Genomic DNA, 288,358 nt, shown 5'->3' with positions numbered 1-288,358 from the left:
TGAGTTCACATGTCACTCCTGTTACTAATGTCATAATGTCAGCTTGACTCCATTAATAGTCATTGTCCATCAAGCCGTTTTGCCACCTGGCATCTTTCTCTCACAGCATCCATTGCTTGCAACAAAGCAGTCAGATAATTTTTCTCTGCGGCTCGTACAGCAGAATATGTGGTAGGTGCTGGTCTGACGTAGCAATGACTGATGACCATAATCATCCCTGTCTGGATAGAAAGTGTATCACCTACCAATTTTTTCTGTTCCTGCCAGCTAGAAAAGCAAACTAACAAAATAGCTGACAGTCCCTGGCATAGGAACTACCTTCTGCACCAGCTATTATAATTGGTTGACACCTATTTGCTATGTGAATAAAGAAACCTAAGCTTCAGTATCTAGTTACAAACTAGACAGCTAATTCTTCACTGCAGAGTGGCTGAGCAGGAAGGAAATATAAACAGAAAAAAGGAGCTAATTCTGCATCACAGGAAAAATATATGTCTCACATCTTCCAATCTCATATCACGTCCAAAACCACAGCTTTATAACAGGGAGGATACTCTTCAAACTCTTTTATGTTTCTCACAGTCATCTCATGTTCTCAACACACATAGTTTGCCTTGAGACAAATAGAAGGTGACCAAATATCTGAACCTGGAAAGAAGAAGAATTTCTCTGAGTTGTCCCTCTAAAGTTGGAGTATAAGGGCAGTAAGATGATGTAGGAAGACAGGACAAGCAACCTCACAAGGCAGTTAGGAAAATTATTGCTGCAATTCTGTTCAAACCAAAATATACTGAACTCACTGCAAGGCTCCTCGGTATCCAATGAGTCTCTACTCTGCAAAGGCCAAGGCTGATAATTTCTTTCCTGCAGAGAGAGGCTTGAGACATCTCACTTACCCAGCTATCAAAGACCAGCCCCACATTGAAGAGGCTGCAGATTCACTGTCAATATTGCAAACTCTCATGATTTTATCAAGAGTTTTCTTGTATCCATTACTCTTCTAATAGCTTCTGGAGCCAAGTGATAACATGTCAGTCTCGGATTTCATTTTCAACATCACAACATTTTTATTCCTTCTAACTGGGAAAAGAGCTTGAAATAGGGGATCCAGAAAGACTGATGGAAAAATCCCCCAGTAGCTGTTTTAATTATTGGTGTTTTAAGAACATCTCATAATACCTTCCAAGCAGACTTGTAGTTTTGTTTAGTTCCTAGCTTTAAATGCTTCCTTTTGACAGTTCCAGGTAAGGGGGAGAGTGTATGTCAGGTGAAGAGCTATATAGGCACTTTGCCCAGGAAAGAAATACTTCTGTAGAAAGAGTGACTGCACAGGATGGATAAAAATCAGTGTTCCTTTTGAAATCTAAATATGGTAGTATTTATTTTGGGATGGCTTTTAAAGGTCAGATCTGCTCATGAGTACTGAGAAAATCTAAACATGAAAAAAGTCATATAGGTTTTATATAAATTAAATTAGAGTGACTGTTTCATCAAATTAAGGAGTAACTAGAGGTCCAGAAGTGTACTGTGTTCATTACTATGTTTAGAGTTGCATAGGCACTTGCTTTTCATTTTATATTTGGGGGTGACCCATTTAAGGTTAAAGTCTTCCATAGGTGCTGCATAATATATTGCAAGTGCCCCCATGCTGTGACAGTCTGGACAGTTCCCAACCACTGTGCAGGTTTTTCTGTCAAAGCAGCAAGATTTTATGGTCTTTTCCAGTGAAGGTTCTTGAAGTCATTGAATACATTCTCTGTCCAGGAAATCTGCTACAGGATAACCTATTTACTTTGAAGTAGAGAGGCGTTTTCAAAATCTGTATTGCTTTATCCAACTGCTTCATTTTAATTTTTACCCCTTTGAGGAAATTTCTTCTGGTTACTGGTTTGATTTGGGTTATTTGGGTTGTTAATCATCAGGGATTGTACCACAGTTTAGACTTCATGGTTACTTTTTTATTGTCAATTTTGTGAAGCTGGAAGAAATATTTCACTGCTTGGAGGTATTTCCCACAACCCTTGTTTCTTCCTGTTCAAGAACATGAGTAATTATTAATTCTCCTGCTGCTTTTTATCTGGTGGAGGATATATTACCTTAATGCACAGGTTGTAGCCAGGTGTGTCTGTCCAGCAGAATATTCTTGCAGGACAAAGTGCAAAGTTGTAAGGAAGTTGTTTTCTCATCCTTATTCTCTGTGCATGCTTGCCTGTTTTTGTTTCTTGTTTTTTGTTTTCCAGTGTGTCTTTTGGCCATGGTCTTGAGGCCATCATTTTTTCCTATTTTTGGTGGAGGATGGTGCTTCACCTTTGGCTTTTCTTCCAGAAGCCTTTCTCGATTTCCTTTTCTAAAACCCATTTACTCAAGGAATGTCATTATGAAATCATTTTTCAATGCCCTCCTGTTTCAGGTGGTGATTGCATTGCTTTGGGAACTGAGCCAGAGCTCAATGTAAAAGTAGAAAGCAATTACGTAAAAGTTTCCTGTTAAAATTTTCTTATGCAAGGAATTCACAGGATGATAACAGCCCTGAGCCCAAACTGCAATGGAACTTAAACAAACAAAAACTTAGGGCACATAATAAGGCCTGCAGCTTGCTGCTACACTGTTGTCAGCAAGCACTGCTCAGGATTAGGAATTCTCTGCTTGGGCTACTAGCCCTACATGAGGATTTCTGAGCAGCCCAGCTCACTGGGCTGCTTGGTGTGGCCTGTGACTTCCTGAGCCTTTTGGAAGAAGTGCAAGAAAGAGTACACTAACTGGTACTGAGAAAATTATAGGTTTTAAAATCAGACAAAAGAGCGGCTTGAATGCATGTCCAAGCCCATGGCTGAGTGCCTTTCTATCCCAACTGCAAGCAGGTTTTTTTTGCTCTTGAAAATAGGCAGTACAATTGCCTATTGTTTTCAAAACCAACTTATCAACTAGTCTGAGGCAATGTACCATTGGACACTTCAAATGTTTCACACTTCATAAAATGGTCGGCATCTGGGACAGGAATTTGCAATAGAAAACATCTGACCATGCAAAGAGAAGCACTTTCTTTCCTCCTACTGATAACTAAATGAGACTCTGTTAGCTGGTACCTCTGATATCAGCATCCCAGTTAGCTCACTACATGTGAGAGAAGCTGATGGCTTTCTCGTCTGACTAGGACTGCCTAAATAAAGTGTAGGTGTCTGTCTTAAGTTACATAGGCTTTTCCTATAGTAACCACAGCAAAGCAGACACAGAGACAGAGATGTTTCAGAGACAGATGAATGGCACTCAGACGTGTATCTGTCTTTCCCTGATAACTCTGTGGACAGCAGAGATAACTAGTCTGACTGCCCATCTTAGACTAGGCAACTAGCTTTTAGCCAGCTATAACACTGTGCAATTAATGCTGTGTAGAATATCTAGAGTCTGTCAGTCTACAGCTTTGTAGCACAGGAGACATGAGAAAGAGCACTGATGGAGTTTACATTTCTGTTTACCAAATGTAAGAACACAAATGTAAAGAAAGTAAAGAAATTGCTGATTTATTTTTTTTTATATAAGGAATAACTTCAACTCTGATCATAGTCAAAGAATAGAAAAGACTGCAATTTTTTTTACTGATTGCATGTTTTTCACATTGCAAGCTCACACCTCTAGTAAACTCAAATCAGCAGCACCCTTTGTCTTCATAAAACTAAATATTTACTTTGGTGTTAGAAAAATAACCAAGTAAATTAGACTTGCAGTGCTATTTGAGGACACTGTTATGATATAATGCACATTCTTACTTGTTTCCAGTAAGTAAAAAGTAATGGATTTGCTTAAAGATGCTCTATGTGCAATTTGCAGCTGACACAAATCTTACTTACATCATTTAATGATTGTTACCAAAATAACATAAAGAACATTTTGCAGTATTTACTTTATGTTCAAGACTTCTGTACACAGTATGTCTGACTGTACAACTCAACATGGCACGTAGCTGTGAAGAAACTGGAAAAAAATCATATCTAGTTTTGCAAAAAAAGACTTTAAAAAAAGAATGGCTTTTACTCATTGAAAAAAAAGTCCAAACTGTAAATCAGTTTTATGCTTTATCTTCATCAGAAAGAATAATCATCGTCCAAGGAATTGGCGTATAGGGAAATAAGCCTGCCCTGAGCTGTGTGCTACTATACAGAGGCAGCTTCAAGGTTGCCAGCTAAACTGTTTGACAAGTCTACCAGCGAGTCAGATCCTGCTGCTGAAGAAATATCTTTGAAAGCCCAGTATCTGAGTCCTTTATTGTAATCCAAGACTATTGGGAATGATGTTTCAATTTGATTGTAGCTGGCACAGGCTTAGAAAGAGCTGTCGGAGTTACCGCTGCCTTTGTCTCCTTTCAGTTAACTTGTTTCCTCTCAGTTGCTTATTTAATAGATCTGGGACACTTATTTGACTGTTTTGCTTTATTCCCCTTTCCCAATATTGTTTCCTAATTTTTTCTAAATTTCATTGTTTGAAAGAGGCATGTTCAGCTCTACAAGGGATTAGATGCAGACCTTCCCTTTTTTCCCACGTGTGTGATGTAAGAGAGTCACTGACTAGAAACTAATATTTTGCATCTGAAGACTCAAGACACAATAGTCATATCATTATATATATTGGATATAGCTTTTCAACTGAAAGGGCAAATAAATTCAACTCAGTCTGTGTTAAATAGATAGGACTAGGATTGTTTTTTCCAGTTGAATTCCAGTCAGAATAGGGTTTAGTGATGCTGAATCCTCCTAATTGAATAACGTATTTAGGGCGATCCACACCTTGAAAATCATAGCAGTTTGTCTCCATATTCTTAATTATGGCTTAAAAGATAACAGGCAGAAATAGTTGACACTGGGCAAAGCACCCAGGCAGTCTCCAGGAGGCAAAAGGACTTATAGAGCCCAGCATAAAGCTCTTCCAACATGTCTTGCCAGATATCTTCCCAGAAATGAGCTCAGGTAACTCACTTGGGTTGGGGGCTATACCACCTTCGCTAGCTCTTTTGTGCCTTCACTAGTGTTACTGCTCTTGAGCACAATCAGGATACAACCTTTGCCTACCAGGCCTACTGAAGACTGGTACTCTCTTGACAAAACTACCAGCATACTGTGTTGTAGCCTGGGACAAAATCTAAACATTTGCAATCCTGTGCAGATTCTTTCATGCAAGTGAGATTTAAAAAAAAAATAAATTAAATAACAATATTTGTTAGACCAAGGTATTATAAATTTCTGCTTCGAGTCTTTGAAATGGTCCAAATTGTTCATAAGAAAATAGTAAATTTAAGGAATGGTTTGGTTGGAAATATTTTTTAGTCCAGGAAGTAAGAATAATTCCAAACCCATATTTAATCTTCCACAAAAAAGTGAATTTTTCTCTGAAATTTTAAAGAATTCCACATATATGGGTATGCATATTTTGCATTTCATTCATAAGCTCTATTCTGCTCTGTAGTCATTCATAGGCACAGATTTATTATCTGGGGTAAGGGTGAGTTCATCACCCAAAAACTGGCCTAGAACATACCTTTCGTTATAGGTCTGATTTCAGCCAAGTGACTGCAAGTTCCCTACATTTAGATCACCCTGGTGTCTGTCCCTGTCTTCAAATGGTGGCACTGCAGCTCACCAAGCAAAATACTCAGGAGGCTCTTTTGTCAATTCTTTTTTGATAGAACAGCTGTACAGGGACAAGCCTGGCAATAGGTTGGGTTTTTTTCCAGTTTTTAAAAATCCCATTCTAGTAGAATCTGTGGAGTTCCCAGAAGGCTTTCTGTGTTCACATCATACTTATTTAGTTAAACTAAGACAAAACTCTTTCCCTTTATAAGTGTAAAAGCATTTCATTATGACCCTATATTAATTTCATGTATTTTCTTCTTTACCCCTAATTTGTTTTTTTTTCTTTTCTTTGTTTTTTTGTTTCCTTGATATATGCAGATGAACATCATGTCAATGCTTCTTTTCATACCCTGAAGTCTCTTTCTGACAAGGAGCTCTGCCTATTACCTACTACACCTGGAGAACTTGGTTTTTCATTTTGGGTAAATATCTGGCTGTTTATCTCCCATTTTGAACTAAAGCTAGTGCAATTAGCTGATGTGAAAGTACAGACTTCACATCTGCAGATTTTTCCTGCACTTTTTCCTCTCCGGCTTGCTCAGGTCATTTTTTTCTTCACACTGTGGAAGGCAAAGGGCAGTCAGGAGTTGTGATATCCCAGGGCAAGGACAGCTTCATCTATCAGGAATCAAAATTAAAGGCCATAGGATTTAGATTAGAAGTCATTACAGAGGTGAGGAAATTTCCTTAACACTTGGGATACATTTAATTCAAAGAAAAAAATCTGTTAATATTTTAGTACTGTTAATGTCTGGGACAGTTTTATTATGTCAGAAGAGAATCCATTTTGGTTTCTACTCACACAATTATAGATGACTACTATAGTGGTAAAACACCCATACTTGCCTGATTACAGGTATATCTTATCCTTCCTGAACTAATATAGCACATTCCTTAAAGATTGAATTGCTCAACATGTATCAGTAGTTTGTAAGGCTTCTGCTGTTTTTTACCATTTAAACTGTATCACCAAAAAATATAAGCAATGTCTGAGCAAATAGTAATTTTTTTAAAATATTCTAGCTACTGACTTTCTTGATTAAGAGAAGAAATATTTTTCAGCTTTTCACATTATTGGGCTCTTCATGTGACTAGTAGTGGGTGGATATTTCAAACAGAACCTTTTTGATTATGAGAGTGTAGGCGATATACTATTTTCTCATTTCCAAATAATTCCTCCATTAGAGGAGTTGTGAGTGGTAAATGAGGAGTTTCTCCTTCGGGTGTCCACTGTGTATATACAGCATGTTTCCTGGGCAATGCTCATTGGTGTTTGTAAATGATCTGTTCTCCATATGAGAACTTTAAAGTACTGAATGCAGCTGCTTATGCTTTGCCACATTTGTAAACAGTTTTAAATATGCATGATCATCTCTGGCAGACTGCTTTACTCGCAGGATTTATGATTTTTCTGATTTCTCCCTTATAAAATAATTTCCCATAGCATCTCCTGCACATTCTTTCAAAATAAACAGAGAAGCTGCACATTCTGAAGTCCAGGAATTTAGAAGGAACAGTCAGAAAATGTAAAGTCACGGAATGTCAGTAGTGCTCATGTTTAGACTGCTAATCACTTACCCCCCAGGAGCGCCTTTCCCTCCTCTCCTCATTCAATATGCCATATGTCAGCAATTAACAGTGAGTCAAATTACAGCTCAACACTGCTCATGCAGTTAGTGGAGTAGGCAAGAACCAAACTTAATCCAACAACTATTCATAAGTGCAATGCAAAGGGCAAATGGAAATAGGGTAGAAAATTATGGATAGTGAAATGTCAATGTTATAAATTATTTTAGCTTCCAAGTTCTGGGAGGCAAAGAGGATCTTAGTAAATAATAAACTTTTCTAAAACTCCTTATGTTTTGACAAAAAAAAAAGTATTTGAGAACCAAAAAACGTGGGAATTGGGACCCCAGAGTGCTGACGACATTGGTATGAATGACTAGGAAGACCTGTTCCATTTTGACCTGGATAGTGCCATGTTCAAGGTGTAGTACACTGAATAAAGAAAGGCATAAGAGGTCTTAAATGGGTTATATTTGCTTGTTGCTCAAGTAAAGGGTGGGTACAGATTGCTGCAGCCACATGAGAGCAGCTCAGACCACAAGAGAACTCTGCTGGACTCTGTCCAAGGAGCAGATCTCACCTCACTCCAGTTCAGGATTTCCTGGTGATTTCTGTGAGTTACCTGTAGATTTTTCAAATGTACACATGTGCCTGTGTGCATGAACTCTTTTTCTCCTGGACTTTTCAAAAGCTAAGAGATGAAGTATCATAGTCCAAATAATACTGTAAGGATTTAGAAAGGTAGTGATAACAATAAGAACGAGTGGTAGGTATAGGAGTTGCCAGAAGATTAGTATTCTATGACTTCTCAGTTTAACACAGACTTCAGAATTAAAATAATATTAGACATAATTATTACTATCTCCCTGTCTTAATTTCTCAAAGCCTAATTTTTACCAAATCAATACTGATTACCAAAAATCATCAAAACAAAATGTGGCTCATCACCCTTGCAGACTACATTTTTATTCAGATTGAGACTTTACACTATTGTTTGAGATGTTGTACAATTGACATTCGTAGGAGAAAATCCGAAAAGCCAAGAAATACTGTAAATGTGCTTCAAACTTATCTGATGCCTGGCCCATCTACAATCTTTTGTAGAAGATTATATTTCAACCTCTCTGGTTATTTTGCTTTCAGGAACCAGAACCAATATAATATTTTCTAATATGAACTTATTTCCAGTTCATCAGCTTGATTTACTAGATAGCAATCTAAGAACCACCACATGGATAGTACGATGTCCCTCAGGTGTTATCTCAATTTTTTTCAATTTCTCTGTAAGCCATTTACAATCTTAAGTGAGAGATTTCAAACATTTCATCCATTGTATTCTGAATTATATCTAACCTTGTACTTCTATCTTCCAGATTTTTAATAAGTGTATTTCCTATGCCTGAATCCATTAAAAAAAAAAAAAAAGAGGGAAATGAAGAAACTAGATTAGAAAAAAAATCGGTATATAGCTCTGCATGATTTAAGAAGCTCTCAACTCAAAATTTTTCAAATGCGATGAGTTGTAATATTCTAAACACAGTAGCATTTACAGGACTGTTCTCTGACACACCTGGATCTCTCACAGATGTAGCCACTCTATTAAAATTTAAATTTACATTCCAGTTGTGATCAGAGACGGTGAGTTAACTTGTTGTGGGAAGATGATTGGGGGTAAAATAAGAGAAAACTTGGAATTTATATTCATGTTCTAAAAGAAGTTATAACATTATGGAAATTACAGGGTGAAATGAGTTGCTACTTACTGGGTGAAATGTGGTTGGCATGCATGAAATCTACTCCCTAATAATTCCCCCTACACACAACATGCAACCTTAAGCATGTGCTAAGAGGGAGGAGACAAAGGATAGAGTGGAGAAACTGGCCAGGCTCTGTTGTGATCCTTGCAGGGATGGGAATTCCTGGTAGCCAATAGACTGCATGGCAGGTGTCAGCTGAGGGAGATAGAAGATATCTTGCTGCTAAACCATCAACTGTGGTGAAAGTGCTTTTCTTGGATGAACTTGGTTCATTATAATCTAATTGTAATACTAATGCACACCTCCATCCCAAAGTTACCTGCCTCCCAGGTACGACCACCCCTCACTGAGCATGTGCTCTATATTTTATTGACTATATCTTTAAGAGTGAAGTGAGAGAATTTTGCATCAGTCAGTAACAAAGGTAGGTATGACTAGAGTCACTCGAGCTCCACCTAAATGTAAAGAAATAGTACAAAAGTAAGAATGGGGAGACATTAGGGAACACTCCATTGTGACTTCTGGAATCAGTCGATAGGCTGAACCAGCTTTCTCCCTCATAAGGATACCTATTGGGCAAGAACTGTATTCTATCTGTGCTAAATTATTATCTTGAGCTAGCTTTCATTGGTGGTTAGAACTTGTCTGTGTATTGCTTTAAATATGTCTTTGCAGTCAGTTACTATCACAGGCGATCATCTAACCTTAAACTGTCACAGTTTTGTATTATCAGTTTGTTTGTTAATAAGATGTGTTATTCCATAAACTATTAGTTTGAGCCCTTCAAGGGCACTATCAGTCACTGGCAGCAGATAACATACTTGACTAAAAGTGATGAGATCTTTCTAAATGGTAATAAAGGATTTGACTCTAATATGCTGTTGACACATGTCCTTGAACAAATTGGTTGAACTGCCCTGGGAACCAGCAGACTGCTCGGTGGAGTCCCCATAATGGGATGCTGAGAGTCTGGCCAGGCACAAGGACCTTGGCTTTCCTGGGGTGTTAATGAAAGAAAGAAAGAAAAAAAAGAAAGAAAAGAAAGAGAGAAAGAAAGAAAGGAAGAGAGAAAGAAAGAGAGAGAGAAAGAGAGAAAGAAAGAAAGAGAAAGAAAGAAAGAAAAGAAAGAAAGAAAGAAGGAAAGAAAGAAAGAAAGAAAAGAACATAAATAATATTTTTCCTAGCCGAAACCAATCTTAGATTTTTTTAAGGGATAAAAAATAAGTTAATGAGAGTTAAAAAGCAGAGGAATAAAAACATGATCACAGAAATCAAAGAATTCAGTCTGCAGCTCAGAGGGGAAAAATAAAGCCAGCAGAGAAATGTAGTGGAAGAAGAAACAGTAAATGAGAAATGAATGAGTAACAGGCAGATGTGATTTGAGAAAACAAAATATCCACAAATAGATGAATAAAATAGAACTTGGTAAGAAATTAATAGTATGAGATGCACAGTTAGATCGAAAAGGGTCAACATCTAGGAAGAAGAATAATTTCTGGTTTTTGTATTTCAGAAGGAGAATGAAACAAGACTGTGTTGACTTTATTCTTCCTTTTCCCCTCCCTTCCCTCTCCTCTACTATTTCTCTTATCTCTTTCCATTTTCTCTTGAGATTCCTTTTTCTTGCCACCTTTATTATGTGATTCAATGAAAATACAGTCCCTACATCAAGCTGGGGCCAGACAGCTGAAAAGCAGCTTTGAAGAAGGGGCTCTGGGGGTCCTGGTTGACACCAAGTGGAACATGAGCAAGGAATGTTCTTTTGCAGCAAAGAAAGCCAACAGCCTCCTGGACTGCATTAGGAAGAGCATCACTAGCAGTCAAGGAAGGGGATTCTTCCCATGTACTCAGCACCAGTGAAAGATACCTGGAGTCATGGCTCCAATTCTGTTTTCCTCACTACCAGAAAGAGATGGACTCACTGGAACAAGTTCAGAGAAAGGCCACAAAAGTGATCAAGGGACTGCAGCGTCTGATGTACAAAGAGAGGATGAGAGAGCAGGGAGTGTTCAGCATAGAGAAGTCTTAACCATCTCTATGGATACCTGTTGGAGGAGAGTACGGAAGATAAAGAGATCCTCTTCTCAGTGACAGGATGAATGTTTCACAAACTGAAACAAGGGTGAATGGTTAAACATAAGACAAAACTTTTTTTGCTCAGGGTGATCAAGCACTAGCACATCTTGCCCAGAAAGTCAGTAGAGTCGTCATCCTTGAAGATATTCAAAATCTACCCGGACAAGGTGCTGGGCAACTGTATCTAGTTGAACCTACTTGAGCAAAGGATTGCACTAGCCATTCTCCAAAGATGCCTTCCAACCTGATTCTAAGATTACGTGTTGTCTGTTCTTTTAATAAAATACATAAAGCTTTTTTTCCAATAGATTTTTGGTTTTCTAGATAAACATGTTTAAATTGTATTTCAGGATGCTGTATCGTATCTGGAGAAGGTGTGCTTCCATTGTATAAAAATATCAGCTTCAGCTGCAGAGCTGGTATATGAACCTTGGTTGATGAGAGGGTTTATTTTTTTTTCTGTGAGAAGATTTTAAAGACTGAATTTCTTTCAAACAAAGAAAGAAAACATCCAATGATGGAGAAGCTTACAATTACAACTTTTCTCAAGAGATGAATTCTTGTAAGTTCATTAGTGGGGTGGTGTCAGTGAAGAGTGGAGGAAAGAAAATCCTTACAAACTATGACCTCAGCACAAAACCTGAAAATCTATGATTAACTTATTCAACAGAAATATCTAAGACTGTGACCTTGTTCTGTGTGCTTCTTGGAGTAAACAGTTTTGTGGGTTTTTTTCTCATGAAGAGTTTGCAGATTTCTTTTAAACTAAAATCTGATCCCTCAATCTCACTATTAAAAGGACCCACGTGGCATCTAATATATGACTAGGGCATTTCAAATGAGTGTATGAGGTGCTTAGTAAATAAAATACTGTTTTATTGAGGAACCGTCTCTATTTTTCGCATTAAAGTTCTTCGGGTACCTGTGTATGCTCAGAAATAACTCAGTGTTGTCAAGACTCAGTGATTAATATGTATCTTGGAAATGCTAAGATCAATAAAACAAGCACTTTTAGAGTGCATTATCAGATCAGAGCACTCTAATAATAATGAGGTGACCTTTACATGTTTTAAAAATGTATTTATGGCAATCGGCAGTTAAAGACCTGCTTGAGCTTGAAATAGCATTTAGAACACTGTTTTCAAAAGCTGCTAATGACCTCAACTTCTATAAATTTGTTTTATACAGTTTGAAACCATTTCTCCTACTAGTCTCTGTGAAATTCTGTGGAAATTCAGTGGCAATGAGTTTCCAATTTATTCACATGAAAAATACAGTTCTTATTGTAAATGTGCTACCTGATGATTTTGCAACAACTTATTTCCATTTCTTCCACTTACTCTGGGGAACAATAAATGTCCTTCTCCCTAGAATTCCTAATTTTATTAAGCAACGTCATATTCCTCTTCACTGGCTTTTTAAACCCACCAAGTCCTCTTATTTATAGTTTCATCTAATGTGGAATATATTCCACATATCTGATAGTATTTGTTGCCTTTCTCTGTTCTTTTCTAACTCCACTGTAAAGTTTTTAGAAGACGGTTGCCAAGAACTTCATGTAACATTTAAGATGTGGGCACACTGCAGTAACACAGTGATGCTTTCTGTTTCATTCTATGCATTTCTTAATCACCCTTACTCTTTTATTTACCAGTCACTCAACATGCAGTTACTGGGGTAGATTTCAGAAAATAATAATTTTAGGATTTCTCTCCTACTTTGTAATAGCTAATTTAGAGGCAAGTCTTGTGCAAACTGTGTTATTTTACACTGGTGAGACCCGTTAATAAATCTGCTGATAAACTCAGACAACTCTTCATAGGCTCTGATTGATGTTCAATTCATACAGCCCAGGTTTCTGACTAGACCTGTGTCATAATTTCTCTCAATTTAAACTTATTTACTTCTGTTAAAATAATCTATGAAAGAACCTTCCCAGTTTGTCCATTCAAACTAGTCTAGTTTCTTTAAACTTTCCTGTGGGATTCAGAATGCCACAAATGATCACTTTCCTCTTTGCCAGAGGAAGGTCAAACCCAGATTCGTAATTCCCAAGAGGAAGAGCTCCTACTACATCCTCTTAAATCAGTCCCATCTTGCATGAAATTATTAAAGGTTTTTCAGGTCCAAAACCACATCTTAGCAAGAACCAGAGTGACTGTGAGCCATGATTATAACACACAGAGGAAAACATATCTCTGTATTAGTGAAATACCTTCTGTCAGCACCAAGGTCAAAATCTTATGAACCTTTTCTTGTGAAAGATGTATTTTGCTTCTCTTTTGCTTTTGGAGTTTATGCTCCAGTCACTTAGGAGACTTTACATGTTAGAGACAGCTACAGTACCTGATGACATTAATCCAGCTGTACTGTTTTATTCCCAGTGGTGTGGGCAGTGGAGAGTCTGCTGAGATTTCAAACTGAGATCTAGTGAGGTGTTCCTTCTGTGGCTCAGTCACCCAGTGAGCAGTAACAAAAGGATTTTCCAATTATAAGTATTTTGATGTATTTCAATTTGAAGCACTAATTTAGAGGAATGCAGTAGCCAGTTAATTGAGCTATCCGAGTTTGTAATTGAGATGACAAACTAATTTTTATTAATAAGCTTATTTTTTTGCAATATAACATTAGCATATGTATGATGTGTCTATTCATTCAATGCATCACATGAAGGCGTCCTGACAGTAGTAGGAAATACTTCTCACTTTTCATCCTATACTGCCAAGAAGCTTGTCAAAAAGCTTTGTTAATAAAAATTGCTGTAAAGTTTTAATGTCCCTATAGAAAAAAGTAATGAATTATTTGAATGCTCATAAGAGTTGAAGTACAGATAGAACATAGACCATCTAGGCTACCATTCTCTCTCCAATAATGATCAACACCAGATGCTTCAGAGCAGAAAAATGAATATATTGGAAAATCAAAGAAAAGTATTTGCTGAGCAGATTTCTTCCTAACCTTATACACTTTTTATTGGCTTTGTCTTACAGTGGGATATTTATACATCTGTTCAGTTATTTTGGGGATTTTTTTTGGTAACTGGATTTTCCTTTCACCTGTGGAAACATTCCAGTCTTTGGGAATCTTGATAACATCTTAGCACTATATATGGCAAGACGTCAAATATATCAATTGTTTGCATAGGTCAATTGTGTTCCGTGGGGGGAAAAAAAAGCATTCTGAGTAATAGCATTTCCACTTTGATTGGGTCCAGCCCTGTGAACTTCAGATTGTATGGAATATATTTTTTATAAACTCCTGAGAAAATTAGCTTTGAAATTAGTATTTTGGTAGAAATATGCTATATTTTTTGGGGAAAGTGAATGATTATGCATGTTTCCAGTGTTTTCCATTCTAGCAAATTAAATGGTTTAGTGTTTTGTCAGCCTCTAATATAACCACTCAGATACATTGTTTCATTGGATTAGGATAAAGTTTTTTCCCTTGAAGTCTCGCCTGACAGTTTTTGCTAGTGTTAACTTTATTGAGGGAATCTTTTTATGGGAGATTTCTTGAAACTATGTTATAGTATCCCTTCAGTTATACGTATCACCTCATTCAATTTAACTGTCATTTGAGTCTGAAAAATTATCACCATCATACTGGCTTCAACTAATTTAAATTATGGAAACTCTCCTTGCTCTCTTTTGTAGGAAAATACTAAGAGGAGTGTCTGGCAGATGCATATGTGTCAGTTCATGATAATCCTAACATCCATGCTAGCTTGCCTAGTTTTATATGGGTACGTGGCTTGAAATGTCCACTGTAAAGAGAGACAAGTCAAGAAAGGAATTCATACAGCTCTGCTCTGGAAACTGTTGACAGAATGGTTTGAAGGACAATCTTTGTTTTACACAACAAAGCTTTGGTTATGCAACCTCACCTGGGTTTCCAACATACAGTTAGAATACCTTAACAAAAATAGTAAATTTTAAAGGATTTTAGAAGCCCAGGAGCTTTTTCTATCCTGGGTAAGTCAGAAAATAATATTTTCTGTCCTTCTACCTGCTAATGAAATTAAGTAAGTACTGTCTTAGTTCTTGGTTTGATTCCACATTTCATCCTTAATATGAACTTTGATTACTTTTCAATAGCTTTTATTTGTCAAAGTTCAATGATGTTATGGAAAGAGAAAATATTGAAAAGCATTTGTAACGTATGCATGGCACTACACAGTTGAGCAGAGAAAAGGACAGGGCTCCTGCAAAAAATTTGCCCTGTGGATGATCTCTTTTTCCTGTAAAGGGAGCTATGTTGGTGACACTCAGAGAGAACTGTGACAGAAAGGGTAACTATTTGGGAATTGGTCTACATCAAATTTTAAAAATCCATAGGGGCTTCTGGTCATGATTCTATGAGTATTTTGGCAAATGAAGGACTCAGCAGATGCAAATCCTCATACAGCTCACTCCAGCTGACAATGTACTGTAACTACTCTAGCACTATATAGAGGAACTAATTTCCATTCAAGTAGTGGTTGTGTTGCCATGCATGAAAACCACATTCCTTAAGACTAAGTTCTTGGACAACCTGCCTTCTCAGACAACAATACCAGCGGAAGAGGCAGAAGGAAGGAGTTTCTACTTGAATAGAAATTCCAGTTTATGCTGAAATCAAAGCAGACCTGCTGGATGAAAGTCAGCTTCCTGTTACATTCACTCTTGCATTGCCTGAACAGGCAATTCTGCTGAATCATAGGGGCTTCTACTCATACCCCAGGAGTCACTCATGCAGTAATTCAGAAAAAATGCCTTTTCATAAGAAAGGCAATGTTTGGAAATACTGTACTGCCATAAAGCAGATGTGGAATTTCCCCAGGGACTTCAAGTGCACACTTATTACCCTATGTACGTTTTAAGCCATTACATTGTTACTTTTCTTTTTTTCTTTTCTGAAGGCTGCTGACTATTTCATTTTTTTTCCTCATTTATCATTCTACCACTGCTTGGGTTGACAAAGTCTATTAGTTCCTTCAAAACCATTCAAATTCATGATTTTACGATATGTTCTGCTCCATAAGACCTCTTTTTTTCTACTTCTTCCTAATAAAATCCTGCTAGAATCAGTCTGATGAAAAACTTCCTGAATATAATTTTCCAATAAGTAGTTTCTAGTTTATCAAATTGAAACGAAAGTACAAGTCTTTGTGAAATAGTAGTTTAAAATAGCATACACAATAAACTTAATAATCCCCAAAGCAGTATCAATGAGGCCTAAGTGGAAGGATTTAATCACAGTTACTTTGCTTGTATTTTTATTAGATCTACCCAGGTTCTTACAAGCAATATACCAGCAAGCTTAGCACTGCTTGGATGGAGGAAATCTCAGCTGAGGGATCAAGAAAGACTCAGTATGGAACAGTTTAGAAAAACCAATTTCCCAAGAGCTGTTGGGTCAAAACCTCCTCCCAGAAACAAGGTTGGAACAGATGTCTCAGCAGTGCTGTCACTTCTTTCCAATCCCTCTCCCATCATCCCTCAACCAAAGTTTAAAGACATAGCATTGAGATGTGATAAACTCATAACCACACCTTGATGAGCACTCATAGATGAGAAATGGAGAAATTTATTTTCTGCAAGCAAAACATGTTTGCCCAGCGACCCTGTGCATGTAAGTCAGGTGTGACCCTCTGGCCATTTAAGTACAACACCAGCATGTTCTCCACATAATGGTCCCAGAAGGCAGTCAGAGACCCTTACAGTGGTTTCTGCCAGTTCTTGCCCTCTCTAAATTTCTTATGACTCCTCCTTCATGAGGTTCAGGTTCAATGTGGCTGATCTCTGAAGGTGAACTTCTGTAGAAGGCAGTCCTGAGGCAAATGCAGAAAAATTTTGTACTGCTTTCATAAAACCTGCAGGAACATAAGGACTGGTGGCACTGAGAGCCCCACAGAAGCAGAGGCTGAGATTTCATCTGTCAACTTCACCAAGAACTCCATAAATTCATCTCTCATCTCCAACCTGGGCAAGGCCACTGGGATTGCTGACTGGTATCATGCACAGCTTTCCTCAATCATGACTGAGAACAGTGGGGAGACCCTGAAAACTGGGCAAATATTATTCCCATCTTAAAAACGGGTCAAAAAGAAAATCAGGTGACTGAATCAGATTTGTCACTCTCCTTCTGATTCTTAAAAACATCATGGAGTGTGTCATCTTGGAGCATATTTCTATGAGCACAAAGGCAGTTTTACTTGAGAACAGTCATCATAGTCGTGCCAAGACCTTGCCTGATCAGCCTTTTTATGACAAAGTGGCTGGATTCGTGGTCCGTAGATCCAAGTTAAATTCAAATTTGTTATATATCATGCTTTTTATGTATACTGGTTACTATTTTTTATTCTCTTTACTTACCCTAAAATCAGTTTTGTGTTCCATGTCTGCATTTCTTTAACTGACCATAGATGTGCCATCTATAGGCACAGGGTCTCTGGAGCCAGTTCATACCCCATTTGTTGTCACATCGTGCCTGTTCTCCTGTGAACCACATCCACTCTCTCCAGGTTTTATGTCTCCTCTATCACACCAGGCCCATATTTCCCTATACTTATACATTCTTTTAATGTCATAAACCCATGACAAGACCAAAAGAAGGAACAGGTTGCTCAGAGAAGCTGTGGATGCCCCACTCCTGATGGTGCTTTGAGCAACCTGGGCTAGTGGAAGGTGTCCCTGCCCATGGCAGGGGGTTTGGAACTAGATGATCTTCAAGGTTCCTTCCAACCCAACTGTTCCATGATTCTATGAAAAGTAAAACAAATTAACCACAGACTCCTGATCAATGAGAAAAAAGGTTGTAACAACTAAAACAAATAGAAGAAAGCTGCAAGCACCTCAGGGAAAGTTGAGAGAGCAAACATCAAAGCCTCAATCCTGAGACCTTGCAAATTCAGTACAAAGCTTATGGCTTGCTACTGGCAATGGCTTGTTACTGTATTACAGGGTCATAGATTTTAAATTGGCATGTACTTAAACAAGAGATGTGTAGAATAGATATATGGAGAAACTTGTTCCCTATGAAGACAGTTGGGGCAAAGAAAGGTTTGACCAGAGATGTTTTGCTATCTTTGTGAAATTTTTCAAGACTCAAATAGATAATGCCTGAACCAACCTGGTCTGATCTCATATCTGACCCTACTTCGAGAAGGAGGTTGGACTGGAGGTCTCCTTCCAGCCCCATCCAGCCTGAACTATCCTGTGATAGTGCCCCAGTCACAGGTGGGCAGCCCAAGGATTCCTTTAAGGGCCAACATGATAGCCACAGGCATTGCCTAGACAATTCTCCCACCGACCTGTGAATGTGATGTGGAGCCCAACTGTGTGCTTGGCAGCTGTGAGGAACAATCTGAGAGGATGACTCCATTATCAGGGCAGGAGGAACCATGGCAGCTCTGCACAGTATTTGGGAAGCAAAGACTCTCGGAAGCACGTATGGTCACACGCCTTTGGTTTGTTCCTGTCTATTTGCTTAGCACAACATTTCTCTTCGCTCATTTGACAACCTTTCACCTGCACGGTCTGCATTATTTGACAGACTATAATATAGAGAATGTTTTATTGACCCTCTGAGAGCATTTGAGGCCTGAAATGGAGGGCAGAAGGCTATTAAACTTAATTCATGTTTACTATAACAACAACTGTTTCAGCTGCTTTTTAAACAATATTTCTCTGAGCCATCAGCACCAGGGCATTCCTAAGGAAAGGTCTTTAAAAATACTTTTATTCTGAGTGGACTTTGAAGGGTTTAGTTCATTCCTTGTCAGCTTTCTGTCAGTGCCCTGTGACAGTAACAAGCTTATCCTGGAAAACATGGGTGGCCTCTTTGAAGATAATGCCTCACTCTAGACTCTGCATATTTTGACTTTATCCCAGGAGGAAGACTGGCTTCTTACATACATCAGTTATACTGTTAGAAGTGCATAGAAAGAGGCTATTCTATTGTTTTATCCAGATGGAATAAAATAAGAAAAAAAGACCCAAGTCCTAGAAAGTTTTATTTATTTTTCCTGAATAATTTCTGTTTATGACAAAAGGTGGCAGGACCATCTGGTGTTTGGTACTGGTTAGAAAAATAAGTTGGCTATAAGGCTGGAGGACAAAATGCAGGACATAATTGCTTGCAGTGGAAAAGAAATATGACTTTGTATAGGGGGATAAAGATTGAAGTGTTTTAGGGGAACTAAAACCAGACATTTAAATAATCAGAGTGCTTGGGTACCAGGCAATCTTGCCGAGGTAGACACAGATGGCCTCATTCATATCTTTCCTTCCCTGCTATCTCTAGCCATGGGCCAGGCAGGACCCATGGCAGTGTCCAGCCTGGTTGGAGCACTTGGACTGGCAGGATAATCTTCCCCTTTGCATGCACTGGTAAATACACAGCAAGCCACAATAAGCTTGACAACGTTTTTTGCCTGGCATCAAACTTACTGATGAGAAGCTAATAAAGCAAAGTTACTAAAGATGTCTAATGGTAATAATGGACCCAAGTAAACCCCTGTGGACAGAGGTTCATGGATTTGCATATGAATCATATGTCCAACAGCTCCATGTGCCATGGCAGCAACCATGACATCGGAAGTGATTATATACCATAGTGATGTTATAGTATGAGTGTTGATGTCATGAGGCCTGTGATAAGAGCCAGCAAATGGCCAGGTTACCCTACATGGAGAGCACCTGTCAGGCCCTTCAGGTACTAAAGCGTTTGGTCAAAAGCATGGAAGACATGGAAAAGGAGACTGAGCTCTGGAAAAAGACAAGCACGTGAAACACATGATCCAGGAATCCTGGTAAGCCAGACACAAAACTAGAAATGTTTTGGATGCTTGACTTTGCAAGAGAAAACACCAATTTTATTCAGAAAGAAGAGAAAATGGTGTTTCCCTTGAAAATCATTTTGTCAAAACACTTTTCAGTCAGCCCATTATAGCTGTGAGACCTCAATTTGCTATAATGCTCTCTTTTTACAGAGAATGGTGGAAAACAAGCTTCTCTTCTGCAAGAATATCCAAGCGTTCAAGATACTGTTTCATTTCCAAACAGAGTAATTGCTGTTTTTCACAAAAGGAAATAACACGGTTCAGGAACATACATCATCTCCTCTTTCTGCCAGGTGTTCATTCTTTTGGGGGTTGCTCCTAGTCAGATCTCACCCCTAGGAGGCACAAGAAAAATTCCCAGTAAAAGCCCAGACTGCAGGGGTGGCTAAATGAGTGGTGGGAAACCCTACCTTCTTCATTCTCAGGACAGAGAAAAACGTGTGTCTGGGAGTGCCTGGGGGTCCTGATGTCAGGTGGGCTGTGGACTTGGGACCACTCAGCTCTGGGGTAGCTGAAGAGCACCTGTCAGCCCTGAATTCTCAACCTGGTTTCTGGGATGGGCATAGTACCTGCCTACCTCAGAGGCCACCCAGCTAACAGGGGAAGTGGCAGGGAAGCCCCTTAGCAAGGCAGGGCATGGCACTACATGCTATCAGACCAGTACCCACATCTTCACCTACAGCCGACCAGTGCATCCGGGGTGATTGGTCAGGCTGGAACTGCTATTTCTGAACTGAGAAATATTGTCAGAATGTTTGTGGCTTGCTTTTCCCACCGACATTATGAGGAGAGAGATGGAAATTGTTTGTGATGGAGCCTTGTCTAAGCATTATTGAATGATTTCATGTTTTCAAGGAAATTCCCACAGGGATGTTCTCCTTTGTATCATACATTAATCATTCAACAGAACTGAGGGAATATCTCTGTGATGAAATTCAGTATTGTACAGAAGCTGTGATAGAAATCAGTATAGTCCCACCTGTGGGGCAGGCCCCCTGGCTAATCGTCAGAGCTTTATGTAGGTACATATGGGCAAGAGGGAATATGTCATGAACATGGTGCATTGAGAGCTCCTGTGTGACTCTGGCTGAGAACAATTTCCAAGATACTATCAGAGGGAAGGGAGAAAGTGAGGCTGAACAAAATTTAACTACATAACATTACAGTTTAACCACAGACGTATTTTCCCAATGAAGTGAAAGGAATTTCAATGTTTCCCCAAGACAAGTGTGGAAAACAATGCCCATGGATCTTATATCACATCTTGTCAGGTTGACAGAAGAAGGAACTGAGAAAATTAGTGGTTTTATCTTCTTTGTCAACATTTTCAGCTTGTCATCCTGCAGCTGTGAGTATCTCCTTTCTCTGACCTTTCACCTAAGGAGTTTTAATCAATGAACACAGTTAACTGATGTGACTTAAGCAGGTATAATGCAGGGTAGGTTTGTATTGTAGTTGGGGAGAGAAGAGACATGGAAATTGTGAAGGATGCTGTGTCTAAGAGGATTTTTGAAGACAATGAGGCTCAGCAAACTAGGCTAAATTATCACGGTAGAGTTTGCAACAAAGCTATGGAAAATTCTGACATTTGAGAATGGTTCCAAGAATAAAACTGCAACAATTTACAGCGTGCATAACTGCAGACTTTTCTTCAGAGTCCTTCACAGAGATACCTGTGTGAGAAGATGCTGACAGTAAAATTGCCAGCACCTTCCGTAGGGATGTTACTGTTAATAACAGGTGCTGTTGCTAGCAAATTTCATCTCTTTATTCCCCATCAAACACAAACCAGAAAACATGTAAACTATAGCTAGACAGAAGCAGTGACTTCTACTAGCAGAGTACTCATGTTAGCTAACTCCCACGCTTGAAATTGTTCCGGAAGGCTTACATTTCTGACAATGTTTGTGACTCTTCATGGATTTTGTGTCTGGAACTGAAGGAAAGGTAAAGCAAGCTTGTACATCACTAGCAGTAGATGATAAAAATAAAGGTCAGCAAAACATAAAAGCTGAAACTGTGTATACTAAAATTAGCAAAAGTCTTCACCCATCTCACTTCTGCAGGCCCTCCCACAAACATTTCCATCTGTGAAAAGATAACATTTCTTGTAAAAAATACTACTTACAAAATAAGCTAGCATAAATAAATCTGGAAGCATACAATTAAAGTTGTGATCTGTTTCTTTACCCATGTAGTTTTAATTTCTCATTCTTATTCCTAAGGAGCAAGTGCCCACTCAGTTTTAACCTCTTTAACTTCATTCTTTTTACCCCGAAGTGGGAATAGTTCTGTAGCTGTATGCAGCTGGTATACATGTGGTCAGACGTATAATAACTTTCTTGAGATAGATTTATATCAAAGTACTGGAGAGCTCTATATTTTTTTCACATAATGCAATTTATTGCAGGCAGGGAAAAAAAATTATATAGAGAGAAGCCATATTGGATTCCCAACAGTGTGTTGTAAGTTTTCTACAAGTCTATATAATATACTTGAAATTTGTGTTTTTCTGTGTTGGAAAGCAGCCAGAACTAGTATGCTTTGTTGAATAATGTGCTGTGGTTCTATACTTTGAACTGATTTCTGGTGAAAAAATGGAATATAGCTGTAGGAGGCATGTCCAGGGGTGCAGGGGGAGCACCCAGGGCAAGACAGCCCAGGAGACATGCATGGAAGCATGTATTCTCATTGGTCACAAGGTCACTTGAGTTCAAGGGATAAAAGAGGGTGTAGGATTTGAATAAACTCTCTCTTTGGCCACCACCTCACCTGGGAGCAGACTATTTCTTTATCATATGAAGATCCAACATATAGCCATTGGTGTGCCAAAAATACAAAACCCATGTTCACATGTGGGGAAGAGAATGGAGGAGGACTCGTAGAAGAAACCTGAGGCTGTGGGGAATGGAAGTGGAGGCAGGGAGGAAGCTCATGACTGGGAAGGAAAGGTTGGATAGTACATGGCGGCATGAGGAGGAGGCAAAGGGAAGCACTGGAACAAGGGTGGCTCAGCAGGGCTGAGGGCAGAGCCCACAGTCAGGACCCTGAGAGTAAGGGGCAGCAGGAGCAAGACTTTGTGGGGACATGAAGAATGGGCTGTGCCCATCTGCACAGGATGCAAATCTGCCATTAGAGACCTCAGTGTAACACATTGGTGTCCTGACACTTCTTTCCCTTTGAGGGTTAGCTGTTCTCACCTTCACGCTGATTCAGCTGGGCAGGAATAGTTTTGGTTGTCTATGGCATCCTGATATTATTTCACTGGTTATGACACAGTGTATCTGCTTAAGTAAAAGGTCTTAGTAAGGGAAAACCTTTATTCCAGTACAACACTGTTTTTTAAAGGGAAAAAAGATGCTATTCTTATGCACGATACGTATTTTTGTGTATTTCTGCCTGCCTGACATTAGAAACAGTGAATTTCTATGCAGGCACAAACATTCATGGCCATTCTCTCCTGTGGTTAACAGAGGACTGGAAATCTTTGGTCTGTGGAGAAACTAGCTGGTGGAAGAAGGGCTCTGGTAAGAAGGCTTTGACAGCAAACTGACAAAAATAAATTCTTCTGCAATCTTCCCACAGGGTGGAAAGGACTTTTTTCCATCCAGAACACATATTCTTTAACAGAAGTCCCTAATGGGAAGACGGGAAATAAGAATCTGGAAACAGACTCAGTCACCTTTCTCTGCATGCTGTTTCAGTCCTTCTCATGTTTTTGTAGTTATTGCATTTGAATTTGTTGTCCTGCAAAGAGAATATGTACCTCCCAAGTGACAACTAATGGAGATTCTCCATTCAGCCCAGCTGGGAAGATTCAGTGCTTCTGGAGCTAATGATTACAGGTTTGCTCTACTGTGTGTAGCTTAGCAGGTTATTTTTTTCTTTGTCGTTGAAGGCCTGGATCATTACAGAAGCACAAATTGTTGTATACTTCTAGCTAATAATTGATATTTTTCTGTTCATTTGAGGAGGAAAAATAGACTCAAAGAGACTATAAAACTTCCTGGTTTTAATTCTTCTGGAACAACCCTTCTCATCATTTTATCTGACATGAAATTTTAAGCAGATTATGAAGAGAGAAGAAAAAAAGCATTCAAGAACAGGCAAAAAGAATAACAAGATTTAAAAGGTAGGGTGGCTGGTGACAGAGAAAAAAGAAAACATTGAAGTACACAATAATGGTGGTCAAGAAGACTTAGCTGCAAAAATGGTAGCAAGGGTAGAAGGGTGTGTATTTATTCAGTGTCCTGGTGTTAAAACCACAGTGTGCAGCAGTAGAAGATTGTGATTCACTGGCCTCTCAGGAAAGCTGAATCCACATTAGCTGCCTGCAGCAGCATGGGGAAGGACTCTGCTCAGCCCCTGTAAGTGAGATACAGCACTGTGCTGGAACCTGGGAATCTGGGTTCATAGTTACTCTGCCAGTCTCAAAGCAAGGATTTAAGCAAAACATTCATTGTTTTTAATACTTGTTGAAGGAACAGAATAAATTAAGGAAAAAATGGAAACTCAGCAATTTAATGGGTCCTATCATGGACACAGAGGATTTGGGAATCTGTTGAGACATCACTAAGCCCAGAGGTCTTATAGAAACTTATGATGGAGACAGTTATTGGCTATCACTGAAAGATTGAACTGTCTAAATGTCATGGAAAGACATTCTGACAAATTTTAATTCAGGAGTGCGAAAGAACATGTGTTATTGTAGTCTTTACTGTGAAGAAACAAAATATCACGGTCAGCTAATGACTTTTTTGGGGTGTTAAAAATTAGAAAATATCAAGCAAAATTAGAAAAAAACATGGAACTAACTGCATTTCACATTATTTTGATTTAAACATCTTGTAACATTTGATGCTATATCATAAAATGTTTCAGTTTTGAGAAAAAATTATTTTCCAATGAAAATATAAATCTATAAAAATTGTTTGCAGAATGTTTATTTAGTAAGGTTGAAATTTAGAGAATAATCTTTTATGCCTCTCTTTTCATGAGAGGAAAACAGAACACCAAAAAATGGTGATCACCATTCTCTGTTTATCATACACAACCAGGAAATAGTGTTTACATTAGAGAAGTGTTGGAACAATTTGTGTTCACAATAACAATAATCACTGGCTAAAGCAGTTTAGAAGTTTTTAGTCTGTAAATCACTTTGCACAGCTTCACCTGAGAGGAATTGAATCAAGGGATAGTTCAGAACAGACTGCTCATTGCTAATTTATTTGACAGGGTGGATCCAGGTTTGTTCTTTGGATTTTGTTCTCACGTGACGAAACCTTGGTTTTGCATTTTTAAATCCATTTACATGAAATGTTTACGGTACTTACTGCCCGTTTGTCTCAATAAAGCAATGAAGGCTGCTGATCAGGTTGGGTTATGAAGAACACCTGCTGACAGAGAGTAATTTTTTATATTGAACAGCCATTTGGGGCAAAAAAAGAGAATGAGAAAAAAACACTTTAATAACTTGCAATGTAACTAGAATTCCCTGTTCCTTTGCTAGTTTATAGTTGGTAAATAGCTTCTAGAAACTGATTCCCTTTGGTCTAATTCCATTGCTTCTTGAACTAATAAAAATACTTGCAGAAACAACAGGAGTTATAATACCTGTTCTCTTAGTGCACTTGATGCAGTCTCTTATACTTCCTAATATTTATAAATATAGCAGAATTTATTATGTTTTAATAGTTAAAATTTTTTTATTGTTGTTTTGATAGCATAATCATATTTTCCAAGGATTACAACTTGACTATCAATTTTTGTTTGTGTTGGAATCTTGGCCCCATCATTTTTAAATGGTGAATGAATAAGGTGCTTTTAATTTTATATTGCTGATTAGAACTGTCTGATGGGGTGCTATTAGTACAACCTCATTTACAGTTATATTTTTTTCTGCAAAGTTTTGGGAATGGTATGTGCTTTACTCCAAGGGCTGATTTCTTGGTTAGTGTGGAGAGGTCAAGAAGGCTTGAAGCTGTCCTGTGGTGCACTCCCATCCAGAGGCACTCCTCTGGCAACTCAGGTTTGGGCAGAGCATGATTTCCTCCAAGCACTGTCAGACACTTTGTGCAGAGAGAGCAGATGAAAAATAGACTTGAGCTAATGATACCTAGGCTAAACATTCCTCAACAGTAGTAGAAATCTCCTCTGTTCACTTGGATACCTCCCTGCCAGTGCCCTATCCCTAGATGCATCTTTTCATAACGTAATACAAGATTTGAATATGCGGACTTTTTAAAGACCTGCCCTCTCCCACCTTAAGAACCCTGTAAAAGTGTCATAAAAAGACATTTTTGTGTTGTCTGATTACTTTCTCACAATTGTTTCTCTCACCCTCTTTCAGCTGAAACACATTTTGTTCTTCCCAGTTAGAAGAGAAGACTTCAAGGCTGTGATTTTCCTTTCCTACATAGCACAAGTAATTGTTTGTTTTCACAGAGTCTCAGCTGATATTTGCCCCTGTGGGATTCACCTTCTCCCCTGTTACTTTTCATGTTATTGTGCAATTAAAATATTATTTGTATTTCCTAGGTAAACTTTTCAGCTGTTCTTTTATACCGTTTTTATAGCAGCGCTCTTGAATTCCGGACTGACCCACCGCTTTTTTTCCCTATCTATTGTCATTTCTCCCTTTGTTAGCACATCAAAGGCAAAGAGGCTTTTTAAAATAACTTTTCTGACATATGGTAGGCTGGTGTTTGGAGAGATTGTAAAGGTTCTTAAAATGCAGTTTGATCTATAGGGACTGTGCTTGACAGTTCTTATGTTCTTTGGGAAATATTAGCATTTTTATTTTTTATTTGACTTTATATGCCTTCATCATTGGATACTCCAAATGACCATATTATACCACATTCTCACAAATCAAAGAAAGCAAGAAAATAGACATTCCTACCTGCCCACTGCAACAGGACAGGCATTAGGAATGAGACCTATCCTAGACTTAATAATTTAAGTAATGGTCTATTGTTTTAGACCTTGATCCACCATCAGTAGTGCTCTACCTCTGATAGTGGCACTGGGAGATTTATTCTAGGGACAGCATAAGAGTCTGGCCACCATGTGGTCCACTCCCCTCATGGACCAATATCCAATTAAAAAAAAAAAAAGAAGGAAAAAGGAAAAAGGAAAAGAAAAAAAAGAAAAACGAAAAAAAAAAGAAAAAGAAAAAGAAAAAGAAAAAAGAAAAAGAAAAGAAAAAGAAAAAGAAAAAGAAAAAGAAAAAGAAAAAGAAAAAGAAAAAGAAAAAGAAAAAGAAAAAGAAAAAGAAAAAGAAAAAGAAAGAAAAAAGATCAGAAAGTTTCACTCTTCATACTGCTATGAGTGCAAAATTTTACGTAAATGGAGTTATAAACAGCAAACCCCAACATTATTCCTGTAGCTCTACTCCAGAGCATGTCTTTTATGTGAAACTACAAAGTTAAACTAAGGAAAGCTTTGAAAGCAAAAGAAAATGCTTTTGAATCCTTAGTGTTTTTCTACATAATCTTAAATATTACTCAAAGTTTCAAAACTTCCCTTTGAGACATTCTATCTAATCATGAGCATCGTTGAGCAGAAAATTATTTTCAGATTCAGTGACAGTGCTAACAGTGCCTGAACTTTGTCTTCTTCAATATGCAGGAAAAAACAATTGGAGGGATTTTTTGAGTCTTGGTAAATATATTCTAATCTTTTCCATTTTGGCTTTGCTCTGTACCTTCTGCTCTCACAGAGATGTCTGCACTGGCTTTTCAGTGTCACAGAATTTCTCTGCACACCAGCATGTAGCACTGAAGCCCCTTAAACTATACCCTTTCAGACAATCACTGCACAAAAAACATTTGTCTTTTTCAGCTGTTTCAGAGTTTCAGTCAGATTTCCTCATTTGCTGCCAAGAGAGTAGGAGCTCACTGATATTGACTTAATTTTGAATTTCAAAAAGCTGGTTTCAAAAGACAGGCTATTCAAATCCCCATGCCAAAACTTCTTCCAATGATAGTATGTGTAAATTGAAGTGAGGTAGCATACTTATACCAGTCCACAGAAATATTTGATATTTTCTATTGCCCAGTTGTCTTTGGATAGAGTACTATTGGACTAACATTGGCCTTATCTTAGAAGAGCCTATATTTTTCAAATATGTTATCTGATGCATTTCAAAGGCTACCTCATAAATTATTTGATCATTTTCCTTGATCATATCACAGATTGGTGGAATCTGTGTTTAATAAAGAAGTGATGCTCATTTAAAAAGCATAAATCCTTTCCCCAAGTTTCTAGACAGAGGAAGAACAAATATGTATGATCACTATCTGCATGAAATGAAGAACTTGGCTGATGGAGAAGAGGAAGACAAGACAATCACAGCTCCATTTTGAATCAAAATATTTGCTTTATTAGCTTTAGTCTTGTGATATTTTCATATTTCCCTAGAAACTTAAATTGTATGGAAAAAAATTAATGGTTTTCTCACTAGTCCTAAACTCAAAATTAGTATCCTTATATGGACAAATAATGTGCTGTTGAAATCACTGGGTATCTACAACTATGTAAACAAAATATTCTATGGGAAGAGATGATAAGCAAAATTGGTTATTAATTTAGAAACTTTCTGAAATATTTAGCAACCTGTAAGTCTGATTTTGGGTTCCATCATTACATGGAACTATTATATATCCTATTAATTAAAATAGATGTTTCTCATGGGTAACTTTCACCCACATATTTTGAACCATGCCTTAAATAGCTGTGTCATTCACCCCACTGTTTGCAAATGGGAATTCGATTTTCTTTTCTCTCCTGATCTGATCCTGATCAAAACATTTCCATGAAATTATTTCTTTTGGAAACTGTAATGGGAACAGTTGTACTTCACGATGTGTGACCTGGGCAGGTCTCCACTTCTGGATAGGCTTGTGCAACACGTGTGCATCTGTCTCTGCATTTACACAGGTAAGAGGACAATCTCTGAATCACTTCATTTCTGAGATCTGGTACAAGCACTCTGCACAATAATCCCAGGTGGAGAAGCCCAGACCATTTGGTTTCTCCATTTGTTTAGCTCCCACAGCCTGAGGCACAGTGCCCAAATATCAGTCCCTGAAATCTTAAGTTTGAAGGCATGTTTTCAGGGGTAAGCTTCCACATCTATGTCATGTCTTACTACATCTACCTTGTCTCAAGCATGGCCTGGGAAACTTGTGTTTGAGCCTGAGGAACCAAACAGGTCTTGAAGCCTGGGGTATTCATTTCTGGAGCATTCAGCATGTACTGTCAGCATGTCATTTTCTATCACAAAAACTAAGACTCAAATTAATAGGTCTTGTTAGTACCATTCCTTACAGATCACTAGTAGAAAACAAGGACTAAGGTAAGCTTCATGCTTGCATCCAAGACACCAGCAGAACCCTGTCAGATCCAACACAGTACCTACAGCAGCTCTGTGTCCTTGGGGCAGTAGCTGGAGATCAGAAGGATTTCCTTTGAGCATCTGAAGTGGCTTCAGAGCATGAATTTTGTCTCTGGTGAAGACGGACTGCATGGCCTGTGGAGCAGCTCATCTCAAGGTTGACGGTGATGACTCAGCTTCATTGAAGAGACCTGGTCATCCAACAGCAGTGTTAACCAGTCACCAATGTTTCAGCACATCAGCTGTGTCCCCAGCACCTAACCCACCTAACTCACAGAAAAATATCTACTTTGAGAGTCCAAAATTTAGGTGGTTTAGCCTCATTAGCAGCCCAGGTTTTGAAACCCTTTCCACACACTCAGTATTTCCTAATGGAAATATTGCAGGCTTTTGGTTCTGTGAGCTTCCTTCAGTTTTGTCATTTCACATTTCAGTGGGAAAGCCTAACGACTATGTCCAAATGAGCCATGTGCTTGCAGACTTTGCTCATGACCTCCTTGAGGCCTCTTCCAGTGGTGAGGCCAGAGAGTCTTCAGGAACCCTATCTGAAAATAAAGGGATGAAGTCCTACCCTTCCTCTTTGCTGTATAAGTCCTTTCCCTATACTGGGATACCCATGGATGCACCAAAACATGACTTTAAAAAGTATATGTACTTAAATACCTGTCTGAATCTTTCTTATTCTCCTTCCTGGATGGGCCACATTTTACATTTCTTATGGAGAGATGACGTTGAGCAGCAGCGGCAAATTCCTCCTACAAAAGAATATAATGACAAAGAAATGAGAAACAAGGAAAGTATTCCAAGGGTCATACGGCAGTAATGCACTCTATGGATTGGTTTTAAAATTACTTAGGAAGGGGAAAGAAGGAAAATTAAACTTGTCTATCTTTATTTCTCTGCAACATAGTTGCAAGGGCTAGTTTGGCTTAAAGCATGCCCCAATCATAGTGTCATGTACCTGATGATTTTGCTCCATATTGGATTAGATCTCAGAAGAGAATGAGGCAAAGAAGTTCTCTAAAACAGATGGCAACCATGTTAAATTCAGAGGGAAGAACCACCTTTCTTTAACCATTGACCATACATAATGGAAATTCATGGCCTCAAAGTTTCAGAGGCAGCTGCGTGAGAAAGAAAACAGAATAGTAGACCACAGGGCATACAATAAATATGTACTTTCCTGGTTCTATTACAGTAACGTAATTGCCACCAAGTTAAACCGCATTTCAGGTGTTGTTTCTGTCTTTTTGCGATGTCTAGGATGCTGAGAAATGCCATTTAACTTTAATAAATTCATGACTTTATTGTGCTCCACAGCAAATCTTGAATGACTCTTCAAGGTTCTTCTTCAGTTCCCTACAAACGATTATTTGACTGCCTGTCTTCTAATCATGATTCATACTGAATTTTAAAACAATAAAAGTCATTCAAATTGCCAAGTCTTTTTTAAGGGAAATATTTCTATAAAGTTCTCAAAGTACAGATTGTCTGTCCTTATGAATTCTCATGGTGTTGTGGTTTAACCCAGCCAGCATCTCAGTCCTACACAGCTGCTCGCTCACCCACAGCCAAATCAGGCTGGAGAGAGAACTGGAAGACTAAGAGTGAGAAAACTCGTGGGATGAGATAAAAACAGTTTAATAGGGAAAGCAAAAGCTTCACATTCAAGCAAAGTAAAACAAGAAATTCATTCACCACTTCCCATGGGCAGCCAGGTGTTCAGTCATTCCCAGGTAAGCATAGCTCCATCACCTTTAACAGTGACTTGGGGAGACCAGTGCCATCACTCCTAACATCCCTCTTCTTCTTCCACCTGCTTTATATAAGCATGATGCCGTATGATATGGAATATCCCTTGGGTCAATTGGGGTCAGCTGTCCCAGCTGTGTCCCCTCCCAGCTTCTTGTGCACCCCCAGCCCACTCACTGCTGGGATGGGGTGAGGAGCAGAAACAGCCTTGAATCTGTACAAGAGCTGCTCAACAAAAATGAAAACATCCCATGGTTCTAGCACAAATCCAAAACACAGCTGCATATCAGTTACTGATATTGACTCTATCCCAGTCAACACCAGCACACATCCTTATTTAGAAACATGATTCATCATTATACTATAGGAGACAACTACATGAATTTAAACAGCAGTCCACCTGTCTGCAGAAGAAAGTAAAACAATACAGTTGTGTGTACAATTGATAATACTAATCCTCCCTGGAAGTTTCTATTCTAGGAAAACAATAACATACACTAAATAAGGCTATACTTCTACATGACCTTCAGAGAAAGCTTGCTGTTCATTTGGTGGACAGGGTCTGTGAAGGCTATTGCCATCAAATTTATCTCGTCATTCTATTGATTAAGGTGAGAAAATTTTTTGGACCTTGATGTTGGTCCATTTTTTTATATTATACAATCCTTCAGTACAGCACATATTGTTTGTAGAAGAAAGTGACTTTTTTTCTTTCATCATTTCCATCCCATTTATAAAAAGTATTTATCTCTACTTTTATTATGCTTGAAAATGAAGTGAACACAACCAGAAATATATGCATGTTTAAATGTCTATCTTAGATGAGAAGGAGCACTGGGTAGCCAACAACTGCTACCCTGAGGATGATAGGTTAGTCTAGTCTGCAATTTCCTTTGTGGATTTAGTTTCTCACATGATCATTACAGATAATAGCAAATACTAATTAACTTTTTGATCAGATTCAGGGTTAATTTTCATCTTGTATATACTGACTAAAATAATACATTAATTTATATCAGTTGGTTATCAGGCAGTTTCTCTTCTCTGTATTTGGTATTACTACCAACAACATATTTTGGAGGGGTAAAATGTGAGGGAGGAACTGAGACTAAAGCAGTAAGTAAAGAGGAAAACAGACTTTAAAAGCATGATGGCAACCTGTCCTCTCAACCTCAAAGATCTGGCAGTGACAGGAACCTGATTAGCAGTGCTACAAGACAAGTACAGCTGTCTATTCCTGGTCTGAGGGTGTTGGAATAGGTATTCTATTGTCAGACAGCCAGTGTTTTGAATCAAAGTAATTATTTCCTATAAGAAAAAAAATCTGTTAGCCATGTTCTTCTAACAGCAACTACCCATCTGTAGCAAGCTGTGCACTTGGAGAATACCATTATATCACTGAGTTTCTGACTCTGTGGTTATTAGATTTTCCTTTTTCATTTCCACTTGATATCAGTTGTCTTCCACACTATCTAGTTAATTCTGGCTTCAGAAGCTTTGTGGGTTTCTGAGCACTAGATACAATGCCTGGACTTTGAGCAGGCTGTTTTAGTGCAGATTTGAGAGAACTGGCTCTGTTGCCCTGGTGTCAGGGAGCATTGAAATGACAGTGCCCAATCTGTCTTAGCCCAGAGGACAGAACATCAGTGCAGTAGGAAAGTTTTCACAGAAACTGATCTAAAACTGCATGAATGAGGCTTAGTCATATATTAAATGTGTTCTACCTGGCAACTTTAGAAACAACAGCTTGCAAATCTAGAAGGCAGCAGCATGCAGCAAATATGCCACTTATGTTCATTTCCAGGTAGAGGATTGTATGTTTGATCTATTTAGTGTCAACCTTGCAGGAGCCAAACTCTAGCCATTTAGTGCAGAAAGGCTTACTGGACCCTCGCTCTTTGTATTTCCACCCACTCTTGCAACTCTCAAAGTAAATAGAGGTGGGAGCAGCCTGTCCCTAGATCACATGCCTCTAGTATATATCATAGCCATAAAAAAACCACAAGCTGCACCAGTGCATGCAAACAGGGCACTTAATATTCCCAAAACAAATGGGAATGGGTTTTCAAGGAGCCTCTGGATACAGTTTGAAGTCCAGTGGAGGTTTGCAAAAGGGATTGTAATCAGGGATTGCATGGAAACGTGTCTGAGTTCCCAGCCTCTGTGGGGATCACCAAGACACAGAAATGATGTCAGAAGGAAATGACTTTAGCATGACAGCTAGTGCTAGGTTAGGTTAGATCTTAGGAAGAAATTCTTGACTGTTAGGATGATGAGACACTGGAACAGATTTCCCAGAGAAGTTGTGGATGTCTCGTCCCTGGAACTGTTGAAGGCCAGATTGGATGGGGCTTGGAGCAACCTGGTCTAGTGGAAGGTGTCCCCATGGCAAGGGGGTTGGAACTAGATGATCTTTAAGGTCCCTTCCAACCCAAACCATCCCATGATTTTATGATTCTATGATCCACCTGTACTTCTTGGCTGCCTGTCTTCTGGGTGTGTGCCAAGGGACAGTGCCTGTTATGATATTCAGACCCTGAAACCATGACAGCGTTCAGTGGCAGGTGGGATACATTACAGGGATATACGTTATTTTCTTTTTCCATTATGGAATTCCTCTGGTATTTTTTTTCTAAACCAAATCCTTGTCCCATTCTGTTTGTCATTGTATTTCTTTTGTTGGATAAGTTTAAGCAACAATTACACAAATGATAATTAAGTAGTAGTACAGATTTTGGTTTCTAGTGTTAGGAGTATGAATATATTTTTTTTGGTGTTGCTTAAATTTGATTGCTACAGGAGACAGCTGTTCATATATTTAGCAAATGTAAGCGAATAAATTGATTGGCAAAACAGGTTCAATGTATGCATTGACTCTGTAATGAGTCAATGTTCCTCTGTAATGAGGAACTATGATTTGATCAGGCAAGCTGACCTAAGAGTGAACACAAGGATAAATATTTGAGTAATTATGACATCACCTACCCACATCCCTCACATATTCTGTTAAATTAACTCTTGCCATCACAGACAGGCTGTTATCTGGTCTCTTCAAGTTCAAATGATCATATCTAAACTCTTTACTAGGAATAACATTGTGGGCTGGCCAAGAAGAGTTAGATGGTCTGGTTAACCTGAGGCACAAGGGTTCAACCAAGCTCCTTGACTTTTTCAGAACCATTTAAAACCACTTATTTTCTTTCTGCCATGCCTCTCCTGTTGCATGAAGCATATTTAGTGTAAATGCAGTGAGCAGTGAGATTTGTTCTGAACCCAAGGTGGTGTCTCTGCCTTGTGATGCTGCAGCATGGATATGCCCTGCATGGTGGCTACTTCAGGATCTTTGCAAGATGCATCAGTGACTTGCCCAAGATTACTCCTTTAGTTTGGAAATAGAGCTCGTATTCTCATTGCTTTTTTATTCTTATATGTAAAACTGTGAATGACTTACATATTTTTCACATGATAAAAATGTTTGTTTTCAGAATATGAATGTGACTAGGTATATCAGCACTCTTCAGAAACTGCAGAACATCCTAGATGAAGTAAATAGCTCCATCACATGGAGCATGGACTGCATGGAGAATAAGAGAGAGAGAAAAAGTCAGTGTGTTTGACAATCTATTGTATGTTGAGCAGAGAGTAGTAGCAAGTATTACCTTTTTGATAAAACCAAGAAAATTTACAGACTAGACCTTCTGAGAAGACACTTTGGACATTTTGCAGTCCAGCTTTAAGTATACAGGCAGCCAACCTCTAGTCATTTAGTGCAGAAAGGCTTACTGAACCCTTACTCTTTGTGCACCCATCTGCTCCTGTGGTAATTAACTAGAGGTGTGAGTAGTCACTGTGCCCAGAAGATCATGTATCCTTGTCACATTCATAAAAAGCAATGAAGGACTCAATCAAAAGTAGTGCAATGATAGTGAGTCAAGAGGAAGTTTACATGTCATTTTCTCCCTACATTTACATTACTAGGCTATAAATGCTATACCTGAAAGATGACCATCAAAATACATTTAATATTTTCAGAGATGGATAAAACATTTAAAATAGGAAGTTAATTATCATTATGAAAATTTGCAAAGTCCAATCGCTTTTCTTATAATGTATTCAAACCTTTAGAGGATAACTTACCTATTGATACTGTGTTATTTCCAGAGATTTCACCGTATCTGTATTTCCTATACAGAACAAAGCTCCATCTATGAGAAATAAATACGTAATTCTATAAATGATAGATATTTTTGATACTATTAAGTAACAGTGATTTTATTGATTCCAGTCTTAACCTCTGTCTTGTCTGGTTCTTTGTCTCAAAAGTATAATTATGGCTTTATTTCTAGAAATCTTATTCCAAAGTGATCTTTTTCCCACACTGAACCTAATTACATAAAAACTAATTTTGGATTTCAGGTTGCCCTTAAACTCTATGCCAGGTATCTCTATAAACCCTACAGATTATTCTGCGGAAAACTATTGTCCTAAAAGTATATCCTGCATTATTCTGACTATGTGTAAAGATCTGCTTGTATACCTCAATATTGGAAAATTGTAAATGTTTCATCAAAACAAATATTTGCTTCATTGGGAAGAAGACTCTGTAACTCTGTAGCTGAATGGCAAATTAGTATTAATTCTCCTAATGATTCATAGATGTTCCATGTAAAATAGAAAACTTTTTTTTTAATAAAAGTACATTCTGTAATTTTTCCCCTATAATACTTTCACATTAGTGAAAGTGCTAGTACTTTTATATTTATTTAGTTGAGGCACATAATTTCACAGAATGAACAACAATCTGTGTGGTTGTTTTTTAACATGGTATCCATAGGAAAAAACTCTTTTTTCTTTCCCTGACTGTAATATGATAGTTTTTGTGTTGCTCCAGATAGGTTTGACTTGTTATAAGTTAAGAAGTTGGAAAAAATAAAGAATGCTAAGGAAAAAAATCTATGTCAAGAAAGCTTGATTTTCTTTTGAAAAATAATGTGAAGTAACACCAGTTTATGTAATCCTTGTTAGCTTATGTGGCAATAGCAAGCACTTTTTGATGTGATATTAGTAGGTCAAAGCATGGTCTAAAGCCTATTCTATAATTCCTTTTTTTTTTTTGCTGTTACACTCTCAACAGCCTCAGTCAATGTTTCAAGCTCTAAACAGCCACTACGGAAGTGTCCAAAAGCTTGAAAGTTGCTGTACTTCTGATCCCTTTATACTTCTTGGACAGAAACAAGCATAACCACACCCCCTTTGATGCTTTGTTCCACTAAGGCCTCCAGATACGACCCCCCTGTCATTTAAGATCAGCCTTGTGTACTTTCCTGTTCTGCCAAAATCACAATGTGGTTCATAACTGCCACAATGTTCTTTGGGAGATACCTTCTGGGAATCCAGAAGCAGACTGCTCTGAGTCTGCTAGGTTTATCTCCAATCATGGGTAGAAGGATCACAGAGTGGTGTGGAAGGTATAAAGAGGGAATTATAGAATTGTCAGGAGAGTATTTCTGGGCAAAGCCTACTTTTCTGGGCAAATGACAAGCACTGAGGTATAAACTGAGGTATTAGTGGATTGAATTTTATATCCAATGACTCGGTACAGCTTTTGTGTTTACACAGAATGGTTATCTAGGAGCGTCTACTGTAAATGTCCAGTTCTTTAGAGCAGTTTTAAAGTCAGTTATAAATCTATCCAAAGTGGAGAAAAAAAACTGATTTGAAAATCAGAAGATAGCATTTCTATTTTCCTTCAATATGACCAGAGGGATTGTAGGAACTGTGTTGACACTGTCCACTCATGCAGAAGAGCCACAGGTCTGGTCTGTGTATCATGGCAATATCTCAGAAATTGCATCTTTACCAAGACACCCATGAATTCAGTCTGTACCCTTTTGTTCTCTAATAGACTATTTTCTAGGAAACTGGAAAACTCTATGAACACCAACATGTAGAAAGCTGTCAGACTGACCATCTGAATTCAAAGAAAACAGATGTTGGTCATGTCTCAAAGAGGTATTTCTCACTGCTTTCTCACTATGTTTTTCCTCACTAGTTTTAAGGCTGCTCTACATGTGCATAAAGCTTAAACATTCTGTGGTTACTGCAGGTTTGTCTGAAACACTAGGAGTGAGCCTAGAGAAAAATGCCACCTTGAATCATATTATGTGCTGCCATCCTACAGGTACAGCGCATTCCAGTGTGACACAGAGCAGCTCAGTGCAGTCCTGTACCAGCTAAATAAGGAAACAGAAATAACCCATAATTTCATACAAAGTCCCATTGGTAGGAAAAAAATTGCAGCAGTAAAAAAAAGTTATTACTCTCCTCTTTTTCAAGAAATAAGGTCTTTCATTCTGTTCCTCTTTTAATCCTTTTATTTTAAGGGACATACCTCACGCAGTGACTTATTTTCCAGGAGCCGGTAGACTGGATCAGAGTGAACTGAATGTGAAAGATTATTCTCTCATCTATCATATCAAGAGTCCAGATATAAGTAAACCAGAGGTCCTAATCTAGGGCAGTGTCCTTGGGTTGGCTGCTGATGCAAGAAATGAAATGGGACTCCTAAGTATCCAAACACCACTTCTTGAGGAGGGTTCCCATGACCTTTCTACTACCATGCCAGGGATCTTCTTGCTTATATATAACACTGTTTTTGCAATACCTGGTCACCTGCTCAGTTGCTACAGTCTTCTATCTAGAGAAAACAAATAGTTTAATTCTTGAGAGGCCTGGTGTCTGGTGTCATAATCATCATGGCTGGGCTTCGCGAACAAAGATTTGGGAAAGGCTCTATCCACATTTATTACAAGCACACTGGTGGCTAATAAGGCCAATACGAGATAGACATGTCCAATTGCAAAAGGTACAGCAGAAAGACTCCTTAGGTGATATATTCTGCAAGGCACGATTTTTTCTGTGTTGTCTTTTCTCCTCGAGAGTGATCCTGTGTGCGTTCTCAAAAGCATCAGCAGCGTTATAGATGGTGTGTCTCCAGGCCTCCCCACTGGAGGCCAGAGTAGACCAGTTACGTTGATCAATATGGCCAAGGCTGAGATGTTGTTTCAGGGAGTCCTTGTATCTCCTCTTCGGGGCTCCTCTCTTACGGCAGCCGGTGGCAAGTTCACCCAAGATCTTAAGCATCCTGGAGATGCCCAGCGCAGCTTATGGGTGAGGCAGTGGTCCATAATTGACCAGTGGATGTTTAGGATTGTGCGGAGGCAGCGTTGATGGGAGACGTGCCCTAGACAGCACTATAAACAGATCTTAGCTGTGTTCTATCCAAAAGCTCTATACTAACCTGTTGCCGTCAATCTTACTATTGTAGGAATTGCTGGCTGCTCTGATTCTGGGGATGAACTTCCAGAGGTTGATATTAAGCTGACTTCCACAAGGAGCTCAGCATCTGACGCTGCAGGAGTGGCAGTGTCATCAGCATTCGAGATGATTTTAAGCCTTCAGTCGCCTTAGGGAAAAGGCAGTACAGTATTGAATGTAGATACCGCTGATCATTGAGGTCTAAGAGCATCACGCCAGGTGGTTATTGGCTCAGAAAGTGGCCATATCTGATGATCCTCATGATCATTTTAAGGAACCACCTACGTTAAAGACTGCTCACAGTATCGAAAGCCAGATCAACAAAGGTTACATAGAGTGTTCCCTACACTTCTCTTCTGTCTAATACCACTGTGATACTCCTGTTGGCTCTGAAACCACATTGGCTTTCAGGTAGAATTCCTTCTGCCATAGCAGGTATTAGTCTGTTCAAGAGTATTCTTGCCAGCATTTTGCCAGCAATGGAGAGCAGAGTAATACCACAGTAATTTTAACAGTCTGATTTAACTCCTTTCTTCTTATACAAAGTGATGATGACTGCATTATGAAGGTCTGATGGTAGTTCACCTAGTTCCCAACAGCGCACCACAAACTCATGAAATTTAGCATGGAGTGCTTGGCCCCCATGTTTCCAGACTTCAGGTGGAATTCCATCAACCCCAGCTGCCTTGCCGATTTTCACCTGCTGTATGGGGTGTCATAATATTTTGGTAGAAACGTAAAGAAAATGAAAATGTATAGCAAAATGTCACAGAGTAATAGAATGAGAAATAACAAGGGACAGAAGGTTCAGAGTTTACAATAGAAGTGACGGAAAATCACTTCAGATCAGGAAAATGGAATAAAATTGGGTTTAAGAGCTGAAATAATGGAAGGGAAGGCATAGTCTCTGTTTGGGTGAAAAGTCTAGTCTGTAAAAGAAACTTTTCACTGCTATGGGATCTCAGTGCCATTTCTGACCTGCAGAGTACTTTCCTAGGCTCCTCCTTCTACTCAGGTGATTAATTTTCGTGTTTCAGGAACCCATGCTTCAGCCAGCTGCATTCAGGTATATCGTTCATCATGTCTTGGTCACCTGAACAGGAAGATTCCTGATGAAGCAGGATATCTTCTGGAAATTAGATAAGAAGTCCAACTTTAGGCATGGCCTTCGGGGAGGAAAATGAAAATTTTCAAGTGTCATGGGCCTCCAATCATATTTTTTTTTAATCAAGAAATGAGAAAATAGTGTGATGTTTTTGGGAAAATACTCAAAGAATAAGATTGGGATTTTTTTAATAGCTCATGATATAACTTGTGGGACTTTCCTCAAACAGAATTGCTTATGCAAAATATCCCCATGTTTTGTTACTTTTGACTTCCGGTACATTCATATGTTTTAGGTTTAAAAAATGTTTAAAGTACCTTGTGCGAAGCATCACTTCACATGTGGCATTTGAAACTATGAGAGAATGTCAGAAGCACCATTGAGACATTACCATTGTGAGGTGTTTATATTTCTATCTTTCTCTGCCGCTTGGGAGTCATCCTCAGGAGTTCACAGCACACAGCAAAATCTTTCTTTGCTGACTATTTGTGAAAGGCAGGGAGTTTTCATAAGCAATAAAATAATGAGATACCTTTAGAAAATAAGACCTTTAAATTGTTCCATCTGCCCATAAGATATAAGAATTCATTAAACATTTCAGTAAAACCATAAGAAGTAATTTTATTGTTCTTTTTAATTTGTTCTGCTGTGTTGATTTACTTCGGTGAACAAAGAGAGTAGAAAGCTTAATAAGTTTGGACCATCAATAATCAGTATGCCATCAAAACCCAGATGCTCATCAGTGGACTTTACATAAGATGATAAAATCTATAATTTCCTTTAAATTCATTACAGTTTTGTTCATTGAGCAGAAACATGTCACTTAGTTCTTCATTCTTTTGCCAGTTTAAGGAAGAGCCTTTGCCTGCTTTGAGTAGTAGGTTCAGAGTTCACTTGAAATGTCTCTTCATAGGCAACCCCCTCCAATGATTACCTAGAGGTAGAAGGAAAATTAGTAAGACCCTTATGAGAGCAAGTTAAGCTTGTTTTTCTCCTTTTAAGTAGGAATTCTTAATTCGAGTGTTTCTTACATATATTGGTTAGTGTCAATTAGCAGTTTCATAATAACACATTATTTTTAGGTCAGTGAGTTTTTCCTGCCAGTTTATACCATTTTTTTTTACCACAAATACCCTCAAACACACAGTCTGAAGCAACACTTCTAATCCCTGACACAGTGCAGATGAACTTGATTACTCTATGTTTAATCAAGATTGAAAATGGAATAAAAACGCAATGGAAAACACTCTTTTCATCTGGCAACTTATATAAATAAGCATAATTTTAGCTATCACACATAATTGATTTATTGTTGATGTCATAGGAAAGTGTATATTTGTACTTTCCCACAGATATATGATGTGTGCATCATTCTGTTCCAGGATGTGAACTGATGCAGAAGTTCACTAAGATATGTGGAGCTTAGCATAAGGAAAGGAACTCATCAGAGCCTGCATGTGATTTGTTACCATCATGAAAATTTTATTTTAGCTGTGTGCATACATTAGATGTTATCAAATGTACATGTAAATATGCCCAACTTGAAAGCCCAGTATAATACAGAATATAAAATCATAACACAGATTCAATTGCAGCACCCTATTTCTGGCAGTAGCAGCTCGATCCTAAAAAAAGCCTTAGGGCCTAAGTGTGACAGAAGCTGGCATTTTATATTTTAAGCAGAGATCTAAAATACTGTATACTTTTGCATTATGACAATTTACACTAGAAAGTGAGAGATGGAAGCAGAGGATGTCTGTGTTAAAGGATTATTCAGGTGGAAAGCATGGTCTCTGGAGGGACTTAGCAAGGAGGACAGAGATTTAAAGTGGTCGAGGTGAATTAAGATGATAAGAATAGAACTCAACTAGACCTGTAAAATTTGGATCTGGTCTTAGATTTCAAGCATCACTAGATTCTGAGTAAGTTTATTCTGCACATCTATAGTGGTAGCAAAAGTAGACCCCGCTGCCACCATGCAAACGGCACAGTGCAGGGGCCTGGACCATTCCAGGAGCTACAGAACACTCATATACTGGAGTTTATAAGTCCTCCCCATCATGTGTGGAGAACAGCATCCATAAGATGGCTAAAATGTCAGTACCTCCTCTATGTGTGAACAAGTGTAGATTTAGTTAGATGACTGGGGATGGACTCTGGTGATAGAGTCGTTCTAATAGTGAGATCAGGGTGAGGACAGAAATCTGCTTCAGCTGTCTGTGAATAGATGTAGACATATATGTGAACACTGATATTTGTGAGGGCTCAACTTTTCCATAGTCACAAGTATAGTTTCATGGAAATTACATGGACTCTATTGCACACCTACTGATTGAACCTTATTTTAGAAATCATAGTGCTTACCTGTCTTTGCATAGAAGCCTGAAAATTATCCTGCTTACTTATTTCAAAACATAGGCCTTTAGGTTATTTTCTTCAAAATATCACTACTCTGAGATCTTCGGAATACAGGTAATACAATCCTGCAAGACAGGCAATATAATCCCTGGGTTTAACACGTGGAATTGGGCAGCTACAAAATAGAATCAATGGCATAGGATTGTCAAACTATTGTTTTAAGAACCACAACAGGTACAAAAGCTATTTTGTGCACAATAAATACCTTGAATTTCCTCTGTCACATCTCAGCAGTTTATGTCCTTATTTGGAGACTTATAGTCAGCTCATGTGGTGTAATATATGCTCTGAGCACATTCTAATGAATTGTTGGGTCCTAATGGGAGCTACCTGACAAACTTTAATCTTTAGGCACTAATTGTAATAGCTTGGCAGCTTATGCTTTGAAGATATCCATAGCTAATGCCATATCCAACTGCTGTTTCTATTCTTCCAAGACAAGCTTAATGAGTCCTATGTACAGTGTATGAAGTTCTTCTCCACCTTGGCATGAGTACCATCTGCTACAGCTGTACTCAGTTTATAAGCAGCTCTGTAGGTTGCTTAAATGGATTTTTATATACTCCAGTGTCACAATTTAAAGGTAGAACCTCTAGTTATTTAGCTATGAAAGTAATATTTCCAGGTTGGAAAATAGGGTTGAATGGGTTTATGCAGTACAAAATCTATATACAAAGAACAGCTTCTCCAATAAAGCATAGACATTATGGCAATCAACCCTGATTACATGCCTCCTCCACCATGGGATTTATGTGGATGTGAGAGCCGTCCTTCCATTAGATTGTGTCTTCATGCTCATTTAAACACAGCAGCTCACATTAACTGAAGGGGGTTAACATGAGCCATCTTTCTTTTGAAGGGTAATTTGCTTTCGTAGGCTGCATAGTAACCTCCATGCTGTGTTCTTCTCATCTAGGCCAGGCTCAGCCTGTAAAGCCTTTTTCTGTGCAAGCCGAGCAGTGCAGCTGCCTCTCTTAGCACATTCCTCTTGCTAGCCACAGCCTGGCAGCTTTCCTCCCCTTCACCCTGCCACACGGCAAGCTCCCTCCCAGGATTTCTGCCCCTTCTCAGGCCTCCTCATGCCTTTAAATTTTCTAAAACAATCTGTTCCCCAGTGAGGCTTTCTAGATATCATATCAGGTCTTTATTTCCCTTTGTTCCCTGAGGTCTGAAATACACCAGGAATAATAGAGTTGACCAACTGGGGCTGAGAAATATCCTTTGCAGTGCTGTTTGGGCCATAGATGTGTGCAATGATTATTTGCAGAAGAAGACTGTGCTATGTCATCATCTTAGGTCTATTTATGACTATCACGCTCTGGCATGTCCTTTGCTCCGGATTTGTAGCAGATGCTTTAATGGTTTGTCAGAGAGTAAACACCATGATCTCAATAATATTGTTTTCTGTCAGAATTGCATCTTATCAAAAGAAAAGTCTTTCAAGACTCTCTCTTTTGGCCTGTCATTTTCTTTCTGGATTATCGTTTTATCTACACTTGTTACTATGGATTTTTTTGGACTCACGTCAAGGATAGTCCCACACATTTCTTTGAGAAAACCTTTCAAAATGTTCCATTGCTGCATCTTTCATTCATTTCTAGCAGCTAAAGCTGGTGAAAAAAACATACTGTAGAGAATGTTTATGTGACATACAGAATATTAATGACTGACTTTTTAATACCAGCTAATAGCAAACTAGCACTGAAAGCCAACATCTGATGAAAAGTATGGACAAAGAAGAAAAATGCAATAATTAAACCAAGAAACAAATATGGTGCTGTGTACAAACATGTAAACTTAATTTACTTAATTAAACATGTACAAACATGTAAAGTTAATTTGTCATTTCACTGGAACAAATAATATGAAGCAAATAACATATTTAAATTTAATCCTTTAAATTTCATAATTTGGTCATGAGTTATTTAAAAATTTAATTCTCATCTTATATTTTTCACTAAATATTTTGGTGAATAATTCTAGAGAACTCTTGCAAAGCATTGGAGATAAACCTACCCATATTTGAAATGTCAGCCCTCTTTTGACTTCTGCCAGTGCAGGCATTTCATAGACATCTCTTTATAAATAGCTGAAAATAAAGGTTTGTTCGATTTCCATCTTGATTTCCTCTTCTAAGCAGGAGTAGTACCTCTAAATGACAAACTGACTTAGCTCTAGTGATTTCAGTTTTGAGTTTCAAAAATTTCTAGTTGTCCAAATTATAGCAATATGTATCTTACACTGGTGATCTACTTTGAACTCTAAAATGTAGCTCAAGTTGCCATGTAGGCACCTTGTAAGCTCAGTGGGGAAAGGTAAGCAGCTAGAAAGGGCAATTCTAGTGATCCTGTGGAAAGTGGGATGAGCCCATGAGTTCTTCAGTTTTTGAGGAATACAAGGAGGAGTAGACATCTATATTTTATGCAGTCTCATTTAGATGGGAAAATTCTTAAATGCTGACCCATATAATTTACAAAAAAAACCCAATAAGAACTGCTAATCTAAAACATCATTTAAGAAAATAAAATCAGAGGAGAGCTAAGAGAGGGGGACTTGTGGTGGGAAAGCTCATTTCTAAGTATTAAACTTATGTCAGCATTAGATGCCAGAACTGTAGTAACAAAAGCATTAAGTATTTTAAGTTTCAGAGACCTTTCAAGAAATTACTAGAAAAAAAGTAGACCAAGGCTTGGTTATCTATCCTTGGATCAAATTTTGTTATCTATCTCTGGATGTGGATGTCTTTATTTGGAACTTAAATTAACAGGATCAATATTTAAGCAGAAGAGACTAGTTGCACCTCCACCTTCAAACCCGTAGGTACTCCACCCCTCTGGAGAAAGCAAACTCACTTGAAAGTAGAGTGTACTCTCAAAAATACTGGAATCCTGTCAGAGAAATCCTGGTATAAGCACAAAGCAAGCATTTCTAGTGTTTTCGCTTTCTCTGATGAGGATAGGATTTTCTATTCATAATAATGTGGACAGCTGACAGATAAGCATTTACTCAGCAAATTTACACTGTCTAAGCATGAGGGACAGGAGAAAAAAAAAAATCTCCTCTTTCAGGAACTTTGCAATATTTCACCTGTGAAAATATGCAGCAATTAATTAACAGTATCTCCTACTTGTACATCTTTGATTTACATGCAGAATTCTATGTCTGTGTTTATAGGCCATATGTTCCAGCCCTGTGATCGACTTATTGTCTTTCCTCTGGATCTACTCCAACAGGTCCATGTTTTTCTTCTGAGGACCCCAGAGCTGGATGCAGTACTCTAGGTGGGGTTTCACAAAAGAAGAGTAGAGGGACAGAATCATCTCCCTTGACCTGCTGGCCACACTGCTTTTCATGTACCCCGGGTTAGCTGTAAGGGATGCGAGCGCACATTGCCAGGTCGTGTCCAGCCTCTCATCCACCAACACCCCAAGTCCTCCTCCCCAAGGCTGCTCTCAATCCATTCTCCACTCAGCCTGTACTTGTACTTGGGATTGCCTCAGCCCAGGTGCAGGGTCCAGGTGCAGGGCCTTGCACTTGGCCTTGCTGAACTTCATGAGGTTCACACGGGTCCACGCTCAGCTGTGAGGTGTATAAGTTTCTACTAGGTCCAATTGTTCATCCTTAAGGCGACACATCCCACCTCACCAACACACACATAACTATTTCAGTTAAATTTTGTAAGGTTTCCGACTGGGACTGGAAGAAAACAGCCCATAAATTACTTGCAAAAAAAGAAGAAAGAAAATTATAATTCAACCATTTTTGTATAGAACATATTGCTTTACGTAAAAATAGGTGGTTTGTGGCTGTCTGAGACTAATTGGCTCATTCCACTTGCAATGATTTATTTAGTAATATTGCTGATTTGCACACATACACACCCTGGACTACACAAAAGTTTTATATGTAAAATTACATTTATAATGTTATTTATAAAATTGTATTTATATGCAAATACATTTAATTTATTGATTTGCAAATGAAAAAGTTATTTGGTCTAAAAAGTTTATTGGTTCATAAGAATGAAATATTGATTTTTGTGTGTAATATGAGTTTAATATGGTCTCTTAAGTAGAGGCAGCAAAACTGTTTATACTGCTTGGTGGAAGTCTATCAAGCTTTTCAACTTTATATTTATTTTTAGGGTTATATAGCTAGACCATAAAAAATGAGTTTGGGCTGAATCTTCTTTTAAGAAGTCATGTATCTACTACTTGACATCTCAGCCAACAGCACTTTTAAGCACATTGTCAAAACAGATTGGTCACTGTTAAGTAGTAGATGTTTAAAATAAACACTCATTGCTGTAACTGTAGATTTATTTCTGTCTATAATTTCTGCAATTGGCTGTTTGGCTTCTTCTGTGTTTTCTGTTAGAGAAAATAATGTGTTCATTGAAGAATAGTAGAAAGTATTTTAAAATTACTACGTGTTTTATAGACAAGTAACATGCTGACTTAAGGCTCGTTCTCATGGTCCTGAAGAGGCTGAGAGTATTTTCATGACCTGAAATGCTAATGAGTTAATTCGCCTCAGCCCTGGGGCAGAGAAATGTTCAAGCACATTGCAACAGTATGTCCCAGTCTCAGCAAGGCAGCAGTGCAGTTTAGTGACTTGCAGATTCCTGTTATTCCCACATGTTGTTATCATTGTGCCTAGTGTCTAGACAGAGAAAGGTAATGAGCTGCATTCCCAGACATTCTTTATATCTCTGTATAAAATATATATTAAGATGCTTACTTCCCATAATTAGGTTATGCACTTGCTTCCCACCAAATTGCAGGAAAGGTTTTGCTGGCATTGTAGCTAACTTTACCAGGAATAGGAAGGTGTGGACAACTTCATCTGTTCACATATTGCATCCTGGTCAAAACAAGATTTTTATTTTGGTTTTGTTTGTTTGTGGTTTTGTTTTGTTTTGTGGTGGGGTTTTTTATTTTGTTTTCGTTTTTTTCCCCAGCTTGTATCAAGGTTTGTTCAGCAACAAAGAGGTGACATCTGATCTCAACTGGAAGCTTACTAAAATTGACAGGTAGTGGCATAGATATTGATTTGCAGGGGATTTCCTTCAGACACACACACTGCGTAAGTAAGTTTTTCTAGTTCTGAATTTTTATTATGAAACAACTAGATGAAGAAACGCAATTGAATGGAATTAGATACACTGTGTAATTATGTCTCTGTTGATTTGCTGTGATTTCAAGATTTTATAGAATGCCTGAGTCATGACATGTCACTGCATGGTCGATTAATTTGGTCCCAGAGATTGGCCAAGGTATTTCCAGCTATGCAGATACGTCTAACAGAATATAACCTCTGTCACATCATACCTCAAAACCACAGTTTTATCTGTTACATGTACCCACGGAGACACTTGTTTTCACCTTCAGTTGTTGTGCTCACTTGGAGGCATGACACTTATGAAACTATTTACTGGTGGCTATAACTAGCCTTACAAGTAGCACAGCAGTAGTTTCTCAGACCCCTGAAGCTGAGTACCCACGTGACCAAAGCCAAAGCCTTACATCTGAAAGCTTACAATAAAGATGAAAGACAGATGGAACAGGACACAATAAATAAACTGGAAAAATACAACGTAAAAGAGAAAACATGGGATAAAGTGATACTTATCACAACTATGTAAAGTTTTAAAGTATGATTGAAGGGCGAATAAATTATGCATTTGTTGATCCTACTGTTAGCTTCTTTACCCAAAGTCCTACTATACAAGCATTAAGAATCATAGCTCAGAGACATTATTTGGGCAACCTGATGAGTTATAGGTGACATTCTAAATCAACTTATCAGTGCATAAAATTATCCAGGAGGATGTTTATTCACTAAAAGTACATGGAAAAACCACATAGATAGAATAATTTTTTTAAAGGAATATTTATTTTCAGTTCCATTTAAACAACCCACTTTTTTAACACATACTAAAATCTTTAGGAAACATTCTAAGAAATTTCAGGATTATAGCCACAGGAATGAATTAAATGTATTTCAGTTCTGCAGATTAAAATACAGAATATGTTTGCATCATTCTGCATTTTATTATGTTGCTGCCTTTTGGTATGCTTTACATTAAAAATACATGACTGACACTCTTTATACCAGTAAGCCTTTTTATTGAAAAAAAATATTATTGCATTAAACTACATTCCCAGGGATTCCTTGAATAAGCTAAAAAAAAAGTCGCATTGCATGTACAATAGTGCAATTCACTTAGCTACTGTATAATATAAAACACTTTATACAGAGAATACAAAACAAAATTACTAGTTTACATATTATACTAGCCAGAGTATTATCCAGTTTTAAATATAAACTTGACACTTTTTAAATCAATCTGATCAAATGGCATTTTTATGCAAATCTGAACAACAAATATACATCTTGAATGTATTCCAGAGGTACCTCAGTTACAAATAAAACTCCCAAACAGCAACAACAAAAAAAATTATCATGGTGTAACTGAGGAAACATTTCTTATAGGAATTTTAGTGTGTGGGTATGTATCAAGAACATACCATCAAGCTAAAACAGATTATTAACTTGGTGTGTCTATATCACTGCCATGAGGATACTGTAACTCTTTTAAAAATCTATTTGAATAAAATCAAAATTGTAGCATGGCTCCATACGTTGGGCTCAATAATGATTTTAATAATTATAATGATACATATTATTACATCAGTACATCAGTACATTACATCAGTACATTACTGATGAAAATCAAATATGGTAGCAATTAGAGAGAATATATAATTTCAGCTGTGCTGATAGCTTTATTACATTTCTCCAAGAAAATCTCTTCTTTGTATTAAAAATGATATTGGACATTTCCTTTGTTCAGTAGTCAACGATTACTGTTTTGCTACTGTGCTATTTCTGTTCTTAATCTCTCCTTTTTTCCCCATCAAAACCTCTCAAAATCCTAATTCTCATTGTTCCAAGAATTAAATTTAATCTTCATTGTCAATTTATTTGCCTTACCGTGTTGGTATATACAATAATGCATTGACATCCTATGATTTTGTTTCTTCTAGGATCCCACTGTATTGTGCATATGTTATGGGAAAGATATGTATCTATTTTCCATAAATTATCCATGTACTAGGATATGGTTAAGTTTCAATTGGTTAGGTTTTTTGAGACAGAAATTTCTACAGCATTAACATTGTCTGTAAGAAGCAGGGATACAAAATGTGTGTACACACATTAAAGATGAGATTAGCCCATCATTCCTTAGTTCCATATTTTTCTTTTTTCGTTATCTACTTAGGATACAAATGAACTCTTATATACAGTGAGAACAGCTGGGTTTGCTTCAATAGAAATGAAACTGGGCCCATAAATTCAAAAGTTTGTAGGGATGGAAATGCATCTTTTAGGCTGGTATTAGCCCTGAACTGGTGGTCATGGCTATGCAGCTTAGTCAGCCTCTTCTAGGGCACAGATTGACCTGCTACTTTAGATGGCCAGTTCACAATATTTCTACAGAGTTATGACTAATGTTTCCAAGTGTTCCACTGAGTGAGTGATCTCCATCCAAGCAAGTAATAATTTTCGGAGGTGTTAAATCACAATCAGTGAAATATGCTTTATTCTCAGAAAACAAAGTTGCAGAAGCATAGAAATTATATGTAAATTCAGATCTTAATTTGGGAAGATTTTTAGCCAAAATCAAAAGGAAGAATTTTTAAACTGTAGAAATATTTAATTTTACATCTTTTCCAAGAAAAATTTCGACCTTTTTAATTCTGAAGTAATAATTTTGATTAAAGAAGTTCCCTGCAATTAAAATCAGAAAATTAAACATAATTTATATGCTACTTACATACAGATAAGTAACTCCAAAGTGGCACAAATCCATTTGGTTAATGAGACTAATAAATAAGCTGGGAATCATGTCAAAATATATTTGACAGTGCTGGTTTCATCAACATTTCTCAACACAAAAATGTTTTGCTTCTGCTCAGTCTCCATTTTTTTTTCTGATAGTTTTTATTCAATGTCTAAAACATTAAGCATTCGAAGCTACTTTAAAAATACAAACTTTGAAAAGACAAAGCAAACAGTTGCAACTTGTAAAGTCATTTGAAAAGTTTGACATAATACCAGTTTTTGCTGAAGCAGCTGCTTTTAGAAATTAAAACAATTCCATTTTATTGCAATGGATCAATCCAGTTTGATTAAGACTAAGAAAATTGGTCCTGTTGTATTTTAATACACAACTTAACTGCAATTAGATTTCTCAGTTGATTCAGATAGCTGAATATAATGAAATAAAATTCCTCCAAAACTTTTTAAATGTATTTTATGTTGATTCTGAAATATATATTTTTAACTGTGCATTACCTTATTGCAAATGAATTGAAATTATTTCAAATGTTTTTAATACAAACAGGTACTGTCTGTTGGATACTTCATGGTCCAATTATATTGGGAAGCATGCCTGCAGTCTAATGACAATTATGAACTTAATTTCATCCTACAAATCTCATGTTGAGTCAGAAGTATTACAAAATAGTCAAACTATGCCATTCAAAGAGATGCTGAAGTCCTCACCTATTTCCAGATACACAGTTATTATGAACAATTTCAACCACACATTACTCTGAAGGTTGGATACATGCATTCAAACATTGTGGATTCAGAATTTCAATTTGCTTGTTGAGAGTTTGGGAAGCCATGCGAGAATCTTGACATATTTGTTTAGATTCAATATACCTTTAAATGCTGAGTACTATGACGTTTTTCTTTGAGGCAACCTGGACAACCAGTTTTTGGAGAGCTGCTCAGAATTTTACTTCTGCATTTTTATGAGTATCAGCACAAATTTATAGGACCAGCCAATTGTTTCTGTTGTTTGTGAAAGGGATGAAAGATATTTACACATTCTTTGGGAAAGACTCTTCCACATGTCAGAGCTCTGTTTGATAGGAAAGAAGTGTTGCAGTTTTGGCCAAGGACCTCTGAGGTTCAAAGCCAGCACTGGTTGTTGGCAATTCTGGGCTACTGCAGCTCACCCCTGACATACCCTACGATACATACACAGGTAATGCCAAAGAACTTGGCTTTATTGCCTTCTTGGATGCTTGGTTCAGGGAGAAAAGCAGCAGCCTGCTTGTGCCAGCACAGAGCTCCCTATGCTAAGGGAATATTTTTGTAATGTACCAGTGGCCTGACTGCAATCCTTTTGCACTGTCCAAGCAACATATGTCAGGGATGAAATCACTAAAGTATCTTCAAGATGCTGTTGCGATCCCTTCTCTTCCAGTGTTAACTCATCATCCCTCCCTCTGAGCCTCCCCAGTTTATTTCACCCAGGAGACAGCCCCAGGGACTGGTGGTCCCAGATACCTTATTTTTTGTTCAGAAACACCTTAACCAAACCAAGAACTGGACTTTTCATATATACACTCAGAAAAATCAAATCTTTGAGGTGTTTCAAGTGTGCTTTACCTTAAATTGCGCTACTTTAAATCCCTCATCCGCGTAGATATACTCAATCCCATTGTGTCTGGGTGCTGTGGTCCTATTCCTCCTGAGAGTCATAGACTTCACTTCGGGCTATTCTTTTCAAACATTCTGTAGAATGACACTAGCCACCCCATCCTTCTTGTGCTAGTATCACAAAGAAGCTTTTAAGCAGCTTTCCCTCAGAGATACAAGAATAAAATCAACATTCATATACTGTCAGACAGATTGCGGACTTTAAAATCTTTGCCATTGTGCTCTCAGCAAAACAACAGATTTCCCCTCAGACATGTGATTGAACACTGAATGCTTTATTTTACATAAATTTGGTTTTGGAGCCATAGTGAAATCATTTGGGCTAGTTTAAGTAGCTAGAAACACTGAAAACTTCTTTTGTTGTAGGTAACTGTTGGGTCTGGCTAGAGCAAGAATAGTGATGGGGCTCTTGCCCTTGGAATACCGGATGAACTAAGTGATTTGGATGTATAGCAGAAGCTGTGGCTGTGTTCAGGTGTGGTGTAAATAAGGCCGGGATATATGCAGCATGTGGAAGTGCAGGGAAGGTCAGCGGGGAAGGGTGGAGGGGTGTGGTGGAAACCAAGTGTAATGGGTGTCCTGTCAGCAAAGCAGGGTGGGTGGGAATGAAGGCTGGAGCTAATGGGGAAAGTGATATGGGGGCAAAATGTGCCTGAGAGAGTGGGTGGAGGGGTGCCAGGGAGAGATGACTGCCGTGAGGATGCACAGATGCTGAAACAGCAAAGCGTTGCAGCAGTGTGTGGTGGATGGTAGTGACAGTAGCGTGCTGCTGAACAGGGAAGGCAGGAACTGCTGGTGTTGCAGAGAAGGCAGCTGGTCCTGGGGCAGGCAAAACTTTCAGATGTTTTGCCAGAAGCTGTTTCTGCATATGCTGCTGAGCTTGCAGCTGCAGCAACCTGTATTTGTCTACTTCTTCTGGTGAAAATGTGATAGGCTGCTGTGTTAAAGGAGGGGAGGTGGATTTACTGTACACTTCTAGGTCATCTACTGTGTCATCATACTTCTGCATAGCATTGTCACAAAAAGAGTCTGAACTGCCTTCTGCCCCGTTGGAGTCCATGTTTATATCATGTAGTTCTTCTTTGGTCTCTGTTGAATTAGCAACAACAGAATATCTATTAGAGGAAAAAGCACCAGGGAAATCATTTGGTAATGGATCACAGCTTTGTATAAAGGGTTGCACTTCACTAATGAAGAGATTGGGTTGTTCCTTTATTGCTGTGTTCCTTTTTATGCTTGGGCTCTGATAGCCTGTTTCTATTTGAATTACGTCTTTAAAAACACAATGATCATAATCAGTGCCAGGTGAAAGAGCAACATTAGTTATCTCTGATGCTTCCAAGTTGTTTTTCTTCACACTGTTTTCCAACAAGCTGATTTCATTATGCCCCATGTCATTTTTACCTATGCTTAGCACTTTCTCTGGCAAAGGTAACATTGCAATGTCATCTACCGATGATGAGAACTGAAGAGCGAAGTGACTTTTCGAGCGATCCTTTAATTCTTCCCCACCACTGTTTGAAAATCTCTCTGAATTGTGCATTTGCTCCTGGGCTTTCTTAGACTGCACTCTTTCTAAAAGTAACTTGGCTGTCAGTGATTTCCTTTTTCCACATATATCTTTTGCCAGGTTTTCAGAAGAACAGGTGGCAAAGTTTTTTGACTGACTATTCACATTCAGAGATTTGTAATGTGCAGTTTCAGCTTTTCCTGGTTCAGCATTAGGACCTCTTTTGGCATCCTCTTTTGTTTTGTTGTCATAGTTGTCAGTCTCTTTTGAGAAGGATCCTGAACTGACGCCTCTTGAGATTCTGCTACTAGATGATCTTTCGCTGCTTCTTGAATCACTAGTGGAACAACTTTTGGATCTGTGGTAGCTTCTACTCCTACTATGAGCTTTGCCAAAATGCCGATGTCTACATCTGCTGTGTTTAGATCTGTCTCTGTGTTGTAAAACTTCATGTATTGAACATTTTCGATATTTAATTTTGCCCCTCTGAGTACAGTTTCTAGTTCTGTGACTTCTACTATGACACAGATAATCCTCATCTGTATCATCTGAAGTGAAAATACACTTGTGCTTTCTGTGTTTACATTTGTGCCTTTCATCTGTCTTGCTTCTTCTTTTACAACAACAAAGCAAATAATTTCTGCTGTGATTGTTTGATGTGGGACTCATGTAACTCATGCAGCTACTTGTACTGCTAACTGAAGTGTCAGAATAGCTGGAATGTCTGCCAGAGGAGGACTTCTGAGGAGATGGGAACCTCCAACACCTTGTGTAACTTCCACATCCTTCATTCTCTGAATTCCTGCTGTTTGAACTGGATTTACAACTAAGGAAACTTCCACTAGAGTCTTTTCCACTGTCACTTATATCACTGCTGCAGCTGGCCACATCTTGAATGGATCTGTAGTCATCCTGGTTTTCACATTTTTCTTTAGAATAAAGTAAATGACATTTTGCAGCTTTAGACTTTTTAATCCTAGACATAAAAGCAGAAAAGCAAATGCTTTCATTTCTAAATTTCTGGTTTTTTCTTTCACAGCTATGAAAAAGATGCTTTAAAGGTCTTCTCAGTGTTGTTGTATGAAGACTTTTTTCTGTCAAATCATCCTTTTGTGACACATCAAGGTAAGCAGGCACTTTGGGTATATTTTCATTCAAATAATCTGCAATGCATTTTTGACCATTTTTCTTCATTTCTTTCACTATGTCTGACTCAGCTTTTTGCTTGGCCTTTCTTGGATTTAGGGAACCTTTCATCTTCTTTGGTTTCAACAACTGATTATCTTGTACATTTGACATTTGTTTGTGTTTTATTAAACCTGAGGGTTCATTTTCATCTGCAGTCTTATTTTTAGAGTGCTCTTTACAGCTTGCTTTGTTTGTTTCATGCTGTTTACCATTTCTGTGATTTAAAGAGAGTCTGAAGTCAAAATACAATGGATTACAGCCATATGAAATACAGGGCTCAGTTTTTGTAAACAAAAGTAATTCTGTGGGCCACTGCAGAGCAGTGGTGCCATCTTTGCTCAATACATGGAGGAAAGGCAATGTCTGGGGCTTAAATCCTTTAACCATGGCCTCCTTTGGACATGTTTCCATATTTCCATTTGTGATTTCTGAAATCTCCAAAGATCTTTCTCTTTTTACCACTCCAGGACTATTATTAATGTTGCTTGAATGTGCCAGCTCAGGCGCTGACTGGGATGGGAGTTCGGATAACTGGTTAGGCAGGTGAGCATTACTGTGCTTGTAGGTGTTCAACTGCATACAAAAATTGTTAGCCTGGCATGAAGGCGAAATGAGAGTTTCTAAGAATTGCTCAGATTCATTCAGTTTGCTCTCTTGCTCTGTTTCTCTCCGTGAACCAGAAAAATCCAAATTTGAAAGCTGTATTTTGACTTTAGAAAATGAAGGATGAGCACTGACTTTTTCTTCTAGTTCCCTATCACTACTTTTATCATTTTCCTTTACTATTTTAGGTTTTGGAGCTGCATGACTTGATGTGTTGTTATCCATATCTATTTGGTCTTGTGTAATAGGTGACCCTTTATCCAAGCTTGCTTTCACGGGTTCCTCCAAAAGTGTGCCAGAATGGCAGGCCTCAATAGCTTGCTTTTTTTTAAGACTGGGAGACTCACTACAATCATTTCCTTCTTCAGAGTTCTCACTGAAGACTGACGCTGAGGACTCAAGCTTTAAAGGGACCTTTTTAGAGAACGAGAAAGACACTCCTGCCCTTTGAGAGGTATTGGTGCTATCTGGGAACATTTGTGAGACTTGATTTCCAAGTGCACGGTGTCTTTCAGTAGGGGGATGATGCCTGCTTATAATAAGCTGCTGTTTCTCTAGCATGGCTCTGGAGAAACCTTGTCCTTCACTCATCATTGTTCTTTGAGAACTGGCTGTGAACTTGCCACCTTTATACAGGAAAATGCCATGGGGTCCCTGCTGCTTTTCCATGACCAATCGGGGGGCTTTAAGCAATGGTCCACTCCCAGTGATGCTGTAAGGTAAAAAATAAAGAAAAAAGAAAGCTGTATTAAGTAACCAAGCCATGACAGAGCTTGCATTTGACAATGTCTGTATGGTGAAGGAGGGTGTCTCTCATGCTGTTACAAGCGAAAGCTAAGTTTCTACAGGGTGAATGCGTAGTCTAGTCATGGAATCATAGAATCATAAAATATGCTGAGCTGGAAGGGACCCACAAGGATCATCATGTCCAACTCCTGGCTCTGCATGGGACACCCCAACAATCCCACCATGTGCCTGGGAGTGTTGTCCAAGTCTCCTTGACCTCTGCCAGTTCAGAGCAGAATGTGATGTCAGCAAAGGAAAATAAAGTTGGTGAGTTTTTGATAAAACTTGAAGTATTATGACCTCAATCCTCCAATGTTTTACCTTTCATGATGCAGATTTCCCCAAGTCTTTCAAAGGTAGACAGTACTCAACTTAAATCCTGAACTTTTCTGTGATTAGATACAGATGAAAACCACTCCCTGTGGCTCACCCTGAATGAGCAAGTCTGAAGAACTCTCACAACATCCTTAAGATAACTGGGAGAAATTCAACCCTCTAAACTCAAGAGGCCACCATATCAGACTCATATCAGCTGCAAAATAAAGACTGGCTGCTTTGTGGGGTATCTTCCTTAGGTTCCTGTATGCACATCTTGAGCTGTTTTAAAAAGACAATCCATAGGTTAGGGCCAGGGCCAGGTCCAGTGAACACCAGACAGATCCATGGTGACTGGAGAGGGCTGAGGCTGAGCCAGGAAGCCAATGCATGGGTTGAGGTCCAGAGAAAGGAGTGCCGGGGACAGACACCAGCATGGATATGGCCAAGGAGACCAACCCTCCTCCAACCCAGCCCAGAGAGACTAAGGTGGACTAAGGAGGACCAAGGCTGAGCTTTCTAAGCCACCAGGTGTGAGTGGGGCCCAGGTGAGGGTGGTCAGGGTCATTAAGGCTTGTTAGTGACCTCAGGACCCTCATAGGCTTTTGAACAGGTGTGTCTATTCCTTTATGATTTTGAGCAGGTGTTTAATTTTCAGAGGCTAAACCAGGGTAGCTGTTTTTATGCCTCCCATTAATCCTACCTAACTGTCCCAGTAGCCCTTAACACTCAAAAAGCAAACCTGAACTCTCTCATGGTAATGTCCAAATAAGGGTATATATTTTAACCTCAGTAAAGTCAGAAAGCAATGTTCTTTGTTTTGCCACATCCACATTGAGCTAAATGTAGAATCCAGAACAGAGTTCTGCTTAGTAAACACTCCAGGTAACTTCCACTTTGCTGCCTCCCAGGTCTAGAAGACCTGGCATCTCACAACCAGCTCCAAAGCATGTGCAGCCTATGCCAAAGCTTAGAATTTAATATTAAAACAAGAAACTCTAGTACTTTCAAAGCATAATAGCCACCTCTACACAGCAGAAAGATCTTATACTACCTTTAATTTAGGTGGTTTCAGAACTTGATATATTAAACAGTTTATAAATTCATCAACGCTATAAAAGTAAGAGTGGAACTTTTAACAAAAATTTAGAGCAAAACACTAAATATTGCTTTAGGTAAATGTAGTCGCAGTGTGTGGTTTGTGGTTCTTCATAGATTACAGCACACACAAACATATACATACCATCCTACACTATTGTAACACAATTTTTCAAAAAAAACAAAGGACTAAATCCTCAACTTAGCTTGGGCTTTTATATGGGGAAGGTGATCTTTACATACAGGAAATTATACATTTTGAAGTAGCATGTGAATGCTCTTTTTCAGAGTTATGCCCATGTACATCCAGAACAAACACTGGTTTTACTCTGAAATTGTATTAAGGGGAATCTGATCTGTGGTAAGTCTTGGGTTTATGAGAGGCCACTGCAAAAGAAATTGTGCTGTGTTCAAAGTGAGATACTTCTACCTGGAGCATCTGCAAAATCAAACTCTGGAAGAGAAAGAGAAACATTCTGCTTGCTTAGGGAGAAATGTGTTTATATGACTTTTTTAAGAGTAAATTTTTATTTTATCTTTATATTATTCCACAATCAATGACTTTGCAAAATATTCAAAGAGTTATTAATGTTAAAACTATCAGCAAACATTGGTGGGGAAAAAAGGACACAGGTAGATTTCCATCAATATTAATCACCACTTCATTGGTCTTATTATCAACAATGATTTGATTTACTTTGCCATATTTTCTCTTTCTGTGTTCTACTTTTATTAATTACATTATTCCTCTTCCCAAAATATCTCAGATTTGAAATCTGCGGTTTAGTATTTTTGTAATTAAAAAAAAAATAAGTGCAACCTATCTAAGAGGGCCTTAGCAAACATGGTAAATCACTGATTTCTTGAAATAGATGATTAACTGAGATTGGAATGACTGTTGTCGTTTTCCATTAGAGATAAGACATATATAGCCACCATAAAAGTGTTTTTCCAAGATATAATTTAAACACGCATTTCATTAGACTAATTATCTACATTTGGTATCAATGCAGCACTACAGTACACTAACAAGAAAAAAATTAGGAACTAGATTAAGTAAAGAGTTTGATTAAAGATTAGGAAATATTTTAAATAAATGTAAATACATTAGAACTCCTAGATCTGCATAACAGCTATCTATAATTGGCTAGCATGTTTTATAAATGCTATAAAAACACATTGACATTCAGCAGTGGGAAAGACAGAAAGACTCTCTGAAGTAGCATCAACTCAGAGTATGAGAATATGTATGCATTTCAGAGCATATATTTGCATTTGCCACAAATTTGGCATCAGGAGATACAAATTCACCCCTATTTGTACATCAAGAAGAAATAATCTCTTGGAGAAGGTGTATAAAGAGATCCTTTTAAAAGTCTCCTTGGAATAGCAAAATAAAATGTTTCTGTGCACAAGATTCATAGTAATTTTGTTGTCAAATTGTACTGGCTTGTTTCAAGGAATTGTGTTGGAACCTGAGACACAATACTCAGGGACAATAACAATTGTATGTGTATGTAGACTTTGCTTAGAAAGGCTGACTCCGTCTTTCCTGAGCAACTGGGAATGCTACTCCTCTGCCAAAATCACAGCTCTCAGCCACCCCTGCACCTATTCATGATTACAAAGAGCAAGCTTTGTCTTTCCAGGCTCTTTGTAAAGGATTATGGAGTCTTGGCTCTCTCTAAAAGCAAACATGCTTTTTCCCCTCACAGTCTCACTCTGGCTTTCCTATTATCACTGACCTTATTGGTCTATCTGAGACTACATCTTCAAGTATGTGGGCATAAAGGAATCTTCCCACAGGCAGTTACATTTGTTTCAACAGATTTGTATGAAAATGGAGTTGCAACCATAAAAGTGATATATTAGCACTAAACTGTTATATTTCAGCAGATTGCTCAAAAGCAATTACATAGGCCAAAATGAGTGTATAATAAACTCTGAATGCTACTATTTCCAGGGTAAAGTAATCTTGATATGAATTTAAAAGAATGTCAGTTAATTATCTGATTAACTCATTACGGTCATAGATTAACATAAACAATTGGTCTGGTGACAATCTGAAGCCCTCAGTGCCATTAAACAAAGGAGATTTCTCAAATTTAAAGGTTTATTAGTGCAATCTTTGTCCTGTATCTCAATATTCTTCAACAGAGCTAACAATATTAGATAAACTTAACTCAGTTAATTACTTGTTTTTCATTCACATAATGATACTTTTCATTACTCTACAGAGAAACTCTGAGAATAATCCCAGCACCCTAAAAATAGGAAAAATTATTCACAAAGAGTTTTTCCTCTCCTGTTCACTTAGTGTCAAATGCTAAGACAGTCATATTAATCTCTTCAGATCAGTTTGGATAAGGTAAAATGATGATATTATAAAAGCATCTTCAAAACACTCAGTTTAGAAGACATGAGAATAACTAGCTACAGGAGAGAAAATGACAAACTTTCAAATAACATGTAATTAATTCAGGGCTTTCAATTTTATGGTTTGCAGAACAGGAACATTTGGAGTTGAGGACAGCTGAAAACAGGTTACGCTATACACAATCTCTGTACATTACATTGTGTAGGAGTAAAAATATTAAGATTTCTTCTGGGACTGAGGGAAGAGGGCATTAAAACCTAGTAAGATTTTTAAATACTTGCCATTCTGACTGCTTCCGTAACTCTGCAAGCTGGTGGAGTCGCTTGAGTGCTTTTTCCTGTTTCTTCTCATCTTTCCATGACTTTGAAGCCACATTTCGAGCAAATTCTCTTTGTTTCAAATCTTTCAATCTCTTTGTGAAAAGAACATAAACAAAAGGGATTAAATATGTACACAGCAGATACATTTCCTCTTAATTTATTTGCTTTTTGTGAAGTTGGTATGCAAATGGATAGTAAAAAGATACTTAAAATAATAGTAAAAAGAGATTGAAAATACTATTTTTGCCTAACAAAACAACATGATTTGACCACTGTTTTTTAGCTGATATATGCATACATATGAATGACAGCTTTTTTGCTTCCTATGAATACACAAATCTTCTGTTGTATACAAATACAGGCACAAAACTAGACTCCATTTAATGAGGTCAACATTTTCCTATCTAATTAATTCTGTTGGAATGTAATACATAGGCATATACTGGAATAAGGCTAAGCTCCTCTGTGTAACATATTTTGTAGATCTCTACTTGCACATGTATGCATGTATATGTGTGGGCTTCTCTGTTGGTTTGATAGATTTTAAGATTTTTTTTTTTTTTTTTTGAAGGAGAGGACTACTGTCTGAAATATTTGCTCAGAAAACTCTTTTGTGGTTATTTTCACACTTTTTTTTAATATCTTTAAACCTCTATAAATCAGGTAATTACTGTTGGAGAGAGCAGAATTCTTTGCCTTTATTATATTTTTTTATTACCTGGCTTTGCACTGCTGATAGCATAAGGAAAGTGGAGGAGGAGAAAACACATGCCAAAAAGTGTCAAAAGCATCCTCTGCAAAAACAGTGGTGCTATCTTGCCTCTGAATTCATTGTGCCCTCTAGGAGTCAGCAGATCATGTCTAATCTTACATCTTTCCAGTTCAAATCCATGCTTCCATATTCTATGGCAGAAATGCCTTCCCCCCTTCACCACCTCTCCAGTGCTGTGGTGTTTGTGCAGGGGGGGTTTACAAGCTGTGAGGGAGCTCCAGTGTATTCAGTCAGATGCCCAAACTAGAAACCTTGAAGACCAGGACTGAGAACTAAATTGCTGCATCCACTTGCCCCTTGGTCCGGAGGCAGCCCTGTGCTCATCAGTGAACTTTAGAACTACAGAATCAACACCAGGAAATGCTAAATTTTCCACGGAGCCCTGAGAGTAATTTTTGCAAAGGATCTTATGAGCTGGCTCTGAACCACCTCGATGTTTCTGCACAGACAAGCTCCCTCGGATGAGGTCAACAAGGACAGGACAGTTGCTCAAAGAACCACCAACCACCAAGAACTGTCATGCTGCCTGGTGCCTGATGAAAATTCTACCATTCTATCAGAAATATTTACAGTTTGTCAAATCTGTATGTTTCTCCATAAAGTTTTTATCAGCTTCAACATCTAGTATTTCATTGAAGTAGACTCCAAAACAGGACAGCTGCAAAGTTTTTTTTAAAGCTCTTAGGCTTCAGTTGCTTAGAAAGAAATGTTTACTTCACCATATTTTTGGCCTTTACCTGTCCCTTTATGTGCCCTCCCTCACTTGTCACTTGCCAGGCCAGTCACATAATGCTCCATTCCCTCAACCTCATTGTCTGCAATTTACAGTAAAATGGATAAATATGTAAGACAGTGTTACTTTTGGTTCAAGAAAGAAGCTTTTTAAATAATATATCAAAGCCAAAGCTGTAAAAGAAATCAGACAATCTTCTCAGAAACAAATCCGCGTATTCTGTCAGCTAGGTAATATTTACAAGAGTGTAGAGATATTTAAGCTGTAAAGATAAGTAAGAAAAACACAGGTAGTCTTAAGCCTTATTAACATGTCCAATGTGAAGTAAGGGCAAAGAAACAGGGCAGAGAAACACATTTGAGAAATGCCCTTTAGGGCCGCTTGCTATGTTTTAGCTGTCATCATGAGCTGTTCAGCGTCACACCTAAAGCACTCATGGGGAAAAGCAGAAACAGTTTCTACCTGTCAAGGAAACAAAGAACAGTGTGAAAGTGAGTACTACGGAGTGCAGGTACTGCAAAGCAATGCCATTTCATTTCTTTGGCAGTTAGGATGATAATCAAAAAAGCAAATGGACCAACGCTAAGAATAGAAGTTCTAGCAGTACTTTTCGCTCTCTAATGGCATACAGTATGTGTCAAAGAAGTAGAGAAAAGAATAAAAAAAGCAGGTAAGCATTGCAGAGAACTCATCAACTGGAGCTGAAATCCAAGAAATCAAAAGCATCTACAGTCTGAACAGAGAAAGAGCTCTCCCTGCACATCCCCTCAGCAAAATAAAACAAAGCTGCACTGCCAGAGCTCCAGTTAAGAATTGTAATAAAATTTGTCAGCTATGTTGGATAGATCATGGGACTCCTGCTGAACCTGCAAACCCCTGGTTTTCTTCACTAATAACCTGTGCTAGACTTCTGACAGGCACACAAATATTTTCTGCAGATGGTGCACAACAGCATGCAACTGAGCAGGTACCTGAATGACAACCCCAAGCTCAGCAGGTGTGCTTGAAAATTAACATTGCTTTACACGGCAATTGCATTTTTTCATGTAATTAGGTACTTAACTGGGCATCCAAATGCAGGCACATGTAATAAATTATGATTTATTTAATAGCATTCATCTGTTCTGTCCTTCATCAGCTGCAAATATTATTGTCCTGGAGTTATATTTGTTTTTTTAAGCTCATGTTCTATTCTTTCCCTCATTTTGTGTGCACGAGTGTGTGGGTGTTGCTATATCTAAAAGTAACCCATCCTTTTTTTTATAAACACCCACAGAGAGGACTAAAAGACTACAAAATAATATTCATTTTCATGCAAAGATTTACTTGTAGAACCAGATCTGAGTCACACTGGTTCCTCTGTCTAAGACAGTCAAAAACTGCTGAATCTATGCTTTTCCTCTTGAACTCTGGTATGAATCAACAGGAGATTCAAATGAGTTAATGAAGCTTCATCTCCACTACCTGCTTTTGCTAGACATGAAGTAACAGTGGTCAAATACCTGTAATTTAGCAATTTCTGCCCATTCTTAATGTTGAGTTGTTTGGATTTTTTTGTCACTTTACTGGGGCCAGTACTTGCTTTACACTGACCTATGAGCACCTGAAGGATACTCACTGCCTGATGAATTTGCAGTAATGACTTGATTTTTCTTTCCAGAGTTATGATCCTGATTTTTATTCCTCCCTGTGCAGGTGAATGTTTGTCTGGATTGCTGTTCATCTGATCAAATTTGGATGCCTTTCTTTGCAACTGCTGGAAAGAAATAAGCATTTTGGGAACCTAATCAATTAGGGGGTGTTCCTCTAAGAAGGAGACACACCTGACGGCCCAGCTGAGGTGCCTTTACACCAATGCACACAGCATAGGCAACAAACAGGAGGAGCTGGAAGCCACTGTACTGCTAGAATGACATGGCCTAGTTGCCATTACTGCAACCTGGTGGAAAGAATCCCATGACTGGAGTTCAGTGGAGTATTAATGGCTACAGTATGTTTAGAAGGGACAGGCAAGAAAGGAGGGGTAGAAGGTTTGTGTCTGCCTCAAGAAATAGAGAGTGTGTAGGGTCGTCTCTGAACAATAGTCACAACCAGACTGAAAGCATATGGGGAAGAATTAGAGATCACGGCAACAAAGGGAACCTTGTGGTCAGTATCTACCACAGGCCACCTGATCAAGGGGAGCTTATTGGTGAAGTCTTCTTACCACAGCTATAGGACTGACTGTGTTCTCTCCAGGAGGCTCTTGTCCTCCTGGGGGACTTCAACCACCTCTACATCTGCTGGAAAAGTAGCACAGTGTGCTGTAGGAAATCCAGGAGACTGGACATGGATGATATCTTCTTAAGCCAGATATCTTCTTAAGCTGTGGTAGCTCTACCAGAGTGGATGTGATACTGGACCTGATGGTCACCAACACAAGTGAGTAATTGGTGGCATCTAGATTGGAGGCATCCCATGATCATGTGCTGGTGGAGTTTGCAGTCCTGAGGGGTATGGGTCAGGTGAAGAGTAAAGTCAAGACCCTAAATTTTAGGACACCAAAATTTCAGATCTTCAAAGATTTATTCAATAGGCCCCCCTGGGAAACTGCCCTTGGGACAAGGGAGGAAAACCAGTCTGGCAGATCTTTAAGGAAGTTTTCCATAGAGCATAAGAGGTCTCGACTCCTTGGCATAAGATGAAAGGAGACTAGCATGGCTGAGTCAAGACCTGCTGGTCAAATTGAGGGGCAAGAAGGAAATGCACAAGTAGTGAAAGAAGGGACAGGTATTCTGGGAAGAGTATAGTGATGCTGCTTAGTTATGTAAGGATGGGTCAGGAAGGCCAAGGTGCAGCTGGAGCTGATCTTGCCAAAGGATGGAAAGAATAATAAGATGGGCTTCTACAGGAATGCCAGCCAAAAAAAGGGAAGTTAAAGCATACTGCCTATGATGAGCAAGAGTAGAGAACTGGTGACAACAGATGAGGAGAAGGCTGAGCTACTCAAAACCCGTTTTGTTTTGGTCTTAACTGTCAATCTCTTAACTTCTCTCACACCTCTCGAGTGGATGGACAGCATAAAGGGGACTAGGGGAACATCACCAGTAGCATGGTCAGCAGGTCAAGGGAGGAGATTCTTCCCCTCTACTCCACCCTGGTGAGACCCTACCTAGAGTGCTCCATCCAGCTCCAGGCTACTCAACATAGGAAAGACATGGACCTATTGGAGCAGGTCGAGAGGTGGATCATGAAGATGAACTGAAGGAATGAACACTTCTATGCAGAAAGGCTGAGAGAATTGAAGTTGTTCAACCTGGAGAAGAGAAGGGTCTTGAAAGACATTAAGCCTTTCAGTACTTAAAAGGGGCTTATAAGAAAGATGGGGACAAACTTTTTATCAGGGTCTGTTGTGATAGAATAAGGGGTAATGGTTTTACACTAAAAAAGCTAGATTTAGACTAGATACAAGGAAGAAATTTTTTACGGTGAGGGTGAAGAAACACTGAAACGGGTTGCCAAGAGAAGTGGTGGATGCCCCATCCCCAGTAACATTTAAGGTCAGGTTGGATAAGGCTCTGAGCAACATGAATTGGTTGAAGATGCTCCTGCTCATTGCAGGGGGTTAAAACTAGATGGCCTTTAAAGGTCCCTTCCAAGCCAAACTATTGTATGGTTCTGTCTCTCACACTCACTTTTGATAGACAGAGGAAGTTGGTGCTATTGGTACGTTTTCATCCCTACAGATAATATTCCTGTCTATTGGCTGCATAAAAGAGGAGTTTGAAATAGTTTACTTTCAGCACATGTAATAAAAAGAAACTTGAGGAAGACATCTACATATTTTAATGAGACATTGACAAGAATACAGAGAAAGTTTTCCTAATCTGAATTTCTCTGCCAGATTTACCACCCTTCAATCTTCAGGGGGTCTCTGGACCATTTTATCTATATTGCTCTCTCATTCACTGTCTCTCAATTTGAGGACCTTAGGAACACAGCACTACTTCTTTTGAGCATTCTGCCAGGGGCTATGCTCATCCCATTATATAGATCTGACAGGGGTTCTCAGTATTACTACTTTAGATTTTGGGACAAAGTACTCTTATTGCAAGTACACTGAGAAGAAAATCCTCTTCTTGTACTGCATTGATGTAAATAGAAGGCATCTTTGGGAAAAAATTCTAATCATTAAGTTATAAAAGATCAGGTTAGTACGAATTAAATGATTTTTTTTTCTCATTACATTTAAACTATTTTTATCCTGGAATATAATTCACAATGCACCCTCCAAAATACTCATCATTCTGTAATATATTCCAGCCCCAGGTAAAAATATATGTACCACATTAGGTATATGTCTCCTGTCGTATTTAGAGAGCCTTGTTTGAATCTAAGTCCTTGAACTAATGTGAGTGTTTGAGTGCCTGATTGGCTTTAAGGATTTATTTCCACTTAGCTGAAAAGCTCCTTAATTAAGTTCTAACCAAATTCACCATAGAAGGGTTAAATGAGGTAAAAAGGAACATTAATTTCAGTAATTATTCTCTTGCCTGTAACCCTAACATTGGAACCAAATGCATTATTGGTAAAATGATTTCACAGTGCAAACCATCAAATGAGAATGATAGTCACTAGAGAACATAATTAAACTTTATGTCTAAAGCTTACAGTATTAGCTTGCTAAGCAAAAGTTAGGAAACAGCAATGAAGGAATTTGCTCTTACTAGGGTAAATAAAATCCTAAAAATAATTTGGAAAGGGTATTACATACAGGAATTAACAATGAGATATGAAGCTCAAAAACTAGCTGATAAATTTTCATATGTTTTACCCATAAATAACTATAGATCACTTTGAAGTGTGTGCTAGTAATCACTTGTTAGAGTAGTTTATATTGTAGTCAGCAATAACAGATTCAATATTGTTAGTGGAAGTAAATGAGAAGATGGAAAGATAATATCCTGGTATGATTGGATTAGGGAATGAGATGATAGTAGGAGAGAGAAAAAGTCAGTCCTCAGACATGTACTACAGAATCCATCTAAAAGTGAATGAGATGCTGATCGTGGATCTAACCAGAAGGATAAATTACATGTGGCTCTTTGGTGGGCTTGTTTTTGCATGTCTTCAGAGAAACCCCTGCTGTGTCTGTATAGAAAGATGGTCTGATCTAGTGCAATGGGTCTTCATGCCAAAAAGCATCAAGACCTACTCGTGCTTATCTGTGTCTTTTCTGTTGGTACCTCCTACTGTTCAACCAGATCTGCAAATATTCCTCCTAATTAAACCGATCTCATCCTTGCTGGATAAAAGTATCCATTTGTGGATATTTTCCATTTTGAAAGATCCATTTGCGCTGCTCATGAGAATCCTCCAAACAAAGTTCAATCAGCTGTATTTTGTGTAGGCCATTTCCATAGTGGAGAGGACAGAATGTGCACTTTGTGACAGAAACTCCTCTGAAGGCCTGAGCTATCGCAACATATGCCTCATTTGACCACCTATGTTTCTATCAGTTTTGGCAAACTTATTGTCCTATGTTCCAACAAGCTGGCTGCACACTGTGTCGTTTGATTAGATGTGTTTGGTGCCACTTTGGAACACAGAGCAATTTACTTAGAAAAAGCAACACATTTGAATGATAAAAACCTTGGGGCAGGGACTGTATCTTCACTTTATGTTCTTATATTACCTCACTCGTCAGGGTGTTGGGCTCTTCTTTAGATCAAAAACATCACCTCATATATTTTATTTTTTCCCTTCTTATTTAAGCCACTAAAAGAGAAGAAACTGGTATTATAGACCCTGTGCAAGACTAGCTCCTTTCAAAACTTTCAGTACTTTTTGTAATCTTATTTTAAAAATATTTAAGACTTTTCCACATATTTTTAAAGCCCATCTCACCATTTTGTTTTGATTTCTTCTAACTGTAGCAGGCAGAATACAAAATCACCTCCATTTTAATGAAAACAGCAAGTCTGAACTATCCCAGAATTCTACAGGTGAGTCCAAAGCCTGGCTTCAAACTTTCTTCAATACTGGCAGCACCCTTTCAGAGTAACAAAAAATCAGCAGACCACTGTACAGTGACTTTGAAATGTTATACCAGAGAACAAGTCCATCACTAAAAAAACCCAAATATTTTAATATGTGTAAGTGGTTGGGGTTTTTTAATTTTTATTTTGTGGGTTTTTTAATTTTTTTTAATAGTCATTCAATACCAAAGTATTCTTTCTCTTGTATTTGCTCAAAGTAAACTGAAGTCTCTTGGAGTAGAACAGCTAAAGGTAGCCAGGAATCTAGCAGCAATATTATAACAAAATGCCTGCTCGAATTAAAGTAGGTTTAATAAATTACATTTCCTTGCAGTTTTGGTCAATCAGAAAAGGCCACAAAGGAATTTTGTAATCATCTGATCAAAACTTTTTGATAACACAAGACGGAGGACATCCAGATAAATGGATGAAATTGAGTTACTTTGACAAGAGCTATTTTATATAATCCACATTAAATGAAATTTATTACATTATCATTGCTCAATATTTTATGGAGTCCTGTATCAGTCATGCCAGTATTTTCCCTGGTACTAATGTCAGAATGACAGATTTTCTCGTTTATTCTTTCTAAATCCTATCATGGCATCGTCTAGCTTGATGCTTCTTCATCTAGTGCTCTGAGACCCATTAAAAATCAACATTAATTATTAGGAAAGTTTATGGCCATCTCTTTCCTAATACTTAAACGCCGGTCACCTGAACCAGCTGAGACAAAAATCTTTAGCTCTAGATTATGTTGCTAAAGATCCTTCTAAAGTATTGGTAGAGTGGTACTTTACAATTATCATAACCATTATAGATGTGACTAAGTCATCTGGCTTTGTCCTAAGTATAGAACAGAAATCTGTGTTGAATAGTATTTTTTATATCACTGCTAACAAGTAAATAATTTCAATTTGGAGCAGAAGATACTTTATGTCCTCAATATACTTTCAGAAACTTTCTTGCCCTCACCTTGCCCTTTTTACTTCCTTCATCACTTCTTTTCCAATTTCTTCACTTGTGATTTATAGTATTTACCATTCATTTTTCCTTTTTCTCCTTTATTATGAATTTAAGCCAGAGAGAATTGACTTTCCTTCTAAACAAGATTAGTGTTTATAACCTATTTGGTCTTTTTCAGTTCTGGGATTTGGGTTCTTAAACGATCAGCTAAGTGCTCTTTAAAATTTCTTAGGTCTTTCTCACATCTTTCCATTTCATTTCCTCCTCATAGCCTGTTTGACAAGCTCATTGACCTTTATGAAACTAGATTCCTAAAAGAAGTGTATGTTACAGTTCGTTATTTATACAAATATATACAAATATTTTATTTGCATTTACTAAATACAGTTACTTGACTTTTTTTCTTTTCCATATGTCCATGCGTTGATCATCATTATAATAATAAATATAGGTTAAAGATCAGCTTTTTAGAGATCCATATGTGGACGAAGTATTTTTGTGCTATTCTTGTCATAAAGGAGGCCCATAGAAGCAGCAAATTTGGATGGATGATCTGTTAATTTTAATTTCTGCATGCATGGGATTGGAGTAGCAGTTTATGTTCCAGTCTTTGGTTTATTTACAGGAAAAGATGACCAGATGTCACTTTTTTTTCCAGAATAATTCACTCCTGCAATAACCTGGTTTAGCCTTTGATTATCAGAGACAATCCTCTGAGAACACATCTCAGCAAATTTTACTGATTTTTAAAAAGGTTATTTTCATTATTTTTTTTATTTTATTTAATTATTCTCCAGTTTTTTTCTCGCATTATTATTATGTGTTGTCTCCTTTGATGTTAGTGTCCTTTCTTCCCTCTACTTGGTTTATTCATCTCTCTTCTCAGTTAGGCAGCATTTCCTTCTGAAATAACAAAAGCAATAACGTGCTTCCTAAGCAAATTCATTGTGTCATGGAAAAAATATGACAAAACTGTGAAGAGTGAAATATGATCTAATTTTCCAATTTATAAAGACAAAGGTATTTTAGTCCTATCTAGCTCACTTTTTATTGCCACATGCTTAAAATATTATTTATTTGCCACTGGTAATTTGTATTTTGTCCCCTTGAACTTACTGCTGTTGCAACCTGCAGTGCTTGAGGCTTTTACTAAGAGAGGGAGCTAAAAGCAAGCACAAGGTCAAGATTTGCAGTTCAGCCCACTGGTGTGTAACATATCACCGAGCTGCAACTTGACACACTTCAGTTGCGATTCCACAATTTAAAAGTTTTAATAGTTTTCTAGAAACTGCTCCTTGAAAAGGGAGAAATGAACATGATGCAATTTTATAAGAGCAATCTCTTACTACTTCTCTTTTCCACTCATATGTTTTGGAGTTGTGGGAGGCAACATTTAATGTTACCCTCTTAGCCATGTTCCAGATCATGTCAGTTTGTATTCGTTCTTGTATCAAGTGTTGCTATGAACACGCATTTGAAAATTTGAAGTTGATCTTTAATTTCCTGGGAGTAGTAGTAGAGTAAAGCTTGTTTAAAAGGTTCTTTGTGTCAAGTGACAGGAAAGAATTTGAGAAGTGCCATAAAGTATTTCAGAAACAGTGAGTGATAGATCAGATTTAGAATATTAAACATGCCCATGTCCACATGAAAAATTAGAAGTCTGTTTACAGCATTATGAAATTACATCATGTTCATTTCTCCCTTTTCAGGGAGCAGTTTCTAGAAAACTATTAAAACTTTTAAATTGTGGAATTGCAACTGAAATGTATCGAGTGGAAAAACAAGCCTCTTAAAATATGCACCAACACACATACAATATGCTCATAGTGGCTTCATATTCTTTGGACTAGGTGAGTTAAACCAATACTGGAAATTGTTCTGGAGACAAGGAAAAATAGGACAATTGGATCATATGTTATAATTTTAATTTCTGAAAAAAAATCCATTGTTTTTCAATGTACTATTAGTTTAGCTTTTAAGGGTACCTTGTGCAAAAATAAAAAAGGAATTACATAAGAGAAAATTCTGTTCATTTCCTAGAAATAACAGAAAATTGCTATAGCAATTACTGTACATTTCTCACACGTTCTATGTTCAGATTTTTTAGGCTATGACTAGCTGTTTTATATGTGTACTATTCCAATTTATCATTATTTTCAAATTGAAGGCCAGAATTTTAACTTTTTTTTTTTTTAACCAAGCAAAGGGACATTATCCTGTGCTAAATTTCAAAATGGGAAGGAAATCATAATCTGACACAGGCTACTGAGAGCCAAGATTATGTCAATGAGTTGAATGTTGCATGTAACTCAGGCTCAAATGATATAAAAGTAATGCAGAACACAGAAAGGATGGTCATTACAAGTTGATGAGAAGAATGAATTTTGCTCTGAAGACGAGATTAATCTGAATATTCTGGATTCCTTTTGAAAGGTGAAAATTACATTTTACCTTTCAGGCAATAATCTTGTATGCAAATATTGGTAACAATCAAAGAATCACAGAATATTCTGAGTCAGAAGGGACCCGCAAGGATCATCAAGTCCAGCTCCTGGCCCTGCACAGGACCATCCCCAAGAGTCAAGCCATGTACCCAAGAGCATTGTCCAAACACTTCTTGAACTTTGTCAGGTTTGGTGCCGTAAGCCCTTCCCTGGGGAACTTATGTGATTTAATAAATTGCATTGTTTTGCTCCTAAACATGATATTACTTTATCCTATAATTTCTCAATTAATTATGATTTGTTATTCACACAATCCAATCTAAGACTAGAGATCCAAGGCAGGTTCAGAATAAAAGCCATAGGTTTTTTTGCTTCAGCTAGGTATGGTTTAGTGCCTTGCTGAATACCACAGATCCTAAATGGGAAGTGTAAATACACAGCAGTGGAATGTGACTTTTAAATGTAAGTATTTAGGTGCCTGTTTTGAAGGAAGCAGTGCTCAAAATCCATCAACATGCTAAGAGCTGAAAACAAGCTGAGAAATCCTAACTACAAGCATAAGGTATGCTACAGGGTTGCAGTGGCTTTCTATCAATTCCCCTATACTTACACACTTAAAAGTCTAGAATTTCTGCTCTGCAATTAACTTTGACAATTGGAGTTTCTTGATTTTTTCAGTCTTAGTGGGAGGAGTAAAATTCTGAAAACTTCTTTAAGAAATGAAAATTTCAAGTGGCTTGATGTCAATGCATCTAAATAGGAACACAACCTAATGCCTTAAAGTTAATATTTTTATAATTTCTGTATCTCAAGAATAGTAAACATAATGTATGCTTACATTACAATTAATATTATAAAGATATTTTTAAATAATTTGCAAGAAATTTTGAAAAGCTCTTTTTGTAACACTGTTGAAGGGAAGTATTTCAATCTTTATGAACCATTTCAACTGGATTGAAACTAAATGAGTAAAACTTCTGAATAAAAACAGTTTTGATCTTCTTACATTTCTGAGGAACCATTCTGCTCTAAAAGCAACATTTCCTGATAAATGAGTGAATGAGTATTTAGTTTTTTTGGGAGGTTTGTCTTTGGTTTTTTGTTGGTTTGGGGGGTTTTTGTTTCTGTTTTTTTCAAGAAACATTTTTTTTTACTGTCCCATCACTTGTCTTAGTATGTTTGTTTGGTATTCACATGCATGTCCTCTACATTTCTCTAGATATTCCCTTGCAATTTAATTTGAGAAGATAAAGTGACCTCATCTTTTTAATGGCTTCTGGTGGAACCTAATTATTATAAAATTGTAAGAACTGTGAAATGATAATTGATCTGGCTTACCTCCTTTAGTTTTCCCTTAGAGATATGTTAAGAGATGCTAATTAATGCATTTAAATAAGTAAGGGTAATAAATGACTAATCTCACCATTTTTATTGCTGTCCTGGTGAGGCACAGATATGTTTTTGTTTTGCTTTTAAATATTTGTTTGTGCTATGAATGCCCCTTAAAGACATACAAGGCACATTGTATGCTCCCTTCAACACAACATAGCTGATTAGCTTTGACTTAAAGCTCCACAGGAATCAATTGCTCAGCTACATTCTTGCATATTAATTACTGTTTTGAAGGTGCAGACAGTCAAAAATGAACAGAACCATAATAGATGCAGATTCTGGACAGATGCCTGTTGTGCCAGATACACTTTGTGGATGTCAGTGGTATCAGAAGAATTATGATTTTTCCAGACGAGGGAAAGATATAAGCAAAAGTTATGCAGAAGCCAAGTGAAATGTAATTTTTCTCTGAATATTTCAGGGGACAACGTTTTGCTAACACAGCTAATTGCTGTATTTCCAAAAAGCTGATTATGTCACAGAGTTGCCCAAGGTAAGATATGTACAGATGTTTCATAACCTGCAGAATGGGTTCCTTAGTCTGTCTTAATAATAGCTTATTGTAAAAGTAATTCCAGAAATATGAATTAAAGTACTTGTGAACAGACATAAAAGCAATCATAGCATCTAGCATTGCTTTGTCCCTATCACCTCACTATGTGAGGTAAAATTTGTAGAGCCTGACCTTAAAATGACACCAGGTATTCCAGATCTACAGATTTAACAAAAAGATCCCAACCAAATGTGGTCTATAAACAACATTACATAATATTTGCCAGTCGTGTGAAGCTGGCACATGAAATATAATGTACATCTGTGTTCAGTCTTGCCCAGTTCTTACTAGTTCATAGTAAATGGATGGTTTTGCATGAATGGTAACATTTTGCACAGAAGTAGGTCTAAAACGTACTGTTTATTCTGCTTCTTCTGTTCTTATAACTGGCATTTAAAAAGTGGAAAAGGCACCTGAATACAGAGATTTTAAAAAGGACAACAATGTCCAATATAATTTATCTTGTTCATTAAACAATGCAGGCACAACTCCAGCCTGACTGCCCTAAAGGTTAATAGGGAATAATAATAATCTGAATGTAAATATTTAGGTTCTATGTACCTATCTCATTTATTTAGGTAATATCTCATGTACTGCATGTATTAACATTTCAGAACCAAAGAGGAATATGTTGGTTTTAATAACTTTTTGCGCAGTAGCAAATAGAATTATGACTGGCTCAAAACCATTTTTTTATTTGAATGGAATGTCTCAGAAAGTCTTTTGTTTCAAAATTTTTTTTGGGATTTCAATTATCATTGCCATGTTAAATCAGTCATAAGAAAATGTTTCAATTAATTTGGGTTTGGGATTTTTTCTTCCTTGTCCATATTTGAAACTGAAGCAAAGTTTGAAACAATGGAAAACCAGAGATGCTGAGTTTCTACCAGATTAACTGCATCTTTTGTCTAAATATAATTAAAGAAGAATATGTTTCTTCATGATCTGGGTGAGGAATTTTAAGGCAGAATTTCATATTTGCCTGTGGTTTGGCATCATCTTTTTTTTTTTTGTTACAAATCTAATCCTTCTGATTCCTTGCCTATTTGAATAAGACATCCATTGCACTGCATCAACCATTCCTCCTGCTTGAAAAATTACTGTTAAAACTTTAGTAATTAAAAAGTGTAACCTCTGAGAAGAATGGAAAGAACAATAACACAAGCATTAATGAAAAGCACTCCCTCTAACTGACATTATATGTCATAAATGCCAAAATCTGATACACTTCTGTAATTCCTTATGTAATTAAATGCTTAAGAAATATTCTGCAGTCATTGGACCATCATTAACAACTATGAATTAGGTGTCCCATGGGCTCTTTCCAAATTAAAGAGGGTTAAATAGCTAATTTACATGTTGATTAGCATTCATTCTAAAGAACACCAAATGTAATTTCATAGCATCTAGCATTTAAAAATTTAGCTTATCAAGACAAGAAATTTAAAAGAAGCTCTGTATTATTTGCAAGATTTTTTTTTTTTTTGACAGCTAATGATGAATCTCATTATTCTAAGTAATGTGTAATTTAAAAAGGATGAATATTGCCAATTTATTTACTCTATCCTTGAGTAATAAGAAAGCAGCAAACCATTGGCAGGGCAGCAGGTTTAGCAGGTGCTTATGAAGCACACTGATCTGCACAGATTGGTAAGTTTAAAATAAAGAATTGTTTCTGGTGACATTTCTTTGGGATATATTACCTTGAGTCACTCCTAATCACTGTAGTGTGCTCAGTGGTATTTGATAATACTGCTTCTGTTGTACTAGAGCTACTCTAGTACATGCACTTGCTCTAGTGTGCAATTGAAGCATCTCTGTGCAGCAGACCTATAAATACAAGCCTTCCCTCATAAAATTTAAGAAAATATTGCATAATATTAGAAAGCAAGCCACAGAATTATCCTGTTGCTTATATCCTGCTTTTGTGAGTATGTTGTGCACCATTGCTTTGCTTAAATGCTGATGTCATCTTGTGTTGCTTTACGTTTACCTCTATTTACATTAATTTCTGTGATGTGACACAATCTGATTGTTTCCCTGAACTGCTACTTCAGCGTTTCAAAAATGCTGGATTGCAGGTGCCCTGAAGCACAGCAGCTGTGATGTAAATATGTTTTAAGAAAAGCGGGGTTTCTCTCTGCCTAAATAACAGAAAGAAGCATTCAGGACAAGAAAATTTTGGTCTTATATTATCTAGAAGTGGTAAAAGATGAACAACAGCATAACATATTCCATTCTTTGGGTTTTTTTTCAGACCTCAGTCATTTGTATGTTGTGCAAGTCCTTTGTATTATTTTCAATACAACATTGTGTGCCAATATAATATTTGTGGTATTCTTGTTAACAGAATTAAACTTGTGGTCTATTCACTCAGATTCTTGGCTCTAAATGCAATGACAGACACTGGTGGCTATAAATGGCTGACATTGAGAATTTCCTACTGTGTCCCCCTTATTTCTCCAGGTCCTTCCTCTTATAACCCCTTTTTCTCCCTTTCTTGTCTTCTTATTTCTGAGTGATACTTCCATGCCTTTCAGTTCTCGCTGTTTCTGTCCATTACACCTATTCCCATAAGTGCTTCCTAAACCCACCTCTTCTCCTTCTGTTTATCCCTCATTTCACATCAACAGCTTCCTCCCCTACACAAAATGGGTTAATTTCTGAACTACAGTCCATCTTCAATACTGAGCCAGGGAGTTTTCCTCAGTGAAACAACATGAAACCTGAGATTAATGATTTTATTAAAGGGCAGATGTATGAAAGTATCAGAGTAGGCTGCCTGAACAGTATTGATTCCAATGCCTTATCACTTCTTTATTCTTTACTTTGTAAATACTATGTATTTTTACTGTCATTAAAGCTGGTGATCCATAAAGAAAATTTCAGCCCAATTGCTGAAAGCCACAGAAAACTTGTTCTTAAAATACAAAGTGTTTGGAAACCTTAATTATATGCGTCACAGTTAGTTCTGTATCTAACAATCCAGTAGAAATCATGGGGTAAATTAGTTTGTAATCAAAACTAATTTAGAAACAAAAAGGATAAATAAAAGGAGTCAATTCACATGAACAAACTTTGAAAGAGTGAGAAAAACTTTTAAGTTAATTATGGAATAGGCAGTGTGAGAAAAGGGTAACTATTCAGCAAGAAATTATCAAAAACCTGCTCTTTGGGAACAGTAACAGTCAGCGTGGAAGTAATTTTTGGGAATATGAACAAGAACACACACTGAAAAATCAATGTATAATAAAAAGCTAAGAAAGTGTGAAACTATTACAGATATTAGAGAATGTAATAAATGTCATAGGCATAAGCAACAATAAGAAAATCATTGGTTTCACAGTGAGCAAGAGAACAGTGTGTCTTTAAAGCAAAAAGACACTGAAACAATAGGATAGACTATAGAAATGAATTCTTTGCTTTCAGCTTTGGTCTTCACCTTAAAAAAACCCCCAAGACTTATGCCAGAAATGTAAAGAGTATACTATTTCCAAGGGAAGAGAAAGATGTGCTTAAAAGGAAAGAGAAGAGAAAATTGAATTGATATGTATATGGTAGAATAATGAATAAAATAACAGTTAAGAACTCCTCAGCATCAAAACTCCCCAAATTCAAGAGAAAATAAATATTGTGATGAAGCAGAAGTGTCTGACAAATGGTATACTGGCACAGATGATCATTCTAAATAATTGTCTAATGGGTATAGTTAAAATATAAACTGGTAATAAATTTGCCTAAAGTAAAAAATAAACAAGCAGTTCACTGAAATTAAAGAATAATTTGTGGAAAAAATCTGAGAAATTGTTGACTGTATCAAATCATAATGGGAATATTTTGATGTATGTGTCAGGTGCGTTTAATCTGGTTAAAAATACGTATGGTAAATGTTCTGAAAATGGGAAAAATAAATAATAATAACTTTCATCTCTAAGCCCCTTCTCTTGTAAAACATATGAGCATCCTTCATTTTATGCATTTGAATAATTTTATTTATTTTTGTGGGACTGCTTATAGGCATACCTCTTAGAAAGGTCACCACTGTTCTCAGGACTGGGCCTAATTTTACACCCTCCAAATTGCACCCAGATAACAATCTGTGGATATGATAGTTGCTTTTGAGCATAGCAATCCATTGGTATCTAAAAAATAACTACCACACATACAAAATTCCTGTATCAGTTGAAGTCCTCTTATAAACCAGTCGTTTGAGGGAATCTAACATCATATTACTGTTTCTGCTGTTTGATTCCTTTTCTTTTGCTTTTAATCTTCCTAAGAGTGTGAGGAATGTGAAAGTTTTGTTACAAGTATACATGTATTTCTTAACAAGCATTAAGCTAAGGTGATTTTTGTGAGTTACAGGAGTAGAATGCTGATGACTGAAGACCGCACCTCTTACTAACTGAGAGCAACAAATTCTGAGGTCTTTGGCCACTTGGATTATTTTCTGAGAAAGCCGTAGAGAGTACAGACCCCACGTGCAAAACTGGGCCTTAAAAAAGCAGACCCTTTTTAAAGGCCAGTGTCTTGATGCAAAAGTGCAGAAGCAGGGCCTACAGGGAAGGACCTCAGCCTTGTCCACGTGGTAGTACAAGAGGGACAGTGGGTCCACTTATGTATTTATGGAAAAAAGCAGAGATCACACAACCACACACAGTGAGGAACCTTCAAGCTGGTATAGCACTTTCTGTTTGATTCTTATGTTACTTCATCCAGAAGAAGGTTTCTTGGTGTGTTTGCCTAATTTCCCAGATCCTAAGGTGAAATCCCTCAGATATTGCCAGACCAATTTCCTTTCCTCCATATGAAAATTGTTTGGGCAATAGAGGTTTACCTTACAGCCAAAAGACATGACTTCATTTTCATCCAATAAACATGGAGTTGCTGGATAAAAACCACCCTCAAGATGAACAAACAAGATCTCAGCATTACACTCATTCCTGAAGCTTTCTCTATGTTAACTTATCAGCACATTTTCTGGTAGCAGCAACGTTAGCTAAAATGCAAGTATATTTGCTAGCTTTGATGTTTAACAGGAGCTAAATCTCTGCCTGAATTAGAGTTTAAATCCACAAGCACCATAAAGGCTTAACAGTAAGTGCCCACAGCTGTACACACTAAATCAGACTCTCATTCCAGAAATATATCCAAATGCTAGTATGCATGGATATAAATACTAAAATACAGGTATGTGCATGCAAAATAGAGTAGGCTGAAAGTTCTGTTCACCTACTTACACAGTGCTGCCTGCATCAAGAACACTAAAATTTATGTTGTGGGGAGGTTTTTTGTGGGTTTGTTTGTTTGTTTGTTTTTCGTTTTCATTTGTTTGGTTTGGGGTTTTTTAGTTGTTGTTTTGTTTTGTTTTGTTTTGTTTTTTATCACATGAGATAATGTGATGTATTTTGACAACAAAACTAAGACTTGTTTTGTTGTCAGAAACCCCAAGATGGCAATACAGTCTTGTTTTTCTTTGCTGCTTATTTCTATTATTTTTATTATTATTATCATCACGATTATTGTATTGCAGTACAGATTTGTGATTTTCTCATTTGCTGACATCTAAAAGCCTTGCTGATTGCTATGGATTATTTATACAAAAAATTGAAAGCTCGAACTACTTTGATGTCAACTGAATGGATGAATGTAATGCATGACCTGGAGTTATTAAAAGATTCCATTTAATAATGTCAACCAAATAGACACCTCTGCTCAAGTTAGGCTCCCTTTTAAAGATGTGTATGACTTAAAAACCCTGTTAAAAAAACTATACTTACACATTATTGTCAGCCTAGCATGCAGCATACTTCCACATACATTACATTTTCAGGCAGCAGCCTATCTTGGTTATCTATATCTTAATCACTTTTGAATTAATTTGCACCAGGACCCTCATCCTTTTCAGTGTTGAGATAGCTTTGACAGCACCAAGGTACTCAGTTCTGATGCAGTTAACTTTTGTTGCAGAGAATACGGTGAGCAAGTGATAGAAAGCATTGTTCACCTTGATGCTTGATGAGAGATACCACAGATTTTTCAGTGTTACTCCCTTTGACTGCTGCACAGGGCTTTATAAAGTCATAAGAAAAAATCACAGAGACAAAAAGCTGTGATTTCAAGTGGGTTAGTTTGTATGTGCTGGGCCAATGAGACATGTATGCACAGGGCAGTAGGGTGTCCCAGGACTCCCATACTCTTGCCCCAGCCTTGTTAAGTATCAGGCTTAACAGAGAGCTCAGGTAAAGATGGATGGGAGTACAGCCTTTCACTCAGAGAGATTTTCTGAGTTCATTTTATCCAGTCCTACACTGAAAGAAATGAATTTCCAACAGCAGGTAACACCAATGAAAAATTCTTATAGACTAGTGTGTCAAGAAAGACGTTGGCAACATTAATTAAGACTAACGCTGACAAGACAACCAAAAGAAATAAGAATTGCTTAATACTCAGACACTTTTACTCAAAAATATATAAATAGTATTAGAATTGTCCAGGGTCATTACAGTGTTACAGAAGATAATGAGGATGTAGGTATTGATTTTTGATGATCTGTCAAAATTTTATGCACGTATATGTGTATATGTACACATACATACATTGTATTTTTATAACCATAAGTACGAGGCTATGTAGCATGAAGAGAGAGAGGTAAAGTCAGTCTGAGTGTACTGCTTTAAAATAATATCTAACACAGAAAAATAGCAGAAAAACCACTTATGCAAACAAGGCCATATTGTCATCATAACATTTTGCAGCCTCTGAGGACGGGGAAGGCAGTGGCTGGTATGCCAACTGCTTGGTCCAGAACTCAGGACTTCCTACTGAAGCAACTGGATGAAATAATTGATAAGAAAATGGACCATAAATATAATTTTATAAAACCATATTTGGAGATTAAAGCCATAATCCTTTAATAAAATCTGTTTTCTCTGGAAGACAAACAAAAGACTTATGTCTTAAGTACTCAGTGTAATATCTTTTTTTCTACCTTTCTATCTTCTTTAAACATTGTTTTGAAGTCGAAGCATTTAAGTGGAAAAATCACATGAGGGGACTACATCGTATTGTTACTGAGATGTAAAGAGTCCCTCATTTTAATTTACTCTCTATTAGAAGAATGATATTTAGAACATATGCGTGCAGACTACTAAAGCTACCCTCATTACTGCTGGGTAATATATACCCAGAGACATACCTTCAGAGAAAGATCTTCCAGTGGCTACTGTACCTCCCAGAACAAACATTTTGAAACCAAGCTAGCTAAAACCACAGGAAACCATAAATTAAATTGTTTTCTTTGAAGATTACTCTGATGAAAGTATGAAGAATAAAGGCTTTTCTGTGACTGACTATAAAAGGGCACACCCACACTATTCCTAGAGGCAAACTAATGCTGTTTCCAGACTTGGATGAGCAGTCAAGAAGTGAGAAGGGAGAAGAGACTGAATTACCCTGTCACATCAGGAGGGTAGCTAGCTAATCCTGCACTAACTGAGCTTCTGAACTACATCTGAAAGGGCAGGATGGGGTGAGCTTGCACTGCTGGTTGATATTCTCTATGCGTCGTGCATTTCTTGCAGACTCTTAGTTTCCAGTGCTATGCCTGGCAGCTTTTAAAGCACTAAATTTATCTGAAAATTAAGAAGAGTTTTATTGCTTAAACACTCCCTTTTATAACAGAAACCTGCCCAAACCTCCCTTGCCCAACAAGGCAATCATAGATGGTGCACAAAGCAGTCTGTTGGATTTAGCATAAACTGCTCTTTGCACAGGGAGTGTGTGAAGAGGGGAGGGCACAAGTGACTCCATTTGAGTCTAGATGTATTTCTAATGACTTAAAAGACAGCTGAAGGGTGAAAAAATCATTTGTGCAGCAAATGGAGATTTATAGGGATTAGAGTAACATGTTTAGGATCTGGAAAAGCATTTGTTTTGTATTATTATAGACATTTTTACGGATTAATTAATGGAATGGTGATGTGAGGAATTGCTTTTGATTTAACACATAAATGCATAACTCCAGTTTGGGAGTGATGGAACAGAAATGTCCCAATATTACCCCTGGGCAGCTGATTCTGGGCTGCTCGAATTCAGCAGGATGGTTCAGCAGGATGGATGGGCAGAGTTTAGGCAGTTTGTTAATGAAGTGTTGTGATAGATGCATACGGAAAATTCCAGGGTGATTTACATCCTCTGTGATACAGCAGAAGATGATAAGACTGCTTACAGACAGAGTGAAGAGTTTTTTCTTTAGCACTGCTTATTTTACTCAACATTATTATTTCTAATCCTCTGTCAGAAACACCTGCAACTTCTAGCTGCTTCACATATTTGTAAGGTACTTCCTGCCCCCTGTGCAACCAAAAGTGTGATCAACAGAAGACACTAGTTTGAATGTGCACAATACCTGAGCACTTGAACTGTGTAATGAAAACACTAGAAGAAATATAGAAGAGAAAGATACACTATGGAATTCAGTTACATGCTATTAACATGTTAGGTTAGCAGATAGGGTCTGCCACATCAGAGGTTCAGAAATGTTCATTCCTGAGCTTTGCAAACCATTTTCTTCAAATTCTGAAGTCCTTATATGAATTAATTGCATTTTCCTTACATATTATCAACTGAAATATGGATTTTGCTAAAAATGGAGGAAAACTAGGATACAAGAAAGAAGGATAATAAGCACATATGAATAATATATACCTACCACATAAAGGCCTGACAAAATTACACAAAATCAATGACAAAAAGTTAGTATCTATTATCTTTTCCCAAGAATCCAACATCTTGTCCAAGAGTAGGGATTATTTTATATCATGTTCTGCATGCAAGGCAAAATGTATTTCACCCTGTGAAACATTATGAGATGTAGATTTTAACTTCAGAAATATAGGCTTTTTTTAAACAAATAAACAAACTAACTAACAAAAACCACCACCACCCCTTTTCTGCCCTTGAAACAGCACAACCAGCTTGAAACAGCATAGTGATACGCCTTCTGCATAAAAAAGAGAGAACTGGCTATTCGAGGAAGTGGTCTTTCCCCCTTTCTCTGGTTTATAAGTAATTCCACATTTAAATATATCAAATTAATTGTGGATAGTGGTATTAAGCATGTATTTAAAATTGTGGATTGAGGTCTTTCTGTCAGAGTGGCTTAAAAGAAATTGTGGTGAAGACTAAATCAATGACTATTTCCCATTTTATTTTAATGGAAAGTAGCATGTTAAAGGTGAAAATATCAAATGATGAATTGTCTTCTACTTGAGTGAATTTAGAAACCCCCCATAATCAATGAGGAAGGAAGACAGACCGCTGTAACGTGCAGAGATATTTGTCAGGTTTACCTGCTTGTGAGCATGGTCATAAGAATTGATGTGGTTGTCAAATTCCTGGTGTTTGTGGTACTGCTTGTCACATAGTTCACAGTAGAAGTTAGCCTTCACATCCTCCAGAGCCTTGGCTGCAGCTTTCTCCTTCTCAGCATAGTCCTGCAAAGGCAGAAGCAAATGGAGACGTTTCACTAGAGATTGTGATCTCATGCTTCAGCAACTCTTTTTATCATCTACATTAAAAACACTAGATTGACTAGGATGACTAGAACACCAAGGTCCATCCTGTACACACTTAGAAGGTTTTGGTCTTAAATTGAATTTAATAAAATAATTGTGTTTTTTGAGGAATTATTCTTACTACTTGCTGTAGGTACTGCAGTAAGAAAAGTAGAGAGGAATGGGAAGCAGAGGAATACCATCAGGATATTGCCTAGATCCTGGGCAGGAAAGCTGAGCAGTCAAGAACAATTAAACAACCAGGGTTAGTCTGTTAATCTTTACATCAGTCCCAGATTGCACGAACATGTGTGTGCTCCTTAGGTACTATTGCTCAGAAGAAATAAGCTGTCTGCTAAGGTAGACTTTTTTTTGTGTTCTGCTTTCTATTCTCTATGAAATATTCAGCCAGCCCAGGCAGCAGATTGCTGTGGCTCTCTGAGATTTCCCTGGAGCAGAGCCACCTCTGCAAGAGCCTTTTACATGCCTTCCTTTCCCAACATCTGCATGAGGGGACACACCATCCAGCCCATCCAAAATGAAAGTAACTGTCACCTGTCTGACACAGACCACAACCACTGACGAGAGCACTAGCTTACATCCAGGCTCAGGAAAACACAGTTGAAAACAGGGAAAACACAATTAGTTTCTACATAGACCCCCTCCATATCTCCCCAGTGACTCAAGTGAGTGCTCAAGTGAGTCAAATACTTTCATTTCAACACATAATAATAGGCAGAAAGAAAAAACTTAAAACACAGGAGCCAAAAGTTACTGAGCTCAAACTAATGCAATTTATAAATAAAGGACCTGATAGGCAAAATTGGCAGCAGCCTTTGTCAACCTTATTTCTTTTACAAGTCTTTCATTATATTGTTACTATTATGACACTTCCTTAAACATTTTACACCAGAGCTAAAGAGCAAGCTCCTGATGTGGAAAATGAGAAAAAAAAATTTGGTAGAAGCTATTTATTTTATATTCATATTGACAAGTTGATATTACCTGAGTGTATGTAATATATTGCCAGGGACTGCAGCAATTCATCATTTGCTGTATCATTTTACTCACCCAAAGAAATTGGTACTTTCTGCTACCAGACTTCCCACTCTATACAATCAGGGTTGTCTGCTGTCTATCTGCTTTCACCACCCTTTGCATGACAAACTCAGAGTACACCAAACCCAGGACATACTGCACATCTGGGACAGTCTGCTCTTAGCACATCACACTGCCCAGCATTGCTCCAGGGACCACAGCAAGGTGTAGGCAACTATTTGGACATGGCAGATCAACACAAATATACATTTTGGGCCTTTCAGAGGGGAAGGACTTTCTTAATGAGTGACACATGTTTCGAGTGTGAGACTTGGCCACACAGCTGGGATGATGGTTGTCAATATGACACACCAAACATTTCATAGCTCTGTACTGTGAGTCCTTCTGCTGCCCTGGTCTTTACAACCTCACATTGGTATAATTGCATCTTTCTACACCATAGTTTTAGAGGCTGCTGTCGTTAGTGAGATTAACTTCATCTAAACGAGGCTGTCTAGAAGCTAGGTATATGGTATAAGGCAGTGTCCTAAGCTTCCTCTGTAAGAAATAGAAAAATGCTATACATTGCCAAAGGGTTATTAATCCCATCTATTTCAAAAATCCATTTTAGGATGAGACGAAATTCTCCAGAGGTTCTATCTCTCTCCATTGAACACTGCAAGGCTCTGAATTACTAACCTGGCCTACATCCTTAATTCTTAGGTTGCTGAACTCAGAGGTAATAAATTCTAAATTTATTTCTTTATATTCATTTCTAAATCTCCCCATGAAACTTGCATGAACTGAGCTACTTGAAGACAGGAGTTCAAAAAGGAACATTGTGCCTGGAATTTTGATCTTATTTTATTTACATCTTATAAATGATTTTATTTACATCTTATAAATGATGCCAATGACATGCCAGTCCTTCCCACAGGACAAATATCCAAATAAATCTCTTTCTTGGAAGCATATGGCTCAGGTGGGTTAGTGTAGTGTGGTATACTCAGACTGGCCAGTTGTGAAATGTTAGCTTGAACTAACATTTCTCCATTTGAGAGACTGCTCAATTATTGTAGTTAATATTTGATTGTATCAGGAAGAAATATTCTCGCAATCAAATAGTTAAATAGCCTTCATTAGTTATTTAAATTTACATTAGTTATTTAAATTTACAAAGTCTATTAAAAAGTGATACTTTTCAGCTTATGCTTCAGACCCATTGTTTTGCTAGCATTAATTATTCACCAGGCCTTTGATATAATTAAAATGCATAAATTAGAATGTGGATGCAATAGTATTAATTATGCAGATATGTCTTCCCTGAAAGTCAAATGTTCAGGGCAACATATTTTCATTCTAAACTGGTAAAAATGTAAGTTTTGCACTCAATGGAAGCCAGTGAGACAATAATTGTTTCTTTCTGGGGAGTGTTCTTTTCCCTGGGTCTCAACTGTCAATTAAATGTTTACAACCTGCTCCACCTTTACTTCTGCTGAAAGAGAAGACTAATTGTTTGAGGTGAACACTCTGTGTGCTTCACTCTCTGTGAAGCACAACTGAAACTGCTGCTCATGAGCATTCCAAACTGCCAACTTTATCTTTCTCAGCAGAAATTAATACAGTTCCCTTCACATAAAGATGTTTTAAAATAGCAACAAGGCAGCTCCCAGGTGCATCCTAAGATAATCACAACTACCTCCATTGCCTTATTGCTTAATTATGCTTGTCTACCATGGCAAAAGATATAATTTCCTGCTTGCTTATCGATCAGATGCAGGGAAATTGAATGCTACATCGCATATTTTAGAAAGGTCATGGATTTTTCTTTCTCTACAAAGGCATAAGAACTTCTAGCCCTACAGTAAATTGTGCACAGTCAAATGAATTTTCACATTCAGACTTCTAATATAATCTCACAAGTATTATATAGACTGATGGTCAGTTCTGGCACAATAAATGAGATCACATGAAAGAAAATCTATCGAATTACAACTGTAGAAAACATATGTGATCATGAGTGCCTGACTATACCAATGCAAGCAAGCAGGAAAGATGTACCAATGTATTTTGAACTGTGGACCATCAGTGGTAATGAATATAGGTACTACAGTCTCATAAATTTTATTTTGAATCACACGCTAGTTACTAGTGGCATATAGCCTGGGTAGATATGTGTATACTTAAGAAAATATGTGTTAGCAGTTCTGTCTTTGACCCATGGACAACATTAGTGCAAGTTGATGTCAGGGATGATGCAATCCTTGTAGGCGAGAACTTCTAGAAACCACGGGTTAACACACTTCTGTGTTGCTGGATGCAGATAGTGTAGTGTATAAGGATAAACAAGTGCAGAATATATCTGAACGCATTTTTCTAGAAGCCTGGAAAATGGTTTCATATTATAGATTGTAATTACATTCATATCAATTTGACCAACAGAGGCCCATAACCGTAATAATTGTTTATATTGGATTAATTTAAAAAGAATACTTCTATTGAGTGTTAGGCCAGAAGTGCTTTCACTTAGTAGCTACTTTTGCAGTGTGCTTCTTATTGTGAAAATGCAATTAATGGTATCTGACACTTCATTTTCTAATATAGGGAAAATCAATGAAAAATCCCATGTAATTGAGTTTTTTCAAATGTTGCCACTGACATCTAGTCAATTAGAAATCATTTATCAAATACAGAGTCTGTAATAGATATTTAATAGACTGCATGGCCATCAAAGGATGCTGATCTAGACAAAACAATACCATAGTTCTTGTCTCAGTAACTGATAGTAAATATATCTGCTATGTTCAAAAGGACTAAGATGAAAAGTAGGTCACTTGATACAATAAAACATTCAGAGGCAATTTTCTATAAATCCATGGATTTCTACAAGTACAGGGGAGTAAATACATGGTGCTTGCAAATAGAACATGAGAAAAATATAACATCATTAGCCCACTTTTGATTACCTATTTCTAAATTGGGATGCAAAATTAGTGACAGAACAGCTAACTCACATTAATGCAGAGTCAGTAAGTGACAGACCGCTCACTCTTCAGGGACATAAGCAATCAGAGTTTGGTAACTTATATATAATTTTGTGAACCAGATTACATATGAGTCCAAGTATTAAATATTCTTGCAACTACTCAGGTGCCTTTTGGGGATTCTCAGACTAGAGGTTAAAGGAGAAATAGGACAAATATAAGCACATGAATTAGCTACAGAATTATAGTCTACATCTAAGACTTTTAAACATATTTTCATTAGTGATTTAGATGACAAAATGAACTGTGATTATGTAGGAAATATATGAATGATACTAATTAACAGCACAGGGTATACAAATGCTTTAGGGACCAGGATCAAGATTTAAAATTACTGTAATAATCTTGAGATACAGTCTTAAGTCAGCAAGATAAATTTCAGTAAGATGTGTGTCAAGTGCTCCACTTTGGAGAGGGAGATCACATTCACCAATATCAGATTGTGAATAGCTGAGTAAATGCAAATGCAAGGGAAAAGGTCCAGGAGTTAGAGTGGAAAAGAAATTAAATGAAAGTCAACAATGAAAGTCAAGGCAAATCACATCCTGACATGCTAATAGTAATGTTATATGTAAGATGCTGAGGGTAATGATTCCACTTGATTCAGTATTGGTGAAATGTCAGCTGTAAAATACTATTTGGTACGTCTACACTAGCAAATAACTTGGCTCCTAGAATCCAGCCCTTCATCATCCCCACTCCATGTGTGACAGTTCATTCTCAGTCTTTTTCATTTCAGAGTTCCCTTTGAGATAAAAATGAGTGCAGTTCCAGAATAACATACCATTCAGGGACCACACTACAGGCTGCAAGGATGAGACTTCACCAGTCTCTCCATGCTCTGTACAGTTTTACAACCACCCAAGTGACTTTTCCCAAGGAAAGCAATACTTACATGCCACAAAAACACATGCAGCACCACGCCACAAAAGAACTACCCAGGTAGCATTTTAATGTAGCCCTTACACTTCTTCAGACAGACTGAAATAAAAACAAATATAACAATTATACCTAAGGGCACCAGACAGAACTGAGGAGACTTAGGCCAAGTACGGATATTACCACTTTACCCTGGGATGTATGTGCTTGTTGGGGAAGACCAAAGTTTAGATGTAGCCTTTGAGGAAGTTTTGGTCCCGACAGTTTGAAAAAAATGTAAGCGTACTTGGGAGATCCGTGAGCAGAATAGTAGGGATAAGAGGTTTAAAAGTAAGTTACATGCATAAATTAGGCAAAACAGATCTCAATCTGTAATTCATGTTTTCATTGGATCATTCATATTAGCATTTGTAAATAATGTTTTTTGAGGGAAATCTGTAGAACTGCCCGGGCTGGTACAGAACGTCTCTGGGACCTGTGCGTAAATAAGTAGAAACAGCAATTGTAGAAACCTTCATTTTCAGTGCTTATTCACCATGTCTTTCTCACTCACCAGTTTTTGGGATAACTGCAGATAATTTTTATGTCTTTAAGTATTTTTGTGTGCAGCTACAGCAAAATCGATTTTTAAAAATCTTTAAAACTCAGCAGGCAGGTGATAGAACACAGGAAGTAATCAAAGTACTTATGTGCCATGTGAAACTTGAGTACCACACAAATGTCCTGGGATTAGGATATGTAACTGAACATCAGGTTGGTTGAACTAATGAACTTTTCCCTGAAGACTCTCTTTCCCCCTCCAGGCCCCTCCCTCGAGAAGACTTTTTCTTACTTAAAGAATTTGCTAGGGAAGTTTAGCTGTGAAGATAGAATAAAAAGCAAGTAGTTTGTTCAGCTGCCATAGCCAACAACACAGAACATTTTCATTTATCTCACATATGTTCTGCCATTCTCCACCTTGAAAACTCTAGCTTCTGCCACCATGGGATCTACAATGAGGAATTACAGAGTAATCTATTGCAAAAGATTTTTTCTTCTTCAAAGGCAGTAAATTCTGTCATTCTCTATGACTCATAGAGGGCAACCCCTAACTTCTGCAAATAACTACATCTTCATATTTTTCACAGGCAATTACTGCACTATTTTCAATTATATGCACATCCATTTGTTACCAGAATGCTGAGAAGTGCAATGCTTTTAGCAGGTCCTACATGCCTTCTCTCAGAGTACAAACCTTCTGGGACTAATGAGAGAGCTGTAACTTTAAGGAGTCATAAACAAATTCCTAATCTCTTTACTATTAAAATAATCAGTGCTGATTGGAATAAACTTTATAGAACGTAAGAATTCAAAGAAAACCAGCAGATCTATTCATATCTTCAGCAAATTTTTTATATTCTAAGACACATCGATGTTTCTGTTAACTTTATAAAGGACTTGGACTTTGATATTTTCTAAACACTTTTCCACCATTATAAATAAAACATGGAACCACTAAAAATCTTTGCTGTGTACATAGAGGGCATTTTTCAAACACTGCAATGTGATTCAACTGAAAGTTGCATACAAAATGGTATGTAATCAGTTTAATTTTTAAAGAAATATATAATAAATCAAATGTGAAAGTTCAGATCATTTTTTGTTACAAAGGTATATATCTAAAGAGCTCAGAGGAAGTATGTGCTGGTTTTGTCTGGGATAGAGTTGATTTTCTTCATAGTAGCTTAGTTTTCAACTGGGGCTAAACCATATCAAAGTAATTACCAAAATATAATTTATTTAAGTGAGTAAAACTGCCTGGAATTACATATAGTACAGAAATAAGAGTTCTAGGATAAGTAACCTTAAAGAGGATATTAGAAATCGAATGGAAATAACATAAATAGGAAAGAAAGCTCAATTTGAGAAAATTAAGGGATAAAATGGAGATCAGTGATGCGTAGTGTCCACAGGGGTCCATATTAGGACCAGTATTGTTTAATAACTTCATCAATGACATAGTGGGATTGAGTGCACCCTCAGCACGTTTACAGATGACACCAAGCTGAGTGCTGTGCTTGACATGCCTGAGGGAGGGGATGCCATTCAGTGAGAACTGGACAAGCTCAAGAAGTGGATGTGTGTGAACCTCATGAGGTTCAAAAATGCAAAATGCAAGGTCCTACTCCTGAGTTGGGGCAACCTCCAGTTGAAACAGAAGGTGATAATGGAACTGCTCCCTTGTATTAGCCAACTAGTGAGATGCAGATGTAAAAAAAAAGAAAAAAGTATTATTTGAATGCAGCAAATACACAGTTTCCAAAGAGACAGGGAAATACTCTCAGGTATAAAGACCAAATTATATATAAACCCTTCACTATTTTTAGTCTGGAATCTGGAAGGTTTCTCTTCATCTGTAAAACAGACTCTAGAACAACCTTCATATTGAAGTGGTGTATGTTATGTTAAAATAGAGCATGATATGTCTATGAAGGGGAATATATGATGTGATTTGGTTGACTAAAATAACAGAAAACTAATTTGATTTGAAGATTTAGGAAAATATGCAGTTACACAAAATCTGAGTAATGATTAGTGTGTTGCTGCCTGATTTTATCTCTGAACTTCATTGTTAATCTATGTCCTATATTAGTAGTAGGATTAGCATTGGACTTTTACTTTGAAAGAATTGCAAGCATAAAGTCATTAAACAACAATTTCAAAACACAAATACTGCCATTAAAGAAAAAAATAAAAATTGTTGTAATTCTGTAACAAGAGCAACAACCCTAAAAAGATGAGATGTGACTCAAGGACAACCTGAGAACAGAAGGGGCATCAGAACTGTCATAACTACTGGCTGTAGAGGTTGAAACAGTGGAAAAGGATGGGGGTTTATTACTGTTAGGATTATATTCCAGGCATTTAAAAGCAAATTCTAAGAGCCTCATGAGTAATATTAAAACCATAAAAAGTTATAGGGGATCTCAAAATATTTCCAGCTACTCTGCAGATACGGTGATTGGTGTGACTGCTCTAAATCTAGACTCCCTACTAAAGGGTTCAGTGAACTTTTATGTCAATATAACTATGGTAAAATGCGGGTAGAATTGAAACGTTTCTTCTAAGTTGGACAGAAGAGCTGTTCCTGTTACGCAGAAGAAGAAAAAAAAATCATTCGCTTTTTCCTTATAGTCCTGCTTCTCTGCACAAATGTGAGTCCTTCAGTGAATCTGATTGTGACGTTATTGTCTGCCTTCTATTCAAAGTCAATTCCTTCAATTTGTTCACCGATTCATACTACTTTCTCTCTCCTCCTGTCAGATGATCATTTCTTCTTTTCTGATGTCTGAGGTATTATCAATTAATCTGAAGAGTTAGTCCTCCATTTATCTCTTACCATTCTTGCTTTTCCAATTGCAATTTTTAGAGTACAATGCATGTTCTAGCAGTGCATTCAATAGATTGTGTGATGTATTTCTTTGTCTGTCACCTCTTTTCAGATGAAATGTACTTGACATAATTTAGAATCTTTGTACATTTTGACCTGAAGGCCTCTTCTGTAGAACACAACAGAATTTGACTTATATGCAGTCTTTCATATTTGAGTTAGTTAAAAGCACTTTGCAATAATGACATCGATCATGCAGCGACTGTGTAGGAAAATAGAGCATTTGTTTTGAGCATAGTCATAGTTATCATACAGCTCATCTATGGCTGTTAGAACCTTTTTTTTATATAAGTGCCTTTTTCACAAGATACAGACTGATCATATCAGATAGCTTTTTATAGTCTTTAATACCAGTAGCATTAAACATTTACATTCTCTCTTTTTTAATATTGTTTGACTCTTTCTTTGCAGATACCATAATATTAAAGCCAGTTCATGCAGACTAATTCAATATTATAAATGATGCAATATGATGTCTGATATTAGTGGGTTTCTTTATTCATAGCAACAGAGAATAACTGTTAATTTTATGATAAAATATTAATAAAATATTAATACATCCAATTTATTGGTCAATTTATTTTCTTATATATATTTGCAAACTACTTCAGAAAACATCATACAAGGTAAGTATTAATCACACAATTGAATTATATCTATACTGTCCACCTTCTCTTAAAACTTATCTATAAAGTACTGCATCATCATTGCATTGTGTAGCATTTGATGACAAGTTTTTAACCAGAAATCAAAGCATTTCTGCACATTAGCTTTTCATATATTCTTTTCTTGTATTTTTTTCTACAGAAGCCCAAATGTTGATTTATGAAAGCATTGGCTCTTCTCAGCACTTGAATAATCCAAGTGAAAAAGAGAGAATTCCAAATCAATCTATGAAGTCCAAAGGGAAAAACAAAGGTTATTTACAAACACATATAACCCTTGTCCCCTGCATGTCCACAAATGCATTCATGTGAATTGGAAAATGCTATATACTTTTTTGTTAACTCAGCAATTTTATATATGCTACAATTCCACGATCTGACCTAAAGCAAAAAAAGAAAACAACAAAAAACAAACAAAATTTTCATCCAGATGAAAGCATGATATTTTCATTCTGATTGGGAAAAAAACACATGGGAGGGAAAGAGAGGAAGATAGAAAGGAGGGAGGGTGAAAGGAAGGATGGAACAGGGAAAGAAGGAAAGATAGAAGGAAGGGAGGAAGGGAGAAAGGAAGAAAGGAATACTCTGCAGTATACATGGCAATTAAAATTATTTAATTTTTAAATAGAACTGGGCACTCAGCTTCTAGATTAATAGCACCATTATGGTAATTTCCAAACTAAAACTCTCTGCCATCCAATACTCTCAAGCCACCATTCAGGAATAACCGGTAGCAGCCCCAGCATTCAAAGGGAAACAACTACTTTCTAGAATTACTTTGATTTGATGGATGTAAGGTTTAGAAATGTGTCAACAAGCAAAACACAGTAGTAATTGGACATATCTAAAGAAGTAACTGACATATCCAAAGGATTAACACAAATACTGGTTTGTTGATTGTAGAAAACTATTATTGACTAAACACATCACTATAGTCTCTGCCCAGCACTTCCAGACTTTAAATTGAATTAAATTGAATTAATGTTAACTAATCTAAAAATGTATGTAAAATGTTCTTGCATCACACCTTCAGTTCCAAATTTCCTCTAGAAGAGACTTTGCAAGACAACGTGGTAATTTTTATGCTCATCATGAGAAGGTCTCCTTAGCAAAGGAGAATAAATACATTAGTGAAGTGAGTGGAGAAACACTGGAAGTGATGACTCAGCAGCAATGCTGAGCTCTGCTGTAAGTGAATGTGAGTCAACTGGTCTTCTTCACAGTTTTCATGCTTTGTGTACAACCACTCCAGGGTTATACAACAGAATTTTTTCAGCCCATAGTCTCTTGCTTGATTTATAGATGATTCTGCATGACTCTGTGGCTTTGTTCACTTCCCTTTTATTTTTTTTCTTGTCCCCCCTTTCCTTCAACTTACAACTTATGTCAGGGACAGAATCCTGGTCCTAGCTGCCATTTTCTGTTTACAAGGCTGTCATGGTTTGAGATAGTCCCAAAATCTAATTCCTTAGCTCCATCCCCCCTCCCACATCTCAACCTAATGTGAGAGAGGTTTTTCCAGACAAAACACACCAGACTCCAAAGTGGGGGAAAGGGAAATATATCACAATGACTGTACAAATAAATACCATATCACATTATACACATGATCATAACTATCTCTACCATGACATATAGTATTTACAATGGATCAGATCTCTTCTCCCCTCCAAATAAAAGTCTAGGAGGGAAAGAAGGACGGATCCCTTCCAGTCTCTGAACAGCAGCATCTTCTGAGGCAGCAGGTTTCTTCTTCTCATGCATGCAGCAGCTGATAGCTGGCTTTCTGCCAGCATCCACGAGGGAGGTATTCAAGCTCCCCCGGCCCCATCGCCTCACAACCGAGGGGTCTTCCGTGGACTTCGTAACCCCAGACAAGGTCGTTTCACCACGTCATATCACGAAGACACAGGGGGGTCTTCGTGACGGTCTGGTATCTCTTGCAGGGCCTCTGTGCCCTGTCTCTCAGGCTGCCACCGTGGCAGCAGTGCGAGGGGGGGGGGAAGCCAAGGTCAACTCCCCCTGCATTCCTCTCGGAGCTCTCTAGCTCCTTTCTACAGTGCATGTCGCACTTCAAGGCTCTTTCAAGTAAGAGTCCATCATCTTCCTCCTTCCAGGAGGTCTCAAAGGAGTTTTGGGGATCTGGTATCAGTCTTACCCCCAAGAACTCTGTAGCTCTCAGCTGCTGGCTCTCCTTTCCTCGACTCTCCTTCCAGGAGTCTCCTCTGCAGTGCTGCATGTTGCTTCTGCTGCTTCTTCAGTTCAGGTTCTTATCTCTGGCTCTCTGCCACTGTTTCTCTGGTCAGCGTCGGCTGCTGCTCTGTGCCCATGGAGAAAACATCTCCCGGCATAACTACAGGCACCTAGCCCCGCTTTATGCTGTTCCAGGTCCCTGCAGCCCCCAGCCAGGGGCTGGGAGGGGGCCAGAGGCCCCAAGGGGCTCAGAGCCCCTACCTCGTGGCTCTACAACATGGCCACCTCTCCTACAACCAAACTACAACTCTTCTTTTCCGGTCTGGTTGTGATATGTTTACATTTCTGCAGGAGCGCCCATTGGGCAGAACTTCAAAACTTCCAGGGGTTTCCACCCCTTGGGGTCTACCACTTCTCTTAGCCTCTGGGGAAAACAAGGTTCAAACCACTACAAAGGCTGTAGAGTCAGTAGTGATATTAATTAATCAGTTGTGAATCTGCAATGGTTTTGATTACTTACCCATAGAAAAGAAATAAATTTTAGCCAGAATATATCTTTACTGCAAATTCCTGACCCTCATGAGAGTGTGGAGAAAGCCCCATGCTCATGACTAGTTGTGACATGTTGGTGCCACTTACCTTCTTCTTTTCTGTTCTCTCACCCAGGTTAAGGACATATTGCAAAAGGGCATGAAGGGCTATCTAAAACCATTTGCATAAAATTCTCCACCCAATCCTCGCCTCTTGGTGAAGTCCCTTCCCAGAAACTGCACAACAAACCACAGATGTAGCTGCCTCTATCTCCAACGCAGGGTCTAGCACAGCTCAGCGTGGCTGGAGTCAATGTAAGTTTTGTTACTGACTCTAATGAGACCATAAGATCCACCTATAACAAGCACAGTCGCCAGGGAAAAAAAAAACAAACAAAAACAAACAAAAGAGAAGATACAATTTTGATCTAGAGGGATTTACTGAGATTATTAAAATTAATAAAAGAGAGCATTATCTTGCAGAAGCAGATTTGAAAAAAAAACAAGATGTGGAAAAGGAAAATACCTGTTTATAATCAAAGACTACTTTTTTTTCCTGCTGTGATATTTTGTGAATAAAATACTAATATATTACCAAATTGATAGGAAATGTGCTCTTGAATTCACCATACATGATTGTTAGTATTAGGAATAGCACTGTATAATACTACATGGGAATTAAAATAAATATGTCAGTGTCTGGGACATGAAAGATCTTAAATAGATACTTCATTGAACAAATAAAAGACGATCCATCCTCATCTGCCCTCAAATAAATAAACGGCATAAACAGCTAATTCTGGCACAACTATATGGTTGGGAATATGTTACTCAGACGTAATGAGCACTTCTACTGCTGCTGTGGAGACCTGAGGTTTCCTGAGACAACTCAAGTGGCTGATTGCTTCTTGATGCTGTTTCACAAAGCCTCCTAGGGTGTCAGTTAATCCCATGAATTTACTGAACATAGGGCAATAATAGAGGTGCTTGATTTCAGAAAACTGAGGTAGGTCGGTGTCTCTCAACTTGAAAGAATATTTCTGGCTTCACCATCACCTATTATAAATACAAATGAGGAGTTTTCAGCTCCAAGAGTACTATTGTTAAATTTCCTGCCTTACTTTGTCACATTTCTTAAGAATGAGCCTTTAAAAGATAACTGAATTTATATCCATTACAGAGTCTCTGGATTCCTCTTTATTTTTTAACTATGATTCTGCATTGAATGTTTAATGACTTTAATGTAATATAAGTGAATAGAAGCAGTTCTTAACTTTGATTTTATATAACCTGTTAGCACAGCCATTTGTGTCATGAAACAGTGCACAATCTTATTAGGTAACATGATGCATTTCCTTGATGACTATGAATACAAATGTGTGAGCTCTCTAGCTCTTGGTCTAATTAAAATAGATGACTCAATGAATTAATGATAAGACATTTCCTTCCAGTATTTAAAACCTACATAGTAAAGTGTCTATTCTTGAATAAAATGCAACAAACAAAAAAACCACTTATAATCTCACTGGCTTGCTGCTGGCTTCACTAGACAATACTTGGTTACATAACTGTATGTATGGAAGCAGAAGCAAAGGAACAGTATTTTCATCTGAATGCTCTTAGTCATACGGTTTATTTTTTGGTAGTCCTGAAAGGAGCAGGATGATCCTTCTGGGTCCTTTCAAACTCTGTATACTAAATGACTCTATGGTTCTTGCAGCAACATAGTGCTCTAATACACTGAGAATTCAATGAATGGCTACAGCACGAGAGGGTCTGGGGGCCTCACTCAGTATTTTGCATAAGGTCATGCATGTGCCATAGTCAATCTGAATGTAATTACTAAACTCTTGGATAACTCAGATTGAGTTGGTACTTAGGATATGGATACTTAGGTATCCATGCTTAGGGTAGTTTAACAGATGTGGATGGGCAGAACAAACCCCAACAACTTTGCATAACAAGTAAATTAATAAGCATAGAGGAGTTATTTTATATGGTGTTTTTCTTTTAATTCTTCCCTTCTGCACAAACTTTCCACTGCCTCAGTTTCTAAACGTCTTTATTTTGTATTCATCCCATTGACACTTCACTGCTTACAGTACGGTTTAAAGCAACCTATTCTAGTGCATTTCCATCACCAGTGATTTGGGTCTACTGCATTTAACTTTCATCCCTGGGCGGCTTTTCGATACACCGTCTGAATAAACTGCCTGAAAAACCCAGCAGAAAATGAGTCATTATGAGATTCGATGTATTAGTGTGAAGCTGGATTGTTCTGAGCTGACTGTTACTAATATCAACACCAGTCTGATGGTACATATGCTCTCACTAGAGCAAGTATTCACAACATCTCCCACACATGTGGGGAATCACACAAGTGCACTGTAGAAATGTCCAGGAAACAATATTTTTTTCAGGTCTCATTGCCTGTATTTAGAGATAGTCTGTACCCTTTTTAATACAAGTAGGAAATTTCTAAAGCAGTTCTGACACAATTCATTAGGGCTGTTACTACATCATTCAGGAAGCGAGTCTATAGTGATTTAAAAACAATCAGGCCTTCATTTGCACCATGACAAGAGTGACCAAGTGAGATTCAAACTTCATATTAGCCAGTACTGCTAGCCTGAAAATTTTCATTTTCCCCATTTTTGAGGAACACAGTTCTTAAATGCTGGCCACTCAACAATATTCAGTGACCTCTTTATAGTAAATTCCAGTTATGAATTCAGTACAAGATATTTTTATATATTCAAAATAACTTATTCTGTTCTAAAAGAATAACTGTGACAAGTTTTGCTGGAGTTACTGTATATATTTATAGAAGGAAATAAAAAAGCAACTATGTCCATATGTGATTTATATGGACATCTCTGTCTTAATCTGTAAAACAATTTGTCATATGGTTGAATAAAATTATATTTAATATTCAAAACATCATTCAGAAGCCCGACGGATTTCTGCACTGAATGCAGTGCTAGGACTTTGGCCTCACCATACTCCACTTTACAGCATAGGACTTCTGTGCCCCTTGCTGCATCCTGGAACCTGTAGAGCTGCATGAGCCATCACAGCTGCCTCTTATGAGCCCAGTGTAAACCCACCAGCATGTTGCACAAGATATTGTTTGGAAACAAGAGAAGAAATGGACCTTTATGTGTCCTTCCTTCAGGGATTTGAATGCCTTCTCAAAGTTAATTAGCTAAGCAATTCCTTGCAAACTTTTTGGCCTCCCTTTCATGTCTTGCCCACACAAGGTGAATTTTCTGTTCAGTTTGGGAACGTGGCACTGCATTTATTCATGTCCCTTTTCTAATCACTAGGAGGACAGAGGAGTTCAGTACAACACTATACGCTTCCAGCACTATGGAGAAAGAGAAAGCAAGCAGTGAACGACATGAACAAGATTTGCCTGTAGGTTTGCAGTTGTGCCAGAAATAGCACCTCATATTCCAGCCTTAGCCCAGTGAACTGCATGACTACATCTTCAATATATTTAGTGAGTGAAAATGTCTAGAAAGCATGGAAAAATATGTCAAAACAGATGATTGGAAAATAAAACAATAAATGACAAGGCACTGAAGAAAATGAGCAAGGAGAAAATATAGTCATGGAAGGTGACAGAAAAAAAAACTTCATATTAATTACCTAGTTGAAAAGAAACCTCAGCATACTGATACACATACTTCAACCTTTCTCTCTGTTTAGCTTATGTAGTATAGTATGTATAATATAACTATGAAACTAGTTCTAATATATATATTACACATGTAATATTATTTTACAACAGTAAAATAACATGATGCAAATACGCTATATATAATATCAAATAAATGTTAATATTAAGTATCAATAAATATAACTACTAGAATTGTTTTTACTATGCTAGTGATATTTTAAAATAATATATGACATTATATTTAAGTTATGAGAAGTCAGCATCATTAAATCTAAATAATGCTTCAACATTATACTCTGCTATAAGGAGAAATAGTGTTACTACTATCTCTGCTACCAATTTGGCTTTGCTAATAACCTGTATTTTCACAAATCACTTTAAGTAAACATATGGTTCCATTGCTTCCCACATAATATTAATAACTTGAAATTTACAGCAGAGTGCAGATTTTATGGGAATGAGTATTTTAGATTAGCTTGAATGTACAAAATTCTTGTTTTCAAGATTTTTGCTTTTATGGTTAGTGCTGAAAAACATCTTTTTCCAGTTCTTTTCATTTTTACTTAAGATACCATAAAAGAGGAGGCTACTTACAAAAATGAGAGTTTATGACAAGTTAATCTTTTAATAATACCAACATTTGCCCCTTGTTTCTCTGTTTCAGATATGAACTCAGTCTAATAATAAATATAACAATTTGTGGTGCTACTCAAGATAAAACATGCAGGGGTCAATGAACTAAAGCATTTCTGCAGTAGGTACTTTTAAAAAATTTCTATTCATAAAACTCTTAGTTAAATCCTGGCAATCCTTATCACAACTGTTCAAGATGTACTGTTCTAAAACAAGCAATTGCTTGGTTATGCATGCATAATAAACCCTCTTACTGAATTTGCTTCTCCTTACCACTTCTTCATTTGCAAATGTAATACACATTTGCATGCAGAATAGGATAATGAAATTAATGTCATGCTTATATCTCCAATAAACAAAAAAGTAGTCAGCATACAATAATAGAATGGAAAACTAAAGTGACAAAGCAAACAAGATATTCATACAACAGGCACAAACCCAGCCCATTTCATACACTACTTAATTCAGAAATTATACCTCTGCCCACAAATTTATTATATATCAAACAAAAAAAATCTGGTGTTTTTTAAACACTATTTGCTGACCAAGACATTTTTCTGAAGCTACCTTATTTCTCCTCATATCCTGCATTTGATAATTAGTTGTATTGCTCTTAAATGCAATGATGTGACACTGACATCTAATCTTGGAATAAACTCAACCCTGCACAAAAAACTGCTTATGATTCCCTGCTCTCCCTTGAGCAAAATTTAGGAGCTTGACTAGCGCTTTGCATTGGGTTGGATTCCATTTACAACGAGAGTCAGAGTGCAGATTATAAAAAGGTTTTCAATATTACCGGAGGAAAGGCAAAGGCTGCACCTTGTCTGATTTTGCAACATTTTAAGTGGAATTTCAGTTTATTTTCCCCTTTGTTTGCAAGCTCAAGCAAAACAAGCAGATGGGAATTCTAAGTTAGTATTCTGTGGCAGTTTGGTCTGGGCCTTCCTTGGTGACCAGTTTGTAACCAAGGAAGGGCCCAGATTTACCCAGTATTCCCTACGATTTTCACATAAGCCAGGCTATAAGTAGAAAGGAGGAGAGGCCTTTGCTCTCTTTCCTTCCGGCGGCTTGGAGGTGCAGGTTCCCTGCTGTTGGGTCTGCCGTGTTGGGGAGCGAGGCCTGGTTAGGCCTTGTCGACCTTGGGAGGCGGAGGTTGCCGGCGATCGTTCCAGAGCGACTTTCGGTTGTCCCAAGGAGCGTAGTGAGATATTTCTTTGCTAACTCTTTTAGTTGCTAGATATTGGGCTACTAATCGGGAGATATATATATATACATATATATATATATATATATTTATTTTATTTTGGTTTTGTTCCTTTTCCCTTCCCCCTTCCCTTTCCCTTATGAAATTGTATATATATTTCAACTGTATATAACTGTAACATAAGTGTAAATATATTTATATTATATTTAAATATATTGCTTTAGCTGTCTCTCTCTCGTTTTGGTTTTCTTGGTTGTTTTTTCCCTCTTCTCCCTGAGGTTTGGGGGAGGGAGGAGACTTTTTGTGGTAAGGTTTGGCAGGGAGCCAGCTTCAAACCATATCATATTCTCATGCACAACACTGGCCCCCATGTTTGCATTCATCTTGCTTTCATTGAAATAAGGTGTCTTTCCTCTGGTCTCTTGAGTTGCTGAGGGCACTTGGGGTTCTTTGGACTTGAGGATCCCAAAAGCTGCTGATATGGTCTTACCAGATTCTGGAACCTTTTATTTAAGTACATTGCTCTGGTATCACACTATCTGCGTGATATGGTTTCATCCAGGGCACCTCATAAAAGAGACTTGAGAATATGAAAGCAAAAGGAAATTTATTGCAGTGCAATCTCATTTTAAGTGAGAAACTTAAAATATCTACATTTGAAGCAATGTTAATTTATTTTTCTTTATATTATTTATTTATTTATATTTATTTAAAAATAAATAACAGGGAATGTGGCTGCCTCTGCAGCAGTATTTTGGATCAGAGCAGTAGCAAGCTTCTGAAGCAAACTCAAAAGCCTTCTCCACTTCCTGCACATTGGCTTGGTTCAGGAAGCAGTTTTGCTGTGTGCAGCTGGCTTTCTTTTAAGAAAAACTGCAGCAAAAGACCTGCCCAGGGTGCATGCCAAATGTGTTCCAATCACTAATGGAAACATAAAAGTCTAATGACTTATCCTGCAAACACCTTTGAGCCACATGTATGTTGGGGGAAACTGCTCCTAGTGAGTAGCCTAAACCTTGTCCAAAGCAAAATCTCTGAATGAGGTTGATGCAGGTGTCTCAAAACCAACCATTTCAACTCACATATCCACTCCTACTAAACTGAATTATTTGTTCATGTAGACATGGCCTGGCTACATGCTAGTCAGAGCAGCCTATGATCCCCTTTTGGAACTTCCCCTACCAGATTCTCTATCACATTTGGCCCTGATTCACCTGATCTCAGTAGAGCACAAAGGTTTTGCTACACATCAGTAGGCCATTTGTAAACATACTGTATTATACAGCACTTCCTTAGTGAGAGCTGAGTTGTTAGGCTTCTCCCTATCTTTCTGGGTTTGAGGGTTTTATACTAAAAATGGGAACAATAGCTTGCTGTGTTATGCTAATACAAATTCATTCCATAGCCCACCTAGTCTGTCTCCAAACCTGCATCCAGGTTGTCATCAAGAAGACGGGGTCAAACACTAGAATTGCTATGTGTGGAAGTGAAGTCCATTAGCAGCCTGTAGCTTTACAATAGCAGTGAAAAGAAAGTGAACCCCCAAAGTGAATTTGTTCCCTCTTGCTCTAAAGAAAAGTGTCATCTATAACTCATGCATTAAGGTCACTATGTTTAGAGACTGATTTTTTCTTTTCCATCAAGGAGACACCAAATATAGCTTAGGTTCTATAAACTGAACATTTTGATAACACTGCAGTCAGGTCAATTGAAGCAGAACTGGTACAGAAACATTATCAAGCATAATTTCAATAGCACGTGGCTGTCTTCCAGGGGTGCAAATATCATTACAAATAGCAAAGCCGTCTATGAACTGGATTAGCTGAACAGCCGTTATCAGCACTCAGGAAAATATTATCAGTGACTGACTTCACCTGCTTGAGTGGTTTAAATGTCCTGCCTTTCCACACTGATAACATTTGGCACCACTTGCAGGCTGAAGAAAGCATGATTTTGTTTGATCTAATTATAGAACCATAACAATTTTTGATAGAGAAGAAAAGACATATAGCCTAGGTCATCTTGTCTGTCTCCCTGGAACTGCATGAAAGTTGTCTGGTCATGTGCCTGAAGTGTAATAGAATAATACCCTCTTTTTGCTCTTCTGTGATTTTTTATTGGATTTATTGGGTGGATTTTCAAATTCAGAGCAGCTGTTCCCAATAGCAATGCTACTGGAGTCTTTAAATAGGGAAAATATTAGTAATTTGTTTTGGCAGAGAAGAATAAGTAAAGAGATGTTATTTTTAGAAATGTTCAAAAGATTTTCCTCTGGGGATTAATCTCCCCAGCACAGGATGCCTGTGAGGGGGAGTACACTTTGGCTTGGTAGGAGCAGGTGCTTGCCTGCAGTCCAAAGCTGGCAATCTGGCTTGGAGGTAGTCAGGAAATTTAAACTGCTAGGTGGCTTTTGAAGTTATTAAAAAAAAAGAATCATTCAGAGTCCTTATTAACCAAATTATGCTTTCTGTCCTTAGTTTGCTTTACAGTATACAAGGTACTATATGTTAAATATGCCCTATCATAAACTCATAGTACCATAGGATGGTTTGGGTTGGAAGTGACCTCAGAGATCATACAGTTCCAACTCCCTGCTATGGACAGGGACATCTGCCACTAGACCAGGTTGCTCAAAGCGGCATCCAACCTGGACAATTCCAGGAATAGGGCATCCACAACTTCTCTGAGCAGCCTGTTCCGGTGCTTCACTACCTTCACACTAAGGAATGTCTTCCTAATATATAATCTAAACCTATACTCTTTCAGTTTAAAGCCATTCCCACTTATCCTACCACTTTATCCTCCTTTATAAAAAGTCCCTTTACAGCTTTCTTGTGGGCCCCTTTTAGGTACTGGGAGGTGCTATAAGGTGTCCCTGGAGCCTTCTCTTCTCCAGGCTGAAAAATCCCAACTCTCTCAGTCTGTCTTCATACAAGTGTCCAGCCCTCTGACCATCTTTGTGGCCTTTCTGTTGGATCACTCCAACAGATCACATCCTTCTTATATATGCTATATACAGCATTAGCCTATAGTAAATGAGAATTTGTGTTGGTTTTTTTTAAGTTTCCTATCCATCCCTGTAATGTTTTCTTGCTTGGGGCAGTGCTGTAGTAGTAATTTGATTGCTAGTATAGCACTAATTTCATCTGAGTTATAGGAATGAATTTTCTCTAGCTGTGGTTTTGCACAGGGTGAATTCTGATGTAAACAGTCATGTAAGATACCTACCACAGGTAGGTGATATGGCTCAGAGTTGATAGTTATCACAACACATCTTTATTTATAAAAAAATCTACCAATAAAATGCCATCATCAGCTTTGAATTGTCTCCTTGGATTTATCTGAGGCCGCTGAGAACCATACTACAGTACATTATCAGTCTGTAAGTCACCTGCTATTTGCACAGTAGTAAGCTTGCACAGTTCCATTAGCTTGCTCAGTTTAGGTGCAAAAAGATTCAACTACGGATTCAATACCAGGGCAAGAAAAAGCTAGAAAACAGAAGCTGACCTCTGGCACCCACAGAACAGTTCCACACTCCATTTTCCATTATCCTGGAGGGTGTTCTCATTACCGGCTCCAAGGAAAGCTTTCCTAAGAGCAGTGATGCAGAAAGCACCGTAAGAATGATCACCCCCATGGACTGCTAAAGCATTGCATGCAGCTGAGTAACAGAAGATGACTTTAACAAGACAGTCATATTGAGCTCAAACCTGTGTAGTGACTAATGCAGGCATTTAGAAAGTTATTAATTTCATGACTATGACACCTAAGGAGGGGTATCTAAATGTGGGCTGTCCTGACTCTCCTATTACAATGAGTCGAGTGTGAGGTTTGGTTCTGCTGCCCACACACATTCAGCGCTACCTGATATGTGCTTAGTACTGCTCTGTAAGACCATCAGTCTGCTTTAGATTCTATCTCCCACCTATGCCATAGCTTTTACCTTAGATGCTGTCAAGGGTAACTGCATCTACCACCTTGTCAGCTGAGCTTGGACTGTGAGAGAAGTCCTGCACTCCAGATCTACTTCAGAGCAACATGAACTGTATTAAATGGCCTCTGTTGGTTAGAGGCTTAATGTGAGATTTTGAGTGCCTTTTGAGATTCCTGTGGCTATCAGTGCATCCACATAGGGTTTTTTGCTCCACTGGACTCCACTCAAGAGTCACATCTCTCTACAAGAGCTACCTGGAGAGCAGATGGAATATCTTTAGGCACTAGAAATGTCACTAATGAGGAAGTTCAGGCAACTGAATCCTGTCAACAGCCCATTTCTAGGCACCAGATGTTTCTAGATGTTTCAGTCCGGAGATGAATCTAATTTGGGAATATGGACCCAGTGCTTACAGCCAAGGGAAAATCTAGAACTTTTTCAAATCTTTTCTGCTGACACTTTTAGCTGAGAAGGGAAAGAGATCAACCCTCTCAGATTAGGAAATTAAATTGGAGACATTCTTATTTTTTGACCCTCCAAATTTAATAACTTCAAACTCTCTTCTGGGTTAGGTTGGAGGTGCCTGTCTTCCTAGTAAAGCATATTAGTAAAAACTTCTTCTTGCACTGTCCTGTTAACTTATCTGACTATCCAGTGAACAGAGAAAACAGAAATTATTTTTTTTTTAATCCTAATTTCAGGTCATTATTACTTTGAATTTTTCAACAGTAGTAGAGATGAAGCATCTTCACAGCAGGATGCCCTTATCCCTCATGATGATGGAACTGTCAACCAAACAGTGGGTGAGGGATGACATTTTTTCTGCAGCTGGTCCACCACATGTAATTCTCTTTTATATTAGATTAAAGGGATAGTGAGCAGTGTAACCCCATCAGTTTTCAAATGATGTGGAAAGCTGCTTCTGCAATTTATTTTCACCAAAAAGAAAAAAAGTCCAGAACTTGTCCTGTTAATAGAAGGGGAGTAGGGGTTTTTAATGTGCTATCACTAACACAGTAAGGTAAATGATATTAGAAAGGGACTCTTCAGAATTTTTTGGTCTGTAAGGATAAATTTGTTTGCGTAGCTATGCTCTAGCCACAGGGTATTTTGGTTAAAAGAAGATAACGGACTTTTAACAAATTATAGTTTTTGCTGATATTTCGTGAAGGACTGTTTGAGGGATGGCAGAGTTCAGTGTGTGTTATATAATCACACAGCATACCTGCAATTTTTCCCCATGAATACTTGCAAGCAGTGCAGAAATGAAAAGAGTGATTACACTTCGGGCAGACAATTTTGAGTTACTATGTACAATAGTCTAGATAAAATCAATTTCATACGCATTACTGCTTAAGAAGTCTACATGGAACACTGAATTCTTAGCCACCTTGACTGTTCCAAATGACATTGTCAAATTTTCTTTTATAATAATAAGGAAAAAAAAGTCTTGGTTTGATTTTTTTTTTTTGTAATTCTGTTCTCATTCAGATAGTGTTTGATATTTTGTTCAAATAAATTCTAAAAGGGTTTCTCTTTTTTTCATACAGACTGAAGTACAAGACAAAAAGAGGAGTCTAATTTTGTAAATGTAAAATGTTAAGAAAATAGATAGATATATTTAATCCTGTGGAGATCAATACTAGACATCCTATCTCTAGTGCTCTCTAACTTTATGTAGCTGCGTTCTGAATAAAAATAACCTCTCCTTCCTAGAACCTCTGACCAAAAGCAACTATTCTGTTCCATGGAGTCAAAAACAATCTGAGAAGCTGAAGACTTCATCCTGTACCTCAATAGAGGCATATATTAAGAATTCAAGTCTGCAAACTGTGGTTTCAGCATTTCCAAAATTAGTTCCTCAAAAGGCTTTAAACACTGACAAACCTTTTTGTCTGAGCCTTTCTGTGATCTATGGCAAATACAGTTTTAGCTAACTTTTACAATAATTCATTAAGTGTGTTAATTTGCTGGGCCTAAGATTCATTTCTTGTAACTACAGGAATAATACATATACACATTTGTAGAGCATCAGAAAAATTATATATATTATTACTATAAATATATTATATAATTATATAATTATATATTATTATATATAATATATTATTATTATATAAAAATTATATTATATATTATATAATTATATAATTTATATAAAATTATATAAAACACCATAAATTAATACCAAGAGGCAAGAACAAAATTTTAATGTAAAAAGCTCTATTTACAAAAAGAAAAGGTAAATGTCACATCTTGGGGAAAAAGGTACATCTGGAAAACATAGTGTAATTCAATGATAAAATACCTAGAAAACTGCTAAATCTGGAGAGAATACAAATAATCTAGTTCCTAAAAGCGAGTGACCAAAATGTGTTGCAAGGACCAAAGAAATGGACTGTTACTGACTCAGTTATTTAATTAAACTTCCGAATATTTTCACGCTTTTTAATTTAATCCCTTGTGATCCTGGCATTTTCAAAAAGTTTTTCTACCTTTCTTATGAGGTTTCACTTTTCCTTCCAGATGATTCAAGATAGTAATATTCTGCCACTATATCATGACTGGGGCAGTTCTTCTTCAGAAGCTTTTTATGAGTATTTCCTTACTGTTAGGTCCCAATTTTTATAGTTTCTTAATACTTCACAGCTCTCTCTGATCAAATTGGGAAAACAACTTTGTGTAAGTATAAGATTATTTTCAACAGCAGACTGCAGAACTGGCATGCAGCTTGGGAGAGCCCTGTCAAAGAACCTGGTCCACTTTCTGGTTCATAAATCCACTAAAGTAGACTTAACGGTAAAAGCATATGTGAAAGACAAAAGAAGAATTTATCTAGACTGCTGACGCTGTGTTCCTAATGTCCATTACATCACTGGATTGAACGTTACACTGGTGGGAGTTAGAGGCAGAGAAAGACTCACTGGTCTTGCTGGTAAAAGACTCTTGTACTTGTAGAATTGTACTTGCTGTTGTATAATCACATGAAGATCGGTGTAATCTTAAGACTGCAATCAAAAATGCTCATTTCAGAACAAAACAAAAAAAACCCAAACAAACAAAAAAGACTGGAAATATCTTTTCTGTTGCAGGGGATTTGGTCTCTGAGTCACTACAAATGTTTCCAGCACTTGCCTTTATCTGTTTCACTGCTTATGATGCTGAGAAAGAAGACGGATGAGATAGGAACTAATGGAGAGACAGGATCAATAAACTGAATGCTTCCATGTTGCTATATTTTTCAAAGTAAGATTGCCCGTGCTGCAAACCAGCTGATCTCTATTCATTTTAGTATAAAATACATAACACATAGTGATTGCTATTGTTTATTTCTCTAGTACTTTAAAATAAATACTGGAAATGCTTGAATCAGAGCACATATAGAGACACTGAAGTATTTGTCTGCTCATACAGATTAGATAGGGTTTGGGCCAATAAAGTTTGCAAAAGCTTACAGCATTTCATAACTGTATCTTCTCTTTCCGTGCAGCAAAATTGGCCTTCAAAAAATACATTGCCAAAGCATATTTCTTCCTGTCTGTTCCACAATGCTCACCAAACTCACAAGGCACACATATGAACTTTGACAAATGACCAAGCAGGAGAGTTTTAAGAATAAAATAATTTCCAAAGCCAAAATGTGTTCTAAACACCAGTCCTCCATGCAGTTGTTGCTGGCGTACCAGAGGAACCAGCTCTGAATATGTCCTGGAAAACAATGAAGAGTGGGTGCACACACACATTCAGAGTGGTCCTATCATGCTTCTAATGCATTGTGTCCCCTACATTTTGTGGGCTGCAGAAAGTGAGCCCCATTTTAGTGTTCTTCTCTACCATCAAAGAAAATATCAAGTCTACCATAATGCTCCACTGATATTACACACATATACAATACCTTTATAGCTTGTCAGAAGTTTTTGGAGATTTAAGGAACCTCAGGTTTGAGCTAGTACTAGGGAAAATGCTCATTAATAAACATCACTTCTGCTTTGTTGGCAGTCCTAGTGCACATTGAACACATCAGTACAATCAAAATGGCACAACGGAAGCACCTACATGCTAAAACATTGGACAACGCTGCGTGATGCTGCTGCTGTGTAAGTACAAAGTCAAACCAGCAGCAGTCAAAACTCTACTTTCCAGTCGGTTAAAAGATATAGCTGTGTTCAGAAACGGCTGAAGCTGCAGACCTAGTGTTGATACGGCCACGCTGGCTCTTTGGATCTTTTTGTTTTCACTGGGTCAATACTTCCCCATTCAGATACCTCTACTGTATCCAATAGAGAAAATGAAATAGGTCTCGTAATTCATGTACCTGCTATAACTTCACAGCCAAATCTTGTCCAAGTATCTACCAGCAGGAAAGAAATGCTGCCATAGAAACCATTTTTTTTTTTGCTGCCTTGGTAATCCTCCACCCAGCAATTTTCCATAATAATATTACAAAGGATATGCAGAAGTGTATAGTTTTGCCACAGTGTGTTTATTTATAAGTAGATGAATGTTAAGAAATGCTTATGAAGACAATGGTAATTTAGTGATACTACATGGCAAATAAGGCATTGATCTATGTGACTATATTATTGAATTGATTATGCCAACTTTTTTGTTTGTGTAGTTCAATATTTTTAATGAAGTTATGAGATTTTAGTCTAGTATATTCTTCTGTTATTTAGCTTTTATTTCATAGCTTCCTTTTATTTCTGAAGATTTAACATTAAATCTATAAATATAAAAAACACGTATATTTTGAATAATGGTTTATTTTCCATGCCACTGTGCACATATGTCCATATCTTGTCTCCTCAACAGCCACAGCCATTGTCACCTCACAGTGTCTACTCAAGCCCCACAGCACCATGACAGCCAAATGATGGCAGGGCACCAAGGAGGGCTCAATGTGCAGCTCTTCTGGATGCCACAGTCTCTACAAAGTGCTGGGAAGGGAGAATTGGATCATGCTCGTAGTACAGTGTCCTCATATTGAAATACATCCTTCCGCCACTCAGTAATTTTGGCTCTACTAGCAGCTGCAAACCACAGTGACACTCTTTGGATGAGCTGGAGTATGTCCAGTGCTGCATCTGTGTTGGCAGGCAGAAACTTAAGATGACTAATTCACCTACTCGCAACTTTGCCATTGTGAACATACACTGAACTACTCCAGGTCTTCAAAAGGTACATCTTATTCTGCACTCTCTGATCAACAGCAAGATCACAGAGCTCACCTGCTTCTTCCCAGAATCTCTGATACAGCGAATCTGGGTAAAGTTATATGTTCTGTTCACACCAGAGCCAAGCATGTCTTCATTACCTTTGTTAAATTCCTTATTTTACCTTCCTTCCTTGCTCTGCTGTGAAAGACAACTACACTACACAACATAATATTAATTTGCTTTTCATTTTAAAATAAGGGCAAATACTACCTAAAACAAATTCCAATGTTTTCACTGTTTGAACTACTGTTGATAATGTCAGTGAAAGGTAAGTCACTTATTAATCTCAAATAACTTGACATTTCAGTTTTATTAATCAAAGTCTTGTCAGTTAAATCACATTTCACCATACTATACAGATTTCAGCAGCACACAATACTCTTAAAAATAGCTATGGAAGTTCAGATTGAGAGAATGGCAATCTGCAAAATGGACAGGACTATTTCAGCCACTGCTGCTTTATTTACATGTTTGTTCATGACTGTAACAATTAGTGAACATTTTTAACAAAGAAATAAAAAAAAATTATTCTGTTTTAACATTTTACAGACACCTAATTTTATATCTCTGACTATTTTCCCTCTTTTCTCATTAAAAAAGGGTAAAGAATTAAAAAAAAATAAAAGGAAGAAAGGTAACAGAATCATTTTTGTTTATGGTTTTATTAGAGATAAAAGGTTTGTCCCTGTTGTTCTAAAGCCATTGGTAATGGAGCAAGTAATTCCTTATATTGTATTTGATATTAGACATCCTAAACTAATCTACTGCTTTACCCGAATCTTACCTCGCAGGAGCAATGCTTCACACTATAGTTTTCTAAGGGTCTTTATTGTATTCCCTTTTTTTGGTTGTGCATAGCTGTTGCCAAAGCACACAGGAGAGGCATGTTTTAAAAATTCAGCCCCAAGCTTTTAATGCCTCAGATCCCCTTATCTAACAACTTTGAATTACCTTGTGTCATTTGTGTTGCAGAATGTTCTTGGCGATATAACTGATTAAATGGCACAAAATCTAGCAGTGATGGAATAGCTTCAAATTCAAGATCATTAAATGGATTCTTAGGCTGTCAGGCTTTCTATAAAGAAACTCTGAAAACCAGAAGAGATATTCAGTAAGTTTTGAAGCAACTTCAACGTTTTCACTCTTGCTTTATAATGAAGCTGTTGGAGTGCACCTGGTTAATCATCCTTCAATTATGTAATTATTTCTCCAAAACAAATTTCAGAGCATGATAACTAACTAGTGATTGTACAATTCACAAACAAGTTAAACATTTTAAAGGTGTTGGTTTTACAGAAGATTTACTCTTTTAGTAATTGAAAGACAAGAAATAAATATAATTATGTGGCAAGAAACACATTTGGTTGAATGTCAGCTAACATAATGTCTGTCCAGCTGAATGAACCTCATCTGTTACTGTAACAGCTCAGCACAGCTTATGATCCTGTTACATATTATCCATCAGGGAGTCTCATTCTTCCTTGTTTTAAATGCACATTCTAATCTTATCAATGTGTATCTCTTAGTTATTTGGATTTTAAAATACCTTCACACTTAATTTCAGGATCTACCCATATGCTGGGAGACAGCTACCTATTAGCATCGAGCAAGTCATGACATCACTCTCCTTGGGAAGCCTCTCCTTTTCTGTAACGCAAAACTAGATGTTTTGGCTACCAACGTGGTATTTATTTCACTCTCCTCCCCCTTTATTTTTCCTTTTTTTTTTTTTTTTTGTCTCTGTCTATATCCATCTGCTGTCCTTTGTATTTTAATTTAAACTATAACAAATGCAGGGCAGATACCTTCTGGCTGTTTGCATGTTACTTGCCACAGAAGGCTCCAGCTCCAAGCTTAGTAATCCCAGACAATACTGTAATACAAACAATAAAGATAATCTCATAATTCCCCAGGGTATCAGCCCTGAACTCCACATGCAGGGTGCACTCTCTTCCTCAGCACTGATCAGACTTTTCTGTCTGGAGAAATGTTTTGAGGACACCAGGAATCTTCAACACTTTTATGCCTTTTCCTGACTCTGCACTTATTATTCCATAATAAGTGACAAACAAGGGTAGCTATCTGCAAACTTACATATACTGACACACACAGAGGTACACATGCACACATTTTCTGAGGATCAGGTGTTATGACAATTTACTGCTCCAGTCAAGATATTCAGCTTCTGTACCACTTCAGACATTTCACTCTTACAGTATATTATGAATGTCTACAAAGGTGTACCTACTACCTGGACGGAAACTGCTGAGTCCTGAAATTACCCCTCAGTGGAACACTTAAAGATCCATGGTGAAAATTCATCCAACATATTGCTTTACTATCAGTGAATTGTAATTAATCTTACATAGATAGTTTTACTCACCCTGATTCAACCATCCAAAAATACATTTGGCCTTAGATAGGACTACTTGCTTTAGACTTCCTTTACAGCCTATGGAGAAATAATTTTCACCTGAACAAGGGTCCTTGTAAAATAGGGATCCTAAAACAGATGAGATAAAATGTTCTTAATGCTCAGGGCCTAGGATGAAAAAAAATTAGACACCTGATTTTAGATGATTAAGTTAAATGAGATTGACCATTTCTGCAATTACTGTTTCTCTGGTTTTGTCTCTCCTCTGAAGATGTGTAAGACTTTGTGCCACTATTTCAGTACTGTTTCTGAATGTCAGATTGTGAGGGTCGCCTGTGGGAAGTTTATGACTTTTTGTTTACCACACTCTATAGGGAAACTGTGAGTTTTTGTTTACCACTCCATGGCTAGGTTTTATAGATGGTTATCAAACCTGCATTATTTTATTTTTTTAATCCTGGCAGAGACTTTTAATTATACCTTATCCCTAGAGCTCAGTAAACTTTCATTTCCCTAATAACCTTGCAACCAGTTTTGCAATCTAGCAAGTATTTAATTTTTATCCTCTGTAAGGAATTATATTATCTTCTTTTATGTGAAAACAAATGTAACTTTTTCCCCTGGATTTTCTACTTCTCTTTCTGGATGATTATGTTGTAAAGCATAGATCATCTCAACATTTCTGCCATAAATGTTGGATATCAGGACTGTAAAAATGTTAATAGTAGATAATAATTTAATACTTCATGGATAACAAGATGAAACACATCATTTGAAAACTTAATGGTCTTTCTAGGTAGAGACTGAGAGAGAGCACACTGAACATTCTTGTTTATTCTGGTATATTGCCACTGTCTTCACAGATGACTTCACGGGTTGCAGTATTAAGGAAGGAGGAACAAACCATTCAGAAGAGTATGGCTTCGGACTGTATATAAAACAGAGTTGTAGTTTGAGTTAAATGTGAAGGATTTGTAGTGAATTTTTTCATACCACCATTTAATTCGGAGCACGGGGGACTGCTCCCCATCCGAGTTGGATCAGATAAGACTGTCTCCACTGTCTCAGGGCCTGTTGGAACGGTGAGTCCCTGAAGTGAAGCATCCTCAGAACTCAGGAGACAGGAGATAAAAGGGAGGCGCGCACTGGAACTCTCTCTCTTAGTACCTGTTTTTTGCTTCCTGGAGCACTGCAGACCTTTGGAACCTCTTCCCAGGGACTGCCGTGCCTCAGCTGCGGTGTTTTCCACCTCAGCTGCAGCCATTTTTGGCGTCAGACGAAGTGCCCCGGCCCCAGCTGAGCAGTCCCAGCCACGATGAGAGCTCAGGGATTTCCACTCTCAGGAGCAGCACAAAGCGCTGCCGCCATGTGGTCCAAGACCGCTGGGCTACAGCACCGCCCTGGGTCATCCCGGCCCTGCCACGGTCACTCCACGTGCTTTGCTACACCAGAACCCACACCACCGCCTCTGCCGCACAGGACTTTCCTTTGGAAAAAAAAATATACTTCCAGGTTTTGTTTTAACCTAGGGGGGAGGGGGATAGCTAGATAATATTTTCTGCTATTGTTGGGGGCTTTTGTCTCTTTTTGGTTTTAGTAAAACTGTTATTTTTCCTTCTTCCTTCAGACTCCTTGTAATATTTACCTTCTCTATAAGGGGGGGAAGGGAAATAAAAGGGAGGGTTCATCCCATTAGAGGTCTCACCTCCTGAACATATTGTCATTAAACCAAGATGAGGGTGTAAAAGCACCATCCTGCATTAGAGAATATAACTTTCCTGTGAATTAATTTATTTTTAAATTAGTCAGAAAAAAGGAGTAATTTTTTGGAAGATAGGTCTATGAGAGATCTGTGAGTCCGAGTTCTTTGATTAAATGGTAAACAAAACATTGACAGATATCATGAAATTGCAGTTGTATAGAAAAGGTATTCCATAAAATAACAGGCATGCTAGGAAGATTATTAATAAAAAGAGAGCAATATAGCTTATTTTTGTTTTCATCAAAGTTGTTCAAAATAGGCTGTTTGATCATGCCTTATCATTCTGGAGCAAATAGTAGATTGTTTCAGTGCAACCTCTAAAATTCCAGGAATATTTATTTCCAGTAATAATGAGCTGGAATGAGCTTGTCATCTGGGTATTCCGCAGCAATTACATATAAATTCCTCTTTTTCCACTGAAAATTCTAATCAGTATTTGCATGTTTAAGAACAAGGTGCATGAAAGCTTAGAAATTAATGAGCAGGTTGGCCAAAAACCTAGCTCCAATATGTTAGCAAAGCAATAAATTCTCTATTAGAATGAATATCTTCTCTAAACCCACATAAAACCCAATGTAGCACTTTTTAATAACTTAGTGTACGCAGTGTTTTTTGGAAAAATTTGAAAAGAGACTGATTCTAATATACTATTTTAAATAAATATTTAATCTACGTCAATAACTGCAGATATTTTTTCTCTGTAGAAATTCTCAAATGGGAAAATTCAACATTGATTCTCTTAGTTATAACAATGTGTAGTTTGTCAATTGCCATAGCCTAAGTTTCACTTCTGTGGTTTTGGATTTAGTGGTGTGCCATGTTTCTGACATTATTATTTTATTAAGGTTTTGAAACTTCTCATGAAAAGTGTTTAGCAAACTGGAAACACTCTTTTGCTCCTTACTGTTTCCTTGCATAATCTCTACTGTCTGCAACTGCCAAATCAAATTAGATGAGCAAATATTTTGGTTCCGAGTACTAAATGACACAGTGAAGAGCAAATCAAATAGTAAATAAAAACAGACATTTTTTGCCAGTTTGTGGTGCTGGGCTTTAATGACATCATAAACCCATTGCTATTCTGCATGAAGCTGCCATATCAGAAAAAATACGGTCTTATAATGAATAAATATGTGGGGAAGTTTTTTCCCAGGGCAGGAATAATGAAAAAATCACAAATCGATTTGCCAAAAGAATGACATTGATTTTTCTTATCATTTTACCATTTTTTCCAGAAGGCAAGATTGCCAATCAGATCAACAGTATATTAAATATCAATGTTCCCTTCCCTGTGCATTCAAAGCTCTACTATTAGCATAATTCTAATTATTAATTATTTACATTGCTGCAGTACTCGAGAGTCCTAATCAAAATCTGGCATAAACACAGATGAGCATGGTGTTTTTGTGTAGGAAATGTTAGGTAATTTTTATGCAGGAAGAATAATGACTACAGAAACTTGTTCCTAATCAGGAGAATATGACAAATACAAAGACTTTTTAGGTCTTTCTCTAGATACAAATTGGTATCCAAATGCGGTAAGGTCAAGTTCAGTCCAGCTTATGATTCTTCCATATGCCCTTGCCAAAGACTACCTTTGACAAGTCTAGGGTTAAAAGTATAACAGCAAATGTCAAAATTAAACTGAAAGGCCTTTAAAAATTTGGATCCTGTGGCAGATGAAAAAATTCTATTTTATGTTCATGCCGGCAAAGAACATTTTCAAAGATAACTAAGAGAAGATAAATTCAGTTGACACAAACAGTAAATGTTAGTGAAATTTGCCATAACAGAAATATGTTACTTATTACTATATTCACTGAATAATTCTTAAAGATATTTACTGTTGAAGTGCATTCTTTTCTGAGTTGAATAGGATTATTTTTTCTCACCTATCAAACCAAGAAATTGATGGTATCCTTAGATCAAAAGCTATGATCTTAATTGATTATCATTTTAGTACGAGGTTGCATTTCAAGCCTAACACTCTTAGCAAAGTTTTATTTTTCATCGAAAATAAAACTTCTGAGTGTATCCAATACTAAGTTTATAAATGGTTAAATATGTCACTACATATGAAGATGGATTAGTAGACAGAGTACACTAAGCAACTCTATATTATTTATACATTGCACTTGTCATAAAAATCTACTCTTTTATGCACATGTAACCATCACATTTTTTTTCATGTCTCTACATAATTCATAAAACCCTTGGTGATTTCTTTAGGCCAAAATGTGAACTGAAATGTCTTCATTTCTTTTCCAGTCATCGCTGAAATCAGTTCAAATCTTCTCAGATTCTTAAAGTGAAAATTAAGATCACAGGGAGAACCATCACCCAGTGGACATGAACTAGAAGTGAAAGAGAGGAAGAACTGCTAATGTTCTGGAAATGTCCTTCTGTAATAAAGCTAAAGTGCCTTAGCATGGTGTATCAGTAACCTCTTACACCACCAGGGCAATTCAAGAGATTTGCACTACCTAATTACGAGATTTCCATGTTGAATGAGGGCCTCCAGGATGGTCAAGATGGACTTCTTTCCCTGTAAGGAGAGTTGAAGGACCTTGGCTTAGCCACCCTGGAGGGATCTAACAGGATGTCATAGGTTTGGTTGTTCTAAAAAAACCAAACAAGAATTTTTCTTTCCCCTGCCCCACTGTAAAAGAAGGATGCTGAATGGGGGAGGGCAGTTTTGCCTTAGGTGATTGATCTACACAAAAGAGCTAACTGGCAGAACTGCATTCCAGGCTGATGGCCCTCTCTAAGGCTGGGGGAGGGAGTATGTGATGAATTTTTTCCCTCCTCTCTGAAACGAGGACACTTCACACTTTGCCTTAACTCGGGCAAGATGTGTGTTTGAGGGGTGAGAGGTTCACTCTGTTTTCAGCCTGGTCATCTTGCTGTTTTCTGGCCTTGGCTTGCCTACACCCTGCTCTGTCCCCAGCCTGGACCTGCTCGGATTTCATTGGAGAGGTTTGGCCCACCTGCAGAGGAGGTTTTTGGGGAGGGGGTCACCCTTTTCCCTCCTCCGCTCCTGTGTTTTTGGCAGCAGTTTGTGCTCATCAGCAAAGGGGGGAGTCCCAGCCACAGCCAGACGCAGACAGTGTGAGTTTCGTGGGAAAGAACCCACCCTTCTTTCCCCTTTTCCCCCTCCCCTCCTCGGTGTGGGTGGGGAATCTCCATTTTCGGCTTCTCCTGCGATCCGGGGCCCCACAGGCAACCCTGGAGCCCAACAGCGCTCCCTGCTGACCAACACCGCGCACTGCAGGCTCTGCTCCTCCAGTGGTCCCACAGCACCACCTGCCAACAGTGGTTGGAATTGCGCCAAAGGACCGGAAGTATTGAACTGTTTCCTTTTTGAAGGTGATTTTTGGGTACAGGATTATTGTTTAGTTGCTTTTTTGTTCTTTTGTTGTTCTGCAAATACACTTATATCCTTTAATAAAGGGTTGTTATTTTTCTTTTTTCCATACTTCCTTGACTGGGGCCTGTTAATTTCAGATTTACAATTGCTGAGAGAGAGGACATTGGTCTACTTAAACCATCCTCCTTAGCAAAACACTTCAGTCTCATTAAACTGAGACACAGGAGTACTTAAAAGGGTTTATCAAGAAGCTGGACCTGGGCTCTTCACAGAGGTCTATGGTGAGAGGATGAAAGGCATAGGGCACAAGCTGAAAGAAGGGAAGTTCAAACTGAACATAGGGAAAAGCTTTTTCCCAATGAAGATAATAAAGCAGTGGCACCGGTTGCCCAGAGAGGTTGAATGTTCTGTATCTTTGAGGTTTTCAACACAAGACTGGACAAGCCCTGAACAACCTGGTCTGAGCTCACATCTGACCCTGCTTGAGCAGGAGGCTGGATCAGAGACCTCCTGAGGTTTCTTCCAGGCTGAGTTATCTTGTGGTCCTATGATTCTGGGATGTCAGCCTTCATATGCATATATTAGAAACAATATGAAATTTATCAAATATAAAACACCTTAAAACTCATATAAATATTTCGATCCTGCATATCATGTACAGACTTGTGTAACAGCCACTTCAGAGCATCTTGGACTTTGTTTCTTTGCCTAACAGCTGTGGCACTAAGCAGATGTATTATGTAGACTTAACTATTATCTGACATTTTTATACATTCAATGAGACATTATTCTAAATATAAAAGCCAATTAAGCTTCAAAGAAAATGATTTACAAGAGAGGAACAAATGTAGTTAGATAGATATATAGATTAGTAACGGAAAGTTTATATCACTTAGAAGCACAGGCTGTGTATAATATGGATCTTTGTCTTCTTTATGGCCTACATAAAGCTAAGTTTGTTTAGGTATCTTAGCTATATATTTCCATACACTGATATTTTAGATTTTTTTAATTGCCGGTTTTATGTAATAATTTTTTTGTATGTATTTTAAACTACATTGCTATAGCACTGTTTCTTCTAGATTTAAAATATGGATTTTAGGTCTTCCATTTAAATTATTCTAAGAGCTAAGCAAGATGTTATCGTAGTATTGTTTTATGCATTTGCTTGCTAACAGAAGGCTGTAAGATGCCAACATGCATTTGATACAATTGTGAAATTCTTCTAGAATGCATCTGTCTCAGCTATTAACCATATGAGATTGGTACAGCAGAGACTGCTGAAAAAGGAGCATATTGACTTCTTAGCTCTGCTGTCAAAGGAGTACAACGCACAGTATTATAATGGATGTAGATTACAGTGATTGTGGTTGAACAAGAAACTTTTGAAAGGTTCTATTTATTTCAAATGCCTTAACAAAAGCACTTTGAATGAGCCAAACATGGGTATTTTCCCTTAAATTGCTTTCTGTGTTCCTGCTTTTAATAGATTTTATTTTAGAAAGTTCTGACAAGGTGGGAATGACTTCTGTACAGAATGGCAACTATGCTTTTGTGTGATAAAGCCAAAATTTATTCATATTAATTGGATATAAAATTCAGTACTCTGTCAATAACTCCTCCTTCACCATCCCATATTTAAAAAAGATTATTTTGACAGTGGCTTTATGAATTTATTTAAGGTAGCACTAAACAACACGTTTTTGTAATGTAATGTAATTGTAAATGTTAACGTAAAAATAATTATCATAGGTCCAACTTCTTAGCAAACAATGGGAAAGGGACAGTTCTAAATACATATAACATTTGGGTTTGTATTCTGAACACTTGTAACTTATCAGAATATAATATAAAACACGACAATGTATCTCAACACTGAGGGTTCAGAACTGACAAGTAGCTCCACATGAGTTTCTATGCCTATGTAGCACAATAAAGAGATTTTTTTTTTTTTTAGGATTAAAGTGATTAAACTATGAAGAAAGAATAGATTTTTTTTTTTTTCCTTTGTATGTTTTCCATGTCCACACATGCAAAAATTTGCTTTTAGCTAAGAAATGTTTGGTTGACTTAACATGCTTTCCTAAAAATCTTAATAAAAAAAAAATTAACCAATTACCATGTGAAATTTCTTATCTTTTCTAATCAGAGCTGTAGCAAAGGAAGCAAGATGGGGTCCCAGCAGAAACATCCTACTGAAAGGAGCACCAAGAAAAAGGTAGGTTTTCCTACAGAAGGACTGTTCCACCAGTCCTTCTTCCTTTACAATGGCAACCACAAAGAAGGAATGCTAATCTGTAGTGATAGAATAAGCAGGACAAGGTAAGGTTTGCTCCTGGAAAGAGACCAAGGAAGAATAGAAGAACCCTGTGGAGATGAACATCTTTCTACAGCGGCTTTTACATTGGTTTGCTGAGAAGTGAAGTTGAATTATGGTTTTGTGCACATCCTATCAGCCTTGTTGGATGCGGACACAGTACTCATTCAGCTTTCTCAAATGTGCCTCATCACCCAGTGTTTACTTAAATATTTCTTAAGTCCAGCAATGAGTGGGCTAGGCCTGGTGGTTTAAAAAATACACATTTTTTGGATAGTTTACAGTTTAGTACTCTACTATTTACAGATTAGTGTTTAGATTAATGATTGGCAAAAGAACAGATACATTTTCTCCTCTCAGTTTCATTAGCTTCATGCTCATCATATTTGTCTTACTCAAATACATGTTGATTATATTTGGCTTATCTGCATCATTTTAATATATAAATTTATATATAAATATATAACTAAAATATATTCAAAATGTGATTTTTTTAATACTTATATGATATACAACTTTGACAACATCTACTATATTTATAAGGTGTTTTTTTGAAGCTCATAGGACTTGGATCAACAGACTGCCTTTTATTCCACTTTTTTTTATCTTCCTTTAAATATCCTCTATTTTATACTACCATGTTTATGTGTTAATTTTTATGTACCCTTTTTCCATTTTCTCCCCATTGGTTTTCATAGACAATTGCTGTCCTTTCTATTGCCACTGAACTTCAATGGACTTTTAGGAAAAGATAGCTCATTAAGGAATGCAGTTTTCTGTCTATTAGATAAATCCTTTTTCATATCCACTTTCACTCAAAATTTTCTGTGTACCTTTTTGTTGGTATTCATAAATTTTTCTTAGTTTTCTTTTGGTGTTGGAAATTAGCTTTTCTGAAGCACCAAAGATACCTTTACCTGGTTGGAATTATCTTTATTTTCCTCTTCTCACCATAATGATATCATTATCACCTTAGTCTAGGCTACCACTAAGTTCCATGAAGGGATTTGTTAATTTTTACTTATTAGAATACTGAAATGAACTTTGAAATTTTAACAGCCTATTTTGTGAGGCTAGAAAGAAAAGCAGTATTTCTTGCTTGCCTCCTCTAAAACAGAAATAAATCAATCTACTAGTTATGAGAAAATATGGGCCAAGGATCAGCTCTGAGTCTGCACAGAATACTGTGTATATTGTATATACTGTGTATATTGTATATACTGTGTATATTGTACCTATTTTTAGTTGAATATTAGTCATTGAATACATTATTTAGAAATTGTTGCTTGCTTTCAATGAATAATTTATTCAGTTTTGTTGCTATCTTAGACCAGCTTTAATTATAACCCATAAAGCAGTGCTGAAGCAAAGAGAAATGAAAAAAGATAAGCCCAACTATTGCTAGGTTATCTAGAGACTCAGGGCATGAAATATCATCAGTCTAAGCTGAAATCAAAATCCTGATGTTTTCATCTTGCACATATTCTCTCATCACTTTCAAGCTCTTTTGGTTTAGTCTCTTTCTTTCCTTTTCCTCCCTTCCTCCCTGCTTTCTATCTATTTTTGCCTCCAATTTTCTAAATGTCCATTCTGTCTTTCCTGTGTCATTTGTGTTTTGCCACTCACCTACCCCTGTCAACAAGCCCTCACTTATTGATATAGAATAAGGGTACTCCAGCAGACTTCTTGGGAGTAAATGGATCTTTCATAAAACTCTTCTAAGTTTATCACTTTTTCTCTGATGATTCAGCTCAGTGGAGTAAATCTACAGGAAAACATTTCTGGGAGCCATTTCATCTCCTTGTGGGTTTCTGGTAAATGAAAATGGCTCCATGATCAGTGTATTTTAATAGGTCCCACAGGAAACCATCATCTGCTCTTGTCTATCCTTTAACTTAGACTAGAAAAATACTGTAATAAATTTACTGAGTTAGTTTGGAAACATCCACAAATGGAAATTCAAAGAGAAGAGAAAGAAATACAAATCAATACAGATTTATGCACCAATCTTTAAGCAAGCTATAAAGACAACTATTCTGAAGAAAGTAAGTATAGGAACAGATGCTTATTCCATCCAAGTTAAGCAGTAATTTATATAAGTGATAACATATTGGAATTGAAAAACAGCTTAGATGGTGGGTGCAATATTAGAAATCATTAAAAATTACAAGAGAATAGGAATGCCTGTGAACCGGTATAATGTCTTACTTCATCACAGTGCTGTTAAATGGACTTTGTGCAGTATCCTAATGCTGATATAAGCTGTTTTGCTGTGGCTACCTAAAAAGGAAAAGCAGGAGAAAAGAGCCTGGGCACGAAGCATAGGGTGTTGAAAATATTCATATTTGAAAAGTGTTCCAAAAGTGAACAGGTAGTTACTATAAAAACCCTCTGCATGTCTTGTTCTTGGACTCAGTGATTTGCATGGGACAGTACCTTTGTCTGTACTGGAAATATTTCATACTAGATTGCTCTTATGCAGAAATAATGTAGGAGAACTTGAATGGAATTCCTTCCCAGCTCAGGTTCCCGAGCCCTATATCCAAATAATAATAGTAATAACAGTAATAATAAACTAGACAGCCCAAAGGGTGTTCTCTGCTGGCCCCCAGAAGAACAACATAGAGGTGATTCTTCTGGAGCCTCTGTCACTTGTTAGAACTTTCAAATATAGTTGCATCTGGAACTTCAAGAAAATACCAGCAGCAGCATGTTATTCACCAAGCTCCCAACACCTGCAATTTATTGCAGTGGAAAGCAAGTGATCAAAGGTCACAGGTATTTGTTACATGTTTAAAGTCTGCTAATAATGTAGAATATGAAAGTGTGCCTTAAAGAAAAACTTACTTGATTAAAATAAAACAAACATTTAATTCCCCCTCTCTGATTAAACAGTTAATTGCAAGAACAGTGAGCATAAAACCCCATATGTGTAAATATGGATATATACATATTGACAGACAGGGCACTTTTCTTATGCAATACTTAACATTGTAATAGATTTGAGTAACACAAGGTATATAAGAAGCCCTCTTCAAGAAAATGCTTAAATGTTTAACACTACAAACTCAGACTTCCCCAAATATTACATATATTTTTTCTTTCTAGGAAGCAGTTTAAAAAAATCCTCTGCATTTCTATTTACTGTCCTGAAAACCTGACCTACTGATAAAGCATATTACTAGCATATCTCTGCTTCTTCATTAAGAATTTTTTGACAATAAATATAAATATTAATGTTCTTGGAAAACTCTAGCAATTTTAGAAAGTCTGTACAGAGATGAGAAAATTGAAATGTTGACACAGAAATTATTTTTAAAATAAAGATATATGAATTTAGATAGGTATTTTCCACACATCTTCCTTATTTCCTAACTTGTAGGCAAGGTTAACTCAAGGTGAACATACAAGTCATGCTCTACGAACTTTACAAAAGTACATCATAAAATGTTGCCTATTATAATTATGACATCTGTTCTGCAGCAGAGTATTATATAGGTCAATACCAACAGCATGGATCAGTGTCACAGCTGGACTTGTATCACAGATATAAACATCAATAATGTATTAATGGATTCTCTATAAAAATTTGTTTTATAGTATATTGCTTGTCTCAGTTTTTGAAGAATATTCAAGTACCTGTATCATCTGTTAGGAAAACTGCAGTGCAGGCATGTAGCTTTGAAGCAGAAAGCCAAAATCACAGCTGAAGAGCAGGACAGAAAATGATAACAGTCCTTTTCTAGCTTCCCCACCAACTGGCTGTTGAATTTTATAGGTAGATTAAGTCATGGAAGATTAAGACCGAAGCTTTGCTCAGAGTGCCGACCAGGCAAGAGAAAGCAAAATACAGCACTCCATTTACAATAATGTACTATGTAAAACCAGAAAAGCTGATTGGCAAAGCAATCATCTTAAAAATGTCCCTGAAGACTATAAATATAACACAATTATATTTTGTACTGGGGCTCTGTGGTATGGCAGCAACCCATTAAGTCAATCAGAATAATGACAGGAGGGCCATCAGAATGATAAAGCTGTTCTAATGAAATGCAGACAAAGATTAAAAAGAATTAAAAGTGACAAGTAAAATCCATTAAAGGACAGCCTTTAGCTACTGTAATCAAAGGATTATTACTTTTCTTGTCAATTAACAGCTGTGTGTCTATTTTTTCACACAATACAAAAGACTATGCCAAGTGTCAAAAAATCATTAATAATAAGAGGCCTTTATTTTTAATATATCTGGCTTGTGCAAGTACATTGCAAGATCTCCAAATGAATCATGTACACAATTTTAGATGCCATAACACACAATTAACCACAGTGTTCTGTGCTACTATTGCCCTTAAAACTGAGTCTTACTGGAGGAAGAAAGCAAATACAAATGGAATCAATTGGAAGTGTATTAATCAATGCCTTTAACTTATGTCTAACATTAGAAACACACACATGCAGAAATGTTCTATGTTTTACACTCTTTGCCACCATTTTACCTACACTTTACCCCAATATTTCATTATAGGAGATTACACCAATGTCAGATTCTGCAAATTGCATAGGCAAATTAGTTTTTTGTTCATTAACCTTGAAAATAATTAACAGGAGAAAATAAAACTTAAAAAAAATTAAAAGAAAATTAAACCTCTTGAACACAACAAACTTCTGCCTTTGTTTGGAAAAAAAAGTGTCGTCCATGGACAACAAGTCAGCATAGATTACTTTGCACAAACACAGAAAATTTCATCACAAACTCTTTTACAATTAATATTGGACAACTAATACAATTAATAATATCAATAATGCTACCAGATGAGACCAGAGGAGAGGTCACAGTGAAAATACTTTCCTTCTGTTTTATGTATTTATATATGGCCATCATTGGTATTGTTTCCATTATCTTTATCAAATTGCCTCTACTTTCTGCTGTTTCCCAGCAGCTCTAAATGCTTTCAGAATGGGAAAAATTATGTTGTAACTCCACTCTGACACACCCTGTCCTTTCCTCAAACAGATTACTCCTATGTGTCAACTTTCAGTTCCTAGTCATTCATCCAGATTTTTTTCAGCATTCCAACTTTAAACAGATGAATGAATGGGTGAGCTGATTAATCTTCCATTAGCGCTGCATTTCTGAAACAAGCAAAATAGTTTGCAATACTCTGTAGAGACTAAGAGAGAAAATTAAGACACCATAACATTTCAATTACATCCACTTCAATCTACCCTGATGAAACAAGAGTAATCATGAACAAAATTTCACCCCAAACCACATCTGCACTTTCTAAATAAACATCAGGATACTTCGTTCTCCCAGCACTTATCATTTTCATACCTTTCCCACTCCAGGTTATATTGATACAAATCTGAAAGATGTCTCAGGAATCCTGGTTGGAACATTAATGATATGCTTCTGGCATTTGGTTCCACTCTTCAGTTCTTGAAATTTCAGATGTTAATAGAGAATGTATGCTTTTGTGAGATATTTGAAAGTGTGGAAAAGATGGATCAAAAGCATAAATATAGAGTGAAATTAATGAAAGACTGTAGTATTACAGTCTTTTTAGTATTTTCTAGTATTTTTCTATATTTCTAGTCTTTTCTAGTATTACAGAACTATCTAAGTTCGTGAGAGTGCATTACTAGTTTAACAAAACAGATATCCTACTTTCGGTTGTTAAATATTTCATTGATCACAATAAAGCCAGTTCACCATCAAGTATTGTCATTTTACTGTTTAACACTAGCAGGAATGAAACTTTTCACCCAACATGGTCATAATCAAATGAGAATTCTCTAGATGTACCTAGAAACCTCGTAAGTCCTTTATCTTGAGTGTGAAAACACATGAGACAGTTCGACATGTGGGTGCCCTTAGCCAGACTCTAGGTTAGAAAAAATAATTCTGTCATAAAATGCTACACCAAGTCTTTTTCGGGATCTTTTCACACAACCAACAGGTCTGGCATGAAAATACTGAAATGAGAAAGATTTTTGTATTCCAATGTCAGATACATACATAGCATTTTGAAGGCACTAATACCTCTTATCTTTGAGAAACTCACCCATGGAAACAAGCTTCTCCCTCTAAAATCAATAAATATGTGCTTTTATCAAAATCCATAAACAAAACATAAATTAACCAACAAAATCATGATGTCAGGTGATACATCTTCAGGATGTCTATGCCACTGCAAAAATATCGGTATCTCAGACAGTATTTAATCAGGAAAGAGGAACAGATAAAACCAGAAAGCAATTTTTTCTACTGCTCCTAATCTTTGTTTTGGTCTGAACAACAATGATGTCATACCACCCCAAGCCCAAGAGATACAGAGCTTTCTATAATCAAAGTCTAGTCCTTAAGGTGTGAAGGAGCAAGATTCAGAATGGGAACGATTTCAGGAGCGTAAAAAGATGTACAGTGATTGAAAGGACTTTATGATACGGACTTTACAGTTCTTATGTGTTTGTAAATATACACATTGTATGTTTCCCCAGGATTTGTATTTCCCGGGCATGCCCAGGCATTCCCGCTTCCCCGCTCCCCTCTCTGATGGGCTGCAGAAGCTGCAGAGAGGAGACAGTTACCATTCGCCCTCTCCTTCCCCAGTTCCTCCCACGTTCCTCCCCCTTTGCCTGTGTCCCTACCCCGATTTGTTCCCCCGTTTGTCTGTCTCATGCTCCACCCCATGTTCTAGCCCTTTCCCCCCTGAACCCATAAAACCCTGACACACCTCAATAAAGTATTCCATTTGCAGCTCTGCCTTGTCTCCGGACCCGTCCGTGCTGTGTCACGGCCCCATCCCCCCTCGGACCGTGGCATTAAGGCTATGAAGCAAGCATCTAGAAACCTTTAGAAATAAAATTCAAATGTTACAGCCCAACAGCTCATTAGCTACCAAATATAGACATCATGAAAATAAAGCCCAAGAACAAGTCTATCAAAATTTGTCACACTGTCAAAATTTGATATTGAGTGCAGGAGGTGAAAAAAGGCCTTGAGGAGATTAAATTATGGAAGATTGCCAGATTTGAAGAAATATTTTCAAAATTCTTAGGAATGTAGAGAAAGATTATGACCATCAAATATTATTACAAACCAAGAAAATACCAGGCTAAAAGTGTTACTGATTTTTTAAACTTGAGACAAAGATAGCAAAAAATAAGTCAGTCTTTCATCCACATTAGTAAGAAGTTAGCTGAACGGTTAGTTGGGTGACTTACAGTGATCACTGAAAAGCTGTTTGGATACCTCAAGTATTGTTTATTTCTTTCTGCAATTGCTGTGGAGGTTTTTCTACTAATCATATTTGTCAAAGTAAGCTATAAGCTACATAAATAGCTATGCAAGAAAAACTACCCCATAAAAAACATCTATTAAGAAATTAGTGAGGATTTTTGTTGCACGGTGTTTTTTAGATAAATGAGAAATGTTCATTCTTCTTGACCAAAAAGGTGAAAAACACCTTAAAAACTAGGATGGTTATTATACCATCCTTGCAAATTAAATAAAGCAAAAATTGACATTTGTTAGTAAAGTAATAATTAGAAGTGTTTCCATTTGGAAAGGATTTACTAATTTGGAACTACCCCTGGAAATGACAAAGAATGCAAGTTTCTCAAGGGCTGATAGACTACATTTAGATGCATAATCACATCAATTGCAAGATTGATAGTTGCTCCTGTGAGAGACATCTGAAAGAGCAAATACTTTCATTTGGTGCAAATTGGCTTACTAAAGGGAAGATAGAAATGCTATTTACACCATCCAGGGATTTTTTTGGTCAAACCTAAGGAATACTGTATTTTCCTTGATGAAAACTATGTTTTTAAGACCCAGTATAGCTAAGAACCCTAATATTTTCTTACTAAATCCTATGCATATTTTGTGGCTTGTCAGTGAGTCACAAGATTAAATTTTAGGAAAATAAATAGTTTAAATACTCCACACATCTTCTATATTTGTAATTTAGAGAACTGTAGAAAGGAACTGTGTATTGCATTGAAACAGGTGATGGAATCCTGCTTATTACCTAGTATTTAAATGCAGAATATCAGTTGAGAATTTTAGGAAAAAATTCTATGTGATACTAGAAAGAATAAATTTATTTTTGCTAACACACTTAATAAAATAATTTTTATAATATGATGTGAACAAAAAAGCCTTTTTTAATCCTTATCATCTCCCAGCAAGCAAAAAGAAAAAAAATATCTGACATTTCTATGAATTATTATTTTTGCCACTTCACCGAAGAAGCAAATGGAATGAAGGAATTATATAAATTCAAGTCAGATTCCTGAGGGAGATATATCTTTTATTCTCACTTTAATCACATCATCTGTGTCTAATACTGTCAGTAAGCAGTGTTATATTTTTTTTCCTATACATTATCTCCTAAATTCTCCATTCCCAGGTTGTTTGAAGTGTTCTGCTTGCTCTATTCTTGGGTAGGAGTTATATTCTGTGGCACACTGATTTCACCATATAATGCCATGACCTTTGGAAAGCTTTTTTTTCCCTCTTTGAGTCTCACATCTGCTTTACAGAATCTGTTCATAGTCTTTGCAGACTGCCTAGAGGAGCTTGTTCATCAGCATTCAAATCTCTGGAGACAAACACAGCACAGTTCTGGTAAGAAACACATCTCAGCTGTGTGACATGTTTCATAGACAAATACTACAGAGAGTTTTCCATACACTACATAGAGAAAGTAGATTGGACAGTATCAAAGATGTGTGTTCCAGTAGCTTCTGGAGATACTTCTGTAGAATGAAACACTTTGTAGCTTGTGTCTCTCATATCTACCTATGTCATCTTTCCCTAGTATCTCACACTTTCTTTCAAAATAATGGCAAGGATAAGTGTTCTCTGACAGTGATAAAGTAATATGTAATTGTACTGAACTGTGGGATATTATGTAGGGAATGTGAATAATATGGATATGAGTAAAATCTAGCTATGCACACTTGCTGCAAAATATTGATATTATTTTCCATTTTGTAGGCCCAGCCTTGCTACCAGTTACAAACTTACTCATATCAGAATATTTTACACTATTCCATCTGCAACTTCTCATTCCTAATCCTAAACAAAACTATTTGAATAGCATCTGGACCAGAAAAATATCTAAGAGTTGAGATCAAAGAGAATTTATAGTTCTAGTCTAGCAGTGATGGAAGTTATTTGGTCTTTTGCCACAATTGCAATGAGAGTAAGATTAGACCATAGTTGTGAATTATTTTCTATGATTAGGTTGACAGAAAGATCAAGCTGTATCTTCACATTACATTTTGTGTTCATGGTGATTTTGATTTCCATGCCAGACCATGAACCTCATTATGCCATCATTTTTCGTGTGTTTTAATGGCATCATCAGTGTCACAGAACCTCTCCCAGTCAGAGACAGTTGAGCCAGCTGAAATTGCTGGCTATAAGTAAAGCAGTTCAGGACATGCTTACCTTTAACAAAGTCAATCATCATGCCTCTTTACTTTGCCATGTAGGGTAGCATCCACATGATCAAATTTTAGCTGCACAAAATCTTGAGTTTTCCCTACAGCCTGTAGAGAGAGGCATTCCAGAAGGTGTTACTCCTCAACTGTCAGTCTGTGAGGGTTAAGGTCACAGTAACAAAGTAGTACTAGAGTTAGAGTAATTACACATAGTAGCTTATTCTGCTCCTCAAAGAGAAGCCAACCATTGTATAAGTGATAGAGACATGATAGGCATCATAGCTTTTAGTGATACACCAGACCTTGCTGAACTGGTTGATGAACAAACTATCCCCCTTTCAAAGCCTGAAGACTTGTGAATGACTTGAAATGGCACTAGTAAGGGTTCAGTGTCACAAGGACCACAATTTGATTTTTTGATTTGAACATGTCTGGAAGGGTGCTGGGTGTTTATGTTTAGTTTTCTTCATTATCTTTTTTTTTTTTTAATAGGAATGCTTTTAATAACCATCACCCAATATGGATGGATGGATTTATTGACTTTCCATCACATCAGTTTTCATGCATGAAAACCTACTCTGTTGTTTTAATACAGAGTTGCATTGCATTTTTTCCCCTACCAGAGATTTGACTAATGCCAGTGACAGATCTTTTTAGATTTGCTGTGCCAGATGTTTTTTTGACAATTTGCTCCCTGTCTTTGTTTTACCTCAGAAGGATTAAAAGTCCTATTTATACAGGGGCTTTTTCAGATTATGTTTTTTTCTTACTGATTAAGTTTGTGTGCCATTTTGTAGGTCAGATGCTTACTCAATCGCAGCTGAACTCTTTGAGAAACCCAGACTCTTAAGGACACATTCAGGCCAATGCAACACAAAATGTCATTATCACATTATATTTATTGGGTGGGGGATTTTGTGTATTTCAACACATTTTCCGTTTCTCTAACAGGAAAAAAAAAATAAGAATGAGATCCTTTACTTGGAGCACCTTTCCTACCTTGTGCCAAATCACCTGACACAATGCTAATTGTCATCCACAGCTCTGACTCTTTTCTTCTGAAGTAAAGTGTCATATTTTTTGCATAGAAGAAGAGAAACTAACCCCACATCTGTCTTTCACAAATTCTAGAAGTGTCCAGTTATGCTTGAGAACATACTTTTTTCCCTTGTACTTCGCTGCAACTCCAACAGGTGTCCGAGGTGTCCACACATAGCTGATACAGAAGCAAATATCTTCGAAGGCTTCAGATCCATCCATCTAGCCAGGTGGCTGAAGTATGCTCATGTTTATAAATCTTTTAATCTTCACATTAAGCAGGAAAAATCTGTGAGCGAGGACGGTCCCAATTCTTCTTGAAGAATCTGAAGTGTGATCTGCATTTCCTTTCCTTTCTATTATTTAATTTTAATCTTCCTACAGTGCTTGTGACTTCCCCTGAGGTACTGCAAGGTAATGTTGAAATGGAGCCTCCATATCCCAAACACAAGACAGGAATGAACACACAGATATAGGCAAAAAGATTTATTTTAGCTTGTTGTGAGAGTCAGAAATATTGCCTGCCTAAAAGCCTCAATGCAACACATATGTTTAATTTTATCACACAACTGCACAGAGAAAAATGTTCCAGTTCATTCAAGTTCCTTGTTGAACTATAGCCCTAGTACTGCAACAGCTTGTTGAGGCTGCGATGACTGAGGTCCCAAACACAGCATCATGTTCATCATATGTATGGTCCATAACATTCTATGATAGACAAACCTCTTCAACATATCATTTGGGATTGTGACTTGTCTCTCTTAAAATGCAATTTTTTTTGAACATAAAGCAGACTTGCGTTATTGTCACCATTATAATCTCGTAAATTGTGATACTGATGCAAGGGTCAGCACAGAACAGGCAAGAAGGAACATTTTCATATTCAGCAAGATGCATGATTTTTCTGACCTAATACTGCCCCACAAAGGTGTAAATACTCAAGTTATTCTTTATTTGTGCTCCCTTTACAGTTATCAAAAAATATTCACTTGAGTGCTAAGACTGATTTTTAATATCATTAGTAAGAAGACTCCCTTGAGGACTCTCTCATCATTAAATATAGTTATGGTAGGTAAGACACTTAAAGAAAACTTTCAAATGGCTAAAGCCAGATTAAATAAATCCTCCCATACATGCATGCATGAACATCTTAAGACATGTACCTTGCACTGGAAGAATTTTCACATCACATTTGAAAATTATCAACAAAACTATGTTGCCTAACATTTTCTGATGACTCATGAATTACGTTAGGTATACCAATCAGACATTGAAAAAAAGACTAACTAAATTTTAAGCTGACAGAAAGTTTGTTCATATTATTCCAACTCCAATTTGTTAACTTTCCATCAGCATTTTTTCTTCTTAGTTTGATAATGCTTACTGAACTGTCTCTGAACTATCTAAAACCAATTTTATCAACTTTTAAAATAGCCACTATCACCTGTGAATACTCCAAAACTGACTTTTTCTCTCATCTTCCATTTTTTAAGTTGTGCATATAGAAATGCTGTCAATTTCCTGGGAAATGGCAGTCTTATAAACCATACCAAGCAGTACAGCTGGCCCATCCTGAGGATGGGAAGGCTGGAAACAGGATGAAAACCAAAAGCTGCTGTGCTACAAAGCAGTTTGGAATCTATGGAGAAAGACAAAGGCCGGAGTTCAATAACAGTGACAAAATATGTTTGTCACCAGTTGAGGTATGATAACAAAAAAATGGAACAGGGGAATTTTTCAGCTGACCTAATCAAGTATTATATGACTGTACATTGGTGAGCCCACCTGGACCTGAAACCGGGCTCTACCTGCCCCAAGGTATCTCACTGGGATGACAGGATTAAAGTTTGCCATTTCAGTTGCCACAAGAAAGAAAATGAGGTAGTTGGCACTGCACTACAAAGTAATATCTGAGAGTCATTATGACTTCTTTCTATTTTATATCACCAGGGAAGGTAAGAACTATTTGTACTAAAGGGCAATGCTACAAGACTACTAAATGGGTATAAAATGGTTATGAGGGGAAAAAAAAGTTAGATATTGATGATAAGAATACTTATTTTAGAATAGAAAAAATGATGGAGCAATCAACAGCAGTGGGAGAAAAAAATTCAAATCTTTTTTTAAGTTGGAGTGGTTTATAGGCTAAGCTAAAGAACACTGCCACTGGCTCTGGAAGAACATTTTTTCAATGAGAAGACAGTTTCAGAAGGCTCATTGAGTTCTATGTCATCCTGTGATACAGGGCTGCTGTGCACTACCATCTCTTCCAGAGCTGATAGAGTAGTGTTAACATGGAAAAATTTTGTACAACTCTCAGATATATGAAACAGGGTGATAAGAACAGGGAGTACAAAAATTATGTTCTCTTCTTCCACAGCACTGTTAAATCCCCCCAGCACAGTTCTATGTCCAACTTCAGAGACCGTAAAGATACTGAATGTGATTCAATGGTTTATCAAGAGAAGTCCAGGGGTCAGAAAATAAGCCAAATACAGCAAAGCACTTCAAAATTGCCAAATGAAGGAAGGATGCATTGCCCCTTCCTTTGTACATGTAAAACTAGGGGTCTAATTTCAGCTACTTATTTAGACTGTTTATTCCATGGAGGATAACAGGCTCTCGAAACATCAATTCATCCTGCCTATCCTAGGCACATATCTTTGGGAGGGTTGAACTGGTCTCTAAGTTTCCCTTTCTCTGTCATTGACTGTAGAGGAAAAGTAGTCAAATCAAGAACGCACAAAAAAAATCTTTTGGAGGGGCTGAAATCAAGAGAGATCAACTCCACCTCAAACAAAATATTTCCAATAACTAGAATTATAAGTGAGGAAATTCAAAATGTACCTTTATTTATGAAACACCTAAAAGTATTAAGTTGAATCAGTTAATTTTGGCAGGAGTACATTCACTTACAATTATGAGATGTGCATTTTTCAGAAAGAAATATTTTACCTTTATAAAAAGATTAACATACTGGTAGATAACTCTTTCAGCTCTCATACCTATGAAGTTGTAAGTAATAAGATGATATATGGTATCTATGCAACTGAATGCCAGACAATAACATTTTCATATCTTGAAGTTTTTATCTATATTTTTAAAACAAACCCTAAAAGCTCTTTGGAATCTTATAAACACCCTACTGTGTGTCCACAGGTTTTGGGTGGTGTCGTTTAAAAACTGACATAATAGAAAGCAATACCAGAACATAATCTTTCTACATGCTGGTTTTCTTAGAAGTTTGGGTTGTTCTCAAATTTCTTTGGCACCACTGTTAGCAGAAATACATTTTCAGAAACTACCTGAAAAATAAAAAGAAGTAACATTATTGAAGAAATTATGCCTTTTGTGAAAGGGGTCATTAGTATACTTGAATTACATTGGAACTCTGCAATACATTAAAAGTAATAGGACACAGACGAGAACAAAATAAAAAAAATTATCTTGTCCATCTCTGGTTTTCAAAGAGAAGAACAGCTATGCCTGAAATGTTTTTTTCTAATGCAATTGCAAAAAACTTCAATATTACTCATTCTACCTCTGTCAATGGGCTTATTCCAATGCTTATTTATTTTAGAATGATTTGCCCTTGTATTTAATTTTTGACAATTTAAACTCATTATTTTTCTTAGATAAAAACATGAACAAATAACAGTTTGTTACTTTCCTCTCTAGAATAGCCTTTTAAAGGTTTTCCAAGTATTTAAAATATATTTAGAAATTATATCAGTCTTCTCTTTTAATGAAAAATAAGAATCAAAACAAAAGTTTCAATTTTTCATCCATGTAGACCTCCCACAACTTTTATTCTTACATATGTACTACCATTTTGTTCCAAATGGACCAAAAACTTATTGTAGACTAAAAGCAACTTACTTGCTTTTAATTTAAAGAGCATAAGAATTTTCAGCTGAAGAGCTTGATAAGAGCATTGATCAAAATAAGCGAGAAAAATAGGGCAACAAAGATGGGGAAGGGTCTGCAATGTAAGTCCTATGAAGGAAGAGTGGCTGAGGGAGGTGGGGGTTTTGAGCCTGGAGACAAGGAGACTCAGGGGTGACCGTAACACTCTCTACAACTACCTGAAAGGAGGTTGTAACCAGGTCAGGATCAGTCTCTTCTTCCAGGTAACAAGTGACAGGACAAGAGGAAGTGGCCTCAAGTTGCACCAGGGGAAGTTTAGATTGGGCATTAGGAAAAATTTCTTCAGTGAAAGGATTATCAAGCACTGTTACAATCTGCCCAGGGAAGTGGTTGAGTCACCATCCCTCAAGGTATTTAAAAGATGTGCGGGTGAGGGACAAGGTTTAGTGGTGGACTTGGAAGTGTAAGATTAGTGGTCGGATCTGATGATCTTTAGGGACTTTTCCAACCTAAATGATTCTGTGATTTTCTGATTCTATATATGAACATTACCAACCCTCAAGGTATTTAAAAGATGTGCGGGTGAGGGACAAGGTTTAGTGGTGGACTTGGAAGTGTAAGATTAGTGGTCGGATCTGATGATCTTTAGGGACTTTTCCAACCTAAATGATTCTGTGATTTTCTGATTCTATATATGAACATTACCAACCTGAGATTTCTTCTTTCAGGAAGCATGTAACCAATCTCGACTTATTATTTGTTTTAGAATTGTTATACTGACTTACTGAGACACATATTTTTACTTTGTGTGGTGTGTGGTCCTGTGTAGTGTTTTCTGCACATAATTTTATTACTGAACTTAAAATGAAAAGCAGAGGTCATTTAAAGTTGCTCATTTCTTGTACTAAGAAATGTAAATGATTATGAATTATTTTAAAAGTTAATATTTCTCTATAAAAATAGACTCAATTTAGAATCTTGAGATCAACTGGAAAAATAATTATTATTTCCATTTGCAGCAGATACTTCTTTCCTTCACTTTGATTTACATTCATCTTAGGAACATTGTAATTCTAGAATGAGTGTAGTGAAAGATTTTCATTAATATAAAGAGACATGACATTTAATACTGGAGACCTTACAAAGGTGAAAGTACTTCTAAAAACTCAGTCTTAAAAACTGCAATGCCTTTATCTTGATCTATTATCTTGACATGAGGTGAGCATGAAAAAGAATGGTATGATATGAGCAGGGTCATGGTTTGATCTAACCAGGGCAGTCAGTAGTACTCCTCTTCTTTCCCTCTGCAACTTCTCCAAGACTAAATGATCTTTTATTTTGTTAAAAATAGCCCCATCCTTCAGATTTTAGATGTCTGACAATTTCTACTTCTCCTGCCTTGTGCTACTGTGGTGTTACTGATTCCTCTTACTGTTTGATTTTAGGAGCTATTTCAGTACATTCAACTTGTTCAAGACTAGTTTGGTTACAACAGTGTAACATATTTCAGTTTCACACTTAACAAAAAATGTAACCCTCAGATTTTCATGTCTCAACCCTCTTTGTTGATCCATCTTTCTGTGTATCTATCTGTTTATCTATCTATCTACCTACCTACCTACCTATTCATTCTTCCACGATTCCTCTGCCCACAGAACATCTCCACGTAACTAAGGCGCTACCTTCTATACTTGCTCCAGTAATTTGCATATTAAGGTTCACTTCTTTGGTTCTGACTAAAAGAAACTACTGAAAAATAACAAAACATAATGGCATTCTTAATGTTTAGGATTTAATGCATGAATTAATTATATCTTTTGATCATCATCACCTCTTTCTGCTTCATTTTATTTCTTATATTAGAGCAGGGAATAAACAATGCTCTCACAAGAAAACCTGAGATAAATTCAAGCACAGTAATACCAAGATTATGAATTTTGTAGTCTCTGAAGTATTCCTGACCATAGCAAAAATATGCAACAATTTATACAAAACCAACTCTATAGTCTTAAGTCAATATTTTCTGGAAATTTGACATTTCACTTGTGATTTTCAATTTGGAAAGGATTTTTTTTCCACTTACATGTTTTAAACCGATTCAACAGGTTTACTTTAAGCCAAGCAGTCTTCTAATACTGATAAAATATACAATTGCAGCTTCCTTTTGTTTAAGTTGATGAGTTTTAGCAAGCCATTCAGGATGAGGTTTCTTTCTGTTTTTCTTGAATAATGGCTCATCAGTTGGTCAAACATTACTACTTTAATTCGTTAAAACCCACAGGAAATTCACACTTGATTAAGTAAATCTTCATAAATGCAACAGCAGAATGAAAACATGTCTAAGTCATTAATTACTTGTTCATTCTGAAAAAAAGAATGCTAATAATTTGCTTCAATGAAAAAAAGAATGAAAATATATTTTCCCCAAGAATAACTGAGTTGCCACCACTTCACAGGATTAACACTGCCAGTGAAGTGGTTTGATGGAGTAAACTGCTGAATAAGCTGCATTCATTCATCCTAAGCCATCTCCAGGATATCTTCTTGGCAACTTTGATGGTGGCTTTCTCATGTACCACCTTCAAGTACTGCTTGCAGTGCTCCACACTCCCACTGCTTTGCAGGACTCATGCCTTGTTTAAACTTCTTTCTTGCCCTCATTGCAAACTGCAGAGTAATTTGAGAAATAACAGTACCTTACTTTTTGTGGTAATTTCAGGAGAGAGGAAAAGTAGCCAGAGATTTTCATGCAGGAGAAGAATTTAACTTCTGCATGTTCTTTCACAGACATATAGCTCTTCATCTTCTTATCAGCCTTGGGTTATACATGCTGCATTTATTAATGGATAAGACTCCTCTATGCATATCTTTAAAATGACCCTCATTTTACTTCAAGACATTCAATTGTTCCTTGTTTTCCCTATTAGTATGCCCCAGTGAACACTAGAATTCATCACTAGAAATGTCAGACATAACCTAGAATTTCTTCAAAAGGTATTTTTTATTACACACTCACAAAAACAAAAGAAAAAAAAAGAAAAAGATATTTTATATAGCTTTGGTTTTCTTCAGTCTGTCCTTGATTTATGGTAGAGCTGTCCTTGATTCCTTTGTTTGAGGTTTAAATAAATACCTGCCATGTAAAGAGTGAACAATATTATGTACATGTAGATAGGTACAGATCCTCCCACATGCTACTTAAAAAAGAATTATAAAGCAATAACAAAATGCACTGTCCTTTCACACTGAAAATCCGACTGTATAATCAGAACTGACTTACTTCATGTATGCAGTGTGCATTTTGTTAATGAGCTTCCTTCTGGCACCTCTGAAGCAAAAACCAATTTTTCAGAGGAGCGTTTTTCCTTCCTTGTAATAAGTAACATTTAATATTTGCTGGTACTGTGATAAAATGTATTTCGAGGTATTTTTATGGAGTGCTAAATTAAATGTTTCAATTAGAGCTTCAGCGAGCTGTACAGCAAAGATTTGAATGACCCTCTGTAGGCCAACCTTAAAAGAAAAATCTCCAGGCCTATATTTTCATGCGCTCTATAAAGATGTGTCAGAATTGCAATTGAAATAATTAATTTTTCTAAATTAGCTGAGAGAGATCACATCTCTTTTGCTCAGTTACTCCCATTTCTACTACTTTTTCTCCTACGTTATTGTGCCCATGTGACTCTGGAGCAAAACGTAATGTGAGAGTTTGGAGAGTAAGATTGGAAGTTAGGATCTGTGAGCTCCACCTTTGGAATACAAAACAGAAAGTTGATTGTTTTTCTGAGTTTTCCCAACAGGCAAAACCCTTCAACATCCATCAGCTGAACATCTCTTTAGACTTTGTTAGCATCCTCAGTGTCCTGCTGTAAGATACTTATCCCAAGACTATTGTTTCTTGCACCGTCTCCTTTCTTTGGTCTTTAGGTTTGTCATCACCCCCTTGAATCTGTTTTTAGCTGCTGTCATTAGGAATCTTCCGCACCTGTCAAATTTGAGCTTTGAAGACTGCAAGTCCTGTGAGAGAGGATTTCTTAATCTTTATTTAGCAGAGTAGACTGGGAATATTCCTGACATTTAATTTCTTGATTCTCTGGGTTTTTTTTTCTTCTTGGTGGCTAAGTCCTAATCAATTTGATAGGAATACAGCCACAATTTTTTTTTATTATACAAGGTGTGCAACATAATCATAGTACAACTGAGAGAAGCTCAAAACATTTTCACTTGTCCCAGTCACATCTTTCATGATTCGGTCTCATAAGTTTTCGAAACACATAGCAGAAACTTTTTTTTCAAGCAACTTTTCCTTTGGAAAATTTGTTCTTAAATGAGAAACATTAGCAATGCAAGAAGGAGAAAAAAAATACTGTCAGCATTTTTGTCTAAAATATTATGCAGTTTTACTGTGTTTATACCAGGAATTGGTCAAAACAGAGTTTCCAAATGTGAGATACATTTCTGAGATGACTCAGTGCCACAAGTTCAGATCTCTTAGACAGCTAAACACATCATGCTCATCATTCTTTTAGTAGTTTCTGCATTTTAAAGGCTACAGATGTTTATCATTTATCAATAATTTTCGGGGGTATTTTTTGGTAAGATCAGCTTTGGGTGGGTTTTTTTTTAACTTGTTTTGCATTAATTGTGCTTTAGACAAGCACTCAGATACACACAGCTAATGTATTTTACAGGACCCTGGCATGTATTCATGCTTACCTATGTGCTTTATTGCTGTCTGGAAGGGTCAGAGTGGAAGAACAAAAAAAAGGAAGCAAAAGGCAAAAAGAGAAAGTTTGCTGTATATTTCCTCTGCCCCGAAAAGGGCACTTTTTAAACCTACTGTGAAAAAAACTAAAGTATACACAACTTGTATAATCATAATCCAACACTGGATTAATTAATAAAAATTCAGCACCTTTTAGAAGACAATTAAGGGACATCGTAGAATAAGAAATTCTTGTGAATTAAATGGTATTGAACTAAACTGGTACTTTTCATAATGGTCTGAGAAAGATTCTTACCTGAACAGATTATCAAACAAAACAGTCAGGAGGACAAAAACTCCTAATAAACACAAAACATAAGCTAAATACAAACAACACATCCAGAATAAACAACAGTGTAGTCTTTAGACAAATAACACTCTACCATGTAATAATTTCTGACACTGACTAATGTTTTGTTTTTGCATGGGTAGCTCATAGACACTCTCTAAGAAATTATTCTGTTTAGAGAGACTCAAGCAGCTAATAAACTTCAGTTGAGTGCACTTAACTCTCAAGAAGAACTGCACTAGAAATAAAAACAAACACAATTTAAATATCTAATCAGATAGATGTCTAGTATATGTCTACTGCAGGGTTAAATTGGCTACATCATACATATAATATATATCCTGTTTACCTTGTATGCAAATGTTAATGTGTTATTTTAGCGCACTTATTTAATCTACACAGTAGAAAATATACAGTAGAAACAATTTTCCACTTTGATGAAATGTTGAGTTCAATTCAATTTTTTTGTGGTCCAGGCAATTTCACCAATCTTGAGAATATCTTAATCATTCTCTCTCACCTTAGAATTTAATTAACAAAAATAATTACATTTATATTATATCAGTATTACTCTATGTTGATAGAAGAGCTGTTATATTTTTCAAGAAAGCACTATTTAAATGGGATATTTTCTAAATAAAATTCTGCTAGAAATATCACTGAAATCAAATTAATTACAAATGTAACTAAAAGGGTGTCACAAGGTTAGATACACCAATAAACTATGTGTCACAGCAAACATCACATTAAACATGCTTTCAGTATTTAATTCTGAAGATTTATATGTCACTTGACTTATCTCTTCTGTTTAAATGTCTGCATATATCTCCCAAGACATAAGCATTATAAAAACTCACTGTTGCTGCTAAAAACAATAGAGGATTTTGTTTTGCTAGTAGCACAATTGGTTTTTCAAACAGGAAATTAGAAACAGCACCCTTAGGAGTATTTTTGAACTATAGTGAAATGAAATAAAACTCTCTTCATTGCTATTGACAGACCCTAATAAAATGTTTCTCACTAAATTGCCTTTGATGCATCTGTACATAAAATTAATTATGCAAATAATATAACATCTCTATGGATAATTACAACAGTAATCATACTTATGCTGTTTTGGTTTTTTTTGTCTCACAGGTGAGTATTTTCCACAAGTGGTGTGAAATAAAGCTCTGTGATTTTACCTACACTGTAATGGACTGGTCTATCACAGAGGGGCTGATGCCAGGAAACTCAGCTGGAGACCATCTAGTTTAGTGCTCTGCTCTGGACAGGGTCAGCTGGAGCAGGACAATTAGGGCTGTGTTTAGTCAGGCTTTCAGTATTTCCAGGGATGGAGTCCACAACATCACTGAGCAACCTGTGCCAGTACTTAGTTACCCATACAGTAAAAAAAGACTTTCCTAATGTTCTGAGAGAACCTCCGGTGTTTGAGTTTGTGCCCATTGCCTTTTGTTCTGTCACTGAGCACAAACTGAAAAGACCCTGGCTCCACTTTTGCATCCTGCCTTCAGGTACTTATATACATTGATAGGATCCCCTATAAGCCTTTCCTCATGAGAAAGACGCTCCAGTCCTTTCATTATCTTTGTGTTCCTTTACTGGACTCTCTCCAACATGCCCACATCTCTTTTGTACTTAGGAACCCAGAACTGGACACCGTACTTCAAAGCGTGGCTTCACCTGTGCTGAGAAGAGGCAAAGGATCACCTCCCTTGACCTGCTGGAAATATTCTGTCTGATGCAGCCCAGGATACCGCTTGGACACATTGCTGGTTCATGCTCAACTTTGTGTCCACCAGGACCCCCAGGTCCTCTTTTGCCAGGCTGCTTCCTAGCAAGGTGGCCCCCACCATATATTGGTGCCTGAAGTTATTCCTCTCCTGGTGAAGGAATTTGCACTTGCCCTTGTTGAACTTAATGAGGTTGATGACTTGTGCATGTCCAGTTTGCTTTAATGTTCCCTGGTCTAGTCCATTCCCCTCCTCGTCCAGGTCTTTCTCGCTCCAGACTTTTTCATTGCTCTCAGGGGCCTGGGATTCCCGAAGGCTGCTCTTACCAGTAAAGACTGAGGTGAAGTAGGACACTGAGGACCTCAGCCTTTTACATGTCTTTTGTCACTAGGACATGTTCCCACTCAGCAGAAGGCCTGTGTATTCCCTAGCCTTCCTTTTTACTTACAATATAGCTGGCTCTTCTTGCTGTCTGCAACATCTCTTGCCAAGATTCAGCTCCAGGTGGGCTTTTCCTTTCCTAACTCCATTCCTGCATGCTTGGATAGTGTCTCTATCTTCCTTCTGGCTATTCTTATCCTACTGCCACATTTGTATGAATCCCTTTTGTTTCAGTTTAGGCAGAAACTCGTTATTCAAACCTGCAGACTCCCTGCAACTTTGCTAGACCTCCTGCTTGATTGTTCCTGAGCTTAGATGGTTTGTTCCTGTCCCTCAGCGTCAGAGCAATTCTTAAGCATATGATAAGAAGGCTTGTGTTGCAAGCACATGATCTTACGAAGAACACAATTCTCCACTGCACTATGAGCTCAGATCATCCAGGACAGAAATTATCTGCCCTTTTTTACTGGGAAGACTGCCTCATATCTCTTCCTCCAGTATTTTCCAACTCAAACAGAAATGGTTTCAGTATGCTGCCATTCCAGACACAATTGGTGCATTTTCCTGTGTCTCATAGACTCATTTTAAATAAGAGCAAAGAAGAAAGGTGAAAAAACAAAATATGTATCTCATGAAATGCATCTCTCACAATCATGGAATTTTTTGCCTTCTGCATTCCCCCACCTGCTGTCTTTGTTTATTGTCATCCCTTGCTGTGTTATGTGCAATTTGGATTGCATGCTCCTTGAGGTAAGGAGCTGTCAGATTTTATTTGCCTCTACAATGCCAGACACACCTATGGCACTACAGAAATAATTAATAATAACAAGTTATGACAGAGTACATTGTTACCAATCATCACATATTGTGTGCACTCGTGTAAGACACGAAAAGCTTTGCTAATGGATGTGGAATAATATGCCCTATTTCTTGAAAGTTGACTTCTTAATATATTATCTATATAAGCATGAAGGGTTCCTGAAGAAAAGCTCACACTTTCAAAGGTGATCTGTTTTTCCATCTTTATATGTGCCTTTTCCTTTATGTCCTGAGACTATAACAGATAAGCCAATTCTGCTAATACAAAGATACTACTGTTATCATTGTGGCACATAACATGGATTTTCCACACAAAAATATTTATGTAAAAGGACAAGTGGAATAAAGTAATTATTTGATATATGCAGACATAAACCAAAACCCAGGAGTCCTAAGTCTCTCTTCTTCTGTAGATTAAATTAATTCACCACAGAAATTAACCAAGTTTTTCATGTACTTCAGCAAAAGAACAAAGTCACCTTATCCTCTGAGGAGGTTAAAGAAGTTACTGTCTTTTTCCTATATAAACAGAAGATACTGAGCTAGTCTTGCAGTAAGGAAACTTTTACATCAACACCTTAACATTTTGGATTACCTGAAGACACTACTCTGAAAAATGACTATACTATGTGATGCCTCTGGATCTCCTTTTGCAGTCAATAATTTTATTTAGCCACTAGTCTAGAAAAATGAACAGTGTTTAAAATTTCACTTTGAGAAAATACTTTGCCAAGGAAGACCTAGTTTGCTAATTCTTAGGGAGGAGTTTGTGGATAGGAAATTTCCGAAGCACAACTAAAACTGAGATGTGAAAAAACTTTCTTTCAGAAACATTGTGCAAATAGATAAGCATTAAAACCTCTAAACTAAAGGAACTCCAAAATTTTCCAGATGTGCAATAAGTTGTTAAGATGGAGACTGCATCTTCCTAGAGAATCTGATCAAAAATTCAAACTGCAAAGAATGGCCTGTGAGTACATCTGGAATTTATTTTCTGTGGACCTACATAATGACCCTTCAGATTAAAAAACAGATGTTTTCAGAATCACTACACAAAGCTTTGCTATCCTGTGCCTATATGTCTTACCATTATTGTACATCCCAGAAGAGTTTAAAATACAAAAATGGATAACAGGTTTATAACAGAGGAAACTCTGCACATGACGTTGTTTCCTTGCTTGGATCTCTTAGATCAGTGTCTTCACATATTTCAACACTCTTTTTAATCTCTTTGTAACACCGAAAAAATGAAAATATTGACCCTTATGAAGTACTTTGACTTTTACAAAGGCACAAAGATTGGTCTCTACAGAAGTCCCATGTAGTGCTTTTACACCACTGTATCGGGGTGAATTTATGCTGATACTTTTGGTCTGTGTTTGGCCCAGCCAACTGTAAAAGTTTTGTTCTTTCCCTGTCAAGTTATGAGAAAACAAGCACTGACAGAATGGGAAATTTGTCCTTGAAGAGAGTTCTTGTATAAACTATATTTAATTGGTATTCTGTGATTGGCTAATTGTTCTCCAAGGTCACTTGAAGGAGAAATTGAAGACTATAGTGATGAAGAAAACCCCCAGACTCATTTGGAAAAGACCCCCCTGAGTGCAGTACGCAGGCACAGGGAAAGCCACGCGTGTGCAGAAGAGATGCACTTACCTAACCAAGGGGGTGGGACTGAGAACCTCTGGTGGGGCAGTGCTGGCCACACCTGCCTAGACAGACGTAACCAGTTAATTGTATAAAAAGCAGTTAGCTCGTTTCTGGTAGGTAGCAAGCTTCACATCAAGGACAACATTGCCTTTTGGCGGCGATGCCTGCCAATTTGTGAACTTAGTGACTTTCCAAGGATGCAGCTTCTGCTATTGGTAATTATAGGTATGCTAGGTCGGTAAGGTAACTTTATGGGCAACAGCTGGGTAACTGGGGAGGTCACGCTGGGGGCTTATTTCTCTCTTCCTTCCTCCCTTTTGTGTTTGTTCGTTTTGTTGGCCACTTCTTGGTAATAAATATCAGTTTTGTTGAGCTTCCAATGGTGTCATGGTTTCAGATTCAGTATGTTCCAAACCTCTCCCTAATACACACCACTAAGACAGATTTATTTTAGCTCTTTCACATGGACTGAATTTCACACCAAATTAATTTTATTAACTCATTACAATAATTTTATTTCTTGTTCAAGTGATATTTAATGTCTCTTCTTTCTGTGGCACAGACTGTAACAACTTTAGTCACACAAACTGTTCTCTACTATGTTTTGGTTTAGGCACGAACATATTTGCATTTCAACTACCTAGGACCATTCTCTGTCACTGAAACTGACTGGCTTGAATGCGCTTATGCCCAACCCAAATATCTTATTCTCCAAGACAGAAACTATGTAGCCTTTTCCTTCCAAAAGCTCTCCAAACATGTTCAGGAACTGTACGGGAAAATGTAAGCTGGCCTGGGCCCAAATGTATTCCAGGAACAATTCTCAAATTTAATAGCAGAGATAATTGTGATCCAGTGGCTGTGGCTGTTTCCTAACACTATTTTCTGTATGGATGCAAACACAGCCAAAATGTCTGTTTTATATTTCTCAGGGCTTCTGTGCAAATGGATATAAGGTCGTTTAGATCTGACAGTACACGCAGATTGAATGACTGGACACCGGCCTTCAAATTTTTTTTTAATATACATTTCCAAGAAATATTATAATAGACTGCTGAATAGAGAACATAAACCTAATAATAATGTCTGTTTCTTTTTTATGTCCTCCATGCAATATTTAGAAATAGTCCTTAAACCTAGCAGTCTGCATGTCAAAAGCTGAAAAGCACTGCTTCAGAATAATCTGACATTAGTACACAGATTGTTGTAAAGGAAATTATGTATTTCCTTTATGGTAGATGATTCACTAGAAAATTACTGTACACGTTCACTCTTTAAGCTTTGGTTGCCTGAACTAGGATTTGATATCGAAGTTATAATTTGATGCTGCTTTGCGTGCTGAGCCACACTTTAGAAAATGGCTAGTGGTGAAAACAAGTGAGAGGAGACATGCAAAATGAACACTAATGCTGGACAGCAAAAGTTTCTTATTTAAAAACTTAGGACGATGTGATTTCTTTATTGTAACCATAGCTATTAGCTCCTTCTAAGGAGGATATTTGCATGCAGTGGCGTTAGATTTTATTTATTTATTTCTACATCGGGTTTCAGATCTTTGACAGGAGCTAAGTTTAGCGTTTTTCGAACTCTGCTCTCAAAATGGACTGTTTCACAGCTGTCTGTCTGAAAGGCAGAAAAAAGCAAGGAGATCGTAATCCAAATTTTTGTGAAGGCAGAAGCAGAAGATCCAAATCCAACCACAGGCAAGGTTTCTTTATTGATATTTTTGTAGTTAGACCAAAATCAGAGTGGTTTAATTGCATGTTTCTCACTAATATGAAGCCTACTTAACATCTCTGTACCCTGAGCCTGGTAAAGAGTTAAAGATTCATGAAGAAACTTATTTTCAAAATTCAGTACTCTGATGCAATGTATGTAACAGTCCCACAATAAACACAAAGCTCCTACTTTACACCCTAAGCAGGACGTCCATGGAGATGGGAAACATTTACACAAATCAATAAAAAGAACACAGTAGAAAGTCAGACCTCAGATAGTGTGCAAATTATTTCCATCATGTTTTAGTTTTGTATTTATAATCTAGAACAGGTAGGGCCTGTCCTCAAATAATGGAGGAAAAGGCAGCAGAGGGAGAGAGTTATCAAAGGGAAATGAGACACCCAGGGTCAAAACCATTCTCTAAATCAGGCTGAGCAAGGATCTGATTCTATGTGTCCTGTTTAATGAGAGGTACTAATCAACAAGTGAAATGGGATAAAAATCCTCTGCTTCCTTAGGTTTCTGCTAAAAAGAAATTACTTTGGCACCTAACTCAAGTTAGAGGACAGAACAGTGAATCTCAGGTGGGGGAAGGTGCCGTTTTACCCCCATGAATATCACTCAGGTACAATCATGCCTCCCTAAAGAGGACAGGACACAAGTCACATCCCTCTCAACAGCACTTTCTATTGGTGAGCTAAATTCACTTCTAAGAATCTCCTCTCCAGTCACCCAGCTCATTCTGGGTATTGTGAGGACAGCCTGGGCTCTAATGGGAGATGGTAAATTCTACTTGATAGGTGAGTCTCAAAATTAGTAGGTGAGTTTAGAACTTAGAGATGATGTGGCTCTAAAAAAACTCGTTATTCCTATTCTATGGCTGTTTCTGAAATTTCAGCAATGTGTTAGCACTCATTTTCATGAAAACCATGCTGCTCCTTAGGGCAAGCAAGACTGAAGCCCTGACTAACAGCAGGTTGTTTCATATGCTGAAATGCTTGGCTTTGATGGACTTGTACATTTTTTTCTTCAGGCAGATCTGTAGGGATGATGAATGAAATGGCTGTCATCTTTCTGGGAGTTGCTCGAACAAAAATGCTGTATTATACTTAGCTTTTCCACCTGCCACAGCTCTTCCTATCAGAAAGAAAGATGCTGATGTGCGGTATTGCCAGGGTCAGAAATATCTTGAAGGAAGTATCTCCTTATCTCTGCCCCATATACCAAATACTTTTTTTTGTCTGTGTACACAGACATAGCACTCATAGCACTTATTTACACATTTGTTTATTCTTAGCTCAATAAACCACAGCGTTTGGCTGTGACACCCCAAGAGTTTGGTTCACTCACTACAGGCAGAGAGCCTCTGCATGGCAGGGTCCAATAGTGCTGGTGTCCTACCAACCCCACTCTGCGCCAGCATCTAGAACAAAAAAGGACAAACCAGATATTCGATGGTTTAGCCCAACTGATTATTAAGCAATTGAACATGAAGTGTCAAAAGATTGAAGCTGTGGTGTGCTCATGCATGGCACATTGCTGAAGCACAGGTTTCACCCCATTACTGTGGAATGCAGAGTTATAAAACCCCTGACCTTATGGAGATGAATATAGCACGTCACGTGTCTGCTTCATTTTGCTAAGCTATTTGAAATATATGCTTATACATAGAGAAAGACCTTTTCTGTATGGAAACCCCACCTGGGTTATTACCTCTCAGAGTTGATTATCTCTGTCACTTCAGTCACAGGACTCTGCTGAACGTTTCACAATGGAGATTTTGTGGAAACAATAGTGTTAGGGTCCAGGTTGCCTTTACTACATATTGTCATACTAATGGAGTGTTCTGTACACTGTATGGCATTTCAAGGTGTTTGGCCTCAACTCTGGCAATGTCACATGCCTCAGACCAGCAACTCACACAGACAAAGTATCAATGTGGCTGCTTGAGTGCAGTTCATGGATCCATAGCACTGCTACCTTTGCTGCAGCTGCCACAGATGAGCGCACTGTCACATTTTGCACTGCAGCAGCAGGATTCTCTGGCCAAGAAAATCCATATAAAAGGCATTTGCTGGTTTTGAATTTTTTTCTTTTAACATCTATACCAAGATTCATCTTTAATACTTGGTATCACACAAACTCTCAGTTACCCAGATACAGATCTAAAGGGTCAAGTTGTGAGAGATTCTGAAATACAAACATCTTGCTTTACAAATACATATACTCTAGGGGTATATCCAAATGTAAGGATTTATATTACATCTACATTTATTGACCAAAGAGCTAGGGAAATAAAACTGTACTGACTCCATGGATCCCACACTAGTTGATCCAACTGTAGTGGTTCTTGCTTTCACAGTCAAAGCAGAACAGGATCTGACAGCTCTCCAGCCATAATACTTATGGCTTTGGGCAAACTTCCTCCCTTAGTAGATAAAATGAAGCCCTCAAACTTTGTGCTGAAACTTATTATGGTGGTTTAACCACACAGCCACTAGCTCACGCTCTCCCAGTGGGATGGAGGGGAGAATAGGAAGGATAAAAGGAGGAAAACTCATGGGCTGAAATAAGAGTTTAATGGAGAAAGCAAAACAAGGAATTCATTCATCACTTCCCATGGGCATCCCCAGGAAAAAGGGACTCCATCATACATAACTGTTACCTGGGAAGACAAACACTATCACTCTGAACATCCCCTCCCCTTCCTTCTTCTTCCCCCAACTTCATATGCTGAGCATGATGCCATATGGTCTGGGACAACTGTCCCAGCTGTGTCCTCTCCCAACTCCTTGTGCACTCCCAGCCTCCTTGCTGATGAGGTGGTACAAGAAGCAGAAAATGCCTTGATGCTGTGCATCAAGTTATTGCTCAGCAATAACTAAAATATGTCTGTGTTATCAACACTGTTTTCATCACAAATCCAAAACACAGACCCATGGTAGCTATTGTGAGGAAACTGAACTGTGTCCTAGCAAAAAAACAGTATACTGATAAACACTTCAAAATCTCTAGTTTTTAAGTCAATGTTCATCTATGCCTCAAGAAAGGTAAATCACTCTATACCAAACCAGAGGAGTGAAGAAACACAAGCAATGCAATTTGCAGCCACATGAGAGGAGTGGGTAGTCAATGGTACATACATAGTCCAGCAGTAGCCTTCAGTTATGGAAAGGGGATTTTATTCCTGTAATTTCTATGATATTGAAAAGCAGGAATAACACACAATCCCCCACTTCCAACAATATGAGTAAGACCCAGAATTTTTTCAGAAAGTGTTATTAGTCCCTTTTTGAAATGCTATTAACCAAAACCTCTAATAAATTAATCAAATTATATAAACACCTACTTGAAAATTTTATATATTCTATATATGCTTTCCACCCCCGTGAATAATAACTGTTTTTTTCAAAGAAAGCAATTACATAAACCTACTTGGGAAATTGTGACTTGTTATACAAAGTTGAAATTCAGAAGAATTCAGCAGGATTTAGTGAAGATACTACAGATTTTTACCTGTGCAACAGAGCATAAATTGCCACTTGTATCTAAACCTAAAGACATGGTTTTTAGGTTTTAATATAGAGATCCTTCCTTAGAAAATCTCCCATAAAGCCAGTAGGAATTAAACTGAATTTAAGAGTTATTAAAAAAAATTCCAGTTTTTACAAATATTTATACCTCCCCCCACCCCCCCATTTACTCTCGGAAAAGAGAAAAACAGCTCAGGAACAGTTTCAGGATTTTATATGTGACAACTTCTTTGTACTTTTTGTAGTCTTTTATAAAAACATTTTGTCATTGTGCAGGTATTCTCAACAGGTTTGAAGTCTGGTGACATATTGTGGAACTGAAAGGAGCATGCGGTTCTTTCCTGGGTCACAGCTAGTATAGCTCTACTAATTTCAGTGGCATTTCAATGATTTTTAATCTTCCTTGGACTTTTCCCTTTAAAAGGCATGAAATATTAGAAAAAAAATTGGATTCTATTAATAAGATAGCAATGCAACTAATTGATTGACAATAATACAGAGCTGTGGACTTCTAGGAAAGAAGTGTAGCATTTCAATCTTTTCTTTAACTCTCCAACTTATATGAATAGCTGAAATTAAAGGACACGGGTTGATATTTAATGTGTGTAACAGTAGTGTTCTGAAAGTGATGCCTTTTTAAGCAAGCTGCAGTACACCAAAGCTAGTTAAATAGTTAATGAATTATGAAACAAAAAATATGGTTGCTACTGAGAAATATCTTGAACCTAGGCAGCCTACTGACAAACATTTCAGGAGTGCCTGCTGTGGTTTGTACAGGTGGTAGCTCTTCCACCTTGAGCCCGATGGTTGTGAGGCTGTTTTCTGCAGATCCCTTTTTCCCCTGGGCTTCCATCACCTCCCATGGGGAAAGAACCTGTCACAATGGCCTAGCTCTGCAATTTCTTCTCTGGTCACCCTGTCTGTCCTGTCCTAAATTCCCCCTGCCCATGCTCTGATGGGAACAGCAGACTAAGACTTGTGACCTGTCACTGTCATTAAAGCTTAGGGCCTGACCCTTCCTCTTAGTTTACCAAAGGAAATTACTATTTCCTGAAAGATTTTTGTAAGTCAGCAGGAACTTGTCTGAGGTAGAGGGGCAGCTTGACCTGGGTAAATATTGTCTCTCTCTGAAACAGCTGTTAGTCTGGACAGAACCAGTACTTAGTCTGCCAGCTTTGGAAATCACTTATTTGTTGTGTCTGGGAAGAAGAGTGGCAGGGGAAGAGACTAAGAAGCAGATATACTCTTAAATCATAAGGACACATATTTATTTATGCAGTTGACAAGTATCCAAATTCACCAGGACTCTGAATGAGTTATGCTTCTCACCAAAGCTTTTGCACAGACCTGTAGATTAGTCATGCTCTAAAAGAACTGCCCATTCAACACTACAAGCTTTACCTGGCTACTTTCTAGTTAGAAAATGTGTTTGTGGGTAGCATGAGCGGATAGAGAGTCAGATGCTGAGTTGTTAAGTCCATGACAAGGAAGCACTTGGCACAGGCTCAAGATCAGCAGGGGTACAGTACTTACCTAGGATCACCCATAGCTGTTTCTACACTGTATCAGCAAGCACAGAGTCACATTCAAAAGGCTGGTGTAATTTGAAATGGTGAGCTGATCAGAAGTTCAACAGACCTGCTTTAACTTACCACTTTTCTATCTTACTGCCCCTGCATCATCATGCATGGGAATTTATCATGCCATGGACTAACTTTGTCAGTTAGACTTCAAGAATGTTTTCTCTCAGCAATTATTCCACGTACCTGGGCAGAAACATTTTGCACTTGTACTTGAGAAAACTATGCAATTTGGTGCTTACTCACACATGTGTTTACTTTCCTATCCACTCAGACTGAGTTTGGAAGACACATTTGTCTCAAAACTTGTGTTACAATCCACCCCCTGATATTATAACATTTAATATTCTTCCATTGAATCATGAAGTCAGCCTAAAATGGGAAAAATGCTTTGGGAGAAAAATATCAGACACTATTTCTGTGGTGGAAGAGAAAGTTGAAAGGAAAGTTGATGGTGGTAAAATTCCTGAGAAAACGCCTGGGAAGTGGGATGCCTTGATTACTCGGAAAGTCAAAAATCTGCTCAGAGAAGGAGGAAGAGAAAGATGTTTGAGAAAAAAATATATCAAACGCAAAAAGAGTCAATGATGGAATACTCAAAAAGACAGAAAAAAAAGGGAGATTATGACTGAAAGGAACATATTTAGGCATGAATTTGTATGCAAAGTGGGACCAGAACAAGATGCTCCAAATAGTGTGCATAAAAAAATCAGATAAAATAGCATCTTGGGTGGTGCACCATTCTGGAACTGAAATTAGGAATAAAATGAAGGATTGTTTTGGCTGTGGGGGAAGAGAGGCGCAGACCTATAGATTAGAAGATTACTTGGCTATTTCCACAGCAGTCCAGAGATGAGCACAGTGTGCTCCTTCACCTTCATCTCCACAGCTGCTTCACAGACTGCCTTCGACAGCCTCTGGGGATGTGATGTGGTGAGGTATGGGGAGATCGAGTGTATATGTGCACATGGGAGATCAGTCACACTAAGGCATTGCCCATCTGGGCCAGGCAACTGGGCTGCTGCCTGAGGTGTCTGTGCAGCTGGGGAATCTGTTGTCAGAGCAGGTCTCAACAGACAGCAGAAGTAAATTCACCAAGGCTCCAGGATCTGGATATTTGAATGTTAGTTTTAGCTAACCAGCGGTTTCCTCCACACTTCTTTCGAGCATTGATTAAAATACTAATGAGGGTAGCATGCACTGTGAGGAAACAGACTGTGTGAAAAGCAAATGTGACTTGCAAAGACTGCATCAAAGCAAAAAGCTCCTTGATAACCAATCACTCAGACAGCAATACTGTCTCCATAGAGTGTGAGCAGAATAGAAATTTCTATATGTAAAGTTAATTCTGGCTTCATGTCATATCACAAACATGCCTGTTGTCAGTAGTCATAAGTAGTGATAACGAGAGCTTAGATGGTTCTAGCATACTTAATGTCTCACTTTTGTATTTACCCGAATAGTGAAGTTTTATGCCAGTTACTAATCACTTCTTAGCCAGCAGCAGCAGATTCCTTATTCCCTGAAGTCTGTTCTCAGTTAATTGCACTCATGACTATGGCAAATTTAGAATTATTATTCTTCAACAAATCCTTGCAACTCCCTGGTCAGGAAGCTGGTATGATAGCTAGGCAATATAAGCTACATTATCACCTCACCTCACATACTGGTCTAATATTTTAATGGGGTTTTTTAAACTGCCGGTAACTGACATCTGTCCTGTGAAAAGGAAGGATCAATAAAACATACATATGCATAAATAAAAAGTAATCCTCTACAAAAGCAGAATGAACACTGATGCTACAAACCACTCTAGTTTACAGGATACACTATATGAATCCACACAGACAGCACATTCCAAAGAAGCTGTCCCCAAGCAGGGCAGCTAGCAGTAACGACTGATTAACTCTGTTTCTTTTGAAGGCAACGCATTAGCTCTACATTTTGGAACTGGCTGTTTCCATTAGCCATTGTTGTCATGGATTGTTCTTAATAGCCAGCCTGAAAAAAATTAGTTATTGGTTTCAAAGTGTGCCTTTGGGGCCAGATTCACAGTTGGAAGAGCTCTGCTGACTTTTTGTAGGCTTATACTGCTTTGCTCTGGTGTTTACATGCAGTCTCATTCTGATTTAAATGATCTGAAGGAAACAGTGGCAGTCATCACACCAGCAGAGTTTTCTTTAGTGCTTTCAGTATTTTTCTATCAGAGGTTAGATAGCTTTGCTGCTTGATTGAGTTCTAAAAACTGTTTTTCCTTAAAATCTTTTTTTCAGGGGGTGGGGGATGGGGTGGGGGAAGGGGGAGAAGTGACAATGTCTTTTACATCTAAGGCAGGAGATCAGGTTTTAAGAGACCAACTCTACCTCTCAGATAGGGTCTCCCAAGTGACATTCCCTCTGAATATACTGACAGACCTCACAGCACTGCACTGTGTCCCTGTACTTCTGCATTACCACAGCTCAGATCCTCCTGCTTGCTGTTTAACAGTAGGAAAGATTCACTTTCTGTAGGGCTTGAACAATAGCACTGAAGTAGATGAAAAGGTTCAACTGATGTCAGCAGACTTTGGCTCAGGACCTGCTCCCACTGTGCACTGTGATGAAAGGTGTGAAGTTTGCTTTGCTGGGTTTCATCTCAAGGAAAGATGCCTTTCCTGAAGGGTGTCATGAACACCAGCTCTCACTGTCAATAGCAAATGTGAGCCTGCAGACTTTCCTAGAAGTGATCAACTTCTAACAGTTCAGTCAAATTGTAAAGTCTGAGCTGAATGATTCAACTCTAACCTTTTTTCACAAAGTCAGGAAGACGGGAAATGGTGGACAACTCTGTATCAGAGAAGACTTCTATTTCATTCAGAAACGAAACCCAAATAACGTAACCCCAAATGTATGCCTGCAGCTAGGTAGAAGAAAAAATGGTCTGAAAAATGGTAGTAGCCATGGTTACATAGACACCCCTCATCACAACACAATGGTCCTGTCACCCACTGCATTGAAAAGCTCAGTTATAACCCCACCTGATGTTAGTCTTGGAAAGAAAAACAAGAAGAAGCAAATCAACAAGACACCCAGTGCCACTTGGAAACTTGTGGTCTCCACAGGAGGAGATTGACTATTCTGCAGGTACATCTTCAATTTTAGAAACACATCTTGAAAAACAAAATGAGTTAATTGATTGCTTAAGCAAAAATTTTGCAAGCTATCACAGCAATGGTAAAAAGGCAAGCAAACTAAGGAAGAAACTCCAGGATTGTTTTTTTGATATTAGGTCACTCCACTAATGAGTAGTGCTAAATAATTCTATTTGGTTTCGCTAATTCACATTGAACTTCTCGAGTTCCTCATAGCTCATGTGACAATCATGGTGAGCCTGTGTCCTCGATCTTTCATTAATGAACTGTATAATGCCTACAAGCTTTGACATATGTCTAATATTACTAGTTCTTTATAGCTTTACATAATGAATCGGGACACTTACAGAATATCTGGTTTATAGGACATATTTCAGAAATGCAGCTATACAACTCTCAGGACTTGCACAGTTGCTGAGTATTTTTAAAAGTAATTTTCCCTAGACATTCAGTGAACTCAGATAGGCATACTGTTACCTTCCAAAGCTTAAGGTTTGCCTGAGTTGGCCCAAATCCTCCACAGACTGCATGGGTGGTTGGGAAATCCCAGATGGACATGCTGCTGATCCAAAGGCAGGAAGTCCAGGTCTTTTTCTGTCCATATTTTGCCCCTGTGGGCCTTGACACAACTGCAGTCTGGCTGTCAGGAAACCAGCCACTTTACAGACACATCCTCCTCTCAGCTGGGCCCTGCTGATGGCTCCCAGCCACAGGAATGCAGCTGTACAGCTTTGGGACTGTGCCTGGCTGAGGGCTGGCACATTTCCTCTCAAAGTCTAAACTAGTTGCCTAAACACATTTACTAATCAGTGCAGGGAAATGGGCATCTCTAACTGATGATTTATCACAGCAATCTTAAATACCTTTTTTAGAACTGGATTAAACACCTTCTGACCTTCTGGAGGTGCCTGTGTCTCCTAAGCAATGGGTAGCTGCCTCCCCATAGTATCAATCACAACAGGGTCCAATCCATAAATGGAATTTCCTTTTGATTAAAAAAATTTTTACAACTAAAAATGTGTTTTCACTCAAAATCATAAAGGTCAAAATGTCATCAATTTTCACAGAATGGAAGCTCCAAGAAATATAGAATCAGAAATATTGAACTGTTTTGATCAGATCAAATTGTCACACTTTGCTAATGTCAAAATATCTCAGAAAGTTAAAAGCATTTCAATAGCACTAGAAAAATATAAAATATTAATATGAATTATAATAGAGATGAACAATACAGTCTGTCAACATGAAAACAGCTCCATATAAGTGATACAGCATTCCTAGTGTAGCAACTAGAATAAAACTATACTAAGTTAAAGAATCATATAATAGCAAAAAGTTTTTCCCTATTGCACATTCTGAAGAACAGAGAGCATTAGTTTCAACAGCTGTTTGAAAATTTAATCAGAATTAAAAAAACAAACAAACAAACAAAAACAAAGCCCAAACATAAACAAAACTGTATATTTAAGGGCAAAATTTCCTCATTCCTCTTTTAAATGTTTTGATTATAGCTCATAGTAAGGCTCTTGGTTATGTGCTGTGCTGTGCTGTCTTCCCATCCGTCCAGTCTTTGCTGAATGATACTATCTCAGTAAAACTCCATTTGATGCAAGTTTCAGCTCTAAGTACTTTGACAAGCTGGGGCAATACTTTTGCATCTGCCATCCCTATAAGCAGGATATCACACTCTGTTATGAAGCAGGATTATTTTAAGAAGTGAGTAGTACAAGACTTCCAGTGGTCTAAGTGTTTCCAACTTCAGAAAATGTTAAGTGCAGACCAATAGGTTCCTCCTTTACAGCTGGCCTGAAGCAGCAGTGAGAGGGCTCTCTGCAAAAATTTGACTTGTTAATCACACTGCGATGCCAAGAAGAAGTACATTCCTTGTTTCTTTAGACTTTGTATAAATGTATGTTACCTGAACTTTTCACCAATCCACGAAGTTTTTTTTCTGATTTTAATGGTTACCATTAATGGCAAATGTTTGTGTAATGAACATTATTGTAACAAGAAAATTGAGACCTCCAAGGCTAACTCTTTTTCAAACTAGATTTAAGCCTTGATGTGATGGAATTTTATGCTTTGTGTGCATCATTAAAGGTCTACAGTATGCAATTTCTAGCCAAAGACTCCCTATGTGACCTTACTTTTTAACTGAACTTTTGTATCCGATTAACCAAAGAATCTGAATTAGTGTTTTTACTTTTTGTTCTTATATTTATCTTATTTTATTGTCCCCACCTCACGTCTCGCCTATAGAATAGATGCTTCTATCTATGACAGGCAAAAGAGGACAGGTCAGGAAGGAAGGGTATAATTCAAATATAACTCAAAGTCACAAGTTAAAAGTGAGACTGAAATATAAAAGAATTCTAGAGAAAATATATTTAAGAAAATTAATAAATTAGTTCTGCTTTTATGCATTATCCTGAAACATAAGGCTACAGCTTCCAGTACTCAATTCCACAAGATAAATGGCAATAAAATGTTAATTTTTTATCAACGATGACAAGGTTGTTAACAGTAAATGAGGGATTGGTGGTCTGGAAAACAGTACAGCTGTACTTGTGGACCTCTGGGATGATATACTGGCTATTGGACTTTGTTTAATTGGCATTCTCTATGCAGTTGTGAAAAACAATAAAAATGTAGTCTCCAAACTGCAACTAATACCTCCTGAGTTATTCTCTCATGGAGACCATACATGGCCTCAGGAGAGCTTGTGTAATGTTCCAGTGAAACATAATAACGGAGGAAAAGGGTAAGATGAAGGTAACAGTTGCCACTTTGAACTGAAGTCAGACCAACCAAGTTGGGAGACAGGGCTATGAGCATCACTCATTGTCCTTGCAGACACATTAGTGGCCCCCACGTGTGCCCAGTCTGCATGTTTCCCTGTGCAGAGCCCTCCAGGTGTCCACCATGGAGGGAAGTATCTGAAAAGTTAGATACCAGAGCACCCAATCCAGAATGCAAAACTGTTTTCAAGCAGCTCTGATGAAAAACGGGTGTTTTCTGCAGGAAGAAGATACTTGGTAGGAGAAATTTCATTACAGTGTTACACATAAAAAATGGAGGTGAAACAGTCTGAAATACCTCACTGAACACATGTGAAAAACCTGAGATATTGCCTTTGATGAGGACATCTTTCCCAGGCAAATGAAGTTACTTGCACTGATAGGGATAAAGAATATTTATTAATTGCACCAGAAAAAAAAATAATAGTTTATAGCTTCCAGCTGCTTGTCCTGTTTTATCTAATTTTACACGGTGCATGGATAAAACAATGGAGCCATCTAATTAGCTACTACCTAAATGCCATGTTCTCATCCTGTAAATAAGTAATGGACATTAAATACTCATCTCAGTAGGCATGAAGTCTACATTCCCAGGTGTCATAATAATTCTCTCTCTGGCCCTACATCTCCTACGTTAACTGTATTATTCTGAAATTAAATTTCTACTGTGGATCTGGGTAATGTCTTAGATGACCCTGAGCTTGTCCTTTTCTTTCAGCTACATCAGAAGTTCTTATAGGAGACATTTCCTTTTCCCATCAAGCTTTTCTTCCATTATTATTCTTAGGCCACTACAGCTACAAGAGCACTACCACTAGTTTCAATTATTTCAGACAGGGTGAAACAGCTTTCATGGGACTGAGAAAGCCTTTACTCAGAATAGCCTATAGTCTGGCCATTATGATGTTCTTCTGGGACATGGAGGAATGGGTTGAATCGTATTAAGTAGAGGAGACAATTGAATCTGCCTTTCTTGAAACCTGGGTGAGTAGTTTAATTGTGACTTATTGGATAAAAGGTTAGGGGAGGATCATCATTGGCTTCTCTAGATGCATTTTGTGAAAAATGAATAATAGCTTCCTACACAGGAGAGCTTCAGCTTTGTGAGTCCCACGGGCACTAAAGTTGTAAGTACTGGAGGACAGCCTAAGCCCACCTTTGTTCATAACAGTTCCTGCTGGCTAGCTTAAATAACTCAGAACAATTTGCAAATCTTATTATTTGACAGTTATGTCTCCTGAAGCACTGTACCGAAACTAGGCACCAAAATCAAGGCAATGATCTAAAAATTTAGTCACTGAACAACTAACTAGGAAGCCTGAGATTGAAGTTTTCAGAAATTTTGAGTTATGCATAATTTTCTGATAAGCTGGCAAATTCAGTATCCTACTTCGGTAATGTAACTGCTGTTCTGAAATAAAATATGTCCCACATGCTCTTTGGGATCTAATACTGATACTTCAGAGCTTTTTGGATTTATTTAACTTCTGTACATTTTAGAAGTAGTTGTGTAGTGAATGTAGATTCTAATGTAGCTGTATTATATCCCTTACCCTGTAGCATAATAGTTATACATACCCAACTCTATTATCCCATTTCATATCAATCCCTCTAAATTCTCTCAGCATGTTTAGTCTTCTTTTCCAGGTAGAATTGTAGGAAAGCACCCTAAGCCTGGACTGGAAGATATCACACAGACACAGCAACCTTCAAGCCCAGAACTTCAGAGGAGCTCCAAGGACTGTATGTGCTGTGAAGAAGATGAAGATGAGGAAGAAGGGGTCCCAAAGACCCCAAACCCAATTCCCGAAGGGGCATGTCAGGCGGCAGAACTGGGGGTGGACAGATCTGGGATTGGATGGACCTTATTATAAAATCATAGAACAACTGTCTGGGTGCACATGTGTGGTGTGTATTCCTCTAGGCCTATGGCCTCATTAAAGGACCTGCTTTCTTTGTCTTATACACTAAATTGGCCTGGAGTCTTTTTCTCCACAGTCTTTTTAGGCAACGTACTATTTTGCATTCTGTATATTTTCCTGAGTACTGCAAGTGGATGCAATTCAGACAGTTGAAAACATGGATTTTCCATCACCATTACAATAAAAGACAACACTTTTGTCCTCAACACCCTTTAGATATAAGTTTTCAGGTATCATCTTCTTTATACATATTTTTACTTCAGAGATTCTGTGATAGTAACTGAAAATAAAATTTAATTTGCCTGAACCTAAAGCATTTCAGATGGACTTATGGGTCATGTGTACACATTCTATTGCTATATATTGCACAAATCGTAATCAGGTAAATAAGCACTCAATAAAAGTGCAAAGCTAATAACACCAGCCATACACATGCTTTTTTTCTACCTAACCATATTTTCCACCATGCTATAACCATACAAATAGGCAGACGTTGCATTCAATGTCAGTCACAGACTGACATTACTCCAGTAATAACACCAAACCCTTAAAATAGTCCAATTATGGAGAAATGCTTTAAAATGTTTTGCTCCTGGTTTCGCTCAAAATTGCAGAGAAAACTCTACAGATGCCAGGGTGTAACCATGGAATTCAGCTTTCTGTTTCCTAAAAGGTATCACAGACGCATTTCCAATGCTGCTCTTGCTCAATGTTTGAAATGCAACGGAATACATTGAGACATACGTTCTTTAAAAATCTCATGCTTTCATGCAGCACTAAAACATATCTGACATACATTGAAATGTCAGCAGCATTGTATGAGACGACTTGATATCACAAGCTATGGTGCCATAATAGTAAACAACCTTGGAAATGGGAACTGGAGCAGCATACATATCTGAAACCACAGAACGTCCTTTAGCTGCTCTCAGCTAGTTATTTTCTTTGCTGTCATAAAGACATTCAGCCCAGATGCAACGTCAATTTCTGAATTTACTGATTCTTTTATCTCTCCTACAGTTTTCTGTGTCAAGTTCCTTTACAATTTCAGGTTGCATGCAGCTATACTTATTCCACTGCGAGAAAAGACAAAGGGCTTGTAGTTAGACCATTAGCCTGAAGGTGGGTAAACTTTAGTGCCCAATACCATTCTGTCTCAAGCCTCTCTGATGAGGGTGGACAAGTCATTCAATTGTTTTCTAACTTATATACAAGTGAAGCTAATGTAAAGCTTGGGAGGTGCTCAGAAAGAACAGTACAAAGGCCCTGTAAATATCATAAATAAATTTTTATTTCTAGATAGAATAAGGATTTCATTTAGTTAACAATTTCTTTGATGGATTATATGGCCCAAAGCTGTCTATACTGCAAACTAAGAAAACAAGTGTTTTATAATAACCCCACTGGAAACATTGCACTGCCACCTTACATCTGTTTCAGAACCTATTGGCCAATTACTCATTGTCACGCTGAAACAGCTCAACTAGCAATGGTAAATTAGTGTACATCTCATCTCGTAATATGATAGCCACATTGGGAGACTGGGAAATATGCCTTGCATTTAAATAATTTTACTCTAGGTTATGTGCGTGCTTTTGACGAAAAGCATCTGAATATAGCCAGCAAGGTGTGACTCCTGAAAATATTATTTTTCAGCATTGAAAAAAGTGGTTTTGTTTTTCTAACAGAACTGCAGGAATACTAGGATTTTCATGCTCTATTTTCCCTGAAACTCTGTCAGAATGCTACATCATTCACATCTGTGGTTAGCAGACTACAGATTTCATCATCTACAGAACAGACTTGCCTGCAGCAGGTAACACACTCGAATACAGTGGGAAGACCCACTGACGGGTCTCCCTTATGCTGTTGACTTAGCTCCCTGAAAAGGGCAGTTGAATTGCTCTCCAAACCAGCAAGACTCTGGTGAAGGGTCCCCATAATGACCCTTGGTCTGTCCCCAATCTGGTCTTGTACAGTTCCATGCAAGGGGCATCTGCAGCTTCTCTGAGCAACCTGGAGTTGCTCCAACAGGTTCATGTCCTTCTTATTTGGGGGTTCCAGAGCTGGATGCACTACTCCAGGTGGGGTCTCATGGTAGTGGAGTAGAGGAGGAGAATCACCTCCCTCTACGTGTTGGACAGTCTTCTTTTGATGCAGCCCAGAATATGGTTGTTTTTCTGGGTTGCAAGCTCACATTGCTTGGTCATGTCAAGCTTCTTGTCCAACACCCTGTCATGGGTTAAGCTGCCCCCTCCCTCTGGGGGGGCTGGAAGTGGTTGGCCCTAGCTGAGTTTCCAGTGAGGAGCCAATCAGAGCTGTTTTTTCACCCCTGTGAAATTAGATATTACAACTGCCGGAAGCTGCCCGAGGGGGGCTTGGCCTCAGGAACTGGATTTTGGGGCTCTCAAACCATTCTTCCCTAGGTGCAGGGGAAGAGATTTGCTTTTGTTGAATTTCAGGCAGTACCTCTCTGTCCACCTCTCCAACCTGTCAAGGTTCTTCTGAAGGGCAGCACAGACTTCTACGTTATGGGCTGCTCATCCCAGCTTTGTGTTGTCAGGGAATTTGCTGAGGAGGCATCTGTCCCTTCATACATTTCATTCATGAACAACTTAAACAATACTGATCCCAGCATTGGGGGACACCACTAATCATGGGCCTCCAATTAGACCCTAGGTCACTGATTACAGTGTTCTGAGATCTGCCATTCAGCCGTTTCTCAATCCACTTCACTGTCCACCCGTCCAGTCCTCACTTCCTGAGTTTGCCTAAGAGGATGTCGTGAGACAGTGTCAAAAGCTTTGCTGAAGTCAAAGTAAACAATATCCGCTGCTCTCCCCTCATCCATCCAGGTAGCTGTTTGATCGTAGAAGGCAATCGGGTTGGTCAAGCATGATTTACCTTTAGTGAATCCATTCTGAGTATTCCTGATCACCCTCTTGTCATCCATGCGGATAGAGATGGCCTCCAGAATGAGGTGCTTCATCACCTTTCCAGGGACTGAGATGAGGCTGACTAGCCAGTAGTTCCATGAGTCCTCCTTCTTGTTTTTTTTGAATACTGGGGTGACATTTGCTTTCTTCCAGTCCTCAGACACCTCTCCTGATCATGAGTACACCTCAGTACGGTGTCCACCAACTCTTTTCTGTGGATGTATCCCATCTGGGCCCATGGTGCAGGTAAATCACATCAGTTAAATTTTTTGCAAGAACATCACATTCTTCATTGGCGCCAGAAAATGAATATGTTCTAGGGACAGTCCTGTATGAACAATCCATTCAAATACTGGGATCAAGGAAATTTCTAATCATACTCTTTTAAAATCTGCATCAAGTGGACATATTTGCTATCTACACAGCGTATGGCAAATGATACAATACAACACATAAGTAGTCAATAAACTGAGGCCAAGCTTTTGAATTCTTGAATAAAATACTTTAACTCTTTTAGTTTGAATTTAAGAACTTAAGACAGCACAAGGACATTTTGATGTGCTTAGCTCACAGACACAGCTAGATGCTTATCATTTGAGAGAAGGTATGCCACTTATGGGGACCCTGAAACAGTTCTGTTTATTTTCCTGTTTATGCATTATTCAGATTCCAATACCTATTTTAGCAGGAAATTAACACCAAGTTGGAAAATCATTGAATTGAGGACACCTAGCACTAGGAACTGGGATTTTCACCTGACTCTCTGAATAGACACAGGTCACCAGGTAAAATCAATACTTCTTACACACTCATCCTGTTTATTTCTGAATTAATCTATATTCTCTGCAGGCCACCAGGTGATCATTCTCATCAGGAGGGAGCATCAACTACTAGCAATCTTCTTGATGAAGCCAAAAATGTGATAGCATTATATCTCCTTTTAGACAAGCTCCTTGCTTTGAGTCTCCATCTAGGAACACACAAGCTGGCAGCTATGGCTTCAGTAAAAAACATTAGAACAGGTACAAAGAAATTCACTCACATAGACATCCAACAGCATCCTTGCTCTAAACAATCCTATGAATTCCAATAAACTGCAGTTACAAAATGTGGTGCAATGAGGTCAGGTCCTAGCTCTTGTATTTCATTGACCTTTCAAGCTTTGCAAGCAAAATCAACTTGAATCACATGCTCAGGAGTTTACTGTTAACTATTACATTTCATCTCCCTTGCTTCTTCTAATTTTCATTTGATGTGTCTTAAAATGAGAGATAAAGAACCACTTTAAAACCAGTAATTGTTTCTTGATGTTAGGCCCACTATCAAATCAGCTCAATCAGAAAACTTTGATGAGATTTGCCTAACGATTAGCTGAAACTTGAAATTGATTTATTTTGCCTATTACATTAACCTTCTCCTTTACATTCAGTGGTTTATTACATAGGGCAAAGTAAAGGCAGCTTGATATTTAAACATGGAAAAATGAATATAAAAGACGTTGGTATACGCCTCACATCGCTGTAGTAATAAGTTGACAAAGACTTCATAAAGATATTCAGTGCTAGCAACAAAACAGAACATTTGTAATAGTGTCACAATGGAAAATGAATTTGATGGCACTGCAGAGAGAAAATGTAATTAGTAATAAGCAGGCTTTATTTGGAAAGTTTATGAGATATATGACCTGCAATGCAAAGATATGTGAACTGAAAAGAAATGTTCTTGAGACTGTGAGGCAGGGCAAAATGAAATCCATTTGTTCTGTCCATTTATCTAAGGCTGTTATAATTAGATTGATGTATTAGTATCAATGAGGAAAGCTCCTAGCTTGAATGTGGAAGAATTTCTATAGTTCGAGAAGGGAGCTGGTAACCCTGTCATTATTAACAGGGAATTATTTCATTAATAGAACGTTAATTTAAATACATACTGCTTTTGCACAAAAAAACCCTACGAGCAGAATATGAACAATAATTTCATACATACTAAAGCTGTAAGTGTTTTGACAGGAAAAAGCACTTGCTGTTCACCAGCAGAAAGGGCATCTTGAATTTCAGCATAGGATCCATACAGCTGCAGTACTTGTATTTCTATCAGAAAGATATCTCCACACAAATATACAAATTCATGAAACCAAAATGAATTTATACTTGATTTCTTCTGAGTACAAAATACATCCTTCTAATGTCAGCTCCTCCACCTTCTGTTTCCACAAACAACTTCCCCAAAAGCCCAATAACATAGGTCAAAAAATAAAACATCAGCTTAATTTTATTTTTCAAGTACTTAGAGACAACTTTTTTGTCTTTTAAAAAGGCCTCTGCTTGTGAACAAATGTGGTCTAACTTTTGTATCTAGAGGGACTGTACTCTGATTTTGGGAGCCAGGCAGGCTAGACCGATGCAGGGAAGGCAGTTTCCCTAGTGATGCAAGGGGGACATGTGTGAATACGTGTGCCTCAGACTCCTTTGTCCTCTACCACACACATGCATGCACACACACATAGACAGCCACAGAGGCACCAGTTCATGCTCTAAGCACCATCTGCAGGTGAGGGCACAAGCAGCATGGGCAGTTGTTAAAACCAGCTGAAGTGTTGGTCTCTGGGTGCACTGGTGAGAAGGGAGACTCACAGAGTCCTACACTTGAGATTCAGCCCATATGCTGCCAGCTGGACTATGTTGCTCCCTGATATCAGCAATACAGGAGCTAAAATGCAATTACAAAAGGCATCTTCTATTCCACCACTAGCCTATTCATGCAGAAGCTGAGTACCAAGAGGGAAAAGCACTCTGAAATGGAAAGAGATTTTTCTCGTTTCCTCAAGCATCACTCAGAGATAGTGTTTCTAAGGTTTCTAAGTATGATGAAGGTTATTGGTACTCCCCATACTATTTGCAATTACAAATTGTCACTATTTAGAATTTTTCCCATGTTCCCCTTCCTGGCTGCAGTCTATGATTAACACATGATATTTTGAGAGAATACCCAGCCTGTACTTACTGTTTTGCTTTCATATTTTTCTCCTTGTTTATCTTGCTATATTCTTGAAATTGCTTTGCTATTTGGGGACTTAGAAAAATATGGTTCTATGGCGGTATTTTAAAAACAGCTTAGCTAGGCTTCCTGGCACTCTGACAGACAGAGTGAATTCAGACACTATGTGCTTTCCAGTGACCTGCTGCCAGTATTCCAGTGCTTATCTTGAAATACCAATAAGGTTGTGGGATCATGTCCTCCCAGCTGACCTGCCAGCAGGCTTGTGCTGGGAACACGTGTGGCAGCAAGGTTGCCATCAGGGACACCATGCCACTCCTTAAAATAAGCTCTTAAGGATCTAAACTAAAGCTGTAGTGTTTTGGGTGTCCTCAGCACACACCTTGCACCATTAATGTTAATAGGTGGAGTCTCCCATTTGTAAACCCATGTCAGGATCCACATATGAAACATAAATTAAAGCAAAGAAAGAAGAAAAGAATCCTGTCGATGATGGCACAGCTTAGAATTGTGTCAGAGCTCTGAAACTAGGAAAAAAACAGACTGAATATTCAGTCATGTTTTCAAACAATTTGCTTTCGACCTTGTTTAACTTTGCATGAACATTTCAAAAACCTGTAACACCATATTTTACTATTTATCAATATTCATGTAAAGTAAGTACTAAGTTTTTGTGCTCAAATATTTATAGAAAGTGAATTTTATGTTTGTTTTCTATAAACATCAGTATCAGATTCCTGGCTGTCAGCATTAGCGCTGCACCATCAAGAATGAAAAACACCACCATGTGTCTTGTGCAACAGTCAGAGTTAAATGATACAGACAATACTCCAAAAGAGATCTATAGAGCACATGAATCATAGAATTATAGAAAAAATCTACAGAAACATTCAACTGCATATAGGCTTTCTGTCAATGGAGAAAATGAGTAAAATGTATCAGATTCAATTTAAGTATGAATTATTCAGCCACCTCTTTTTAGACTTGCCTTTCAGCACTATTATTTTTCATGTTAGACTATACTAACTCACTTTATTCAAGTTAGGAAGCATCCGATCTATTATTTTTATAAATTATTTTATCAGAGTGATAGTGCTGTGTTACTAGCAATTAGTTGCTAGTAACAATTGCAAAACTAGCAATTGCTAGTAACACACTGTTCTTGTGTTACTAGGAATTAGTTAAGAAACATACTTCCCCTGCAGGGGCATTAAAGAAAGCCAGCTAAGAATGAGATGGCAGGAACATTATTATCTCCATTTTACTGAAGGTAAAAGAAAACCTTTTAAAAATCAACCATTACCATGCTTTGAGATAGCATGCCGGTAGGTCTAAAGATCTAACCAAGTCTCCTACTCCTAATTACTAATAAGGTACATGTGACAGATTCTATTTTCCCATACAGCTATGTTTTATTGTAATTTTTTAAGGTCCATTTTATCTTTTCCACAGAAGTTGGTGCTCAGCAACAAATTAAATTGCATCTTGACATCACAGACACTGAATAAAAATCTTCAAAATGCTACTGCTTCCTCTGGAGGTCACAATTTTTAAAACAACTGCCTTTGTTTCATGCCAGTACCTATGGAGAATTCTCACTTCTGCAGCAAACCAGTTGCTGTACACCCTAATAGGGTTTCAGTGCTCATTACCAAAGCCAGATGGATGCATGGGCAGGATCCTTTCCAGGCCACAGCCACATGGCTTTTTGAGCCCTGCTCAGAAACCCCTCTATAACCAGGTCCAGTGACACAGCTGATGCACTCCAGCTCACGCGAAGTACTCACTGACCTGGAGAGGCTTCAGAAGAGTGATACAGAATAGCAAAACCAGTACTGAAAGGGGACAGAGAAGCTGGAATTAAGAGTGGTCAACTCTGTACTCTCATTTGGATTTGGCTTTCAAAAGCAAATTCTGGTGTAATTTCCATGTTGCCTCATCAGCAGCTTCACTGAGATTCTGTTAAAAATTTTCTCTTGCAAAAAAGCCGTCACAAGTTAAAACCCACCATCGGATGATACTCTTGGCACAGTCACTTTATTTCAGCTAGATGGTTATGATTTTGGACAGTATTTCCCACAAGATGTTTCTTGCTCCACATTTGTACTATCTCCAAGTCATGTTCAACTTTGACTCTTCAAAAAAAGGGTTATTTTTAAATCTTAACAGCACATTGATGAAAAAGCCTACATATTCAATACAGGATCTTAAAATCTTACTTGTAGACCTTTTATTGCTAAGAACATTCTTGTTAAGATCAGTAAGAGGCAGCGACTGGCCCCCTGGATCTATTTGACTTTTACATTATGGGACAGCACTTCTAACTGGAGAGGAAAGTTATTTTGGTAGCAGATCAGAATCCCAATTTACAAGGACCATGCTGCAGTCAAATGCATTCTCACACAGTGACTTCCGTTGTGTTTGCGTAGTGCTTATTTTTAGCTGCTGTCATTGAAGTTATTACTAGAGACAACATAGGTTCAAAATGTCCCTCGCACTTAAGCAAAAAATAAAGGTTCCCTGGGATTCCCTGCACCGGGATTTTTGCATTTCATTTTTTTCCAGGTATAAGTGCCTTCTCAATCAGTCATCTGCTATTAGCCCTGCTGTTGTCACGTTTGTAAAAGTCACACTTCTCATTTCAAACTTCTACAGTCCCTATATCTTTGTAAATTCTGACTTTTAAAGAAAGGGTATTTTTTAACATGTAACCCAGTTCTTATTCAAGAGTTCATTTTATTTTAATGCACTTCACATTTCTCAAATAAGCTTCTTAATTTCCACCCATAACGAGTATATTATCCAAGTAACGGATCACTCTACTTAAAACTGCAGTCTGCTGAAATGTAGAAAGATTGTTAGCCATTGCTGTAAGCCGCCTGACAAGAACAAAAATGAGGGGTAGTAAATAATACGGAGATTCAATCAAATAGAAAGCATTAAATATTCACTGAGCAAATTGGCCACTATTCAACAAATAATTTATTTATCTGCAATTAAATAAAATGAGAATTAATCATTTTTCCGTTGCGCCTGCAAATGTATTTGGAGGGCCATGGTTGCTGCACCAGCCTCTCTGCTTGCAAGGTAGGAAGGTGAAAGGGAGCTGTTGGGCATGACTGGAGGCAGCACTGACATATATGTGGGGCTGTGCTCTCCCCCAAGTGTGCTGCACAGGGTTAGGTACATGCCATTTCCATCCAGATTTATCAGGAAAACACAAATCAAACCTCTCAGCATCCCTTCTCTTCCCTGGGCATGACACGGCTTCTCCTATGTATGTCCTTGACAAGCAGTGGCTGCTGTGACTGCTGTGGTAATCAGGGCACAGTGGCCTCTGGCCCCTGCACTGTGACCTCTTCACAGCTGCTGCCAGCCCTGCCAGCTCAGGGGGAAGTTCGCCCTCCATCACCAAACTCTTCACTGTGTCTTTGTGTGTGGACACATGGTGCCATTTTTTTCCTGTTTGGTTTTCCTCTGCAATCTTTTTAGGATTTCAGTGCTAAGCAGTGGTTGCTTTTAGTCACAAAATGCATTAGTGGAAGTGATTTTGTAGCAAATGACAGTCATGAGGGAGGCATAAGGAATTATTTTGGGGAAATAACCGTCATAAGGGAGTCACTTGTGCTATCACTCAAGTGTTTTTAGTACTCAAGAGTAGGATATGTGAGGTAAAAGCTTTTTTGCATTGGAAGCAATACTATAAGGGACAAAAACAGCTACTGAATATATTAAAGCAGGTCATCTATCCTTCTCTCACTATGTACTATCTACTGTGTTATAAATGCCAATTAATGCAATCAGTTCACATGAAGACTGATCTGTTCCACCACTGAAGTCTTTGAGAAGAACATATATAACATGTAAGGTTACCTGCTACCTACTTCAGATGCTGTAAGACACATATTCCCAGCTCCGCCAAAAGATGCAGAGAGCCTTGGAGCAGGGGGGGGTGAGGGAATGTCGAGGAGAAGCAGTTCCCACTGTCAAAGAGCGCTGCTGCTGAAACACTCCAAATGCAAGTTCAGTACTGAAAATGACACATATTTCCCACCCCTGCTATGTTCCCAAAACCTTAGAGGTACCCAAATCTGCTCCTCAGTTGTTTTAAAGGAAGGCTGAGATGTGTTGCAGTGTTTGCAGGAAGGAAATTATTTTACAGGACACACACAGAGCTGCAGAGCTCTCCGTAAAGGCAGCCACCCATGTACTGTGAGGGACATAGAATGCCGAGGTCTGAGTTCACAGATGGGCTGAGAGATGGCGAGGGGCATTTCCACCTTACTGGCATAGGACCAGACTTTAGACAACCTTCTGCTGCGGCACTCAAGCATGGTGGGGGGAACTCAACCTTTTATCAAAGAGGACAGGTATTGTTTCAAAGATAAATGGCTTTGAGAAGAAGGACTCTTCTTTGCAGTCAGTAGACATTTAGTGCTACTGTGTAAGATGAAATGCTGCTTCTTTTCCATGGCTTGCATTTTGAAGCAAAATGTAAAAACAGTTTCCTCCTGAAATGGGTACCTGTTTGGTATTCCCTAAGCGACTGTGAAGTCCTTTTCACAGGAGATATTGCTCAGAAAAGATTTATGAAATGTGGCAGGGCAACATCAAGGCCTTAGAACCATTAATTTAAAATGCCTTTCCCCTTCATCCTCCTGTGTAAATTGCTGAGCAATCATGATTTCTTCTTACCTTCTGCTCTCAGTGATACAGCTTGTGTCATGCCAGGATCACAGTTCCATGACATTAATTATACACAGTCAAGATACGCTTTTTATTTTGTGCCCCAAATAGAAAATAGTGCAAAGGAGCATAGGAGACACTGGCTGTGCTTAGGGAATTTCATTTCAGCTCTGTACCCTTTTTTTAAAAAAAAAGAAAAAACCTGTGGCTTGAGAGATCTTTCATTTTGAAAGTAGTAAAGGGGTCACTGCTACATTCAGAGCTGCTTACAGTGGAATGCCTTGAAATATAGAATAATAATTTCAGGACAAAATTTCTTGGGCCTGCTTACTTTTGTGTAAGGGAAGGTAGACGACATGGCCAAGATAACAATCTGACCCTAACCTACCCCCCTACCTGCAGTAAAACAGAATCATATAACTCAGATGTAACAGAGCCATCAGGTCAGTGAGGCTGTCTCTTCCTAAGGCAGGACTGTGGCATCTGGTACATCCTGCAGAGTGAACAACTTGCATAATTTTAACTACAAATTTGCATCATCGGGCTTTACCTGTACATCAACAGCTGCAAAAAAAGACCACAAAACATTAGTATAAATTAAATATGCTGTACAGAGAAAGACTTCTACAGGGCAAAATTCAGATGCTCATCCATCCAGATCAGGATGGATGTGGCATGGAGAGCAGCTGACCGGGCACACAGGCACAAGCCTATATACGTGCTTTCTCTCTCCAGTAATAACCTCTCCAGCCCAAGAGCAGCACCTCCTGAGCAGTCTTCACTGGATCAGGATGGGAAGAGTTTTCAAGATCTACTGTGGTCCCTGAGACAGCTTTGCATAGGATATAGCTTACAAGGAGGTACTGGTATTCATCCAAATGCCTTGAGGACTCTAGGTGGGGTACAGTCCTCAGCAAAGCTGAGAAAAGCAGCTTAAACATCAGGCACCACAAAGCAGCTACACCTCATCTGCAGCCCCACAGGCTTAAGAAAGGCCAGCACCAGTGAGGTCCTGCTGCTTCCACATACACAACAGAAACTGGCAAAAAGAAAACAGTAACCTGGGATGTTCCCAGAGGACAGGCTACAAACTCATGCAGCTTGGCAGATCCTCAAACACATACCTGTCTCTGATGGTGATTTTCTATATTTCAGTGCTGGAGAGCTATACAGAGCTGTATATTGCTCTATAGCATCCTTCACTCTGCAGATGAAGGAGAATGAAATATTTTTACTTCAGCAGCCATGACCATCTAGATAACATCACACTACTTTCTTCTTGTACTCCTCTTTCAGCCCTGTCAACAAATATCCCAGGCTACTCTGTCTCGCAAATGAAGAGTGCTGCTTGCAGACAGAACTACATACTTTCTAGATGAGGTTTCAAAAAATTAAAAGAAATTATCGACTTCTTAGCTTTCTAAAAATCTGGACAATTTTTAAGAAATACTGGTGAATTTTAAACACCTTTCATACAAATATTTCCCAATTATTTTTTCATTATTTATGGATCTTCCTAAGCTTTTGCCTTCCTCTAACACTACGAGCTTAACCTTTGTGATTGATTTATGAAAGCAGGTTTAGCATGGTGTTTTATGAATCCGACATTTCCACACACATGAAATACCAGACACTGACAACACACTGATTTATTGGTGATCTATATTGTAGAAAGAACACAGAAAAGATCATAATGGCAAAAAAAAGGAATCACACATATCCGAGACCTGATCTATTGAAACAGCTATTGAAATTTTTTAAAATATGTAGTAGCCCATTCTAATAGATCATCAGAACCAGTCACAAATTTTGTTTATCAGAGGGTTTTTCCTACCTTGCTGTTACATGTTCCTTTAAAGTTTACTGCTAGAAAAAAACCCAACTTTTTTTTCCCCCAAGAAAAAAATTTCCCTTAGAAAAATTGGTGCGAGTCTCCTAGTACGGCCAAAAGTTGCAACACACTTTTGCCAAACAACCAGGTTGCCACTGGCTCTGGCTATGACCAGTGTCTCCATGTCCCCAAAACATCCTGGGCAGGAGCTGAGGGGAGGGACATGAGGGCTGAGGGCCATCAGCACAGGAGCACAGGAGGAGGAGGAGGCGAAACTCTGCAGGCAGTGCAGCCTGGGACTGGGACAAACTGAGCACTGCAGCCTTAGTCCTCAGGAGAGGCAGCAGATCCCAGGCATAAATCAGATCTGGAGACAGCTACTGCTATAGGGAAGGGCAATTATTTATGGTAGAGAAAAGATTCAACTGCAGAGTATTCAACCTTAGCTTTTTTTACCTGTATCTGTGTATTTTATCTCTCAATGAGGCAATATTCAAGAATTCTTCATCTTTTCAGGAGCAACTAGTTATTCTCTGCAATCACACATGAGTAATCAAATTTGATATCTAATGAAAACAACGAATGCTACAGTGGTGTTATGCCAGTGTAGCTATGTTAAGCTATTACTGCATCTTTTATTCCTAGTATTTAGGGGTTATTTATTAGTGACGTATATTCTTACTTGTTACAATATACATGATAAAATTTTCCACATCTGGGAAAAAAAAATGAAATAGTATAGATATCATTTATCATAGACACCATTAGTCCATGAGTTGTTTAATGAACTGAAGGCTGTCAAACCAGACATTAAATTTCCCAGTTGCTCAACTAGCACTTGTTTGTTCTGCTGTGGTTTTATTTTCCAAGCTCAAAGTATTCATGATTAGTTTTCTTGCCTTGTTGCTTATGTTTGGGCAATCCTAATGTAACAAGTCAGAGACATTCAGATTGTCACTGATCACATTAGAGAATGGCATTTAGACTGCTCTGTAGAAAAACCACTAGCTGTTCTTCAACTTTGAGTAGACCTACTCCTATAGAATATAAAACAAGAGCACAAACTATTAAACCAAATAGAAGAACCACTGAGTACTGAAGAACTGCTCTGCTGGGGATACTGTTCAGTCCACTGCATCCTGGAAATTTCAGAAAGACCAAGTAACAACTTTAGGGAGCTCAAATAAAAGAAGAATGCAGAGCAAAACAAACAAAAAAAACCTACAAGGATTTTGTGGTATTTTGAATACTCAGAGTAAATTAATAGATTTGAGTGCAAAAGAAGTAGTCACAGTAACCTGTCAGCTGTCTCTTTGCAGAACTCTAGGTATAACACTGTAATTACAGAGAATCTCCAGTTCTTACCTAAGGTCCAACACTTGCAATTACATTTCTTTGTATTGGGAGCATATCTTCAGTTGAAAGTCTAGCAGTTCTCTGAGGAAACTGCACCACTACTTATCTTCCTTCTTTAAAAGTGCTAAAAATACTTTATTTAAAGTTTGAATTTCATGAGCCACATATTCTAGCTATTGTCTTATTTTGTGCTGTTTGCTAGATTAAAAAGCTTTCCATTATCCATCGAAAAGGTGAATCTACCTGTGTGCACGTTTGTGTGTTTTATCTTCAGACCAAGATAATAGTGTTAAGTAACGAAATACAGGCATATAGTAAAGCAGAAATTTATTATAATCAGATCATTTCTCCAAGATTTCCTTCATAAATAATTGGCAACATAGTACAAGTGTTTTTCATGGACCGAGCGTGATACTATCAAGAAATCCTTTTTTCTTCTGTATGTATTCTCTAAGGGAGGTAAAAAAGGCAATTTTTCTCCTGACAATGCAGAACAAAGAAAGACACACTTAACTGTGGTAGGACCATGAAAATGCTCTCCATTCATCATCCTAAGATTAAACACTAGCTTATTGTAATTAAAAAGCATATTCATATAAATAAACCTATTGCAATTTTGTTAACTCACAGTTTTCTTTCATACAAACATGTGAAAGGTTTTTAATGCATAATACTGAAAATTTTTGCTTTGGTGTCAAGGAGCAGTATCAAATACAATCTTCAAAAAGAAGCATGCAAATCATAGTCATTAGTGTATTAATCCTTTGCAGCCAGGTTGTGCACAAAAATAAATCTCATTAATGCGTTGAGGCAATAGGAAGTCAAGTTATACATGCTGTCTCCAAAACTCTTTAGTTACTGAACAAAGTAAGAAAACAGACACAAGTGCACGATACTTAGTGTCAGCTAAAAATGTTCTATAGAAAATCACTGTCCCTTTTTTTGTACATCTACTGTATTCTTTGTACATATATCTCTTGCAAAATCTAACCTTCTATACTGGATTTTTAACCTCCTCAGCCATTAAATGCAAGGTTGTGATTTCTAATTATCTTTGCCATGTCTAAGTAATGCAAATGCCTAAATTTGCTGTCTTTTTCAGGAAATATGTCACTGTTTTCAAATGCAGTCTTGGAGCAGTGGTGGCAGCTCTCACCATAGGGGACAACAGATGAAAGCCGTGCATGACCCCATGGCTCCCCCTGCCTGCATGGCCAGTGCGGCTGAGGGCATGTGGCACCCCAGTGCTTTGATGACTGGTTCCCCAGGGCAAGCACACCACTCAGAAAGTCATGTCAAGTTTCTTCTGACAGCGACCATGAGTGAGAAAAGTGCATTTTCCCTATTCCCTAGCCTCAAGAACACCTGCATGTTTTATCAAGTTCTATCCTCCATATCATGAAGGCAAGATGCCTCTCCCCATTTCTGAGACTCCTCACAGGTCTAGGATAGAAGTAACTTCAGCTGCAAGTGAGGGAAATCTTCAAGGAAAGCACAACTTCAAGGCCATGTTTTTTACTTTGATCTTGCACACTGTCTCCCCGGACTCTGGGTAAAACAATTGAATCTGCTTTTTACCCTGCAGTGAGCAGGTGAGCACTTGAGAGCTCAAGGAGCTCTCCCAGGTGCATGCACAGAGGGGGCTGCTTGCTGGCACCCACAAGTAGCACTTAACTCTGCACCACACCACCAAAGCCCACCTGACTAGTCTTAGCAGCAACACACACTGACAATCCACTGCTGCCCCTAGAGATACCTCCCATCAAACAGCTGCCAAGCAAGGGAGTTGAACCATCCATCTGCCATTGCAGCCTCCTTCTGCAATGTCAATCTGTATTCACTTCTGTAATGCACTTCGGCTGTAATTAAACCCACATCTCTAAGTGGGTAAATTCAACTATATGTTCTGATGTTTTTGGAGTTCATAAACTGAAACCATTCCTACAGCATATGCGGTCTACAGACTCAGCTGTCAAGGGTGACCACAGTCCTCAAAAGACAAGAACAAAGAACAAATAAATCCCTATTTTAAGAATATCTGCTTCTTTTCCTTCCAGATGAAACTAGAGGCCTGGTTTCATGCCATATTTGACAGCATGGAGGGAGTGCTGCAGGGCAGGCCACAAAATACTTCCAATAATTCAAATCTGTTCCAGCACGTGCAGTAAACATGAGTGAGCCACAGCAACCACCACTAGTTAACCGAAAATAAGATGCCTACCTGCTTGCTCTGCACTATGAGATCATTAACTGCTGGTTGTTGCACAGGCAGAGTTTGAGCTCTTAATTTTAACATGCAGATTTTAAATGTAATTGATGACAGAAGATATGGGAGTTTCCCATGATTTATGCTCTACTTCAGACTTCAGATTGGAAGAGAACAAGATTTTATGAAGAGGATTTACTGTCTGAGAAGAATAGCTTCATGCTCAGACAAGTAACCAAAAGTTAAAAACTTAGAAATGAAGCTTAGCTGTGGCAAGGCACCTATATGGGCTAAACAAATTGATTCAATAAACCTCACTTTTCTTTCTAGTAATCTAAATTACCTGTCCTTCCTATGTATCTGAGACAAAGCCACATAATCAGTGCTTCCAGATTTCACAGAAAGTGTCTTTGAGAGCACAGAGGACAATATCCAGATTCCTCATTTGCTGTTTTACCAAATTACCTTCTCAACAAAAGTGGCAACGTACAAAGCCATTCTGCTGCAAAGACAGACTCCTCTCAGCTCCCTTTGTGACCCTGCGCCTTTGGCAGACAGTAGTTCTGATTTGGGACAGCACCTGCTGACATGACAAGCAAGCACTGAACCATGTAGGCATTCCTATTACACTCAATATGGATATTTTTCTAAGGGAGTTTGCAGCAGCCCAAATCCGGATATCCTGCATCATTCTCAAACTACTGGATTACCAGTGCTCTCTGTAGGGAAAAGCACTGGAAGAAGGCTATGAGTGAAGTTATTGCAGAGAGGTACTTAGAAAGACTATGGCCTCCTACCACAAAGATCAGCTCTGGAGCAGCACATCCAGACATGTATTTTCAGGAGGTGTATTGTATCCCAGGCGACAAGAAGGAGGGACAAGGTGGGGAACATCCACCAATACCTTCCATCTGTGAAATTTCCACACTTGGCAGCTGCTGTTCTTCCTTCAAAACCACCTCTTCTTCTCAACTTAGAACAGCCAGGTTGTTGAAGGAAAGTCCCTCTGTGCAAGCAATTAACTACTTTATCTTACATTGAAAAGCAGTTTTAATGAGTTTCCATCTGACTTTTTTGGGTTATTATTCAGGTAGATATTAAAGATCTAACAAATTGTCAACATTTGCATTAATTGGCATTTATATTACAGATGGCAAGCACCTGCAGGCTGGTTTCCTTATCTACATTTGCCATTCTACTATGGCTTTGTAAATCATTACCTTCAAACAGCTGGAGAAACAAAACATTGCAAAAGCGTCTCCTGAAGATGGTGTACTTACTTTCCTGAACAAGCTGATTTTGACAAGGACAAAAGCAACATATTTTTTTTAAATCCTGCACGATTTCACATAAGAATGGTCAGAAAGTGGATACTGTACTCAGCAAAAGCAAAATCTGTAAAGTGAATAAAGTATACTTGTGCAGATTATGTAGACAGCTACCCACACTGTAGAAACACCAAAACCCCAACTGGCACAAACTGGGAGCAGAGCGTTTCCTATTTGAGGAGCATAAGGGGAACTGGGTATTCCTGGGGGAGCCTGAAGTCTGAATACAGAAGGATGTTCCAGGCCCATGGGAAATGGCAGTTTTGCTGAACGAACGATCATATAAACTCAAAAGCCTGGAGTAGGCAGAAAATCAGAAGAGATGATCAAAATAACAGCTCTTCCTTGTCTTATTGCAAAGGGAGTCTGGGCAGCCCTGTGCTGCAACTGCGCTGAAGAGCAGTGACAGCCACACATTCCTACTGCATCAATTCCCAGGTTTTTATTCCTTTTTCTGTTTCAAATATGTGACAATACTAAATATTTTCAGCTAGATGAAAGTTTACCTTTACTAGCAGAACAGATATTTTATGCTCATCAATTTAAATTACTAGATACCTAAAAAAGAAATGTAGTCATCCACAATATCCAAAAGCAGCCAAGTTATTTACCATATTGCTAGGCCAATTGTTGCTATCTTCCATATCTCTTTATTATGTGTGCAAAAGCTCCTGATAAATTAGTTGTGGTACAATGGCAGAACATATATACTTCAGCTAGGAATGCTTAAACTGGAAAAAAATGTTAAATCTTAGGATGTAGATAGTCATATAGCTAGGTCATACAGCTAGCTGGGTGTAAGTATTCCCAAGAGCCAAATCATTGCTGATGACCAGCAAGTGCTCCTGAAGCTTTTAATTCCCTTTGCCACTCACATAGGTTCTACCTTTGTGATCCTCCCCTTCCTCAGTAATTTATTACCCTGAAATCCTCTGTCAGGTTTGATTCAAAGTTCACAGTCCTCCAAAGATTGTTTTGTAAGATATTTATCACATTTCTGGGATGGTAAGTTATACAGCAAAAAGTTGTGTAGTAATTCTGGGTTGGTTCTGGGGAGGTTTTCATTAGAAATTAAATAAAGTTAAAGACTTCTTTCAACAAGACTGAGACAGCATTTTGATTCCCCTTTTTCATTTCTAAGCTCATTCTCACCTACCATTTTGGAATTACTGTTATTAGAAGAGTGCCTAGCACTGCTCACTGAGCTCAGAGCCTCATTTATTGCTATTAGCCCAGCAAAGATGTATTGAAAAGTGTTGTACCTGTGGTATTCATAAAATGCAATTTGTCCATCTTAGAGCTTTATTCTTTCCCTACAAATGCTCCAAGTAACTCTGATTTTTCCCACAATTTTATTTGAATCACCAATTATTATATTTGATTTCCATTAATATGAGCAGCTAATATTATTTGAAACAGTCTGTCAATAGGGCAGACCATCTAATTTTGTATAGTTCATATTTGTATCTTTCCCAAATATATGTGTAAGTAATCGTAGTTAATTAGTGTTTAGTGCCAACTACCAGAGTTTCAGCTCTGAAATACATATACATGTATAACACATATAAAGAAATAAGTATATATATATACATATACATATATACATATACATGTACATATATTTTCAATTTCCAATTCTGCATAGCACCTCCCTTGAGCCTTGGTGCTTTCCCATCTGAAGCCTAATTCTGTGTGTTTTTTCCAAACATGTTTTCTAGACGCTAAGGAAACAGGAATAATGTCAAATTGGGATGCTGAGAAACTGGTGGCAAAACCACTATCTCTGACTGAAAATGTAATCTGAGCTTAGCAGAAACCCTCCAGCAAGGTTTCCTCTGTTCCCACAGCCTCAGATCCCACCACACCAACACTGCACTGAAGCTCTGTTTTCTCGCTCTAGGAAACATCTGTCAGGAACTGGAATAGTGAACAGTGCAGCTATTTCCATCACTTACTCTAGAAGCAAGACAAGATTTAAATGACATTAACAACAACAAAATGTCCAAAAGCTCTTGTGAGCAGGCAGGGATGCAAACAGTGTCCTTGGGAACACCAGCATCACAAGAATGGGTTCTGTAGACCAATGAACTTATCCTCATCATTCTGATCTGATGGAAAATTATAGGTGTGAGTATTTCAATCAAGCAAGTTTTTCATTAAAAGTATCTGAACAAAACCACAGAAGTTTCATATTGGAAATGCTGCCTTAATGTAATGAAGAGGTGATTCCTGGTGCAGCCTAGCACAATGATTTCTGTGAGAAACTGGCACAGCATCTCCACAAATTAGAGACAGTGCCACATGGGATAAGATGGGCTGGCCAAGAGTCCTACCTGCAGATAAGACTACAGAAGTGGTGCAGCTCAGCATTTCTCAGGACACTCATCCCTAAACTGAGCTATTGCACATGGTAATTTACAGTTTGAGGATGAAAAGGTTAGAATTTTTTGAAATTTTTTTCACCCCAAAGTCATCTGAAAAAAATTAATTCCAGTGACTGTAAGGGACAGGCATTAGTTTGGAGGTAGTTCTTCCACAAGAAGTAGCCTGATAATCAAAGAATCACATTTCCTACCCCTTCTTTTCTATGTGTCTAAGAGCTGTATGAAAATGGAAATAAAACATGCCCTCACATCTTGTTTATTCTGGGTTCACAGATAATCTTTCCCTTCAGAAACAATGACAGTGTTGTACTGTGGAAGGAGAGATGGCAAAAATATTAGTTTTCTCATCAATTATATTGCAATAACAGGAATTAAGAAATCTTTTTTTTGTCATTATATTTCCATCACTAAATATTGATACAAATTAATTCATTTGATCTCCTTGGACAGGTCAGATATGCCATATAGATTTTTAAATTAAAATGACTTCTCCATTATGGACCGTTTAAAAAGAATGGAATGTAGAATATGACACATTATAAAACCTTACTAAAAGTGCAAAGTGTGGTAAAAAAGTGTGCTATTAGAGAAAAAGCAATGCAATTCAACTGATAACCCATTTCTTGATTTCTTCTTTTAAAGAAACTAAGACAGTATCAGTGACTAAATTCAGGTTAATCAAAGAATTGTTTACTCCTTCTTTGCTGATGAGGTTTGATTGATGCTCTGAGAGACACAATTCACCATCTGAATTTTCTGCACAGGATTATATTGCCAATAGGTCCCTCTAGCAGGAGGCATAGTTTTTGTTTGTTTTCCTCCAAGCTGCTTAAAATTATAAACATATGGAGCAAACATATAACAATATTATGTCAACCCAAACTGGAATGTGAGTTTGTAACAGAATCTTCTTTAAAATAATCTAAACCATCTCTGTTACTCCAGTCTGACTTTAGCTGTAGCTAAAGTACCTTTTGGATTTGCCTTTCCCTCTTATAAATGAGATCCAGTGAATAAAGAGGTAATATATGCCAATTTCCCCACACAGACACTGACATGCTGCCAAATGCAGCCCAAAGCAAAGCAGGCTGCCTTCCATGGAAATTCACCCACACAAAACAGAATTATGTTTGTTATACTCTCCCTAAAACTGCCATACAATCCTTCTGTTTAATTTGAGAAGACAGGAAGAACATTGTAGTTAAAGTTTTATACTTAAACCCCATGTAATAAAGGAAACAGCTTCTGTTGGGAGTCCTTCATATTGTAGATGTAGCTTACAGAATAAAGGGAGCTGACTTGCTAAAAAAAAAAGTTTAAAAAAAGCAAGCAAGTTAAATCTGCCTGATATAGTGGCTCAGCAGAGAGGAGCATAGACTCTACTGAATTATAAGCGTCACAGTTGACTTACCAAGGCACTGTCTAGATTTGGGAAATAAAGCAGTGGCTTGCACTGGCAGGGCTGCATTATCTATTGATGCGTCCTTCTCAGCAGTAAAAATACCTGTTCATTAATCCACCCTGCATTCTTCCTTCCAGCACCTCCATGGTGTGAGAGTGTGCAAACATGACCAAAGGCAGAATTAAAGTGCAAACCAAATTATGTTTTAACTTGTAGTAATTACAACACATTACAATTACAATTGTGGTAAATCTGGTGGCAGTTGGGATATTGTGTATCATAACCACCCTGAACTTTAGGGTTGCTACACAGGCTGATTTCTTGTTTGCAGAGTGAAGGCTCTGACACACAGTGTGGCTGCAGCAAGGCTGCTCTTTTTTGGGCTCGTGTTCTTCACGTGAGCTTCACTCAGGACCTGTGATTCTGCACCGAAGACAGTGCCAAGACGCCAGTCAAAATTTCTCTGCCTATTTCTCACCAGCTTCTTAACCTCTTTTGGGGTGAAGCCAATTGTATTGCTTTAGGCATTTACCAGGGAGTATGGATACAACATGGGCTACCAGCAGATCTGGTTTATACCTGCTGGTGGCCTCTCATATTTTCAGTTAATGACAGAAACAAGACTCCTTGTATTTTGAAAAATTACCTACAATGACATAAGCCAAAATACTGTTCCTTTAAAACGCGTTAGACTTTTTCTAGTAACATCGAAGAACACATTTGTGTTTCCTGGATTTTTAATAAAATACCCCAAACTAACATGAATTGTCTCGGGAAGAAAATATGTTACATATTTTACTCAAACCACAATAATGTCTTTCTTTTGAGCATTTTGGAAGAGTCTGATGAAGGACCATGCAGATGGCTGTTGCGCCAGGAAGATGTTCCTGCAACTGCATTTGCTATGCCCGAGTCCATCCTGTGGTTCATCACAGCTGGAGACAGCACCAGCCACAGCCACCAGCACCTCTGGAGAACAATGACTTCCATATATGCCCTAGCTGTTTCTCCAAGAATGATAAATACTAGGCTTTTCATTTTAAATTGACAACAGGCTATTAGGGCCTTGAAAAACAAAACAAAACAAAACAAAACAAAACAAAAACACCACCAAAAACAACAACAAAAAAACCTCAGCAGAAAAAATAAAGCACAAAATTTTAATGCAGAAACAGACTGGGAGCAGATAAATGCTGTCATGGCCTTGTTGACCTGCATAAAGTGGCCACCAAGCAAGGTAGCCACTGAGCATCCCAGATGTGGGACTAGGACTGGCTCCAGCCCACAGACTTTGCTGAGGTCTCTGCCTGTTGGACAAGACTGCCTGCAAGATTCGCCTTCACCTGGACTGCTGTAGCACTGCAAAGAAGCTGGGGCACAAGGCAGGAAGAGTGTGGCTTACAATAAACTGAAAGCTTCATTTTCAGCAACTGCTGCCATATAACTCCACTGGAATACAGGTAAGTTCCTCCAAGGTGGTTCTGATTTCACTCTCTGCTCCAGCTGCTCCTGAAGTACTGCTGGACCCAGGGACAATGGAGAAGAGCAGAAAAGGGTCTGTGGCCATAATGCATGATGCAAGAGTGTGCACATGTTCAAAAGGAGTAAAAAGCACAGGAAAGCCCTATGTCCACCTTATTCCAGTCAATCTACCTGTCTGTAGACTGTCCAGTCAATCACCTCTGTCTGGGTGAAACCATGGTTCTTCTTATGGAAGCTTTGCGAAATGAATTGCAGAGATTCTTTCACTGTCGTTGTAAGTGAACAGCAAGGCCTTCACAGTTTTGCTGGTGGGTTTTTTCGTTATTCTTTTCTTGAGTTGTACCTGAGCACAAGCAGCATTAGCAGAAATGCTGCTGGTCTAACAGCAGAAATGTTGCTGCTTAACCTCTGCCTGCCCTGTTTCCACATAGGGAGGCATGGTGAAGAGACTGATAACTGAAGTTGCCCGCCTCTTGGCCTCCGCATCCTACAGCACCACGGAGACCAGGTGCATGGAGGTTACTGAACAGCAGGAAAGATATTTTTGTCATCTAACTTGAAGCATTTTGTCACCTGTCACCGTCCTCCTCACACAGAAACTGCAGCAGGTAAAAGAAGTGCAAGGGTAACTTGTTAAGGACTTGAGTGCCTTTTATATGCAGAGGATGCCAAATTTTATACTCTGTGACAGATATAAAACACAAGAGATTAGCATTTTAAATCTAGGAATCACTTGCTACACAATTGAAAAAACTTAGCTACACCATACACTATCTTGCAAGCTTTTAGCTATTCCATTTGGTGTTCTGTAGCAACTTGATATTTTCAAAATGTGGTGCAGAAGAGCCATGTTCTGTGGAAGGACCCACCTATTACAGTTTGGTAACCTGTAAATTAGTTTCAACTTGTAAAAGAAAATCTTCAGGATATACCCTATTGATTCAGCAAGAATTTTTGTACTACTTTTTTGAATGATAGTTTTATTTACTGTGCATAATTTAACCTATTGGCCAGAATTATTTTATTGACATATTTTTCAAAGATAGTTTGGAATGTACAAAAGACGATATTCATCTGAGATTACTGGAACAAATGTTTTTCTGTTTTATTGCACAGATGTGAGACAATATTCTTCAAACCCAATTTCCTAAAATTAGGGTTCTGTTTTTATGTAACTCTGCTTTCCAGGGATTCACAACTCCTATGATGAATAGGTTTGCAATGCCTTGGAAGAGTCAAGCCAGTTTTGTTTAATTTCCTTAATAGTTACTCTTGAATCTAACCTTAGGCATAAGCTGTGAACATGCTGTCTCACAGATGATGTCTCAGATTTTCAAATGTGTTCAGGTTTACCCTAAGTCTACACCACTGTTTAGTGAAAACATTAAATGTATATTGATTTTCATAGCTACGGAGAAACCAATACCAAGCACATGCGAGTATCTCCATCAGTTACAGGTTGTAACTGTGACATTACCTCCATTATTGAAATGGAAAACAAAGCTTCTCCCAGAAATTTTAAGATTGGACATGCACAACTCTACTTCAAACCAACAGATTAAATGACTGAATCAGAAACTTAAGAGAGCAGCACATGTGGCAGCATGTATGGTCCCTGTGGATGCTCCCTGTGGAAGGCTCTCATGGGGAGCTCAGAGGGCCATGAGCTGTAGGAAGGGCAGAGGCTTGGGGCTCATGGGACACGTTTTGCTTCAGAACACAAAGCCACTCCTTTACTGCTGCTGCTCCACTGCCTGCCAGGTTGCACCCACCTTTCTGGGGCTAAGAGTATAAATTACAGCTTGTGAAGCTGTTTTGATGGTGCCATGATTTATTATTTCCATGATTTATAAGTGGCTGTCAGTGACAGGGCTACTGTGCTACGAAAAGCTGTGTTCCATGGATGGGACCTCATCAGTGAGAGCAACAGCTTCCTCCTGATGGTTCTTTCCTTTATCCAGATTTCCACATCTACATCCAAAATTAGACACTGTTTCCCAAGACACTTGTTTCACTAAACCACACTATACCTCCTATTGGCTAGGACATTTTATTAGTACAGCTGAAAACTGGCTTCAAATATGAAGCATTAAACCTGACCAATGTTATCATTTCCAGTCATTCGATGCCAAACTTTCCCAAAGCAGAATAAATTCCAATAAAAACAACAAAAAAATCAATGTGAAATAAGATGCTCAAGATGTCCCTGCTTATTGCAGATGGGTTTGACTAGATCACCTCTCAAGGTCCCTTCCAACACAAACTATTCTATGATTCTATAATATAGTAATTGAAATGATACAGATTAGTCTGTGTATCTTCCTGTTAGTTCATACCTAGTTTTCCTATCAAAACATAATGATTATGGGAAACCAACACAGAATGTAATTTTATTACATAAAATTATTCAATACAGTAAGGTAAATATTTTCTGGATTTGGTATTATTGGGTTCGGTTTTATATTTTGGCTGGAATTATATGAAGTTTTCCTAATGTTTCTGACATAACCATTTTAGGCCAATACTTAGTAAAAAAAAAACAACAAAACCTTGATGACACAAATTAAGGGATATCCCATGACAGTCACAAGTCATGTTGTAGAGCCACACTGAAATTTATCTTAATGGATGCTTTTTGTATGAAAGAGAAAAATGACTGGATTCTACATTCACAGTGAAGGAGAAAACCAAAAGCACCTAATCATAGTATAACTATGGAAGAAAAAACAGCTTTCAAAACACGGGAAGAACTCAATTATTTCATATTTTTTCTCCCTCAGTGCTGTTACACTTTCTCCTCTAATCTATCCTGTAGTTTTTCTGATTGGAAACATTTGTAAGCCAGTATCTGGCATGTGTGTAGGTGGAAAATATTTAATTCGAAAAGTGAAAAATCCAGCCTTGCTCCAATTGAACCTAGCAGCAAAAGCTGGTATAATTCACAGTGAAGACAAATGCGCTTATTTTGGTTCTTTAGGCTCTAGCCCCACAATTCCAGCAGGACCTGCGTCTCCCAGGGACCAGAACTGACTTCTGCATGCAGACCATAATATCAGAAGATTTGCTGAGAGAGAAATCTTCCTCCAACCTCTGTGTTGGCCAATGTAACATGAGGTTTTCTAAAATACATAAGATTATTTACTACAATTTTATGTGTATTTCTACACATCAAAATATCATTGCCTTCTTGACCTCTGTGGCATATTATAAGTGTAAGTTTTGCCCTTTAAATAACCTTTTACTGTTTTTCTTCTCTTCTCTTTTTGTAGTCCCTTGTCAGTTTAGCAGGGACTTGATTTACCTTCTCTTTTCCATTCAATATTTGTCTTTCTTCACACATTGCAAGTGTCACAGCATCTACAGTTCATTGTATTTGATCAAGTTAGATCACATATACATAGTGAAGTCCCTGAAACACACAGGCACTGCAAGATGAATTAAGGAGTCACACAAGCTCTTAAAATCATATTTTATGAAACCAGTTGAAAAGCCAGTGGGTAATAAAAGGCAGTCAAACCACAGGTTCTGCAGAAAGTGAGTACTATGAAGTAGCAGGTTGACCACTGTTTATTGCCTGCCAGCTAAACAAAATGAGATGCAACTTATTATTTGCTAGCTTTTCTGTCAGTCTGGTATGATGTAACTCACATTTCAGGTGGTAAGGCTGTGATCTCCTTTGACTGTAGCATTCCCTTTGCTCTCACTGAATCTGTCCCTTTTCACCTCACTCCAAACAGTCACGTGGTAAAAAACTGCTGAGGGCCAGTTCCCTTATTGGTATCTAAAAGGTTGTTACTAATGGTGAGAATAACACTGTTTTCAGTAAATTACTACCTTCTTTCCCTATGGCAGGAAAAATCTGAGGAATGTTATGCCCTTCTCTGAGTTGTTCTAGTCAATGCCAGAAAGTAAAAGCTTTTTTCTTTATCTGAGTTAAGAGAACAGAGAACCAGCAAGTACCCCAGCTTACAACTATGTCAACCCCAAACCCATATTTCTGGCAGAAAGTGCTGCTCTGGGGGTGGAAGTTGCTTCCCACAGTGACTACAGCACCTGCTACGTCTGGAGTATGTGAGCAGTAAATGAGAACTTTTCCTGAGATTTAGTTCAAGCTCCAGACACCACAAAGTAAACCCAAGTCACAGAACTTTGTGCAAGAAAGAAGGGTAAGTAGGTTTCATACAGATGTAAAAACAGATTCTTGAGAGCAATATGTCGCTGGTACAATTATTCCTTATGTAGGAACTGGAAAGAGTCATGGTGTCCATTTGTGTGCACATGTATTGGTGCTCATGTTTGCAAAGTGGGGCAAGTGCAGGAAGCTGGACTTGCCTGTCCTCAACCCCAACAGGGCAAAGGTTTCCATATCCAAAAACTGCAAGTCCTCAAAGTCCCAGGGAACCACAGAAGACACAGGATCTCTGAGGTTGGAGAGTTTCACTGTGCCTCCCTGTCTCCACACCACCACAGCTCTTCTACAAGAGATGGAGTGGGGCCAGACTGTGGCTGGGCAGACATAGCACTTGGTATTGAATTAGCAGTAAAACAGTCATCACAAACAAAAAATCCAATGTTTTGAGCCCAAAAGACCAAAATCTCTCTGAGCAAAAGCGAATACTCAACAACAACAAACACCATAGTCACGCCTAATGGAAAGTTTACCGTAATTCAAAGATCAAAGTGTATGCCAAAATTAAATACACTCAGAAATGGTTGATAAAATGTAGCTGTTTTCCCAAAACATGAATCAGAGCTCCCAAACATAACAAAATGAGCCAAGATGGAATTGACAGCTACTCTTGGCGAATGCAATCCTACTCACAAAGTTCAACACAGAGAGGAAATTTAGCTCTCAGGAATAGGTGCTATTTATCATTTGCTTGCAATTCCCCAGCTGATCAACTCCCAGCTGTACACCAACTAAACATCAGGGGATTAACTCAGCTTTGAAACAGAGTAATCAGTCTATTTGGTATTTGTGCTGCCTCTCACATCATTACAATTCCTTAGAAACACATGGTATTATTTCACTACTGCACCAACAAATCCCAAAAATGTTAGTTAAGCCAAACACTAGAAGGACTGTGAAAAAAACCCTCTTGAATAACAAGCACATAAGCAGCACCTTCTCTACTTTGTAATGAACTGACTAAAAACTGTTTAATAGCATCCTGTCAGAGACTACAAGCATTGCTGGCATTGCTCGTTATACACATACTAGTTAATTATATCTTAATGTGATGCTCAAAACACAAAGAAATTTCTTAGACTGAATTGCCATAGACTGAAGTAGTTGACATTGCTATGAAGCACTTGTATGATGGAGAATTAGCCTAGCCAGTGAGAAAATATCCTCATTTCCTGGTGTTCATCTGCTTTCACTGAGATACTGGCTGGTTTTCCAGAAGGGTGAATGCTTCAGCCAGAGTCGTATTTTATATACATTTCCTAATGTGATAATGTAATATATTCTCAGTGGTTTAGAGGGACTGCAAACAGAGTAGTCCAGTTCTCTGCCACTTACAGGTGACACCAACTTGTATGGGATGAAAGTGTCAGCTACGTATCAGCAGTCAGTGCAGGTTTACAGAACTTTGGGCCACCGCATGCAGGTGGACTCTGGTTGTACACATATACATGCACACACAGAGACCCCAGCCAGGCACCTTAGAGCTCCATCCTTGGACACAGTACAGACACTTCAATTCTGTTCCTGACACAGCACAGTAAACCCATGGCCATCTCAATAATAGTCCACTTGAATGCTAGTGAAAAAGAAAATGGAAAACAGACACACAAGCAGGAGACAAAGGAGGACAATCCTATATGGATTTCTTCCATGTGTAAGTGCCAGCTGCTGCAGCATGGAGATATCAGGATTCTTCTGCAGAAAAATAGCTGCTAAAATGTCTCTTATTTCCCATTCTGAAACTGTACCTGTAAATACAGTTTGGGGCTTATTTGTTTGCTTGCTTTTCTTACACATGCTGCCGCTCTGTCATGCACTGACAGTCTTGCTCCAAAAGTTAATTAAATGTTCAATATATATTACAACTTCCTTCCATTAGTATTCATTTGTAGAAGCCTGGGTCATCTAACCCATTTAGTTCAGATACATATAATTTGTTCTAAATGTATGCTCATTATTTGCTATGAAAATATGAAAGGGATTTCTACAGAAGCCTTTTATTCAATATCATTTCATGCATAGTCAAATAGGTAGTACAAATAGTATTGGTTCTATTTTTGAATCTCTGCATCGCAAGGGTTGGGGTTCCAGGCACATGTGTTGCTACAATGCAATCTGAAAATCCATATTACCAGCAGATGATTCAAAGGGACACACATTTAATTGTAAGCTGTCAAATATGTGCCAAGTGTTGCTTTAAAAATAATTTCCGAGGCAAGGCAACTCTGATCTTTGAACTTCTTACTTCCAACTCAAAATTTCAGTAATATTTTGTTGAACAATGATAAATACTTTATTAAATATGGTAATTAATATTTTGCTATAAAATTGCAGGCAGTTATTTCAAGATTAAAATAATTTAATAATTATAACAATTTAACAATGAAAGGTATAAATAATTGCTATTTTGAAAATCAGATAGAAATATTATTCCAGAGAAGAAAAGTATTTCTTCTCACCTACCTTATGCTCTATCTGAATTCAATAATTCCCTAGAAGTGAACATTGGCTAACAGTCTCTTGCCAAGAATAAATCAGTGAATCTCCTTAATTAACCAGTAATGCCAATTCTAAGTTAAGGCTTCTACATCTGCATATTTTAGACAGCAACAGCCAAAAAATAATGTTCTTGTCCCTACCACCAGCCTCATTCAGAAAAAGAGCAAGGTGCACGCTAAACTGAATTTCTCCATCTCTTCATTCACTTCACTATCCCAGGTGGTCAAGGCAGTCCTGCCAAAATTTTTCAGACCAGAGTTGCACAGCTCATGAGTATTCTACTTCTACAAAATGAACATCAATCACATAATATGAATGATGGACCCAGAAACAATTTTCTTATTATATGAATCCCAAGTTTCCATACTTGCCAAGCAAGTTCAGGACAATGAATACACAAAGCTTAGTGTAATTTTAGTTACTACTTTGGATAGCAGAGATATAAGAATGAAGAGTACATCACTCAGTATATTTTTTTTCCTTTTTTTTTCTTTTTTCCAAAAGAGAAGGAGCTGTACGATTTTTATGTTGGATAAGAACATTTGTATGGTCTGAATATACCAATCCTTCCATTTACACCTGTCTGAAGTGTTAATTTCAATGGAAAATCACTTTGGCAGGTGCAGAAGTAACAAGTTTCAAACTGTCAAAAAAAAAAAAAAAAGCTAGAAGTTAAACAAATAGTTACAAATACTTCTTGGAATTTCTTTTCACAGTTCAATGGTCATAGAGGTACCACAATGAGAGTCTTGAATTTCAGACCCCTCTGTGCCTGAAGACAAGTGTGACTGAAATAGCCCTATCCAGTTGAATTTCCTGACCAGAAGAAAACCCGAACAGCTTTTCCAACACTTGTTCCTGAACCTTTATGAATCCATTACATACTTTCATTTATTTATTTATTTATTTATTCCGGAATGCATAAAAATTCACTAGGTAGGAAAAATGAATTCAGAATAAAAGGACATCTTTCTATTTTAAGCATTAAGAAGGCATCAGACCCACTAATGTCTTCTAAAAGATTGGTGTCTCTGGGTTTTCATTGAGCTTACGGGTTTAGAACAGGGCCCATAAGATGAATGAACATGCAGTAGCTCTCCCAAAAATACTTTAGTCTGAAGTGGCTGAACTGGGACATACTCATGTATTGACTGGGTTATTGGGAGAATATGGCCTGTTTCAAGCTACCCCTGAGATGTGGAAGGGTGTTTGTGAGAGAAACAAAAGTTGGCTGGAGAGGAGCAGGATGTTGCATGGTCTCCTCTATCTGCTTTGTAAAAACCAGCGCTTCCTACAGCAGGAGCTTTTTCCCATCTGCTTTCTTTGCTCTGTGATTACATGTGTAAGCAACCAGAATTTATCAGTTCACACAGGCCAAACGAAAGGCTAAAATTTTTCATACCAAGAAAATGGCAGGAGAGGGAGTCAAGTGAAAGGTCAGGTCAAAGGCTGTGAGAAGTTAAACACAAATGAGTCAACAGCCCACACGTAGACATATCCAAACAATGAAACGCTTCTGCACTGTAATATCCTCACTGAATTTTTCAGTTCCCTGACTGAAACATTTTAGGTCCATTAACATGATTCCTCTAATAGTGCAGACATGCTTTTTATGCAGAGATGCCTCTGGAGATACGATAACTGGAGGAATATTCCTCTCTATCAGGAGAACTGTCAGAGGAAATTAGTCTAATATGTGTGCACAGAGCTCCTCCAGAAGAGGAAGGCTGCTCCCTTATGGGGAGATGAATGGAGCCTCAAGGATGATGTAGGCTTTGGTTATTCCCTTTTGTTTCTTGCTTGAAGCACTTTTAGATTGTGTTAGGAGACTTTAAGCACTAGAAGTAAATGAGAGCTTCCATTTACTTTTCTGGTAATTTAATGTTTGGCAAACTGGAAAATATACAGATTAATAGATCTGCCAGGCTCAGAAACATCTGGTTTAACAAATTAATGAGTCTGCATGAAAAAGAGAAAAAAATGCAATGCCATGAAAAGCTTTTCTTTCCTGACAGGTTACATACACATTAGCTGGGTGTCTTGTTCCTCCTCTCCAGTGGGGGTTCAGAGGCTCAGCAATGCAAGTAAGAGGATTTCTATTGACATCAGTGACTTCTGTGGTCTTTGAGTAGATGCTAAGGACTTACCCTGCTCTAGTAAAATGTTGAGGGAACATTGCATTGATTTTAACGACAGTTAAGTCATTTCACACCTAAAAAAGAGGTTAAAAAACATATGTGAAGCAGAAATTCTCTGAGAAAAGGTGTGATACATAACTTTGGGTGAATAAATTGTCCTGACACTGACCCAAGGAGATCAAAATAGCTTTTAGAAAATTCTGTTTCTTTTGAAGTTAAGACAAAAACAGTCCACCAATGCCTTTTATATTTACAATTTGCAACACAGGTCTGTAAAAGGCTGTACAACCTAGAAAGGCTGTAATTGTTTTCCTGCTGAAGTTTCACAGGTGGACTGATAGACACTGGTACAGAGGAAACTGGGAGGACCCTGGACAAGAACATTGAGATGCATTGTGATGAACTGCAGACGTCTTGTGTCTCTTACACAAATGCACTTTCCTTGTGTTGGTGGGGTGCCCATTTTCCTCCTACCTCCATGTCACTAGCTCCTCAGCCTCATATGTTTTCAGGTAGCTGCCTCAGTCTGAGAGGGACAGCAGACCTATGGCCAGCTCTGTCAGGCATGCAGGGCAGCAGCTGCTTGCTGCACTGAAGCAGGAGCTCCAAGGAGTGCTCAGCCCAGACACATGTTCCCACCACCACCCAGCTGCAGAGGTGTCTCTGATGTCACTTAACCCACCGCTACACAGTTATGCACTTAAGAAAAGAAGGTGAAAAGTCTGAGGCTGGATCAAACCGAGGATCTCCCCTTTCCAAGCCCCAGCGTGACAGCAGCAGGTATCACTGAGAAGGCTGGGTCTGACATAGCAGAGGAGGTGCAGGAGGAGCATTACACGGGTGTCAGACTGGCAGAGGGGGACAATTTGCAACCTGTTGTCATCCTCTAAACCACTTAATAAGATACTTTGGTGTATGATGCAAATGTTTTTTGAATCACAGCAGTACATTTCTCCAACCTATTCTTTGGAATCGTTGACATGTTTAAATATTTATTATAAAATAATATGACATTTCAATCCAATAAACACAGCATTTATCTCATCTAACAGACAAGAAGACAGTTACTCAAGCAACTCCTGGAGCTATTAAAATTACAATGTCTGGAAAGGTATACTCTTTGCCTGCTCCTAAGCTTGCAGGTGGTGGAGAGTCAGCAGTTCTCCACTGTGGGAGCAGGACTGGATCTAGTCTGCTCTAATCCCACCACCTCCAGTTGAAGTTCCAAACTACCAGAAATGTTGGGAAAGATTACTCTGCTTATCACCGGTGACTGAAAATTACTTCTAGAAACAGAGAATGTCTTTAGTGACCTCAAAAAAAAAAAAAAAGGAGATAAATCTGATGTGTAGGTTAAGCCTGCACTGTGCAGAGATAGCCCAAGGCAGTGTCTGCACTTTATCAGATTCCACTGACTCAGTATGTTTATTTTTTTATCTGTTTATTTTATAGTAGTTGAGGTATTTGTTTATAACAGCAGCATTTTTATATCAAAATGTTAATTTCTGTACATAGGAACCGAACTTTAAATTACATAAATACAAAGAAGGGACTAAGCATCCTGAGAAAGACAAAGCCAAGGGATGTGTGGAGGTCAACAGACTGCATCTGTACAACGATTAACCATCTCCACAGTGTCCAGGAAAGCAACGTAAGACCTCCATGCCCACACAGGCAAGTGACTACAGGGGCGAAATGAAAACATGATGTCCAAATTTTATGATACAAATGGCAATCAAGCCAGACTGAATTTTAGATATGCAAAGAGAGATGCAACAACATAATTTAAAACCCAAGAAAAACAAACTTTATTGGGTCACATAAATATCAAAGCAGATTGATTGCTGGGAAAATAAAATATTAACAAGCCAAGCAAGTTCACTGTCTGCTCTAAACAGACATGACTGCAGGTCAGCATGCAAATTCTTTCCATTACTTATACAGTCCCAGACAGTTATAGGATATTGCATACTGCATAGAATAGTGGCAAAATCATGGTCATGCAGAAGAAATGAACAAAAAGTACCCTCTAGATTTTAACTCTGGCTGGAACCTTCAGAGTACTCGGGAGAAATGACAATAGAACCTTATCAATTTGACACAATGTGACCACACATGCTCCAGCTCACCACCTAAGTTAGTTTGTGTCCAAAGTCTTTACAATGGCTAATTATCCCATTAGGAGCCAATGGAGGAGTGAATGACTAAGTAATAACTCCAAGATTTGGTCTGTGCAGCAGGAGAATGGGTAAGTGAAAAACAGCAATCAAAATCTCCAATGAAAGAACAGAACCATAAGGTGTTTGTTGGGGCTTTTTTTCTTCTGCTATTGGTTATTTCTGGTACCTTGCAATTTTCCGAAAATAGTGTAAAGAAAAAAATTGTAGCAACATTCTTAGAAAGCTCAAAGAGAAATCAGCATTAGCAGCAATTTCATGGGAGATCCTATTTCAGCCTTGGACTGAATCAATGAATGGATAACAATCCCATGTGTTTTTTCCTTGTCTCTTACAAAGATAACCTTATATCCTAACAGTCTGAGACTTTCCAGTCACTAAAAGTCATTAATAACGGAAGAATAGCATAAAGTTTTTTGTGTTTATCAAAGCTACTACCAGCATTTCCATTCTGCCAGGTGAGAAAATGTTGAAAGATAAATAATTAAATTAATCCATCAATCTATGTATTATGTATGGGAGGTAGTATTATAATGGCATTCACATTTCCCAGCAGGATAGAATCTTTGCAGTTTACATTGCAAGTACATATTTTTTCCTTGCAGTCATAATTCATCTCAAGACTTCTGCCTTCTGACTAATGGGGACAGAATCCTTATTCCCTTTCCTGCTGTCACCACTCAGCCTTGGAAGGACTGGAAGTGCTCTGCAATCCTCACTGCCCAAGTAATCCAGCTGTTACCCGGACCTCATGTCTTCAGGGTACACGTGGGACTTAAAGTGCTTTAAACCCTGCTCAGCCTGCACAGTGCTGCTGTAGCTCAAGCCAGATTCTGGTAACTTTGAAGCAAACCGAAAGCAAATTCAACAAAGGCCTGAAACCAGAAAAAAAAATCCCCTCTTATTCTTTTCAAATTATTCAGGAAATAAATCTCAAAATAATTTTTCCTTTTCTTCATGTAAACCCTGATCATTTTTTACATCTCTTTGCTAACAATGACCTAGAAGCCTGGACAATGTGTTTATAGGATGATCTCACCAACATTCCTTCATTTTCCTTTAAAGTATAGTGCTGATGGCATATGCCCAGCAACCTCTTCTGGACTAGACACCTCTTGTATGATTGGCATAGCTAATTCCATCACTTGCTGTGTTACTAACTTTTAAGAATTCCTCAGTTTTGAGAACTTGATGAATAATACCAAGTAAAATATAAAATGCTGAAAGTCTTGTGTTCTTTATAGTAGCAGAAGTTTTCAGAAATAAAAGAAAATAAAATATATATTTTACATCAACAGAACATTTTCCAGAATAAGCTTCCAGGTCTAATTAGGAAGGCTCTTCTGCCCTTCAGGCTAGGAAGAGCAGTAAATATCCTCCTGGTAAAGAGTTCCTGAAGTCACAAGAGCAGCAATAACAGCACTAGCATTAGGGTCCCACAAAGCAGTAGGAACCAGCATTCATTGATTTTGGGAGCAATAAAGCTCATTGATTTTACCGCTTGACACAACTAAAAGCAAAAGAAAAATTCTCTTCAAGGAAGATATGTCATGTGTATTCCTTGAATATATTAACAAAAGAGGCCCTTTGGAAGTGTAGCAGTATTCTACAATAGCCAGAGAAAATCTGACATGTTTTGAGGAGGTGCTGAAGTTTCTGATACATAACCAAGGATGAGTGCAGCCTCTCAGGACATTTCTCACCATGATCACAACTTCCATCTGCTTTCTTTCTCAGGTGGTTTCAGTGCCTCTACTTGGTATTGGGAAAGGAAGGGCAGAAGAGATGACAGTGTAGCTATGCAAAAGGGCGAACAGGAGTCATATCACAATCTTTTAGATTTTCTGTATCTCATCTAATAAGTAGTTCAAATAAGAACAATATCAGTTCTTGTATTGGCTATGAAAGAAAGCATTTGAAAATCTACTCTAGGAGTGTCTTTTTTTAAAAACACTTGCCAGGGAAGTGAGACCTTAGATGGAATAGAGAGCCCTCTTTCTACGGCAAAATTACAAGAGGAGACTTCAAACTTATAACAAGGAGGAAAAGTGTAGGACCCTTTCCTCTAACACTAAAATAATGCTCCAGTGCATTACTATGACTGTTGTCCTCTTTGCATATCAGTCTGCAAACTCCTTTTCTCCTAGAGGTAACGTAATCTGACTGAAAACCAAATAAACAAGTACCTTTTCATTGTTTTCTTTACCTCACTGTAGTTCAAAGAGTCAAGCATTTCTTGGGTATGCTATCCTACCGCTCTATTAACTGACCAAGAATCTTAAAAATAAACAGAATTAACAGATTACTATGTTAAATACTCTTGGCAGTTAGGGATTCTTGCATTTTCCCTCTTAAAAATTGTAAGAAAGAAGTAACGAAATTATATTTCTTGTTCAAAGGCACTCAGGTCTATTCTTTAACCAGGAATTGAACAAAGGAGGTATTGAATAAAGGAGGTAAATAACAAAATAATTTGTTTCTGGTTGAACAATGAATATAATTTTGACTAGCTGATAATTTTAAAACACAACTAGTTCAAAAGAAAAATTTTGCTCTACCCAAAACAGTTCATTTTTGATATTTGCACTTCCTAGTGCACATCAGTATTATTAAGCAGTTACTTTTAAAGTATAAACTATTTCTTAATAATAAAATTCAAGCATTTAATTTAGAAAATACATTTACAAAATATTTGGGGCATTCAAATAAAAGCAATTTGCAAAAGCGTACATTTCAAAAATATTTCACCTGACCCAAACCTGAATATCCAAAAAAAAAAGGGTCTAGCCATGTTCACTCTACACAGTCTTTTGCATTTATTTCAGGAGTCAATCTTAAAAGATTGAAAATCAAACAAACCAGAATAGGGTGGTTTTCTCTTTTTTATATCCTACACTGTAGAATGAAGGGACAATAATTAGAGACCATAAGTTATCATCTTTATTTCTCCAGAACAGAGAAAAAAGAGATTTGCCTTTTCACTGGATAATGTGACCACAAAAGAGAAACTTCTGAGATAATTTTCTTATGACCTTTTCAACATTATTTGGTAACCTTAGAAGCTGAAAATCATCTTTGGCAACAACATTGCAAAAGAACCTGGAGCTATCTCAGAACTCACTTTATAACCAAAATGGATTACTCTTACAGGCAAAAAGTTTTAGCCTAAGAATTTAGAAGCCTGTTATATCTTTACATAAATCTTACCAATACTTAATTTGTTTGACATGGATAAAGTACATAAAAATTAGTAAACACTATCCACAGAGTACCCATACAAAACAAAAGTCCTTTTAGCAAAAGCATGTATGAATCTGAATTATTCAGTTCAATTTCAATTATTCTGCTTCTGAAGTGACTGGAAATACTGGTCAAGATATGTAAAATTAACCAATCATACAGAAGACTAAGATATAGACTGGAAAATAAAACATTAAAGCTGGAAAAACTTAACAAACTCATCTGTGTCTGCTTCTGTAAAACAACAGCACTGGAAATAAACAGTCACACTGGTAAGTGTAGACAGCACTTCCAAATAGCAGTATGGCATTAAAAAACTGAAAATTAACACTCTTCAGAAAACCTTCTCCAAACAGCAAGAAAAATATCCTCAACATCCTTTCAAACCTCCAGGTCACGCTGGAAACAAAAACACAACTTCGGAGGGTCAAGGATAATAATCCCTAAAGCAATCAAGTTATCATGCAAGTGCTCATATCCTACTATGTCTGAGGTTACTGGATGGAATTCTGCAGCATTAATGTATTAGACAGGAAAAATTCACATTATTATTATTTGTAGCTATAAAAGCAAAAGAGGTAGAATCCATACAGCAGCACTCATAGCACTGTGAAGAAAGACAGGAATCTCAAGTTTAAGGCAGAGTGCATTTTCATCAAAGATCACAAGGCTGAGATATAAAAGGACCATAGCTCACACTGCACCCCAAGTACAAATGCCCATAATTGAATATGAAACATGGAATAGGGTCCCAGAAACTCCCCCACTCAAATGTTTTGTAGCAGGGATAAAAATGTTCTGAACAGAAAGAAGAGGAAATATGTGATAATATTACCAATTCACTGAAGAGTAAGAGGAAACATCTAAACTCATCCAACACTGGTACCAGCCAGAAGAGAAATCTTAAAACCGACATGGGCTTAAAGACTATTCATTAGCAGACAGGTCTCACGCATCTACCATGAAACTGAAGTGTCTGCTGAAAGGACACTTCATGTCCCTCATCTTCCCCATCAGTATATGCAGCGCGGAACCAAAACTGGACCCACACAGACCCAGGCTTACCAGCTTCCCAAAACATCGCATGATTCATCACAAACACTTCATATGAAACTGGTCAGTGGGAAAACTGTTCTCAATACCTGACACACTCATCCCCCAGCATTTCTTCCAGGACCTACACGCCTTGTCTTTGGCATTCAAGTATCTGAGCTAGCACTGAGCACGGGGCCACAGGATCAAGAAATTGCTGTGGCTACTAAGTGAGTGAACTGACACGTCCCCTCTGTGTGCCTTACAACTCTGAAAAGCCCTATGCCTTCCCAGCCTTGCTCCTGCCTTTAAATTGTGCATTTCACAAACTTAGCATGACTGAGCTTGATGATTGACCTTCCATCGTCCTCACCCCACAAACAGGAATAAAAGAAAATTCAAATACTGTCTTTGAGAGTGGCTGAGATGCAAGGAAAGAGAGGTAGTTGCCTGCCAGTTGTCTTAGAGAGGGCTTTGGAAATGAAAGCTACTTGGTATAAACTGCTGGTGAGACCACCTTGCAAATATAAAACATTTGCACTCTAAACAAGAAAATGCTAGAGCCATAATAGTGTTAGTTCCCCTGTTAGAGGAATGAGCTGTATGCCTTCACCAACCAGGCAAGAGGGGGTGGGCACAATTCTAATGTGAATATACTCACATATGAGCAGCTTTTCAGGTGGCTCTCAACATTGTGCTTCCTTCTTTCTTCAGCTCAAAGACGAAATACACACCCAATGCAAATTACAGAAAAAAATGTACCATTAGGAGTCACAGATTTCCAAAACACTTTGGCAAAGAAAACAGTTTTCTAAATTATAGAGATAAGCTGTGATCTGTATTTGCACAAAACCATGAAAATGTCTACCGTGTGATTCAAATACTACTAGCACTTTAGCATAATTACCATGCCTGCTTAAAAATCACCCATGGAGAAATGGATGAGACCTTAAAATATAGCACAACACAAAATGCATCTTATGAACTGTACGGCTTTTGAAGTGCTCTTTAAATCCAGGAGGCGGTATGATTTAAGGTATATTCTCAATTTCTTCTTATTATAGACTACACCTTCAACCCCAAATACTGGAATGTCATTAGCCCTCACATTTTATGATGTTCCTGACCTTGTAGAAGATTTCATACTGCATGTCTGCATTAGAGTTTTCATTACGTCCAGGAGTGCACTTTTGAAACAGATCTCCTGATCACTGAATGAGCTTTGGTTCATGTTTTAGTCTTAAAGCACATGAACCCAAAGACACTTTCCAGGAGTGCCTGCATTGTACTCTAAACTACAGTGGATGAACATGCCCACTGGACTAGATTTTGGTTTTCTTTCTATAAAATTCCTGAAATTTTCGTAGTGTTGACATTGTGTCTGTAGTACCAGGAGTTTTACTCTATTAATCCACTCCCACTGGTTTCAGTACTTGCTAGCACAGACACAGTGTATAGAGGAGCAAATGTCAGGTTAGACCCTTAAATTCCAGAGGAAACTAACGATCTATTGGAAAGCAGGATTCATCTTCACAGAAGGACCTGAAGGTAGCCTTAGGCAAGACCTGACCTTGCGTGGTTTGCCTCTCAAACCTTCATGACACAATGTTCCTGCTTTCTGTTCTTTTTCTCTAACAGCGGCTGCCTTCTACCAAGAGAATAAGTGGTTGGAATGAGAGGTGGTTTTGGAAACCAGGACTGGATGCACTTGAGGAATTAGAGACTCAGAGTGGGATGAAAGTGTATGTTTATATATTTGCATCTTCTTTCCCAGTATATGGAAACTGGACCACACATTGCAGTTCTCACTAATGGATTAAAAAAATGGCTTTTACCCCCAAATCCTCATCTTCATAGTTTCAACTATAGTTATAATTTAAATGTTCTTCTCTTCTCTGTGCTGCAAGCTGTAGTACAGAACCCAAAAGCAAGAAGCAGAGGTCTCATTTCTGCATGGCTTTAGGGAAACTCAATTTACTCCCAGCTAAGATAATGTACAGTTAAAAGAGAGATTAAATGAAAATGGATCTCCTTTTGGCTTTGATAATAATACATGCATCTGGAAAGGAATTACTGGGAAATAAAAAATTACAATTGCAAAGGCATCAGATTTTTTTAACTGTATGTACGACAGCAAATATGTTATCAAACACATATGTCTGCTGCATTCAGCAACTTTGCATTCTTCAGATAAAGGGGAGTAAGGTACTTGTTGGTTGAACAGTGACTGCAGTGTTCTGACTTGATATTGAAACAAAATCACCCACATATATAATTCTGTGAAAAATACAATAAGTGATAAAATGACAGTACAGGTACTGGGACTAAGATTGAAAAGCACCAGTCACCAACCAAAATTGAACGATGCAAAAAGGATGATACAGTGTGTAGTTTATAATCACTGGAAGGGATAAACTTCTCAGTACAGGTCAGTGCAGTTTGGCATTAAGAAGCATTGAACTAAATCAGACTAAAATATGAAATTAATGTATTCATCTTTGAAAAGGAAAAAAGAATCTAAAGGCTCCCCAGAATGTTTTTCCCATTACTCTGCTACTGAGACAGAAGAACAAGATTGAATCATTGTCAATGATGGCTATGAAGGTTTTTCTTTAGGCCAGAGTAGGGAAAAGCAATACAATAGAAACAAGATAGTGCTTTACAAGTGGTCCCACAGTTTTTACTCTGTCCTGACTACAACAGAGGAAGAACAAAGGAGGGAAAGTGCAGGAAGAAGGGAAGGTTGAGGAGAAGTGTGCAGAGATGTTGGTGTAGAGAGGAGGTTCCTTAAGAAGGTATCTAAACTGCTGGGTCTTGTCCCATGAACTGAGATCTGTGGCAGCAAATCCACACCTCTCTTGAGCAAGTACCTCAGCCACCTTCTCCACCACCTCAATCTTCTCTCTGGCCAGGACCTGGCATAACTGGGGGGAGCCTGGCCTAGCCCCTGGTCAGGCTTTCACTTCAGCATCCTCAAATTTCCCTGTCATCAGTTTCTGTGTGTGGTCCAGGAGGCAAAGGCTGCAATCCATTTTTGAAGTTGCAGGTGACTACCTGTTTCTGCTTCAGTCAGTGGCACAAGAGCAGTGTGGGATGAGTCAAAGGGAATCTCTGTAGCCTCAGCTCTTTCTCTTCTCTAAGCTCTCCCAGACATGGTATGTATATTAAAAGTTCTGCTCCTAATTCACTTATTCTGAACAAAGAGACAGAACTAGCTCACAGGGATGTGGGTTGACAGTATTGCAACCCGGACAAAAGGATTTCAGAAAAAGGCCAGATATTCGACCATCTCTCCTTTCTTGGAGATCAAGTAACATACTATTTTCTTGCTGTCTCATTCTTAGGATGTTTTATTTAAGTTGCAAAAAGTAATATATAATGTTAAAATTTTAAAATCAATTATAACAACTAAAATGAAAATTTTCTGAACTTTCCTAATGGAAACGGTCATATATGGCCTATTTTGCAAAGAACCTTCAATGTTAAGCCTTTCTTGCCATAGTTTATCAAGCAGACGTTATCAAATTGATTGTATTAAACTAAGTAATAACCTCATTTATCTAAGTTTCCATGTCTTTATTTATCTTGTTACAATGGATTTTTTTAGTTTTATCTTGCACCTTTGAAATTAAAGATTATCTTAATAAATATTCTAATATTTAATATAACTAATAATAATTTTATTTTCCCTCCTAATACCGAAATTATTATTTTCTCACAAAATAGTGTTGTTCATGGTAGAAAATGTGAATCTGAACTGCAACTATGGCATGAAGGACAGTTCAATCTATTTACAAGGTCTGTGCCTTTCCAGACTTTTTAATAAATGCATTTGAGTTAAGGTGAATTAAACTTTCAAGAAACAGTTTTTACTACATTAAAATTCCCACATTTTATTTGCCACTAGAAAGTCAGTGAGCAATTGATCAACAATCAATAATATAATCCTAAGCACAAAGTGAAAACAAAAACTGATACTTTGGTATAATGACAGTTCAATATGTGAGCATTGTGCAACTTCAGACACGTGATGTTTAAGTGCTATTGAAATATTTTGTCTGACAATCAAGTTACCTTGACAAGTAACAAATTCTCAAAGTGGTAATCAATCAATATCCAGGAAGCAATTGTTTACTTTAGCACTTCATCCTGCTAGTTGAACTTGGTTCAGGCAACAAAAGCTTTTCTTGAATGATGCCAGCACAGCTGCTAGAATACTAAGCAACTACCCTTAAAAAGACTTCCTTATTTGGGGAAGATTTCATCACCAAAGGAGAAAAATTATGAATTGTATGAACTGCTTGCTATACAAGCATGAAATGCTTGCTATACAGAATGATCCAGTAAATACCAGAAAGAAGATGCATGCTTCTGGCGAGAGAATAGAGGTCTGTAAGTTCTGGGAAAATGGGGACAAAATTATCAAAATATTACTAGATGAAATTTTAGCCCCTTCTCAATCCCAAAATTCAGTTTAAACTAGCTTAATCTAGCTAATGCACAGACAAGGTTCTATAGTTTAATGTAATTTCATAAATCTTTTTCATGGGGTTGAATCTCAAAGGTTTTGCTGGCAGAAGAATCAACATTCAATAATAAGCAGTTTCTTGACAAAACATAATGAAATTACATCAATCAATGAAAATACATTGAAAACTTGTGCAGAGTACTGAAAATAATTTTAAAATAAAACCTATTAAATATTTCATTTTATAAATATGTTCATGCTTTTGATTATAAGCCAATGTTCTAACAGAACATGGGAAGACTCTTTAACACATCTAAAAATGCATTCTTCTCAAATCTGATCCAAGAGACAAATATCTCTTCAACATTCAAGTGATAGCAGGAATACAAAGTCCATGTTTGACATACTACTGGAATATAAGTAGCTTCTGTTCCTGTACCACAGAGGTATTTTGCCTACAGGATTGTCTTAAATGTATAGATTATTTTATTCTTAATCTCTGATGTATTCAGTTCAGAGATACGTAGAAATTATTTGCCCCCTTCATGGCTGTAGAGCAGCTATTTAGTGTATTTGCTGAGCATTACATCATTCCTGCAGACATCTCTGATATCTGCATATGTGTAAAGGTGCAGTGGCTTTAATTAAAGTTAAATTCTTCAATGTCTTTCTCCAACTCAGGCTGTTAGCTATTTATCTTAGAATTCATATGAATCAATTTTTTAATCAAAATCAAATGCTGCAACTTAAGTGTGTAAACTGGATCTTCAGGAAGGCAATGGCATCAAAAAGACTCCTTAGGGAGAAAAAGAACAAAATTACATCACTGTATATTCAATCATTTAAATGAATTTACAGCTGAGATGCAGGAAATAAGTGATGAAGGAGAACATAAAAAGAAAAACAATATTGCGGTGTGGTATTATTGAGGAAAAATGTTTAACTATAATGCATGACATAAAAATGAAAAATAGAGGCTTATGACAAGAACCTTTGATGTTTGACCTTATTATGTGTGTAGGTTTAAAACTTCCTACCCTTTAATTGACTGAGATGTTTTATGAGAGACAGCAGACAACTAGTAAGTTATATGAGAAAAAAATAGCAAATTGACTTATGGTAAAAAATAGATGGGGTACCAGAGGAACAGTTGCCCTTGTCCTAAAGCCTTATGAGGAGTGACCGTGGGGATCATAATCTAAAATGATTACACTGATACGAAAAATAAACATTACTGGAAGCTACGAGGCACTTACCCATGCCTCAGTCATGTGGGAAGCAGCTCTGTATCCTTTGACATCCTCAGTAATATAACATAATATACCATAATATACAAACACACTTTTATTTTTTTTATTTGCTGTAGTTGGACAAAGTATTTTCCAAGCCATGGACCAGCCTCAGATGAGAAATACTGCAGGTCAACAATAGCACATCTGAGCATCTGCTCCTCTAATCTGAAGTGTTTCAGTGTGTGGTGGTAGAGCTGTCTTGGGAGGCTTCCTGGAGCTTCAAAGGGACTGGATGCCCTGTGGGAAATTCAGGAGTACCAGAAATGAAAGTGAAAGGCAGCTGGAAATGCACGACCATAAGGACATACTGAAGCAGCAGGGAGGCTCGCATACCAATAATGGCATGAATTCACAGGACAGAAGAACTTTTGGGGGACCAAGGGTAAGCAAAGTCAGCATAGAAGAATATAGTAGATTAGCAAAAGATCAGGAATGAAGTGCAATAAATAATGATACAATAAGAAAAGGAGAAGAACTCATAGGAACTCATGGTGAATCCGAGATAATGGGCAATGCAGAAGAGCAGACTAAAATGAGTTGATAGGCAAACCAGAAGACTGATTTAAAACTACTGCTAGGAAATCTAGAGTAATGAGTACCATAGTCTCCCTCAATTTCGAACAGATTAGCAATTACGTTAATAGTTAATCAGTTCTGTCACACTAATCTGCCTTCCACTGTCTCCGCTATACTCAGTCATCTCAAGTAGCATGCTGCTGTACAGATCCAACTGGACATACAGTGTGGCATAAAATCTCTGGCCAGTCCTAGCACATTCTACAGCCATTTTTGTGGGGATATGGTGAATATCTTTATCCGTTTAATGCTAGGTAAAGCACCAATCCTTCCATGATGTGAGCGCACTTTGCAGTTTTCCTGAACTGCATTAATAATTACTCTTCAATTGTGTTTAGTCAGCCATCTGTCTAACAATTTCAAAAGCATTAACCACATCGCTTTTTTTCTGATGTGGAGTAATGTCAAATGCTTTGCTGAAGTCAAGAGATATGTCCCCTTTATTCCTCTTTTCTATGAAGCTTATTATCTCATCAAAGGCAAAAAGAAAGTTAGCTTGACATGATTTATTTTTATGAATCCATACTGCCTGTCTGCATTAATCTCTTTTAAAAACTTGCAGACTGTCTACTTCATTGTTTGTTCCAGTACTTTAACTACTTCTTCTGGCCTGTGCCTTAAAGGCTTTAATTTTTTATTCATCTTTCCAAAAGATAAATAATTTTAATTCATGCTCTGTATCACTTCGGATAACCTGTTAATCTTCAAATTGAGTGCTGGCCATTTCTTCTACTGTCCAGGTAAAAGAGATGGATCAAAGCCAGATTTGAAGGATTTCTGGCCATGCTTCAACTATACCACCACAACAGAAACCTGCGACATTGTCTACCACTGCTACAGAGAGGTCTGTTCTCTGCTGATTCCTGTACCACGCTGATAGACAGGGTATCTTGCCACCTGACCAATGATTTCTGACTGTTAAACGACATACGTTTCCCACTGTTCTCATTCTGACACCACTTAACATTGCTGAGTGAAATTCACTATAAAAAGAGAAATATAATCCAAAAAGGATGTCCAGCAAAGCTCTGTTCTCCCTGAAAAGAGTCTGGAAAATGTGGAGCAGCTGTAGCCACACGTCAACATTTCTTTCACCGCAAGCAGTACTGCCCTATTGCAATTTTCATGCACAAAGTGCCTGACCCACCCATGTGAGCTCAGGGCTTCACCTCCTAAGTTGTGGGTAAAGCCAAGTGCAATTTTACTATGAAGTTTAGGATTTAGCTTAAGTTGCCGGTAGTTTTTGATTTCACACAGTAACTCTTGGACTTCAGGGACTGAAGCCAGGCAGCTGTGGATATTGAGGAGACAGTAAAAGCTGATTTGAATACAGAATAAAATTGCTGAGGAAAGTCCAAAAATAAGATACAACTACATCATCAAAATCTAATGGGAACTCACATTATCTGTCATCTCTGACGTATTATTTGTAAACATGGACAACAGCATGGAAGACATTTATGGTAAGATTTATTTATACTTCGATGACAGCTAATTTGTCACATAAATTGATCTCTAAAGCTATACGATGCCCAGTGTATAAAAGAAAAGTCAGTGACTCATTTTAGCCAGCTGAGATAGCACTTTTAGTGAGGCCATCAAATATTTTTATTATTCAAGGAACAAAAGGCAGAAGAAAAAACATCTAAGCTGACATTTCAGCAGTACAGACATATGAATGTGGCTGTGGCTGTTTGAGAGACAGGTCAGAGCAAATAATAGCAGAATGTTACATTTTATATTATTTTCTCACTGGTGGTGGATTCAGGGCTTCAAAAATGGAATAATTGTAAGATAAAGACAAATAAAATTATGTCATCACTTTTGGGTAGGCTTAATTATGAGACTCCCTGTATCATTCTCTACCTCCTCAGCATTAAAGAAAGCAAATAAGATCACATGAATGAAAACAATCATAATTAATTTTCTTCATTTTATCACTATTATGTTACTGAATTTGTTTAACAAATACATTAGTACTAGTTACTAGTACAATTAGAGCAATATCTTTATAACATTTATTACCCAAACTCATTCATTCTATCAATCTCATATGACAATGTTAGATACGGCAAATTTGGATGACAAATTCCAGATAAAATTTATCTGCCATTTGAAGAATTGCAATGATTTTCCTTGTAACCTGGCCAAAACTTTGAGCTAAACCACATCTAGTGGCTCTTAGTTTCCTAAAAGCTGAGCAGTGTTAGAGCATACATCTAGGTATGGTTACAATACATCTAGTTATATTTACATGTTAGAGAGATATAATAATTATCAATACAGTAACCAAACCAGTAAGCTTTCAAGTGGTGATGATTTTGAAGAAGCACAGTTCTCTATGTTTGTGTGAGACATATTTGCACACAGGTGAAAGGGTCTCATCAGGTGACCTGTAGCTCCTCTCTGACTGATACCTGCAGGGACATCTAATGTTCTTGAAAAGTTACATTTAGGAACATATCCTTTCAAGGTTTTTTATGTTCACCATATTACGTTAATTTTAGCATTACACAGCATTCAAGAATTCCAGAAAACTGATTCTGTTTTCCTGCAGGATGTGTTATTATTTCAGAGACTTTAAACATTTCTGAACGCATACACGTACTGCCAAGGCAGAACATCTGATGTCACTGTCCACCAAGGAACTCACTACCTTATCTGAATTTCTTGTGAGCCAAAACAATCCCATGCAATCACGGTAGTGTGACTCCAAACTCAAGCTAATAAACTGAGATAAACTCTCTTGCCAATAATTATTAGATTTATCTTGGCAATTGCACAACTTCAGGTCAGCTCAAAGAGAGCTTGTATTTGCCCAGAGAACAGTTTATAAACATACCATAAAGAGGCACAATAATTAACAGCTACTTTCCAGGGAAAGACAAGTAACTTTCCCTCATTGGTCCTTGATGAAAATTGTGTGATGTTTCATTTTTTCTTGACTCAGTCAATTTAACAAAAAGGCAGCTTGATAAATGTTGTCTCTCCCTGATGAATTTAGCTCAGCTTATTTAAAAGTACATTACGCTATTAATTTTAGTGCCACAGCTTGGTTTGTTTCCTCATCCACTAAGTATTTCACTTCAAAAATATTCAAGCAGCATCTGTGTTCCCTCATACACTGAGTATGAGATACTTAGAACAGATCAAAGGGAAACCTACAGTTGTAAACCTCAAGCAAATTTTCAGGGTAATCCTGTTGCTCTGAAATGTTTGGGTTTTATTTTAAACCTGTATCTTGTTGATATGAAGTGCCATCAGAAATCTCAAATTGCTGCAGTATTAGATGAAGCTTTACAAAATAAATTCTCTAGTTCCTCTATACAGCTCAAAACACAGGAATTTAAGGTACAGTTTTTTCCAGGAATGTAACTTCCAAATCTTCTACATAATAGAGGATGTCTCACACTGAAGTAAAAGCTTCAGTATAGACTACATGAATATTTTGTGGGAGAATCAAAAGCTCAAAAACGGAACTAAGCTATTGAGCATGCAAAATTAAAATTCATTCATCAATTTGGGGTTATAGTCCCAAAAATGTGCAATTCAATTGAACAGAACATGTGTTTTTGTGAATAAAATAGGCAGTTACTCATATAATTTAAAGTCTGTAATTAGGAATGATGAACAATTATAGGTCTCAAACAGAAAAGGTGACCTTAGAAAATGCAAATCTCTGATCATGGTTTTTTCCCCACAATTTGATACATTTGCAAATAGAGAACCATTGCATGATTGTAGGTTTCAGATACAAAATTAAATTTCTAGGTGAACAAGGGAAAAAGCAATACGGAATTTCCTGCAGCTTTTTTAAAAGGCAATGGGTAAGTGACTGCATAATATTGCGTTGGCTGTCAAGATATTGTTTTACAAGAATATTAATCAAATCCCTTTTTTACACATCTGGACTTTAGAGGAAATGAAATCCAAACAAATATTTTTTGTTCATTTTTTTGTACAGCGTTTATCACTAACTGAGGACTTGAGCATTTAGTAATACCATGACACAAGTAATAAGTAGTTGTAATTTAACCGATTATTTAAATTCTATGTGCTACAGTATTGGTGACTTAATTGGAATTTAAAATGTCCTACATCTAATGCCTTCTCTTTAATTTCTCATTGCATTAAAAAAGCTGTTTCATTTGGCTTAATTTTCATGGCTTTTCTTCCTATTATTGGATTTTTTTTGACTGAAATACTAGGTCTCTGTTTTCTATCACAATTTGAAACAGTTTCTTTGTACACCTTCTGAATTTGAGTTGTTCTCACAAAGGAATTGCATCACTTAGTGCCTCATTGCACATGTCAGTCACAGGCCATCCAGTGTCACATATATTCAAGGGTTGCGATAAGGGAAGTCTGTTAAATATTAATGACCATCCATTCAAATGGGAGTAGCTTGAGACAGTAACATGATCACTTTATAACAGACTAGATTTGTCCAACTTTGATCCCAGTGACTGAAACCTGCAAGGTTTAAAATCCCCCTCAAAAGCAGCCAGGTGTTTTAGCATAGACTTGGAAAAACAGAGACCCTGAGATCTGGGGAACCTGTGCAGAAGGAAAGCGCATGCAAGCAAGTACAGCTGGTGCAGTCCTTCATGCCTGGACCAAGACCAGCCAGAAGAATAAAACAAAGTGGCAAAACAGATGTGACAATGGGCAATGGTTTTGAACTGAAGTTAAATTTATATTAGACAGGAAGAAATTCTTTACAATGAAGGTGGTGAGACACTGGAACAGGATGCCCAGAGAAGTTGTGAATGCCCCATCCCTGGAACTGTTCAAGGCCAGACTGGATGGGGCTTTCAGCAACCTTGTCAATTGAAAGATGTCCCTGCCCATGGCAGGGAGGATTGGACAAGATGATCTTTAATCATAGAATCATGGAATGGCTTGGGTTGGAAGGGAGTTCAAGGATCATCTAGTTCCAACACCTCTGTTGTGAGCAGGAACACCTTCCACTAGACCAGGTTGTTCAGAGCCCCATCCAACCTAGCCTTGAATACTTCCAGGGATGGGGCATTCACGACTTCTCTGGGTGATCTGTTCCAGTGCCTCACCACCCTCACAGTCAAGAATTTCCTCCTAATATCTAATTTAAATCTAGTCTCTTTCAGTTTAAAACCACTCCCCCATGTCCTATCAGTACATGCTCTTGTAAACAGTTTCTCTCCGTCTTTCCTGTAGGCTCCCTTTAGGTACTGGAAGGCCACCCAAGAGTCTTCTCTTTTGCAGGCTGAACAATCCCAGTTCCCTCCATCTTTCCTCACAGGAGTTTTCCAGCCTCTAAGCAACTTGGTGGCCCTCCTCTGGACGCTCAAACAGGTCAATGTCCTTCCTGTGCTGGGGACTCTAGAAATTAATGCAGTACCCAAGGTGGGGTCTCACAAGAACAGAGTAAAGGGGCAGAATCACCTCCCTCTGCTGCTCACCTGCTGCTCAGTGACAGTTCTTTTAATGCAGCCCAGGAAACAATTGGCTTTCTGGGCTGCAAGTACACATTGCCAGTTCATGTCCAGACTCTCATCTACCAGCACCCCCAAATCGTTCTCGGCAGGACTGCTCTCAATCTGTTCATCCCCCAGCCTGCAATGATCCTGAGGGTTGCCCCAACCCAAGTGCAGCACCTTGCGCTTTGTCTTATTAAACCTCATGAGACTCCTATGAGCCCACTTCTTAAGCCTGTCTAGGTCCCTCTGGATGGCATTTCATCCCTCAGGTGTGTAAACAGCACCACTCAGCTTGGTGTCATGTGCGAATTTGCTGAGGGTGCACTAGATCCCTTCGTCTGTGTCATTAATGATTTAATAAATAATTCATTATTAATAAATAGTTAAATAACACTGGTCCCTTGAGGGACACCACTTGTTACTGATGTCCATCAGGACACTGAGACGTTAACCGCTACTCTCTGGATACATCTGTCCAACCAGTTTCTTATCCATGTAACAGTCCACTCACTGAATCCATCTCTTTCCAATTTAGAGAGAAGGATGTTGTGTGGGATGTTGTCAAAGGCTTTACAATAGTCCAGAAAAACAGCATCTGGTGAGCCTTGCTCCACCATAGAAGGCTACTAGTTTTGTCAGGCAGGACTTGCCCTTTGTGAAGCTGCACTGGCTGTCTTGGATCACCTCCTTGTCCCGTGTGCCTTAGCATTACTTCTTGGAGGATCTGTTCCATGATCTTCCCAGGCAGAGGTGAAGCTGACAGGTTGGTAGTTCCCAGGGTCCTCCTTTCTACCCTTCTTAAAGATGGGTACAAAGTTTCCCTTTTTCCAGTCACCTGGGACTTCACCTGACTGCCATGACTTTTCAAATATCATGGAGAATGGCTTGGCAACTCCATCAGTCAATTCTTTCAGGATTCTGGGATACATCTCATGGGTTCCTATAGACTTATGTTTGCTCAGGTTCTTCAGATGGTCATGAACCTGATCTTTACTTACAGTGTGAGGAACTTTGCTCCCTGAGTACCCATCCTTCTGTCCATCCGCTTGAGAGGTGGAAAGAGTTGCACTGAAGACTAAGGCAAAACAGTTATTGAGTACTTCAGCCTTCTCTTCATTTGTTACCAGTTCACCAGTGCTGTTTGTCAGAGGGGGTACATCGTCTTTGACCTTCCTTTTCTGGTTAACATATCTGTAGATGCCCTTCTTGTTATTCTTTGCATCCCTTGCCAGGTTTAGTTCCAGCTTCACCTTGGCCTTCCTCACCGCATCTCTACACAACCAAACTTCATCTCTATACTCTTCCCAGGCCACCTGTCCTAGCTTTAACTACCTGTGCATTTCCTTCTTTCCCTTTAGTTTGACCAGCAGTTCCCTACTCAGCCATGCTGGTCTCTTTATTTCCTTGCCCATTTCTTGCTCCTGAGGATTGCTGGCTCTTGCACTCTATGGAAGACTTCCTTAAAAATCAGCCAGCTCTGTTCTGATCCCTTGTGTCTGGGGGAAGTCTCTCAGGGATTCCTATCTCCTTGAAGAGCTGGAAGACTGCTTTCCTAAAGTTCAGGGGTCTAACTTTACTCCTTACCTGGCCCATATCCCTCAGGACTGATCGTGCACCAGTGCACGATCTTTAAAAGTCCACTAGAAGCTACACTCCAGGAGAATTCTTGAGTCTGCACAGAGAAAACTATCCACAAACATAGCTTAAAGAACACTTACGTGCTCTGCTAAATAACTTTGAAATTAAACACCTACTAAAGATAAACATGGGCCTACAGCATTTTCTTAACTAGATCCAGAGTATGGTTAATTGCATAGATTTGCTTATACATACCTTTTTAATGAGGAGCTTTCTCATTTTTCAAGCACATGCAGGTTTGAAAGGTTGCTTATATTATAAATTTCCATGTTCACCACCACTTTTTTTCCTTTTGACACTTCACAAATAGTGTATGCCTTTCTGTGTAGGAAAATTTAATCTTAAACTCTTAGAATTTCTGTCTATAGCAGGAACAAATGGTGTTTTACAGTATCTTATTATAATCAAGGTAACATATTCTAAGATGATCTATGGCTTAAGGTCATTCTTCTTTGAATAGATGTATTTAAGTGAGTGAAGAAAATGTTTATTTAGCAATATTGTTCATTTAATGAGGTCTACCTCAAAATCTTTTAATCATTAGTGTGCATAATGCCTTGTTTTTGATTGTTTGGGCCATTTAGTAATTTCCTGTGTGCTACAGCTGGATGCCTGTCAAATCACTGCACTAGAATACCTAAGATTTTACACCAAAGCTGACAAATATATCAGACAAATTCTACATAGAAACAAACACGCTATTGCTGTCTTTTAAAAGACTATTTCTAATCATGGTTTCACTTTAAAATGCAAACATTTATGGCTCTACAGGGGACTTCCTATCCACTCAAGTCATATAAGAAATCCCATGGTAAACTGGCATGATACTTGCTTTTTGCAGTGGCTGGTTGACTTCAGCTGTCACTAGTTTGATCAACAATTTCTTAACCTCTAAAAAGAGTTTTCCATTATTGTTTCAACCAGATTCTAGACCATGAGAACTATAATACGAATTGAAGTACTCTACTGTCAAATGCTTTGTTATTAAGTCTTCTCTTGCAAAAAGACTTACATGCGCTCAGAATTTCAAGGTACAATAAAAAGCCAAGTTATCAACAGATACTGTTGATAAAACCCCAGAGTTATCTGAAAGCTATATGCAATAATTCAGCTTAAGAACTACTGTACTGTGGCTGAATAGCAAAAGATCTGGAAAAAAGTTTTTATATTGACTTTTTTTTCCATATCTATTCTATACTTGCATTAACAATTAGAAATAAAAGGATTTTAATAACACAAATTAGCATAATGTTTAAATTGTTTTAGTTTTGCATGGATAAATAATTGAAAACCTATTACTTAAATATATTTCCTATTACCTGCTGTTGAAGACAATACTCAGGAATCAATAACACCAATTTCTTGACAGTATAAGTTCTAATAAAAAATAGTTTATTAAAATGAAGGCAATGAATCCACATGGTAATCATTTCCATTCCAGGAAATGCAAATAGATATTAAAATAAAAACCAATTTGATCCTTTCTCCTGGTTATTTTTCTATACTAATGAGTCATATTGGAGCATACCAAGTGCTGTAGAGCATTTTGCTGCTGTATACACAGCTCAGTCCCACAGTCAGAAAATGCCTAAAGCTGGATGTAGTCTCATTTTTGTTCTGATGAATGAAAGTATTACAACAACAATCATTTTGGGACCACTTGCTTTATCTATTTGTAATGTTGTTGTCCTCAATATTATTTTTAATGTAAATAGTTCTTTGAGAAATAATTTTTGAGACATAAGACATCATAGCTTTTAGGCTGCTCTAGACAGTTAGGTGATATTCAGAGCCTTCAGAGCTGGGCAGTGCAAATTCCCTTATTTGAGGTTATAAGTCAAGGTTCTGTGAGACATCCTGTGAAAGGACAGAAAAGCATTCCCCTTTCTGTGTGAAATCTGGACAAGTTTATGGCCATATAGGAACAAGTCAGCCCAGTAAAGCACTTACTCCAGCCATTTGTGGCTCGAGATTTACATGAGAAGAATGCCTGGAAGGCACAAGGTCTGCAAATATCCCTGCAAGTATCTGCCATCCTCATTCAGGTTCCCCCACCTTACATGCCCTTCTCTTTTTTGCTGATGCAAACATTTGCGAAGCTGTGCTTTGATCAAGAAATTAATCTTAAATGAACTAGATCTGATCAGAAAAAAAACCCCACTAGTTTTAGACTGAATCAACTCGCTGATCCTTCGGACACAAGTCTATAATCCTCACAAAGATGGACACATGATCTGGAGGAAGGACAGGGCAGGTGGATTCTCCAGATCACAATTTCCAGGCTACAGTGCTCTTATAAGCTCCCAGAACTACTTAATTATAGTGCAGTCATAAGAGATTCAACAGTATTCCACTAATCCAGTATCTTCTCTGCATAAAGGTCTACTTATTAGAAAGAAAAAGGTAATCTTAAGTTACACCTCCATTCAAAACACACTAGGACTCCATAGGTAGTCAGTGGAAGTTGTTAGCAATTAAATCAGATAACAAGCTCCCTGGCTATTTAGGGTAATTTTTAAGATGTTGAATTTTTCTATTAAAAATCACTCACAGTGGGACTCAAAAACTTCATCTTGCCACCCAAGCCACAATTTAACAGGAATTTGGGCATTTAAAGGAACTTTGTAATTTAACATTTTCCATATACATATATTCCCTATGCCTGGAAATGTTCAAGGTCAGGTTGGATGGGGCCTTGAGCACACTCATCTAGTTGGTGGCATCCTGGCCCATGGTGGCAGGGGTAACTAGATGGTCTTTAAGTTCTCTTCCAACCCAACCATTCTATGATTTTATGTACATTTGGCAGATCATTATTCATCACTGTAGGACCATCAGCATTACTCCTCACTTCTTCATTCAAAGATAGTGCTCTGCTCTACAGAATGCTTTTCCTTTAAATGGGTTGTAGTCCTATAGTAAGCCTATACTCTTGGTATTTGACTTTTGCTAGGCTAAGGACTGCTGAAGTTGAAAACAACCCTCTAAACGAACTGTCTTCAATATCCATGACTGTAGGTGCTGGGTAGGTGCTTGGCTTATATCTCTCCTTTGCCCGCTTCAAATGGCTCTTTTCTCCAGCTACATTCTTTGCAATCCCAGTTCTCTAAAGCCTCCAATCGTGAAATCTAGACATAGATGTGAGTAGACACTAGTTTTTTAACTTGCCTATTCATTTCTTTGTTGCACAGATATTCTGGATACTTATTCAAAGCACTCTCCAGTCTTCCTGATTTGCAAGCCAAATATGAAAATTCTTTTCCCCCTTCTGGTTCCATACTTGACAGTCTACTCATACCTTTAAAGTCACCTAAGGCCGAGATGCTTTTTAAAAGGCTACAGCGGTTGTCTTCAATTAATTAGTGGAAATAAATAAATAAATAAATAAATAAATAAAAATTAGTCAAAGTGTCAGAATATCTTATTAAATCCTCTGCCCTGTTGACATAAAATGAGCATTACTGCAAGAGTTTAGCTTCAAAATCTAACAAGAGTTGTATGATTTCTAGAATACCAGTGTAACACATGCATCTTGAAAGCATTAAACATGATAGACACCCTACAGAAAGAGTGGAGATTGAATTACAATTGAGTTATAAAGCAATGAATGGAAGGTCAAATGCTGCTCTCTAAGTCTACACCAGCATTTTTCAGTGCAGTGGCATTGCAGAAGTATGGACTGAAACAGAATGGTTTAAGATGTGTCTAAAATAAAGTTTTTACATTTCTATAGGACTAGAGGTTAATCCCTTCTTTCATTTTATATGCAGAAGGCATTCTTAGATAATCTAGAGTGACATTCTGATTTATAAAGGCCACTGAATGATCCTCTGGCTGCTGTCTTCCATATTATAAGTCACAGAGTCCTGACTTAAAAGCATTTCTAAATATACCCCAGGGACATAATGTAAAAATATTCCAATCATCCACCCAATCGGACATTCCCCACCATGACTTAGAGTGATAAATTTCAGTCTTTCCAAAACTATATAGACTCAAAAAAACCAGTTAATGAATAATATAAATAAAGTATGACCAAAAGCTACATATCCTCATGGCAGCTGGCATGCTGGCTGTCGGGGTTGCTGGAGACCGTCAGGTTAACTACCATCTTTGGTAACCCCAGCCCATGTACCCTCAGATGTGTTCTCTTCTCTGGAGGAAAAAGGAGGAGATCCCTGAACATCTTGCCTCCAACAAAGGAAGCAATTCTGTGACCAGATGATCAAAGCTGTTCAGTTGCTCTTGGAGAAAAGGAAGAAACTCTCTGTAAAAAGCAACAAGAATAAAACTCAGGTCCAAAGTCACTAGAGGGATTCGGGAATGCTACAAAAGTATGAAGGGCATGTTGAAGAGCTCAAAGAAACCTTCGAAGCCTGGCTAGGACATCCAACTTTCTGACTGCTTATCCATATGAGATACCCCACAATTTAGAGGTTTGCTCACAAGGGCACTAAACTCAAAAGATTATAACCAGAAAAGCAGTTCAAGTTTAAATATGAATCCTTTTGCCTTGGCAAGTGACAAGCCTAAAAGCAGGATTAAGTGTGGAATTGAGGCAGAAGAAAGGCAGAGCACAGATTTGGGTGAAAGACACCCTGCTGTTTTCACCAAATGTACAAGGTGGAGCTGGATCTCCCCACAGACATACACACAGAGAGCGATTCAAATGCAAGGAAAGTGTTCTGTGGCTCAGCCTGGCATTAACAATGTAAACTAAACTGAACAGTCAGTGTGATATTTCTTCTGAATGCTGCAGGTGAACAATGGCAACCAAAAGGAATTGGATTACACTTCTTGTATTAAAGGCAGCCCAATATAAAGTAGATTTCAGCCTCTTCCATGACAATAAACACAGAACTGGAATCCATGCTAATATTATTGATGACACTATCTACTGTAAGTCATAAAATCCACAAGTAAGTAGGACACTGGACAGCTGCTGATGAAATTATCCACTAACTAGTAAGTGGAGCCTGGAACGCAGGCAGGTAACCTCTTCATGTTGTCAAAACAGCTTTCTGTGTTTAGTCAGATTAAAAATACAAGGAACCAAATAATAAAAATTATGCATTTAATGAATATATTAAAAAGCAATATAAAATTATTTATTACTATGAGACCAGCAGAATTGAAAAGAGGGCATAGTTCTGACAGTTCTGAAAAAATCCAGTACACTCTCAGGCACCTACACACAAACACAGGTAAGAGGACAAGTAACTCAGGTAAAAAGCATTCAATTTATCAGAATACTTTTGGGAAAAGAGTCTTGACTTTTTGTTAAGTAAAATAACAGTAGATTTTAAACTTTGGTGTCTGACAATGAAGCCTTTTATGATTTCAAATAACAATATGATTAAAAAAAATAAAGACATAAAAATAAAAGGAAAAAAAAAAACAAGGAGAAAAATAAACCTCAGGAAAATCCAAAAAATTGCAGGTATCACCATCAAAACTGCTATCACAACTCTGTCCAGCCCAGTTGAGAGGGGAATTGCTGGGGATCTTGCAGATCTCACATTCAAGAGATTCAATGAATCCACCCGAGACTTTCCATGTTCTCTCTTAAAGAATTCAACAAACAGCCCAAAACAGGTATCTGAAGGAACAAATGCAGGTAAGAAAAAAGCAACTAGGGTCATGACAAACTAAGTGGCAAGAAAGCTCCATGTTTTGTGACAACAAAAAAAAATGTATCTTTGTTGGCCTCCGCCAATATGTGGCAAGAGGCAGAGCTCCCAGTCGCAGGTGATGATGTCTTCATTAAAATGAGCAAAACCAAGCCAAAAAGTAAATGTAGTTTGTAAACACAAAGTTTTCAACTTTCAATGGTAAAAAATAGAAAAACAAGCTAATGGTAGAGTTTAGAGTGTGAATTATTGTTTTTTATGCTGAAATATTTAGACTGGTTGAATTCCCCATGTCAACAACATGAGAGTTCAAAGGATGACTAATGTGATCATCAGTCTAGTTTCAATAAAATTATGATTATAGAAAACTCCCTTACCTTTGGAGAGAATTCAAAATTGTTATTTTCCTCATAGACTTCCAAAATTACATCACATCTCCAGCAATGAGAATGTAATGTAATCCTTTACGGCTGAACAAAAGGTATTTCTTGGAATACGGCTATGAGTTGTCTCCAAATAACCTGAGGATCTTTATGTCTTCCAAACCATAAATCCCAGTATTTTCTTAACAGGACAGGACAGTTAAGCACACTTATTTCCACAGCTGACCATTAAGATGAAACATGTCTCTTCCAGTCATATATTCATAAGATACAGTCAGAAATATCAAAGCTAGTGTCAGTATATCAGATAAACTTAGAATGCAGAGTGCAAATAAGGTAGGTGAAGCTGTCACATGTCACCATGTGTGCACCTTTAGGAACAGGAAGAAATCTGCTCCATCCTTGAACGTGTATGAGGCCCAAACTCAGCAATATTCCATAAGCACATCTTAAAGCGGGGAACGTCTTGGAGAACAGGTCACTACAAAGGAAATAATATAAAATACTACAAGATCTATTTGCATTCCTGAAATCTCTAACAATAAAGCAAAGCCAGCCACACAAGATGGTGCTGAAGGATCATCAGCAATCCAGGTTATACATATACAATTCCAATATTGTCAAAGTATCACAGTGTTTCTACTTGCTCATATTTACTCAAACTAACCATAAGTACCTAGAAACACCATCCTTTTGTCTAGCCTGTACTTCATCATCTTGTCTATGAGGATGATAAAAGTCTAACTGAAGTCAAGAAAAAAGGCATCCACTACTCTTCCCTCATTCATCAAGCCAGTCACCTCATCATAGAAGGCTATTAGGTTGGTTAAGCATGATTTGCTCTTCATAAATCCATGCTCACTGCTCCAAATCACTTTCCCATCTTTTATATATTTGAAAATGGTTTCCAGGATTATTTGCTCCATCATCTTCCCAGAGGTCAAGTGAGGTTGACTGTCTTGTAGGTCCCACATCCTTTTGGTTGTCTGTCTTGAATGAGTGACAGTTTCATTCTTTGAGTCCCCAGAAGCCTCCCTCAATCACCATGACCTAAGATTATCAGTCCTGTCTCTCCCTAGCAGACCTTGATCCTCAAAGTTGATCCCATGGTCATACACCCCACATATCTGTTGTCAACAGCTGTTGTGCAACCAGTTGTCAGATTTCAAGGTCTCCTGAAGCCTTTGCCCCTCAGCAACATGATCAAAGACCACTTGTACCTTCCTGCCCTTGAAAATCACCCCAGAGCCATGTAGTCATGCTTTATACACTCCAGATCTCTTCTGGCAGAAAGTGGTGCCAAAGTCCTAAGATCAGAAAAGCCTCTGCAGTACTCCACATTCTGGATCTGATTTCCAATCAAGCAGAAAACTCTCCAAACAGCAGATTCAGTCAGCCAACATGGGCCTCCATCCTGCACAGCAGGGAATCACTCACAACTATTCCTTGCCACTCTCTCCTGATGACATACAGCTCCCAGCCCCTCATCTGCAACCAGGGCACTGAATCTGCTCTGTAGACACAGATCCATGGGCAGCCAGGAACTGTCTTCCATTGTCAGAAGTCACAAGCTCCCTCCTGTACACACTCCTGCATCCTTTAGCTGGGTGCTGGGAGCTGTGGTCAAATCATGGCTCTTACACTGGCCACTCCCCAGTACCATCTGCAGGCATCCTCCACCCTCCCTATTCGGAAGGCAGCTGTAGCAAGAGCCCCAAACCCACTCTGGTGAGCTCCTTAGAGCTCACAGAGCTTTTGCTAGAAGTCAAAGCCTCCTGTAGGTACATTTTGATAAAAAAATCACCCCTTTTCTTGGCCACAGACTTAATTTCCTTTAAAGTTTCCTCCAGGAAAATAAATGTTCAATGACAGTAAAGAAACTTGCAACAAAGAGTAAATACAATGTGTGTAACTTTGTACTGGAGGTGCAAAATTTAATTCCAGTATCTTCTTTCTCTTCTTTGTCTTTTGCACTCTTTGGACTAACTGAAACATTACCAAAGGCGAATCAAAATACAGGAATATCTTAGAAGCAGATTATTTTCAAAAGATCATTTAGTCACAAAAGCACAAACAATTATGCATAGGCTTAAGTTCATGCACATAGGTGGCCTCAAAGGCATAGGACTAATGTGTATTAAATCAAATATGGGTCAAGAGTTTGTGGTGTTGGGAATCCAGTCTAATGCTCTATCAAAATAAAATCAATTTCAATGTAACTTACAATTTTACAGTGAAACAGGAAAATCCAATCTGCAGCTAACAGGTTAATTTTTAGCAAAAGTCTTTCCTAAAACTTTTATAAATGCAATTATTATTTTTTATACCATATGTAAAAGACAGAAGGCTGCAACTGATAAATAGCATTTCTCATTCTATTCTCCAAGCCTCTCAGGGGAAGACTTTGGCCTCTTCAAAGGGGGTGAAATCCATTCCAAGATAAAAAGTAAAAAGAAAGCAGTATTTTTCATTTCAAGCTTCCCCATTTTTGCTTAAGATTTAGCAAAAATAGAAAAATTTATTGAATACAGGCAACTACATACATGATCTCTGACTATGCAGTTGCTGTTTTGGACTTTGCTAAAATGCACATAGAAATTATCCACCAAATAATAAAATAAATTGCCACAAACACATATATTGTTTAATATATATATTTTTTTCTTTCCAAAATACAGGAATTTTATTAAAATATTGATATTAAAGGAACAATAACTGCAGAAAAATATAATCATATTTCAGAACCTTTCTACACATTTGAGAATTTTAGTTATGGAAAGGTATCAACAGGAATGATACAGACCTCTATTTAAAAAGGCTTTTCTTATAAAATATTATCCCTTTGAAAGACTCATTTTTGGTGAGGCATCTACTTTTCCTCATCCTATTATTACATTAAGAGGTCAGATTTAAATGACTGAAGAAAAAATCCAGCTCTTTCTGCAGATTCTCCAACAACTTTAGTACCACTGTGTCCTTGCTCTGAGTGCCTTTTTTTATAGCCTGAATGAATTTTCAAAACAGATTTTTAATTTGGCTTCCTACAGGAAGCAAACTTATACAGTCATATATAATAACACTTTTTGTCTGTTAGCAACAAATTTGAACTCAGAAATAAAGTCCAACAAAAATTGACAATGTGACTGAAATAGTTTGGCAATAATGTATTGAAATATACACAATTAAACCAGCATATACCAGCAGAACCCTAATGTAACAATGCAGGTATAAGTGTATATTTGTATTAACTGAAATCTTAGAGACTTCTATGAAGAAATGAGACCACAAGTAAATGAAGTTATTAAAAATGACCATATCAAGACCAGATACACTACAGCAATTTGAGTCAGATGGTTTAAGTAGAGCCACACAGCATCAAAGACAACCTCATTTGTGCCTCTTCCACAGAGAGGCTCTTCCAGCCACTTTCTCCACTGCAGTTAGTGAACAATTTGAAGAAGGCTTGTGTTGTGCTGCAAGGGTCCAAAGGTACCAAGAGCAGGGCTTTGCAGGGCACTGCTCCCCCAGGATGCAGCCTGGTTGGCACGGCCACACATCACAGAGTGCAGAAACAACCCTTAGGGGACTGAGGTGCCCGGACTCAGGGATTGTGTCTCTTCCATCAGCTCACTTTTCACAAAGTGATGATGCTCAGAGACAGTTACACAACTGTAAATTAAAAAAAGATGGTCACCATCTGGGGTTATTTTGTGGTCTTCTAGTGGGGCAAAGCATATCCTAACACAGTGCAACAGGCTGTCGTAGTGTAGTTCTTTCCCTTGCTGAGGTGCAGATGGGCCTCAAAATTAACATTTCATAAAACCCTCACTGAAGTTAGATACTTCACATCTTCAAATCATTGCAAGTATTATGCAATATCATTCTGCTTGCAGATTTAACACATTATATATGTAAGGTAAACATTCCTAATTCCATGTTAATATAGTTTTCTGTTAGGAAATTTTCTGCCCTTCAAGGGTGGCAGTAGTACAATCAAATTATCTCAGTTTCAGTATTTTATACTCAGGAAAATCTAGTGCTGAAATGAAAAAAAAAATAGTACGGATACCCAAACAGTCATAATTCAATCTAGCCTTGATGTTACAAGTAGAAAGTATATGGAAAAACTGTTTTTAACAGTTTGCTTAATAAATTCTGGAATTAAAATATCTTAATTGAAACTATGTGATGAAGTGCATACTTTTTCAATATTAACAGTGATTTTCTGGGACTTGTTAAGGCTGACTCTCAGATAAATCTTAAATGCTAAATTTCCAGCTCCTGAAAGAGCTTCTTATCTTGAGGACTCAGGTGAACTGATCATCCCTTGAATGGGATGTCTTTTTAAGAACAAGGAACAGACCGGCTTACTTTGGAGGCACTGACATTTTGAGCTAGTTTGATTTGGAGAAGGGAAACACAAGGTGAAAGAGTTGCTCTGTCCCTTTATAGCTGGCTTTCAGACCCAAGGACTGAGAACATAATTTTTTCACATGGAAGTAAAACTTGAAAGCAAAGAGGGTGGACTGAGCCCTGACAGTTGATAGCTTTTCTTTTTCATTCACAGTGAAGAAAGAGCACCTAGCATTTCACAGCTTATGAACTGATAAATCCTTTTCCTTAACTCTGAAAGGGTAATTCTCCAATATTTGTACTATTACATCACAAAGATAAAGCAGTTCTACAATAATAAAAAATTTTAACATATTTTTAATTATAATATCATAACATTAGTTCTTCTTTCATGGACTTGTTCAGAATGGTTTAGTTGTTGACTACTGCCTTTTATATTTCTTTTCAATTAACTGAAAGACTTGATCCATAAGTTGCCACTTACGGACTGGAAAAATGTTATGTACATTCAGTGGTCTGCAGATAGAGAGAAAACAAACTTGAATATTTATGTTTGCAAACAGTTAAACTACTCAGTAACAAGCAGGTGAGAAACACAGCACAAAAGATCCAGAAATAGTAATGAAGAATGGATAACTCTCTTACCTTTATTTATTAATTTATTATACACAATATAAGTAAACAAGGATTGGATGAATGAGTAGCAAGAGGAAATATGCCTTAGAGATAAAGAAGCTCGTAAAAACTGATTTGAAAAAAGGATCAAGGTGCAGAGGGTGGACAATGTTAAAAGCTTTGAAAGCTAACAAAACAGAAGCATATCTGAAGAAAGAGCAAACAACAAACTAAAGAGGAAGATGCATCCTGGGAAGCCACATCTGGATTAGAGTATGCAATTACAGTATTTGCAGCTTGATAAAGCAATTAATTATAGCAGTGGATCCATTTTAAGTCATGGGTGAACCCCAAGATTTGAAAAGAGCCAGCTAATTTCTCTGGCAAACTTCTACTCAGACACTGTAAGTTACAGTTTCACCCACTCGATGATCAGTGCAAAACTAGAAAAGCCCTTGATATAAGTGTTTAGTTATTTTCAATGGATACCACATAAAGGTATTCCTAAATACATCAAACAATGAAGACAATATTATTGCATTAATTGCAACAAATAAACCAAATAAACCAAATAATATAAATAAAGCAATTACAGACCCAATAAACAAACAATTGAGTGCACCCTCAGTAAGTTCACAGATGACACCAAGATGGGTGAGAGAGTTGATCTACTGGAGGGCAGGAAGGTTTTGTACAGGCATCTGCACAGACTGGATTGATAGGCTAAGCCCAACAGTATGAGGTTCAACAAGCTGAAGTGCCAAGTCCTGCCCTTGGATCACAACAACCCCATGCAGCACTACAGGCTGGGGGAAGAGCGGCCAGAAAGCTGCCCAGTGGAAAAGGACCTGGGGGTGCTGGTCAACAGCAGGCTGAACATGAGCCAGTAGTTTGCCGGGGTGACCAAAAAGACCAATGGCATCCTGGTCTGTATCAAAAATAATGTGGCCAGCTGGACTAGGGCACTGATTATCTCCCTGTACTCGACATTGGTGAGGCTACACATTGAGTACTAGATTCACTTTTTGACCTCTGACTTCAAGAAAGACATTTTTAATGCTGTGGACCATTGCTGTTTTTCATACACTTGACTCTTACATATTTATTAGATCAATTTAGATTGATCTAATAAATCAAATTAGATTGATTTATTGATTGATTTGATCTAACAGATCAAATTAGATCTGACCACTTTTGTTATGTAAAAATTAAAGAAGCTAGTAAAAGTGCATTCAAGTATGTAGAGGGACACATCTTGGTAAGGCAAAAAAGTGAAAAAATAGACTCCAGATTAAAAAACTCGGTTATGCACTTTATGAGGGTTTTCTAGTCTGGTTTATCTCCAATAACCAGAAGAGGAGCAGATTTTTTTTGTGAAAAAAAATAGGTAAAAGTGTAGTTTGTGTTTAATCAAAACATATAACTCTCAAGTTTTTTAACTAAAATACACTGCATCCTGCAAAAATTATTTAGAGGTAAACCTGTAAGATTTCATTTGACATGGATAAAATGTCTTGCTTCGTGTTTAGACCAATCTAGGTAATTGTGTAATTTTTGCTTGTTTAAATTTCCTCATCACTGAAAAAAACTCTTCAGTTTTAATCAGACTTTTTAAAAAAATTAAGACTTTGGAAAAGAAAATTAAGGACTTTATTATCTTTGGTTTTTACTGACTTCAGTTTGCACAGCTGTACTGTATGAAAAATCATGCCAGATAGCATGACCCAATGCGCTCTGACAATATGAAAATGTATTCAAATATATGTATTATGCAAATAATTCCTATACTTCAAGAAGTCTAGACATATCCCTACAGGAACAGTAACTACTGGAAACACTATTTGAACAAATAATTAAGTCAAATTTGTTCTGCAAAATATACATTAGAACACATACAATGTCTAGAGCTCAGACTGTATTATTCTAAAAATTCTTTTACAATCTACATCTGATGCCCATTATATCCAACTGATAAAGAAATATGGAATCAGGAAAGTAAGAAACACTTGTAGTCTAAAAAAAATACCATTGCTGAGAGATCAACTTTACTTGACTGTCATTTTTAAATAAAAAGAATCCTATTACAAGCTACAGAAATTAAACTTTGCTCTTCTCTTAGAACTTGCTTTACTCAACTACATTGTTACAAAAGAGGAAAGCTAGTTCAGTGAAACCTACACACCAATCTGCAGTCAGACCTTAACTTCTTGAAAGTAAAAATAAGTAAGACTGAGAACCTCTTTTCCACCGTTAAAAGATGCATAACAATCTTTGTCCATTTTTAATGGAGTATCTGAGTAATGCTGTTAAAGGTGAAGTAGAAAACATAAGAAAATACCTTTTCCAATCAATTGTTCTAATTCTATTTCATGTCATTCTATTAGAGTTTTTATACTCTTTAAAATTTTATAACTTTATAAGTGTCTTGAATTGCAAGGGAAAAAAAAGCTTCTAGACCAGAAATGGAAATCTGAATATAAAAAAATAAAATTGTCTGGTTTCCAGGAGGTTTGGAAGAAAATGCATAGACAAAAATGTATGCATATTTAAATATTTACTCTGCATACACAATGACCATAAGTACAGTCAACCAACCATTAATTTATCAAATCGATCATTGGTGCAGGAGTTCCTTAGAAAATATCATTAAGATACAAAAGCAAATCCACATATATCTTTGCATGCATGCTTGCATGTCTGACCTTTTAATATCAGGCCTATTTTTACTGTGATTTACATATTATGTAGATGATCATTAGGTACTGGGGTAGAATCTTAATGACTGAAGCATGCTCAAGACTAGTTTATGTACGTTCCTGGCAGAATTTGGCATACCCAGGTGAACGTTTTTTGCTGGTTCGCAAAATCATCAGGGACAAAGGGATTCAAGAAGCTACAGAAGTGCACATAAACCATACACATTCAAATAACCAGCAGGCCAGACTATAAAAATAAGGTTGGAACATTGCAAAACATACAACTGACTTGCAAGAGTTAAAATCTACCTTAGTGGGAAGTTTGGCAGTGCTGCTCAGAGTCAGGTCCAATACAACTTTCTTTCAGTTCATGTTCTCTAGAAAAATGCACCAACCTTGAAAAATTGTTATTCTAGGCATTGTACAACCTTGCCCAGGAAGCAACAGCACAGAAATTGGGCAGAGTCTTTGAAAGTTAGTCAACGGTTTTGTAGAGATATAAATGTAACTTCAGCAGCAATAGCAGCAGTGAAAAGGGATAAGGGAGGTATATTAGTCTTTAGAAGAGGTCCATAGCACAGAACAACTCAATCATAAGAATGCCTGTGCCACTGCAACGGCTACTCCTTAGGATACAAAGAGCACTGCCAAGGGAGAACCAGTTTCTCTGCCTCTTCCAAGACCTAACCATGATCCTGGTACAAATCCCCCACAAGAGCTGTAGAGGGTCAAGGGGATAAGGAAAGAAAAATGATGTGCAGTAAAAATTTCAGCCAACTAATAGTAAGCTAGCAGCACAGACTGACTTTAGGATGGGCAGGCAGCTTAAACCTAGAGAGGATGGAGGAAAAGAGGGTGGCTTTGGGAACCACTCTTATATACCCCAGATGAAATTCCACAGATCTTTCAGGAAAATTTTATTTCCCTTCCACCTCGGGAGAAATAACATAAGAAGTCTAAAGTTATCACAAGACATCCTGGAATTCTTATTTAGTCAGCCTACACAAAGCAGGATATTGAAATACAACACTATATCAAGAGCTAAGCAGTACAACACCACTATCACTGTACAGGTTGTAAAGGGATACATACTTAGTTACACTACAAACATGTGACATTCAGCCTGAAAAAGCTGTGAGGACACACAGCACACTTTTTGGTGAGACTGATGGATGTATAATGCTAGTGTAATGCTGGTTAAAGACTCTATTGTTTTTAGTTGAAACATTTCATTCTAGTGGAAACCTCCACTGCCTCATTCCTCCCACCCTGTTCTCAATTACTGCTTCTTCTTTGGGTAATCAAAGCAAATGTAAGATTTGCTACTGCTGCTAACAAATTAGCAATTATATAGATAATTTACACCTAATTTGTACACCTAACGTTATCACTGGTACTGGTAATTTCATCATAAAACATGCTGCTGCTCAGAGTTTCATCTCTTTAGAAGGTAAAAGTAAGTTGACTTGAACAGCTATTTTTATTTCAGAGTGTAAAGACATGAAGGGTACATTTCACAATCAGTGTCCAACTATTGCACACAGCGAAGCAGGCTCTTCTGTTGACATCTGAACTGTTAAAACTAGTTAGACCATTTATTTCAGTAGATTACCTCTTTAGTAAAAAGTAATTTTTCTTTTACCAATACAGCTAGAAAACAGTATAAAGAATTGCAAGTAGTCGAAAGGACAAATACTGAACTTTCTTTCTTATTTCTAGTTAGCCAACAGAACAATAATCTTAGTGAAAAAACCTCATTATTAAAACCACGAATGGCAAAAGTCTAATTTTCTTGAAAAATCATCTATTTTAGGAAGTACTGATACTCATTTATGCTGTATTATTGGTAGGTGATTAATAAAAATCCCAAATAATATATAATGCCAATTATTCCCAGATCAACTGAATAACAGGCTCATTGGTGACACTTGAAATAACTGTATTTTGTACTATATATTAGAAAGGGTAAAGTGGGCTTCACAGAATAGCTACCAATAAATCTTGTACAACAACACAACATATATCACTAACCCTCAAACATCGACATGGATTATGACACAGCTTAAAAACCCATACAGCTTTTGCAGAAGTAATACAATATTATCTCTCTGCAGACCTCAAGAGATCCTCAAAAATCAAGGGACTGCAACACTGCCAGTCCCCTGTGCTCAACGATATTATCAAGTCCCCTCAGCTCTCAAAATATAGGCCTAAAAATCATAAGATTTAAAGATAAAAATCAATATTATCCTTTATCTTCTCAAGAAAAAGCTTATAATTCTTACTTCCAATCTTTTTCCACAATAGCAAGGGTTATTTCTTTTCTAGGCAAGTTTGGTTTCTCAGAAAGTAATCTGATTTCACAGCTGGAGCTCTAGGAGAAACACTGAATATTGGTATGTGATATTGGGAAAGCATGTAACACAGATTGTGGTACACAGCTGATTTTTTACCCATCACCCACCTACCCCACCCTGTAGGTGAAACCAGATGCACTATTTCAAGGAAAAAAACACTGCATCTTCCCCAAGAACAAATATTGGTCCTGCATCATTTCATCATGATATATGACTCAATTATACACATCCTTACTGGAAGGACTCTTGTGGCAGCACAGACATTAGGAAAACCCTCTGCATGCACTTAGTATGCAGCACTAGCAGGTATAACAGATATTAGTTTAGAGTGGTCTATCCTCTGTAGGGCAAGAAGGTCAATGCCACATCTGTAGAACCAGCCCCTTCCTCCATAGAATTAGTTCTGGGAGTTCAATGTAGACACTACTTGAGGGGAAAGACAGCAAGCAGAAGTGTTACTCCTGGGTCATGTCTTTTGCAGAGTGTGCATTTCCACATTCCATAGTCTGAAGAAATACAGTTTAGAGTTTTACAACTGTATCATCACCTGTGATGCTGGAGATGGAGAAATAGGGGTGAGACAGGAATAGGAGGGAGGCAGGAAGGAGGACAGAAACAGAGGAAAGGCATTTACATGTAAAAGACAGTTTGGGATTTTAGATAAGTTATTTTAGATACAAATATTGTAAGATATTGAATCCAATTTGTAGCAATCACTACCTAAAGTAATGGCTATTTTCAAACCTATGTTTGACTAATCTTTGAATAAAAAGATTCTAAATAAATGTTAGACGTTCAAATTTCATAATTTACTTTCAAACATATTTTAGATAATCAGGGTTAATTTCCCCTATCTATATTGATCAAGAGTGTGCTTTCCACAAGCTAACACTTCCAGACGGTATTTTTGATCCACTAAGCCAAGGGGATCTGTACAATTCACCACTCAGGGAATAATATGGCCAGTTTAACAAGCGACCAGCTCACCTGGCAATATGCAACAGGGCTCAGATAAATTAGGTGTTGTTTGGTCAGTGACCTTATTTTTTTTAACGTGGTTTATTAATAATTAATTGAATGTGCATCCTCTAGCTACAGCTGATAGGAAAGCATATGCATTTCCATTACAATCTCTTATTTCAGCACATTATAACTTAATCATAAAATCTGCCCTTTGGCAGAAACCTGATGTTCAAGGACTCAAAAGATGTATATAATACACTTTTTAAATGGAGAAACTAATAAGCATTTTAAAAGCAGATTTAACCAATTTTACACGTGTATCTGTGCAAATCCCAAAACATAAGTCTACTAAAATGACAACACTTAAGCCTTTTGCCTAAAATTGCAACACACTAAATGAAACTCTAATGCTTCCCAAATTTAGTGCAGAAAATGGTTAGGATATTTATAATGCTAATGTGCAATCACAGCTGCAAACAAGTGTCTAGCTTTTAATATTAACCCCAGCAGTGTAGCATAAAACAGAAAAAACACCACACAAAGGACGTTATTCATACTGTCCTTATTCACAGCAGTGGGAACTGCCCCTGTAGAAGTCTCTGTGTACCTGTGCAGGTACATTGAGACATGTTGGGGGGAAGTGGGAAGTGTCAGTATGAAAGTATTACCAAGTGAATAGCTCCAGTGGAAACTTTCAGGCTTCATCACGGACCATGAGAACGGGGAACCATATGAGGTAGTTGTTAATCTATTCAAGTTTGGTACTGCTGTAATTTCCAGGAAATATACGATCAGGAACCTAAACTCCTATCCACAAACACTAGGACTCAAAATCAGATTATTTCATTGAATGATGCATGAGCCTCTCCCTTTGTATTCCACTTTTACATGCCTGTGTCTCCTCAGACTTTAACAGCAACTTTTTAGTTACAGATATGAGATAAATCAGGTTGACTGAAATCTGTTTACCTCCATCCTAGCCTGCAATTTATATTAAACATCATTTTTTTAAAATGTATTCTGACTCTAAAAGTGAAGGAAAATTACTGTCTAAAGTTTCACGGAGTTGCACATTTTTTAAAGCAAACTGTTTTTCTGATAAATGGGAAAACACATGCAAATGATAATTGTTAATTCAAAAGCAATACAACCTTCCAGGGAAAACATTCAAAAATAACATTCAAAAAGTCTTTTTATGTTGCATGGGAATTGCCATATATGAAACAATTGACCTATAAAAAAAAATTAAAACAAGATTAGAAATTACTAGACTATGTATAGTAATGTTCAGTAATGTATATTCTTATTACAAAATAAGAGAATAGTGTGTCTTTGCTCCCTTTCATTTCATTAAGCTAATTCTCAAAAGGTTTTTCTGAGGTTTTCAGACAGCTACCTTCCCCTTCTGAGAGTAAGAAAAACAGTTGTGGGAAAAAAAAGCAAAGTATAGACAACTCAAAAATAATGAAAAAAAAAAAAAAAAAAAAAAAAAAAAAAAAAACAACAACCCAAGATTGCTTGGCTAAGTCTTGTGTCACAAGTCCTGAGGTATCCAGAAGATTTGAACTCAAAATAACAGATCATCTGCCTGGGGGCAAAAATTACCCTACAAATATGTGGCAGTAATTAACTGTCACATGTGTACCTTCTGAATAGAGATACTAGACAAAAAGGTCACATACAGCTCTCTAAGCCAACTTTCAGAGAACCCCAGACAAATCTTGCTCAAATTTACTGATAGTAAAACTGTGTTCAAGTAGCACTTTATGTCGGCATTGAACAAATTCTATAAATAACACGTAAGTGCAGAGGGTCAGTGAAAAAGCAGGTTCCTTGCAGACTAGCCTTACAGAACTGTGACAGGTAATGAGACGGATTATAGAAGCACTATAGCGATTTTTAAAAAAGAAGACTGAAAAGACTGGGGTGGAATCCACCAAACCAGGAATAGTTTTCTACAATCCAGACATCCGTATTGCTCTGTCACCCCAAGGGATTCATTGGAGTCATTGAAGACCTAGTAAATAAAATCACGTTATCTAAGATGAAACGCATTAATGTAGGAATTAAACAAATCATGTGGATTCAGGCCCTTAAAGGTGCTCTTCCATTCTACCAACTAAAAAGGCAAACCAAGAGCTCAATTAGTTGATATCTACATCGGTGATGTCTTGCAATGAACCTGCAGCGCTTTCTGAATCCTGTTTTTGTCCCTTCATTTCTCACTTAAAGATTTTTCTGGACTGTTTATTTCTACTAATCTGTTTCAGCAATACTTGATGAACGTCACAAATAAAAAGTTTATGTTATAAACAGTTAATTAAATTTGAGTTGTTTGTGATTATATTTTTCTGTGCTTTCACATAAGTTAAAAAACCCAACAGCACAATTTTTCTATGTCACTTCCATAGAATAGTTGTCATCATTTCAATTTTTGCTAGGCCACATACTGCATTTTCTATCTGTAGTAAAATATGGACAACATAGTTAAGCTCAGTTTTCCAAAGGTAATCACAGGTCCAGCTTTGCTAAAAAAAAACACCTGAAGCTTTATCAGCAAATCAGTGCAATTACAGTCTTTGTACACAAAACACAGCTGCTGGCTCTTTGAAAAAATAGCCAAGAATTACAAAGTCATAGACAGAGAAATGAAATTTTAAAAAAGAATCTTCTATTACTTTCAACCTTACAAAATTTTCAACTTGAATTCACTTAGGAAAAGAAAGCTCTCTGGAAATCCTGGCTTCCCTCTGCATATTTTTGTTCTCCGGCTGTCTGAAGTTTGATGTTTCCAGTCTTGTTCCTTTTTGATGGACAAAAGAAAAGGAGTAACACCTATATGAGTGTTCATGTCCATAACACAGGTTCCAGCTGTCATGTGTATCAATACATATTCCAGGGATTTTAATCCCATTTGATTTTGCTGGTACTCAGAGAAGAAGAGTAAGCAACAGATATCTGTTTTATTTTCATATGACTATAAAAATCCTCTCTGAAATGGTTTCTCTCTGACTTCTGACACTTGTCAGCTGCAGGCTAGATCATAACACACCGAAAAGATGCTTGGCTGTTTATTCAGCTGCATATGGCACCTCTGCTTTAAACCTCTAAATATATCATTTACTCCTCACAGGTGCTAATGTTGGCCCAAAGTTTTGTGGGAAAGGCCTGGGATACTTTATATAGATACTGAATAGGATTTGAAGTATGTTTCACCTACTTTGATCTATCTCTCTGCTGGGTAATCAACATCGATTGACTCAGACTTAAATGTGAGATAAAGGCAAGTGGGGAAAATAGGATGTGACTATTGAAGTAACTCTGAATGAGAGGCTGGAGAGCAGTGCTGTGGAAAGGGACCTGGAGGTACTGATCAATGGCAAGTTGAACATGAGTCAGCGGTGCCCTGGCAGCCAGGAGGGTCAAACGTGTCCTGGGGGGCATGAGACAGAGCTTCACCAGCCGGTCAAGGGAGGGGATTGTCCCTCTCTGCTCTGCACTGGTGTGGTCTCACCTTGAATATTGTGTGCAGTTTTGGGCACCACAATATAAAAAAAGACATTAAGCTATTAAAGAGCATCCAGAGTAGGGGCCATGAGGATGGTGAAGGGTCTGAAGGGGAAGCCTTATGAGAAGTAGCTGAGGTCACTTGGTTTGTTCAGCCCAGAGAAGAGGAGACTGAGGGGAGACCTCACTGAAGTCTTCATTATCTTCACAAGGAGGAAGCAGAGGGGTAGGAACTGATCTCGTCTTCTTGTGACAGGACTCAAGGAAACATCATGGAGCTGGGTCAGGGGAGGTTTAGTTTAGATATCAGGAAAAGGTTTTTCACCCAGAGGGTGGTTGGGCACCAGAAGAGGTTCCCCAGGGAAGTGGTCACAGCACCGAGCCTGTCTAAGTTCAAGAAGTATTTGGACAATGCTCTCAGGCACATGGTGTAATTCTTGGGGTGTCCTGCACAGGGCCAGAAATTGCACTCAAAGATCCTGAGGGGTCAGCATATTCTATGATTCTATGTTCTATTTTATGATTCTACAGTACTAGTTACCAGATATTCATATCCAACTAGCATTACTTTTAATACCTAGTTTCTTCTTCCGAGCCCTCATTTCTCTATTTAGAGGCCAATTAAGCTATAGATCAGCCTCTAAGCGCAATGTTTTTTGCATTGCTCTCTCTGATTACATGGAAGAAACAATTCCTACATGCTGGACACTCACCAGCAGGCAACAGAATGCAAACCATACCCTGAGGGCTAGGTTGATTACATATGCCCTCTACTTACTACTTATAAGCACAGAGAGCCAGGTAATATTACACTGCTTTTTTTCACAGGCTAATCTGCCATGTATAAAGCTTCTGACATAGCTTGTTTATTGTTCCATTAAGCTCAGGCCCATTTACAGACTGCACTCAAGAGAGCATCTTTCTCCATTGCCTCACTAGCAGAGCCTAACCATAGGCTCTGAAAGGGATCTCCAGCATCCTCCTTCCACCATTGCCAGCAACAGTCTGCTCCCTGCAGACAGAGCTCCCTGGACTCCACATCCAATGCTCAGGTTGCCTCTGACTTGCCTTTACTCCAAAGCCTGCCCTAAGCTTCATGCTTTCAGCCTGTCACTCACCTCCATACACAGCACTGCTCTGCCATAACTTGAAAGGCTCTGGTTTCCTTTCTTCTCCTGGCTCATCAGGTAGACAGCAACTCTGTGTCAAGCAGGAGGACCCAGCATCCCTTGTCCAGCTCCAGAATGGGGTAGGAGAGACACTTGCTAACACAGTAAGCACTATGCTACACTGCAATATGTCTCCTGACCTCAGCAGTCTTGAGTTCATCATCTCTGCTTTTCAAAGAATCATACAAAGAGCAGGTAAAAATAAACCAACCCAAGGCCCTATGGCACTCATCTGGACCCTTCCCTTCAATTCATTAACAACCAGTAATGTATTTCCACACACCTATGTTTAAAAGCAGGCAGCAACCTGAAATGAGCTCTTTTCAAATAGGCTTTTGAGAAAGACACCATCAAATGTTCTATTAAAATGAAAACATATTGCCTCTATTATACTCCTTTCCTCTATTATCATGGTTTGCTTGTTCTGGCTTCTTTCTTAAAAACCTATGCCAGTACTGGCTCAGCTATCCTCTAATTATCTACGTGAACGACAGTGTCCTTAACTGCTTTGATAATTTATTAGAGACTGAATTAACCATTCACCAAAAATAGCAGAGAAAACTGTGTGCAGTAATCATGTACCTTAAGCTTAGAAAGCTGAAAATTAATTCAGCTGAAAAGTTAATACAAATTATTTTCCATACCTCTGAAAGCCATAGTAAAGTTTAGTAAACATTTTTGCTATCACAAAAGACTCTGAAACTTTTAAAATCAAAAAGCCTCTCCAACCTTCGCAATGGTGTGAAAAGTTTTACAACCAACATAAGTGATGCTCAGTTACAGTGGTGATAAACTAAAACTTCTTTTTAGAAAAACAAACCAAGAGAAAAAAAAAAAGCCCTCCAGAAACAAAAAAAAGCCCTTTATAATTAAATTTGGATAGGCCTAAATTTCATAAATAAATTAAACCACTGAAACATTACAGTGTACTGATAGTTTTATTTTTTAAAAAATCATTTGCATTGTATTATTGAAAAATAATAAAAATACATAGTATGAAATACATTCAACACCTCCCACCATGAAGATGAAAAGGTTTTTCTCTGTAAAAGATATTAAAAAACTGGGGTTTATGACAATTTCCACTCCGCAGCTTTTTCCATCCCTTGAAAGAACCGCAGAAACAGGAAAGCTGAAAAATGTTCAGCTGCACTTTCCATGTCAGACTTCTTTTTTAGAGGTGTAATACAAAAGCTGTCTACTGGACAGCAGATTGGAGGTAAGATCTTAACTGGAATAACTGATCAGAGCTTTGTTCATTGCTAGTTATCAGTAGATCCTTCCAATGGGACTTTGCCTTATGACATGCTTCACATCTCACAGACAGAAAAATAGAAGAACAAAAGGTCTTCTCCTTGGGTTAGTAAATCCATGGATTTTAAACAAATATAAAATTGTCAGTTAACAAAGTATTCCTAGACACAGCTTTTATAAAAGCTTATAAAGCAAATATGCAAACCCAGGGTCTGACTTGCATCACCATAAGTTAGAAATTTGTTCATATCTAATTATAGTATCAGTATTTGCAGAGGTCTAATTAAGAGTCATAAAGTTTAGACTCCTTTCTTCAATGTGTTCTTCTAATTTGATCAATAATTTATTATCAGTTGAAAACCGAACACACCTTATTAATAGTATATAAACAATACTCTGTCTTAATAGTGTCAAAGTTAAACAAAATGCCAATTAGGAAATCTGATTTTCTGTAAACATCCTATTCTAGGATAGAATTAAATCTTTAGACCAGGGAGGCCAGCAAATTAACCATTCTAAAGATAATATCTGCAGCAGACTTTATTAGCATCAAAATAAAAAATACTATATTACTGAAACAGAAATACATTCAAATCCATAGCAAGCTACAAGGCACCCACAGCAGAAAGCTTAAGGGAGGAGGACAGAACACAAAACCTGAGCCAAAGAAAAGAAACACAAAAGACGTACAATAGGAAATTATATATCTTAAGGCCAGAAAGATACACATACACATAGCTAGAAGAAAATGTTAGGACATTTAGATGAGAATATAAAATAAAATTAAAAAAAAAGCAGTGGAGAATTGGATTCTACAAGCAGAAGTAGTGAATCAGAAGATATGGTAGTATTACTGCATAAAGTAATAACATAGTATGTCAAGTATACTCTGTTTCTTTGATTACCTAATCACAGCGAGATTATTGCAATATTTGAAATAATGCTGCACAGACCAGGCAGAACAGTATTAGGACTCAAGGTTAAGACTCAGAAATTGCAGATAGGTCCTCCTTTCACTCTTTAGGTAGTAGTAATCTAGATGAAGTATGTGCAAAGAAACAACAACAATAAAAAAGCCCAAGCAGTACAAAATCCAGATTGTTTAACAAAGACAGGAAGCAAAATGCATAAACTGAATTTTGTAAACCTGTATTATTCTAAAGTAAATGCTTTATAATCAGTACATGAACTGGTGAGCTCACTCCACCTTTTCTTCAGAGATTTAATAAAAGTTACCAAACTAAATCTAATCTTCTTAAGAATATTTGAAAAAAGTATTTTGATTCACTACCACATAAAGAATTCTTGCATTAGATCATCTGGGCAGGATTTAAGAAAGAAGGAAGAAGTGGCACTCTGTATTTTTGAAAAACCCTTTCCACAGGCTGAAGGGGGTGAATAGGGACTGAACAGAAGGAAGAGAGACAGAGGAGCAATTTACTGTGATAAACACCTGGTCAAGGAGTGAGAGTAGCTGGAGGGAAAAGCTGCTGAACAACTAGAGGATGGCTGCCAGCATACAGTTAGAGTGAGCAGGTTGCTGGGGCGTAAGACCCAAGGGCTGAGAGGGAAGCAGGTGGTCCCACTGACTGCTGAAGCTCAGAGTGGTGGAGATATTCCTGGGGTGGATGCAGCCCTTATTTTCAAAGATGGAATGGCCCATTCTCAATTTAAATTTGGTACTGCGGAAGTTTCCAGTGTTTGCAGAAGTCATAACACTAACATATTTTCCTTTATATAAAACACATCCCTTGATTAAGCAGAAGTTTGGATTGTGTGCATGTATCATCAATACAAGAAATACAGAAAATTTGGTATCCCAAGCCCCTCATTTCATGCTGCCATTGCCTTACATTTGTATCACTGTTCCTCTACATCAAGTTCTCCTTATGTCTGCTTCTGGTTTCCTTCACATTTTCTGGAGATGAGAATTAACTCAAAAGCAAAGTAAGTTGTCACAGTTGCATGAAAACACAGTAACACCAGACTCTGGATACAAACATTATTTTTCTCAAACCTAGTGGAAATAAACAGAAGTTATTCCTCTTCATACTTCTCCACAGAATCACAGAATCATCTAGGCTGGAAAAAACCCTAAAGGTCATCGAGACGAATCATTAACCTAACACCGCTGTAACTCTGAATATTTCAGTTCTTCCTATCATAAAGTAGCTCATGCTGACATTTACACACTACTAATTTACACGTACTAAGCTACTACATATGAAAAGGAAAAAAGGAAAGAAAAAGAAAAAAGAAGAAAGAAAGTGACTGTTTCTACTGCTTTTCACAGTGTTTGTAAGTGTCAAACCGAAATGCTTACAAAAATATGTCTAGCAAAAAAAATTAAACAACACATGAACTATAAATTTTATCCAGAAAATGCACTGATAGTTATAAAAATATACTATTGTAGTTCCAAAATCATGTTCACTTAGGAAGTGTTTATCCCGGCAGAGAAAAACCATTATCTAGGTCATATTGCAAAAGTACTCAGGCTACTCAAAAACTTGAACATACCAGAAAATCATATGAATTGCAGACAGAAATCCCATTAGTCCATCTTGAAACACCCAGGTATTACAGCAATACTTGAGCATGCTTCAGGAAGAAAGTGAGAGAAAGAGACATTTCCTGTCAAAATAGGCTTTTCCCCCAATGTTTGTTACTATAATTTTAAATGTCTTAAAGGATGGAGCTTTTAAATTTTTTTAAGAAAGCTCTTCCATAATTGTATAGATCTCAAAGTCAGGTAGTTGTCTAGTTATTGATCTAAACTGTCTCTTTACTAAATTATATCCCATTATATCAAGTCACATTCCCTTTGGCACATTTTACATGCAGTACCAAGACTATCTTACCTTAATAAATGCAAAGAATTTAACCACATTTTTGCTGCCTCCCAGGTACTCACATCATTCCTGTTTCTCTAGGTGGCTATCATATTGGCATTACTCATTATTCAGACAAACTATAGAGAATCACAGAATCATCAAGTTTAACAGTCAACCTATCACCACCATAATCATTCCTAAACCATATCCCCAAGTGCCACATCCAGATGCCTCTTGAACACTTGCAGAGACATGACTCCACAAAATTCCCTAGGCAACTCATTCCAATGCCTAACCACTCTTTCATTGAAAAAATTTTTTCTATTATCTATTCCGAACCTGGCACAAACTTAAAGCCATCTCATCTCATTCTTTCCCTTTGAGACACGGCAGAAGAGACCAACCCCCATCTCACTACAACCTCTTTTTAGGTAGTTGTAAAGAGTGATAAGTTCTCCCCTGAGCCTCCTCTTTTCTCCAGACTAAACAACCCCAGGTCGCTCAGCCTTTCCTCATAGGACATGTTTTCTAGACCTTTCACCAGCTTAGTTGCCCTTCCTTGGACCTGGTCCAGCCCCTCAATCTCCTTTTTGAAATCACAGGCCAAAAACTGAACACAGCACTCAAGGTGTGGCCTCACCAGAGGGAAATCACTTCAATAGTCCTGCTGGTCACACTGCTCTTGACACAGGCCAAGATGCCACTGGCCTTTTTGTCTACCTGGGCACACTGATGGCTCATGTTCAACTGGCTGTAAACCAGCACCCTCAAGTCCTTTTCTGCTAAGCAGCTCTCAAGTCTCTCTTCCCCCAGACTGTAGCACTGCATGGGATTGTTGTAACCCAAGTGCAGGACCCAGCACTTCACCCTATTGAACCTCATGCAGTTGTCTTCAGCATTTGCAGGGTTTGTTTTCCCCTTTTAGTTCTGCCTGACCACCCTCTTAATGACTACTGCAGGTGGACAAGTAACTGCACATATATATTCCAGCAGTTTTCTCACCACCATGTTACAGAATGTCCCAACTTTGTGATCTGGTATCCTCTCTAAGCAGATGGTATCACTTCTTACGGGGTACAAACAAATATTTTTCCAGGCCTTAGGTGTGTTGATTTGCTGATAATGTGGAGTGGGTAAAAAAACATAAGTAAATGACAAAGCAATTGAGTCTCTACTGTGTGCTTGCTTGATGTTCAGGTAAAAAAACCTACCCTGTATGTATATATAATGATGTTCTTTAGCTCCTTCTCCTTGCTATTCTTAAGTTCAATTCAGCCTGAGTTCGGGATCCTGACATATTTGCAGTAGTATCTTGACCCAAAAGTAATTTTGAAGCATACAGCATAAAACACAGTGCTATCACACCCCAGAGCAGATATGGGTGTTTAGGGGCAGTCACTAAGTTAAGAACCAAGTCTGAGAATCATCACCCCAGAGTGGCTGCTCAGAAACTTAAGCATTATTGAAGGAAACAGTCCCATTGACAGAGGCAGTCATCTCTCCATCCCAAATGACATCCCTCTCCATGGACTACAGATAGAGCTGGAGTAAGAACAGGACCCTACACAATGACAAGAAACACTCCCTATGTGACTGTTTCTTTCCAATGATACAAACGAAAAAACTTAGTCCTTACTCCTCTAATGAAGCAGGTGCAACTTTCCACTTGTACAGAATTACTTTCATCCATTGAAAATTGGATTTTTGTGCTTTCTGACTAGTCAACCAGATAAAAATGAAAAAAAGATTACACTTCTGAAGAACAAGCCCAAAGCAATATTTCAAGCATGAAATGGCAGAAATTCTCTGTACCTTAAAGGAATAAAGTTTTTCTGACAATTGGGAATCAGGGTGCACTGTTCCTGCAGTTTATTTCACTTAACTTGGCCAGCTGTTTTGAAATCTTCCTCTACAATCTCTTGATCACACTTATAACTATGATTACCCCTCAAAATCAGCCCCTCAAAAGGGTCATCAATTGCTAGATTTTTCTTGAAATATGAAGTATGAAAACTCTTTAGCCATCAACATAACGAGCAATGTCATATACTGCACGTGCTACACGGCACCTTCTGAGTCTTGAAATTGTTAAGTTAGGTTAAATATTTACTGTAGCTACAAGTTCTATGCAAATACATGTAACAAGTTAAAAGAATGGAAAAAAAAATCAAAAGTAGTGACTCCTTTCTGTCAAAACTGGAAAACACCAGCAACTGACCAATTTTTATGCAATAGTACACTTAGACATCATCTGTATCAAAAAGCATCAGAGAGAGAATTTCACCAGCATCAGTGCTGGAGTATAAATACTAATCTCTGCATTGTTGCACTGTCTGCCTCACCCAAGAAATATTTTGGTTTAACTTTTTTTGGTTGATAAAAGAAACAAATTTGGGTTTGCATTGAGTTTAAAAGTATTTCAGTTATCCTATGGGTGTGTTTTTACCAATATTGTAACATATACATAAGCCTCCTAGTAAACTTAGTATGATTTGTATGTTTGGTAAATGCCAAAGGAAAGGTCTTGGCTCTCTGCAATTTGCCACACTGGATTATTAGCTACAGAAGAAGTTATCTTTATTGTTTGTTGAGCTATTGAGTATGGAAGAAATAAAAGTAACAATAAAAATAAATAAAATAAAATAAATTTTAAAATCAAAGCAAAATAAAAAATAAAAAGGTCTGTGAAATGGAAAAAATATTTCTTTAACTTCAAATAAGATCTTAATCAACCAGCTGCTACTGCAGTTGCAGTAGCATATGAACCTTTTCAAAAAGCTGACAAAGATGTGGATTTTACATTTTTTTAACTCTTCAGTTTTTTCTTTGGAAAACAACCCATTTCCTACAAAAGGTTTCTGTGACTCCTAATGAAAATCATGGCACAAACATGGCACAGGGGTCAGGAGCATACTGGGTCTATAGAATGAACACAGTTCATAAAAATGCCTCCCTTTTCTTTGCCTGAAGACCAACTAAAACCATTTAATTTCTAGGTTTTACCATACAGACAACATTTTAACATATTCCTGCCCAAATCCCAGCTTTGGAAATAGAAAGGTCAAGGTGTGTGTGGAGAAACAAGAATGAGCCCCTGAGTTACAGGAGATTAAGAAGAATATTATGAAAATATGAGAAGGTTGGTTAAAAAATAAGGTTAAAGAATCAGTTTTCTGGTCTGCCTAAGTTGGATATCGTTGCTCTTATGAATAAGTGATTCTGTCATTATAACATATATGAAAGAAAGAAGGATGTGTTTTCTGACAAAAAGAAGGTCATGAGAGGAGGATGGAAGTCTGAAAAACACCCTCATGAGAGTCAGGCAGAACCTACTGACCATCCATCATATCAGCAAAGTTGACAACATGAAACTCATGTGAAAGGGATTACAGATGTTGTGTCTGATTGGGAATCTTGGGAAATTTTCATTGAATTTCTAGTGAAATTCTTGAGAAAAATCCTTTTTCTCAAAGGAATGAAGAAACACAGCAAAATAATGAAGATCAAGAATTAGAGCTGTGCAAAAATGATAGTAATAGATAGGAAAACATTAGAATGACTACTGATCGAACATGTGTCTTCTCTCTGTAGCACTGAATTCATAGAGAAGTGTGAATAAAGCTGAAATGAATGATAGTGGGGTTGATGAGACGAGTTTTAAATTAAGGAGTACAGGGGCAATTCAGAAAGATTTGCCTTATTTGCATTAGCTTGTTATTCAGTGTGACGGGAAAAAGGAAACATATGAAAGTCTAAAAGCAGATGAAGGTCTCTGCATGGCTGTAGTTTACAGGAAGAGGAAAATGAGTAAGTAAAAATACGACAGTAGAAGAAGGACTATCAGAGGAAAATTTGAAAGTACAATAAGGGGAATGAAAATATTAATGTTGATGAGAACAGTAAATATGCAAACACACATAACAAAAGGAATGAGCCAGCCTAGTCTGCACAGCTGAAAACAAGGTAGATTTGTTAGTTCCTAAAAGAAGTAAGTGAACTGCTGAAAGGTAAAGGTAACAAAATGGAGATATTAAAATTACTGATACAGACCTCAAGGCAGCTAGTGCAAGCATAATAAAAATACTAGGGTAAACCTGGCAGGAACAAAAAGCATTGTGGAAACTTGCCATTAATGTATGACAAACTTTTCCCATGAAAGAGAGAAATATTATACTGCAAGATAGCATTGTAATTTATTGAGATGACAGTACATGAGAAGGTATAACACAAATAAAGGATAATCCCAGATCTGAATGAATAAATCCATTTGTTTTCAATATCAGCAATGCTAATGAGCACAACACCCAAGGATGAGGGCTAATTGTGCAGAAGGTACAGAAAGGTTTTATCGCACCTGAGCTGAAAACAAATCTAAAGCAATTTAGTGCTTTCAAACACTTCAAGTGGTTGTTGGCCTTGCTTACCATGTCAGTGTGAACTTCAGAATGTAATGAGACAAAGTAAACCAGGATCAATGTCTAACAAAGAGGGAGGAAGGAGCAGGAAAAGTGTCATCCAGAATTTGAACAACAGCTTTTAATTTTTTCATGTGAAGAAGAGTTAAAAAGAGTTAAAAAACTAAGAAGGTGCGATTTCAGCAGTTTTGAAGAGAAAACTACATTTATGTTTGTGCTGAAATCTGAACTGAAGCACAAATAGCCTTGGTGGCTTAATAATAAGCTTGAAGAAGAAAAACCTTTAGTATTATGCTTTTTCCATATTTTAAAGACCTTTCATTAATGCAAGTTTCAAGTGTATGACGTACTGCTATCAGCAAGAGAACAAACTACACATGATGACTCCTGTTACCTGCTTCTGAGGAATAACAACCAGCACATGACTGTTGCTGTTGGTTGAGTCATGTTTACAAGAGAACAGATTTTATGCTGACACTATTTCTAAGAAAAGTGAACCTATTGGAAAAACGAACCTATTGGATAAGAGTAGATGTGGGGAAAAAACCCAAAAGCAAACCAAAACCACATTAATTCCTGATCATATGAAGGAAAATATCCTGGAAGACACTTCTTTCAGCATAAACAGACAATATATGATACCTGTCATAAATTATAGTCATAATCGAGTCAATATCCCAACATAAAATTACCTGATAATTTCACTATAGAGGAAATTCAGTTCCCCTAGTTTCGGCAAAATATGTACCACAATTGCTACAATACACACAATATGAACATGTTCCCTAACAAAAGGATAATGCAAAAAGTTGAAAATGCACCCAGCCAGTAGATAGTGTTAGACATAAAGCTTAAATGTTTATCAGAACTATTAAAATAGCTACGTTTATCACATATAATAATATAATTAGAGAATTGGGGGGAATTTTTATCATGTCATAGCACTAATTTCCAAAGCTGTGAAAGATGGTTTTTTTCTGTATGTTTAAAAATTGTCAAAAAAAAATTTCTTGACAGAAAGTGTTGGGCAAGTGGAATAAATACATTTTAAATGAATATTTTAAAATATAATAAATACTATAAATAAACACATATATAAATTTTAAATATAACTCAACATAGCTACGAGTAACAGGATCTGTCACAGCCATTGATTCTTAATAAACCTATTGAATAGACAGATATTTCATAGTAAACAAAAAATATTTGATACAGCAAATACCATCCCTAAAATAACCTGGAGTAATAACCATTTGAGATTGCACTGAAAGCACTTAATTTTGACAAAACTGTCCTAAGTAAAACAGTTTATTTAGAATCTATTTCAGTATTTTAAGATGCTTAGGAAAAAATTGACCTTGAACTTGGAGGTTTTTTGTTTGATGTCAAAGATTTTGGATAGTGGGATGATTTTGACTCACTAGTAAGGATTTAAGATTTTGCATATTCTGGCAACACCAAAAATTAAAGCTCTTGGCATATTTGTTATGCAACAAAATACACTAAGTAATTCCTCATTTGTCAGAAGCTTCTTTTTTTAGCTCATTCATTTGACCCTTTAACATCAGGCCTATTGTATCAATTCTTTCCTAAGTGCTTTGATAAAAGTATAGGATAAGCTCATGTTATAAAACCAGGAAAATCACTTAGTGAACTGATGGTGAATTTACATAATAGCAAATACAGCCTTGCTGACAGAGCTAAGTCAAAAACATAAGCTTCCATTTACTCACTTAAATTACTAGAAAAATTTATACATGAAGTTCCTACGTGGAACAGGCACAAAAGGACAAAACACATGTACTTTTACTCTTGCCTCTTAAGGGAAAAAAAATAAAGGATGTACCCAAAAATCCATTCATCTGCTAGTTCCTCAATCTGTCAAGAAAAGTAAGATATTCTTATCTTTCATCCAATTCCTTCTTTCTATACACACTCTTCCACAAACATTAGCAATGGAATCAAACTAGTGGCTCTGTCAGGGCAGTGTCTGTACAACATCCAGTACAGACAAAACCCATGATGAGGGCGCATAAGTACTGCTGTAACAGAAATCATACTACCTACAGAATTGGTAACGGGATCTTTGTGCATGCTGCACCACACATGCAGATGCTGTGGAAAGCAGTTTAGAAGCTACAAAGGGAACTAAGATGCCACCAGAGATGTGACATTCAAAGGTATAAGAAAGTCAAAACATAAAGGTGAATCTGCCTTGAAGTGCTCTTCTGCAAAACATATGGAACAACACTGACCTCAGTGGCACATTCATTTTATTACTTATTTTGTCACTAAAAGCCATGCTGAGAATTACACAGACAGAGCAGGTATCCCTAGAGCCAAAAAATGTAAAAGCAGTAAATCAAGTTACACTAGTTTCTCTATCACAGTACCACAACTGTGCCTCAGACTTCCTGAAATTCATACAACCTTTGTCATATGTGATACACTCACAGTATTTAAATATATACATGTGATGTTTGTATAAATATAGGCCTTTTTCGATATAAACAAATTCTCACTATTTTTTGATTCATTGCTGAATTTTCTTATCATTATAATTTCAATACATTACAGTGGTATCAGACAAGTAAAATCATAAACATGACACAGATTCAATATTTTGATAAGAAGTTAGTTGTATGTATGCAGCAGACTTCAAGTAGTTTTTACATGAACCGTAGCTTTCACTGTATTTACATTTATTCATAATTTTTAAAGTGAAGTTTACTTAAACTTATTGAAGTGTCTGTTTAAGCTGTACACTCTAAAAGTTTAAATAGGTCTTCCATTTCTTCTTTGTGCTAAGAAAAATACCCAACTCGCAGACAAAATACTTAATTCTAAACACTTGAGTTCATTTCCTTTTCAGCCTCAGTGTTCTCGCTAGAAACTGGGTTTCATTACTTTTTATATTAAAGATCCCTATCTAAAGTACCTATGTACTATTTAGAGGTCTGTGTGAAAAGTGATGGAAAGCACTGAAGAGCAAGCCATTCTTTCATCTTATTACACTTAGGCTGTGGTCCTGCCAAGCAGAAAGGCAGCAGAGTTGTTAGGGGCTGGTAATGATGTGGTTCCCAGCTCATGGCGAGCCCAATGGGGATGAGCCCCAGCCATGTGTCTAAAGACTAAAGCATCTACTTTGCTAACAATTTAGAAATATTTCTGAGGCTGGAGTTTTGATTTTTTTTTCCTCCCCCTTCCAGAGGGAAGGACACAGAGAAAGTTACAAATTTAAGATTTCACTTATCCCAAGCTGATCTGATTTAAAACTCTCTCTAGTTCAAAGACCATTCTGATTCCTTTGGTCAGTGTCTCCCTTTTGCAGTGAACTAATGCACAAGATTTATCAGAACTCTCTCAGGCTTTTGAAACCTTGACCACACGTTTTTTCTTACAAATTTTTAGATCTCAGCAGGACAGAGAGAGTACTATTTCAGTAGCTTTTTGTATGATGAAGTCTGGATAGTTGTTGAGGTGACTTAAGGCAAATAGTCCCATAGTCCGCTCCTCTGGTTTAACACCTTTCCAAGGGACAGTGAGTCAAGCACAGCTTTTTCATCTTCAGCTGGCACATCTCTCTGACTCTGGCACCATCCGATATGTGCTCAGGATGACACAGAAAGTACAGGACTTGGTTATGAAGGCTGGGCGGAAATATCAGCAGACCAGAGAAATTATACCTTATATTTAAATAAAAAAGTCTGTATGTGTTCTTCATAAAAATTCAGAAAATTTTAGAAAAAAAAAATCAACAAAGACACCTCCACAACGAGCTTGGTCTTGAATATATAATTTAGCATTTAAAATTTTAAACGGACTATTTTACTTCTAACTATCAAAACTGGGTTGTGACATCTCATCCAGTCAGTAAGAACTCAGGGAGGGGAGGGGGAACGACCAAAACACAAAATCAGAAAGTGATATCCATTTCATCAGAACATGGTGAGGATCAATAATATGAAGACACTTTTGGGCATTGCTTTTTAACACTTCATCAAACAAAATTTAATTCAATCTCTGTCACTCAGCAGTTAAACTTAAGTTTTCAGATTACTGCAGTATTTCTAGCCTCTTATGAACCAAACTTCCTAAACACATTGTGCAGTGCTAGTCAACAGAGTACTACAAAACATCGACACTGTTTTTAAGTGAATTTGACTTCATAGGCTTTGAAATCAATACATAAATAAGGAAAATCATGCCACACAGAGTAATTTGCTATGCAAATCTTACAGTTAGTGCAAAGTTCACTAAATAATCCCTTTCCAAAGGGGTTGACAAAACACTTAACATAGGAAAAATATTTGGCACAATCTTACTTTTTAATTCTAATACTAATTGCAACATGGCAAAACCTATGAAGTGGAAAGTAACTGTAAAAAGTTGAGAAAAAGTGAACTTAAATGAAATACAAACTTTGTCATTAGAAAAAAAAAAAATTTATACTGTCTGAATTGCTGAGTAATAGAAAGGTTTTCTGGAGACCTTTCTAAATTGTATCAAAGAAAGGAGAAAGGATAACTTTGTTTATCCCTTAAGGTATCATTCATGGTCAGTAAGTTTTGAAATGATCCTGTGCTTGCTCTTTCAGAGATATTTCAGGTTTGCAGCCTCTAATCCTAAATTTAAGGATTTCTAGACCAACAATATCATGAAGTAGTCAAAATTCATTTCCAAGGAAAAATTATTTTAAAGCTGAAAACAGGCTCCAGACCTTTTCAAGACCTGAAAAACTGGGTGGTCATGTATACAATTCTTTGCCAGCAGGAAAAGGAATGGTACAAATTATTACATCAGTGCTGATAGTGCTCTATTTTTACCATTTCATCTGTTGTAATAGTTTAGATTGACCCTAAAGACAAAATGGATTCAGAATACTGTTTAGACCTTGGAGATAGCTTCTCTGCCAAATAATACCATAAGAAAAGAACGAGACGCATTCAGAAAAGATATTTTGGAGGACTTTTTTTTTTTTTTAGCTTCAGGTCAGAAATGTAGGTGCTAAAATGCACTATAAAAGCACAAAAGGAACAGGCAGGACTAGACTTTTTCATGTAAAAAGCCTTCCTTACAAAATACATCAGCAATGACCAAGTAGTCAGTTTAAATTTCTTGAAAAATGAATGGTTTCTACTTCAGTCTATACTTCCAGGGACTGAAAAGCCTTTGTATGCAAGCAATTTGTCATAGTTACGGCTGAATAGGTGTCAGACAAAGAAGTTAGGCTGGAAGGTGCATAAGTTATTAATGACTCCTACGTAAACTGCAAAACCATCACAAGAGTAGGTTTCTTTTTAATTTAAAAAAAAAAAAAGTAAATTAAAAAGGTACTGTATTTTTTCTTGTGCTTTGCCATGTTTGTTTGGGTCTAACAGCAGGTATTTCAGGATTTCAAGTTCTAAACTAGATTGTGGCCTATATCTTGTAAAAGATCTGCATTCATCTTTCAGAGGACTTTCTGAGCTATTGAGCCTCAAACCCTTATCCGTATGAACAGTTAAAACTTTCCTTTGCTGCTGTTCTTGCTTTTAACACCAAGCTCGGCAAGCCTTTCAAATGAGAGAAAACCATGCACATGTGTACGAGGTGAATGTCTTCACTTCCCACAGCAGCTCTGTGTCTTCCAAAATGTCTTTTCTTCTTCTACGTTCTTTCTTCTTTCTACTTTCCTATGTATTCCTAACGTTTTTCCTGTTTTTCCTTACGCTTTGACTTTAATGCCAATTCTCAGTATTTCGCTTATACTTGAAAATACTTTTCTTCCTGTAAGTGATCTCTTTTCAATCCAACCTTTTCTGAGAGCACAGTACTTGTATGAATTAGATTTTAACCCTCTATATATCTGTCATGTGTTGAAGCTGAATCATTTGTATTTGATTTACACAGTAGGTTTCATGAGTCTATTCTTCTGTGAATTTGCAACAGCAATCATTGTGATTGGGAACCTAGGGCTGAATCAGACACCTCCAGCAAAGAAAAAGAGTCACAAGTCTCTAAACTAACTCCACACCTATGCCTGTGACAAATCCACATTGTTGGTCCTTAGACTGGATTCAGTGGGGCATCTGGAAGACATTCCACATGCCACCAGTGTCTGGAAGATGTACCTCTTCAATATTTACTGAGACATCAATACTCACTGAAACACCAAGTGCATTGTTTATCATACTTCACAAAGAACAGAAATATATGTCTACTGCAGAATACATGACTACAGAGTAGGACAACAGGCTGAGCACAAGGTAGAACAGTGTAATTGGCATAAAGACTGCTTTCAGGAAGAAGTGTATTTTGCGGGATAGTTGGACAATTCAAACACACACAGCACAACAGTGAATTAACTCCCAGCTGCCTCTGTTGCTGTAACCCTTTCATTGTGCTAGCATCAGAATAAACACTCAAATTTTGTATGTTTGTATTTTGTATGTTAATACTCTGCTTAGTCCATCACGGTAGATTTCAACAATCGAAGCTTTTTTCTTTAAGTACATCTTTGAAAGGTGTGCTGGCTCTGAAGCATTAAGATATTCCCATGATCTGCCAGAAACTTTTAACAAAAATCCACCAAAATACTTCTATGAAAGAGGAAAGTATGAGCTACTATCTAAGGGTGACCTCTTCTGAAAGCAAGAGCTTCTTCACAATATAAAACCCTTTCACACCAGCTTCATTCTGAACTTTCAGTCCTCCAAGTCAGATTAGTTACATTTGATTAGCAGTAAGTCAGTGAAGACTGAGGCAAAGATAGCACTGAGTAACTCAGCCATATCTCTGTCCGCTGTTATTAATTCTCCCACCCCATCTAGCATCAGGCCCACATTGTCCTCATTTAGTCCTTTATTACTAGTATTGTGGTAGAAGCTCTGCTTGATATCTTGACAAGTCTCAATCCCAGTTGTGTGCTGCTTTTCCTAAAATCCTCCTACACGCCTGGGCAATCTTTCTAAATTGCTTTTTTGAATCTTGACCATTTTTCCACCTCCCCTATCCTGTTTTTTTTTAAATACTCACTGCAATTCCATAAACAGTAACTTGAAAAAGAAAAGGAAAAAAATTCCTGGACAGAGGAATGTCATTGGTACATCCAGATATAGGGTCTGAGTCTTTCTGTGCAGCTATTCATCCTGAAGGCATTGTGCACTATCAATAATTGTTATGCCTCATGACACCTGACAGGTGGGTATCTCAATTTTATTTCTCTATCCCCAGAGTTAATATTTTTACCTCATATGGGCATTATCTCACACAATACAAGCAATTATAATTCAAAATCATACTTTCAAAAGGTAGGATAAATCTGCACAGCTTTTTCTTCTTTATAATTCAGTATTACCATAGATACTCTAAATGAGGGCAATCTAACCAGAGTCCACAATCCATTACTGATAACAGTGCAGAACACAGACTGCATCTGAAAAAATATCTGCCTCCTCCTTTTTTAACCTGCCATGTTAGACTCTGCATGAACAAATAAATGTTCTTTTATAAGTATCTAAAGTCACGGAGACTTTTAAAGGACTCAATACACATATTCACCTATGCAATCACATGTTACAAGAAAGGAGCACTTCCCATTTGTTGGAGAACTCAACTAAGAAGTAAGTCTCTGGTGAGTTCACTTGACTGGCCAGATGATGGATGTTTTGGTTTTCCTAGTTGCCCCACTGGCTAAATCTACAGTATGCCTTAGGTTTGTGAAAAGAAGACATTCCAGACAAACCTCCTCCAAAGACCCTAGCCAGAAACGTTATCCATTTTTTCCAGCATCATAAATTGATTAGTACTATCTTTACCAAGTTTCTTTAATTCTCCTAAATTGACGTGATGATATTTTTGATAATTTCAGACTGAACCTTACTCCTTCTTGACAAGGGAAATCATAATCTGGTATTCCCCTTGCCAGAGAAGCTCACAAAGGGTGTAAACTTCCTTCCTCTTTCCCTAATCCTGCTAATTTTGCCCTTGCACAGGCACTGATTTACCACCTTATAATTCTTATAATTCTTTCTGTCTGTTTTATTCAGTTTTAAGTACAGAGGCTCCTTGCTGTTGTACAGGATTTGTACCATTGTGCTCTTCTACAGTTTTTCCTTCGTACATCATTTGCATTATATTCATTACACATAATCCCTGATTCTTTGCAGACCTCTTAGGTGTAATGTCTTGAATGCCCTGAAGCTCTGTGAAAAATTTTTAGTGCAGTGCAGAAGCAGTATCAGAAGCACTGGCAGCATGGTGTTGATACCAGCACTAGAAGCATTCTCCAAAGCAGCTGTGAAAAGGAGCACACAGAAAAAGAGGAAACTTGGAGAAGTGGAAGACTTTCAACAGCAAAGGGTACCAGGACAGAAAGTGCTCACTTGAAAGAAAGGGAGAGAATGGAAACAATTATTACATTGATCATTTAATGGAAAAAGTTGTTTTCTGGACAACAGCCACACAACAGCAGAATGACTCTAACACGTACAATACAATATTCCAGTGAACCATTCCAGGATAGGAGTATGATTACATCATGACATTCAAGTATCTGTACCAAAGGCTTTGACACACTGGGGATGAAAACCATACTTAGACTAATCATAACAAAGTTATTATTTCATATATTGTTTCAAGTAAATCTAAGCCACCAGACAGGGAAATATAAATGTTACCTTAGAAGAGCTTTTCTGTGCAGTAAAGTCACTGTCAAAGCAAGCACAAGTAAGTAAACTTGTAAGCAAACTCATAAACCCTAATCTATATCAGAAAATGATATTTTACACGGATTTTGGGACATCTGCTACTTTTCTTTGCCCCTTAAAAGAAAGTAGAGGGCTTATATATGTAGCACTGCACGAATGGCATTGACTTGAGCAGGATGCAGAAATCAGAACTTCTCATCTTTCTTCAGGGAGTCCCAACCTTAGGACAGCTGGAGAGCCTAACACCTCCTGAAGCATTTTACACCATTTGAGGAGACAGTTTTATCTCCTGAAAAAAAACCAATCTGGACGAGGAAGACTTTACAGGAACAATTATTCATAAAGAGTCCCTCTCCTATTTTCTCAAAACAAACAGACAAGCAACCAATGAAAAAAAACCACCACCCAAAAACACCATGGCATATCAAAAGGATCAAAATATGAGGAGGAGAAACAGAAATTGTAAAAACTAGTAAAGTGCTCCACTAATGCCTCACAAAGCTTTATCGAAGGAAGCTCCATCTACCCTTTCTTGCCTACAGGTGCTGAGAGAGGAAAACATGCATTTCTATCATGAAATGCTGTTTTGCACATGAAGGTAAAAGGCAGAACAGTTCTCACCTACATGCTGCAGTGGGTTGACCATGGCTGGATGCCAGGGGCCCACCAAAGCCACTCTAGCACTCCCCCTCCTCAACTGGACAGGGAAAAGAAAAGACAACAAAAGGCTCCTGGGTCAAGATAAGGACAGGGAGAGATCAATCACCAGTTACCATCACAGTCAAAACAGATTCAACCTGGGGAGTCAGGAAAGGTCACATCCTCCATCAGGCATCCACCTGCTCTGGTGCAGAGTCCATCACAGGCTGTAGGTGGATCTCTGCTCCACTGTGGACCTCCATGGCCTGCAGGGGGATAGCCTGGATCACCAGGGGCTGCAGGGAAATCTCAGCTTCAGCACCTGGAGCACATCCTCCCCCTCCTTCTTCAGTGACCTTGGTGTCAGCGGTTGTTTTTCTCACATATTCCCAAATCCTCTCTCATGTGGCTGCAGTTGCTGTTGTGCAGCAACTTTTTTTGCCCCTTCTTACATGCATTATCCCAGAGGTGCTACCACCGTCCCCAATGGGCTTGGCCTTGGTCAGTGGCAGGTCCGTCTTGCAGCCAGCTGCTACTGGTTTTGTTGGACATGCGGAAAGCTTCTGGTAGCTTCTTACAGAAGCCACCTCTGTAACACCTTGGCTACCAAAACCTTGCCTCACTAACCCAGTACACACACTTAACCACACCATGCCTTTTCTGTAGCTCAGAGAAGAGCTGAGCTTGTTTCACATATTTTCTTCTGAAACTCTGGCAGCTCTCTGCTTGATTTAGGATTTTATTAAGCTGTAAAATACTTCCTCTAATCAGAGTGAGGAATACTGTTGACAGTGGACTTAGTTTTATAAGAAAACATTTAAAAAGCCATCCTGACATTCAAGACATAAATGTTAGTACAAATTGAACTGCAGCAGTCTGCGCTTCTCATTCATTTTGTGAGGTACTCTGAGATGATTTGCCTGGGGAAATGAAGCAATAATGTCTGAAGGCCTGATTTTTCAGAGATGGTAAGACACATAGCTCCAGATGTTGTCACAGAAATCTGTGGTGCTCATTGGTTCTGAAAATTGGGCTGTGGATGTATAAAGCCTTACCTCGTGCTTGTCTAAAAGGTACACATAGAGGACAAAAAGTAAATATGGTGCTTTCAAAATAAACCTTGTCTTGCCTCCCCTTCGAGTGTAAAATCGCAAATGACTGTAATAGATGAAATGAAAACTTGAGGAAGTAAATTTGTCTAAGCTTTCTTTTTATTTCCATATGTTGATAGAACAGGCCTTCACTTACACTTTGGAGACTTATAAGGAAAAATTCTTCAATTAATACAGGAATTCTGCTAAAACTTCATAAGCAGTTGCCCTGGAAATGTAGGACTTCACTGTGGCCATGCAGTTACTCTAACTTGAGCTATCTAAGCTCCCTAGTCTTGCAGAACCTTTGACAGACTGCAGTCTTCTATGTAGCTCATGTCCTGTATGCACCAAAGAGCATATAAGTGTAAATCTTTCATTATATACAGTACAAACAGACACAAAGACAAGGGTATTCCTACTAGTAAAAGTACTTATAAACCTCTACCTTTGCTTTCTAAGTGTCATCAGCAGGCAAAACACATTCAGTCTATATTTTCATCACAAAAAACAAAGTTTGCTTCTAGGCACATGAAAAAAAAAAAGTGACTTTCATTATATCAATGGATAAGGGATTTCCCTGAGATGGAAAACAAAAGTTTTTCTATGCATCACTATTAGTAATAACACTTTGCAGACTTCCAAAACCCATTATATCTTAGTAGGTCCATTCAAGACTGCTACAGTTAAGTATGTCAGCATTTCCATCTAAGTCTCTCTTTTCAAAGTCCCAATTTGGTAAAAGGGTTCACATTACAGCTCTCTTTTGAGCAAGCAGATCTTCATAAATCAGACCTTTTGTATCTTAATTTCCCTTCAAGTGTGCTTGGCCTTTGCAATACTGATTTGAGTACATCTACATTTTCTGTTCTGCCTCTGTCAAATGTATAGTGTCTTTGTAGAGATAGCAAACCAGAGCAGACCAGTCCGATGATGGGTGCACTTTGCCTCCTTTTCTGACAGTGGCCTCCAACATAAGCAAAAGAAATACCACAGTGAACAGTCATAGAATGACAGGCTTTAAGTGGCTTTGTGCATTCAGCCACAGTTAGCCCACCTGTTATCTGGATGGTACAATTTCAGTGTAGATCTGTCCTTTTCCAAAGGGTGGCTTCCTTGGCACTTGCTCCTAGCAAATGGAAATCTGTACTCCTTTTATCCATATTCAGTTTCTTCAACAACATCCTTGTGTATGTAAAGATCCAGAAGTCAAAATAAAGGCACACACCTTGCTGGCTTAATTAGGTTTTTCATCAAACTCTGAACAACCTATAGTTTCAAAAACTTTGAAGATAGAATAGTTCTACTTATAGCTCCATTTACTTCCAAACTCTGGATATTTAACAAAGAATAGAATAGAATAGAATAGAATAGAATAGAATAGAATAGAATAGAATAGAATAGAATAGAATAGAATAGAATAGAATAGAATAGAATAGAATGTTCTTCAGTTGGAAGGGACCTACAACAATCATCTAGTCCAACCATCTGACCACTTTGGGGCTGACCAAGTTTAAGCATATTGCTAAAGGCATTGTCCAAACGCCCCTTAAACACTGACAGGCTGAGGGCATTGCCCAGCCTTCTAGGAAGCCTGTTCCAGTGTTTTCCACCCCCTCAGTAAAGAAATGCTTGTCCAGTCCAAATCTCCCCTGGAAGGTTAAAAATCAGGTCATTAAATTAAAAGTTGTCTCTTGATTTAAGAAGGTGACCAGGTAGATTTGTTTAAATGCTGACCACTACCATGATTAATTTGAAATAATATTATTGTTTACTCTATTTAGGATTGTTCTTGGTTTTGTTTATCTAGCTACTAGCTCACCATATATGAAGGAAATAGCTAAGCCCTTGTATTTGTCTGGTTCTGTGCTGGCATCTAGCATTTGTCCTGGGGAAACATTTCTGTCAAACTATCTGCTTCACAAACAGTGATTTGAGATGTGACTGCCCACCACTTGCATGTTGACATCCCTCAAATAGGTGGGAATGCAGATGGGAATGCACTCTCTTACTTGCACTGCAATACACAAGAAGTCAAGTCAGTTTAAACCACCATACCACAGCAGACAAGAAGTCACTTCATAGCCAGCTTACAGATGGGGGTGGAAAGTCCTTCAGAACTGCTACAGCATGGCATGTCTGGAGAGTGGTCAACAGTCTATGAGAGTTTACAGAACTCAAATGCAGGTTTTGCTGTAAAGTGAGAATTTGTCTGCATATATACTGTGCGGCATGGATAAAATGAAGGCTACTGAAAATACTGAAAGATAAAACAATGTTAAAAAGTTGACATTTAGGATTTCTAAATCCCACTATTTTTTTTTAATTGCTTTGATTTAAAACCAGAAACAAAGAAAACTTGGAGGAGGAAGAATAAAAAAAGGTGTAATAATATGAGAATCAACAAAGAATAAACAAGATAAGATTCCAGTTGAAGTACTTTTGTTGGCAAGCAATTACTGTCAGATATCATCAATACTTAGGAGGAAAAAAAAAGATACTTTAAGAGAAAATGTTGCCTGCTTCATTTCCTGCTTTTTGCATAATGACTGATTTTTAGTTTCTTCTAATTACTACACCTGCAGTAGGAAACATTACATTATCCTTTCATTTCACTCACTCTTATGACATTTGAGGTCAAATCTAACAAAACCTCAGGCTCTGTCCTAGAATGAAATTAAAATATAAATGTTTTGGAGAATCTGTGCCTCAAAGGCAGGTCTCTCTTTAGTACTGCTATTGCCTGAATTATTCTGTTCTTGAATTGAACTATATGTATTCAAACTGAAACACCAAAAAAAGAATTACTTTCTTTCTGTTATTCAATCCAGATTGTGAGATTCAGACCTAACTTGTCCAGTTCCCTGTAAATTCAAAAACTAGAAATAACTCTAGGATTTTTGCTTGTTGATATGTTGGAGAAAATCAGAACTAAATTTCATTGGATAAAAGGTACAAATAAACTAAAAAATATTCTAGCTTGAAACCTACAAGTAGCTTCTTTTTCTTATTCTGTATTTAAAGATCTTAAAACCAATTCTTATACTTGTGAAAACTGTAAGAATTTTGTAAGTATATCTGTTTCCAAGTGTCTAATAATTTTAAATATTAAAAGATATTAATACAGTTTAATTGCCAACTGAACATACAGAAGAGTGTTAGTGTATTTTTAAACATTTACAATCTGTGTGCTGCAATATATTTCAGCTCTTACAATAACAGCTCTTTGATTTAATGTGTGTTGGATGAATGTAAAAGGGATGGTACACAGCACTAGGATATCAACTGCCTACTTGGAGAGTGATTAATTTAAGATAAATACATGCCTGGCTTCAGCTTCACTGATTGTATTTCCTATCTCAAGCTGCAGAATAAGTGTTTCCACTCAGATGTTGTAAAACATATGCAGGAATCATTCTTTTCTACTCATAAACCCCAGTGCATCACAGATTTAATCTTGCTGTTCTGTACTCTTTGGCTGAATTTAATTTTACTTCTGCCATCAACCTAATAGACAAAAAATGTTTCCTATTTATTTTAAACATAAACTTTAAACTCATGTTATTCTGATTTCATCCCACTTCAATTTCTTGGTTTGATGGCAAATAGCAAAATGCTTAACTCTGTCTACAAATACATAATGGAATCACTTGGAAGAAATAAAAAAAAAAAAAAAAAGACAAGTAAAGAAAAAGAAATTTCAAAACAACTAAGTGAAAAAAATTTTTGGTTTCATAATGATCATGGGACTTACCAGTAATGAAAAACACATAAAAGACACAGAAAACAGATCTCTTTTTTTTTTCCATGCTACAAAACAAGATATGAATTTGTTTCATGGCAAAATGTATTTTCAAAAAAGAAAAGCATGTCCTTGAAAACCTTGCCCTCTGGATTTAAAGCAAACAGCATCTCCCACTCACAGAATCACAGAATATGCCAAGTTGGAAGGCACCCACAAGAATCATTAAATCCACCTCCTGGCCCTGCACAGGACCATCCCCAAGAATCACACCATGTGCCTGAGAGTATCCACTCAGTAGAGTCTTATCTGTATTCCTATGACTGTAGGAACTATCCCAGTCACAATAAACAATTAATTCATTCAGCAAGTCAGGGTGGACACGGAGGAGAAGAGAGGAGAGGAGTGGAGAGGAGAGGAAAGATAAGATCAGGTAAGGCTAGAACTTCACTCAGCACAAAAATACATTTGAGATCTAGCAAAAAAGTGAGGGAGATTCTTCAAAAGAAAAAGAAAAAAGAAAAAGAAAAAAGCACCAACAAAAACCAGTGGGCTTTTGGGAAAGCACAGTTATAATGAATTTACCAACCAAATAAATTAACGAAAAATTCCAAAATCTGCTTTATTTTATTCCATGGGAAAAAGCACCTAAATAGACTCCACATACCCCAGTCTCAACAAGACATGTTTGCCAACCAAGGACCTTGCAACAATCCAGGTGCAGGTTTGTTTTATCTTGACCCATGCTGTCAGATGCTGCAATGCCTTCTGCAAAGGCAGGGACAGGAAGTCCAGTACACGCATAACAATACAATTTCCTTCTGAAAGATACTTATTTGAGAAGGAATTTGATATATGTCGCCGTAGTGGGCAAAAATGGCAGAGCTTAATCAGCAAGGTGCTGCACTGGTGACACATGAACTGCCATTTGCCAATAAAAGCAATTGCAGAAACACAATTACCCTCACACACCAAAACTGCAACCAGTCAGGGGAGAGCACAGGACCCCTAATCAGGGAGCAGCTGCTGGGGCAGGAGACATGCTGCAGAGAGAAACCACAAGGGAGTGGGTCCCACAGTCAAGAACTGGCTGAATGCCAGATCCCAGAGGGTTGTTATCAGTGGCACAGGGTCTAGTTGTAGGTCTGTCACTAGTGGTGTCCCCCAAGGTGCAATACGGGGACCAATATTGTCTAACTTGTTCATCAATGACATGTATGAAGGGGCAGATACCTCCTTAGCAAGTTCCCTGACAACGCAAAGCTGGGAGAAGTGATCGATACCCCAGAGTGCAGAAGAACCTTGATAGGCTGGAGAGGTGGGCAGGGAAGAACTGTCTGAAGTACAACAAAAGCAAATGTAGGGTCCTGCACCCAGGGAAGAAAAACCCCAAGAACCAGCACAGGCTGGGGGTTGACCTACTGGAAAGCAGCTCTGTGGAGAAGGACCTGGGGCTCCTGTCCATGAGCCAGCAGTGTGCCCTAGTGGCCAAGAAGACTAATGGTATCCTGGGGTGAATTAGGAATAGCATTGCCAGCAGGTTGAGGGAGGTGATCCTGCCCCTCTACACAGCCCTGGCAAGGCCACATCTGCAGTGCTGTGTCCAGTTCTGGGCTCCTCAGTACAAGAGAGACATGGAGCTCCTGGAGTCGGTCCAAAGGACAGGACTAAGATGACTAAGGGACAGGAGCATCTTTCTTATGAGGATAGGATGAGGGAGCAGGGCCTGTTGGGCCTCAAGAAGCAACAACTGAGAGGGAACATCACCGATGTCTCTAAATATCTGAAGGGAGGGTGTCAAGAGGATGGATCCAGGCTCTTCCCAGTGGTATCCAGCAATAAGACAAGAGGCAACGGGCAGAAACTGATGCATGGAAAGTTCCATCTAAATAGGAGGAACTCATATACTGTGTAGGTGGCTGTGCACTGGAACAGATTGTCCCAAGTGGTCATGGAGTTTCCCTCACTGGAGATATTCAACATCCATCCGGACAGAATTCTGTGCAATGTGCTCTAAGATAACCCTGCTTGAGCAGGGAGGTTGGACCAGATGACCCACTGTGATCCTTTCCAATCTGAACCACTTTGTGATTCTGAGTGCTGGAGATGCACTCTTTGAACAAGACTCCATGACAAAGGAGTAGAGACACCCCTAAGGGACAACGATGCACATCATGGGCAACCCCACACAGGGGCAGGGACACCATCAAAGGACTGTGGCCTGCAGAGGACTCACAGCAGGACAGAGGACCACCACTAAGAAGGGAAAATCAGCTGGTGGAGACCTTTACACAGGTGATCACAACTTTTCTCTTGCACCATCCATTGCCTGTCTGGAGGAACTGGGTTGGATGGAATGTAGTGACCCTTGGTGACTAGGCAGGGGTAGGCTGGTTGTTTGGCTTATACTGAGCTTGGATGAGCTGAGAGGAAGGACAGGTGTTGACTTAAGAGTTTGATTGTTAATGACCCTAAGCATGTCTTAGAGTAGGTTATTCTAAAAGTTGACTAGTAATTACTGATTAGTAACCTTGTTCTCAAGTATGTAACTGGAGAAGGATTTTCTACAACTAGAGATGCGTCACAGAATTCAAAAAAAATCAGACTGGCCTCAAATCATAGTAGCTTTTCATATCAGTCAATAGGAATAAGTCCGATAAGCATTCCTTGAGTTGTTTGGAAAAAAAAAAGAAAAAAGATAATAGATCTATGTGTATTTTAATACTAAATTGCTTTTGTATTAGGTACATAGATTCTTACAACTAACCTCAACATTTTTATTTCCTCTATATAAGCATTTAAATCAGATGTAAATGATTCCAGTGAACAAGTCTGGAAACTTGCCTACCTCATCACACAAAAGACAGCAGTAAAGATGTGAATATTAGGAACCACCTGTAGAGATGAGAGATGATTTTACTCCTCATTCCCACTTATTTTTCTTCCCAACAGTATTCCAGTCAGGGGACCAATTAGTGCTGCACAGTGATCTAGAGCTTTAAGCATTTGCCTGTAAGAATCAACCTGCAATTACTATACCATTCAATGTAAACTACCAGCATCTAGCAGATGACGACTTAACTGAAACTGCTTTTTCTAATGGAACAACATATTTAATACACACAGGAATTTTTAATTATGTGCATGACTTTATTGCTTCTAATGCTTTCTTTTAAATAGTGGAAACTGTATCTTGAAACCACCGATAGGTTACGTTGCATCTGTTGCAAATCCTTGACATGGTGTGAGAAGCAGCTCTTACCTTTACCAGGCAAAATTCTCTGGCTGAATCACTTGAAAAGATTCCTAGTATGTTCCCCTGTCTTAAAAGGTTGGATATTCTTCCTCTATATCATGGCTTACAAAGAACCAATAAAAGGACATTGTACAGTTCTCAACTTATGTCTGCAGGCAGAAGCAGGCTACTTTCCCAGCTCCAGAGCAATTAAAAACCTTTAGAGAATCCCCTACTGCTCTCTTCCTGTCTGGTACCTGCTTCAAGTTGCAGATTGTACACAGTAGAGTTACACACAATCAGAATAAGTGTATTCACGGTGTCATGGTTTAATCCCAGGTGGCAGCTCAGCCCCACACAATCACTCTTTCACTCCCCTCACAGCAAGGGAGAGAATCATAACGGTAGAAGTGAAAAAACTCATGGGTTGAGATGAAAACAGTTTAATAGGGAAAGCAAAAGCTGCAGACACAAGCAAAGCAAAATGAGGAATTAACTGACTACTTACCATGGGCAGGCAAGTTGTTTGGTCATCCTCAGGAAAACAGGTCTCCATCACGCATAACAGTGACTTGGGAAGACAGATGCCATAACTCCAAATGTTCTCCCCTCTCTTCTTCTTCTTCCAGTTTTATATGCTGACTATGACACCATGTGGCATGGGATATCCCTTGGTTCAGTTGAGGTCAGCTGTACTGGCTCCATCTCCTCCCAGCTTCCCATGTACATCCAGCCCACTCACTGGTGGGGTGAGAAGCAGAACAGGCCTTGGCTCTGCACAAGTACTGCTCAGCAATAATAAAACATCCCTGAATTATCAACACTGCTCTCAGCACAAATCCGAAACACAGCCCCATACTTGCTACTGTGAAGAAAATGAGTTCTACCCCAGCCAAACCAGCAAATACAGTCAGGATGCTTTGTGTCTATGGATGTAACCAGCTACACGAAAATGAAAAAATGCCCACTGCCAACGGCACAGCAGCAGCACTCCATATTCTTTCACGAGCTTCACAGGCACAAATATGCCAGATGAAAAAACAGGTAACAATACTCTGATGTAAGTAATATCAGTAAGGTGCAAGCCACACTCTCCAAACTTAAGAGATAGTCATAATATTATTGAAAAACGGCAGCGACATCAACAGGGCAACAAGGGTATAAAATCGGAAGAAGCAAGGTGAGATTCTGGACATGTGTTTTCTATCTAGACATCAGTTCATTTCTAAGAACCCACTGATTACCAAATATCCCATCTTTAAGTATCTAACCATTTGGCACAAAGAATTTTCCTTTTTTGTAACATTCAATATTCTGTATATTCAGCAATTATGTTTTAAGTGATGAGTGAGTCCCTGTTTCGAGTCTTGCTGGAATGGGAAAAAGGTAGGAAACATCACAGCCACATTTTTTTCTCTTAGGAATCACTCAGACTTCAAAAAATAAGACAGATTCACTGCTAGTAAGGCCATAGGAAAATGATAAGCCAAGTTAGGAATTCTATTACAAGTAAAAGCCATATTATCTTTATGATATAGCAAACAAAAATCTGCCCTACAAGTTAAAACCAAAAATATGAAATTCAGCATTCAGATGACTACTGACACTTGTATATTACAGTAGGGCCTGCATGAGGCTTCCTTCACAGTGCACATTTTAAAAATAATTACTCAGAAATAGGTGCCTTAATTTAACTTAGATAATATGGAGGAGGGGTCATATTCAAAAATAAAAATATAAAAACCGCCACAGAATATAGCCATAGAAATAACTCCTGGTGCAGCTACACTTCACCTAACTCCATAAAATGGGATCTTCTAATGCACCAAACTGTCCCAAAACATTTAAACCTGAAAGGAGGTTTAAGACAATTAAACAAGTTTTAAAACATCTTTTGTGGTGTCAGGAAAGTATCAAGCACAATTTTCTGTAGTTTAATGACATGCCTTGATATTGTAAGTCCATATATATAGGAAATTTTTAAATCTCTTACTGTGCAAGCTTGAAAGTGAAATTTAAGTTAGAACACTTCCATGCAATTTTATAACTCAGATAATTTTTAGCTATATGCAAAAAAAAGGTGTTTTAAAGTTGGTTTTAAAACGTTTTTGCATATAGCTGATTTAAAGGTAGGAGATAATTTGTCCTTAAAAAGAAATTATGGAGAATGATAAAAGCAGAAATGAGGATTATATCAAAATGAATGATTTCTTCCATTGACTATGTGCTTCTAAGTAATTCTTTAACTTTTATTTGTGCCAGTAATGCTATTGATTCAGTTAATGCTTGTGAGACTGAATCTTATTTTCAAAAAGCACAGTAACATATTGAGAAAGTATCCTTAAAACTAAAGGTAGTATACGACAACCACGTGTAAGAGAAGCAGAAAGTCAAATCCTGTAGCAGTGCAACTGGATGGAGCTGTTCTGCTAGGGAGCTAAAGCAAGGAAGCAGGAAGACACAAAACACATATGAAGCACAAGACAGTCTTACTGTTTATGCCTATATTATGACTTCTATGGACGATACTTCATTAATTCTTGGAGCCTTCCTTCTGCTGAGTGAGGCAGCGAGACCCTGTACCTGCCAGTCTGCAGAACGCAAAAAAGCTCTCTTGGAGACACACAGAACCCAAGCCTGCCTATTGCACATTTTACCAGCTCTGTGATTAGTCATTTTCCAGCTTTTCACCACTATGAGCAACACAGAGGTCTCACCTCTCAAGCAAGCCTGAAGCATATGTCTGCATTGAATATCAAATTCATTCTGTTTTTACGCATTACTGTTTCCACGAAAAGCATTCTTGCCATTTAAGCTGACTTAAGTAGCCTGCTGCTATTGATAACCTTTAATGTTTAGGACACAAAGAAAAAACATTTACTTACAGATTTCCAAGGCTCTCATTAGTGATGGCCTGGGAATGTAACACTTAACAAAACAAGATGTTTCTGGGTATCTGCTTTTCATCACAAAACGCTGAGTCGCATTTTGTTCTCATTTACTATTTTGCTACATAAATGATTCATTGAGACTGTCTGCATATAAATAACGATTGAACTTCTCTTTTCAAAGCCAAGTCTTCCCCTCTCCCCCAACCGCATGTATTACAAACACGTGATCCTGAGCTGTAACTGGTCTCCTGGATCACAGTGGCCAACTGGTTTTCTTGACAAACCTGATTTCTGGTTTTGATTGGAAAACAAACAAACAAACAAACAAAACTCCTGAAAGCTGTATGCAATTAAAAGTATTTATACCTCATTCTATTGCAAGTAGAAGCTCACTGGAGGGTGTCCATAGCAGGGAAAGTTCTGTGCAGTAGTCAGAGGCAAACCATGGGATAAAGCCATGAGCTGTAGCCCGTGATCACACTGCAGCTCTCCTCCTATGTAGTCTTAGGAAAAGTTTTCTGAAGAGATCACATACATATCCTGATTCTTCATTTAAAAGGGTTTTTGCACAGATCAGAATACCTTAGCACCTTGTATGGTGTGTTAGTATAATCATGCTATATCCACATAAGCTGAACAGTTAGGAAAAAAAAAAATCTAAACTCTCAGATTATCATTTAAAGATAGATTAAGGAAGTTAAAACAAAACAAACAAAAACCAAGCAAACAAATGAAAAAGCCACAACACCCAATCCCTACACAAACTCTTAGGTACCTAAAACAGAATTCTGGAGATTATAAGCCTTTCAGTCAAAAGATGATCCAAAACCTCTTGATCAATCTAAGCCTAGAGAAACCAAAACTGTGTTTGAACTTAAGGATTGTCTAAGGGCAGTACCAAGAGTTCTGAACATGCCCAGGACTCCCTGATAGCCAGCACTGATCCCTTGACTGAGTTCCCCCGTTTGCCTGTCAAACCAGGCACCATTGTTGGAGTGCCTGGAAAAACAGGCTTCATCTGATAAAGACACAGCAATATAGATAAATAGAATCATAGAATGGCCTGGGTTGGAAGGGACCTTAAAGATCATCTAATTCCAATCCCCCCTGTCGTGGACAGGGACACCTTTCAGTAGAACAAGTTTCTCAGAGTTCCATCCAGCCTGGCCCTGAGACATGATTATGCTTTTGCATTCAGAAATACAGAGATGGAAATCTTTCACAAACTTCAGTGGCAAAAAAACTTCTCTAGAAATTCTGAGTACTGTGTTCTGTGTCCTTTTAACTATGGTCAAATCCCAAACCTAATCTACAACCTTCCACAAGTGGTCTAATCATCACACAAGTGTTTAGAACTTTTTCACTTTTGTTTCTTTTAAATCTTACAAACACCATGAAGATGGAAAAGCTAGATGATGATTGCTGAATTTTTTCATCTTTAAAAGCACATAGGTACCTACTTCACAGAGGCACTACAGGAATGCATTAGTTAAAGCATTTGAGCAGGCAAGAGCAGTATAAATGCCAAGTACTGTTACTTCTACTAGTAGCAATAATACTACTACTTGACACTAGTATAGTGCCTTCCATCTGAGAATCACAAATCACTTTACAAAAATCAATTATTAAGATGCTGTGAGGTGGGTAAGCATTATCTCCCTTTTATAGATGATGAAACGCAGGCTTATATCGGTCAATTGAATTGCTGAAGTTATCCAAGAGGCAGGCATAGAACCAGAATAGATAGCGCACATAAGACCTCCTCTGTCATCTCTAACTACCAGGAATTCTTCTTTCCAATGTGTCACCTATTTGCTCTCACTTATCATTTTTGTGAGCTGTCTTCTACAAGTAGTTTTCATTACCTTTCCTATCATTATAAATGACAGAATTAAGGGCATCATGCCACAAAATATACCCCTGTCCCTTTATCTGTAGGATTGGTGTCGAGTAGCATTACATGAATAATCCATTTACATGTTGTAATACCTAATAATATTTACTCTTCTTGTTCTTTTTTACTGTTTTGGTGAAGAAATAAAGTATAGCCTATCACAACAAAAAAATTATTTCAGTAGATTTTACAAAACCAGAAGCCATAAATAAAACTATCTGTAATCTTTATGATCCTAAAAACCAACACCCATATTTTGTTATCCTTAGTTATGCTTATTAACATTGTTTCTTGAAAGAAGTACCTCTGATAAGAGGAAGTTTCCCTAATGCTATTTACTCACTTATTCTCATGCAAACATTGCATGATCTAACTACTTTCTCTTTTGCCCACTGAAGAGACAGTGGTATTTTTTTTTTTTAATAACATAAAATCATGCTTATATGCTCAGGAACAATCACATGCCACCTCTCTATATTATCTCAGCCAGCAAGCTGCTCAGAGATGCTCACTGTTAAATGCACCCGCACAAGTGAGTCCCAGCTGCGATTCCATCTTCGGAGCTCAAGCACAGCCCCAGGCTGAAGGACCTGTGCTGAATGCCCCAGCCTGGGACTGCACCTTACCTTGTAAACTCAAAGCAGCTGATGTAAGAATGACTGCTCACACTAATTATTTTGAATAATACATAATTTTTAGACTATCCTGAGCTCAATACTTGTGAATATCACCTAAGTTCTGCCAGAATTTCCTTCTTGATTAGCAAGGCTTATGTATTATTAGTTTTTCAAAAGTCTACTACCAACTAGATGTTTAAGAGCACAGAGAGCTTCACAGACAGGAAAAGTAAGAAATCTCACTAAAATTTTCAGAGCCAAGATGTGTCAAGTGAAGTATATAGATATGCTACCACTGGACCCAGGCAAAAATTACTGACATTTTTTTCATATATTAATGTGATAAATTATTAGTCTTGTTAATAGTAACATAAAATGAATCTATAGAAATGTAAGATACATTTTTAATTTAAACGTTCATTTCCCCACTCACATTCCTTCCCTCTCTAATAGCAGTATCACATTTTATGAGAATACTAGATCCCATCTTCTCTAGTTTTAGTAAAAATGTACTTTCTCTATTTATATATCTTATAAGGACATGAGCAATACTTAGATATCAAGGCTTAGAAACTGGATAATGTTAGGAGTTTACATGCACATACGTCTTAATCTCATCTGACTTCAAGGAGTGTCCCTTTACTTTCTGCAAGCAGTTCACACCCAGGAAGCAAACTACGCCCTCAATTTGCCTTTTACTTCCCCTCAAAATTAATGGAGGAGCTTCGCAACTACTGCTGCTGTATCGTGCAGCCCTGTCTGCACACGTTGCTTCTTGGAGGAAGGGGACACAGTCATCTGTGCCACCTCATACCCTCCTTTCCTTATGTTCTGCTCCCTGCCCTTCTCTATTCAGTCAGCTTGTCATGTGTGTACACTCTGCACTGATGCATCATGCAGTGGTAAGTGCAAAGCACATTGGAGCCTTCTAGGAACAACATAAGGGAAGCAAGGAAAGCATTCCTTCCTACAGCAGTCATTATAACCTTTCTTTTCTTCTGACTTTCCCTTCTCCAGGCTTGCTGAATGTATTTTTATCATATTAATGCATAAAACAAGAGGGAAAGGGAGGCGGTCAAATGTCCACAAGATTTCCCATATTCTGTGAAAACACTACATGTTCCTACTTCTGTCCTCAGGCTGCAGTAAGGAAAGCTAAAATCAAATTTAGGTTCAAAACTCTTTCCACCACAGAACATTCAGCGACTTTAATTCAAGCTGACTTAGCACTGGAAGTCATTGTACATGTGAAAAAGACATTGTTCTCCCTTCATGAGAGAACATGGAAACATTATTTCCAAAACAGGTAAAAGAAGCTGACCTAAATTTTCAGCTAACACGACCATAATTTTGATCCTTCCTTCTTTTGAGAGAACAGAAAAAAAAAGAAAAAAGTAGTTGCAAAAATCTCTTTATTAAGGATGGAGAGAAACAGTCAGTTATTGGTCACAAAAACTCTATTATTTAAGCAGCCTCTGCAATGTGTTAAGCTTGTTTAGTTTTGAAAAATGATAAAATTTTAGCAAAAGTATGGCAGTCTTTAAAAGCATTATAATGGATAGTGTTTGGAATGCTAAGTCTTAGACACAGTCCTTCACCCTAATAAATTTCCCTACCAACATATTTTTAATGTATAGTGATACCAACTGCTCAAATCCACATTCTTTAGCAGACCACCCATTCAGAGTATGAACTCACACAACTTACAATATCCCATGTAATCCCAAATTTTCTATGCTTAAAATCCAGTACCTTCCTACCCTCCCCATTACACGCATGTAAATCTTTGTAATCAACTTCTGTTAAGTTTTATACATTTCAAAACTTAAAAAAGGAACAAATTCTGCTGTTGATTCTGAACATTGGATTACAACTTCTAACCTTTCTGTAGGAGAAGTCTAATTATACATCAGATCACATTCCAAACACAAGCAGCATTTAGCTTGCTTTAAAGGCATTTCAGCCTTAACAAGTCAACCTTAACGATCATTTAAAATTAACTCAGCTATACAACCACTTATGTTAACCTTGTTTGCTGTCAAGCCAAACCTGATAAAAACTGTCAGTAATCACCAATTACACTTTCTAAGATAGACAATATAGTGACCTGAAAGTAATCTGACTTTCTGTTTCAGAACATAATTATAGGATTGCAAGTGTATTTTTTCTTCATGAAAATAAAAACTGTTGCTATAAATTTGGTATTATATTCCTTACAGGAAAACTTAATGCATTCTTTATTTGCCATTGGTTTTTGTTAATATGCTATGCCTATATTTATTTAATAATATGGGGTTTTCTACAACTAGGAAAAAGATCAAGAGACCTTTATGTGCCAATCATAAACCAAAATAACACCAAGAAATCTTCTCAATTTCAGCATATGCAGGATCAAGTCTTGAACTGACATTATCCATCACTGTGTGTGTATAACACAAAATTAATTTGATACATTAATTTTGTACTTCTGGTAGTATTTGCTCTTAAATGCCCCTGGGAGGATAAAATGTTCAGAGAATGAGTAAGATGTGCCATTGCATATGGCAGAGTAATTGTATCAGAAACAGGATTCTCTATAAACATTTTTTCAAGAGATTTTGCTGACAATCATGAGCATCGAGCTCAGTAAAACTCCTTGAAATTACTATGAGAAGCACAGATTTTCCCGTACTAGAAGGGGAAATAATGTACCTTTCTGACCTCCCGCTGTGTACAATGCCACCCCTCAGTGCAGGGAAGGAACAGCAACCTGCTGATGCCTTCTTGTCCCCAACTTGCCATCGGCACTCGGAGCACCCATGATGCTTTGCCAATATTAACCAATGGCTCAGACATAAATTATTGCACACTCCTGCCTAAAAACTATGCTTTCTAGGGACATACCTACCACGAAAAGTTGTGTTTCTGTAACTAGAAAGCTATTGATTCATTCCCTCCTTCATGCAAAATCATTCTCAGTGTCATACCAGAAGAGGGGAACTCCATTTCTTCCTGACAAAAGGTGCATTTTCTCAGACCTCTAGTTTGTAATAAACACACTCGCTGTGCTAACAGAGCAACAGTTTACAGTTTACACACACTAATAATAACACTAGAATTACAGTCATGCAAGGGAGGCAGTTCACTCATCTCCATTCTAAAACCAACCCTACTTCCACTACATAGCCCATAAGCCATACATACATGCAGACTAACTAGACATAAATTAACTAAAATCTTATGTAATCTGTATCTGTGTTTCAATTGCTTTGGGGGTAGGATTAAACCAGTGCCAGAAGGCTAAATATCCCAGTGAGAGAATTAAGTCCATTTCCAGCTGCAGTTGTGGACTAGTTCATTAGCCAGCAACACAGAGAAAAAAATATCCTCATTCAAAATTGCCAAAATTCTGTTTTTCAAAGCTTTTACTTTGTGTCAATTATTTTAGATCTTCTGTCATGTTGCAGACCTTTGGCCATGGATGAATACCTTTTCTCTAGCATGATATCAGATGAAAGCAAAACAAATGGAAAATAAAAATGTGTTTTCTATAGTTTGCTTCCCCTTTTTTTCCTGTCCCTTCATCTTCCCAAGGCAGTTCTCCACATTAACCCCTGCCTGCTGAACCATGATGAACTCCAAGTGCATCTCTGGCAGGATGAGCAACTTTACCATTCCATCTTCCATGTTATCCTGCGAGTTTCCTCCTGAACATCTGGACAGAGACAGAGAGCACTGACTACACGATACCACAGTGCATGGAACGTAGCTCTGCTAGCAGATATACCAAGAGATGGGCCAGCAGAAAGCTATCATATAAATCCACCCCACTTAGAGAAACTGAAGCAGTCTCACAAAATCTCTGGTATATCCACAGAAATTTTTTTCCCAGGCTCTATTTTGTCATTGTAATTTTCCAGACTCATCAGATCATCACTTATTATCACAATAGAAATATTTACCAGCTTCAGGTAATAAAGCAAGATAACTCCATCTCTCACTTGCTTAATGGTGGAATCAACAACACGAAGTAGCAAGATGTCCCAAAAGTAAATTCCTTTTGTTCAGCAAAGCACCAAAATCAAAAGCTTTCCACCACTCAGTGGCCTGCAGTCATACAGATTCCCACAGCATCCCTTGTGTGCACTCACCTGCAGGCCTGAAACTGCACGGTGACTCTACTCTTGCGAAGAGAGATATCTTATGTGGAAATAAACACCAGCCCTCCTATTTTACCTGACGGCAGGGTCCCACTAAAGCCATTAAAGAGCAGGATTCCTCCTCAAGCAGCCTTACAGATAATGACTTGGCAAGTTTCTGGTACATATTATGTTAGAGGAAATTAATGGCGTGGCAACACTGTAATTAAGAGGAAGAGAAACAAACAGAAATCTCTAATAGGGCAACTAAACATAAAAATGCAGAAAATCCATCTTATATTGTTAATAAAGTATAATGCATTAGATTTCAAATTAAACCTGAAAATGACACTTGTCCTTCATAAGAAACTAATCACTTCATGAGGTAAACAGCTGCTTTTTACTGGCCTAGTCACTTATGCAAAAAAATTGAAACAGCAGAGAATGGGATATTAGTTTAATATTCAGATATTAAGATGATACTAGGTTAGTGACTAATATTAATATTGAGATATTGTCTGATCATTAATTCACATTTAAAAAATGCACTGCTCTGCATTTATAATCCAGCAAAAGTTTCAACTGACTTCTGTCAAGCTTTTTGTCTTTTGAAAAGATTAAAAAGTGATTTATGTGGGTCTTTTACTAAGATCTGATTTATTCCAACCAGGAATTTGGATCCTAAAAGTAAGTGGCCCCGATGTTAGTATGATGAGCCTCTAAAATGTCTAGTATAACATCATCCCACAGTGAATAACCTGTACTTGTCCTTCTTAATGAACACCTACCTGCTATGAGGATAAGGAATGTGGAAGGAAGCTGTGAGTCAAACTCTGTGTGTGCTCTCAGGGAAGTGTGCTAATCAAAGACATGCTCCATAAAAAGAAAGGTGTTACGCTGACTGCTTGAATACCTGTACTAGAGCAGCATGGTTTGCAATTAACCAGCATTGTAAAAGACAGTCACTGTACAGAGTCCAGCAAAAACATACAAGGTTTCATTTTTGCAGCATAGTTGCATTTTCCTTCGAATTGAAATTCTGTGACTGAATCACAGTGATGCCTTAACCTTGGAGGACCTCATAACCAGTATTCACTAACTTTAGCCAGATTACTAACTAAACAAAATCTAAATAAAATCTGAGAACCAGATCCATGCTGGCATAAAACAGCCTTTGAAAATTCAATCAGTTAAACAGATTGATTTACACAAGCTATAGTCCTGCCCTGAACAGTCAGTCACTGTGCACTTCTCCCTGTGAATTTTAAGGATGCTTGAAGAAACTACAGAAAGTACTCCAAGAAGCTCATTATGATTCACCAATATCCTCTCATCTGCTCTTTATCTTTGATGTTTCTTGCATGAGTGGTTAAGCTGAACCTTCTCTCATTCAGTCAGCATATGCATATCACATTTACTGGGAATCCTCCTGTCAGGAGCACAAGACAGATTTGTAGTGGGATTTGTGAGAAAATCCAGCCACTCCATCTGATCCAAACACCACACTGCTGTCAGGAGATCCAGCCACTACCCTTCAATCTTCAGATGTCCCAACACTCCAACATACAGTCCTATCTTCTGCACAGCTTAATGGAGCTGGAGCCCAGACTACCCTCATTCTAGTAAGCAAACAGCCAGGACGTCGGCTCAAGCACTAGTACACAACCATCAGCACTGGTTTTTTACAATGCTTTCCACCACAATTTTGACTTACAGCATCCACCATTTTCTCAATGCCCAGTTATAGTTTTGGGAAAAACAGCATCGGGACAATGTGCCCTGTAGCTGGTTTGCAGCTCCATATAGGGGAAGGATTTCAAAGCCAGATAAAAAAAGAAGGGAGGCTTTTACCTGCCTTTACTGAGCAGCTCATGTCAGTGCCATTAAACCCTCTTGGAACTGAAACTGCATGCTGGTAATGTTTCTGTCCTATCCTAGTTCCCAAACCCTCTCCACTGTCAGGGACAGTGCTTCTTGTTCAACACCACAAGCATACTGGAAATAACGCTCACAATTCCATAGTTTAGCTGATTAAGCTCCAATGCCTGGCACATTCCCTGGTGTTGTTTACTAATGCACACGCTGCCTTTGAGGATCTGAGCCTCAGCGCTCTCTACAGCAAACTCATTTACTTTGCAATTAACCTCTTTGTTAACATTTACTATCCTACCTTCATTTCTCTTGCCAGTCACTTCTGAAAACCAAGTCCTCTCCACACCTGCCAGCCGTAACACTTTGTTCACTGTCCTTCAGAGCAGAGACAAGGATTCACATTTTTATTGTTTCTTCTCCTTGCTGTGAAGTACAGTGTACAATTGCATAACTTAATCACTGTACTTGAGGGCTCATTATTAATATGCAGATCTTATCAAAATATATTAGTACCATCAAGTAGAAAATTGACACCTTCATGTTTCTTCAGATACCACACATCCCTTTTAACCCTGTGAGAGATTTGAACCCTACAATTTATCCTATAGTATGCTGTAATCAAAAGCATCAATCTTTTTAAAGCTGTCTAATGCCTGCAGTCACCATCCTTATTAGCCAGAGGTTAGAAGTCTAAACATAGCTAAATACATAAGGATGATAGAAAGCAAGAGTTTCTTTTGTAATATAAGTTGAGCAGCCATGCCTTTTTTTGTAGGGAGACAGCTCAGAAGACTTTATGTATTTAAACACTTCAGCATAAGGTGCTACAATTACTTAATCAGTTATTACTCTTAAGAGGCCATCAGGAAGCCAATTAGGATTTCTATAATGGCTCCCAGGCAAGTAGAAGGTCAAGAACTGAACTTTACCTGAACAGACATAGGAAGAAAAGCTCTCAGTGATTCACCACATTCATGATGATCTCACCTTCTAACTCTGATTATTTTCATATGTTTGGGGTGTTGGTAAGTTCTGGATTTATTTTTTTTTAATTATCCAAGGTTATTGTATTGCTTGGTACAATGAGAAGTCACAGCAGCTAAAAGAGTTTCTAAAAATACATATTTCAAGCACTTTTTCAAATGATAAGTTTATTCTTCAGACACTGCAAGTCAGATCATCAGGAAAATAATATTACTGCAGGATGCATGTTGGGAAATGGCATAAGGAGCTGTATTTGGGTAGAGGGAAAAGGTGTTCAAGGTCCCTATTACTGAAGTTTACTGATGAACTCCAGATTTAAAAAGAAAGGTCTTAAAAACTGTTTTTCTACTGGAATATTTATAGGTGTACATATTCATTAAGTCTCATTTGCTGTACCTTAAGAAGTGAGTCTTCAAGAATACACAGTGGAAACAAAATATTTTTGCCTTGGATTTTAAGCACATTTCTCTGCCTTTGTTTTTTATTGATTGTGAAGATTATGCAGGCTCTGTTAATTCATTCTGTAAACTTGTTTAAACCCCTTTCAAGGATAGCAATTTTTTAAATTTCTTCCAATTTACTGTTTATAATGATCTTTACTAATGAAAGCTGTCAAGTATGCAAAGCAACATAAATATTTAAAGGCTGATTCCACAACCCACAGATATCAAATTCAATCACCTACAACGTCAGTGATTCTTTAAGGTAAAAAAATAATATTATGAACCAAGGCTAGCAGACAGCTGTTAAAAAACAAAACAAAACAAAACAAAAACCTTCCAAACAAACAAAACCCACAAAAACCCAATCCAAAATTTATTTGCTTTACTATCCTTTCCCCATCAGAAGTCATAACATGACACATGGATATAACCCTCTATTTCAGTCATCATATCTGCGTTATATAATAAAAAAGCCCAGTGCTGTCAATGCTTTTTTTTTAACTTCACAGAATGAAAACTTGTTCCCAATAATAAGCCAGCTCTAAACCTGTGCTGCACAGATTTATTAACCCAGACAAAATGAAAGGCGTATCTTTCTCCACCAAGTGTTATCATTTTCAAATAAGACATATCTTCTAGGTAATAAATTTGAAGACTATTTTTCGTTTATTTTGAGGGGAAGGTTTACTTCTGAGATAAATAACCACAACATTGCATCTATATGTTCTGCAGTTTAACATCTAAAAGATGCTTATTATAATGCTAAGCAATAAAACATATATATTGTAGAGTACATATACAGAATAAAAAACTCCTGTTCCACATCGTATACAATACACTGGTTATAAACAGGTCTTCAGCAGAAGATGAGCAAAATATAAAATCAGGAGGTTTACATATGCAACACTTATTTCAATGTAATTGTTTTTTAGAGCATGCAAATACAACATCTGCATCAAAAAGCACATATCTGTGATTTTTTCATTGATTATTAGTAATCACAAAAATTTATCACTTACTCCCAGAAAAAGAACTTTTTCAAAGTGAAGTTTATTTTCTGAATGATCAGTGTCTCCAACATTGTTTCTTACATTACCTCTTTTCCACACTTAACAGCCAAGGATATAGTTATCATTCCAATGAAAATTTGAAATCTTTGTATATAGTACCAACCTTTCTTCATTTGTCCCACTTAATTTTCTTTCACATGGGTTTTGCTATCTTCTCTTTAAGGTGAAGTAAGTGCACACCAAAACACTGAAGAAAGGAAATGCTAGCGTCCATGTAGATGCATACAACATAACAACCTTGGACTTCTATGCAGGAAGAGCAGTAGCAAGGCCTTATAAGGATGGCAGTTAAGCATTCAGACAGCCAGGAGAACCCAAATATGTATTCAGTGACATTTACAGGATGTGTATTTATTACGTGGTACGCACAAACTACTTGCATACACATCACATTGTGAGTTTTTTACTTTTGCTCTATGGGAACCTACATGACTGCATTTTTTAGTTTCATTTTCTGAACTAATCCTCAATAGTTATGTGACAATTTCTGATCTGTTGCCCATTGAACCAGGCAGCCACTCAGTCTGCCACAAGGCAGGTATCTCAGTCTGTGCTGAGATGATGGGTACACCTCTCAGCTGCTGTTTGGCACAGACCTGGAGCCACATGGCTTGTGGGAATCCTGGATTTTTTGTTCCTACACCTGCAATGCATCACCAGAAGCTTCTTCCAAACACAGACAAGAGCAGGCTCAAAATATCAAGATTATAATTTGATTTTGCAATGTCTAACATAGGGTGGCATAAATATACACATTCTGCTTCTTGTTAGATCTCTCAATAAAGTCCATGTTCAGAGTTTTACACACCTCACAGAAAATCGTACTTACACTGAAGATGTAATGTTTAGCACAGAAAAATGAAGATTAGTATAGACAAATAATTTGTACTGATAACTTCTGAAACCCACAAAAGCTACTAAAATTAGATTTATTAAAATCTGAATATGAAAACTTTTCATTGAAAAAAAAAAAGCTCAAAACACCTTAATAAAGATAAGAATTTTCATTTCTAACAGACCTTCCGATCACAGTATTTAGACAGATTTAATTTATAATTTTAACCCCAAAATCTAATCCACCACCTATTTTGCTATCAAAGGGTGTATTTTAGGGAGTTCTGTTTTTACAATTTCTAATCCAGTTTCAAAAGCCTTTCTCACGTTACAGTCTGAGTTGGAAATTCAGGCTGCAGATTTACAGCTGATCACAACTGAGAATCTCCTCAATGACCCCAAATACAGCTCTCAGTCTGAGCAGAATATAGAGAGAATATTTCTGTTGACAGAAAAGCACTAAATCTGTTTTAGAAGGTATTCCAGGGAAAACATCAATTGAAAAATTGATATCAATTAGAGTTGATTAATGTATGGATTGTTTCAGAGCTGCACGCCATCTTGCAGCAATAGTTCTATCTTGAACCAGCTTGCCAATTATCGTTATGCATAACTATGAAACTGGGACAAAATTTTGATGATGATGATGTTTACATCTTATCCAGTATGCACATAAATTTAGCCTTTAAAAAAAAAAAACTATCATTAGAGTGCCTTCCCACTGGGTACAGAACAATACATTCTGCACAGTGAACAGCATTTTCAGGAATCTGTACATACCCCATGACAAATCTTGCTACTCATGCGCTGTAGCTGATTGTACAAGACAAGAAGTGATATGTGCCCACATAAAATACAGAAATGCAGAACCCTAGATATCTGCCTCTGGTATCACCTATGCAGATTATCATCATAAATCAAGTCATTTTAATACGGTTCATTCAGAGTTTTGAAGGTTCAAAGGCTAACAGAGGAGCAAGTTAAATCTTCACAAAACAGTGCTTACAACTGTCAATGTGAATGTTAAAAAGTTCTTTTAAAGGATCTTCTAATTGCTATTCAGAAATGTTTACGTGCATAGACTTCCGCATGCACATATATTTGCAAAATGACTTATTCTCCAGTGAAGACTGCTTAATTCCTTGGAGAGTCAAACTGGATTTTAATGGTACTGTGTGTTATGTTGTGAATTCTGGTTCCTGCAGGTCCATGCACGCATCTGCACTTCTCTTTGACATTAATTTGACCTTGTAATAAACTTAATTTGACCTTTTATACAAATAATCCCTAATCCAAGATTTATTTTTTTTTACTGTTGTAGGTGTACAAAACTTCCACTCTTAACTCTTGAGCTCTAAAAGAAGGTTTGCAGCTTCTGCTCTCTGTTGTAACAAATGTGATGCTCTGTCTTTCAGAGTGAAAACCTTGAAGGCATTATGGAAGGTATGTCCACGTAAGAAGTCAAGCTTATACAGATCGACAGACACATAAAGCAGTAAAACTAAATCTTCCACAGTGTACCTCTGTGGCATTTTAAAATAACAGTGCTTTAGCAAAACTTTTAGAAAATTAGAAAAACTTTTCTAATTTCTATTTTTTTCAACGGAAAAGTCTATATTTTCCCCAGGACAAGTGAGAAAAATTACATTTGCAGGTAATGATGACTTCAGTCTTCTAAAGTGATCAGTTGTGATGTAATAAAAAGACTTAACAAAGTTTTTTTCATATTAAATGCAAAAAAAAATAACAAAAAGGAAAAACTAAACAAAAAAAAAAAAAAAAAAAAAAAAAAAGAAAAACAAACACTAAAAACCCCAAGCCTTGTAGCAAAAGGCTATACAGTTCCCTAGGGAAACCCAAATAGGGAAAAATGCATACATTTTGGCCAGTCTTTAAAAGCTTTGTTTTCCTTCTCCATTTAGATACCTCTTACAGGGAGCTTTTGCAAACCCTTTTTAGAGGGAATAACTTGATTCAGACCATGAAATTCTTTTGAACACAGTTTTTTTTTCAAAGAATCTAATCTCATATGAAAGTATTTACATAAACAAAAGTTATTCAGTTAATTTAGTTGTTAATGGTCAAAACAAAACATTCATTTAGATGGAGAAAGGAACTGGAGTATCCTCCCCAGCAAAGCCCAGTGAGCACTTACAATGGACAGCACATGGGGGCAGGAGTCCAGAAAACAGGGTAGGAACAGGCAGAGAAAATCTCTAAGGCCTAGAGCATGGTTAACACCTCAACCCACCATCCAAGGGAGCACCTGTTTCACAAACACTAGGTCTCTACATTCATTTTCAAACTTGTACACAGCACAGAATTAAAAAAAAAAAAAAAAATGCCCACTAAACTGCTGTGCTCTAGATGAGTAAAAGGCATATAAACTGAAAGTGAAATGCAAATGGATGTAACAGCAATAACTCCAAAACTAATGAACAAACAAGCATTGCCACATGAAAAATAACAGATAAATCGATCTGGTTTTAAGAACTCAATTGAGGGACCAATAAAAATATTAGAATGCTAGAAAGGCACTCTCAGACATAAAGCACCTGTTTAACATTACTGCTAATTGTGGATGAAGGAAATGGCCCCAGCAGAAATTGGTTGAAGATGATTAAATTTAATTGCAATGCTATATACAAAGTGCTACCCACTCACTGAATTGGGATCAAAATATGCTCAGAAGTGACACATTCCACAAAAACAGATTTAATACAAGGCATGAGCAGCAAGGCTACATGTGACAAAAAGAACATTCCTGTTTTCTGGAAGTTCTTTCTTTCTCTCACGTGTTGCAGAATTTCTGTTGCACAGAAAGTATTGTAACAGAACCATGAACTCAGGAAAGTATTTATTAAAATCTGTATTTATTAAATCACATAAGGTTGAGTATGGGCTGCAGGAATGCTCAAATTCTCCAGCACAGTGGAGCAGTAGGGCTGGTAGGGAACACACTCAGCCCACTCTGAGGCACAAATTACCAGGAATCAATGAGATCAGAAGAAATAGTTAAGCAGGAGTGCCTGCCTTGGTTTGTTTAAGGCAGCTACCTTGGTAAGCCAGCTCCATGCTTTCAGAAGAGCACACAGGATCCCCCTGGCAGGCAGCCACTTCTGCTGGAGGCAGCTGCCAGAGACTTTTTGGCACAGAAAAGTGAAGTACCATTTTCTTTACTATTTCTCCCTTTTTTCCTTTCTACAAGATTTTGTTAGTACAGTTGGGAATTCTTTTTCCACCTTCCCTTTCGTAGAAGGACTGTTTATTAGGGCTGCTGGCTCATTATTGGTCCCTTTATACTATTTCTTTGCTTAAATTTCATACTTCATGCATTTTCCTTGGTAATGCCTAGAGTATATCCTTCCTCTCTGCTTTCAGTGCTGCTGAGGGTACAGTCACAGTACTGAAGGATGACTTGTTTATAGTCAGAAACCCACAAGTTATTTGGTCTTCCAGCTAACCACAGATATACGGTGGATGCTCCTTTTAACCTGCTGCCACCTAGACCATATTTCACACGGTACACATCCAGCATGTCTAGCCTTTAAATTGCTTTCTGACAACTGTGCTTGGCACATGTCTTTCCTCTCTGGTGGCAAACACAACACTGTCATTCTTTGTGGCAGACTTGGTTGTGCTAGTGTTTCCCAATTAAGCTCAGGCAGATGGAGAGAGCTGCCCATGCCATGGCCCTCCTGTTTTCTATTTAGAGTCGTTTGGTCCTCAGGCTCACTTAAGTTTTCAAAGAAGTTTCCACGTGCCTAGCGTTGTTATCTGTTACAGAGAGTGCTAAGGTGCTGCTCAGACCTGGTTATATTTGCATTAGTGCTGAAACAGCTTGCTTGTAGCTCAGTATCAACTAAACAGTCATTATTTCCAAGTACCTCTACTTAATTAAAACTACTGGAGCCTCTGGACGTGGGATGAGAGCTGTGCTTTTTAAGAGGTAGCTTTCTGTAACAGACAAGAAGCCTTTCCCACACCCCGCATCCCAAAGAACTTAGGTAAGCACTAAGTGCAACAGAGCAGTTGCTTGACACTCTTATTAGAAAACAGCTTAGAGAAGTACGTGAAAAATACTGTATTCATCTGAAGCTGCAGGGAACAATGGAAGAAAAATAATTAGCCGAGTCAGAAATTGGCTAAGGCACTGGGTCTTCTGAGCCTTCTATTTCCTTCAAAATACAAAGGGATCTTTAAATACCAAGTAGTGAACGAGATTCTGTTTATATCTTATCTTAAAAAGCCACAAGCAGAACAGTGCACCCTAATAACATCTTTTGCTCAGAAATTATTCAGAAGCAAGGGGGCCATCTGCTGAATTCCCAGTACCATTTTCTGCTGTATCCTGGAAGAGTTTCTTCAAAAGTTTCACAGCAGAGTCCTTTTCCGTGTCAGCTTCGCTAGGCTTGTGAACCATGGCAGTAAACCTCTGAGTAGGCTGGGCTTCAGGTGTATATTACAGCAGATCTACCATGACTGCAAAAAGTAAAACCACTACACCAATCAATGTAATCTATTCAGGACTCAGAAATCCTGTAGACAACATCATCGGTCTGAGGTGTAAGTAATATCTCTGTATCATAATTCATTTCCTTAAACAGAAATTTTCAGAGACAGAAAATTTGCTCATAATATGTTCATAAATATAACTTTTCAAATAAAATATAAAAGCTCAAAGCACAGAATCAAGTCTCTAAAGTAAGCAGCTTCCTTCTTCGGCTTTTTGTCCATTATCCTTAGTAATGTTGGCATCACGTTCAAACTCAGCATTTCCTTCCCAGTACAACTGCATCACAACTCCATTGATACAGGATTCATTGCTCCTAATTCCACTCTTTCTGAATTCATTACCACAACTTCAGAGGACAGCTTCACTATATTCATAGCTAAAGTCCCTTTCCGATTTGTGAAAGCAGGCAAAGGAAAGGTAGAATTTTTAAAAGATTTTATGACCATGTCTCTACACACTGACACGCACAAAGTACATTACCTTTGTAGTCCTCCATATCTTCTTTCCCTTAGTACTGCTGCAGCTAAAGGTCTCTCTGCATACCAGGAAGAAGGATCAGAATTGTTTGTGGCACAGTAACAATGAAGTATGCTAAATAACTACTACACAAACACCAAGACTGAAAAAATTCTTGTTCATATAACCATGAAATTTGATAAAGGTATTTAAAATATTCACCACTGTTCTCATTTCTTAAAGTATAGCCTTAAGTCTACTGACATTTCATGGTCTGTTAATACAGAACACTTTAAATATAGAAAGGTACATGTTATCCACTAAAGACCGTGGAGGCTCATGCATAAGATCACTCATAGTGTAAAAATATAAGATTGTTTAATGATACAAACTACAAAATTGAATCTTCAAGGTTGCTTCCAATTCAGCATTTTAAAAAAGACTGCAAGATGTAACTTGTATCTTTCAAAGTTATAATCAGGAGGTATTAAATAAAAGCACAGCACAGGGAATACAAATAAAGGCCGCTTGCTTAAGACTTCCCTCTGATGCATAAGAAGTGGTCCCAATAGTTGGAGGGTTTGTTTGCATTGTGTGGGGCATTTTTCATGCTTAAAACAATTTTACCACCTCAGTCAATACGAAATTTCAATATGCATGACTCCCACATCCATAATGCAAAAACGTATCAGGATGGTGTTGTCTGCTGTTCACTGTTCCCAACTTTATGCACACTGATAGGCAAGAAGGATATCATCTGGAAAGTCATAGAGTTGTAGGCACATACAGATTACTCACTGCTTTCAGTATTTAATAGCAAACTATTATCCTCTTTGTCAACTAAGCATCCCTTATTTATCTCCTAAAGTCTGGACTACTGTATCAAAATAGGAAAATATCATATATAAACCAGTAGTAAATCCTAAATATAAAACACATAAAAGAGCTATAGAGCTAAAATTACCCAGCATTAAACATTATCAAGCACCTTTACCCCCACGAGCTGCCCAATACTCCCTCTCCACAGGGCTCAGCCTATGACCTCAAAAGCCTGACTAGCTGCAAAGAGTAGCCACTAAAAAAGGCAAAAATAAAGAAAAGAAGAAAAAGAAATGTGTGTAGACAAATGAAAGTTTTCCCTCAAGAATTTGGAATGAAAGCTAAGGATTGCTAAAATTCAGTTCTTTATACAGAAATGGTCCCAAAACATATAAAGCATATCAACTCCTGGTCATATGAATCTCAGAAACAAGTAGTTCTATCTTAGTGAAAAGCAATACAAAGTGCTCTTGCTACTTTTTTCAAACTCTGGAAAGCTCACATGAAAGAATGTTTCTATATAGTGAAAGAGATTTGAGTTTATTTTCAATTTTGTAATTTTTTTTCCTTTTCCACTAAACCCCAGATAGTTGGCTAAGATGCTTCAATGTAAAGCAAAACCCTTTTTTAAAAAATGCATCTTTAAGTAATAAGAAACATCCATACAATTTTTTTTGGTCTTGTTCTCTGTTACCTGCATATGAACAAAAATTACTCCCACCTGGTAACAGGACTATGTTTAAAATGATGGTTCGCTAGTGAAGTCAGACGATTTTATTTCATTAAGTGTTTAGACCGAGAGGAGTGGTGTGCATACTCCTATGCAGGTAGTTAGAAAAAAAGGGAAAGAAATTGGAAAGTGAAGGATTTGGAACGTAATGCTATTTGCAGGGCATTATATTCTTTTATTTCTGACACTACTTGACTTGAACATCAGTTGTTAAAGTTCTACTAAATAAAAAGTATTTACAATTAAGACTGTTCCCATTTCAGATCTTTAACATCTTTTCCTTTGGATCTAATTTTGTACAGTTAATGTCTCCTGCATTTTGGGAGGTTCCACACACGAAGGTGGATCAGCTCCACGGGTCAGAGAACACAAACACAGCTTAGCCACTGTCTACTCGATGATACCTGCGGCACAGTTGTATTATATTGCTCACGACAGATACAGCAGTACAGGGGAAGAACCCGCAGGTGCTATCAGAGTTCTGGCGCACAACACAGAAGGGATTTTGAAAGTGTAATGAAATATTTGTCACTTTCTGTCATTGAAAGTCAAGAAACAGAAAGCAGAGACTTTCGTTTCCTAAAGGTATTTAGAGCGCAGGTGTGCTACGCGGCATAACACGGCACTGCCAAAGTCCCACCGTGGTTTCAAGGTACCCCCGGTACTGGTGCCGGTACGGGTGGATGGCAGGTCCGTTCCCCTCCGTATGTCACATACTGAGACCGGGCACAGTGACAGGGAAAGTCCAGTCGAGACTACGGACGCGGTTGTGATACCAATGACACGGCAGAGAGGTGGAGGAAAGGCAGCGCGACTTCGGCGGCGCCCGGGCGCCCTCCTCTCCCGGCACCCCACTGCCCCTCGCCCCGGTTCGGTGGAGACCCCGCCACGCAGCCCAGGACAACCACTTGCCCCTACGAAACGCCTTTAGCGACTCACGAAGACCGTCTACAGTAGCTCAACGGGTCTGCAGTCACCGCAGGACCGCCCCAAACTTCACGCGCGTTCTGCCTAGATATCGGTCTCGACAGGTAGTTCACAACACGCCGCAGCCAAACTCGCAAGCGCATTTTTTTGCAGGCGAAACCAGAAGGATGATCGCTTCCCTCCTCCGCCGCGTCAAAACCTTGGACAAGGTACTAAACCGCGACACCTGGAGCCGACACGGCGCCTTCCCCTCTACCAGCCTCCAACTTCCCTGCAAAGCGTCAGAAATTAACCTCTCCGTGGGCACGAGCCAGAGCCGCGGTCCACGGATAGCCCCAGTTAAGCGGCAACCCCCCCCCCCGCCCCACCGCGGAGCGCCAGCACCGCCCCCAGCCCCTTCCCCGCGGCCACACGCCGGCAGCCGCCGACGGAGAAACTTTTCCGAGCCGCCCGGCGAGGCAGCGCCCACGCGGCCGCCCCGCAGAGCGGGACCGAGCCGGAGCCCACGCACCGCGCCCCCCGCAGCCGCGCCGGCCGCCCCGCCGCGTGGGCATCCGCCCGCACCGCTCCTACCGTGCGGGGGGCAAGTGAGGGAGGGAGCGAGGAGGTGGCAGTTACCGGCGAGCGAGCGCCCTTCTTGCAGAGCGGTCCCCTGAAGACGCCTTTGATGCCGCGGTAGTGCCCGTTGCTGAGGTGCCGGGAGCTGATGACCAGGTAGCACGCCATGCGGGCGCCCCGGGCGGGCGGGCGCGGGAAGGGAGGGCAGCCCGGCTCCTCCGCGGCGGCGGCGGTGCTGGCCCCGCCGGAGCAGAAGCCCGCATGAAGGAGCGGGCGGAACCGCAGCAGCGATCTCCCCGCTCCCGTCTCATCCAGCGCCGGGGTGAGCGCTGCCAGCAGCAGGATGCACTGAAGGCGGCAGCAGCGGCGGCAGCCAGAGCACATCTGACGGAGCGCGGAGGCCAGTCCGCATGCTGCTCCGCGGGTGGGAGACGGGCCGGCGAGAAGAAGGGCAGAGCACAACTTGCACAGTCCGCCGCTGCTACGGCCCCTTCCCTTCCTCCCTCCCTCCTCCTCCTCTTCCTCCTCCTCAGACCAGGCCACCGGCAGCCGACATCCGGAGGGGAGTTTCTCCGCGGCAGCTGGAGCGGCGGCTGCTCCCCATGGCTCTCCCCTGGGCCGGGCTGGGTGGTGGATGCCGACGGGCGCCGCGCAGGATCCACGCCGCCCCACTCCACTCCTGCCGTGCCGCCGCAGTCGGCGCCGCGCCTCGCTCACCTCCGCCTGGGGGGGGGGGGGGGAAGGCGGTACGAGGGGGCGGAGGAGGGGTAGGGCCGGAGCGGGGGCGGCGGCGGGGAGGAGGACCTGGCCCCCGCCCTGCGGGGAGAAGGGGCGGCTGCCGCCGGCAACCTCGGGCGGAGCGGGCCGGGCAGCAGGGTGAGCTGACAGCCCTCCTCGTCCGCTTCGCCCAACTTTCCCGCCTCCGGTGTTGGCAGGTAACGTCCCTTCCCTGCCTGCCTCTGGCTGCGCTTCCACCTGTCCCCCGCATCCCCTCCACTCTCCCCCCGTCCCCTCCGCTGTCCCGCGGGCTGGCCCTCGCCTGGACCCTCCGCAGCCAGATGAGGTGACGGGAAGCACCGCTGCGCCGGTGCCCGCTGACGGCTGGGAGCGCAGACCGGCCCAGGACTGCGACGGGGCTGCGCGCAGCTGTCCGGGCTGCCTGGACACCCCCGGCTTGTGGCTGCGTTTGTCTCCATCGTCCCCCCTGAAAGCTCGTGATTTTAAGTTCGTGGTGTCATTTACGATCTAAATGATTTACGCCGGTATGAAAATCTTCCACCACTAAATAGCTGGAACAGGTTAGGGTGTTCTCCCCTTCTACAAGACAGAGGCGTGATGTACCTCGGACCCGCCTGTGCAGACTCAGCTTCTTCTCTTCAGGTCACAAGTATTGTCTCTGCTCTGCTGCTTGCTAAGTCGATAAAAATAAATCAATAAATCACACGGCCTTAGTAGTCACCTGCAGATCATTCATTTCTTCGAAGTAGATTGCTTTAAACTGCAGATAAGAATTGTTTCATTTTTTTCATTTAATCCTGTGAAACAATATGCTTTCAGATATTTGGTGAATGAAACTGATAAGCCACAATCCTTCTAACTTTAGCCTCTTGAGCTATCTTTCTATGAATTTAATGTAAATAAAAGGAAAATCTCACACAATCCAATAAACTATATAGATAAAAAGGTCATGACAATTCGAATGTCATTTTTTGACTGTATATGTAAAATAGCATTGTACAGTCCTAGTATACAGTGTTGTATACAGTGTTTCACATAAAATATTAAATTTTATTATATGTATATATACATATACACAAATAAATATATTATTATGTATTTTATTAATAAATATGCAATGTTGTAAAGAAAACAAAACACATCTGAATTTGGAATACACAAATTTATTTGTAGTAATGTATTACTACAAATGTATTTGAAGTAATGTATTACTACAAATGTATTTGAAGTAATGTATTAAGAACATCCTTATGTTAACCATCATACAATGTTTTGCAATGTAAAAAACTGTTAGGTGGGGGTCAAATTAAGGTGCTAATATCAAGGTGTGAAATAAATAAAAGGACTTGGCTCTTTGCGTAATGTATGGTTGAGCTGTGGGACTCCTTGCCAAAGGGTGTTGTGGATCATAGATTAAACAGTCCCATGAATCACTACAGATCAGGCTTTGAAGCCTGGGAGCACTACAATGCCTACAAAAGACTTTTGGAAGACTTTTCTGAAGCAAGAAATTGCACTGTAAAGTAAAGTTTGAGAAATTATACTACCATACTTAAAAAGAAAAAAACTGTTATCCACTGTAAATTTGGTGGCAAAAATGAGCTTTTATGATGGTTTCTTCCTACAAGTCACAGCTATGTGAGTGACTTGAAATATATTTTTGTTGGCATATACGTTTCCTTAACTGGAAGTTCTTTCTGAAATAATTGCTCTGCAATCCTGTTAAAGATAAAAGTATTAATTTCATTTTGGATTTTGGTCTGCAGCTTAACTTTCTGACTCTGCACTGAATATGTATCTGGAAGACAAGCACCTTTTTGGCAATGCAACGAACTTCCCAAGGTTGTTTTTACTTCTCTGTGATGCAGATGTCGTTTCTCAGAACAGAAGGACAATTTACATCTCATCTCAACAGCTTGCACAGAGGTCTCAGTTCCTTTTCTGTTGTGAAAAGGCTTGAAAAAGTCCTTTGCTCCACAGAACTAATGTTCTGTTACAAGGTGAGGGAGAGGGTGCATAAGACTCTCACCATATGCATACAATGGAGATATGTGATTTCATGTTGGAGTTATGTGGACAGACGGGCCCTGTCACCTTTAGAGGAGGTTCAGCACAAGCTGAAACTGTGTGAGTGCTTTGCTGGAGACTAAGGGACAGTACTTTCCTTCTTAAACTTACAGTCTTCCACAGTTCATTTACCAAGACTGTATGAAAGGGAAATTATTTACCCCAGAGTAGGCTGCACAGTATTCATTTTATCCTGCTGAGGAGGATGATGTGCTCAATTGACCCTGCTGTGAAAAGTAGAAGTCATTTTAGGCTCACTTCACTTTGCAAACTCAAGGGAATAGTTACTATGACCACCAATCTAACTTATAAATAATCTGTAGGACACAAGACTGAGAAAATGAGATTAAGAGTTGTCAAATGGAACGATTAGTTATTAATTATATCACTCCCTGAACATTCCCCCAAGTCTCTGGAGATGCTGCACCTCCTTCTCTTTCATCACAGATCATGTAGAAATATGAACCTTAACTATTAGTAGCTTCATCTGGGTCCAATCCTTCACTACCTTAGATCTCATAAAGTAATTTTCAACTGAGCACAGTGGATGTAAAATACTACCTTTCAGAACATTATGCTTTCTTTGCAGAAGTATTAGTGGCTTTTCAAGATGCAAGGAAGTGGAGAAGCAGGTCAGCTGTCACTAAGAGAGGATGATTAGAAAATGAGGTGTTCTGCAGTTCATCTATCCTCTCAGTTTACACATTTGTTTATCATTAATAAAGACTGCTTAGCATTTATTGTCCCCCAAAAACATCTGGAAGAATTTTCTATATATTCTTTGTAGGGATTGCCCTCATTGCACAACACAGTGTCTAAATGAAATAACCAGCCTAGCTCTAAGGCTGCTGGTTCTGGTATAAATATAGTCTGCATATCAGGCATCAGAGAACTATATTAACGCAGTTATATTACTTTTAATGGTTGAGCTAATGCGTATGTTTCTTTGCAGCATTAGATAGTACTGTGTAGACATACCTGTAAAACCTTGTCTGCATTAAGAATTTTATCTAAATTGTAATTCAAGTATCGCTCCTAATATGAGTTCCACCTGCACCCAAAGTCCATCATACTGATATTCTCTGCTGTAGAGGTAAAAACTACAGTTAGCATGATTTGCCAGCTGCTAACCTAAGTGTTCTTCACTGTGGGTACAGACTAGATCTGCTTAAGGGTCCCAGTCTTAAAATGCTTTCCCTTTTCTGTGACTAGAAAGAACAAAGACATCCCTCCCCATGCCTTCAGATATGAGAAAGTTTAAAGAGTGCAAAGCATCTTCTGGCACTACACCTCTAGAAATCTTAGTTTCACTATCAAACAAGAACAGAGGTGCGTAGACACACAGCTTGAGTGCTGTTTCAAAATCTAATTATTCTTCACTTGAGTTAGTTTAACATGTTTTCCAGTGCAGAAGAACCCAAGTGAACTCTACAGTAAAAGCATACTCTAATACTGATGCGATTTTTACAGGTGGTCTTTTTCACTGTAGGGAGGGAGTGGAGGAGGGAGATCAACATCTTGGCAAAACAATTCAGGTATGAAAACACACAATGAAGTTCTTGATGTATAACAGCAAAGTCTTAATAGCTCTATGGTATATGTTATCTTCAGACATAAAGGAGATTTTAAAGCTGTAAATCAAGTCCTGGCAATATATGCAGATCTTTGGATTATAAGTGCCTGAACTACATGTCCCTCCACCCTCAGTTCCTCTAACTCATCCACCCAACCTCTAACTCCTCTCCATTCTGTTGGTCCCTAGCTACAGCTAATTCCTGTGGGTTCACATGAAAAGTGAACTCCTGCTCCACTGACAGTAATGACAGTTTTTGAGGTCCACAGAATCAGTTTCTTTAGAAACTTTCAACTCTTAGGTATGTTCATGTATGTAACAAACCTGAAATGTACTATTACATTAGTTGTCCTGTTATTCTACTTGAATAAATCACCTAATATCCCAAAAGAATCATAATTATTTGAAAATGAGAACCAGATATTAGAAATAGTTAACATTTCTTTTTTAATCTGAATTTTTCATTTTTTTCTTAGTGAACCATAAATTTTGGAGAATATTTTATCAAGTTTGATCCCGGTGAATATAAAAATACAAAGTAAACAGATCTGCATACATTTTTGTTTTGCTTTCAGTGAAATGGCAATTTCAAATCTGCTCTTTTTTCCCCTGAATCTCAAAAAAAAAAATTATATTTTTTTCATTAAAAAAGCAAAATCTTCATTATATCTGTCTTTATTTCATTAATTAATTTAGGATATTTTAGACCGTCCCTATTTTATTCCATGTGAAGTAAACATTATACTGCTTATCCAAACATTTTTAATCCCAGGCTGACTCGTTTAATCCAAATAGTAGTTACATTCGTCTTGTGAATCACTTATGTAAGCAGCTTTCTATTACCAAAAAGTTGAATCTGTCAAAGTTTATACATTTAAAGCATTGATGGCTAAGTCCATGCAGAGTCAGTGACACTGTTCTACTTTGGATGGAGCTTTTTGGAACGTCTAAGTGCTGAACAGTCACTTTATAGTCTGCAGCTTGCTTGTGTAGCCAGCGAGTACAGCAGTCTTTATCATGATCAAACCCAAGTGTGTGTGTATACATCAGTGAAGAGCAGTAAGTCATGCCCTACTTTCCTTATAGGCTTATGCACCACTGGTTTTAAAAAAGTCATATAGCTGAAAAATAATCTAATTCAAATAACTCATCTTACTCTGATGTTACTTTGATACATCTCTTATATGACATTCAGGAACCTCTGTAATACTTTATCACTAAAAAAAAAATACGATGTTTCCATCGGAATTCTTGTGAGAATTTCTCAAGAGTGTAACCACAGTCCTAGAGAAGAACACTAATAGGTGGTATTGGGGAAAACCACCAATTTCATAATCAGTTTAAAATATGCAATAGATCTGTTGTTTTCAGAAGGTTGTGGGACATGCCATTCACTTAAATTCACAGATCGGTAATAGAAATAAGACATATTAATAAGAGCTCAGTGCTTCCAGAGTACATGTCCAATGATGTAAATATATCTTCCATTTTCTATGCAGAAATACTATTAATTGGTTTCTTCTTATTGTTAGCTGTATTCTTTACTTAAATTAGGATGGATATAGAAAGAATAACGGTAAGTAGCCACTGTTATGAAAAATATGTAGCAGAGTGCCAATTCTGTTTTAGCAGCAAATCCTTTCTTTCAGGAAGATGATGTATGAAAGAGATGTAGGTGTAGCAGTGTTTTCATACACTTGCTAATTTATTATGTTTGCATAAATATTTAATGCATCAATCTCTTTCTAGAAAGAATATGGTTTGCATTTCAAGTCTTGTAATTTTTTTTACATTTTCTTTTCCCCAAATCCTACCAAAACTTTAATTATATGCTTAACATCCACAAGAGAGGTGATTCATGTTTTTCATTTCTTGTTGATGGTCATCAGACTGATCTCCTTAGGTCAGCACTGTATGTGCTAGTGGCCTTAATATCTAAAAGGTGAGTAAAGTTATTGCATTTTTATTATTAGGAACCAGACTTGAATATTAACTGGAGAACAGATATCTTTAAATTAAAATAATTAAATTTAAATAATTAAATAATTAAATTTATATTATTAAAATAATATAAAGAGACAAAAAGTATTGTCTAAACTCTCCATAGGTAGCCATGATATCCACAGATATCCACAGCCAGAGAGGCTAGCAGCATATATTTCAGACACAGATACATTAATTTCCATAACTGACATAACCACAGCTGTCAATCCATTTTCCGACTCATACTCATTTAATTCAAGGAGTGCTCCAAGGACAACTATAATGAAACAGCCTAGGAACAGGAGAGGACACCCATTGCGAAGGAATGATGAAGGCAACTTCCATCACGTAGAATTTTCCATCTTCACAGTAAGACATCTCCTTTCTCTCAGTATTATCTGCAAAAGTATCTGCTATCTTACATTGCCACAGGGAACATACTTACACACACTGTGTGCTAATACCCACCTGCAATGATATCCATAGACAATTTCAGCTTGGTAAGTTAGTATCACCCTTTTTGTCTGGCACGAGCATTGCCATAAGGCACCCATACACTGTCAGCACATATATGTTATTTTTTAATCTGGTTGCATCTTCAGCCATTGAAGCCTATTAATTGTCATAAGATCATGTACAGTTTATAAAGGACTCTCAAGTTACATTTGTCAGAGAAAAAATTACATTGTTTTTGTATGAAGTGAATGAGAATTCAGCTTGGGAAAAGAGACTGTTGAGGGGGAATTGTGAGATGTCACACAAGCTGGATAAAGATCACTAATCTAGGAACTCTATACATCCTGATCATAAGTAACAAGTGACTGCAGATACTTTCCCTGGGCAGAGGGCCACTTAGTGTGGTGGTTCACTAAGCTACTTTAGATAAAAAAATTACAAGGAGAAAGCAACTCTTTTGCATAACTTGAGAAGAAATAAATGAATATAGGTTCTGCTGAACTTCCAGCAATAACATGCATTTTTGTATACTTATATAATTATCTTATATAAATATATATCCATATTGCATATGGATTATTTTATATATTTATAATTCTGTCTGGTGTCCATATATTAATGGAATAATATATAACTATATTCTTAAATGCTTTAAATGTCAACACCTATACCAATTTATTTCCTGTACTGTTTTTCTTTTTCTCCACTGAAGCAAAGTGACAATTTATTCTATTTTTTAGGGAGCTCAGTGACAGGGAGGTGATTTAGCAGTCTCCAGCAAAGCAGTACAGAACTAGAGTCTGAGATGTTCATACTCATTAAACCAGTATACTACCTAAGCTATCTCAGATCTTCATGTTTCCATGGAAGTATTTACTATGCGCTACCACAAGATCACCCTGTTAGTTCTGTATATAACCTGTTGCCAGCATTTCATCATCTATCCACATTAATACTTCAGCAGACAACCTTTAAAAAGGCTTTACAAAGAAAGATATGGAAGGCATGGCAGAAATTTCAAATTGACAGTAGCATTTGTCAGCTGGAATCCTTCGGAATTCAGAAGTCCTCCATGTTATTAGGTGTCTAAGAAGCAATAGTTCTTTTTAAGACTGACACCTACATACTTTCTCTAAAATAGACAAGTATACTAAGAGGTCTCAGAGTGTATTATGGCCTAGTTTTGTTCCTTAGTAGATTTAAACATTTCAAGCATTCTGTAACTTCCATTCAAGTAGTAGCAAAATTTCTTTGTACCTTGAAGAAAATTGATAGTACTCTTGTAATCACTGAAATTTCGTTAATAATTAGTAATATAGGAAATATTCAGTAAAATCAAAAGGTGAAATTCACTTCCTAGCAAAAAGCTAGCACAAAAATTTTACATCTCCTACCTCCCCCATGGTATCTCCTGAAATGTTCTTAAGTGTCTCATGAGCTTGCTGGCATCAGCACAGGTGTGGATATCATCTGATTTCATCCATAGTATGGTATCTAGCAACTTGCTTATGGCCAAAAATGTCACAGTTTTTTGTGCAGAAATAAAATAGATGTTTGTTTCAAATAGAAATTCGGTCTCTATTTTTTCAATCATTTTGTGTTCTAATTATAACAATCTAATTCGTAAACAGCACATGCTGAGGTTTTGACAGTGAATGTCTGATGAAACACAGAGTACAAATTTTAATTATATACGGTTCTAATACAGTGAGCACTGCAGCATTTCTGTCATCTTTGAAATGGTAACAAAATGTAAAAAAAAGTTTTTTGAAATATGAGCATGAAAGTAATGAGATCAATAAATGTCAGCTAGAAAAAGTAATCACAACTCCAGAGACTCACTAACCTTTCTACAAATTCCAGAAATAATAGACTAGCCTGGATGAAGAATCTTTAACAATGGGAAACAGATACAATTATAAGGGGAAAGCGAGCCAAAGACTGCTGAATAATACCAGAAGCATTGCCTTTTAAGTAAATGAGAGAAAAACAATCAATATTTTTGCTTTTCCTCCTGTGAGCCTCACCAATGAACTTTTATTTGCACCTTATGAATTTGACAATGAAGTATAATATAAACACATATGTAAACCTAGAGTAAAAACATGAAATATGCCATAAAGTGCAGTAAGCAATAACGATTTTCCAAACTGATGGCCTCATCCTTCTCTCAGAGAGACAGGAATGTTAGAACATTCACTGACCTCTGTATAAATTCCAGATACTTAACACTCCAAAGATTTGGTGGCGTATGGTTTCTAGATACAATTTATGCCAACCCAGAGATTATGCATGAATTAATTAAAGACAAAAAACTGTCTGTTACATTTTTATGCTCCATGGTAGAATCTAACTTCTGTAAGAGAAAACATATTTCATGTGTGAAGTGTTAGATTAAGTAATATTTGAAAGGACAATGTTTGTATTTTTAATTTTTTTTTATTAAAAGTGCAAGAGGCATTGAACCTGAGGTGAAAATGGAAAAGAATAAAATACTTTGTCAGACCTATCCAGATGGGCAATAACTTTTTGTTTGAATGAAGCATACAATTTTCCTGAAAACATATTAGCATTTTATGAAGGATATGCAAAATGCACTAAGGATTTATGTATATAAGACACTTATTTTAGGGAAACTGACTTTAAAAAAGAGGGGTAGAGATAACATGAAAATTAATTCTAATTCTACTGTCAATTTAGTCGGGTTTTTTTTTTCCTCAGCATTGACTGAACTGTTTTGGATTTTGATATTGAAAATGGATGGGCAGAGATTAAGATCCAGTCATTAGTGTCCACTCACTGTTTGCAGGCATATGTGTGCTATTTTTAAAATTATGATTTTCGAATGGTAACACTGACGTAAAACCAGCTGGAGGTATTAGCAGTTTGCATTTCATTGTTCAGGTGCTAATCTGTAGTAATAAATGCAAAAGGGCTCCATATAGAACACACAAAGTATTCCAGTATCACCATTGACTTTTATGTT

General features: G+C 37.8%; 1 protein-coding gene across 2 annotated transcripts; it reads right to left on the bottom strand.

The window, feature by feature from the left end:
* Positions 1-47,944: 47,944 nt before the first annotated feature.
* ZNF804B (zinc finger protein 804B) lies at positions 47,945-279,281 on the bottom strand. Of its 2 annotated transcripts, none has more exons than XM_039379778.1 (4): positions 278,571-279,281; positions 81,780-81,923; positions 59,511-59,641; positions 47,945-55,365 (listed from the first exon to the last, which is right to left on the bottom strand). In XM_039379778.1, the coding sequence occupies exons 1-4, from the start codon at positions 278,937-278,939 to the stop codon at positions 51,675-51,677; spliced, it is 4,335 nt and encodes a 1,444-aa protein (XP_039235712.1). In that variant the 5' UTR covers positions 278,940-279,281; the 3' UTR covers positions 47,945-51,674. The 2 variants fall into 2 exon arrangements, with proteins under 2 accessions (XP_039235712.1, XP_039235714.1); XM_039379780.1 differs by having other exon boundaries at positions 278,616-279,281.
* Between the last annotated feature and the right edge of the window lie 9,077 nt (positions 279,282-288,358).

Source organism: Pipra filicauda, unplaced genomic scaffold, assembly GCF_003945595.2.
Source record: "Pipra filicauda isolate LSUMZ 115617 unplaced genomic scaffold, ASM394559v2 scaffold105_size2325265_pilon, whole genome shotgun sequence".
Taxonomy (NCBI): Eukaryota; Metazoa; Chordata; class Aves; order Passeriformes; family Pipridae; genus Pipra; species Pipra filicauda.
The sequence above is the reverse complement of the archived record's forward strand: the minus strand, read 5'-3'. Positions and strand labels throughout refer to the sequence as shown.

What these genes read in the sequence shown, in the direction of transcription:
- ZNF804B (XM_039379778.1), bottom strand. Translation starts at nt 278,939, where the DNA reads ATGTGCTCTGGCTGCCGCCGCTGCTGCCGCCTTCAGTGCATCCTGCTG. An exon ending in CCTCACTTGCCCCCCGCACG is followed by an intron (nt 81,924 to 278,570) that starts GTAGGAGCGGTG and finishes CTGCCTTTGCAG; the next exon opens with GACTATGCTGAGAAGGAGAA. An exon ending in ATGACCATGCTCACAAGCAG is followed by an intron (nt 59,642 to 81,779) that starts GTAAACCTGACA and finishes CTTTTCACAAAG; the next exon opens with AGATTGAAAGATTTGAAACA.